The sequence below is a fragment of the Microcaecilia unicolor genome, chromosome 9 (assembly GCF_901765095.1).
Source record: "Microcaecilia unicolor chromosome 9, aMicUni1.1, whole genome shotgun sequence".
Lineage (NCBI taxonomy): Eukaryota > Metazoa > Chordata > Amphibia > Gymnophiona > Siphonopidae > Microcaecilia > Microcaecilia unicolor.
In genome coordinates this window covers 1,453,203-1,713,482 of record NC_044039.1, presented here as the reverse complement: position 1 = coordinate 1,713,482, position 260,280 = coordinate 1,453,203, and the positions used below count along the sequence as shown (strand labels likewise).

The 260,280-nt window shown below is 43.8% G+C and overlaps 2 protein-coding genes across 8 annotated transcripts in view; one reads left to right on the top strand and one right to left on the bottom strand.

The window, feature by feature from the left end:
• The first annotated feature begins 18,151 nt into the window (after positions 1-18,151).
• Positions 18,152-243,940, top strand: PDE3A (phosphodiesterase 3A). 5 transcript variants are annotated; one of them, XM_030214232.1, is made up of 16 exons: positions 18,152-18,292; positions 181,047-181,088; positions 209,665-209,925; positions 212,564-212,718; positions 217,908-218,023; positions 219,927-220,128; positions 222,454-222,539; positions 223,857-224,044; positions 225,733-225,870; positions 230,422-230,533; positions 232,948-233,061; positions 234,693-234,892; positions 239,250-239,453; positions 240,565-240,726; positions 242,479-242,722; positions 243,104-243,940. In XM_030214232.1, the coding sequence occupies exons 1-16, from the start codon at positions 18,221-18,223 to the stop codon at positions 243,286-243,288; spliced, it is 2,481 nt and encodes an 826-aa protein (XP_030070092.1). In that variant the 5' UTR covers positions 18,152-18,220; the 3' UTR covers positions 243,289-243,940. The 5 variants fall into 5 exon arrangements, with proteins under 5 accessions (XP_030070092.1, XP_030070093.1, XP_030070095.1 ...); XM_030214233.1 differs by lacking the exon at positions 181,047-181,088; XM_030214235.1 differs by lacking the exon at positions 225,733-225,870.
• Positions 243,941-257,831: 13,891 nt separating this feature from the next.
• RAB19 (RAB19, member RAS oncogene family) overlaps positions 257,832-260,280 on the bottom strand; it is a 7,093-nt gene continuing 4,644 nt past the window's right edge. For all 3 annotated transcript variants that reach the window (XM_030215237.1, XM_030215235.1, XM_030215236.1), the window contains exons 3-4: positions 259,308-259,491; positions 257,832-258,392 (exon numbers count right to left, since the gene is read on the bottom strand). In XM_030215237.1, the coding sequence (XP_030071097.1) occupies positions 258,127-258,392; positions 259,308-259,491 (450 nt within the window). In that variant the 3' untranslated portion in view covers positions 257,832-258,126. The remainder of the gene's footprint in view (positions 258,393-259,307; positions 259,492-260,280) is intronic.

Below are 260,280 nucleotides of genomic sequence, written 5' to 3'. Positions count from 1 at the left end.
AAAATGTTAATAAAACTTGAAACTTCTAATATCTTCTTATAAAAGAGGGAAATAAAGTACACGGGAGTCACCAGTTCTAGATAATCTTAATTAGAAGGGATCGAGGACGAGCAAAGCAGTATTCAGGAATGGAGCCATCAAACAGTATAAAGATAATACCAGCAGTGTAGTTTAATCAAAGGGTTATAGCATTTGTAAACAGACCTTTCAAAGTTTGTTTTTTACTTTTATCTTCAACCTGCTTAGTAGTTGACAGGGATAATTTGCAATCTTTACTCTGTTCTTCCCTTAAAGGCACCTGGTTTCCTTTTGCCTTAATTGTGACCTCTACTACTACTACTACTTAACATTTCTAGAGCGCTACTAGGGTTACGCAGTGCTGTACAGTTTAACAAAAAAGAACAATCCCTGCTCAGAAGAGCTTACAATCTAATGGGCGAAATGTTGAGTTGGAGCAGTCTAGATTTCCTGAATAGAAGTATGGTGGTTAGGTGCCGAAGGCGACATTGAAGAAGTGGGCTTTGAGTAAGGATTTGAAGATGGGCAGGGAGGGGGCCTGGCGCATGGGCTCAGGGAGTTTATTCCAGGCATGGGGTGAGGCGAGGCAGAAAGGGCGGAGCCTGGATTGTGACCTCTCTATCAGGATGCCCTAACTTCCCTGTTTTGTTAGTATCCTTAAAGGACACTTCACTCTAAATCAATTGCTCTTGACTGACTGTTGACTTTTCCCAGCCTAATTCCTCCCAGGGTAAGATACAGACAGCCTTTTGGAATAGGCTCTACCTTCTCAAAATGTAACCAGTCCCTAACAACTCTAAATCCCATGTGGAATGGGGCCATACTAGACTTAGTGCTTATTAATGGGGAGAGTGTTTCTGATGTTATGGTAGGTGCAGAAGCGGAGCCAGGTTGACGGCGCAGGGGGAGCGAGAGCGGCGCAAGAGTGCACATCCGCCGGTGCTGGCACACATTTTCAATGCAACACATTGAGAAAAAAATAGGCGCCGGAGCTGGCAGAACTCCGTTTGGGGGAGCAGCCGCTCCCCTGGCACCCCCCTCCCTGGCTACGCAACTGGGTAGGTGATCATCTGGCATCCAGTGATCACCAGATGGTGTGGCTGAATATTAAGATAGGTGTGGAGAGGGTTCATTCAAAAGTGAAAGTTCTAGACTTCAGGGGGAAAAAAACGAATTTTATTCAGATGGGGGAATTGCTGTCTGGATGGAAACATCTAGAAAAAGTTGGAAAGCAGTGGGCAAAACTGAAAGGAGCTATTGTAAGGGCACCAAAAGTAAATAAAGGTAAGAGGAAAAGGAGGCAGAGAAGGTAAGGAAAAAGACCTTTATAAACTACAAGAGATCACAGAAAGAAGAAGAGGTGACAGTATCTGGAAAAGCTAAGAGAAGCCGGTAGAGTAGTCAGGAAAGTAAAGATGCAAATGGATGAAAAAATAGCCACTACAGTAAAATGGAGGGAGGGAAGACATTTTTTAGACATGTTAGTGATAGGAAGAAGAGCAAGGAAACTCCATTAGCTTTATATAAGACAGATATAACACTACTACTACTACTACTATTTAGCATTTCTATAGAGCTACAAGGCATACGCAGCACTGCACAAACATAGAAGAAAGACAGTCCCTGCTCAAAGAGCTTACAATCTAATAGACAAAAAATAAATAAAAGTAAGCAAATCAAATCAATTAATGTGAACGGGAAGGAAGAGAGGAGGGTAGGTGGAGGCGAGTGGTTACGAGTCAAAAGCAATGTTAAAGAGGGTGGGCTTTCAGTCTAGATTTAAAGGTGGCCAAGGATGGGGCAAGACGTAGGGGCTCAGGAAGTTTATTCCAGGCGTAGGGTGCAGCGAGACAGAAGGCGCGAAGTCTGGAGTTGGCAGTAGTGGGAGAAGGGAACAGATAAGAAGGATTTATCCATGGAGCGGAGTGCACGGGAAGGGGTGTAGGGAAGGACGAGTGTGGAGAGATACTACTACTACTACTATTTAGCATTTCTATAGCGCTACAAGGCGTACGCAGCGCTGCACAAACATAGAAGAAAGACAGTCCCTGCTCAAAGAGCTATGTAATAAAAGTGAGCCAAGTATAGGACAATCAAGCCATTGTGACATCACTGATGAGGTTGGCTCTTATTGGTGGCCTGAGGCATTATGACATCACAATATCACCTCTGATTACAAGAGACTACTACTACTACTATTTAGCATTTCTATAGCGCTACAAGGCATACGCAGCGCTGCACAAACATAGAAGAAAGACAGTCCCTGCTCAAAGAGCTTACAATCTAGTAGACAAAAAATAAAGCAAACAAATCAATTAATGAGGAGAGGAGGGTAGGTGGAGGCGAGTGGATACAAGTGGTTACAAGTCAAAAGCAATGTTAAAGAGGTGGGCTTTCAGTCTAGATTTAAAGGTGGCCAAGGATGGGGCAAGACATAGGGGCTCAGGAAGTTTATTCCAGGCGGAGGGTGCAGCGAGACAGAAGGCGCGAAGTCTGGAGTTGGCAGTAGTGGGAGAAGGGAACAGATAAGAAGGATTTATCCATGGAGCGGAGTGCACGGGAAGGGGTGTAGGGAAGGACGAGTGTGGAGAGATACTACTACTACTACTATTTAGCATTTCTATAGCGCTACAAGGCGTACGCAGCGCTGCACAAACATAGAAGAAAGACAGTCCCTGCTCAAAGAGCTATGTAATAAAAGTGAGCCAAGTATAGGACAATCAAGCCATTGTGACATCACTGATGAGGTTGGCTCTTATTGGTGGCCTGAGGCATTATGACATCACAATATCACCTCTGATTACAAGAGACTACTACTACTACTATTTAGCATTTCTATAGCGCTACAAGGCATACGCAGCGCTGCACAAACATAGAAGAAAGACAGTCCCTGCTCAAAGAGCTTACAATCTAGTAGACAAAAAATAAAGCAAACAAATCAATTAATGAGGAGAGGAGGGTAGGTGGAGGCGAGTGGATACAAGTGGTTACGAGTCAAAAGCAATGTTAAAGAGATGGGCTTTCAGTCTAGATTTAAAGGTGGCCAAGGATGGGGCAAGACGTAGGGGCTCAGGAAGTTTATTCCAGGCGTAGGGTGCAGCAAGACAGAAGGCGCGAAGTCTGGAGTTGGCAGTAGTGGAGAAGGGAACAGATAAGAAGGATTTATCCATGGAGCGGAGTGCACGGGAAGGGGTGTAGGGAAGGACGAGTGTGGAGAGATACTGGGGAGCAGCAGAGTGAGTACATTTATAGGTTAGTAGAAGAAGTTTGAACAGGATGCGAAACGGATAGGGAGCCAGTGAAGGGTCTTGAGGAGAGGGGTAGTATGAGTAAAGCGACCCTGGCGGAAGACGAGACGGGCAGCAGAGTTTTGAACCGACTGGAGGTTTGGACCTATATTACAGAATCTAAACCAAACCATATTTTGCAGATTTATTTTTAGTAACCTCCCCCCCCCCTCAACAATCAAATGCTTGTTTAAAAAAATAAGTTTTTCATAATATCTTAAACTTTTTAAAACTTGCCTCCGTTCTTAATTCTTTAGGAAGATTATTCCACAGTGTTGACGCCGACCAATAAAAAGCCCTCAAGCGTGTTGATTCCCATTTACCTCATAGCAAAGGTAGCAACACTAATGTATGGTCCTGTAAAGATCTTAGCCCTCTAGGGGTGTATACAGAATTACAAAAAATGTAGATGGCTAGGTACTAGGACTAGGGGGCATGCGATGAAACTACAGTGTAGTAAATTTAAAACAAATTGGAGAAAATTTTTCTTCACCCAATGCGTAATTAAACTCTGGAATTCGTTGCCGGAGAACGTGGTGGTTAGCTTGGCAGAGTTTAAAAAAGGGTTGGACGGTTTCCTAAAGGACAAATCCATAAACCGCTACTAAATGGACTTGGGAAAAATCCACAATTCTGGGAATAACATGTATAGAATGTTTGTATGTTTGGGAAGCTTGCCAGGTGCCTTTGGCCTGGATTGGCCGCTGTCGTGGACAGGATGCTGGGCTCGATGGACCCTTGGTCTTTTCCCAGTTTGGCATTACTTATGTACTTATGTACTTATGATGGTCATGATACGCCCTATGAGTTAGTATGAACAATTTAAATCATATCCTAAAAGCTATCGGTAGCGCAAACTACATACCAATTTCATCGCTTTTCTCTGAACCAGAATAACATAAAGGCTGTTTGGGTGGTATATTTGTTTAATGGTCCAACTCCAAAGCTATGGAGGGTGAATAGTTCTAGATTAGGTTGTGAGTAAGAAGAGAGATCCCAAGGCTCAGGAGAGGGGATATTGTAAATTGAGCTGTATGTTTAATAAAAATACATTTCTTGGATGTATTGTAGTCCTGGGATGCAGCCCCAGGCTTCCTGAAGTGGAAGTCGTGCCAGAGAGCTTGGGGTAATAGCGTCACTACAGCCAGTGGGAGGTGCCAGGGCCGTGGCAGACGTGGCAGTGTGTTGCTGAAAAGTCTGCACGTACTTTTTACTTGTGATCTTTGCAACACTTTTCAAAGGGAAAGTATATCCATAGTTCCACTTTGAAAATTTGCCAAGAAGAAACCATCTGCAGACACACCTCCTTTTCTCGCAGATACAACACGCCCTCATGATCTGTGCAGATTTTTAGACACATCTCAAAGAGCCCATTTCCACAAGTAAAATGCAGTTTTACCTGCAGGAATGGATTTTACAAATTGCCCTCTTGCTAATACTTTCTTTTAAAACCCCTGGGAATATATCAGTTGATAGGAGACTGGAAATGAACAGCAAATGTGTGTGTGTGTGGCGGGGGGGGGGGGGGGGGGAGATTTATCAGACCATAGTTATAGCACATGCTTTAGTTTTCGGGTTTAGGAAGGATTTCTTTCCAAGATAAAAGAAGCCCAGCACTCAAAGATATTGGATAACTTTCTGCCTCTACCAGTTTGGCACAGCTTTGTTTCCCATCCCATGTCTCCTGCTCATTCAGGTTTCAGACATTGACAGGTAGAAAGGACAGAAGTGATTTGCAATTACTTTAAAAACACATCTTCAGATAAGTTGGCTTAGGAAAGCAAAGAAAGTCCAGAAACGCTGGCCAGGTGTTCAGATTTTGGAGAGTCCTGGTATGGAGTCGGGACTCACATGTAACAGAAACACAAGGAGCTCTGTGCATGTCAGATGGTGTTTGTTGGACAGACACCAATATACACAGCTCCGGGGATGGGAGGGTTAAACCAGCATGCTTTCCTGCTGGACAAAAGCCCTGATTCATGCCAGGCTGCCCAGTCCCCTAAGTCCAATGAAACAGGTTTGAGAACTGTTTTCTAGGCTACAGAGTTGCTGCAGTGATTTACAGGAAGAAACTGAAAGAAATATAGGGCTGATCCACTCAAACTCATGCACTAACAGACGATACATCACATTTTATCATGTAGCCTTTAAAAAAGTACCACAAAAGAGGTCTGTCCCAGTATAGTGATGCTTATGTATGAACCAATTTTAACCCCTTTGTTAACAACTTCTCCAAAATGATAAAGGGGATGGAATTCCTCTCGTATGAAGAAAGGCCGAAGAGGTTAGGGCTCTTCAGCTTGGAAAGAGACGGATGAGGGGAGATATGATTGAGGTCTACAAACTCCTGAGTGACTGTAGAATGAGTAGAAGTAAATCGATTTTTACTCGTTCCATAAGTACAAAGACTAGGGGACACCGAGGAAGTTACATGGAAATATTTTTAAAACAAATAGGAGGAAATATTTTTTCACTCAACAAATAGTTAAGTCTGGAAACTCTTTGCCAGAGGATGTGGTAACAACGGTTAGTGTATCTGGTTTAAAAAAGTGTTTTGGACAAATTCCTGGAGGAAAAGTCCATTAGTCTGGTATTGAGACAGACATTGGAAGCAACTGCTTGCCCTGGGATTTGTCGTATGTGGAGTGTTGCTGCGATTTGGGTTTCTGCAAGGTCCTTGTGTTCCTGCTTGGCCACTGTTGGAAAACAGGATACTGGGCTATAGGACCACTGGTCTGACCCAGTATGGCTACTCTTATGTTCACTGTTATCAACTGGATTCTAGGGAGATTTGCTACTGTTGGGTTTGTCCTGAAATTGCGAGCGAGTTACTGGTCTGCCTAAGGATGGAACTCTATCTTGCTGATTTCTGGGTCTCCATGAACTCCTTGTCCTTCCTCCCCCTCCAAGGGGTCATGTGAATTATCTAATAAGGTGCTTGTTTTTCTACCAAAAAAAAAACATATGGATCGCAATTCCTTATTACAATTTCATAACATACATCCTAAGAATTGGAATCAAGCATACCTCTTTTCTAATTTTTCAAAATATCGTAGAAATTGTGATTCTATTAATATATATATGACAGCTGCTAATAACTTGATCAATAGATTTTCTGACTGAGATATCCTAAACGAATTGTAAAACAGGGAGCAAAATGTGCATTTTTAATTCTCAAGAAGCTTTGTGAGACTAGGAGAACATAATACCTTACAGGTGGTGTGTATTGAAATATACAACTTATTCAGATCACATTATCAGAATGATTAAGCAGCATTTGCCTCTTTTGGAAATACATTCATGTTTTCATGATGTACGATATGTATTCGTTTATAGTAGGAATTGTAATCTTAGCGACAGACTTGTAATTTGATGTATGGTCTGCCAAGTAACATTTATCAAACTCTGGTAAAGGGTTCTGGAAATGTGGCCTTTGTACAATATGCTCATTGATGGCAGAAGCTCCAGTTTTTGAGGCTGATCCTACAGGATTTGAGTATAGTTGAAAGCAAGCACAATGTCAGCCAACGTTATATGTCTTTTAATTTTCCCTAGAAAACTCTAGTATGTAGGACAGACATTTAAAGACAAGATTGATTGAACACTGACATTGTGTTAAAGCTCAGAAATGAACTGAGCCTTTGGTAAATCTTTAGATGGAACTAGCTCACATTTTTTGATAACTAGTCCTTGAACAGTTGGTCTATACAGCGAGTGATATTCGTAGACATTTGTAATAGCAAGAATGAATGGACTTTCGCCTTGAATACTGGTGAACTGAATGGAGATCCTTTTATGACTGAGATCTTTTTTCATGTAAATTATTGTGTGATGTTGTTTTGAGGGGCAGAAACAGCACACGCACAGAATATTTAAAGGTTGACTTCTGTTGATTCCAACAGCCATTTGGCCATTTATGAGGCTGTGCATTTCCCCTGAAGCAACTTTTCCAACGAAACAAGACACTTGCTAGGATAATGCTTATCTTTTCACATCTCACTTGGATTCAAAGATTGCAATAAACTGAATAATTCTTGTTAGTGTTTAAAAAAAAATGTTATTGACTAATTTGAGAACGGCGTTGGATTTACTACAGTATCAGCAGGTATATCGAGACTGGTGGGTTAAAGGTCTTTTATTGTTTAGTTTTCATATTTGGCTTTTATTCAATGGAGTTTTTTCTAACAAGTGATAATAAATTGTCCAATGCATAATGGGAGTCTTATATTAAGATAGTAGCCATGTTGACTTTGAGGTCTTTTCTCTCTACTGTTTATTGTGTGGCAAAAAATTCTAAGTGAGCCTTTTCTGGACTAGCTCCCGCAGTCCGGATTGCACTCCCTGAAGGACTTCACTTAGCAAAAGACTATCTGTACTACAGGAAGCAGGTGAAAGCTTGGCTCTTTGCCCAGGCCATTAATGGAAGAAGTAACTAACTTGCTAGTCACACACACACACACATGGAGTGACATTGGCTGCACATACTACAGCAAGACGTTTATCCATTCCTACCCTAGCTAAGATAGTGTTCAAGCGCCTTTCTGACCTCATTTGCAACTCTCTAACTAGTCCCTTATTTTCTTACTCCTGTTACTCTGTCTTATCTATCTATATGTTTCATCTTTGCTTCTACCCTATGATGTCTATTAAATGTATTATTGCATATTGTGTTGACATGTAATGTAGCATACTGTGCTATAGTTTGTATTACTATTTGAATATTTTTACTGCTGTAATTGTCTATTGCTATGTTTGACTTATTATTGAGCGGACATAGTTATATTTTGAGAAGACCTTACTACACAATCTTCAGCAATACATTGAATCTGATTACCGGTGCTATGTGATGTCAGCTAATTCGCCTTTTATGGGGTGTAATAGAATTATGCTCTTATGGTCTGAAGACTACTTGCTGAATTAGCAGCTCGTGGAGAGCAGGAATTCATGGTAGTCCAGTCAGAGGTAGCATAACTGTCTCGGTTCAGCCACCTCCAGCATCTCTCCTTGTAGCGTCCACAGATACCTGTAGGTTTCCTACTTAGAGACCCAGCAAGCTCCTCATCTTCATTGGCAGACTGGTGATCGGACAATAAGCTGCTGCTCAGAGGCCTTAGTCTTCACATTTATTCTCCCCGCTTCTGCAGAAATATAAGTGCAGGGATCATTTAAATTAAGTTAACATGAGCATTTCTATTCTGCTTAGCTCACAGTTCAAGGCAGATTACAATACTACTGTTCAACAAATCCATAAATAGTAATTATAAAATTAAAACTCAAAATACAAGACTAAACAGCAATTATACCATTAATATTCAGGTACAAAAGTAGAACAAAGTAAAGTACTACTCATTTTACAGTTGCTGTTGTGCTGCTCCCATTTTAGGAATACCATCTTTAAACCCATCCCAACATATTCATTCGAGATCAAACCATAAAACATCTTTAAACTCAACCCAACAATTCAATAGAGATCAAACCCATACAACATCTTTAATCCCATCCAACATAATCAATCGAGATCAAACCCATAAAACATCTTTAATCCCAACCCAACAATTCAATAGAGATCAAACCATACAACATTTTTATTCCCATCCAAACATAATCAATCAAGATCAAATCCAGACAACATCTTTAAATTCATCCCATTCAATTGAGATTGAATCTATACAACATCTTTAATCCCATCCAACATAATCAATCGAGATCAAACCCATAAAACATCTTAAACCCAACCCAACAATTCAATAGAGATCAAACCATACAACATCTTTAATCCCATCCAAACATAATCAATCGAGATCAAACTCATACAATATCTTTAATCCCATCCAAACATAATCAATCGAGATCAAACCCATAAAACATCTTTAATCCCAACCCAACAATTCAATAGAGATCAAACCCATACAACATCTTAATCCCATCCAAACATAATCAATCGAGATCAAACTCATACAATATCTTTAATCCCATCCAAACATAATCAATCGAGATCAAACCCATAAAACATCTTTAATCCCAACCCAACAATTCAATAGAGATCAAACCCATACAACATTTTTATTCCCATCCAAACATAATCAATCAAGATCAAATCCAGACAACATCTTTAAATTCATCCCATTCAATTGAGATTGAATCTATACAACATCTTTAATCCCATCCAAACATAATCAATCGAGATCAAACCCATAAAACATCTTTAAACCCAACCCAACAATTCATAGAGATCAAACCATACAACATCTTTAATCCCATCCAAACATAATCAATCGAGATCAAACCCACAGAACATTTTTATTCCCATCCAAACATAATCAATCAAGATCAAATCCATACAACATCTTTAATTCATCCCATTCAATTGAGATCAAATCTATACAACATCTTTAATCCCATCCAAACATAATCAATCCATGTAATACCCATAAAGCATTACAGAGAAAGTTGATTTCATTTTCAAGAGTTCCCAGGTAGCACATCCTCAGGGTATCCATCAGGTTAGAAATTTACAAACTACCGTGCTTTAACAGCCTGCTTACAATCTTTATAAGAGAAGCAACCAAAAAAAAAACAGGTGACCTAAAATGGTCTTAGCTCTAGAGCCACTCAAAAGCAGCTGTTTAACAGTTGGGCGCTAGATGAATTTCACAGATTGATGTAGAGTTTACAATTCTACAAAATGACTCAGGTAAATTAGTGCCAGACCATACAAAAATTTATGAAAATAATTCAAGCCCTTTCAGTAACCACTGCAACATAATCAGATAAAGAGTGGCACAATCGCCCTTCACGCCACCCAAGACCAACTTAGCTATCACATATTGTTTAAATTGTCCTTAAAATGACGGATGATAAATTGTGCTACCAGACCCAAACCACTATTACCAGCTAGAGAAGGGGCTCTTGTAACTCTCCCCATCATATGCTTATTTTATTTATTGGGATTTATTAACCTGTTGTTACATGCCCTCCCCATTGCCTTTTCCACCAGAGGAATGCAATTGGACCAGTGGCTGCTGCATGTCCCAGGAAATTCTATGATATTTTCCCACCAACCTCAGTCTCATGTTATTCGGATCCAGGATCCCATGTGCACCACTATCATTTCATTAGGGTTGATAGTCTGCTTTCCCTGTGAAATACATTCCTGCAAACTTCTCACTTAAAATACATTCCCGTATATTTATTCTTCCCTTTCAGCTTAGACTGATATTATTATTGTGTAAATTATAGTCAATATATGGTATCTTAGGGCTTCTCTTACAAAACCACATTAGCAATTCTGTGTGGTAATGAGAGGAAGTCCATTCAATTCCTACGGGCTTCCTCTCATTTGTCATGTGGGAACTACTAGCCCAGCTTGATAAAAAAGACCCTTAGCTAGCAATGAAGGTCAGCAATTTGCATGTCCCACCCCCTGCAGCTCCCTCTAGTCCAAATACAGACTCATGCCTGGTTATCCACTGAGGGATCCTAATGCACTGCAGGGGCTTGTAACTCCTACCCTGACTTCAAGCCCTCTATGTGTCTGAATTATGTTCCAGTAAAATCATCCCTTCCTTTTTCACCTTAAAAAAAAACTTTATTTCAGAAAAATAATTCTTATCTCCTCAAAACCTTGGTGGGGGGGGGGGGGGGGGGGGGGAGGGAAGAGATTGATCTGCATTTCCCAGTGCCAATTTGTGTGTGATATGAACTTCTCTCAGGAACCCTTTTACTAAGCCACGGTAGGCTGTACACGCGTGCAGTGCGCAGCCAAATGAGACTAGCACCGGGCCAGGTGCCCCCTGGTGCTAATTTCAGATTTAATGTGCACCCATAATGCCTGGATGAATTATTAATTTATTTCCTCCCACGCTCACCATTTCCAGTGGTAATTGGCAGATGGTGTGCCGACCAGTCAGCACGTGTGTAGCACGTGAGCAGTTACTGCTAGATCAATGGGTGGGGTTAAGGGCTCAGGCCGGTTTTAGACGCACGCTGGTTTCAGTTTTATTACATGCTCTTTTCCCATCACATTTTTTAAAAAAACCTTTTTTGCAGACACGGTAAAAACTGGCCTGACGCGCGCCTAATATATGCGCCTACACTGCCACAGGCCACTTTTTACTGCAGCTTAGTAAAAGGGCCCCTCAGTATCTTTAAAGTGCTGTCCAGAAACAGGTTATATTATAGAAATGAGATTTGGGGGCAGTGGCGTTCCTAGGGGGGTGGACACCCGGGGCGGCACCCCGCCCCCCCCCCCCCCGGGTGCAGCCCCCCCCCCGATGCAGCGCGGACGCCCCCCCCCGGGTGCAGCGCGGAACCGCCCCCCGGGTGCACGCCGCTGGGGGGGGGGTGCCGCATCGCGTGCCTGCTCAGAGTTCCCTGACTTCGCGCGTTCACTGGAGCTCCCTCTGACCCGGAACAGGAAGTAACCTGTTCCAGGGCAGAGGGAGCTGCAGCGAACGCGCGAAGTTAGCGAACTCAGAGCAGGCGTGCACCGCGGCACCCCCCCCAGCGGCGTGCACCCGGGGCGGACCGCCCCCACCGCCCCCCCCTTGGTATGCCACTGTTTGGGGGCACATCTCTACTCCTGCTTTGACATCTGCAGTTTAGTGCTGCTTGTTACAAACATCCAGCTTGTCTGTACATAAGTAATGCCACACTGGGAAAAGACCAAGTGTCCATCGAGCCCAGCATCCTGTCCACGACAGCGGCCAATCCAGGCAAGCTTCCCAAACGTACAAACATTCTATACACGTTAGTCCTGGAATTGTGGATTTTTCCCAAGTCCATTTAGTAGTGGTTTATGGACTTGTCCTTTAGGAAACCGTCTAACCCCTTTTTAAACTCTGCTAAGCTAACCGCCTTCACCACATTCTCTGGCAATGAATTCCAGAGTTTAATTAAGTACATAAGTAATGCCACACTGGGAAAAGACCAAGGGTCCATCGAGCCCAGCATCCTGTCCACAACAGCGGCCAATCCAGGCCAAGGGCACCTGGCGATCATCCCAGACGTACAAACATTCTATACATGTTATTCCCGGAATTGTGGATTTTTCCTAAGTCCATTTAGTAGCGGCTTATGGACTTGTCCTTTAGGAAACCGTCTAACCCCTTTTTCAACTCTGCTGAGCTAACCGCCTTCACCACGTTCTCCGGCAAAGAATTCCAGAGTTAATTATGCGTTGGGTGAAGAAAACTTTTCTCTCCGATTAGTACTCACACAACTATCGAGTAGCACAACAAAAAGCTCAGGATGTGTTCTTTTTTTGTAGAACTGGCATTGTGGGTAAGGCAGCTAGTGCAACTGCCCTGGGCACACACAGAGACACATCATGGGGGACAGGCTTTGTGGACCCCTTGCAAGTCTCTGTCATGAGGCCCCCATGAATAACCATGCCCATGCTTCCTGCAATTAAAATCTCATAATTCAATAAACTGACATCACTAGACAATGGCAGAACTCACCCTGGGCTGTAAAGTAAGGAATTCCCAATGAAATACAGAAGGTCAAAATATAACCAGCCCTAAATCCATAGCACATTGTGCAGCTGTAAATACAATTTCATTTGGGTGCCTGGTCTCCATCTACAGGTAAGGGTGGGTCTGGAGCATGTGGGGATACCCAGCTGCACTGTATCTGATGCCAGGCAAATATCTCTTTAAAATATGAAAGTTTAACTATATGACAGTTGACACTGGCAAAACCCAAATATCTCCTAGTCATACCTGGGGTGAATCAAGCCCCAAAGAAAGATTTTTGGATTAGCCTGGGAGCATTTGCTAGATCCCATCTCACCACTTGGGTGGTCTGTTCACAGGAAATCCCTTCCATCTGCTTTTTATTTCCTCCCCAGAATCCCAAGGTCCAGATGAAGCCAAGTTCCCTGTGTGACTTAGCTCCAGGAAGAGACAGAGCCAGCCTAAGGAGTCTGCACACTAGCTCTCCGCATTTAGGATGTGAAGAGATTTGGGAAGCAGATTGCACCTCACGCTTCGTAGTTAAATTCTGACACAGACACCACAAATTCTACAGAGTAACCAAAAATGGAGAGACTCACAGGTATGAACTGGCCTTTTTTAAAAAATATAATTTAGATCTGGGGTTCTGCATTCTCCAAAGTTATAAACCCACTCAGTGTACATCATCATTAATGAACAAACCTCAAACAGTGCCCCTTACGATTTCCATCAGTTCAGCAAAAAGGTGGGAAAATATGGGATACAAATGCAATAAATTAAGTAATTAATTATTTAAATCTACAGTTGCTTAACCGTAATTTATTAATCACAGCAATAAGCAAATTCAATATAATGCAAACAATATTCAAGGTACCAAATGAGGGAAGCTTTAATTCATTAATTAAATATTTAGTTGTGCAGTATAAATGGACAAGGTAGCCAAATATCTGCTTAAATTTACTGACTGAAAGAACCTTTCCTGCCATGTCTTAGATTCTAAGCTTTACTGACCGACCATATGAGTCATCAGTTCTTTATGTGATATTTATCTTAGACAGACAGGGGCCCTTTACAAAGGCATGGGAGGGCCTAAGGTGTACAGTGCATGCCAAATTGGCTAGCACGTCAGCCAGGCGGTAATTCTGAATTTGGTGGTAAACAGCAGTTGGCATGCACTGCATGATTACCGCGGGTGGGTAGCATGTGAGACCCTACCGCTAGGTGGTGGTAAGGTCTCAGGCTGAAAATGGACGCACGTTGGTTTCAATTTTAGTGCACAGCCTGTTAAAAAAGACCCAGCACACACCCAAAAGATGCGCTTGCACTACTGCAGGGCACTTTTTACTCCATAGATTCCTTTCACTGATGCAGGCGCCGAAACACGGCCTGTGTAGGGGTCAACCAATAAAAGACTCTTGACAATCCCAAGCTTGAACGGCCCTTGGTGGGGTTTTTTGTCCGTATGGGACAGTGTCAACATAGATTCAAGAAAAGGGAAGTCTTGCCTCACCATCTGCTATATTTGTTTTGAAGGTGTAAATAAATATAATGATAACCGAGAGACAGTTGATGTAGTGTATCTAGATTTTCAGAAAGCGTTTGACAAAATCCCTCATGAGAAACTGCTGAGAAAATTAGGAAGCAAAGTTCTGTTATGGATTTGGAGGTAGGGTTAAATGGCCAATTCTTTCAATGGAAGAGGGTGAATAGTGAAGTGTTTTTAACATACTTATAAATGATCTGGAAATGGAAATGATAAGTGAGGGAATTAAATTTGCAGATGACACAAAACTTGTTAAGTCACATACAGACAGTGAGAAAATGCAGAAGGTCGTTAGGAAATTGGAAGTCTGGGCATCCAAATGGCAGGTGAAATTTTAATGTGGACAAATGTAAAATGATGCACATTTGGAAGAATAATCCGAATCATAGTCACTTGTTGCTAAGTTCCACATTAGGAGTCACCGCCCAAGAAAAAATCTAGGTGTCATCGTGAACAATAGATTGAAATCTTCTGCCCAGTGTGTGGGCAGTGGTAGTGGCTATAAAAGCAAACAGAAAGTTAGAAATTATTAGGAAAAGAATAGAAAATAAGATAAATGTTATTTTAATGCCTCTACATTGCTCCAAGGTTTCCATATCTCAAAAAATATATAGCAGAATTATAAAAGGTTCAAAAAAGAGTGACCACAAGGATTACGAGGATAGAACTCTTCTCATATGAGGAACGTCTAAAGAGATTAGGACTTTTTAGCTTTAAGAAGAGACAGCTGAAGGGGCATATGATAGAGGTCTATGAAATACTAAATAGAGTGGAGCAGGTGAACATGAATTGATGTTTATTCTTTCAAAAGTGCAGACTATTTTTTCATTCAACAAATAACTAAGCAATGAGACTCATTGCCAGAAGATGTGGTAAACGCAGTTGGCATATTTGGCTTCAAAAAAATGTTTGTACCAGTTCTATTAAAACCTGGAGTCTGTAACATGAAACCTTGCTACTACTTTGGATTCTGTCATGTACTTGTGACCTGGATTGGCCACTGTTGGAAGCAGAATATTGGGCTAGATTGACCATTGGTCTGACCCAGTATGGCTATTCTTATCTTCTAAGGATAAGTCCATTTTAGGATATCCTTAGAAGTCCTTGATAGGAGTAACCAACCATGGCTCCTTTTGGAACCCAAAGCATGCGCTCCTGGAATCCTAGCCAGAGTTATCACCATGATTTGGACTTCTTCCCCTTCCCCCTTCCTAGGATGTATTCATTTTGTTTATAGCTGTGTTTCCTTGAGGTACACCTAACCATTCTTCTTTCATGATCTCAGTGGCTTCAATACCACTATTGATCAAAACGATGGAGGGTCTGGTAGCACAACAATTAATGGAAATCTTTGACACAATTTTCAATCCTTCGTAACTCTCAATCAGGTTTCAGATCACTACTCAGCACTGAGACGGTCATAACCACTTTGATAACAAAGTTCAGAAGATTAATATGTCAAGGTCCGAAAACCTTACTACTACAATTTGATATGTCAAGTGCATTCGATCTAGTAGACCACAAAACACTAATGGCCCCGCTCGACAATGTGGGAATCAGCAGTGCAGTGGCTGCATGGTTCAAGGGTTTCTTAAGGACCAGATCCTACATTATGAAGATGTCTAACCAGCTATCAGCCTCATGGATCTCTGACTGCGGGGTACCACAGGGTTCGCCAATATCACCAATATTGCTCAATGTTATGATGGCTCCACTCGGCAAAAAACTGGAATTAATCACCATCTACATACCTCACAGAAATATTGGACAAGGTTAAAAAAGGCCTGGATATTATGAAAAACTGTGCTACAACTTTCAAACTCAAGCTAAATAGAGACAAAACCAAATTCCTGGTTATATGCAGTCCACACAACCCCACATCCTACCAAAAATCCACAATCAACCATCAAACATACCAAATCGAAAGACAACTAAAAATATTGGGAGTAATCCTTGACAAAGATCTATCTCTGGACAGTCAAGTATCAGTGAGTGTCAGTGGTGGGCAGAGTGTAGATCTTTCCTCCCCGAGTGAGAGTTGGGAGGGTGTAGATGTGACCTCCTGTTTGTGGAGTGTTAGTGGGGGAGGCCTCTTGCAGATCACTCCTCCTCTCCCCTGGGTCAAGCTAAGTAGAGACAAAACCAAATTCCTGGTTATATGCAGTCCACACAACCCCACATCCTACCAAAAATCCACAATCAACCATCAAACATACCAAATCGAAAGACAACTAAAAATATTGGGAGTAATCCTTGACAAAGATCTATCTCTGGACAGTCAAGTATCAGTGAGTGTCAGTGGTGGGCAGAGTGTAGATCTTTCCTCCCCGAGTGAGAGTTGGGAGGGTGTAGATGTGACCTCCTATTTGTGGAGTGTTAGTGGGGGAGGCCTCTTGCAGATCACTCCTCCTCTCCCCTGGGTCAAGCTAAATAGAGACAAAACCAAATTCCTGGTTATATGCAGTCCTCACAACCCCACATCCTACCAAAAATCCACAATCAACCATCAAACATACCAAATCGAAAGACAACTAAAATATTGGGAGTAATCCTTGACAAAGATCTATCTCTGGACAGTCAAGTATCAGTGAGTGTCAGTGGTGGGCAGAGTGTAGATCTTTCCTCCCCGAGTGAGAGTTGGGAGGGTGTAGATGTGACCTCCTGTTTGTGGAGTGTTAGTGGGGGAGGCCTCTTGCAGATCACTCCTCCTCTCCCCTGGGAGAAGCGGGAGTGTGTCTTTTGTGGTGAGCGTTAGTGGAGAATAGTTGTGTAGATCCTTTTTCAGAGGTGAATGTGAGTAGGGGTGTAGGGTATTTGGGTGCAGATCAATCCTCTCCTTGCAGTGAGTGTGTGTGTGTGGGGGGGGGGGGGGGGTGTAGATGCTTTTCTTCTTTTCCTGTGGTGATTGAGTGGGGGGTGGAAGTGTGTAGTTGCAACCAGCGCCTCCTTCCCCTCCTCCTCTTTTGGGGTGAGTGTTAGTAAGGGGCAGCAGGGTGTACATCATTCCTTCTCTCCCCTGGGTGAGTGTGAGGGGATGAGTGTGTGTGTGAAGGGGGTGGAGTTGCTTCCTCCTCTGTCAGGGTGAGTGGGAGGGGGGAGGCGTAGTTTCCTCCATCTCTCTTAGGATGAGTGGGAGTGGGGTGCAGGCAGCAGGGTGTAGTGTAAACCCTTATTCCTCTCCCCGCATTGAGTATGCCATCCTCTGGGGCAAGGCTGTGTGTGTGGGATGGGGTGGGGGGGGGGGGGTAGTTACCTCCTCTCATGGGCTGAGTGGCAGTGGAGTGTGTATGTGTTTCCTCCCCTTCCTGGGATGAGAGTATGTGTGGGGGGGAGGGGTGCAGTTGTCTCCTCTTCTCTTGGGGTGAGTATGAGTGGGAGTGCAGCCATGTAGATGCTTCCTCCTCCCCCTGGGGTGAGTGTGTGTGTGGGGTAGTTACCTCCTCTCATGGGGTGAGTGAGAGTGGGGAGGGGTGCAGTTGTCTCCTCTTCTCTTGGGTGAGTATGAGTGGGAGTGCAGCCATGTAGATGCTTCCTCCTCCCCCTGGGGTGAGTGTGTTGTTGCCTCCTGTCATGGTGGGACTGGCAGTGGAGTGTCTATGTTTCCTCCTCTCCCTGGGGTGAGAACGTGTGTTGAGGGGGGGGGGGGGGGTAGCGTGCAGTTGTCTCCTCTTCTCTTGGGGGGGGGGGGAGTGCAGTCAGATCTTTCTCCCTCTCTCCCGCGGTGTCTATCCAGCTTCCTCTGCCCGGGTGGATGTGTGTGCAGATCCTCCCCTATCCCCTGAGGGGGGCGTGGCTGGTGCTGGGGGGCGTGGCTCTGTCTCCGGCCTCACTCACTGACAGCTCCGGGCTCGGCGTCCTCGTGCTCAGCGGCTGCAGCCCGGACCTGGCTCCCGAGCCCCGGCTTCCCCGCAGCCGCCATGTCCGGAGCTCAGTCCGGCACCAGCAAGTGCCACCGGCGGACCTCGCTGCCCTGCATCCCCCGGGAGCAGGTAAGAGACCGGGGCAGGAGTTGGGGGGGGGGGGGGGGGGGGAGAGAAATCGGTGTTTGCCTTTCTAGAGAGATTTGGAGTTTGTGCAGGAACTTTGCTCTTTTCTCTCCTAAACTTGTTGTCCGACTCCTCCAGACCGTTGGACTAGATCTAGAAGTCTTGGGAGGGGGGGGGGGGCTGGCTCACATTTAATCAGAGCCCCCCTTCCCTTTTTTTAATGTGGTTTCTCTATGAATGGGATTTGAAGCGGGGGATCAGGTCTCTCCTCTCCCTGGGGCAGTTTCTTTTGTGTTGCGTGAGATGCAGGTCCAGATATTTCTGTGCATTGGGTCAGTGGATGGGACACAGGTGCCCTGGTGTGAGACTGGCACTGAAGCCCGGGCTTAGGGGTCCTGGATCCCCGGGTGACAAATCCTGGCCCGATGTCGCTTTGCAGGATAGAGAAGGTGGCTCAGACGGGGCTTTGCACAGCCTTTAAGGCCGGAGGTACTGAAGGTTTTGGCCGCTTTCTGCTGTGGGAAAACCGCTGCCCACATCTGGCTCGTCCTCTGTTAACAGCTGGATGTTTCAGCAGACATGTTGGGGGGGGGGGGGGGAGGGGGGAAGGGGCTGCGCTTGGTCCTAGAGTCATCTTACGTCTAAACCTTCAGCTGCAAACACGAAATCCACATTTTAGCTGATCTTACCCTCCGCTTTCTGAGTTTTTTTTTACTCTCTGTTTAGTCCACAAATTTCACAGATGTAAAGTAAACCTGGGTTTTCCTGCACAAGACTCAAAGGCTGCCAGTGGGATCATTGAGATTAAAAAAAACTTGGTTTCCAACTTTCTTCCGAAAAAAGCGCTTCATGTTTGACCATTTTTAGGTTCTATATTTAGCTGCAGGGGCTGAACATGGAACATTTTTTTCTGGCTGAAGGAAAACAAAGTCTGTGTTCAGAAGGAATTTGGATCCCCGTGGATTTAAAGAGGGCACCATTGAAAGTTCCTTTTTCCAAGAAACTGCCAATGTATCTTGCCAGGCTATGAACCGGGCACATTAACACCCTTCCCCCCCCCCCCCTTCAATATGGTGCAAGCCAGTCAGCACTGATAATTCCCAATGAACAAGCAATTATTGACACTAATTGGTATTAATTAGAATTTACGCACACAACTGTCTAAGCCTTATTCTGTAACATGATGTGAGTAAATTCTAAGACCCAGATGCACAAAACCTAAGGAACCAGCAATGTGTTTTTATTAGCGAGCAGGGGGTTCTCCAGTTATTTTCCTGCCATGGTAGCAGCTAACGAAAGTTGTATGCAAAGCTTTTATACGCTAATTACTGTGCAAATGTGCGTGCAAAGCGATGCACAGCCGTTTTCCGTCCTGATGCAAGAAGTAGCCCCCACCTTTACTGCTGAACAGTGGAGGGAAGAATTTCAGCCCCTCGGAATCATCCGGACCCCCCTCTCTGTTGATTGCCAGAAGGTAAAAGATTTCCATTAAGAAACAGCATTTGTGTCATCAATGGAGGGATAGAGAGAAAACGGCGGCTTAGCAAAAACAGATGAATCAAACTTACAATCTTTACCTGATCAGAGTTCTTACGCAATGGGGTCATTAGTATTAATCTTACAAAGAGACAGTGCGAGCAGGACACCAAAAAAAGGTTTTTTTTTTTCTTCATACACACAGCTTGTCTGCATGTACGAAAGCCGTCTGTGGCATGCGCAGAGCAGCCACGCTTAGCGGTTGGCTGCTCTGCGTATGCTCAGCTGGCCGACTGGCTTCCCCCCATTGCAAGAAAATGAACCCTGTTCACACGAGCAGCTCATTTGCATGTGATTCTCTTTGCGAATCCATCTGTATTTCCAAATCGGTAATTTTTACCGATTTGAAAATACAGATGGATCCTTAACAGGGATCTTAGTGCATCTGGGCCTAAGTTGCATAGTTGAAAAGGGGGCGTGGCCATGGGCATGGAAAGGGCGGGTCATAAATCTATGAGCGTTGTTATAGAATACGCCTGGTCTGCACCTAATCTAGGTGTCGGGATTTACATCAAGTTTTACTTGGCGTAACTGCCCCTGACTAAATTTAGTTGCTCAGATGGGTGCTTAGAATATTCTATAAACCACATGGATATTTAGGCTTATTCTATAAAGTATGCCTAGATTTAGAAGACGCCTGGGCGTATTTTCTTTCCGCACGGATAAAGAATCTAGTCCATAGTGCTTAAGGAAGCCCCCGGGGGCTACTCCTGCCTGTTCTGTGCTATAGAAAACAATCCCTCTCTGCAGTCGGGAGGTGAGTCCCAGCTTTTGAAAATGCCAGGTAGGAAAGAGTGCACCTGCCATACCAGAGGAGTGAGGAAGTCACTGAGGCCCTCTACTGGTTGGTAGGTGGTGCTGCACTGAAGTGACTGGCAAAAGCAGAAGCCATGGTGAGTGGCTGTGGGTGGGTCAACAGGGATGTATAGGCGGGATAGTCCCTGGGGAAAACAAGTCCCACCACCCCCAGGGTTGCTTTTTTTTGTTGTTTAGGCAATCAATAGAAATGAAACAAAATAAAACATGGAAAAGAAAATAAGATGATACCTTTTTTATTGGACATAACTTAATACATTTCTTGATTAGCTTTCGAAGGTTGCCCTTCTTCCTCAGATCGGAAATAAGCAAATGTTGGTAGATGACAGTATATATAAGTGAAACATCAAAGCATTCCAGTAACAGTCTAACAGGATGGGGGTGGATAGGTGAGAGACAGGAAGAGGGACAGGTTAGATATGTATGGAGACAGGAGGGTGACAAAGCAGTACAATTTTATGGTTTATAATGGGCTAGGAAACCCAGATCATTGTTAAGTCCTGTCTGTTGGGTGTCAAAATATTTAATCATTCTGACTTCAAAGGTCTTACGTTCCTGTATTGTTTTAAAGTTCCCTTTCAAGATCCTTACCATAAAGTCACTGGTACAGTGTTCTGGTTTTGTAAAGTGCTGTCCCACAGGTGTGACATCTTTGTTGGTACTGGCATTTTTCATATGATGTCTACGTAAATTAAATCTCCTCTTTAGCATCTGACTTGTTTCTCCAATGTAGCAGCCTTCATCGCATTTTTTACACTGAATGATATATAGCACATTGGAAGATGACCATGTGAAAAATTCCTTAATGTTGAATATTTTTCCTTTGTTAATAACCGTGGGGTCCTGTGAGATATTTTGGCATAGTTTGCAGCTGGATATATTGCAAGGATGTGTGCCATTCTTTTCTTTTTGAGTCTGTGTTGGGAGCTTACTTCTGATTAGCTTGTGTTTTAAGTTGGGTGGCTGTCGGAAGGCCAGCACTGGTGGGGGTAGGAATATCTCTTTCAGTAATTCATCCTCCTTGTAGTAGAGGCTGCAGATCTCTTATGATTTTTCTTAATTTTTCTAGCTCTGGGGTTCTATGTCACTATAAGGGGGATTCTGTCTGTGGCGTTTTTTTCTTTGTACTATAGCACATTTTCCCTGGGTGTTTTGAGGGAGGAGGCAATATTCTTGGAGATTATCCTTTCTGTTCGAAGGATGCAGTCAGGGTTTCGAGGTGTCTGTCTCTGTCCCCTGGGTCAGAGCAGATAGTTGGTTGGCTGTAGTGGCTTGGCGGTAAATAATGGATCTTTTTGTATATGAAGGGTGGAAGCTGGAGTTGTGGAGGTTGTTTACAGACTGACTCCAAATTTAAATGTCAATGTAGCGCTTCCTGCCCTCCCCCAACCAATTCACCATTTGCCCACCCCTTGTGATATCTCTTGTATGTAGGGCTCAGTGTGGGGTGGGAGGGGGGGAGTGTGCTTAAAGGACCTTTCTCTAAACCAGGGCTTCCTAACCAGTCCTGAGGACCTTAGATCCAGTTGGGACTTTAGGATACCCCCAATGGATGTGCATGAGATTAATTTGTGACCCGCTGAGCAAAAAGGTACCAAAAGTGGGGTATGTGATGTATTTACACCACAAGATAGAGGAATATGAGCTGAATAATCCTACAAAATTTCAGCCTTAGGAATGGACTAATTATATCTTTAAAAAATGAGAAATGTTTATCAATTTAAAAAGTAATTAACCCCAGAAATCACAAGCCCCGCTTTAAAGTACCTGCAGTTTTTAGGTTGCAGAGCAGTGTTTTCCAAGTCCGGTCCTGGAGCAGCCCTTGCCAGTCAGGTTTTCAGGATATCCACAGTGAATATGCATGAAAGAGATTTGCATATAATGGAGGCAGTGTATGCAAATCAAGTTCACGCATATTCATTGTGGATATCCTGAAAACCTGACTGGCAAGGGCTACTCCAGGACTGGACTTGGAAAACTCTGTTCTAGAACATGAAAAATATCAAAGCTGTAAATAAAATTGCATCGTCCCTTTCTACTGACCCTATAGTATACAAAAGTTTCAAAAATAAAAGTGGCCCCTCCAAACTTTTATAACTTTTATCTCTGATACCTTTTCTCTCAGTGGGTCACTTTTTTATGCATTATATCTCCAGTGTATGCAAATGTATGTCATGCTTATTAATTGTGAGTATCCAGAAATCTGGCTGGTTTGAGACATGATGCTTTACGCTTTCTAAAGTTGTGATTTCTGTTGGGAGACTGCAATGTCTCAAGATTCCAAGTGTGTGACTGCTGCTCTGTTTTATTTTGAGCGTGGATAGATTTAGTTATACTTATATTTCAGGCTTTACAAGCAAATGACGATCTATCTCTACCTGTTTTCAAATCTATGCTAAAAACCCACCTTTTCACTGCTGCTTTTAGCTCCTAGCCACAATTGCCCTCCCCTTGTCCCTTCCTCCCTTCTCACCCATTACTTCCCTCACCCGTAACTGTCTTGTCTGTCTGTATTATTTAGATTGTAAGCTCTTTTGAGCAGGGACTGTCTCTTTGTATCAGGTGTTCAGCGCTGCGTGCATCTGGTAGCGCTATACAAATGCTAATAATAATAATACACTTAGTTTCAAGAAATATTTAGGGATGTGAGTGTCATTCCGGCAGCTCTTACAGATGCAAAGAAGTGACTGTTGACAGGTCTGTGCTGTGGTTTAAGGTTTTATGCTGGTCTCCTCAGCTGGGAAATCTTACTGGTGGTATTCATATGTGCTAATTACTGGATTAATCACCAAGCTATAGAAATGTGACTCAGGTTCTGTAATATAATCAAATGGATCCTTCAGGAACCCTCAGGAGCCTGCACAGTGGACTTCTGTGAAAGTGATACAATGAACACACACCCAGCTCATAGCATGAACCAGCATTTCATGCAACTTTCCGTGCATTAAGCCATCTAAGTTTTTCTTTATTTCTTATTCATTTCAGAATTCATGCTACTAATCATTTCTATAGTGCTACTAGATGTGTGAAGTGCTGTACACATTATATGCAGGTACTTTCTCTGTCCCTAGAGGGTAGCGCTGTACACATTATATGCAGGTACTTTCTCTGTCCCTAGAGGGCAGCGCTGTCCACATTATATGCAGGTACTTTCTCTGTCCCTAGAGGGCAGCGCTGTCCACATTATATGCAGGTACTTTCTCTGTCCCTAGAGGGCAGCACTGCACACATTATATGCAGGTACTTTCTCTGTCCCTAGAGGGCAGCGCTGTACACATTATATGCAGGTACTTTCTCTGTCCCTAGAGGGCAGCACTGCACACATTATATGCAGGTACTTTCTCTGTCCCTAGAGGGCAGCGCTGTACACATTATATGCAGGTACTTTCTCTGTCACTAGAGGGCTCACAATCTAAGTTTTGGTACCTGGGGCAATGGAGGGTTAAGTGACTTGCCCAAGGTCACAAGGAGCTGCAGTGGGTCTTGAACCCAGGTTGCCAGGATCAAAACCCACTGCGCTAACCATTAGGCCACTTCTTCACTATAAACTATACATTATAAACATTAACAAGAAAAGACATTCATTAACATCTGAGCAATGATGATGCACTGGGGGAAAAAATATATATATATATATTTATTTATAAAACTTATACTCCGCTTAAACCTAAGCAATTCACAGCATAACATACAAAGTCATAAAATCAAAACAAAAGCATACAATATAACCCTTTAAAAATCACACCAAGGAGCTGCAAGTCCCTGTACAAAAAGATGGGTTTCAAAAGCTTCTTAAACTGTCCTGCCTGCTCACAAAGTCGGAGGTAGCCAGGCACAGCATTCCGTAAAACCGGCCCTGCAACCGAAAAGTCTGCAGCCCTCGTAAGCGCATAATCTCTAGTTCTTAACAAATCAATTGCCAACTTCTTCACAGAATCTGATCTAAGACCTCTGGCTGATGCAAACAGTTTTATAATGGAACAATCCCATAAACAGTCTGATGCAACAAACACATTGTTTACAGCACAATAACTAAATAAGAAAAATATTATTAAGTATCAGGAGAGACAAAAACCTCCAGTTTCTTCCATTTTCGAAAGTAGAGATTTTCTTTCTAAAATTTGTTCATCGTTTCTATACATGTTACCAAAAATTTTCTGTAACACTAAATGCCTATTTTCCTATTATATTTCCACTATCCATGATGTATTGTAAGTCACATTGAGCCTGCAAAGAGGTGGGAAAATGTGGGATACAAATGCAATAAATAAATAAATAAACAAACCCAATCCCACCACATGTAAACTGATAAATTTGAATTATGCTTCCAGTGGTTAATCACTAGTTATCTCAAGTTTTTCGTAATGTATCTTATACTGGGGGACGCTGGAAAACTTGTCTTGAGTTACTTCTGTAGAGTCAACGTACAGGAGCCGAAGGATGACACCTTGCAGAAGTTTCTTTCCATAGGGAAGGTACTTGGTAACCTTGTTTTCTTAAAGATTGAAAAAAAATACCCATGTATGTGAGCATAAGCCTGAGAAATAAAACTGTTGTTGAATCCCATAGCTATAAGGACTGTCCTGAGCGCTGTAAAACCTTCAAACTTTCTCTGTTCCATTCAGTTTGCTGAATGTAGGGCTCAGCCCCGTCTTTCTGGTGATTAAAGCTGACACGACAGCCAGGTCCTGGCCCCTGGCATATCCCCACTGGATTTTGCATCCAGTGCATTTAATAATAACCTACAGTCAGCACATCAGATAAAAATGTGGAAATACAGTGTGGAGAGGTACCAGGACAGAGATGCAAAGCAGGTTTAGACCAGTGATGGTAGAAGCTGACCAGCTTTTCCCAAAGCCTGGAATTTGCATGGGCCATGGAACTGTCCTTAGTGATGGCATTTCTGCACTCAGCAGAGATTGTGGTTTCCCACTGAAGCTCAGACCCTCCCCCTCACCTTTCCACAGGAGCTCAGGAGCCTCTCTTGTCTGAATGTCCTGATAGAACAGTGTTTCTCAACCCATTCCTGAAGGCACACGTAGCCAGTCGGGTTTTCGGGACCAATGCATATTTATTCTAGCAGCCAGATCTGCACACAATGCATATTCAGTATATCCAAGTTTATCTTATGCATGTTCATTCTGATAATCCTAAAAATCTCTCTGGCTTGATAAGCCTCCATGAGAGGCTGAGATGTACTATGCTAAAGGAAGGGGCTGGGTGCGTGGGACTTAGAAGACTCCCGTGCTGGTAGGGGAAGAGGCTGGATGCTCAGGATTTGGGGGCCTCACGTGCTGGTAGAGGAAGGAGCTGGGTTCTCGGGATTTGAGGGCCTCTTGTGTTGGTAGAGGAAGGGGCTGGGTGCTTGGGACTTAGGAGCCCCCTGTGCTGGTAGGGGAAGAGGCTGGATCCTCCGGATTTGGGGGTTTCACGTGCTGGTAGAGGAAGGGGCTGAATGTTTTCCTTCTATTTAATTCTCCAGGGCACCTCTCTTCAGTTAGCATTCACTGCTTTCACTGTAATGCCTGACACTTGAAAACAGAATAAATTTTCCATGTTTGCTATCGAATGAAAGAGGTTTGGCAGCCCAGAGATGTAATACAGAGCACACTGTCAGCTAGTTTGAAAGGACTATGTTAGCTTGTCTCACTGGATCCCTAAAATTCAACTCCTGGTAAACTGTGCAGAGCAGGAGAGGGCAGTGCACACACCAGGCTTCTGTCCTTAATATTGTTTATTACAGACTCGAAATACTGCCTAATCTGATGGTGTCGTTAACAAGAAGAGGAAAGAACCCAGCAATACCTTTAGAGATGTTGCACGTACTGAAGACAGCTTTAGTCAGACTTTTGGAAAAGATCTGGAAATAGTTTAAGGAATTATTAGTGAACGTGTTGGCTTCACTTTGAAGAACTCGTAAAAAGTGGTTTAGGAGGGGACCAGGCTGTTGTCAGCCTCTTAAGCTATTCCAGCTGGACCTTCAGCTTTGCAGACCCCTCACTTAACTTTCAGACCATAGTCCCCTTCCCCTCCCGGTCTGGTGATCTTGGTGATAATTAATCTGAACAATCGCAATCACCAAATCTTGTGGAACACATGATCGAACACCAGATTTTTAAACACTAGAATTTGTATCATATATTTTCACAAAATAAGGAGCGATCATGACACATTTGTGGGGCTTGACTGCAGCTATTCTCTACCCCCTCCCCCCAAGAAGGTGCCACCTTAGGTGACCCGATGTCTTGCTGTTCACTCCCAATTCTCGAGGTTCACCGACAGGTCGAGTTTTCAGGATATCCCTAATGAATACGGATTAGAGATTTGCATGCCTGTATTTTCATATTCACTAGGGAAATCCTGAAAACTTGATCTCAATGACTGGGAATGAAGAGGGAGGAGCTAATGCTTGAGCCTGCTCTGGGGGAGGGGAGGCCATTGCCACACCCTGCTTGTAAATCAATCAATAATATGACTTCCATAGGCATCATTTGAGGTGGGCATGGGACAGACAGCAGCCCCACCCCCATCACAGACTCACACACACAATATTGTGGCTGCTAATGCTGAATTTGTCCATCTTCCCCCACTGCTAGTGTGACTTTCTTACCTTGTGCCTCTGCCCCCCCCCCCCCCCTCACCCCTATCCCCTCCTTCACTGGTGCTAAATAAGTGGTGAAATTATACCCATGATTGATTGAAGAAATGTATATTCTACACAATCTAAAATTCTAGGCAAATTAAAAAAAAACCCAATATACATATAATATATTATATACATAAAAACACATAAAATATAATTACAATAAAAGAAACACTAATCTAATCTAATGTGATCGGTTATAGACTGCTACTATCCCAAGGGTTCAAAGAGTTCATAAAAGATTAACCAGAGAAGAAAATACTAGCAATTTACAGCCATTAAATATAATCATTAAAGTTTGTGTTTAGGAAGCAGGTTGTCGTCTAACTCAAAGGAGTAAATCCATTGCAAATTTGGCCTGCCTAGGAAAAAAAAAAAAATGAACCATCCCAGATTTTCTTGAAATGTATATACTTAGATGATGGAAAAGGATCAGACATCCTAGAGCAGTGAATAAACTTTGTAACAAAAACTGGAGCAAGACCATATCAAGTTTTAAATACAGGAGTTATATAGTGGAATGGCCCTGTCATATCGCTTAGATCCAAAAACTAGTCTTGCCGCCATATTTTCCAAAAATTGAAGCTTTTTACACAACTTGACAGAAATCCTTAAGACAACAGAAGATTAAAATAGTACAATCGGAGCATTTAACTTCACGCCCAGGTCTTTCTTCAGTTCCATGCAATAATACCCATTAAGCCAGGAAGTGCTGTTATTTTGCTTAACTGGAAGAGAAACCTTCTTAAACAGATACGCCTTTGGTTGTTTATGGAACGATAACACAAGCTGCATTTTCTGTAATTCATCAGGCAATGAATCCCACAATTCAAGCAAGCTCCATCGTGCATCTAACAGGTTCTCTTCAACTGAGTTCAGCATTCGTGAGGGACAGTAAGTCTTGAGTGATAATGAGAGGGGTTTCATTTTCCACGGCTTCCCAATATGCCAATATCACTGAACATCAGGAAACCAGCACCAACAACAAAGATGAAGGAATAGACCCTCCGATTCAGGTTCTGGAGTAAGTCGGAGAATTGAGATTTTTTTTCCTCAGTTATAAAAACTCTTTTTTTTTTTTTTTTGGCGCCCAAAGTCCAAAACATGAGACCACAGAAAGGCCCTTCACAGAGTGCTCATGGCTGTCGAAGCCATCTGAGGCATTTTCAGTATCCGACACTCCTGATTGTGCAGAAACGGCCAGACTGTTTTAACTCGAGCTGCAAAAGACATGGGGTGGGTTGGTGCAGGAGAAAATGGACCTAAGAAGAAAAGGAAGCAATGCAGACTGAAAGAGCTCAATGTGTTCAAGGACCTGTTTTCAATAGAATACGTTCTGTCGTCTGCTAAATCCTTTTTTATTAAGGATAAATCTGGACCAGTTAGTCCCCAGTACAGAGGCTGTTTTGCAGCACTGTCTCTCTCTCATTGGCCTTATATTTACTACTACTACTACTACTTATCATTTCTAAACCGCTACTAGACGTACGCAGCGCTGTACACTTGAACATGAAGAGACAGTCCCTGCTCGACAGAGCTTACAATCTAATAAGGACAAACAGGACAAATAAGGGATAAGGACAAAGAGTAGCAAGATTCCAGAATCCCAAAGAGTAGCAAGATTCTAGAATCCCAAAGACTACTATTGCTACTACTTATCATTTCTATAGTGCTACTAGACGTACACAGCGCTGTACACTTGAACATGAAGAGACAGTCCCTGCTCGACAGAGCTTACAATCTAATTAGGACAGACAAACAGGACAAACAAGAGAGAAGGTAATATTAAGGTGAGGATAATAAAATAAGAGTTCTGAACAAGTGAATAAAGGTTAGGAGTTAAAAGCAGCATCAAAAAGGTGGGCTTTTAGCTTAGATTTGAAGACGGCCAGAGATGCAGCTTGACGTACCGGCTCAGGAAGTCTATTCCAGGCATATTTAGTGTTGAGACTCTCGTAGGCATGGAGATTTTGCACTCCAGTGGTCCTCCGGGCACTGCAGTGACAACGTCTGATAAAACCCATTCCCACAACACCAAAACACTCATGTGCACTATTTTACTCTCTGGAGGCTCCTGATAACAGAAGAAGTAACTAACTTGCTAGTCGCACACGCACAAGGAGTGACGACAGCTACACATACTGCATTCAGCAGGACATGTTTTGCACTCCTACCCTAGCTGAGATAATATTAGAGCATCTCTCTGACTTCATGTGCAACGTTCTTAAATTAATCCCCTCATTTTCTTACTCCTGTTCCTCTGTCTTATCTATCTGTATATTCCATCTTTGCTTACATCCTATGCTGTCTATTAAAATGTTTTCATGTGTATTGTGTTGACATTATAATGTAGTATATTATGCCATACTCTCTATTGTATTTGAATATTTTTACTGCTGTTATTGTCTATTGCTCACGTTTTGACTTATTCTTGTTGTACACTGTCTTTATTGATTTATTTATTTATTTATTATGACATTTCTACTCCACATTTTTCCAAGAAAGCTCATGTTTAATGCGGCTTACATAACAAATTAAGAAGAATTCCTTCAAAAAGGCAATAAATAACCCGATTAGCATCTGCATTTATCCATCAAGACAATCCTTATCTGGTCATGAACGTCTTTTTATGGGATATACATATTTTTTGAAATATTTTTTCTTTTGCTTATAAAAAATGCTATAAAGGGGGCATCTTTAACTGGGCCCCTGCTTTTACCTGCACCTGAATGCTCTTACCCACAAAAGTGCGAGTAGGATGGCTCAGAACTCTTCTATAATGACGTGCATACGTGGTATAGTGCATGAATGTGGGCGTGTCATGGGCGTGTCTCCTACTCACACATGTCATGTACGTGTGTCCCTGTTGCATTTGTGACCCTCCTTACTCAGGGTTTCTGGTGGTGTATAAATATAAGGGGGGTATGTAGGGTGCAATTTGTCATTGCGGGTTTATATTTAAACTGACGTAGGAGCGAAGCTATCGTGCATAGAATTGGCTGGGACCCTGTAGGTGGAAGGAGGTTTGACAGGGGGTTTAAGCTGATGCCAGGAGTGTGCAGGCCTGGTTCCTGCTCCTGGGAGGTACCGTTCCCACCCTGCCTCCCCTCCTTTGTTTCACATCTGTTCTCTGTGTTCACTAGTTTTGATTTCATAGATGTCACGGTGGGTTGGTCACACGAGCTATTTGGGCAGAGGGTAAGTTGATTATAGTTTCCACCCGGTCAGTTCAGGTCAGGGACCTACAGGCGTTGCAAGGAGGTCCTTGCCAGGTTCTCAAGCCCTAGCTGTGACGATGTGGCACAGTCTATGTAGCTATTTAGCTGTCATGCCGAGTACTGGTCAAGTTCAAGATCCTGTTTCCTTGTTCCTCTTTATTTGTAGCTCAGGTATTTTAGAATTTTACTGTTAATTTTGCACAATAAACGAAGCTGGGGCCTTCTTTAATTCCATACAATTGTGTCTTCTTTATTGTTGGCTAAGTGTTCCAGTTGAAGGGGGGGGAGGGATAAGTTGGGGTGATGTGGGAGGGTAATGCCCCATGTTACAGAATTTCACCCGCCTGCTGCGTTTGGCAGAATGACTTGTGACATGAGATGAGATGCAGTGATTTAATCCGCTTTGCATCCTTCGGGTAAAGGCAGAATAGAAGTCATGCAATACAATACTCTTACTAGCTGGAAGTAGCTCTGGTCACTCATTTTGCTGAAGTGATGTAGGACATCTTTGAATTCATTTTGTAATAGGTTCTGATAGTGTGAGTGGTGTTGGAGCGGAGGCCTTCATAAAATACTGCTAGGCAAGGATAAAATGTGGAACAAAACCTCTTTATTAAACAAATGCTGAACGCTGTTACCTCACAGGAACAGTAAATACAGAAAAAGGTGTCTTTAGTTTCAGAGGCCGACCACACAGGTCTCAGACTCGCAGTTCATACAGCCACTTGCAGCGTTGCACAAACACAGATCTGGCTGCAGCCAGAACCTCAAGAACAAGATTTTTGTAAAGCTTAAGTTAAAGCTTAGCCTACCTTAGCCAAGGTTCTGGTAGTTTACACACAAGCAGGAGAGAGCTAAACTGTAGGGCGGCTTCTCTCCTCCCAGGGTCTCCCTGTTCAGTTCTGCCAGACGGCTTTTACTTCCTGCTTGCCCCCTTTTGGCCAGACAGCCTAACGTCCCTATGCTTACCTTGACTCTGCTTTAGCCTCTGATTCCTCAAGTTAGCGCTACCTGCTGCAAAGTGGTTTAACTGCCACCTTAGTGAGGGAGTGTTTGAGACCTCTGCTACTCACTCCCTCACGTAGGTTACATAGTAACATAGTAGATGACGGCAGAAAAAGATCTGCACGGTCCATCCAGTCTGCCCAACAAGATAACTCGTATGTGCTACTTTTTGTGTATACCTTACCTTGATTTGTATCTGTCTTTTTCAGGGCACAGACCGTAGAAGTCTGCCCAGCACTATCCCCACCTCCCAACCACCAGCCCTGCCTCTGCCATCCAATCTCTGCTAAGCTCCTGAGGATCCATTTCTTCTGAACAGGATTCCTTTATGTTTATCCCACGCATGTTTGAATTACGTTACTGTTTTCATCTCCACCACCTCCAGCGGAAGGGCATTCCAAGTATCCACCACTCTCTCCTTGAAAAAATACTTCCTGACATTTTTCTTGAGTCTGCCCCCTTCGATCTCATTTCATGTCCTCTAGTTCTACCGCCTTTCCATCTCCGGAAAAGGTTTGTTTGCGGATTAATACCTTTCAAATATTTGAACGTCTGTATCATATCACCCCTGTTTCTCCTTTCCTCCAGAGTATACATGTTTAGTTCCGCAAGTCTCTCCTCATACGTCTTGTAACGCAAATCCCTTACCATTCTCGTAGTTTTTCTTTGCACCTCTTCAATTCTTTTTACATCCTTAGCAAGATACGGCCTCCAAAACTGAACACAATACTCCAGGTGGGACCTCACCAACAACTTATACAGGGGCATCAACACCCCCTTTCTTCTGCTGGTCACACCTCTCTCTATACAGCTGCAGCAGAGAAAGTGTGAGACAGGATCTGTGTGTTTTTTCTTGGAGCACATCTTTATGAACTCTATTCTACAATTATCATCTGAAAAGTCTGACATCAGCACGTAGTAGGTGAAATAACTATGAAACTGAACCTGGGGGGGGGGGGGGGGGAATCTGTTGCAGTTGATCCAGAATACTGCCGCTAAGCTAATCTTTGGTAAAGCTAAGTTTGATTGTGCGACTCCTTTGCTGCTTCACTTACACTGGTTGCCTGTCAAAGCTAGATTTGCTTTTAAAGCTTGCTGTTTGGTTCATAACAATGTGACGTCAGACGCCGAACTGGATTCAACGAATCAGCACTGCAGCGTTACTTCCTTGAAGCACATGGCCACGGAGGAAGACGAAATATGGAGATTGTGGGTCGGACCTCGGCTGGCGGGGGTTGGGGCCCCCCGCCAGCAAAAGTAAGCAGCGGGAGAGGGTTGACGGCGGGGAGGGGGGCCAGGGCGAAATCTGCGGGGGCCCAGGCCCCTGTGGCCCCACGCAGATACGCCCCTGGTGACAGGTTATTCTCTAGAGATTCTTTTAGTTTTTAGTTCAGCTAATTGGTACATCCAAATGTGGCCGCAATAGAGATCGTCTTATATTGGCTTTTCCATCTGTAAAAAAACATTTCACTAAAGCCATTGATAAATCATTTCCCTTTCTGTCTGTGAAACTTTGGAATTCTTTGCCATATTTGGTATGCTTAAATGTTGATTTACATTTCTGGAAATTCATAAAATTCTCTGTTTTCACTGAATTTTTAAACTTGTGATTGTTATATTAACTGTAACTCCTAAAGTTCTGTTTTGGCTGCTGTTGTGCCATCCAAGGAGTGGGAACAAAGGATGGCTCTTCAAAAACAAACCATAGAACCACAAGTCTGTATAATACAGTCTTTATTTGTTCTTAATACACTTGGAGACTCGGCATGGCACCGTTTTTCGGCATGAGAGCTTGCCTCAGGAGTTCTGAAAGTGGTGTGAGTGTAGAATACAGTATTGTTGAGCTTGTGTGGCCAAAAGCGAAGTGGTCTTTAAAGAGATGCAAATTCACCTCTAAAATGCGCCAAATTCTCTTGTGCATCGCACAGTGCCGTGTCGAGTCTCCAAGTGCATTAACAACAAATAAAAACTGTTTTATATAGACTTGTGGTTCCATGGTTTGCTTTTGAAGAGCCATCCTTTGTTCCCACTCCTTTTGGACTCCTTGCTCCGCTCCTGTGGGGATTTTCTGTGTTCCTCCACCTTGGTGGTTATCCTTTTCGTAAACTGATCATTGACCTAATTTCATGTTTGTTACATAAGTACATAAGTATTGCCATACTGGGAAAGACCAAAGGCCCATCAAGCCCAGCATCCTGTATCCAACAGTGGCCAATCCAGGTCACAAATTCTGATGTTGAGTAGAAGTTTTGTGTCTCTGCTTTGCAATCCATTTCGGGGTATTTGCAGCCATGAGAATCCCCAGGGATGCCAACACACACGGTCTTTGCCCCATAAACAAGGTACCCTGATATTTGGTAACTGGATACTGGGTTGATATTGCTCTCAGCGTTGTATAATGGTGCCAAGCTCTGTACTGTGTTGTGGCTTATGGAGACTGTGGGCTCCAAAGGAATCACAAGTCTTGAATCTTAGCTCCAGAACCTCTCAGAATTGACGGCTTTCTCTTGAGAAATCGTGAGTTCAATTTCTCGCTCTGGATTTCTTAAGAGATGTAGCTCTGATTCTCTTAAAATTTTATATCTGATCACTGAGCACAGTGATCTTTCATTGGCGTTGCTGAAGTGTTCATACGTGTCAGTTTCTCAACATGCAACATAATGACTGCTGAAATTCATACTGATGAATTCTAAATTTGTGCCTAACCTTGATTAATGTTGACTGTGCACAGTGGATGTTTGTGTTGTTTTTCAGATTGATTGACTCTGCTATTTTTTTCTTTAATTATTATTATTGCAGAATATATTTTGAAATAAGTTTCAAATGTGCTATATTCTTACATTTGTCAGTAATATTACATGCAAATAGAATTGAAGTTATCCAGAAAGTTAAGTTTTCCACTGCTAATTTTTTAGGTGGATTGGTCAACAGAGGTGGGCAGCTTTTTACAGACCTGGAAGCAGAGAAAAAGTTCAAAAATAAAAAAAAATAGAAGTTGTGTTTTTAAAGCAGAATATAAATTCCAAAATTAGATTACATTACATTTTAAAAGTGAGCACTCTTAAACAGTTCACATCTCTTCTTGTGCCCATCCATAACATTTATTTATTAAATTATACATTGATTAGGGCCATGAACAATTACCATGCACCCTCCTGTCTTATCCGGTTATGGATGCTTGGTTTTCTTGCTTCTTGCTATGCTACTAGTCTCACCTGAATGGCCTGAACGCCCTCCTTCCTGCCAGCCTCCATCAGAGGGGCTAAATGTGCAGGTAGATTTTGCTTAGAACTTTAGTTTATTAGGGCAGCCCAAAACGTCCTCAGTTCGATCCCCCTCTCAGACTTTCTACACCTTGTGCCTTCAAAGGGAGGGGGTTATTATCATTGAGGGCAAGACTTGGTGGCCAGAAAGAGCCCTAGTGCATGGCTCCCGGCCTCGGGTCCATCGATGCAATAGCCAGAATTAGAACAGTGAGAAGATGAACCTATTCAAGTAGGAGAAACTTCTTGGATAATTGCAGATGAAAGACCATGATACCAGAATCCCAACACTGGTTCCAATGGAGTTGCAATAAAAAGGATAAAGGAGATCCTACTACCATCTAGCCCTGGTGATTTGCTCCAATCCATCTTCCAGGTTTACCATGATTTGATTCAGTTCCTCTGACCATCAGAGTGATCTGGCATAGGTATGTCGCCAACATCCTCCTCAAATTCATTTAGTTTTTCTGCTATGGCCTGGTCCTCCCTGAATGTCCATTTTACTATCTGTTCATCTGTAGTTCGATATGCAATACCATTTATGAGATAAGCACCCATCAATGTCAGTCAAATTTTGGCTTAGCAACTCAACATCTGACTAAAATCTATCTGTTTTAAATTTAAGAGGGGTCAAAGGTGTTCTAGATCAATACTTATCTACTATCTGGATAAATCTATCTCTTTAGGAGGGACCACACAAGTAGCAGTTCTACCTTAAATAAATAAGGTATCCATTTTAAGCATGGGGGTTATATTCAACAGTCCCACCTAAACTGATAGGGCTGCTGAATACTGAGCATAATGATATTCAGTAAATCATTCTCTTATCTTCACGCAGTGGTCATGGTTCCGAACGTTGCTGAACAGATAGGGCCGCTGAATATCAAGCATAAGGAGAATCAGGAAATCATCTTACCTTCATGCAGCAGTCGTGGTTCTGAGCATTTCTTCTCTATTGGTCCAAGTCTCTCTTTCACAGGCTTCTTACTTCAAATGTATTCCCAAAAGATTTATTTATTCATTTTTGCATCTATAGTGAGCTTATTTGAAATTCTTCTGTTGCACTGCTGCATTGATACTTTACATGTAACTTGCCTGGGCTTATGCTCTTTCCTTTTTCCCTTTTGGATCTGCTTTCCATTTTTTTAAAAGCATCATTTTAGGTTTAAGTGTCTAATATCACTGTTGAACTGTGCAGGCAGCTGTTTGGTCTTCTTAGACTGTTTTATAGGGTGTGAAATATTTTTTATCTGGGCTTCCAAGATTATTGTTTAAAAAAAATGTTCATGCTTCACACACTTTTAACCTTTGCAACTGTCCCATTTTTTTTCTGATTTTCCTTTAAATAAATCACCTCACTAGCGTTTGTCTTTGCTCCAGTAATTGTCACATTTTGATCACTACTGTCCAGCAGCACTGTTGTGTGATGGAAGAAATGGGAGGCAGCTCTGTGGATGAGCCCATGGAGGGATAATTTGTATTGTGTTTGGCACCTACAATCATGTTGAGATGTTGGCGCCTATGATGGAAATATGCAGCACTTTCAGGCGGCATCAGAATGAGATAATCCTTCTCCTGTCTGATTAATTCTGGAAGATTTCACCATCACTGGCTCGACTTGTGGTTTTAGCTAGCCTCAGACTAGATCCAGAAGGACTCTTTCATTAGTTTATGCCCATATGTACACCTGTTGACATGGAGATCTCGCCTATGTAATATTTAGAGACCTCCCTCCATTTCAGACAGCTGTGCACATCCCTCTTAACAGATCAGAGATAGAAGGAAAGGTGAGGAAATGCACTGGCACAGATCCAGAATCAAATATCACAGCATGCTGAGGGGCAAAGAAAGGAAAGGGAATTTTACACCCCCCAATGATTTCCTCTTAAACTGCATCCAAACAAAATCAGACTTTTCTGTGTCTGATTATTTGTTAAACTTAGAAGACTGAGGGAAGTGAGACAGTAAAAGTTTGTAAAAATGTTTTCTGTGCTGTCTTCCGGAAATGTTGGGTAATATTGATATCTAACCCTACTTTTTGCATATGTTCACGTTCAAGCAAGTCTGACAAGTATTTTTCTGAGTGGTAGCTTGAATGACACACATTCCTAAATGGATGCCTGATACTGTTGTAGAGGAAGTGGGTGTCTTTATCAATGTGGCCCCAGAAATCCGAGGAGTCTTCAGTGTGGTTTTCGGTGGAAGGATGAGTCCTGACTTTAAAGAACAAGGGTTGGATTAGCTGTGGTCTGTTTCGCCATCTCTCGCACACACACTCGCAGCTGGGAGGTTCTGGGGTTGTTCTGTTCTGCTCTTTCCTTCAGTTCAGGTGAAACGATGAGATAAGAACGCAGAAAGTTAAATCCAGAGAAAAATGCATTTGGTTTCTGGACACTTCCCTCAAATAAACAATGTTTTATGTAATGTACTTTAGAAGTGCAAGGACAAGATATGTTTCTTCAATGATTATAATTCATCAAGAAGACAGTTCATCAAAAATGGGGGAAAAGACCTCATAACGACCAGAACCCACCAACCTGCTTTAAATTACAGCCGTTTTAATATGTGGTCAGTCCATAAGAAAAACTTTCCCAAGTGTATATCATTTAGTGGATCCAAAAAAAACTTGACGACTTTATTTTCTGAATTAGCATCCAGTAAACAGGCGAAAAGAGAGCACTTAACTTGATGAGCGGTGCACAGTTACTTGACTCGCCAATTTACCGAGTCATTTATTGGGCTTAGGTCCTGACAGGGACCCGTTTCGCAATGGCTTCTTCTGGAGACCCAGCCACCTGTAATCATTGTGCGGTACCTTCCCTGGCTAACTCTCAATGAAGTGCTGGACACTTCCACCATATGCTATTGAAGCTCCAGGATGCACCGCCATTTTGAAGGCAGAACCCCAGGAGGGAGGGAGTGTTACTCCTTCCTCCCTTCTAAAGGTACAGGAGGGGGAAGGGTTGGGGGAGCACTAGGCCACCAGGACAGGTGGGGGTTGAGGGTAGGATCACCCACTGGTCTACCAGGGTCAGGTTTTTGATGTTGGGGGGTTAAGGAGGCTAGAGGTCCACCAAAACCAATCACAACTGGTAGAAAGAATCATGAGACATCCTCTCTTCCAACAACCTATCGCTTGGTATGACCTGGCATTATTTTTTTGCAGTGGTTTGATAGCTTTGTTTCGGACGCTCTTTTCTGAGCATTGGGGAGGAATACAAAATGACCTCGTTTACAACTACATTAACGTGCTACTTGAGTTGTTCGTCTGTGCACTCATTTGTTCCTGTGCTCTGCACCTCTGAACATTCTGCGCAGGTAAACGCGGTCACCAGTATGGCGCTAATTGCCTCTAGAGCCTGCATTTACTTTTAAGCATTGGGGTCTCTGTGATCCCTTTGGGGTAAAGAGGTTCCTGTGCACCAGAACAAACCTATTCCCTTTTGAATAAAACACACGGGGATATATATTCAGCTGGAATAACATGTATATTCCAGGAATAACGTTTAGAATGTTTGTACGTTTGAGAAGCTTGCCAGGTGCCCTTGGCCTGGATTGGCCGCTGTCGTGGACAGGATGCTGGGCTCGATGGACCCTTGGTCTTTTCCCAGTGTGGCATTACTTATGTACTTATGGCAGCGGTGACTGACCGTTACCAGTGTTTTTCCACATATTCAGTTCTGGGCCATGTTCAGGCTTTGGCTTCGAATGTCCAGTTTATGCGACGCCGGCTAACGAGTAGCCAGTTAAGTCAATATCCAGAAGCTAAGCCACCATGAGGCACAGCATAAAGGTAGGACTGTGTTTTATGCAGTTATCCTGGCCAGTTAACTGGTGAATATCATCTGACTCCGCCCCAGAACGCCCCCAAAATAATCAGTTTTCACTTAGGCAGTAACTGTTGATTTTCAGCGGCAATAAATGATTAAATGCTCCTTCATAGGCACACAAATGTGGAATGCACTGCCTAGAACCCTAAAATCAACCCTGAACTATCTAAATTTCAGAAAACTATTGAAGACAACCATGTTCAAGAAGGCATACCCTACAGACTCAACCTAATGTACTTCCACCTGGTTTTTTCAGCATAATCCATGGACTTTTTTTACTATCTTTTGTTATCTGGTGTTGTTTTAAATGTTACCAATATGCTAATAATCTACCACTACAATGTTTAAGAATACTTTCTGAACCGTAGCCTACCTTACGGTTATGTGTAAGCCACACTGAGCCTACAACTAGTGGGAAAATGTGGGGTATAAATGTATTAAATAAATAAAATAAACATTAGCAGATAGCCCTGAACTAGCTGTTTAACTTGTCAGCCACCATTTTCTGGCCAGTTAAATTTTTTTTTTGAATATCGAGCAGTTTGTCTCTCCTCTCTGGAATTCATTTTCACACAGATCCTTCCCAATAGAGATAATCTAGTGCACAGCGCCTCCTCCAGGACTCCCTGCATCTTTTCATGCATACTAAAGCTGCTGAGTGGGGTTTCTCTGCCCTTGTCCCTTCCTATGAGGGCGAGCTGCTACTCCGCTCCTTAATTAAACAGAAAGCAGAGGAGTGGGTAAAGCCTCTGTCCTTCATGTGTACTTCACACTGGACACAAACTCAAAAGTCTATGAAGGCTTCACAGAAAACACAAACTACATAGGCTCAAAGGCCTGAGCCTTAGGCACACTTTGCTTCTATAAAGAAAACGTCTACCACACCACACACACTAAGGGAGTCCCTGACTTATATAAAGGCAGGTAGTACCAATGTAGCCACCCCTGAAGGGGGATGCAGTAACCAGATAAGTACAAAAGCATTGCCATGCTGGGACAAACCAAGGGTCCATCGAGCCCAGCACGCTGTCATCGACAGCGGCCAAAAGAACAAGCAATTTGTCCCGCCCATCCTAGAAATCCCTCATCCATTCAATATCATTCTATGGTTTTTTCCTCAAGGAAGCCGTCCAACCCTTTTTTGAAGTCCGCTAAGTTAACCGCCTTAACCACCTTTTCCGACAGTGAATTCCAGAGTTTAACTACGCGTTGAGTGAAGAAACATTTCCTCCGATTCGTTTTAAATTTACCACACTGCAGCTTCATCGCATGCCCCCTTGTCCTAGTACTTTTGGAAAGCGTAAACAGACGCTCCACATCGACCCGTTCCATTCCACTCATTATCTTACAGACCTCTATCATATCTCCCCTCAGCCACCTTTTCTCTAAGCTTGGTATGGTCCTGAATGCAGGAGTACACTGGGCTAGTGAGAGACCTGGAAGGATCCTTACAATTAAATCTTTCTAGATTTATACCCTGGGTGCACCATCTGAAAAATCTCAGCATGTGGTCTTCAGTATCACTCTGTGGGGCAGTAAAACCCACTCTTTATAATGGTCCACCCTTGGCATCTCTGGTACCAGGACTTTTGAAGATCTAATGAAGCATCCGACCTGACTGTTCAACTCATTGTGTGTGTATGAGACTCCAGCAGACCTCTGTTCTTCTAGTAATTAGATGAACCAAGCACAAGAAACCAGAATTTCACACAATACAGACAGAAACCTTCATCCTGGAATTAAACATTAACCCCAAAACACATAGACTAGAAGACAGAAGCATCTTTGTGCTCCTGGGAGGAAGTGACCAGGAACCGCCCAGAACCAATGTCAGATATGTGTGTTTCACATGAGATGTGATGATGATATTAGGTTCAGATTGTAAGACTAATAGTAGGATAAGCTTTTCAACCAAGAAGGGACAGATGACTATGCTATGTCTGAAATGTATTGATGGATGAATGATGTCATTTTACATAGTATGTGACGGCAGATAAAGACCTGAACGGTCCATCCAGTCTGCCCAACAGTCACATTCATTATCAATTCAAGATTTAAATCAACAATGAGTGTGATATTAGATGCTTGATCGTGCTCTTTCTTTGGTGTTTCTGGGACATAGACCGTAGACGTTCACCCGCTTCTGTCCTTATGTTCCAACTACTGGAGTTGCCATCAAAGTCCACTCCAGCCTATCCAAATTCGTCTTGTTGATTGCGGGACAAAGACCCTAAATGTCTGCCCAGCACTGTCTTCACGATCCAAATCACTGGGATTTCTGTCAAAGCTCTCTCCAGCACTTCCTAAACTGGATCTTTTAAATTCTTATGTCTATGTACATTGTTCTGTGCCTTGGTCCAGGTAGACTGTTTTAAATTAATAAACCATAAACCAATGAAAAGGAAAGGGACAACTATAATTCCTGAAATCAGCTAGATGCACAGAAAAAGGTTGGAAAGTTGTTTTGATTTTTTTGTTTCCATTTAGGACAAAGTTTTAAAATGTTTATAAAGCCTGTGGTAATAATTCAGAGCAAGTCCCCTTTTCCTTAGTGCCTTCTTTCTTTGAAAAGAAATATTCTTGGCCTCTATGTTGGGTTTCCGGTTATTTCTGCATGTTGACACTTAAGAAAACCACTCCTCATTCAGGGGCCCTTTTTCTAAAGGGTTGCCATGTAGCAACCCGGAACTACCGTTGGCCGGCAGTGGTTCCACCTCGAGCGTGTGCCGTTTCAGGTGCTACAGAAAATAATTCTGTCATTTCTAGCACAGTGCTAACTCGCCAGGTTACCACGGAAGCCCTTACCACCACCTCAATGGGTGGCTGTAAGTGTTGCCCCCCTTCCCCCCCCCCCCAGCATGACAATCTTACTGAATGGCTATGTCATTTTTAGGGGCTTTTTACCCACTGCAGTAAAAACGGCCTCCGCAGGGTCCTTTTTACCACACAGCTTGGTAAAAGGACCCTCTTCCTTTGTAACAGCTAAAATTAATTGTCCCAGGGCATAAGGATGCTCCCTGTATAAGAACTGGACCTCACATGTTTGTGAGACAGACAGCAGGACGCACACCTTGCACAGTAGGTAGGTAAGCCAAGCAGATCTGTGTACAGTTTAAAAGGCCCTTTTTCTTTACAGAGTTTTCTTAAGAAGATTTCGAAATGTTCATTATTCTTGGCACTGCCCTGAACAAATTCCCATCAAAGTCTCACTCCTTCCTTGCCAACAGACTCCCGATTATTTAGTATACAACACTTAGCGATTGCACAATAATTTGTTTTGTTCTTGCTCTTAAACTTGTCAGGATTTTATTTTTGCTTAGCAAAAGATATAAACCTAAAATCTACTCAAGAGGTTTGTGTTTGGAACCGTTAAATTTCCCCGCACGTCATGGATTCTGCATTACATAGCTGGAGGCGGAGAGCACTGAAAGCAAACATTATATTAGAGGAAAGGTAGTTACAGGGAACACTTCTGAAACCCTGTAGCAGCTGTCTCCAAGGAGGGCTAAACATTCCTTCAACAGCCCAGCTGAATTGTATATATGGACCTTTGTTTTGCACTAACATCTTGCAGCATTTACACTATTTTTTTAGCTTGGTTTTTGGGAAACATTTTAAAGATGTGCACTGCACAGTTCTCCAAGAGTTTGAAAGCTGCCTGGTGCATGCAGCTCTTGCAAGACTTTGAGAATAAAGAAGTAACTCCTTAGAGCTGTAAATTACAGCTGGGGAACAGTTAAATAATCCAGCTGTTCTTGGTGTATAAAAGGGTTGGCAAGAGCATCAAGGTGAGGGGGAGGGTAGTCTGAGCATTATTGTAAAGGGGAGGAAAAGAGAGATCATTAGGGGGTGTGATGAGAAGCAGATCATTCTTGGGGGAAGGAAGAAATGGGCCTGAGAGATCAGAGGAAGATCATCAGTGCACGTGAAGAGGCATGAGGAGATATGAAAAGGGGGTCCATGGTTGAGAGGAAATCAACTGGAAGGGATTTAAAATATTAATGGGGTAGGTTCACCCTCCCCCCTCCAAGAAATATTTATAGGGTGCTAGAAGTTATCAGGGGTGTGGGGTCAAAGCTCCCCCTCACTCAGCATCCCTGTATCACCTTAGAGTGTCACTGCTACAGCACAGCAGCAATATATCCAGCAAGAAAATGTAATCTAGGGTTTATAAGCCTTTTGCATACTGCCAGGGCTTGAGGTGCAACTCTCCCCCCTTCCTCACCCAGGCTTCACATTACCATGAAAATCCATACTAGAAGTGGAGGTGAAAAGGATGATCAAGGAAGGCAAGGCAGTCACAGACAAAGTAAATTGTTTTCTTCAGTCTCTTTTTACTAAGGAGAATTTTATTTCTGGTGAATATAACTACCCAGTCTTTTACAGTGATAATTCAGAAAACCTGAAACAAATATCTTTAAAACTGGAATATGTAAAAAAAAAAAAAAAAAAAGAGCTATTTGTCAAATTATGAATAACAAATCACCTGAACCAGATGGCATTCTCCCCAGAATACCAAATGAACCCAGATATGAAATTGCACACTTGTTCATACCAATGGGTAACCTGGGCTATCAATCAAATCAGTCACTATACCTGAAGACTGGAAGATGACCAATGCCAATACCAAATATTCAAAAAAGGCTCTAGGAATGATCCAGAAAACTATAGACCAATGAACATGATAGTAGTTTTTGATAAAATGGTAGAAAGTATTAAGCGTAGAATTACCAAGCATGTGGATTGAAAACTTCCTGGGAGAGAAGCCAGCATGGATTTGGTAAAGCAAGATTTACCTTTACTAATCTATTAATTAGAACTGCATTTCGATTAAAATTTTTAATCACGATTAATTGTATAATTACAGCTTTTTTTTTGTTGTTTGTTTGTTTATTTATTTCCCACAGTAGCTCCTTGTGACTCTAGACAAATCACTTAACCCTCCTTTGCCTCAGGTACAAGACAGTAAAATTGACATCAACAAGGAATCAGGCCTTTAGTTATGTGGGACCATCTTTATGGATCTCTCTCTCTCTCTCTCTCTCTCTCTCTCTCATGTGGTTAGTAGTCTAAGAGGTGTATTTTCAAAGCACTTAGGCTTCCAAACTTCCATAGGTTTCTATGGAACTTTGGAAGGCTAAGTGCTTTGAAAATAAGCCCCTAAGTGTCTATTTCAGTTTTCAAAAAGCTTTGAAAACTTGGGTTTTTCAAAATGCTTTTGGTGATCCTTAAATCCTCCTTAGGAGTTTTGATTGAAGAATTGATATGTTACATTTTGTTATTTGATTGTATTGTTGGTGTACTGTATTATGTTTTCCTTTTATATTGCTTTTATTGTAAACCGCTTTAAAGCTTGAGGGTAAAGAGGTAAATCAAATCAAATAAGTCCCTGTACATTATATATAAACTTTGATTGTAGTAACAGAAAGGCAGTATATCAAATCCCATCTCCCTTCTCTTCCCTAAAGGACTGATGATCACCCACCCCAGATCCAACATCTCTTCCTTTTTCTTCCTTCCCTCCCTATCCTCTTCCCCAGGTCCATTATCTCTCTTTCTTTCCTGGAGTTCATGATCTCTCTCACTCTCTCTCCCCTCCTCCTCCCCTCCTACCCCCATGAGCAGGAACACAAACTTCGTGGTGAGCAGCACCGAGCTTCTTCTCATGGCTGTGTAGCTCACCGCCTCAGCCACTAGTGGTCCCTCCAGTTCTGTTTGCAGTTCTGCAGCTCACTCTGCTCTCCCCACCTGGGGTTTCATATCTACCCCCTCTCAATCCCCCCATCACCACACCAATCTACCTTAAAGGTGGTCTTCTGTTGGTCCCCGGAAGTGACAGTATTGCACATATGCTGCTTGCAGCCTGCTCTGAAACTTTCCCTCTGAACCATCCCACCTCCTCTGATATCACTTCCTGTTTCTGCATGGCAGGATGGTTCAGAGGGAAAGCTTTAGACCAGGCAGCGTATGTGCAATCCTGCCGCTACTGGGGACCAATAGAAGACCACCTTTAAGGAAGACTGGCGCAGGGGGTGGTAATGCTGAATCACAAGGAGGGGGGGGGGGGGGAAGATTCCGGATCATGGTAATGACAGGGCTTAGGAGTAGAATAGATGTTTGGAGGAGACAGATGCTGCAACATGATTAATTTTTAAAAGACATGATTAATAATTAATATATTAATTGCAGAGTTAACTGCGATTAACTTGCAGCCCTACTAATATTTATTTATTTATTTATTTATTAGGACTTACTATATTGCCTTTGCTGACTCGCAGAACAAAGAGGTTTACAATAAACATACACACAGTGGATTTGATGAAATGGAAAAGAACTACAAATGTTGATAGTAAAGACCAGTCAAACACACAAGGTGATTCCACGCAGACAAGACAAGACAAGAGTGGGGAAGGGGGCAAAGCAAGGCAGAGAAAGGGAATCAACCAATAATTTTATTTATTTATAGCACTTTCTAACCCGCACAATTTCAAAAGTTCTTGGCGGCTACCAATCAGAACATTCATAATTCAATAAGAACCTACATCAACACTGACAAATGTTAAAATACATTCCCTTCATCAAAACATGACCTATGAATTAAAATTCATAGGACAACAGTCTTTTACTCCAGTCCATAAGTCTGTTGAATTAATATCATCTTCAACTCCAAATTTTGTAGTAGCCTTAAACTTGTTGGTAGAACGTTCCGTAATGTCGGACCGATTATTTTGAATATTGATTTCCTGTACTCTTCTAATCTAATACACTGAGTAGAAGAAATCTCCACGAGCTTTGCGTGCTGATCTTAATGTCCTAGAAGGCTGGTTGATTCGTGAACCAGTTGCTTTGATCAGAGAGATGGATTTGTTCAAAACCTTGAAAACCAGGAGCAAGATCTTAAATTTAATTCTTTGCTCAACAGCAAGCAAGTGCTGCTGTAATACAAGAGAAATGTGAGAGGCCTTCCGTGGAGGCCGGGCCCAGGGAATCTTGCCCCCCCCCCCCCCCCCACACACACACACACTTTGTAGCCCTGTATGGGGATTGAAATGTCACCTATTGAATCTGGTACGTCCTCAAAAGGATAACCATAACGCAGAAAAATTAGTTTTGTTCATAATAAGTTTCAGCCTGTTAAAGAATCAGCGACTGATTGGTCAGTCTGCACTAGAAATTGTATGTCATCTGAATACAATCTATACTTCAGATTTAAACAATTCAATAGATGACAGAGAGGTAAAAGAAAGATGTTAAACAACATGACAGGCAATTCAGATCCCTGAGGGACCCTGGTAGGACAATCTAACTCAGCTGAAATTATTCCATCCTGTATTACAAAATTTCCTATTCTTTAATAAAGATACATAAGTACATAAATAATGCCACACTGGGAAAAGACCAAGGGTCCATCGAGCCCAGCATCCTGTCCACGACAGCGGCCAATCCAGGCCAAGGGCACCTGGCAAGCTTCCCAAAAGTACAAACATTCTATACATGATATTCCTGGAATTGTGGATTTTTCCCAAGTCCATTTAATAGCGGTTTATGGACTTGTCCTTTAGGAAACCGCCTAACCCCTTTTTAAACTCTGTCAAGCTAATCGCCTTCACCACGTTCTCCAGCAACGAATTCCATTTTAATTATGCATTGGGTGAAGAACATTTTCTCCGATTTATTTTAAATTTACCAATAGAAATCAAACAAAATAAAACATGGAAAAGAAAATAAGATGATACCTTTTTTATTGGACATCTTATTTTCTTTTCCATATTTTATTTTGTTTGATTTCTATTGATAACCTTTAAGAGTGGACTAACACAGCTACCACACCTCTCTTTTAAATTTACTACACTAGAGTACTAATCCACTCAGACCTATGGATTTTAATTGCCTAATTAAGATTCCATGATCGATAGTATCAAATGCTACTGATATATCTAAAGTAATTAGGAAAAATCAATTACCCTTATCAAATCCTTCTCTTACTGATCCAGTAAAGAGATCAGAAGAGTCTCAGTATTCTGATTTGGTCTAAAACCAAATTGATTTAAGTCAAGAATATGGTTGACTTCCAAAAACTGGTCATAAACTACTTTCTCAGTAATTTTAGCCAAAAAAGGTAGTGAGGAAATTGGTCTGAAGCTCTCAAGTACCTTGGGATTTAATGAGGGATTTTTAATCCAAGGTCTAATTACAGCCTTTTTAACGAGTCTCTGGCAACCGTCCTTCAGTCAAATATTTATTGATCAAAGTCATAATGAAATCTATTGCTACCCCTTTAAGAGCTTTGATGATAGATGGATGACATGGATCTACAGCAGAAGGGAAACTCTTCACTCTAGACGAAACAGATTTGACATTATCTACAGTTGCTAATTGGAAATTATTCCAACACAAACCATCAGCTAATGGACAGTTCATTTTGGTTGGTGCCGAAATTCTCTTGAACTGCTTTACAACATTCATAACTTTGTTGGGAAAACCTATTGCAAACTCATCTACTGACAGAAATCTATCACTATTCTTTTCGGATCCAGCTACAGATGTTGAGTAACAGAGAATAACTCTTTTGTATCGGAAGGTGAAGATTCAATCATCTTATTAAAATATTCTCTTTTGACTGTCAAATCGGCTGTTTTATTTGTATGCTTCGAGGTTATATTACTCGAGGGAGGATATTTCCTCCATTTTCTCTCAATCTGTCTCAGCTTACATTTTTGTACCTTAAGTTCCTCGGAAAACCAGGGAACTTTATGGGAACAACTAGTCTGACGAAGCTTCAGAGGAGCATCTAAGAATTCTTGCAAAACAGAATTGCGATGACTTATAGTTTTTGTGACATCAGGTCTGTCTAAACTGCTCAGTTTGGAAGACAATATAGTGGTGAGCTCTGTAATCTCAAAAGAATCTCAGTAGGAATAAGGTCTTAACTTAGAAGCAGGCATTTTTTTCTTCTTGTTGGCATCCTTTGGAACAGTCTTTTTCTCTGATGCTCCCATTCAAGGTGCGTTGCTCATGTGTAGTTTTGGGATCCAAGTGCATTACCCTCTCTTTGCCTAATGCCTGCACAGACCCTCATTCGCCACTGTTTAGGCCTCTGCCCACATAGTCGGCTAATAGGTCGTGGTCATTTCTGCTTCTCAAAATATGACTCTGTTTCTTCGTTTTTGAATCCTGCCTACTTGAAAAGTGTATCCTGCTTCCAGACTGTTAGAAAAATCTCCCTTACTTGCATAAATTGTCTCTTGCAACTCCCATCTTTTTTGTTATCCTGTGTAAACCGATGGTGCTAAATTTATTATAAATACAGAATAGCAATAAACACAAGTAGTTTTATGTCTTTCTGGCTTTGGGAGATATTAGTAGGTTTTAGCCACTCTCATTTTGGCTCTGAGTCAAACTTTTACAAGAGCATATATCAATTATGTGTTATAACGTCAGACTCGCAGGAGAACTCTCAACCAGCCAACTAGGTCATGTGGCAGCAGCCAAAACAGCAAACACTGAGGAATTATTCGGAAAGGGATGAAGAATGAAACGGAATATCATTTATGCTTCTGAATAGGTCCCTGGTACAACCACACCGTAATTATTGTATGTACTTCTTGGTGACCCCATCTCAAAAAAAGTATGCAGTGGAAGTAGAAGAGGGTCAGATGAGGGTGACACAATGATAAAGAGGATGTAGCTCCTCCTTTCTGATGGGAGACTAAACAGTTTAGGGCTTTTCAGTATGGAGAAGAGATGATGGAGAGGGGATATAATCAGGGCCGCCGAGAGGGGGGACGGGGGGGACAAAAGGGCCCGGGCCTCCGGGGGGGGGGGGGAGCCCGGCGCCGCTGCAGTCTGGCCCGCCCACCATGGCTCCCGGCACTAACCTGAAGCGCTTTCACCTTCGGAGCAACCAGCAGCAGCAGGGCAGAGACCTCTCCTTCCTTCCGTGTCCCGCCCTCGCCTGACGTAACGTCCGCGAGGGCGGGGCACGGAAGGAAGGAGAGGTCTGCGCTGCTGCTGCTGCTGGTTGCTCTGAAGGTGAAAGTGCTTCAGGTTAGTTCAGAGAGGGCCCGGCAGCGGGTGGAGGGGGGCCCGGCGACTTCGGGTGGGGTGGGCGCGACGCAATCTCAGGTGGGGGGGGGGGGGCCCAGGGGCGGTTCTCGGCGGCCCTGGATATAATTAGAAATGTAAAAAAGTATGACGAGGTGGCACAGGTTAATATTGAATAGTTATTCATCAAATGATACAGTCGTAGGGAAGAGAGAGATAACACCCCTGAAGACACCACAGAGGAGAGGGATACAGATCCCTGATACAGGCCTAGTATCATTTGCTCTCCTGATTCACCAACTTTTTGGTGGCTCATTTCCTTAACTCCTAGTGATTATTTCAGTGGCGTAGCTATCATGGGGCCACGGGGGCATTGGCCCCTTAGATTTGGCCCTGGACCCCCCTGCTGTGACCCTCTCGACCCCCCCCTTCCCGCCGCCATTGTGTACCTTTGCTGGCGGGGGACCCCAACCCCCACCAGCCGAAGTCCTCCTCTCGGCCACGTGGCGTTGCTTGCTGAATGATCTGATCAAGTTTCTGTGCATGCATCTGATGTCCTCATGTACAAGCAAAGGTATGCGGCGGGTCGAGAGGGTTGTGGCAGCGGTGCCAGGGGGGGGGGAGCTAAAATGTGCCCCCTCACCTCAGGCTCTGGACCCCCCTCCCGTCGAAGTCTGGCTACGCCCCTGGATTATTTAAAAAGTGTTACCAGAACTTTGGAACATTATGAAACTAACAGGTACCATATTTTAAACACATTGGAAATGTTTTGTTGTGGAGTGGAGGAGTAGCCTAGTGGTTAGTGCAGCGGACTTTGATCCTGGGGAACTGGGTTCAATTCCCGCTGCAGCTCCTTGTGACTCTGGGCAAGTCACTTAACCCTCCATTGCCCCTGGTTACAAAATAAGTACCTGAATATATGTAAACCGCTTCGAATGTAGGTTGCAAAAACCACAGAAAGGTGGCATGTGAAGTCCCAGTTCCCTTTCCCTTTGTTGTTTGTTAACCAAGTAGTAGAAGTTAACTTTATAAGAGGTTTGCGTAGTGGGGGTTCACAGTTTTTGAGAGAAAAAGTGTCTGTACAGTCTTTTACTGGAGCTTCCAGCTGCAACCGGGAGAGAAAAGTCCTGAGGGAGTCAGTGAAAAGATGTTGGAGTCGGGCTTACATGAGTAGGCTCCTTCTTTGCTTGTATTTTGGGTGCTTTTAAGGACGGGAGTGATGAGGTCGTGGCTCTTGTCCAGTTTTGTTGCTATTTACAGCTTCATAAGCCACTTTGATTGTCTGGAAAGCAATAGAAAAATGCTTTAAGTAACTGAGGTGTAGAAACGTTTCATATGTCCATATTATATTTTTAGGAGTGAGTAAGAGGAAATAGACTTTAATCTCATTAGGATCTGCTGGAATCCAACACAACCCAGACTGACCACAGCCAGGGAAAGGATGCAGACTTCAACAGATCATCTTATGTTCTTAAGACACACAAGCTGCAGGTCCAAAAGCAAAGGGTAACGTTTAGGACTGTGCACAGCCCTGCTTCCTTGTCTAAGTGCCCTTTGCATCTGCCCACAGAGCAGTAAACTTTCACCCAGTCATAGCTGCGTGTCTGAAAGTGACGTCCAGTTAGCAAGCAAGGACGTCAGCAGAATGAGGATTTTAGACGGCAGTGGGATTGTATTACATTTTCCTCACTGAGTTAACAATGCAGATGCTGAAGAGCTGCCCATTAATTACATGAAGCTCTTTTGGACGGCTCTGCAAAGCGGTTGCTGACGCCAGAGGTGCAGACTCTCTGCGCTACAGTGTCTGAGGATTTAAACAACCCTCAGTGAGACAGTTATTTATCCGTCCACTGATTGACCAGTGGGTAGTAGGCTTTACCCACCCTACTACCCACTGAGGGCAAAATTCATTTTAACTTCAACAATGTTTGTCTGCTTTGTAGTATTTGTGTTTGATTTCCAAAAAGAAACCACTGCATGTCTCTGAAGCACCCAAAATACAGCTGTTTTTCTCCTTCTCTGATTCCGTCTCTGGAAATGTGCTCAGTCTGGGCATGTCATTGATGGGGAATTAACCTCACTCATGTGCCAGGGGTGTGTTGCATTTGGTTAGGGCTGCGATTCCTGGGTGTTTGTTAACTTGTAAATTTTGGTGCTTAATTTCCAGCTAATTTAGGGGTTCTTTGAGGGTATTTTTGCTACCTTTTATGAGTGAATCAAAAGCAGTGAGGACAATCCAAGGCAGGAGAGAGGAGGCTGAGAGAGCACTATGGGAAGCGGGGATGTTTTCTGGGGTTTATCCAGCAGTAACTTTTTATTTATTTAATTATTCGTGTTTGTACTAGGAATATTTACTGAGTGTTTATCATCTAAAACCTACCAATTAGAAACCCTAGGTATGATCTTCTGTATGGTGGTCGTCAGTGTGTTTTTTCTAGCGAAAAAGGTGCCGGCACTCAAATGCCAGGCCACCCTTCAGGGGTGGGGTGATCACTGAGGGACCCCCTCCCCACAATAGCCAGGCCCCCTGCAAATAGTCACAGAATCTATGACAAGGCAGAATTGGTATGGAAAAGGTGCCGGAACTCAAGTGCCCGAACTCTCATCCACTCTCTCATTACCTCTCGTCTTGACTACTGCAACCTACTCCTCACTGGCCTCCCACTTAGCCATCTATCCCCCCTTCAATCCGTTCAGAACTCTGCTGCATGTCTTATCTCCCGCCTGGACCGATATACTCATAGCACCCCTCTCCCCTCTCCTCAAGTCACTTCACTGGCTTCCGATCAGGTACCGCATACAGTTCAAGCTTCTCCTGCTAACCTACAAATGCACTCAATCTGCAGCCCCTCCTTACCTCTCTACCCTCATCTCCCCTTACGTTCCCACCCGTAACCTCCGCTCTCAAGACAAATCGCTCCTTTCAGTACCCTTCTCCACCACCGCCAACTCCAGGCTCCGCCCTTTCTGCCTCGCCTCACCCCATGCTTGGAATAAACTCCCTGAGCCCATACGCCAGGCCCCCTCCCTGCCCATCTTCAAATCCTTGCTCAAAGCCCACCTCTTCAATGTCGCCTTCAGCACCTAACCACCATACCTCTATTCAGGAAATCTAGACTGCCCAGCTTGACATTTTGTCCTTTAGATTGTAAGCTCCTTTGAGCAGGGACTGTCCTTCTTTGTTAAACTGTACAGCGCTGCGTAGCGCTCTAGAAATGTTAAGTAGTAGTAGTACCACCCCTTAATAAAAGTCCTGGTGGTCATGTTGTTTGAAATACTAGTGCCAAAGAGAACTCCTTCCAGACCCTATTGGGTGTAATGCATAGCTGCCAACTGTCCCGTTCCACTGGGACATTTGAGGTAAGTTCTGGTTTTTGGGTATATGAGAAAGTGAGATGTTTGACCACAGCAAAACAAAACCTGGAGAGATGAATCTCAAGAACACTTTCCCCTTTATGTGGCAGTCCAATCTTCAAAAAGTTTAAGTGTGAATTAAAATCTTGCTTGTTTGGCCAGGGCATGTGGAGATGACAGCTGATGGTCTTCAAAATGGAGCTCTCCTGATTAGCTGTTTTCCTTGCCTTTCCCTCCTTTTCTGTCCTCTCTGTATGATTGTCTGCTTCCTATAGTTATTGTAGTTCCTTTCCTTTTGCTTTTTATTGTTTGTTGTTTTTAATTAGCCTGTACACCGCTTTGTTCTGCTAGCTGGTTTAAGCGGAATAACATATTTAATAAACCATAATAAATTATTATGGATCTATACAGGACATTTATAATATTCTGGTTTGTTTTCCTAACAGTCTGACAATGTATTGTCCTCAATTTGGAGCCCAGCATCATGCACCTATAGTTAGGATTATTTTTCCCCATGTGCCTGACATTCAACTGGTCTGTGTTAAATCTCACCTGCCAGGGGCTGGCACAGGCCTCTCTGAGCAAGTGAGTTACACTGCGCAGACTGTGAGCTGCTAATATCTAGCTGCGGCTGAATTTTTGGTTATTCCTCCAGTTGTAAAATTTCAACTTGTTTCCACTCGGGTAAGGGTGTTGGTAGGGATTGGGTTGAAGTTCTGGGACTCACTACTGAATGAATTGAAAGTGGTTCAGGAGGATCTGGAATTTGCTGAAAACCCGGAGGGAGGGACTGTGATGCTGTTACGTTAGAAGCTGTTTAGTTACTATGATTTCTATCCGTCAAAACGTTTTCTGTGGCTGTACCTTGCTTTACACAGACTCTATTTTCAAATTAAATGTAAATGCCCAGTTTTTCAGCCTAGTAAGGTTGTCATTCACTTCCTCACAGTCTGCTTTTTTTTTTTTTTTAACTAATTTCCCTGTAGACGCTGGTGATTATGTCCTCAGGAGGATTTTCAGAGAGGAGCTAGCAAAATTCCTGTGGGATGAGTCTAGGTATGTGTGTAACAGGATGACCAAAAAGGCTTTTCTGGAGCATCTTACCCTTGAGCGTGGTGACTGATCTCTTGACATTGGGCCCTCTCCACCTTTCTTTCTTTTTTGTTGTGTTCGATTGCTGTGGAGAGTGTGAACCCCATTCTGTTTTTCTGTGTGACCAAAAAACAAAACAGCGAAGATGACTCACAGGAACACAAATAAAAATAAAATCAGAAGATAAAAATAAAATATAAAAATAATCACAGAATATGCATTCATTGATACAAGACGCTGCTTTGATCTTGCTCTCCTGACTTCATTTCGGGCAGGACTAAACGCGATATTACTTCAAAGCGATAGATATATTTCTCTAATAATTGGATAGAATTCAGAATCAACATACGGTGAGAAGACTCCTGACGCAGGCCTGTATGGCCGAAACACAGCTGTGTCGAGTCCCTTTCTCCCCGCCATCTGTTGGCTAATAAAGTTCATTCTTAATTTTTATAACCAAAGTGTCGTCTATTTTATGTATTTATATTTTTAAATACATATTCTGTGATTATTTTTATATTTTATTTTTATCTTCTGATTTTATTTTTATTTGTGTTCCTGTGAGTCATCTTCGCTCTTTTGTTTTTTGGTTGTTTTTCTGCAAAGACTGGTTTCTTCTGTTTTTTTGTGTAACAGGATGACACGGAAAATCCAGGCCCAAGTCTCAGCCTTCTTGTCTGACATCGCTGCCTGGATGTTTCAAAACCATCTAAAATTGAACATGGCCAAGAATGAGCTTCTTATCTTCCCCCTAAACCCACCCGTCCTCTTTCCCCATTCTCTGTCTCTGTAGATAACACTCTCAGTCCTATCCGTTTCCACATACAATTCAAACTCCTTGTACTGACTTGCAAATGCACTCAATCTGCAACTACTCAGTATCTCTTCACATTTGTCTTGACCCCTCCCTGGGAACTGCATTCATCGGGTAAATCTTTATTATCTGTGTCTTTCTCCTCCACTGCCAACTCCGGACTCCGTACCTTTATCTTGCTGCACTGTACGTCTGGAATAAGCTTCCTGAGTCGCTACATCAGGCTCCATCTCTGACCGTATTCATATCTAGGCTAAAAGTCCACCTTTATGGGCTGCTTTTAACTCCTAACTCCTATGTCTGTTTTATCATTTCCATGATAACTAATCCCTTATTTGTCCTGTTTGTCTTGAATAGATTATAAACTCTATTGGGTAGGAACTCATATGTGTTCAGTGTACAGTGCTGCATACGTCAAGTAGTGCTATAGAAATTAATAGTAGTAATGTCCTCTTCTTGCAGTGACTGGAGGAGCTCTCTGAGTCCCTGTTCATGAATAGTGAAAGAGTATTGGGGGGGGGGGGTTTGGTTTTTCTGGGGAAAACCTCAATAGTAAGTGCTCTTTTAAAACTGGCAGGAAATGAGTGTAGGGAGGTGTCCCAGTGTTCTTCTCAAAGGGGGACCAGCTCAGATGTAGGATATGGTGGAGTGGGCTTCGCATGTAGGGCCTTGGCCTTCGTCATCAGAGACTGAGGAGGAGGAGAAGGAAAGGGACAGGCACTGCATATGGGGTCTGTTTTCCCAAGAGTGGAAAGGAGAAAAAAAGGGTGTAAACCAAGTCTTCAGTTTAATCCCAAGGAGCACAGTGTGTCAGTACCAGGAGTTAAGGAGGGGATGATACATGCTGTGGAAGAGAAGGAAAGTGATTCTTAAGGGTAGAGAGAAGGGGAGCCAAGGTGTGATTGAGAGTCCATGTGATGACCTGGTGTGGGTCCTGGGTGAATCCTATTAACCTTAATCCAGAGGGGTCAAGAATAGAGTGAACTGAGGGGAGCCAAATCTCTGATAGGGAGAAGGGGACTTGCCAGTGCGTGTGGAGTATCTGCACGGAGAAGAACTTAGGAGTGGATGGAGTGATGGGTTTACTGGGGACCTTTTTGCCAGTGAATTATACTGTGATGCAGTGGAGGTGGAAGAGGAGAGGGGCTGTTGGAGGTCCCTATCAAATAAAGAGCACTAAACAGGAGCTGAGAGAGGCACAAGAAGGATGCAAGACCTGTCCAAGAGATGAGAGTGGAATGAAAGCTGCAGGACAGTGGGAGTGACAGCAAACCACGAAGGAGACCAAGTGTCACTAGGACTGGGAGCATGTTTGAAACCTTTTGTCATCACTTTATTCTTCTGGGCTGTGTGTCTTTGTAGTTTCATTGCCCTTCTTACCTACATTTTTGTTCAGCTGGGGAATGCCCAATAACTGGGCATGTTTACATACATCCCTACCAGCCTCCCTTGTGCATTGTTTGTGCCAGTCTGGAAGGTTTTCACTCAACCACCAGGGACCTTTTGTCTTTGTTGTGTGTCCATGGGGAATGGATGCTCATTGAATTTGAGCAGAAACTGTTGCACATATAATTTGTCCTTGCTCTGAAAGATTGGGTGCGAGTGAACATCACTGGAATCAAATTAGCTGTGAAAATAATTCAACTGAATTAGCTTATTTTCCTTAGAGACTCTTCCTTGGAAAGACCAGCTAAATACCTTGGTATTCCAGAGAGATACCACTAGGGTCCTGAAATTAAATCTCTCCAGTAACAATCCATATCGTTCCTGTAATTCCCTGAATATACAAGCATTTCATGATATATTCATTTCTCTCATGCTTTTTCACCTTGTAGGTAGAGATCTGACTGTTATTTATGGTACTTGCTTTGTTTTTAATTATGCATGTTTGATTGTTACTTGACTAGATAATAGGTGGGCAAGAAATAAATAAATAAATGCAGTGTATTCCCCCGTCAGCATAGAAATGATGTTATCATAAAGCAGTGTTTCATACAGTCTATAGTCAGAACTATGTCTTTCAATGGTAACAGTCATGTGTGATGCGCTTGGAAGCTTATCACTAATTAAACAGCAGTTCACAGCCAAAAGGAGCTCAAGAAAACATAAGGATGTGAGCTCATGATATTGCAATCCTTGAGGGTCCTGAACTGGCAGAAAGTGAGTTTCTTTTGGAGAAGGGCAAGTCTGGTGGATTTAGTAAGAAAGCAGCTGGGGTTCAGAATTAAACACCTACAGCCAATTTGGGAAGCTGTTTGTAGAGAGAAGGAATGGACAGGAAGGCCAGAAAGCTTGATGCTTGGGTTTAGTTTTCAGACCCCGAAGTGAGGTAGCAGATTGATGGAAAAAGTGCTGCTATCGATTTTACTAAGGGTTAAGGAATTGTCAGTGTTTTGGCAGTTTTTGCTGGTGAAAGATTCTGGTTAGAAGCCTTAGAGAGGCATCCACCAAATAGTTTTCTAATGGCCCCTTCATTGGTTACCCAGAGGTGGGTACGTAATGCATAGAGTCTGGCCAAATGTGTACTTGTACTCTCCTAGCCATCTGGCTTAACCATTTAGATGGAATATGAAATATTAGGTATAATCCACCTAATTCTAGAAACTTGTGCATTTAGTGCTCAGAGTGATGTGTGCAAGTCATAGAATAAGGGTCAGTTACATATGTGGCTGCCATTGGTGTTAAGTGGTATAATTTGCATGGATTTGCAGTTACGTCCGTAACTGCCCTTAGTCAGTAATCTAGAAATTATGCACGTAAAATCCATAGCGTTGCTGCTGCAATGCAGATGTGGACCTGGGAGGGGCATGTGCGGTTCAGGGCTTCACTTATGCGCCTGGGTTCAAGAACATTGGCAGCTACGCATCCAAGCTACCAACAGTTACACTGACCACTGAGCTGGTGTACGCGCTCACACTTAAAGTTGGCTGCGTAACTGCGGATTTATGTTGGCATTTTATAGAACCAGCGCTTAGCGCAGGTCATCCAGGCACTCAGCTTTAGGCGACCGCTTGAGGAAAACGGGCAAAAGGAGCAATGGAGACAATCCGTGGCTTAAAATAAAAAAGTCCCCTTAGCGTTGCACTCCAGTAGTGAATAAGTATCTACAAAGTTAAATTGGGTCATCTTGGAGCAATGTCTTCTTTTTCCAACTGTTGTCTACCCTTCACCCTCTTCAATTCTGCCTGTTTTTTGTTTTGTTTATTTTTTTTAAATAATATCTTGTCTTGTTTTCCCTTGTTTGTCCCTCTGGCAGCCTCTTTGTTTTATTTTGTAAACTGCTTAGAGGCCAGTTCTGGCATATGCAATATATCAAGCATTTCTAAATAATTAAATAAAATAAATGCTCTGTAAACTGCAAAATACTCCTTCCTTCTGAAGATGGTGCTTTTGGATTTCCCTCTCTGGTCTCTTTTGGGGGGAAAGGTGAAGCCCTGCAATTCTCCTTATCTCATAGTGGGTGGCAATAGGGTTTCTGTGCTCCTATCCCTTTAATGTGCTTCCAGCCGCTCTTTGATCAATTCACTTAGGGGCCCTATTATTAAAGCTTAGCACGAGCTTGTGTGTGTTAAGTGCCATGTGGCCCACTGAGATAAAATAGTGCATGCTAAGCTTTAGGAAATGGGTCCTTTAATATGGGAACAGTTCTTTCTTGGTGCACCAGGGGGCAGCTGAGAGTAAAGCTGGCAACCTTTGTGCTAAACTCCTCCCCTTCCTTTTTCATAGTCCCCAGGGCAAGGAACTAAGGATTTCCCCACCTACTGCTTCTTGTTAGCCACCCTCTGAGGGAAGAAGATCCAACTCCTCTCTTGAATCCGAGACTTATATGTTCCTTCAAAAGCTGAAGCTCTGCTCTATTGGGCCATTTAATCATTTTCGTTACCTCCTACTCTTCAGTTTGATCGGCACCGTCTCTGGAGCAGGGGCCTGGAATGTTCTCCCACTTAATGCATAGGAAAGAACATTTTTCTAGCATTTTACAGTTTAAAATATCTGGACAGGCAGTCGATGTTGAGGGAAAGACAGATGAGCTGGATTGAAGCTGTACCAGAAAGTTGTAATGTTGGCTGTGTATCTTATTAACCAGGGTGAAGTCACTTCCTAATTAAAGTTGTGATGGACCAGCCCAGAGAAGCTGACAGGGGAAGTCAGGTGGCCTATTCAAGCCCATAGGATGTGGGTTAAAGCAACTCAGATTAAGGAATGTCATTGCATGTATGGAACTGCACTTTGGATTGACTTGTGCAAGGGGCTGTAAATTAGTCTAAAGTTTATTTGTTTATTTGTGACATTTATATCCCACATTATCCCAAACAAGTTTGAGTTCAACGTGGCTTACAATAAACAGTACAGGATACATAACAAAGAACAATGCATAAGAAAGTAATTTGTTGTAAGAATCCAATTTTACAATACAGTATCATAAACATACCGGGATAACTATGGATGTTTAACATTTAGAAAATCTATTAAGAATGAGAAATTGTACGTGAAGCAAAGAGAAAGTTAATGGTAAATAGAGTAATAACCAATTCAGGTAATAATTCATTGTTTGAGATATGGTTGTTCTTTTGTGAGGGTTTGAATAGGAACGATTTGAGGATTTTGCGGAATCTAGTATTTCTTATTTTGGGTGGGAAGGAATTCCACCCTTTGGTTCCTAGGTAATGTGAAGTCTGCAGAGTGGACAGTTTTTTGCAGTTTGGGAGGTGTGGTCTGAGATAGTTTCTTGCCTCATATTTAGTGTTTCTTTGAGGTAAGTTTATTAATGGTACCCTATAGTCTGGAGCTGTGCCATTTAGGATTTGAAAGATAAAGGTACATAATTGAAGGTAATTCTTGCTTTGCTGGGAAGCCAGTGTAATTTGATTAATAAAAGGGAGGCATTTTCAAAATGAGAGATTTTATATATGAACCTGGCTGCAGTGTTTTGAGCTGTTTGGAGTTTTTTTCAGCATATATGGCATTACAATAATCGAATTGGGATAATGTTAATGATTGTACCAGTAGTCTGAATGTTTCTGATGAGAAATAGGGTCTGATCCTTTTTAGTTTCTAAAGAGACCTGAAAGATTTTGTGATTACTGAGGAAACTTGAGTATCAAAAGTTAAATGTTTGTCTATAATTATACCTAGAATTTTCAGATTATTGTCAATGGTGAATGAAGTGTTGTCAATTGTGAAACTGTTATAGTCCCTTTGGTCAAATAGGTTGGTAATGACCATGAATTTAGTTTTTTTCTTTACTTAGCTTTAGTTTGGATTCTGAGGCCCAGGTTTCCATCATATTTAAGCTGTTTTGCCTTTTGTAAGGTGTCTTGAATGTTCCTTTTGAAGGTTATGTATATGGTAACATCGTCAGCATATATTTTATTGTATTTGTACCCCACATTTTCCCACCTTTTTGCAGGCTCAATGTGGCTTACAGAGTATAGATATGATAACGTCGTTACATGATTTAAAAACAGTCAATGTATGAATGTTTTGAATGCTGCTGTTTCTAGTCTGTTACCTGATGACATCATTACCGGTTAGAAGCCTGTGGTGGTGAATCATCCATTCCATGTAAGATACTGCATTGACTCCTGAATAGAGGAACCAGTCTGTTACATAGGGTAAATCTCTACAGAGGGGGCCAGGATAATGAGGGGTGGGGCAGAGGAGTTCTGTAGGGGTTTTACCTAGGATCATCAGCTCTGGACCAGCCCTGAACAGAGCAGAGCCCAAATAAATTGAGGGTCACATTCATCGGACGCAGAAAAGGTTTCTCTGGGTCCTTCAGACCTGTTCTGCATCACTTCTGGACACAGAGCAGTAACATGTTACTGTGGGAGCCTGATTTCTAACTGAAACACAGCCAAGCCTGTTCTGCTGAGTGATAAGAGAGAGACATTAGGGCACCCTTTATCAAGAAAGACCACCTTCAGCAACCGCCAAGTCTCTGAGCCGCTTCCAAAAGTCCTTTCACTGCTTTTATTTTATGGCCTCATTCATCTCACTGGGTCTGTGCTGTAGGATTAGGTTTGTATCTGGTGTTTGGTTGTGTAACTGTTGCAGTGAAATCCCCTCAAACATTGCAATACAATATTTCATGCAGAGACATCATTTGACAATTGCTACAACACTTACTTCTGCTGTTGACACAGTTAAAAGTGCCTCAGTGACCAGTATTTTTATTTTAATTTTGGATTTTAGATGCAATTACCTTTTCATATCTGAGTTCAGGGCAATTTACATGCCCTGACCTAGAGGGGCTTAACAGTATTTTTCTACCAGAGACCAGTGGAGGATAAAAGGATATTTATTTATTGCATTTGTATCCCACATTTTCCCACCTTTTTGCGGGTTCAGTGTGGCTTACAATATGATTTGAATGTTGGAAATACAATTTATTACAGATAGTTAGAGATAAGATTATGCAGGGTTAAGCGAAGCAGTTGAGGAAAAGGATATGAAAAGGAGCAGCAGTGAGGGAAGTGGGATTTGAACTCTGGTTCCCAGCTCTCGGCAGTGGCTGAAGTGGGATTTGAACCCTGCTTTCCTGGCTGTTAGTATTGGGATTTGAACCTTGATTTCCAAGATCTTAGCAGTGGGATTTGAATTCTGGTTCCCAGCTCTCGGCAGTGGCAGAAATGGGATTTGAACCCTGGTTTCCCAGCTCTTAGCAGTGGGATTTGAACTCTGGTTCCCAGCTCTCGGCAGTGGTAGAAATGGGATTTGAACCCTAGTTCCCAACTCATGGTAGTAGCAGCAGTAGAATTTGAACTCTGATTTCCTAGTTCTTAGCAGTGTCAGAAGTGGGATTTGAACCAGCTCTTAGTAGTGGGATTTGAATTCTGGTTCCCATGCCTTTCTAAGCAGTGGGGAACTGGTACTGTTCCATATGAAAACTGTCTCAGCCATTCTGAGGTTATTGCTATCACTGCTGAGCTTTACTCTAAGATGTTTTCCAGGAATTCAGTTTTTCCTTCCCAAGTTTGGGAAGAAATGGTTTAACTATGGAATAGGGCTTTATTTTCATGTTGTAGTCATGCTTTGAGGGTCTTCATCACTGTTCCCTCTAAGCTGAACGTGAGTCCTCCAGTAGGGGGGGGGGGGCATGCATCAATATTGTGTTTTCCATTGCAAGAGACAGGCAGGTTCCCTGGAGTCCTGCAGAATTTGCCTATATCTCACTATTGAAAATGTGCTAATGAAACATCCCCCCTCCCCCCACTGGCAGGACTGTAGGTGGAGGACTCCCACTCAGCTTAGAGGTAACAGTGGTCTCAGTGCCGCTGTCTCCTCCCTGAGAGGTCTCGTCAGCTGTCTCTGCTGATGGAATGGATCTGTAACGCAGTACAGTGACTAAATGTGATCTACAAATGGACACACGTTTCTCATCAATGAAATGAATACAGCTGACGTAATGATACTTTTGTACTACGTATCATGATAGACAGACCTTTATCCAGGCTACCGAGCCATGTCTGAGTTATTTATTTATTTATTTATGAATTCTTGTATCCCACTATTATCCAAAAAACAATTTTGGTTCAAAGTGGCTTACAATTTACATTTTGGTGGAGTTAGAATAGTGTTGTGCAATGTGGAGAGGACATCTATAGTTCCTGTGGTTATTCACAGAGTTTTTGAAGAGATGGATTTGAAGAGGAGAAGGGAGTTTTGGTGATATTTATATAGTTTTTGAAGGGTAGATTTGAAAGGAAGGCGACGATATTTTTGTGATTAGCTGTAGAATGTTTTGAAGAGGTAGGTTTTCATTTATTTTCTTAATTGGAGGAGATTTGTGATGCTTCTTATGGTTTTTGGTATCAAGTTCCACCATTTGGAACCCTGATAGCTAAATCCTGCTGTGTAGATAGTTTCGTAGATGGTTTTTGCAGTTGGGTAGACGTAAGAGTAGGTAGTTTCTGTTTTCTGGGCTGGCATTTCTTGAGGACAGTTCAATCAATTAAGCATATATTCGGGTGTCTTGAAGATTAGGGTGCCTTGACTGGCAGCCAATGTAGTGTTTCAAGCAGTGGGGTTACTCTTTTGTATTTTGATTTTTCTTGAAAATCAATCTTGCTGGCATGTTTTGGACTGTTTGCAGCTATTTTAGTGTGTTTTCCTTGTACCCTACGTATGCTGCATTGCAGTAGTCTAGTTGCAATAGTATAGTTCAGTGGTCGGCAAACTCATTAGTCAACAGAGCCAAATATCAACAGTACAACGATTGAAATTTCTTTTGAGAGCCAAATTTTTTAAACTTAAACTATATAGGTAGGTACATTGTTATTAACTTAATTAGGGTACTCCTAAGCTGGCCTTTGCTAAAAACTCAGTCCTGGCCAGCATTGTGCAGTAGGACTGAACTCATTCAGTTGTCTTGGCTATTTCAAAGTGCAAGGAACTTGTGCAAACAGTATCTACCATTCACTACTTTTAATAGAATTACAGCATTAAAACCAACCATTCAAGGAAACTGTATAACTCCACCCCCACCCCACGCAGCATGAGTTTGAGGTGCACTGCTACCCAGCCCCGCCCCCACCTGCCCACCACCCTCAGCTCCCCAACAGCCCTCCTCTCTCCATTCCTGCCGGCCGTGGCCACCCAGGGTTTAAACTTTACCTTTTTATTTTAAGTCGCAGCGACCGATGGCTCACTTCCAGGCTCCAGCTTTTCCTTTCCCACTCAGTGACTCCTGCCCGCCCTTGCAGAAACAGGAAATACCTCATCAGGAAGGCGGGCATTGAGCGGGAAGTGAAAGGCTGGAGGAGGTGAGCCGTCGGCCTGTTGCTGCAACTTAAAATAAAGAAGTTTAAACGCTGGGCGGCCACCGGCAGAAACAGAAAAAGGACGGAGGGCTGTCGGGGAGCTGAGGGCGGGCGCCTATGGACTGACTGTGAGCGCTGGACAATGGCGGGGAGCGGACTCGCGGGAAGAGCCACACTGAATGGGGCCAAAGAGCCACGGTTTGCCGACCACTGGTATAGTTGATTGGACCAGTATCTGGAAAGATTGTCTAAGGAAATAGTATTTTATTCTTCTCAGTTTTCATAGTGTTCTGAAACATTTTGATACTGTTGATATTTGATTGTCCAGTGTTAGATGTTTGTTGAGAATGATTCCTAGTATTTTAAGTTGTATTTCAATGTGGTATGTTTGTTGGTTGATTGTGAATTTTTGGTATGATGTAGGGTTGTCTGGGCTGGATAGTACTAGGAATTCGGTTTTGTCTCTGTTCAGTTTGAGTTTGAAAATTGTTGCCCATTCTTCCATGAGGTCCAATCCTTTTTTTTTTAAATTTTGTCCTGTATGTTTGTGATATTGTTTTGGAAAGGTATGAAGACGGTGACATCATCTGCAGATACAAATGGGTTGAAATCCATTAATTCCATTTTTTTCCAAGTGGCACCATCATTACATTGAACAGTATTAGTGCTATGGGTGATCCCTGTGGTACCCCGCACTCAGAGATCTATGAGGCTGATGTTTGGTTGGACATCTTTATAATGTAGGATCTGGTCTTTAGGAAGCCATGTTGCCCCTGCACCGCTGATTCCTATATTGTTGAGCAGTGTCATTAGTGTGGTTTGGTCTACTATGTCGAATGCACTTGTCATGTCGATTGCAGTAGTAATACGTTTTGTCCTTGGCATATTATGCTTCTGAATTTCATTATCAGAGTGGTTATGACCGTCTCAGTGCTGTGTTGAGGTCTGAACCCTGATTGAGATTTGTGAAGTACTGAAACTTTTGTCACGTATTCTGTTAGTTGCTGTGCTACTAGATCTTCCATCATTTTGATCAGCAGTGGTATTGAGGCTACTGGTCTATAATTTGTGATATCACTGATCTTGCTGGTAGTGTTTTTGGTGATAGGTGTGAGTACTATGTCGCCTTTGTCTGTTGAAAATTGACCTCTTTCAAACACGTATGTGATGTGTTTGGTGAGGTACTCGATGAATCAGTCTGGTGGGTATTTCATCATGTAGTTGGGGCATTTGTCAAGTAGACAGTATGCATGCACATATTTTATCAATAATGTCTTTACTGTGTCTTGTTGGAGTGGTTTGATTGTGGTCTATATTCTGTCTGCTGCGGTGTGGCTGTTGTGTGTTTCGCAGTCCTGTAGGTAGTCTGTGATGTTTATTTGTGGTTTTGCAAGGTTTGATCTTGTGTTTGTTGTTTTGTTTTTGAAGTATTGTTCAAGCTCGTCTGCAGTTGGTGGTGTTTCAGTTGTCGTCAATATCTTTTGAGTTTTCAGTAGTTTGTTCATGAGTTTGAATATTTTTTTTCTTATTGGTCTAGTCGAGGTTCGGGTATGTACTGTAGTGTTCTGCTTTCGCATTCTTTATGCTGTTTGTTTATGTTCTTATGGCTTTTCTCCATATGGTTTTGTTTTTGGCTCATGCTCTTTTGAGTTTCCTACAGAGTTTCTTCACGTGTAATAGTTTGTCATTAAACCAGGGACCTGGTTGTTTTGTGATTTTTGTTTTGTTACCAGCCACAGAGTATGATCACCTGTGCAGTATTGATGTTTATCCACAACCTTCTGCAAACTGCACCCCCCCCCCCCCCCCCAGTCTTGGCTAGAGGAGCAAATAGGATCCCCAATTTAGGTCATGCCCAGCATGAATTAAATAGCTGTTGTGTAAACTAAATTGCTGTAGTGCAGCTACAGCTGAAACTGTACTTTGGAAAAAAGGCATTACAGTAAAAAGTGTGAAACAGAAGCAAAATCTTTTAAAGTCCAAGAGAGGGCAAGAGTTGCCTCTACAGTGCTGCCTCCTAGTGCCTGACACAAACATTGCATCCAGAGCTGAATACTTACCACCAGAATTGCAAGAAGAAGAATAAATGAATCTCCAGATAGTTTTCAACAGCGAAATTGCATAGATAGACTCAGATACAGTCCCTGCTTTCCACCAATTTATTTCTTCTCACTGAAGGTTATGAGCTGCCTGGAAGAATAAGATATTTTTACAACATTTCCTTGATTTAACATTTAGCATTTCTTTTTTTTCCAAGAAAATGCACAGCAGTGTTTTTGTTAGCAATACACACTTTAAACAAGAATGTGCTTTGGCCTAGTAAACCAAAGATCTTCATACATCCCAGTAATCTAGGGAGTAAGAAATAAAAGACTCCCCATTTGTCTAGAAAATTCAAACTCAAGAGGCAAAACACTTATCTAGCTACACCCACATGAATACCTGCCTACCACCATCAAGTAAATCCCTAAAACTACCAACAGACCAGTACTTGGAAACTTGGGCTGCACGACTTATATTCTGGCGGTGTCGCTATGCTCATATTAGCCCTCTCCTCAAGTCTCTTCATTGGCTCCCTATTCATTTCCGCATACAGTTCATACTCCTCTTATTGACTTACAAGTGCATTCACTCTGCAGCTCCTCAGTATCTCTCCACTCCTATTTCTCCCTACACTCCTCCATGGGAACTCCACTCAACAGGTAAATCTCTCTTATCTGTACCCTTCTCTTCCACTGCCCCAACTCCAAACACAGTTCCTTTTATCTTGCTGCACTGTATGCCTGGAATAGGCTTCCTGAATCAGTACATCAAGCTCCATCTCTGGCCGTCTTCAAATCTAGGCTAAAAGCCCACCTTTTTGATGCTGCTTTGAACTCCTAACCCCTATTCACTTGTTCGATATCCATGTCTGTTTTATCATTCATAACATAACTAATTCCCTAATCCCTTATTTGTCCTGTTTGTCTGTCTTGATTAGATTGTAAGCTCTGTTGAGCAGGGACTGTCTCTCATGTTTAGTGTACAGCGCTGCATACGTTTAGTAGCGCTATAGAATTAAGAAGTAATAGTAGTGGACCTAGTAAATGCCAGATCAGCCAATACAAAATTTCCTATGATCCATCTAGACGTCTTGAGAATAACTGAGACTTGGCTGGATGAGATTGGAAGAAGTACCATTGGCTGAACTGTGCCCCGCATAGGATTCACTAACCTGTACCAACCAAAACAAGAGAAGCCGGGTGGAGGGGTAGCAGTCCTGATCAGAGGGACAATCAAACTTCAGAGTTCCCATCCCCCACCTCCCTGAGTCAGAATGCCTTCTAATCCAGCTTGGAAATAAAGAACCAGTGTGGCTGGTCCTGGTCTACAGAGCACCTTGTAACACACATCTTTGCAAGAACTGCTAAATCTGGTGACTAAGGTAACCCTGAGCTACCCTAAGTTACTGATAATGGGAGACTTTAACCCACACAACAAAATCCAATCCAAACTGACATTTATATCCCGCCTTTTTCAAAAAGAGTCAAAGCAGGTAACATTTAAAAAAAAAAAACTAAACAAGATTAAAAGAATTAATCATAATACTTACTGAACAAATACATTTTTAACAAATTCCATAAAGTCAAATAACGAGATGTAATTTGTATAGACACTGGAAGGTTGCTACACAACTTACTGGAAAAAAAAACAAAATGAGTTATCATGAAATCTTTTCAATAAAGCCCCTTTAGTTGTTGGGTAACCCAAGCTAAAGGTAGAGCACAATCGGGAGGTTGTTCTAAAGGAAGGAATTGACAGTAAATGCATATGAGAACCTGGACAAGAGCCATGAATAATTTTAAACACCATGCAGACAAAGTCCACACGGGCGTCCACCGGCAACCAATGTAGATTCCTCAGCAATGGTGTAACATGATCAAACGCTGTGGCCCCAAAGATCAATCTGGCCGCAGTATTCTGCTTCAGCTGCAGTCTATAAGTTAAGTTTCTATTTATCCCAGCATATAAAACATTGAAATAATCCATCTGATTCAAGATTATTGCCTGAACTAATACTCAAAACTGTTCTGGAAAAAAATGAGATCTAATAGACCTCAGCTGACATAATTTATAGTATATCGAAACTCCAGGCACCACCACTGCTGCCTTCCTTGATATGATGGAAGCTCTAGGATTTACTCAGGTGATCAAATCTCCAACCCATGAGAAGGGCCATATGCTAGACTTGGTGTTCTGCAAAGGAGTCGACATCTTGGAACACAAGGCTGGTGCCATAGAGAACACCCCTATCGTGGACTGATCATTTTCTGATCACATTTTCTATTAAGGACTACGTAAAACAAATGGGCCCAATCAAAGTGTGGAAGGAAATCCATGACATGAGAAATCTGATTGCTGAAAACTTGCTAGAGGCCTTGTCCTACCCCCATGGGGATTAAAAGATGACAGTATCAGAACATGTTACTATCTGGAATGCACACTTAGCAATGGCATTAGAAAAAATGGCCCCTCTAAAGAAGGTTATGCTCTACACACAAATGTTCCCTGTGGTTCTCCCCAGAACTACGGGTCCTTAAGCGTCAAGGACATCGACTTGAAAGAAAATGGAGAAAATCTCACCTAGATGAAGATAGGCTCAACTGTAAGAAATACGTGGCAATATACTGCCAAGCTTTAACAGCCAAAAAAACAATATTTTTCTCAATACATAGAACAAGCTGCAAATTCAGTCAAGCAGCTATTTAAAATAGTAATCAGCCTACTGCAAACCGTACAACAGAACCACCTTCCCAGTCACAACTAACCAGCAAAGATTTTTGCCACAATACTGTGGGATATAAATGTCATAAATAAATGTTATTTGAATGTTGTAATGTGTGTTTATTAGATGTTTCATTAGTATTATGCTGACATTGTATTATGTCAGTGCTGTTAAATCTGTATATTTTTGATCCTGTTTCACAGTAGTTCTATTATTAGGTTTCATTTTGCTGTTTTCAAGTTTACCTCATTTATTGTATTTATATTTGGCCATTTTTACTATTGTTTTGCTATTAACAAAATTGTAAGTTTTATGTTAAACTGTACCTGGGTGAATCTCTTAACAGCGGTTAATGAATTCCAATAAATAAATAAATTTTCTGAGACTACGTCAGAAAGTTCAATAAGTCTCAGCCCACTTTGACGAACAGCATCCCAGTGTGCTAGACTGAGAGGCAGTGAAAGCTTTCAGCATTTCTTCCGTTCCTCTTTCTTCCTTCAGTATATCTACCTCAGCCCCAGAGGGTTTTCATGTCCTTTGTTATTCTTATCAATAGAAATCAAACAAAATAAAACATGGAAAATAAAATAAGATGATACCTTTTTTATTGGACATAACTTAATACATTTCTTGATTAGCTTTCGAAGGTTGCCCTTCTTCGTCTGATCGGAAATAAGCAAATGTTCTAGCTGACAGTGTATATAAGTGAAAACATTCAAGCATTACTATGACAGTCTGACAGGGTGGGAGGATGGGGGTGGGTCGGAGGTATGCATGGGGACATCAAAGCATATCATTGATATTCTAACAGGATGGGTGTGGATAGGTGAGGGGTGGGGTGATCAACAGAGACATACAGCTTTATGGTTTATAATGGGCTAGGAACCCCAGATCCTTGTTAAGTCCTTTCTGTTGGGTGTTAAAATATTCAATCATTCTGACTTCAAAGGTCTTACGTTCTTGTATGGTTTTAAAGTTACCTTTCAGGATTCTCACTGTGAAGTCACTGGTACAGTGTCCTGGTCCTGTAAAATGCTGACCAACAGGCCTGGGAGCCTACCCATCCCCATCCTCCCACCCTGTCAGACTGTCATAGTAATGCTTGAATGTTTTCACTTATATGCACTGTCAGCTAGCACATTTGCTTATTTCCGATCTGATGAAGAAGGGCAACCTTCGAAAGCTAATCAAGAAATGTATTATGTCCAATAAAAAAAGGTATCATCTTATTTTCTTTTCCATGTTTTATTTTGTTTGATTTCTATTGATAACCTTAAGAGTGGACTAACACGGCTACCACACTCCTCTACTTTGTTATTCTGAAAGCCCCAGATAATCGAACTCTGGCAGGTGAACCACCAGAGGACTGTGACACTGACTTTCTTTGCACACAGTTCTGGATTTTGTCCTCTTATGTCCTGGAAACTGCAGAACCTGTACATGTTCTTAGAGGTAGAACATTAACAAACCAAAATCACTGTACCAGTTGGCAGGGTTTCTACAATACATGGGATCCACCTTCCAGAACAGCTTCTGGGGCCAGCTCAAGGGTTGAGACACAACTTCTGCTTTCATGTTCCCATTCTGCCTTTTCACCTAACTATATCTAGATTTCATTTCCTCTCCTCCCCCCCCCTCTGCAGTCTTCAATCTCTCTCTTTTTTTTCACCTTTTATCTACATACCAGCTTTCCATTTCTTAATCTTACTTTCCTAGTCTTCGCATTCCCCACCTCTGTCTCATTCCTTCCTCAGCCTCCTATGTCTCCCATCTCCCCTTGTCTTTCACCCACTTTCTACTGCAGCCTTTCCGCCCTCTGTACTCATCCTCAGCTCCTTCTGTTGCCCATCCCCTTCCCACCTTTCTTTTGTTTTACCCTCCCACCTCCAGCTAGATTCCTGTTCCTTTTTTACTTCAACTGTTTCCACCCTGTCTTGCCTGGTATTTTGTAGGGTTACTGCAGCATCTGTTGGAAATGCTCAGTTTTAACTTGTGCCCCAGCATTCACGTTGGGTTTTCATATTTCTTCTGTAGTACAAGATTGCATCGCATGCTGTTTGTATGAGCAGAAGCTTGAGTTTACCTCCATCTATCACATGCTGCTGGGGCGTCTCGTTGCGCCTTAACCTTTTCCTCTTTGCTGGCAGATCTTTACTCTCATCTTTCGTACATGACGAGAAGCATTTCTGAGATCTTGTTCCTATACAACTTCTGTTTCCCCTTTGAGCAGATTTATTTTGGTTATAGCTATTTCTAGAATAAACAAACCAATCTGCTCATTTTTGGATGTAATTTGTGGAGCCCATGCGGAGTTCTTTGCTCCCAAGTGAAGCTTTAAGGGTCTTCAGTTACTTGTAGTGAATGTGGCAGACTGGGGTGCAGTCTAGGTCCTGGGTTAATGCACTGCCACCTGTCCACCGGGACTGATGGAGATGGTCCAGGAACATACAACACATCGGTTTTGTTTTTCAGCCTGCGTCAGCGGCTGCCAGCAGAGGTTAAAGCAACAGAGCTCTAACATTACAGTCACCTAATAAGAATTCAGTAGAATAAACATAACCCAGACCTTAGCAAACCCTAGAAGTAGTCTTAACTTTGTCCTGATCGATTGATAATTTTAGCAACATTTCGAGAAACGAAAACAGTGTTTGGAATGATAGATGCATCCGGTCAGTCTCTTATCATGTAGAATAGTGAATGCACAGCTCCAGGACCCGGGGGAGGAGGGGGTGTTACTGTCCTTTTTCTTATTTTCTTAAGGAGTCAGTGTGTGCAGAATAGAATTTGAAAGTCACAGTGAGAGACAAGATACCCTTGACACATGAGGGGTTCTGGGACGCTCAAGATCTTGAAATCTTGCCCCTTTTCTAGGTGCAGGCTGGTCTGTTAGCAATGCATGCCTCAGGAGTCTAGGATTACAAAGGCTGGTGAGTGTTATGAGTGTGTTAAGTACATAGGTCTTTCCCAGTATGGCAATGCTTAAGGTCCATCAAGCCCAGCATCCTGTTTCCAACAGTGGCCAATCCAGGTCACAAGTACCTGGCAAGATCCCAAAAAAGTACAAAACATGTTATACTGCTTATCCCAGAAATCTTCCGCCAGGGTCGCTTTACTCATACTACCCCTCTCCTCAAGACCCTTCACTGGCTCCCTATCCGTTTTCGCATCCTGTACAAACTTCTTCTACTAACCTATAAATGTGCTCACTCTGCTGCTCCCCAGTATCTCTCCACACTCGTCCTTCCCTACACCCCTTCCCGTGCACTCCGCTCCATGGATAAATCCTTCTTATCTGTTCCCTTCTCCACTACTGCCAACTCCAGACTTCGCGCCTTCTGTCTCGCTGCACCCTACGCCTGGAATAAACTTCCTGAGCCCCTACGTCTTGCCCCATCCTTGGCCACTTTTAAATCTAGACTGAAAGCCCACCTCTTTGACATTGCTTTTGACTCGTAACCACTTGTAACCACTCGCCTCCACCTACCCTCCTCTCCTTCCTGTACACATTAATTGATTTGATTTGCTTATTTTATTTATTTTTTGTCTATTAGATTGTAAGCTCTTTGAGCAGGGACTGTCTTTCTTCTATGTTTGTGCAGCGCTGCGTATGCCTTGTAGCGCTATAGAAATGCTAAATAGTAGTAGTAGTAAATAGTGGATTTTCCTCAAGTCCATTTAATAATGGTCTATGGACTTTTCCTTTAGGAAGCCTTCCCAACCTTTTTTAAACTCTACTAAGCTAACTGCCTTTACCACATTCTCTGGCAACAAACTCCAGGGTTTAATTACTCGTTGAGTGAAGAAAAGGTTTCTCTGATTCGTTTTAAATTTGCTACTTTCCTAGTAATACCTAACATTCTATTTGCTTTCTTAGCCGCAGCAGCACACTGAGCAGAAGGTTTCAACGTATCATCAACGATGACACCTTGATCCCTTTCTTAGTCCGTGACTCCTAACGTGGAACCTTGCATGATGTAGCTGTAATTCAGGATCCTCTTTCCCACATGCAACACTTTGCACTTGCTCACATTAAACTTCATCTGCCATTTAGACACCCAGTCTCCCAGTCTCGTAAGGTCCTCTTGTAATTTTTCACAATTCTCCCGCGATTTAACGACTTTGAATAACTTTGTATCATCAGCAAATTTAATTACCTCACTAGTTACTCCCATCTCTAGGTCATTTATAAATATGTTAAAAAGCAGCGGTCCCAGCACAGACCCCTGGGGAACCCCACTAACTGCCCTTCTCCATTGAGAATACTGACCATTTAACCCTACTCTCTGTTTTCTATCTTTTAACCAGTTTTTAATCCACAATAGAATACTACCTCCTATCCCATGGCTCTCCAATTTCCTCTGGAGTCTTTCATGAGGTACTTTGTCAAACGCCTTCTGAAAATCCAGATACACAATATCAACCGGCTCACCTTGATCCACATGTTTGTTCACCCCTTCAAAGAAATGTAGTAGATTGGTGAGGCAAGATTTCCCATCACTAAATCCATGTTGACTTTGTCTCATTAATCCATGCTTTTGAATATGCTCTGTAATTTTGCTCTTAATAATAGTCTCTACCATTTTGCCCGACACCAATATCAGACTCACCGGTCTATAATTTCCTGGATCTCCTCTGGAACCTTTTTTAAAAAATCGGCGTTACATTGGCCACCCTCTAATCTTCCGGTACCATGCTCGATTTTAAGTATAAATTACATATTACTAACAATAGCTCCGCAAGCTCATTTTTCAGTTCTATCAGTACTCTGGGATGAATACCATCTGGTCCAGGAGATTTGCTACTCCTCAGTTTGTAGAACTGCCCCATTACATCCTCCAGGTTTACAGAGAATTCATTGAGGCCCTCATGATCAAAAGAAAACTCCAGCGCTAGAGGCTGTTAACGCCATACTAGCGCTGGAGTTGGCTGCCGACCCATGATCAGAGCCCTTGAGCACCTGAAACAATGCACTCGAGGGCTCTTAGCGCAAGTAGCATGCAAATGCATGCTAAACAGGGCTACTAGCGCAATTAGCTTGCAAATGCATGCTAAACAGGGCTACTAGCGCAATTAGCTTGCAAATGCATGCTAATCAGCGCTTAACGCATTCATCCCCAATGATCAGCGTCCAGCGCGCCAAAGATTGGGTCGCTGGCCGCGGCAAAATCAACGCCAGCTCCGAGCTGGAGTTAGACTTTGCGGATCTTTGGGGAGGAATGGTGAGCCCTGTCCAGCATGCAGTTGCATGCCACTCAAATCCCTAACAAATCTGAAACCCTCCTCCCTGCACCATCATCTCATGGGTCTAGAATTTTGTGAGCTGCTTAGAACGTTGTGGTTGTAGCAGGTATATAAATAGTAATGTTATATTATTATTGTTATGTGATGTTAGAATATAATACCATTGATTGGAATCGACATCAGTTTTGCATGTTCATCATAGCTTAAACTCAAGGTCGTAGGTATAATACCTGTAACCTATGACCTTGTGTTTAAGCTTTGATCAAAGCCCATGACCTTGAGTTTAAGCTCTGAACAAGCAAAACTGATGCAGATTCCAATCAATGGTAGTTCCTGCATCGTTTTTCTTAACTTCAGGGAAGGTTCTGCACATCATCAAACTCCCCTCAGAACGAAATGTTCTGGTGACTTTCCTTTGTGACTAGGCACACTTTTTGTTCACAATATAAGTAAAAATACCGTGTTTAACTGAGAATGGGGTTTAAATATTCATTCCATACCATTTCCAAACAAAGTTGCACATTTGAAAACTGAAAATGGAAACTCTCCATGCTTCCTGCTTGCCCCTCCCTCCCCACAAATTATATCACTATAATGCTTTATATAGGAGTTCAGAGATCTGCTTAATTCAGGCAGTAGTTTGTTTGGGTGCAAATGAAGTTGAAGACATCCAGAAGAAGTTCACCCCCTGGCAGTAGCTTACTGCTTGCTCAGATTATCTCCTGCTCCTATGTGCTGGGTTAACTCTGCTCTGCCGGCCATGGGCCCTTCTTCCTGCCATGTCTCTTCCTGCCTAGGCGGAAACAGGAAGTACTTCAAATAGGAGGCGAGATGTGGCAGGAAGAACCCGTGGCCAGCAGAGCAAGAGTAAACATGATAATCCGGCACACAGGAGCAAGAGACCAATCCAGCCTTCTGCCTGTGCCTGTCACCAGAAGATTGAAAAAAGCAGCTTTTCTATTGGTGCCAGGCCTCCTCTTGGATAGGGTTCCCATATGTCCGGATTTACCCGAACATGTCCTCTTTTTGAGCTCCACCCAAAGCCAAAAGAATTGCCAAACTCAAGGAAGCGCTGCAGATGGTCTGGGACAGCCTTCCACAAGTAGGGTTACCATATGTCCGGTTTTGCCCGGACATGTCCTCTTTTTGAGCTCCACCCAAAGCCAAAAGAATTGCCAAACTCAAGGAAGCGCTGCAGATGATCTGGGACAGCCTTCTACAAGTAGGGTTACCATATGTCCGGATTTACCCGAACATGTCCTCTTTTGAGCTCCACCCAAAGCCAAAAGAATTGCCAAACTCAAGGAAGCGCTGCAGATGATCTGGGACAGCCTTCCACAAGTAGGGTTACCATATGTCCGGTTTTGCCCGGACATGTCCTCTTTTGAGCTCCACCCAAAGCCAAAAGAATTGCCAAACTCAAGGAAGCGCTGCAGATGATCTGGGACAGCCTTCTACTAGTAGGGTTACCATATGTCCGGATTTACCCGAACATGTCCTCTTTTTGAGCTCCACCCAAAGCCAAAAGAATTGCCAAACTCAAGGAAGCGCTGCAGATGATCTGGGACAGCCTTCCACAAGTAGGGTTACCATATGTCCGGTTTTGCCCGGACATGTCCTCTTTTTGAGCTCCACCCAAAGCCAAAAGAATTGCCAAACTCAAGGAAGCGCTGCAGATGATCTGGGACAGCCTTCCACAAGTAGGGTTACCATATGTCCGGTTTTGCCCGGACATGTCCTCTTTTTGAGCTCCACCCAAAGCCAAAAGAATTGCCAAACTCAAGGAAGCGCTGCAGATGATCTGGGACAGCCTTCTACAAGTAGGGTTACCATATGTCCGGATTTACCCGAACATGTCCTCTTTTTGAGCTCCACCCAAAGCCAAAAGAATTGCCAAACTCAAGGAAGCGCTGCAGATGATCTGGGACAGCCTTCTACAAGTAGGGTTACCATATGTCCGGATTTACCCGAACATGTCCTCTTTTTGAGCTCCACCCAAAGCCAAAAGAATTGCCAAACTCAAGGAAGCGCTGCAGATGATCTGGGACAGCCTTCCACAAGTAGGGTTACCATATGTCCGGTTTTGCCCGGACATGTCCTCTTTTTGAGCTCCACCCAAAGCCAAAAGAATTGCCAAACTCAAGGAAGCGCTGCAGATGATCTGGGACAGCCTTCCACAAGTAGGGTTACCATATGTCCGGTTTTGCCCGGACATGTCCTCTTTTTGAGCTCCACCCAAAGCCAAAAGAATTGCCAAACTCAAGGAAGCGCTGCAGATGATCTGGGACAGCCTTCCACAAGTAGGGTTACCATATGTCCGGATTTACCCGAACATGTCCTCTTTTTGAGCTCCACCCAAAGCCAAAAGAATTGCCAAACTCAAGGAAGCGCTGCAGATGATCTGGGACAGCCTTCTACAAGTAGGGTTACCATATGTCCGGATTTACCCGGACATGTCCTCTTTTTGAGCTCCACCCAAAGCCAAAAGAATTGCCAAACTCAAGGAAGCGCTGCAGATGATCTGGGACAGCCTTTCACAAGTAGGGTTACCATATGTCCGGTTTTGCCCGGACATGTCCTCTTTTTGAGCTCCACCCAAAGCCAAAAGAATTGCCAAACTCAAGGAAGCGCTGCAGATGATCTGGGACAGCCTTCTACAAGTAGGGTTCCCATATGTCTGGATTTACCCGGACATGTCCTCTTTTTGAGCTCCACCCAAAGCCAAAAGAATTGCCAAACTCAAGGAAGCGCTGCAGATGATCTGGGACAGCCTTTCACAAGTAGGGTTACCATATGTCCGGTTTTGCCCGGACATGTCCTCTTTTTGAGGACATTGTGGGATGTCCGGGTTGGTTTCTACAGCCTGCACGTTTGTCCAGGTTTGCGGGCAAGTAGGCTGGCTGATGCTGGTGGACCTCAGGGTGTCCTTCCCTCCCCTATCTTATCATTCCCTGGTGGTCTAGTGGCCTCTTTGGGCAGGAAAGAACCCTACTCTTGCCTGCCTTGCAATGCCGCTTCTGCTCACTGCCAGCGCCGCTTCAAAATGGCTGCCGAGTCTTCAAGCGGTAGCCTCGTGAGATTTCCACAGAAGTCTTGCGAAGTCAACACTTGAAATGGTGGCGCAATGAGTGGGCAGCGGCATCACCGGGCAGGAAAGACTGGGGTCCTTTCCTGCCTCGAAGATGCGACTAGACCACCAGGGCATGATAAGGTGGGGGAGATCAAGGTGACTGTGTGGTATGAACATGGGGAAGAGGCGTAGCAGAGGGTGGGGTGGGGAGGGGCGTGGCTATTGGTGTCCTCTTTTTTTTTTTTTTTTTTTTGACAAGGCAAATATGGTAACCCTAGCCACAGGGACCGATCTGTTAAGAACTTCTCAAAGCGACTGAAGGCCTGTGTTAAGGCTGGGGATGGACACTGAACATTCACTGTGACTGCGAAATTCTGACACTTTGTTAATTGTATCACTTGAATGACATTATTTTACTGTGTTTTAACTCAAACATTTTTAATGCACAAAAATCACTAGCTAGAAATGCTGAAATGTCAGTAACAACATCATAGCTTAAGATAATTAAATGTTGTTTAATAGTAATACGTAAGTATGATGACTAAGTAAGTATGTCAAATTTCTCATTGAAATTCCAGGCAGTTGCTGAGAAAATGGCAAAAGACTCTGGGGGATTAGTTTTTATGCCTCACCCTGTAGATCAAGTGGGTCCCCTACTGTCAAACCAAGTCTGTTCCACTCTTTTTTACTGTTATGAAAAACTTCCCAGAGGAAATACGAATCAACTTTAGCAGCATAAACATCTGTGTTGAAGGAGCTCTTTAAAACACTGTGAGCAATAGATAAGAGGAACTTCATTGCGGTTTTCCAAAGAACTGATAGGACGAACCATCTCACTAGCAGCAGGAAACCCTGCAAATGACTTGGGGATTTTCTGTGAAGGAGAATTTGCTATGCAATGTATTTGTTTTCTTGTGGTGAATTTTAGAACTTTTCAAGGTCCCTGGGCTTGGAGTTGGATGTTTGTTGGGGCATAGTTACTCGTAATGCAGGGGGTATGAGCCCTGCCATGCCCGTGGGTCTGGAACTCACTGTAAAACTAAGGCAGATCCTGGTTTTTTTCCCATTGCATGCATGGACTAGTAACTCTGATTTCCACCTAAAACCATGGGACAAAAACAGGACCGGATCCACCAGTCCAGATGAAATGGAGGTGGTGGCCCTGTCGAACAGGGTTCCCTCTGCTCTCCCCCCACCCGCATGCCTTTGTCACTGGCTGTGGCTATTTTAGTTCCTATCTTCTGGGGGGAGGGGGTTATTTATTTATTTAGCACACCTATTAACTAAAACATTCAATAAAATTACAGAAATCAAACATGCAAATGTATCTCATGAATATTCATTGTGGATATACTAAAAACCTGTTTGGCTGGGGTGCCTCCAGGACCAAGTTTAAGAACCACTACCCTATGAGGAAAAGAGAAGGCTGAGGGGAAATATGATAGAGTTCTATAAAATCCGGAGTAGAGTAGAACAGGTAGATGTGAATCAGTGGCGTAGCCACAGGTGGGCCTGGGTGGGCCAGGGCCCACCCACTTAGGGTTCAGGCCCACCCAACACTAGCACACATTTAATGATAGCTGGTGGAGATCCCAAGCTATATCAGCTGAAGACTTCCCCCTGATGGTAAGCCAAGATGGAAAGAAGTGTTTTCTCGCCATCTATTTTTTTTGGTGCTGGTGGGGGAGAACACTTGATGCCCACCCACTTCTTGCCTAGGCCCACCCAAAATCTGTTGTCTGGCTACGCCACTGAGTGAATCACTTATTCACTCCTTCTAGAAAAGGCGTGTAGTGAAGTTACTAAGTAGTACATTTAGAACAAATCAGAGAAAATATTTCTTCATTCAACGTGTAGTTAAGCTCTGGAATTCATTTGCCAGAGAATATGGTAAAGCCATTAGCATAGCAGGGTTTAAAAAAAAAGGTTTGGACAAGTTGCTAAAAGAAAAGTCTATAAACCATTATTAAAATGGGAAAATCCACTGCTTATTCCTGAAATAAGTAGCATAAAATCTGCTTTACTCTTTTGGGATCTTGCCAGGTACTTGTGACCTGGATTGGCCGCTGTTGGAAACAGGATAGTGGGCTTGATGGACCTTTGCTCTGTCCCAGTATACGATGCTTATGTACTTTGTAAAATTTCTACCTCTTCCTGTCAACCAAAAGCATGAAACAGCAGTAGATGAAGGATTTATGAAGGACAAATGCACAAACAATGATAAAATCATCTAGTCACTTCCTATTCAGAGATATTCTCTAGATTATGGACTTTGATTCTGTCTACTTCCAACTTATCAGTACTCTTAGAACATTGCCATTCGTTACATTAAGTTCCAGTCCTTAATGTCCTTTCTACATGAATTACACTCCAGCTGCAGCTCATTGCTCACCTGAAATTAGAACATAAATCTGTATATTAAGGAACGGAGAAAATAATTGTAAATAAACACTATCCCCCCCTTCTTCCCTCCTGATATTCATGCCATGGCAGTCTGTGGTTTTAAAATCGCTGACCACCACAGGCTGACTCTAATCTGCATTTTCAGTACTAGGCCATATCTGAGTAATTGCACTGACTATCCGGGTCAGCCACAGATCTGGAAATTATTTATTTATTTATTTATTTGTTGCATTTATATCCCACATTTCCCCACCTATATGCAGGCTCAATGTGACTTACAAAGTACCGTGTTGGCGATCGCCAGTTCCGGTATAACAATTACAAAGTGAGTAATGGCATAATAAGGTTCATGTGTACAAGACTCAATAGTGGATGTGGGTATCGGTCAATCTTATGTGCCAGCATAGCTAAATGGTCAGAGATAGAACTGCCTTTTGTACTTCCCTATCTGCCTGATTAGCTGTGCGTCAGAACTGAATATCATCAATGCCTGTGACTCCTCCCCGACTTCACCCGTGGATTGAGCCAGCACTAATCACCGTGGGATGGCCTCTCCTGCTCGCTTAAACCCCTTTCAATATCTACAGTACCCCATATGACCCATCCAGTCTGTCCACTCATACCAGATACTTCTCTTCACTATCCCTTTCTCTCTCTTACTATCTTCATAGCCGCCGAGGGGGGGGGGGGCAGGGGGGACAAAATTCCCCGGGCCCGGGCCTCCAAGGGGAGCCCGGTGCTGCAGTTCCACTCGCCCTCCGTCGTCGACCGTCTGCCCCCTGCATTAAAATCGCAGCCTCACCTCCGTGAAAGCAGCGCTGCAGGCAGCAGAATACCTCCCTTCGGCCCTCCTTCCCTCCCTGTGTCCTGCCCTCGTCTGATGTAACTTCCACGAGGGCAGGACACAAGGAGGGAAGAAGGGCCGAAGGGAGGCGTTCTGCTGCCTACAGCGCTGCTTTCACGGAGGTGAGACCGCAATTTCAATGCAGGGGGCCCGGCCTGGTGGCAGACGGAGGGGGGGAGCGGCAGCGGCGGTGACCTTGAGGGGGTGGAGGGGGGAGCGGCAGCAGTCTCTCGGCGGCCCTGACTATCTTATCAGTGTGAACCCACAGGCCAGTTTTCCAAGCCATGTATAATAGATGTTAACTTTATAAAATGTGGTTGAGGAAAAGTTAAAATCATAGTTTGAGGAAAATGCTGTTTGGAGAGTGGTTCAGATGGCCATGAGATTTTTAACAGGAACAATTTTTCATCCTGCCTTGCGGCAGTTGCACTGGTTGCCAATTCTTGAATAAGTTCAATTTAAATTATTGGTGTTGACCTTTAAAGCAACCCCACATCCAGGTTGTTGAGGAATAAGTTGAGCTGATATTACTACTACTACTACTACTTAACATTTCTAGAGCGCTACTAGGGTTACGCAGCGCTGTACAATTTAACAAAGAGAGACAGTCCCTGCTCAAAGAGCTTACAATCTAATAGATAAGAGTGAGACAAATATAGGCCAATCAAGCCATTGTGACATCACTGATGAGGTTGGCTCTTAGGCATTGGTGGAATGAGGCATTATGACATCACAATCTCAGCTCTGGATACCAGAGACTGAAACTCTTCACACTAAGGGGGGAAGTGGGCCAAGTATAGGACAGTCGAGCCATTGTGACATCACTGATGAGGTTGGCTCTTAGGCATTGGTAGAATGAGGCATTATGACATCACAATCTCAGCTCTGGTTAAATCACTGCTATATGTAATACTACTACTACTACTTAACATTTCTAGAGCGCTACTAGGGTTACGCAGCGCTGTACAATTTAACAAAGAGAGACAGTCCCTGCTCAAAGAGCTTACAATCTAATAGACAAGTGAACGGTCGGTCCGATAGGGGCAGTCAAATTGGGGCAGTCTGGATTCACTGAACGGTAAGGGTTAGGTGCCGAACGCAGCATTAAAGAGGTGGGCTTTAAGCAAAGACTTGAAGACGGGCAGGGAGGGGGCTTGGCGTAAGGGCTCAGGAAGGTTGTTCCAAGCATAGGGTGAGGCGAGGCAGAATGAGCGGAGCCTGGAGTTGGCGGTGGTGGAGAAGGGTACTGAGAGGAGGGATTTATATTGCCTGGTGCATGAGTTATGTTTGTCCAAAGAGTTCATTATTGAATGTTCCATCGACATGGGTGATGAGACAGGCGATTTTGGGGCAGCGCCACCTTGTGGAATAATTCTCTGCTGAATGAATGGGCAGAAGTGAACTTGGTATGGTTTAGAAGTGGCCTAAGGCCTTTTTGTTCTCTTACAGTTACTAGGAGAGGAAGTGTGGGGGTTGGGCAGGACCCGGGCTTAGTTGTTTGCATTCTTTTTATTAAATTGTTTAATTTGCTGTACACTAGATACCAAGAATGCAGAATGTAAGTTTTACTAAATAAATACATTTTGCATTGGCCATGAAAAAAGAATTGTATACCTGTAGACAGCCTTGGGTGAATTTCTTCGAAAAGACACTAATAAATCCTAATAAATAAATAAATATAATATTTACTCGCCTCATGCATGTGTGAATGTTCAGGATACCCATGCTTCCATGGGTAAGTGTTACATTTGTACTAAGCGTAGTTGTCAATGGTGCATGTAAGTGACACATAAGTGCAATGGGCGGGGCAGGGTTGTTGTAAATGTAAGACGCATCGATGCTGGGTTTCTGCTATTATTGTAATGTCTCTTTGTTTTATGTATATTTTAGATTCTGTAAGATTTTATGTTAGCTGGTCAGATTTGTAGATGAGCTGGATAGAAGAATTTATAAATAAATAAATCTGGGCACCCAGATCCCATTATAGAATCTGCTCTCACCACAGGGCATTGGGGCACCTAATAGTTTAAGTCCCTTCTCTGTCAGTTGCGTGCAGATGACGATCTGCAGTCAACTCAACGACTGGCTAATTGAAAGTAATCGGCTAGAGCCATGTAAATCTGGCTTCATACCTGGGTACAGAACAGAGACAGTTCTTGTGTCCCTTGTTGATGATCTGCATGAAACTGTGACAGAACATCTGCCTCGATACTAGGGTTGCTTGGTTTCTCGGCAGTCTTTGACACCGTGGATCATAATACTTTGCTTACAGGTATCAGTGTCACAGTAATTACTTGGTTCAAATTCTATCTGCCAGGTAGAAAATAATCAATTCTGTTTAGCAACAGCACGTCATTACCTTGGGCACTGGACTGTGGAGCGCCACAGGGGACCATACTGTCTCCCATTTTATGTAATATCTATCTCAAGCCTCTGGTTGAGCTGCTTCGGCCAATGGACACAAAATTCTACATCTACGCTAACGATGTGCAACTACTCATACCCAATGAACCAGATCTACCCACAGTTCTGAGTAATCTGACTGCCTACCTAACTGCAACTCGGGAATGGGCAAACAACAACAAACTGTGCCTGAACCCAAGCAAAACAGAGATTATTTGGGTACCAAACACAAGTGGACAAATACCCAACTTCAAAATACCTTATGGGAAGTATGAACTCCCCCTAAAGTCACAGGTCAGGAATCTTGAGATACTGCTAAACTCATCACTCACTCTGATCCCACAAATTCAAACAACCTTCAAAAATTATCTCTATCACCTACGGCAGCTACAAAATCTCTCTCCACATATTGAAAAGACCAGTCTGACCACAGTGGTCCATGCCACGATAACATCATGACTAGACTACTGTAATGCGCTGTGTACACTGGCCAGACCAAAAAGAATTCAGAATGCTCCAGCACAATTGATAGAAGGCTGCAAGTGCTGTGACCACATTACATCTTTCCTGTGAAAGCTACACTGGCTATCAATATCTTGCAGGGCTAAATTTAAAACTCTGATTTTCAACGTCCTCAGACAAAATGGGCCAGAGTACTTAAAGAATAAGTTAGCTCTTTACACACCTTTGAGACCTCCAGGATCCTCTCAAGGGTCATCACTATCTGTCCCCTAATCAAAGAAATTGTACGATGTGATACCTGCCAGCGAACCTTCTCAGGAGTAGCCCCCATGCTCTGGAATTTACTCCCAGAGGAGCTATGTCTAACTCAAGACTACCTCTACTTCAGGAAGCAGGTGAAAGCCTGGCTCTTCTCCCAAATCTTTAATACGTAGGATGACTGACTAGACACCCATTCTGCACCTGGACTAGCTTGCTACACACACTGTAACTTAGATCAGTTCCTTATCTCTTGCTTAACTGTAGAAAGAACTTGCCTTGAGTTTAGCTAATCATCAAATTATCCCAGCTGACTTTGTACCACACATCTTGTTCCTATCATATTGCTCTTGGTCTCTCAGCTATATGGTAATCCATATTGTAGAAAATCTTTAGCATCATATCTATGGTAGTTGAATGTTCTAATGCTTGCTTATTAGGTGTATAATTAGCATTATGTAAACATTGTATTATATCTCTGGTATCTGAATTCCAGTGCTGTTAAATGTGTATATTAGTCATACTGTTTCACAATAGTTCTATTATTAGGTTTCAATTTGCTGTTTTCAAGTTTACCTCATTTATTGTATTTATGTTTATTTGTGGTTATTTTACTATTGTTATGCTGTTAACAAAATTATAAGTTTTTATGGTAAACTGTACCTGCTGTACACCGCTTTGAGTAAATCTCTTCATAGTAAATGACGGCAGATAAAGCTTATGGTCCATCCAGTCTGCCCAACGAGATAAACTCATTTTACATGGTTTGTGATACTTTATATGTATACCCGATCTTGTTTTGTCCTTGCCATTCTCAGGTCACAGACCGTAGAAGTCTCTTGTCCTGAAAGTTCTGAAGATTCTGGAATCCTAAAGTGTTACACTCTTCTTGTACTTAAAGTTCTGAAGCTAATGTCAAAGCCCCTTAAAATTTACACTCCAGCCCTATCTATTCAGTCACGATTAGGACGTAGACCATAGAAGTCTGCCCAGCTCCCGTTTTGTTTCCAATTACCGGCGTCACCACCATAGGCGTAGACTGGGGGGGGCGAGGGGGCAATGCCCCCCCAAACGACGACGAGGCGCCGCCGCGCCATTAGTTAAAAAAAAAAACACATGCAGGCACGCGCTCCTCTCCATACGCTTGGCTTCCCTGCCCTCTCTGTCTGCGTCCCGCCTTCCTCTGATGTCAGAGGAAGGCGGGACACAGACAGAGAGGGCAGGGAAGCCAAGCGGACAGAGAGGAGCGTGTCCGTCTACCCCTCTCTCTTCCTCCCTCCCTCCGGCGCAGGCAGCAGTCTTTTTCAGCGTTCCTGGCAGCGGTAGCGATGTACACGCTGCCTTCGGCTCTGCCCCAAAGCCTTCTCTTCAAGTTCCTGTTCCCGCATAGGTGGGAACAGGAACTTGAAGAGACGGCTTCCGGGGCAGACCGAAGGCAGCGTGTACATCGCTACCGCTGCCAGGAACGCTGAAAAAGCTGAAGACTATTGCCTGCGCCGGAGGGAGGGAGGAAGAGAGGGGGTAACCGGAGTCATAATCTTGGACCTCGCGGGGGGGGGGGCAGTAGAAGGAAGATGGATGGAACTGGGAGGGGTGGGGAGCAGAGGGAAGATGGATGGTACTGGGAGGGGTGGGGAGCAAAGGGAAGGAGCAAGAGATGGAGGGGTGGGGAGCAGAGGGATGGACCAGGAGATGGATGGGATTGGGAGAGGTCAGGCACAACAGAGGGAAGGAGCAAGAGATGGATGGGACTGGGAGGGGTGGGGAGCAGAAGGATGGACCAGGAGATGGATGGGATTGGGAGAGGTCAGGCACAGCAGAGGGAAGGAGCAGAAGATGGATGGGACGGAGGGATGGTGAGCAGAGGGAAGGAACAGAAGATGGATGGGACTGGGAGGGGTGGGGAGTAGAGGGAAGGAGCAAGAGATGGTTGGGACTGGGAGGGGTGGGGAGCAGAGGGAAGGAGCAAGAGATGGATGGGACTGGGAGGGGTGGGGAGCAGAGGGATGGACTAGGAGATGGATGGGATTGGGAGAGGTCAGGCACAGCAGAGGGAAGGAGCAGAAGATGGATGGGACGGAGGGATGGTGAGCAGAGGGAAGGAACAGAAGATGGATGGGACTGGGAGGGGTGGGGAGCAGAGGGAAGGAGCAAGAGATGGATGGGACTGGGAGGGGTGGGGAGCAGAGGGAAGGAGCAAGAGATGGATGGGACTGGGAGGGTGGGGAGCAGAGGGAAGCCTACTTGAAAGAAGACACTGCATAAAACAGAAGACACTGGGACCAAAGCGAATAGAAAAACTAAATGATCAGACAACAAAGGTAGATAAAAGTATTTTATTCATAATTTATTAATTGAAATGTGTCAGCTTTTTGAAATATGCATCTGTGATATTTTGCCTGTAAATTTCAATTCCTTCCTCCATATTAGCATATTAATTTGCATATGTATATATGCAAATGATATGCTAATATGCTCCGCCCATTCTTTGCCCCCCCCCCAAATGAAACAGTCAAACTACGCCTATGGTCGCCACCCAATCTCCGCTAAGATAACGGTGCTTAATAAATCCCAAAAAATAAATAGATTCTAACCAGTGTAACACTATGGGGATAGCACTGGTGTAAGAGGGTTCCGCCTATCCGTATAGTTAAGCAGTTTAACAGCAGCTAAATATCGCTGATGAACTCATACCTACTAGTGGCAGCCACATTATACATACATTCAGCACGTCACATATCTAGATAACATGGAATGTACAGGTGTTTTTTGACATTGCCACCAACATGTACAATCAGTGCTGGTGTTCAGTATTGGCCTGATAATATTTAACTCGTTAGCTCCGTGTAGATATTAAACGAGGCCATTGTTAACACTGACCCCTGACCCATTCCACAGGCCAGACACAGAGGTTCAGGCTCCATAATATCAAAGTGAACTTCCAGTAAGACACCAACTCAGTAGCTTATGCTATCAACCATCAACTCAGACCTCTGTGGTACAATGTTTGACCCACGTGAGATTCAAAAGGATCACTGATGCCCCAGTCATTTCCTCAGATCATCTACTGATGTTAGGAAGCTGGTTTTCACTCTAAATTTTTGGCAGAAACCAACAGGCAGATGATCAAAAGCAAACGCCGGCGCTAGAGGCTGTTAGCACCGTACTAGCGCCGGCGTTTGCTACCGCCCCATGATCAGAGCCCTCAAGCATGTGAAACAACGCGCTAATGCATGCTAATCAGTGCTTAACGCATTCATCCCCAATGATCAGCATCCAGCACGCCAAAGATTGGGTCGCTGGCCGCAACAAACCCTACGTCAGCTCCGAGCTGGCGTTAGGGTTTGCAGATCATTGGGGAGGAATGGTGAGCCCCAATTCCCCCCTACAGCAAACCTGCCAGCGAGGGCAGTTGAGGATGTCCAAAATTTGGATGTTTCTGTGACGGGGCAGTTGAGGACGTCCAGATTTTGGACGGTTCGGCAGTGGGCAGTTAAGGACGTCCAAAATTGGATGTTTCTATTAGAAAGATGACTTTCTCAAAGACACATCCAATTTTGGACGTCCTTAACTGGCCATTGCAGAAACCAGGGGCGTATCTGGACTCTGGCGGTAGGGGGGGCCAGAGCCAGAGGGAGGGGGCACATTTTAGCCCCCCCCCCCGGCGCCACCGATCCCCCCCCCCCCGCCATTTCCGGACCCCCCCTCGCCATCAATGACACTCTTCCACCCCCTCCAGCCGCCGCCAACCCTCCCCCGCTGCTGTCACTTACCTTTGCTGGCGGGGGACCCCAACCCCCCGCCAGCCGAGGTCCTCTCTTCCATGCAGGCTGCGCCGCTGCAAGTTGCAATGCTTCATGTTCTTCTGAGTCTGACGTCCTGCATGTACAACGCGCAGGACGTCAGACTGAATTCCAAATTCTGAGTCTGACGTTCTGCACGTTGTACGTGCAGGACGTCAGACTCAGAAGAACAGGAAGCGTTGCAACTTGCATCCTGCACGGAAGAGAGGACTTCGGCTGGCGGGGGCTTGGGGTCCCCCGCCAGCAAAGATCGGCGATGGGTTGGTGGCAGGCGGAACGGAGGGGGAGGTGGAGAGGGTCTGTGGTAGGGGGGTCCAGGGCGAAATCTGCGGGGGCCCAGGCCCCTGTGGCCCCACGCAGATACGCCCCTGGCAGAAACGTCCAAATTTTGGACACCCTCAACTGCCCCGTCACTATACCTCCATCACTACCTTGAAATTTGGCCGTCCCTGCAACAGGGCAATTGAGGACGTCCATCTTCCGATTTAAAGATGGACGTCTCCAGCCCAGACCTGTCAAACAAGTGCGGGAGGATTGTGCTGAGGTCATGCTCAGGCACAATTCTCCTGCACTTCTACCCCATGAGCAGAGATAATTGCACTGCTTAAATTTGCATGCATTATCTCTGATCATAGGTCTAATAGCGCCCCGCGCTGTTCCAGCACTATTTTAGAGCGCTGTTTGGAACAGCGCGGGGCTTTTGATCATCTGCCTGCAAATGAACAAGAAGCCAGATTTTCTGCCACCCTCTCGTGGTCTTAGAAATGGCAACAAGTACCTCTGAATGTCTCTAGAAGAATCCGTCCCTCGACCTGTCATCTGTGGGTTTCTGCAGACGGCCATTTATCCCAAATATGTCTCTTTTATCAAACACTTTTGAACTCTATTCATGCCCCAGTTTCCAGACCTTCCATCACCTCTGGGCGCCAGTGGCTTTGTTTTCAAATCTAACTTTGAGTGTACCTGTGACAGACCTGCAAACTCCACAGGATCCCCGGTTGTATCTACAAAGCTAATAATCTCTTACCTGTATGTGATTAATGGCCCAACACCTACTTTCACACACTAAAAAGCAAACAGAAAAGGGACGTGAACTCTAATCAGTGTTTCCCAAGGCAGCAGCTTCAGAGACTTCTCTTTGGACTCTGGTTTATAGCTTGAGTTACAGCTAAATTCCATAAATTATCACAACAGTTGGTATCAATCTTAGCTCTGCACTGGACGAGGCCCTGCTGGAGACCCTTCCACCCGTCCACTAATAACTTTTAGTGCCAATAAAACCATGTTCACTCTTTTTCCTCTGGGAACTAAGGTATAGCCTGACCTTGCATGGACAGGAATTAGAGGTATAACAGAGGACATCTGAGCAGCCTCATTCCTTCGCTTTGCCCCGTAGGGTTTCTGTTACGAAAGAGGTGACTCAGGGCTAGATGCACTAAAATAAACGAGCCAGCAAGGTGGGTTTTAAACTGGTTCTAGCCAGTTTAACGTGCAAGTAGTAAACCAGGACATGCACAAAAGGGCATTGTCCTGTCTGATACCATTACACTGTCACAATAGCGAAGCACTACCGTTTTCTGATCCCCTTACCGTGGAAAACCTAACGGGAGATCTGCACCTCTCGTTGGGGCTGCTGTGAGGGAATCGGAAGGGAAAAATAAAACGTCCAAGTACTCGTCAGGGACGTCCTTCTAAGTGCGTAAGTCCTTTACTAATAAAAAAAAAAAAAAAAAGGATGTCCTTGACGAGCACTTGGACGTTATTCCCCCCAGATTTTTTTTGTGATGGGTGTCCTTCTCAGTGCCCGAAATGACCACCACCGGAGAGAATCGGGATCTGCGAGGACGTTCAAATCAAAAAAACTATTTGGACGTCCCTTTCGATTATGCCCCTCCTCCAGGTCTCTCTCAGCCAATCTCAGCGCGTTTAGCCGACACCAGTGACAGCTAAACGCGCTGTGATTGGCTGAGAGAGTCCTGGAGGAGGGGCATCGGACGTGCTGCTAACACCCCGGGGCAGACAGAGATGATTCCAACTGCGGTGTTAACAAATACAAGATGATAGAAGGGTTAAAATGGGACTAGGGTGCTTCATCCACACTAGGGGATTGAGCAACGGAAGGTTTATGTTATGTCCATGTTTCTGTGGTTGACGTTTATGGAAGACAAACTGCACACTGGGGTCCCCTCCAAGGCTTAGAGGCATCACGGTTAATTTCAACCTCAGGCCTGTGTTCATTAGTAAAAATTTTGACTTACATAGAGGCATATTTTCAAAGCACTTTGGGAGGCTAAGTTCCATAGTTTTCTATGGAACTTTGGGAGGCTAAGTGCTTTGAAAATGAGCCTCATAGTAACATAGTAGATGATGGCAGAAAAAGATCTGCACGGTCCATCTAGTCTACCCACCAAGATAAACTCGTATGTGCTACTTCTTGTGTATACCTTACCTTGATTTGTATCTGCCATTTTCAGGACACAGACCCTAGAAGTCTTGCCCAGCACTAGCCGCGCCTCCCAAACACCAGCCCCGCCTCCCAATCTCGGCTAAGCTTCTGAGCTTCTGTAAATTTCACAGACTTGATGTGGACACCTCTCTGCTGGGACCTAATGACTTTCCTAGAGCTCAGCAAATGACTTTCTTTTCTACAGTGACTTTTACTGGTTGGCTAAGCTGGATTTGAGTTGGTGACATTGAGGTGATTAGGCAGGTGCGATTCAGTGCTAATCGCCCTTGTAAAGCTTTAGAGTAAAGGCATAGTGAAAAGGAAAGCAGCTTTGTGAAGTGTTGCTACCAATTTCCTGCTTCAGGAGGGAGAGGAGAGGCTCACATTTGGGAACTTGCACACGCTTCACTCAGATCTAATTGTGAAGGGGCAGGATTCGTGAATCAACTGCCCCATGAAATTTGGTGGGTAACATTGGCAGGAGCTCGCCTTCGAAGTCTGAATGGATTGAAATCCTTCCCCTTTGATCTTTAGCACTGTTCCATCTATTATAGTCTATGTAATTTTGCAGTTTAACATTGATATTGTCCCCTTTGTGAACCTTCGATAGGCTGAACCGGAGGCTCCTTTCCCTCACTGTGTCCAGGTCCAGAGAGAGGCTCCTTCACTTTATCATGCCTGAGGCTGCTGCAGCTGTAAGATAGGAAGCCAGTGACATGCAGGGGGGCTGCAGACCAGTACTTGAGCAAATGTCATTTGGTTTTATGTATGTGGAATGTAAAAGGCTCTGCGATATCAGGCAATCCAGATGGAGGGAGTGACCGGGGACTTTGCCAACCCAAGGAGGAAGGGGTGTTATCCAGGGGCCTCACCAGCACAAGGAAAAGAAGACAGCAACAAAGGGGACTCACCTGCAACAGGGAAGGGAGGAACCAGGGGTCTCACCAACATAAAGGGAGGGAAGAAGTGGGGTGACCCAGAGGCTTCAGGAGCAGCCTGGGAGCTGTTCCACCTTTCCAAATGAAATCTGTACTGGTCTCAGAAAGAGCCTGGGTGTGTGAACGTTCCTTCAAGAGCAGGGAAGAGGGGCAGCTTTTCCATGTCACTTTTACATCCCAGGACGTATGTCGCCTGCTAATGGGGACAACAGAACCACATCCAGGCAGTTTGGTACCTGGCCCTGACCTGAACATTGACAGGGCTGCCAGCTCGGAAATAATTAAAACACAATCACTGACCTGGACGGCAAACAGTGAAAAGACGGCAGTCTGCGCTGTCTGGATCGCTGTCAGCCCTTGGAAATCCTCATAGTGACATCTGAGACCTGTCAGTGTGTTAGTGAGGTTATTTGTGCTGATGGAAAGAACAGCATAGACAGCACCTGCCTCCCTCACACACACATACACGAGTGTCAGACATACTCACACACAGATAGAGACACACTACCCCTGGGAGAATTCTGTGCAAAATATTGAAAATTCTGCAAATTCCTGCGCTGTTTATTTAAGAACATAAGAATAGCCATACTGGGTCAGAGCAATGGTCCGTCTAGCCCAGTATCCTGGTTCCAACAGTGGCAAATCCAGGTCACAAGTACCTGGGAGAAACCCAATTAGTAGCAACATTCTATGCTACCAATCCCGGGGCAAGCAGTGGGTTCCCCATGTTCATCTCAATAACAGACTATGGCCTTTTCTTCCAGGAACTTGTCCAAAACCTTTTTTAAACCCAGATATGCTAACTGCTGTTACCACATGCTCTGGCAACGAGTTCCAGCTCTTAACTATTCTTTGAGAGAAAAAAAAATATTTCTTCCTATTTGTTTTCAAAGTATTTCGATGTAATTTCATTGTGTCCCCCAGTCTTTGTACTTTTTGAAAGAGTGAAAAATGGATTCACTTTTACCCGTTCTATAACACTCAGGAGTTTGTAGACCTCAATCATATCCCCCCTTAGCGTTTTTTCCAAGCGTTTTTGCACAGAATTTCCCCAGCCTAAGGCCTGAAATTTCCTTCTATTTCCTTCTTCAAGCTCCAACCTTCCCCACCCTCCCCAATGGCACATTCACATTTCTCTTCCCCTCCCTCCCCCCCCCCAGTGGCACATTCACATTTCTCTGCCCCCTCCCACCCTCCCCAAAGGCACATTCACATTTCTGTTCCCCTTCCCCTCCCCCCCCCAGTGGCACATAAACATTTCTCTGCCCCTCCCACCCTCCTCAATGGCACATTCACATTTCTCTGCCCCCTCCCATCCTCCCCAATGGCAGATTCACATTTCTCTTCCCCTCCCTCCCCCCCCCAGTGGCACATTCACATTTCTCTTCCCCTCCCTCCCCCCCAGTGGCACATTCACATTTCTCTGCCCCCTCCCACCCTCCCCAAAGGCACATTCACATTTCTGTTCCCCTTCCCCTCCCCCCTAGTGGCACATAAACATTTCTCTTCCCATCCCTCCTCCCCCAATGGCACATTCACATTTCTCTGCCCCTCCCACCCTCCTCAATGGCACATTCACATTTCTCTGCCCCCTCCCATCCTCCCCAATGGCAGATTAACTAACTTGCCTGCCTGTTTACAAAGCCAGTCTAGCAGCTGCCAGTGTGGTAATGCCGAGCCAACACAGCCCATTCTTTGGGGTTTGTAAACAGGAGGTTGGTTCCTTTTGTGTATCCCTTAGCCAACATCCTGAAAAGCCCTAATTTTATAGTTAAAGGGTATCATCATGGCCAGAAAACAAGCAAAGTATCCAGTCTATCTCCATAGCCAGAACAGGCTTTTCCTCCTCTTGTTTTCAATCCAATCCATGATTTGTAGACCACACTAGTTCCAATGAGAGTTTCAAGGCTTTTAACTTCTCGATACCCACAAACAACATTAGAAGTTACATCACTCATGAATAAACATATTAAAAACATCAAGCATCAATAAGCAAAAACAATAACTTTTAGAATGTAAAATGTTTTCAGCTTCTTTCACAGTTGCATATAATCTGAGTCCAACCAAATTTGTACAGGGAGTTTGTTCCAAGTTGATGCTTAAAGAATACACCTTTAAAAGTTGGAAATTTAAATAGAAGACTGTCATGGATTCGAGCAGAAAAATAAAATGAATGAGAAAAAAATGAATTATACATGAAAAACTATTAGGGAACTCTATGGAAGGAGCAGGGACTCATGGGACTGTTCTGTCCTCCTCTTTGTAAGGAAAGGGAGGCTCAGGGTGAAGAGTATGCATGTGTATTTCATATGCAAGGTACACTGATTGCATGGCTGGTGACTGAGGCTGGAGGGTATGGTGTGTTTGTGTGAGTGAACAAGTGGGTAGGATGTGTTTCTGTGTGACATTGCTGGGTACTGAATGGCAAAATGCAGTGTGTTGAGTGGTTGTGTAAGGGGGGTGGAGATTTTGGGTACAGGAATGCCTACAAGTGTGTAGCTGGTGTCTGTGTGGGCTGTATGTACTGTTTGTATCAGTGAGTGGATGTGAGTGCATTTTTGTATGTTTGTGTGGGAGACTGGTCCCTTCCACTCCCTTCTCCTTCCCTTTTTTCCTCTCACCACACTCTTTTTGTCTCAAGTCAACATCTTCCCGCTCCCTTCCCTCTCAGCCCACAGTCCGCTCTGGGTTCTGTATCCTGCCTCCACTCAGTTTCTTGAGCCAAGATGATTGAGACCCCACCAGCTCTCTTACCTCTGCCAGCAAGGATTGAGATTATGGTTATGGGAAGCTGATGTGCTTCTCAGAGTAAAGTTTCTTGCATACAGGCACTTGGACAATACCCTGCAATGCACGTAGGAATAAACTTACATTTTTCTTTGTCTCTCTTTGATAGCTGCTGGTGCATTGAGACAGTAGAGGACTTGCTGTTTAGATGAAGGCCAGATAGTTTCCCCCCTTTAGGATTGAAAAGGTCTGATCCATGTGATCCTTTAGAAACACTTTGAAGACCCATTTCCCTATTTGCAGTTTGATTGGTTTGACATGAAATGTTACATAATGGCCGAGGTTCCCTCTACGGAACGACGCCTGGGTGCTCTCTGTCAGCATTATTGTACAGTGAATTGCATCCTCTTGGCAGGATCAAAATGTTCCCATCTTAAAACAAATATTGTAGCGCTGGAAGTCAGTTGTTCTCATGTAAACACACTCCCTGGTTCTCTCCACATCCTGGGGCAATGTTCAGCAACCCTGCGACCTATGACTACACTTCACTGGTACCAAACTGGGGTCATCTCCTCACAATAGGAAGAGTCTAATAGGGTCAGATGAACCAACTCATGGCATCTGGGCATAAAGAAGAATGTGGAGGATTCCCCCTCCCTCCTGAAAAGGCTGAACTGGATGGTCTTTAAAGAAATTGTCACCAGAGAAAAAGTGATGCAAGAAATGCAGCCTGTTGCAGACATGTAAGGAGCCTCTCAGGAGGTGGAACCTAGACGGAGGAAGCTCCCACGGTCTTGGAAACTTTACATACCATCCAGTCTGCACTCTCATGCCCCCCTCCTAATACACATTAACTTTGGTCCTGCTTTCCTTGCTCTCTCCATGGGTTAAGCTGAAAGAAAATCAGAGTTCTCACATCAATCCCTTATGGTTTTTGTCTGTACTGTATAGACTTCTGCCTCCATTTCAGATTTGTTATTATTAGATTTTTGACATACAACTAGAAGCAGTTTACATATTATTTATTTATTTTATTTGTTGCATTTGTATCCCACATTTTCCCACCTCTTTGCAGGCTCAATGTGGCTTACATGGTACCGTAATTGGCGTTAACCGATTCCGGTGTGAACAAATACAAGCTGCAAGTAATATCAAGGTGATATTATGGTAGAGTGAGATACATGTATGCTAAAGACAATTGGGGAGAACTTAGTGAGGGAAAGGAAGAGTTTGGATATGTCCGTTACGATCTTTGGTTACGTTGTGTCGCGAATGTCCAGGTTTTTTTGTGTTGGGTCGGTGGGGTATGCCCTTCTGAACAGTTCTGTTTTTAGTGCTTTCCGGAAATTCATGTGGTCAAATGTGGTTTTTACTGCTGTTGGTAGTGCGTTCCACAGTTGTACGCTCAGGTAGGAAAAGCTGGATGCATAGGTGGATTTGTATTTGAGACCTTTGCTGCTTGGATAGTGGAAGTTTAGGTATGATCGTGCTGATTTTATGGTGTTTCTGAGTGGTAGTTCGATGAGGTCTGTCATGCATCCCGGTGCCTCGCCATAGATGATTTTATGAACTGTCGTGCAGATTTTGAATGTGATACGTTCCTTAATTGGAAGCCAGTGCAGTTTTTCTCGGAGTGGTTTGGCGCTGTCAAAATGTGTTTTTCCATATATAAGCCGTGCTGCTGTGTTTTGGGTGGTTTGAAGTTTCTTTATGATTTGTTCTTTGCATCCCGCATAGATTCCATTACAATAGGCTGCGTGGCTTAGTACCATTGACTGTACCAGGTTGTGAAATATTTCCCTCGGGAAGAATGGTTTCACACGTTTTAGTTTCCACATTGAGAGAAACATTTTCTTTATGGTGAGTTTAGCTTGGGACTCTAGTTGGAGGTTTCGGTCAATTGTTCCTCTGAGAATTTTCAGGCTGTCTGAAATAGGGAGGGTGTATCCTGGGGTGTTAATGTTTGTGGGTTTGTATGTGTTATATTGGGATGAGATGATGAGACAGTGTGTTTTTTCTGTGTTGAGTTTTAGTTGGAATGCGTTTGCCCATGAGTTCATGATGTTTAAGCTGAGCTTGATTTTATTGGCGATTTCAGCTAAATCATGCTTGTAGGGGATGTATAGTGTGACGTCATCAGCGTAAATGAATGGATTAAGGCCTTGTGTGGATAAGGCTTTGGCTAGTGGGACCATCATGAGGTTGAAAAGGATCGGTGATAGTGGTGATCCTTGTGGTACTCCGCAGTCTGGTTTCCAGGGTGATGATAAGTTGGTGTTAGATTTCACTTGGTATGTTCTGGTGGTTAAAAAGCCCTTAATCCAGTTGAGAGTGTTACCACCAATTCCGAAATAGTCGGTTAACCATAACATATTGCTAAGACTCCTAGACTATTTCGGAATTGGTGGTAACACTCTCAACTGGATGTCAACTGGATGTCGAATGCACTGCATTCTCTCCGTCCCTAACGGGTTCTCATCCCGGGGGTGACGGAGGGTTAAGTGACTTGCCTGGAGTCATGAGGAGCCACAGTAGGAATTGAACCCCTGCTCACCTAGTTCCCAGCTCTCTGAGCCAACCATTAGTCTACTCTGTACTTCACACCTAAGTTCTGATAAACGCCTTCTATTGATTTCCATAAAACATTTATTTATTGATTGACATTTATTAACCACCGGTATGAGGAGATTCACCTAAGGTGATGTACAGCTTGATATAAAATTTATAATCTTGTGAAGAGGATAACAATAGAAAAATGACCAAATATAAGCATGAATATAATCACCAAGGGAGATGGCAAATTGAATGCAATAATGGGAATAGCATGAAAGAGTTTCGGAAAAATACACATTTAACAGCACTGTAGGACCATCATAAACAGCTTTAAAACCTATTTCTATAATGATGGGGAGCCCAACTTGTTTGTCTAGGGCCTACCAAAGGGTTAATCCTGCCCTGCTACTGGAGGTATGACTTTAAGGATGTCATGTAGGAGTAGGTAGGGAGTGTGGTGTGAGAGGGATTTTATCGTTGTTCCTCATTGTTGAAACTCTAGTAGACAGCCAGAGCTCGAGGGAGATGGATTTGGACTGTGAAACAGGGTTCTGAAGCACTGAGCTCTATAATCCACCTCCTTGTCTTCATTAATCACTTGTTCCAATGTGCACAGCCCCTACCCTGCCAGATTTTGTAGATGTGGTGTAGTCAACCAGGAGGGAAGCCCTGAGGGAATTGTATTGGGGTTAAAAGGAAGTAACTCTTGCCTCATGGTACATAAGTTCACACTGTACCCCAGATTTCTAAGGGGTGGCAAAGGATTTCCTAACATCTGCAATTAGTGGTATGCTGGAGCGGGTTCTCACAGGCTTGCAAATGTGGGGAGATGGTTGTTAAAGACCCCCCTCCTCCCCATGGCTACTTTAACAACTCAGGCCCCCTCCTGAATTCTCTTTTACTTTTCTGGTAGGGATGCTGAGCCCCACCAGCCAAGTAAATAGACTGCTGCTGCTCCCCATTCCTTGTTTCCAGCTCTGAGCAGAAGGCTGGGACGTCTCCTCATGCATGCGCGAGACGTCCCAGCTTGCTGCTCAGAGCCAGAAACAAGCAGTGGGGATTGGTGGCAGTTCATTTATTGGCTGGTGGGGCTCGGCATCCCTGCCAGCAAAGGGTCAAGATGAATATTTTTTGTAATTCTTACAGTTCCAAACTAATCATACCAAATGCTTCGTGTTGAGGTTCAAAAGAACCGTTCTGCAATCCAAGGTGAACAGTGCTGGATGCCTCTGAAAAACCTCATTGCGATTGTGAGAGGAGGCAGTGTGGTTTTGGAGGGTTGGTTCAGAGGATGTTGCAGGGAAGGGAGAAAAACATTTTCTAGCTCTTCCTTGACTCTGCAAATCCAAAAATCCAGGAGAGAGAAGTCCTGCCAGCTAAGCAAAGTAGTAGTCTGAGAGTTTTGTAGGTTTTTTTTTTTTTAATGTAAAGCGAACAGTGCATGGAGGGTAGATCATTTCACTCGTTTAGTACTAAGGTCCAAGATGATGACTCATGGACTGAACCTGCTTCTCTAATGCTTTCTGCCCTGCACATCTTTACACAGATGTGTGAGCTAAAAAGATCTAGTTAATTTCTCCAAATCATTCCAAGACAAAAGAGTCGGTGTAAAGATCTAGTTAATTTCTCCAAATCATTCCAAGACAAAAGAGTCAGTGTGTAAATATAGTAATGGTTTAATGAAGTCAGGAGATTCTGAAAGTGCCGTACTGTGCATGAAACTAATAGAATTTGCTATTAAGCTAGAGCATTAGGGAATGACCATTCAGTCCCACCAGTGACGCAAATATTTTTCCATTTGCACTCTTGCCAAGAAACATATTCCCGCCCCCCCCATCTCTAGCAATGTCCATCTTTTACTCCCAGGGCCCTGCTTTTCGTTTAGTAACTGTGTCCTCATTTTCTCTGTGCTTAGTGGATAAATGTTCTGCTTCCTGCTCCCCCCCCCCCACCTGCATTTCTTAGCCATACCAGTCTCTCTGGTTTGTGACTTGTAAATGTGGGTACATTTTCTGTAAGAGGAGAGCAGTGACCCCGTTTCAGAGCAGAGGAATTGCATGCTCCCCTGATTTCTGTGAACTTGGAAGATCGTCAAGCCATTTTTCTTTTTATAGTGATCCTCTCCCCCACATCTATGAAACCGAATAATGGATTTGATTACATACAGGGTAGACATTGCTTCTCTCTGAGTGATACAGATGAAACCCTCTCTCATATATCTGATAGGACAGTGTTTATCTACCCTCTGATCTGGAACTCAGTTAACCAAGTGCAGGATGCAGAAGCATCCCATCAGGGTCCTAGTGGCATATGTAGCATCTTTGACAAATGTCTTTAATATAATATGCTATTCTCTCCCCTTCCACCCCCCCCCCCCCCCCCCCAGAGTATATGAATGTTAGCTTAGCCATGTATTCCAGTGCAATTCAACTGCACAAACCCATCAAGAAACAGACTTTGTCGGAGGTTCAAATGAGGCAACAAACCATAAGCTCTCTGGAGACTCCCTGAGCTTCTAAAATAAGCCCTACACAGGCTGAGACATGGAGGCCTGTTTAGCAGTTTTTACCTTCTTCATTAGCTGCAGTGGGAATTGAACCCACTTCCCTTGGTTTGTAGACATAGTAACGTAGTAGATGGCTGCAGATAAAGTCCTGTAGGGTCCATCCAGTCTGCCCAACAATATAAACTCATTACATATGGTATGTATACCTGTTCTTGACTTATCCTTGCCATTTTTAGGGCATAGACCATAGAAGTCTGCCCGGCACTGGCCTTCTTCTAAAATTTCTGAATTTGTTGTCTCCACTCCGACCCATCCAAATCTACTCAGCCTCCATCAGGACACAGACTGTAGAAGCACAACTTTCCCTACCTAAACTCCCCTAAGCTTCTCTGGATCCGATCCTTCTAAACAGGATTCCTTTGTGTTTGTCCCAGGCAGTTTTTAAATTCCACTACCGTTTTCATCTCCACCACCTCCCGTGGGAGGGCATTCCAGGTATCTTAGTGAAAAAATACTTCCTGACATTATTCCTGAGTCTGCCCCCTTTCGATTTCAATTCATGCCCTCTAGTTCTACCACATTCCCATCTCTGGAAAAGGTTTGTTTGCAAATTAATACCTTCAGTGGCGTTCCGACCCTAGCTGACACCCGGGGCGGATCGCCGATCCGACCCCCCCCCCCCCCCCGGCAAAATGACACCCCTCCCCGGGTGCACGCTGCTGGGGGGGTGCCGCGGCGCGCGCCTGTTGCCCTGTTTCAGTCCGAATTCGCATGTGTTCACTGCTCCCTCTGAGTCTGCCCTGGAACAGGAAGTAACCTGTTCCGGGGCAGACTCAGAGGGAGCAGTGAACACATGCGAATTGCGAAATCGGACTGAAACAGGGCAACAGGCGCGAGCCACGGCGTGCACCTGGGGCAGACCGCCCCCACCGCCTCCCCATTGGTATGCCACTGAATACCTTTCAAATATTTGAAAATCTGTATCAGTGTAGACCACTGCATTAATCAGTAGGCTACTCTTTCTCTTCAACCTGACATCAGTGCACCTAAAACTTAGACAGATGGACAACTAAGGAAGTAAGAATAGGAAAGCTGGTAAATAGCTGAAAGATGTAAAGAGGGAGACTGAAGACTGGAGAAGGGAGGAGGAATGAAATCTAGCTGTTAGGTTAAAAAAACAGATGAGAAAAAAAAGATTAAACAGAATGTCAGAAATATGTAGGGGAGGAAGAAAAAGAAGGAAGAAACAGAAAATGGAAATGAGATGTTGGAAGGGAAGACTAGGTCCACATATCTGTTTCTCACTTGCTGACTTTTATTCTTTCTTCATGACTTTATTTGCACATTTGGTATAACCCCGTTCACTAGGCATCATGGAGCTACACAAAACCAGCAATTAACAACAGAGCAACCTAAAAATAAACATTACACCCTGACAGAAATGCCAGCAGACATCACACAAAGAGGGGGACAATAAATAACCCATAAAACAAATGTAACAGTAGGAAAGGGAAAAAAACAGAAAGAAGTAAAAATGATAAGACAGTAAAACTTCTGGAGAAAAGTAAAGTTTTCAACTGATTTAAACTTAGAAGAAGACTAAAGGTAAAGAGTTACAGGGAGTTCATTCCATAAAGCAGGAGGTAGATTGCGAAAAGTAAAGCTGTATTTGTGAAACTGTGGAAATGTAAAGATTTGTGTTAGACAAACGGAGTAAATGAGTGGGAGAGTAAGGAGGATGAATAAACTGGCTGGCCTACATAAGTGTTGCCATACTGGGACAGACTGAAAGTCCATCAAGCCCAGCATCCTGTTTCCAACAGTGGCCAATCCAGGTCACAAGTACCTGGCAAGATCCCAAAACAGTGCAATATATTTTATGCTGCTTATCCTAGAAATAAGCAGTGGATTTTTCCCAAGTCTATTTTAATAATGGTCTATGGATTCTTCCTTTAGGAAGCCATCCAAACCTTTTTTTAAACCCCGCTGGAAACAGAAAGCCAGTGATGGGCCACAAGCAAAGGGGACACGTGATCTGAACATTTGGCTCCATAGATCCATTTTACAGCTGTGTCTTGTATGAGGTGGAACCGCCTAATAGATTAAAGGGGTTCCCCAGCGAAAAGGGAGTTGACGTAGTCCAAATGGGTCAAAATCAAGGCATATAGGGGCATTTTTAGCACGCGCTAAACGCTAAAGACACCATTGTATTCCTATGGGCATCTGTAGCGTTTAGTACACACCTATTTTCAACGCGCAACACCAGCACGCCTAGGTAAAAGCCCCCCCATGGTAAGTTTTTAAGAGCCCATCATCCAACAAAGATTTAAATGATCCGATTCATCTTAAAACAGTAAATTTAACATGGGCTGAAAGGGACGCAGCGATCGAGGCCATTTGGTTTTCTGGTCATCAGACTTTGGCAGATTGAGGGCCACTTTGTACTGAGCAATCCACTTGGTCCCCTGATGCTGAAAACTAAATGCGGACACCGGAAGCCATTAGTGCTGGACTAGCGCCTGCATTTACCTGCGCATAATGTTCAGAAGCCCCGGAGCACAGGAACAAATGAGCGCGCAGACGAACAACGCAAGTAGCATGCTAATGTAGTCAAACTCATGTTAATGAGGTCATTTTCCTCCCCAATTCTCAGAAAAGAGCGCCCAAAACAAAACCGCCTTTCCGCTGCAAAAAATAATGCCAGTTCGGAGCAGGCGTTAGGGTGTTGAAAGAGAGGGTTTCTCAAGATTCTCAGGCTTCTGCCGATTTTGATTGCTTTTGGAAGCAGGAGGAAGCCCGTTCAAGCTATTAAGCGCTGTTCATGAGAAACAGCAGGCCCAAGCGAAAGAACACGTTGGCGTGTTTCCTGCATCTAAATATAAGTGTTTGGGTTTTTTTCTTTACCTTGGATTTTTATATTTAGGCTGCAGAAAACAGATGCCAATGTGGGCTTCATGTTTGGGTTTTCCCAGGCGCATGCACACAGGAACCAAGCTTACCATGAAACTCTGCTGCGCCTGCAGTAAGCATAGTCCTGCCATGCAGGGCCGCCGAGAGGGGGGGCAGAGGGGGCAAAATTCCCCAGGCCCGGGCCTCCAAGGGGGCCCAGCACCGGGGTCAGGCAGCCGGCGCTGCAGTTCCCGGGTCTCACCTGCCTGCCTCCTCGGCAGGAGTGTTGAGCATCAGGGTTTTGTAGATCAGACTAAGACAGTCTGAACAAATAGTCCCAAGAATCATGTTGTCAGCATAAAGATATGATGAGATGCTGAAATCCTGAATTAATGTGGCTAATGGAGCTAGGCAAGGTGGGAACTAAATTAGAGCCCTGAGGGGCTCCACATGCTAAAGGAACCTCTTGTGTAACCAGGTCATTAAATGAAACCTGAAAGGTCAGTGGCGTACCAAGGGGGGGGCAGTGGGGGCGGTCCACCCCGGGTGCGCGCTGGTCCTTCGTTCGTTCCATGCTCCCTCTGCCCCGGAATAGGTGTTCCGGGGCAGAGGGAGCATAGAACGAACGAAGGACAGGTGCGCGCGGCACCCCCCCAGTGGCGTGCACCCGGGGGGGGGTCGCGCTGCACCCGGGGGGGCGGGGCACATCAGCAATCCGCCCCGGGTGTCAGCCCCCCCTAGGAACGCCAGTGTGAAGGTACACCTAGAAGAGCAAGAAGGAAGCCACTTAAGGGCTGTGTCTTTTACACTGTGTCTCATGAAAGGAGATAGTGGTCAACTGTGTCCACTAGGAGAAGCTCTGTCCGCTCTGTGTCTTTATGTATTGAAAATCATTTATAATCCACTGGCTTAGCAGCTAAATATAAATAGCCCAGTCAATGTCTAAGCTGTCTCTTATCCACTGGAATCCATCACACAATTCTCAATCCTTAGAGCTGAGAGCAGAAATACCTCAAAATGGTCTCATTTTATTTGAAGTTCTTGAGTCTGCTATTGAAAACCCCCAGTCCCTCATTTAGAATTTAAGAACATAAAACTAGCCATACTGGGTCAGACCAACGGTCCATCAAGCCCCCAGTATCCCTGTCTCCAATTTAGGTTAAAAGTACCTGCAGAATCCCAGAGTAGAACAGATTTTATGCTGCTTATCCCCTCCCCCCACCTCCAGTGACCCCTCTGCACAGTTTCACCCCTGCTGCTCCTTTCTCAGTATCAGCCCAGCCTAGCTCAGCTCTTCCAATAGCCTAGAAGTGCTGGTTTCTATGAAGTGAGTTAACTTTGCTGACAGGATGTGTAATAGTTGAGTACCTTCTGAACGAGGGGAACCTCTATAGATCTTTAAGACCCTAATAAAAATAGAAAGAGACTTCTCCAAAGAAACCGTGCTGTATATAAATCAATATTTTAAAATGTGTCCTCCACAAACCTGGGAACAATGTGCAGAAAGATGATCAAAGCACGATGCTCCATAAAAGAAGCAGGCAACAGCGTCCTGCGCAAATTATAAAGTACAAATGTAGTAGCAGTAAATATGAGCAAATTACAGGAGTCAAGTTTACTCAACATCAATTAGTTCATAGAGACTTGTTATACTGCCTTTTTGTGGTTACAATCAAAGCAGTTTACATAGTATACATAGGTACTTATTTGTACCTGGGGTAATACAGGATTAAGTGACTTGCCTAGAGTGGCAACATTCAGCAGTGGGAATCCGACCCAGTTCCCCAGGATCAAAGTCCACTGCACTAACCACTAGGCTACTCCTCCACTAGCAACATTCCATGTAGAGTCTCAAATAGTAGCAACATTCCAGAATCTCAAATCTCCATTCCTTGAGATTCTGGAATCTTAATATTCTTTGGGGTTCTACATAGAATGTTGCAACTCTTTGAGACTGTGTCTGGAATCTCATTAATAGGACTTGATATACTGCCTTTCCGTGGTTTTTGCAACTACATTCAAAGTGGGTTACGTATATACAGGTACTTATTTGTACCTGGGGCAATGGAGGGTTAAGTGACTTGATCAGGGTCACAAGGAGCTGTAGTGGGAATTGAACCCAGTTCCCTAGGATCAAAGTCTGCTGCACTAACCACTAGGCTACTCCTCCACTATCAACATTCCATGTAGAGTCTCAAATAGTAGCAATATTCCATATAGAAGGAAAGGGAAATGGGACTTGATATTTATTTATTTTTTTTGTTACATTTGTATCCCACATTTTCCCACCTATTTGCAGGCTCAATGTGGCTTACATAGTACCGGAAATGCGTTCGCCAATTCCGGTATAAACACTTACACAGTGATGTTGTGGTAGAATGAGGTTCATGTGGAACAGACATATTAGGGAATCGTATAGAGGAAGAGTTACATTATGTCCATTACGTGCTTTGGTTTCGTAGTGTTGAAGGGTTCAAGCATTTACGTTGGGTCGGTAGGCTATGCCTTTTTGAACATGTGAGTTTTTAGTGATTTCCGGAAGTTTAGGTGGTGGTACGTTGTTTTCACGGCTTTTGGTAATGCGTTCCATAGTTGTGTGCTTATGTAGGAAAAGCTGGATGCATGAGTTGATTTGTATTTGAGTCCTCTGCAGCTTGGGTAGTGGAGGTTTAGATATGTTCGTGTTGATCCAGTTGTATTTTTGATTGGTAGGTCGATGAGGTCTGTCATATATCCCGGGGCCTCGCCATAGATAATTTTATGAACCAGGGTTCAGATTTTGAAAGCAATACGTTCTTTGATTGGGAGCCAGTGCAATTTTTCTCAGAGGGGTTTGGAACTTTCGAATCGCGTTTTTCCAAATATAAGCCTGGCTGCCGTGTTTTGAGCGGTCTGAAGTTTCTTTATGAGTTGTTCTTTGCATACCGCATAAATTCTATTGCAGTAGTCTATATGGCTTAGAACCATTGATTGTATCAGGTTTCTGTGGTTTTTGCAACTACATTCAAAGCGGTTTACATAATATATACAGGTACTTATTTGTACCTGGGACAATGGAGGGTCACAAGAAGCTGTAGTGGGAATTGAACCCAGTTCCTCAGAATCAACATCCACTACACTAACCTCTAGGCTACTCCTCCACTGTTCTAAAATAAGAATAGTTAAATACAATTTTAGTCTCTGAATTAGGGTCAACTTAAACAATGATGCCTTTAATGAGTTAAACCTCTTTTTGTACCCATCCCTTCCTATCCTAACCTAACTCACCCTTAACCAGCTATCCCACCTTCTCTCACCCCTCCCTATTATGTCTGCTGGTTATTTTGACATGTTTACCATGTAGTAGGATAATGTTCATTACCTCATAAAACTTTAAAAAATAATTGATGCCTTAACCACTTCCTTGATGTATACATGCAATGTTGAAAAGAGCCACTGTACAGTGAACTCAATTTTATACTATTATCTGACACTGTCAATGAATGTACAGAATCTCTAACTTGGCTGGGAAGCATAACCTCAGTTTTTATAACATTAAATGCTAATCAGTTTCCTGACGTCCACAACTGAACTTCAGAAAGACAGTCATTATCAAACGTTGTTATCACTGGAAGAGTTAATGGGGGGGGGGGGGGGGGGGGGGGGAATGAACATTATTCCATGCCAAGATTTTACAGAGAGGTTTTGGATATAAATTAAAGCACAGCAGAAAGGGCTGACCCTCGCGGGACCCCTGCCAAAAGCAATCGACAGAAAGAAAACTTGGCATCCCAGTAAACCTGCTGATCTCAATCTAATAAGAAAAAGCTGCAAAGCCGTTCAGAACAATTCCAGAAACTTTGTTAACATGTAGATTTGTGTACGGGGATTTATAACAGTCCATCTTGTTCTCTTTCTCTGGCTGGGGATGTGCTGGTGTTTTCATAGGTGGGGTTGATGCAGTTTGGGTTCTTGGATTTGCTGCTGGTATGATATGGTAAACTTCTGAGGACCTGCAAGGTTTGTGGTTGCTTTACACGGCATCTGGCAGTGGAAGGAGTGTATTACTGCCAATCACATGACACCAGAATTTGAATAGAATCTGTTTTGTTTGGTGAGTTGTAAAGTAAAGGGCCCTTCTGCTCTGCAAAGGTTTGTTGTTTGCTTCCATATGAATGAATAATTTTGCTCTATCAGACTAATATTCAGAGGAAATTATGTTTTTTTGGTAGACACAAAATTAGCCTATCCATATATTTTTGAAAATAGGGGTAATATTAGGCTATTTTATATCGTCATTATGGGACCGTTTTACTAAGCCACGGCAAAACGTGGCCTGTGGCACTGCGAGCGGGTCTTTTTTTGGGCACGTGCTGGGCCATTGTTTACCACATCCTGGAAAAAGGGCCTTTTTAAGGGGCTGGAAAATGGACATGCAGCAAAATGAAAACCAGCGTGTGTCCATTTTCGGCCTGAGACCTTACCACCACCCATTGACTTAGCAGGAAGGTTTCACACGCTACCCAGGCAGTAAGCATGCAACACGCACCCACTGCCATTTACTGCCAGGTAAGCACCCCGCGGTAGAAAATGGAAAATATTTTCTACCACGTGTTTTCAGCACGTGCCAAATTCAGAATTACTATGCAGGGTGCATGGTATCCGGGTGGTAACTCTGTCGGTGCACGCTGGACTCGCATAGCCCCTAAATTTATAGGCTAGGTTGGAGAGGAGCGAATGGTCCAGGTAGTGCTGACATTCAGATGGCAGGGACGTAGCTATGTAGGTGCATGGGCCCCCACAGATTATGCCCTGGCCCTTCTACATTTGACCCCCCCCTGCTGTCGCCGCCCGCCCCCTCCCCGCTGCCGCATCAGGTACCTTGTTTGCTGGCAGGGGTCCCCAATCCCCGCCAGCCGAAGAGTCTTCTTCAGCACCGGTTGACTCCGGCACCTTCGTTGTGGGATCATGTGTTTCTGACGCCTTACGTCCTGCACGGGGCTACATGCACGGTGCAGGATGTAAGGCGTCAGAAACAGATGATCCCACAACGAAGGCACCGGAGTCAACTGGCACTGAAGAAGACTCTTCGGCTGGCGGAGATTGGGGACCCCTGCCAGCAAACAAGGTACCTGATGCGGCGGCGGGGCAGGGAGGTGGCGGGGGGGGGTCCAAAGTGGCCGAGGGGGGGTCGTCAGCAGGGGGAGGCGGCTAAACAGTGCCAGGTGCAGTCAGCGTCGTTCGTTTCCATGCTCCCTCTGCCCCGGAACAGGAAGTAACCTGTTCCGGGGCAGAGGGAGCATGGAAACGAATGACGCTAAGCGGCGCGTGGCACCCCCCCCCCCCAGCAGCGTGCACCCGGGGCGGAATCTCCCCCCCTTGGTACGCCACTGCTCATACCACAGAAGGAAAACTTGGCTCAGGGCACCAGAACCCCTTGAGTCAGCTGATGACAATTCAACAACCTGCCTCAAGTCTGACTTTTACAAATACATCTCTTAATCAGGGATCTGGGAGAACCGTGCATGGGACCTGGCTCATAGAGAAGAATTCCTCTTTGCACTTACGGCTGAAGGCTCTAGTGATGGTGAAACAGGCAGGTTCATGCACAGTGAATTTTCTGTCTCCTCTTAATTAGTAAATGATCCGTTTGGTGTCACAGATATCGAGACATTAATGAAACTACAAGCAGACACTGTGCTACATATGACATTCAATTTGGAGGAATAGCTCTGAAAGACAGGAATGCTGGATTGTGTATGGGAGATGGGGGGGGAATGAATGAAAAATGCACTTAGGGATGGAATGTAATATGGAGGAATGAAATGTACTTGGGGATGAAATGTAATATGGGGGGAGTGAAATGCACCAGGCGATGAAATGTAATATGGAGGGAGTGAAATGCACTTGGGGATGAAATGTAATAAGGGGGGAGTGAAATGCACTTGGGGATGAAATGTAATATGGGGGAAGTGAAATGCACCAGGGGATGAAATGTAATATGGGGGGAGTGAAATGCACTAGGGGATGAAATGTAATATGGGGGGAGTGAAATGCACCAGGGGATGAAATGTAATATGGGGGGAGTGAAATGCACTAGGGGATGAAATGTAATATGGGGGGAGTGAAATGCACCAGGGGATGAAATGTAATATGGGGGGAGTGAAATGCACCAGGGGATGAAATGTATTATGGGGGGAGTGAAATGCACCAGGGGATGAAATGTATTATGGGGGGAGTGAAATGCACCAGGGGATGAAATGTAATATGGGGGGAGTGAAATGCACTAGGGGATGAAATGTAATATGGGGGGAGTGAAATGCACCAGGGGATGAAATGTAGTGGGGAAGGAGTGAAGTTAGGTTGGACTGGATCTTTTTCTATTAATACTGACATGATTATGCATAAAAGATTGTTTTATTTCAATACTGACTTGATGTTGGTAAGTATAAAGTTGTTTTAGTTCAATATGGACTTGACGATGTTTAAAAGGTTGTTTTAGTTCATTGCTGAGATGATGCTGGTGTGGGTGGGTTTCTAATTCTTGGCAATCGTAAATTCTTCCAAGGGATTTACTTAGCTCTCACAAGAAGAAAAGCTTTTTTTCCCAAACCAATATTTCTGAACTCTCATTTCAGTAACACAGAGTCCCTTCCATAGGAGCCAACTTTTCAAAATTATTGGGGGTGCTAAACCCAATGAAAATAATCCTTCCCTGGACACATACAAGGAACTTTCTTAATATTGGGGGTGCTCAAGCACCCACATAGTTGGCTCCAATGGTCCCTTCTAGTAAAGAAGAGAGACAGCCAGAAGCAGGATTCTAGAGGGACTGGGGGAGGGGGGTCAGTCTGCTGAACACTCTCTCTGGAGAAACACGGTATCTCAGAGTGGTGCCTTCAAGAGTAAGGGGATTTGGCTTTTATTTATTTGGATTTATCTCAACCCTTTCCAGCAGTAGCTCAAGGTGACACATTCAGCTACAGTAGGAATTTCCCTGGCCACTGAGGCATTGGAAGGTTAAGTGATTTGCTCAAGGCCAGAAAGAGAGTCAGTGGGATTTGAACCCTTGGTTTCTCTGGTTCCCAGCCTGTTGCTTTAACCACAGGGCTACTCCTTCACTTTACACCCTGAAGTCTGACACAGAATTATCTATGTGTGGAGAAAGTGGGAAAAGTCTTGGTTATACCCTATGCATTTATTTTAAAAATGGGCATTAGAATTTGCAAGAGAACCCTGGTTTACCCTGCCCCAGAGCTCCATTAATACCTATATACTGTAAAATCTACAGACACAAAACATATGTCATGGAAAAATGAGGCACAGACCTCTATGCCAGTCCCCAGTGCTCGGAAGAGGGAGGCAGAGTTTAGATAAAGGAGAACGTCCCACAGCTGAAAGCATGTTCCACAGATGACTAGCAGGGAAACCGACCACGTTCCTTCCTTCGTCCTGTCAGCATCAGGAGAAGAGGAGACTGAATCCAGGGGCTGCAGTAAAGTGACTGTACCATACTCCACCTGTCAAAGTGTGTTCTTCAGGCTCTGTTGGCACAGGGTGGGTTGTACGTGGAGACAGAGAATCCTTGTGCACACGAATGTCCGTTAAGACAATCACTAAATGAAGGAACATGGCCATTTCAGCAATTAACCACATGAATTTTAAGGCAGCAATTATAGAAATGATAAAACAGGCTTTCTGTGTCTCTGTCCTTTCAAAATAGGTTTACAGTTAGATTCTGATTTGTGCTACTGTGTTACCATGCTAATAACTGGGTCCCTTCTTTTCTTGGAAAGGAGTTTTGTTGAATAAGTGGGTCACTTAAGGGATTTCTGACAAAATTTCATGTTTGTTATTTAGCAAAGCTCACGCACTGGGGAAGAAATGCATATGTAAGTATTGGATGCAAGAAGCACCTCCCTCCTTCTGGCACTGGAGAAACAGCTTCACAAATTAATGGTCTGGGAAGCAGGGGCTGCTCAGACTCCCCAAGAAGAGCCTTCCTGTCTATCTGGAACTGTTACCTGCAAACTATTTCTCACAAAGCAAGAAGTGCTGTATTAAATAGGTTCCTGAGTGTTCCCTAAGTTCATAAGTTTAGTAAGGGTAATTTTGGGATTCTCTGCCAGGATGGGGTTGGGGGGGGGGGGGGGTAGAAATAGATGTTATTGTTCCATGGTGACCTGGGGTCACAAGAGTCCAGACAACGGGTCACCTTAGTTCTAGTTCATAGGTAATGGTTACGGTATGGTGGGAATGGGGTGTGAGACGTGGAGGGGCATAATTGAACGGGGCGCCCAAGTTTTCATGAGGACGTCCTCGCAGGACGCCCCCGCGAAGAAGCAGGGAAACCCGTATTATCGAAACAAGATGGGCAGCCATCTTTCGTTTCGATAATACGGTCGGGGACGCTCAAATCTCCACATTTAGGTCGACCTTAGAGATGGTCGTCCCCGGTTTTCGGCGATAATGGAAACCAAGGACGCCCATCTCAGAAACGATCAAATCCAAGCTATTTGGTTGTGGGAGGAGCCAGCATTCGTAATGCACTGGTCCCCCTGACATGCCAGGACACCAACCGGGCACCCTAGGGGGCATTGCAGTGGACTTCAGAAATTGCTCCCAAGTGCATAGCTCCCTTACCTTTGGTGCTGAGCCCCCCCCCCCAAACCCCACTCCCCACAACTGTACACCACTACAATAGCCCTAAGGGGTGAATGGGGTCACCTACATGTGGGTACAGTGGGTTTGTGGTGGGTTTTGAAGGGCTCACATTTACCACCACAAGTGTTAGAAGTAGGGGGGGATGGGCCTGGGTCCGCCTGCCTGAAGTGCACTGCACCCACTAAAACTGCTCCAGGGACCTGCATACTGCTGTCAGGGAGCTGGGTATGACATTTGAGGCTGGTAAAAAATATTTTAAAAGTTTTTTTTAGCGTGGGAGGGGGTTAGTGACCACTGGGTGAGTAAGGGGAGGTCATCCCTGATTCTCTCCGGTGGTCATCTGGTCAGTTCGGGCACTTTTTTTAGGCTTGGTGACAAGAAAAAATGGACCAAGTAAAGTCGGCCAAGTGCTCATCAGGGACGCTCTACTTTTTTCCATTATCGGCCAAGGACGCCCTTTGCTATGCTTCCGACACACCCCCAGGAACTTTGGTCGTCCCCGCAATGGAAAGCAGTTGAGGACGCCCAAAATCGGCTTTCGATTATGCTGAGTTGGGCGACCCTGGGAGAAGGACGCCCATCTTGCAATTTGTGTCGAAAGATGGGTGCCCTTCTCTTTCGAAAATAAGCCTGATAGTAAGTCAGGATCACGAAAGGTTTTTTGAATGTTTATTCTGTATTAGTTTGACATTTTTGCCTAAAATAGTTGTTTATAAGCTTGGAGATTTAATCCTGTCTAGATTCCTTATAAAATCTTGGCATCAGATGGGCATACGGGCTGGGTGGGAGGTGGGGAGTTTGGATAGGAATGAATCTTGTAAAAATATTGAACAACATGTTTCTGTTTGAATTAGTGTATCTTTATTTATTTGTTCAATAAAAATTATTTACGGTTAACTGGGTCCCACTGCTTAAAATAATTGGCATTAAGAGCATTGGAGCATACTGGCAGGATAGAGAGTCAATGAAGTGACTTGTCGCTATGCTCATACTAGTCCTTTCCTCAAGTCACTTCATTGACTCCCTATCCATTTCCACATACAGTTCAAACTCCTGTTATTGACTTACAAGTGCATTCACTCTGCAGCTCCTCAGTACCTCTTCACTTTTATCTCTCCCTACATTCCTCCCTGGGAACTCCGTTCATTGGGTAAATCTCTCTTATCTGTACCCTTCTCCTCCACTGCTAACTTCAGACTCTGTTCCTTTTATCTTGCTGCACCATCCATACACCTGGAATAGACTTCCTGAATCAGTACGTCAACTCCATCTATGGCCGTCTTCAAACCTAGGCTAAAAGCCCACTTTTTTGAGGCTGCTTTTTTAACTCCTAACTCCTATTCACCTGTTCTGTACCTATGTCTGTTTTATCATTCCCACCTTTAATAATTCCCTTATCCTGTTTCTGTCTTGATTAAATTGTAAGCTCTGTTGAGCAGACTGTCTCTTACATGTTCAGTGTACAGTGCTGTGTACACTGTAGAAGTGATAAGCAGTAGGATAGCACATGCTAGTAACTCTAATGAGTAGCCTTTGATAGACCTGCAGAAGTAATTTAATTGTAGATAGCGGAGTGAACCCTCCAGTAATTGTCTTTCAACGTTACCATTATTATATTGGATCAGAATATGGCAAATACATTTTAATGACAGGAAAATACCTGTGTACCTGAATGTAACTCTCCTTGAGCTACTACTGAAAAGGCCAGAGCTAAATCCAAATAAATAAGTGAGCCTTCTGCCTTCCACCTCACCCTTCAATTAACTTGCAGATCCCTATCCTCCCTCAGAATTTATTTATTTATTTTATTTATTGCACTTGTATCCCACATTTTCCCACCTATTTGCAGGCTCAATGTGGCTTACAAAGATCTGTTATGGCATTGCCATTACAGGGTAGAAAGATACAATTGGTGTTACAGAGAGATCAAGGATGATAGAGAAGAACTAAGCAGACAGTTATAGAAGGACGTCATTCGGAGTCATGATGGAGCGGTGAAGTGTTGTAGTTAAGGGGTCTCGTGGTAGGTCTTGTTGAAGAGATAAGGTTTTCAGAGATTTGTGAAAGTTAGTTATATCATTGATTGTTTTCAATTTTATTGGCAGAATCTGATAAATAGACATCACCTATTCCACAATAAATCTCTAAAAACACGCAGTTGGACATCATACTGTGAAATATACATGGAGGCCTATTTTCAAAGCACTTCCATTGTAAGCTATGGAACTTTGTAAATCTAAGTGTTTTGAAAATTAGCCTCATAATGACTCACTGATGCTTCTTGAAGTGGGTGTGGCTGTCAGGACCTACTGTATTATTCTGCTTTCACAGCAGCTGTTCTTTGCCACCACCCTAGGTGCCTGGCACACTGCTGGTGATCCAGTGGCCTCAGCGCGGGGGGGGGACATGTTCTTTCCTGCCTAGCCTGCTGGGCTGCCGCTATTCTCCCCCATCCGGCACCACCATATTTTAAAAATGGCGGCCAAGACTCCCTGCCCAATTCTCGTGAGACTGTCGAGATCCACGAAACTACCGTGGGAAGTCTTGGCCACCATTTTGAAAACGCAGCGGCAGCACAGAGAGCAGGAAAGAACATGCCCCCTGCAGAGGCTACCAGACCACTAGGACCCCTCAGGTAGGATTGGGAGTGGTGGGGGAGTGTCAGGCAGCGGCTGGGCAGGGGATCCAGACCACCCCCGGTGTCAACCTGGTCCACTTAAGGGTTAAGCCTGCCCTACAAGGGACAAAAGTGTATTCAGTCATTGGGATGTGCAGACCCTTAAGTAGGATCAACATTTTGACTCTGAGAAGAACACTGTGTCGAATCTCTGGATACAAAATGAGAGATACTTAAGCTTGTAAGTGGGGTAAAGGTCTTTGTTCAGTTGCAGCTGAAAGTTTTTTTAGCAGCTTTGCCTTTTCTCTCATGTATTCAATATTTTGCTTCCGTTTAGAGGGTTGCGATTTGCATAGGAGCCAGAGTAAGAACTCGCATAACCCACCCTGTCACACAACTACCTAGTCCCAGGCTTTAAAGCATGAAACCTTTTCACATTAGTGCATTTATAAGGTGTAAGGTCAGTCCTGTGCTATTCCCACATACTGTATAGAAGACCAGGCTGGGACCGGTAAATGCTGAGAGGCTGAAGAAATCCACACATGCTACACTCTCCCTACACACTCAGTGAGTCTGACCACTCCACTATTGCAGTTCTGAATCAAAGTTTTATTTGGCAAAGTCACTGGGACAATAAAATTACCAGAGACAGTTACTTTGGCAGAGGCAGTTGTATAAACAGTATTTACGAAGTGCTCTTATCTCCCTTGTATCCTTTACTCCTGGTGAGGATTTGTGAACATCCTCACTGCACAACAATGTAGCAAGTGGTATAATTATGTTTCAAAGAAGATTTGTCACTTCTAGTCCCTGAGGTTAGAAGAGCTGAGAGACTCCGGGCTTCTGAGAATTTATGTAGCTTGAACCTGGTGGGAAGCGTGATGGGTCCCAGAAGGTTTGTAGCTGGAAGTGGTTCTTGTTTCAGCCTCCAGTGCTGGTCCAGAAGCCTGTGTAGGTGGTACGAGGTCCTAGTCACTCTGCTGGAAATACACAACTATGCCCAACTTCTCCTTTACTCCTTAGCTTACCATATTTTGTCCCCCAAAGAGGAGGACACAAACCCCGCCCCTGTCACATTTCCCCCTCCCCCATCACATACCCCGTCGCCCGCCCTTCCCATCACCCCCCTCCCCTTACCTTACTACTGCCCTGGTGGTCTAGTGACCTCTTCGAGGCAGGAAAGAGCCCCGTCTTTCCTGCCCGGAGCGCTGCCCTGCATGCATCCTTCCTGTTGCTGATCCTCTGCGCGATTCAAAATGGCTGCCGAGAGTTGAAGTCGCGCGCGGTAACTTCAACTCTCTGTGGCCATTTTGAATTGGCGCTGAGATCAGCAACAGAAAGGATGCACGCAGGGCAGCGCTCCGGGCAGGAAAGAGGGGGCTCTTTCCTGCCCCGAAGGCTGAAGAGGTCACTAGACCACCAGGGCACTAGTAAGTAAGGGGAGGGGAGGCTAGCAATCTGCCCGTTTGTCCGGATTTCTGGACAAATGGGCAGGCTGGTGGGTGGGGCCGTCCTATAGTACAGCCCGCCCGCCAGCCTGCCCGTTTGTCCAGATATCTGGACAAGCGGGCAGATTGGCAAAACCCGCCCGGTTGCCCTCAAAAAAAGGACATGTCCAGGTAAATCCGGACATATGGTAACCCTAAGTGGGTGCAGCAGGTTCCCCATTCCCACAGGAGAGAGCTTAAGTGGCCCTATTGTCACTTCACTGCAAGTGCTCCTGAGTTTCTCCTATAGATTTCCTGACTGGGGTAGTCGGGTCTCTCTTTCTTCTATAATTATTAGGGCTTGGATGGCTAAGGGCTTTGGGCTGGCTGGCCCTCCCCTCACATGTGGGTTATTCAGCTGGGGAGGCAGGAACCAAAGATAAAGGCTTAATTATGTGGAGGGGTTTTAATCTCCTGTGCACTTTCCTGCCAAACTATTCTCCTCCCCTGATTATAATGCTGGGCACAGGAAACACCCCTACTTACCCAGAACTTAGGAAAGGACTGGAAAGGTCAAAAGTGTGCAACCTGGATCCTCCTGATGTCACAGTGAAGTCAAAACTGTACTACTTTTAGCGGAGCTTCTGGAAGTTTCCGCAGGCCCCAATGTCTCTACATAAGGCTACCTACAGCTCTCTTTCCCTTCCTCCCATTTCTGCTGTAACTGCATGAAGGCCTGAAGGGCCTCGTTCAGTGCTTTGCAGGGATGTGAGATCTGGCTCTCCAAATTTCTTCTTTTTAAGCTGGAAGGCTGTCTCTGCACAGTGGAATTAGAAACGTGTGCTTGCAACCGAACACTGTTTTATAGTATCAGTATGAATAAATGAACAGTGCTTTATCCTGTAACTTCAGGACAAAAATCTTCTTGGCACAAAGCAGGAAATGTGCAGCTTGTTTAACCTGCGGAAAGTTTTGCCTGTGTGCACAGCAACCCACTTACGCACACTGAGGATAAGAAAATGAAGCCCTTGTTTGTCAGGGACTTTTTCATCTAAATTGAATTAATGTGTGAACAAAACCCTCCACTTTTCTGACTCTCTTGGCAGCCTTCTGCATAGTCGTTGGACTCAGGAGCCTGCAAGAGCTGTGGAAGAGCTAACATTGTGTCTGGGGAAAACTGGACAGTGGTCACCTTGTTATGGAACATCCCACCTGCTCCATGTCCCCTCCATACCCAGTGGCAGTGCAGATTCCCGCCTCATTTCTCCGTTTTTTTTCTTCCTGGTTTCTCCCTCCCTTTCTTTCTCCTTCAGGAATATTAAATGTGGCCTTGCCACAGTGTAAAGTTTGGGAGCATCATATGCCAATTAAATTATATGCTTCTGCTTATTGAACAACTTATCAAGACACAGGCCCTTCCCCCCCACCTATGACTTAGTCATGCTACTAACGTGTATGGACAGGCTCTGAATGGAAGGGCTTATCCTGCATGGAGGGGGTGGGGGAGGAGTGAGTGTGACCCAACAATCTATCTACTTTTGGGTGGTGAGAGATGGATGGGTGAGACCACAGATTTGGAGAGGGCAAATAATTAAATTTGGAGTGGAGGAGTGGCCTAGTGGTTAGGGTGGTGGACTTTTGTTTCCTGAGGAACTGAGTTTGATTCCCACTTCAGGCACAGGCAGTTCCTTGTGACTTTGGGCAAGTCACTTAACCCTCCATTGCCCCATGTAAGCCGCATTGAGCCTGCCATGAGTGGGAAAGCGCAGGGTACAAATGTAACAAAAATAAAATAGATACTATTGGAGATTCTACATGGAATGTTGCTACTATTGGAGATTCTACTTGGAATGTTGCTACTATTGGACATTCTACATGGAATGTTGCTATTCCACTAGCAACATTCCATGTAGAAGGCTGCGCAGGCTTCTGTTTCTGTGAGTCTGACGTCCTGCACGGCCACATTGGTGATCTGCAAGGGCCGACTTCTACATGGAATGTTGCTAGTGGAATAGCAACATTCCATGTAGAATCTCAAATAGTAGCAACAGTGGAGGAGTGGCCTAGTGGTTAGGGTGGTGGACTTTGGTCCTGGGGAACTGAGTTCGATTCCCACTTCAGGCACAGGCAGCTCCTTGTGACTCTGGGCAAGTCACTTAACCCTCCATTGCCCCATATAAGCCGCATTGAGCCTGCCATGAGTGGGAAAGCGCGGGGTACAAATGTAACAGAAATAAATAAAATAAATTTAAAACCAAATCTATACAGTCCCTACACTCAGAGCTCCCAGACTCACAGTTTTGTATAAAATTAAAAATGGGAAGGGGACATGATTGACAAAAGGAGTTAGCAGTCTGCATGATGACTGTTTCAGTTCTGCCACCACACACACATGCAGCTTACTCAGTGGTCTGCATTTTATTTCATTTACGTTGGGTTTGTCAAAAACACACAATTGCAATACTGAAAACATCTTGAAAAACTGCTAGCCTTGCAAGCCTCTAGGTATCATGCCTAACGTACTGTTGTCCATTCGGTTGAGCGTAAGTAGGTTAAACCTTCCCCTTGGATGTGTCCTGTGGTGCTCTGCAGTCAGCTGACTTTCCAGCTGGTATCTTAATTAGGAAAGCCAATCAGAAGATGCCATTATTTTCACAAACTTGCTTTCTGCAGTAATTTCCTTAATAATTTAAGACAAAGCAAATCTCCAGTGAAAGAGATTTTGCTGCACTTTGTGGGCAATTGTGAGGGTATTTGGCATGAAAGCTGGCTCTGCAAACTATTCTCTTGTAACCAGTGAATTATGAAGTTCTTCAAATTTTACGTTCCCTCGGATTTCAGCAAATAAAGAAATCAAGAAATGACTATTCTGTGAAAGACTGAGGTGTCTTGGGTGCACAGTCAGAATTCAGTCATCGCTGTCCGTTTGTACATGAATGATCTCATTCGTTGTAGACTTGGGGAGGAAAGTCGCTGCTTCTTTCTGGGGGGTTAGTAGTAGGGAATAATCCTTAACACCTTAAATTATTTTTAGGTTTTATGTAGTATTCAATTGTATCACATTTGGATTTTCATGGACAAAAAGAAGGGCAAGTGAAAACTTCCCCCTTGCATGTCTCTTCTGCTTGCAGGGTCAGTGGGTTTCCTTGTGATCTAGCTTTCAGGATATCCTTTAGGGATGGCATGTCATTTGCGCTGGAGGAATCACATGCAAAGACATGCCAGACCCAGAAATAAATAATCGGATGTGTCATACTAGTCTGAAACTAGACCCAGGATAGATCCAGATTCTGTGGATCGGCAATGGTGACAATGACATAGCACCACTTCAAGAAGTTACTCCACATCCAACAAGCTAACTCGGGTAACCTCAACTAGAGGCTTGGAATTTGCACTGAATTTCTTCTCTGCCTTATGGATATCTGAGCTACTGTTAGGAAAGTATTTCTGAAATTTTCAATAGTGAAGCAGCTGTAACCCTTCCTTTGCCAGTAGGAATTGAAAATAACAATGTAGGTAGTCCTTCTTCCACTTCACAATTACAATAGTACATCCCTGGGAATTCCCAAGGAAAAATCCCAGGCTGTAGGATGGTGACAGATCATTGATGTTGGAATAGTTCTGTCCCTCTCCCCCCCCCCCCCCCCCCCCCCTCAGCTCACATTAAAGCTTTGAATGAACTTCAAGGCCTTAATCTTGCCATTGAGAGACATCAGTTGGACCACATAGGAGCTTAACAACTTGTTAGATTACTAGAACTGCACATTCCACTGAGATCATTAAGGTCCAGCCAGGGAGCTTGACTTAAGGGAAAGAGCTCCTTTCACAGGGACCCTTCCTTCCTTCCTTTAATTCTAATGGGACTGAATTTCAGTTGGACCTTCCATAACAGGCTGAAGGCCAACCTCTTTATTTAGGTGTAGCACATTAACTCTGGATTTTATTTTTTGGGATACGGATTTTGTGAGTTTTTGTCATGACTTTTAATGCCAAGTTTTGCATTTAAACTTGGGCTCTTTCCTAATTTTTAATGATTTGTTTAGAATTCTTTTTCTAAACTGATGCTTGTCGGATGATTAAGAGATCTTTTCTTTCAATTGTAGAATGGTAATGCAGACTTGATTTTGCCTGGTTTCGACTATTATAACGGTCTTTTGTTGGGACGTTTGAAAAACTCTTTGAAAGCCTTGCAATCGACCAAAAATGCTACAGCTAGAATTATAACGGGTGTACTAAGGTATACTCACATTACCCCCGTTTAAAAAAATTATCACCGGCTGCTGATCGAGCAGAGAATTAAAGTCAAGATTGTTTGTTGAATCTTTAAAGCACTCCATCAAATGATCTCTCCTATTCTTGCCTCAAGTTTGCATCTTTATCAGCCTGTTCCAGTAGTTAGAACCTACTCAAAGTCCCTTCATTTCATTCAATTAGATGAAGTTAATAGGACGTCTTGTTTTGAATTGTAAGTACTAAATTTTGGAATTAACTTCCTGTAACTCTTCGTAGGATCACTTTTTTTGCACGGTTTAAGAAAGATCTTAAAACGTGATTTTTCCATGAGGCATTTGGAAATTAGGGGCTCCTTTTAGTAAGCAGCGGTAAGCGCTCGCTATACAGGAAGTAACGCCAGGCTACCACAGCAGCCTAGTGGTACTTCCTACCCCTAGAGTGCCGTCATTTCTAGCGCTACAAAAATTTATTTATTTTTGTAGCGCCAGAGTGTACCTGGTGGTACTGCCAGGTTAACGTGGGAGCCCTTACTGTCACCTCAATGGGTGGTGGTTAGGGCTCACTCCCCCCCCCCCAAAAAAAAATGGCTGTGCGGCAAGTTCTTTACTTGCTTTACTTGCTGCACGGCCATTTCCTTCAGGAAGGCGAGTCTTCCCTTTTATCAGCTGTAGTAAAAGGGGACCTCAATGTGCGTGTAAAACACACACCAACGCCAGCTCCAGCCCCCTTTTGCCGCAGCTTGGTAAAAGGGGCCCTAGTGGATCTTGCTACGTTTGGTATGTTGTTTTGAGAAGAAATTTAGATACAGGTTTGATGAAGTATATGGCAATTAGATCGGCTGATTAGTTTTATCTGTTTGTTAATTTTATTGTTAGTGTAATTGCAATGTTAATTGTCATTTTTATTAATTATATATGTTCTCTTTTAACCCGTCCAGAACTGTGGATGGAGCGGGATATAAATCTGTCGAATAAACAAATAAATATTAGAAAGATACGTACATCAGTGGTGGAATACTATATGCCTGTATCGCAAGTATGAGGGGATCATAATGGAAAAACAATTAGCGACTGCTAATTATTGGGCCAAGTTAAGTGACTACATATCTACCAACGTATAAAAACGGGATTTGATAGCCATGTCTCTTTTCTATTTCTTGTTTCTTTGCTGTTATCTGAAAATTTAGAATAAAAATATTTGAACTAAAAAATGATTTGATTGCAGAATTGGTATTTAACTTAGAAATTGGATCCTCGGGGATGATAAGCAGATTGTGGGTTTATGGCCTGACATCATACATTGCTAGACTGGGTGAATTTGTGTCTGTCAGAGTATTACTGTTGTGCTTATGAAAGTACAGATAATCACATTATCCTGCTTATAATCGAACGAGAAAAACGCCCAAGTTCCGACCTAAATCGGGAGATGGACGTTTATCTCACAAAAACGAATAAAGCGGTATAATCGAAAGCCGATTTTTGGACGTTTTCAACTGCAATCCGTCGCGGATGCGGACAAAGTTGATGGGGGCGTGTCAGAGGTGTGGCGAAGGCGGAACTGGGGCGTGGTTATCTGCCGAACAGAGATGGGCGCATTTCACCGATAATGGGAAAAAAGTATGCGTTTTTAGCTAGAATTTAGGACACTTTTCCTGGACCCTGTTTTTTCACGAATAAGGCCCCAAAAAGTGCCCTAAATGACCAGATGACCACTGGAGGGAATCGGGGATGACCTCCCCTGACTCCCCCAGTGGTCACTAACCCCCTCCCACCACAAAAAATGATGTTTCACAACTGTTTATTTTCACCCTCAAATGTCATACCCACCTCCCTGGCAGCAGTATGCAGGTCACTGGAGCAGTTATTAGGGGGTGCAGTGGACTTCAGGCAGGTGGACCCAGGCCCATCCCTCCCCTATCTGTTACAATTGTGCTGCTTAATGCTTATTAGTCGTCCAACCCCTCCAAACCCACTGTACCCACATGTAGGTGCCCCCCTTCACCCCTTAGGGCTATAGTAATGGTGTAGACTTGTGGGCAGTGGGTTTTGAGGGGGATTTGGGGGGCTCAACACACAAGGGAAGGGTGCTATGCACCTGGGAGCTCTTTTACCTTTTTGTTTGGTTTTGTAAAAGTGCCCCCTAGGGTGCCCGGTTGATGTCCTGGCATGTGAGGGGGACCAGTGCACTACGAATCCTGGCCCCTCCCACGAACAAATGCCTTGGATTTATTCGTTTTTGAGCTGGGCGCTTTCATTTTCCATTATCACTGAAAAACAAAAATGCCCAGCTCACACATCGTTGAATAAAATATGGGCGTCTATTTTTTCCCAAAATACGGTTCGGTCCGCCCCTTCACGGACCCGTTCTTGGAGATAAACGCCCATGGAGATAGACGTTTTCGTTCAATTATGCCCCTCCATGTGATTTATTATTTTATGCTTCATATAATCCATCTACTATGGGTTGTATAGTTGTAGCCTTCTTTGAATTGATTATGTAATTCCCATTATAAGAATGTAATATTGATTTTAACATCACAACATCGTTTTGCACAGAATTAATTGGTAATGGCATTTTCATTGTAAGAATAGTGAACCTTTACGAGAGGTTGAGAGGAGCCTAAGATGGTGACTGTCACTAAAATATAAGGAGAAAAAGGAACAAAACACAGCAGTGACACAATTAAAATATCAAGGGGGAAGCAGAGGATTAAGGTATGAAGGCCTAGGCTGAATTACTGTAGGATCCTCTGAATAAAGACACCTTTATAGGTAAATCCCAGAAATTAAGTATCTACACTCCAAAATAAAAAGGTGAAAAATTGGAAAAATCTATTAGCTGCCAGAGGTCAGAGCCCAGTGCCGGCCTTATCCTGACTCAGTCCTACAACTTTTCCTTAGTCAGCTGATGGGTTCAGGACTTGGGCACCTCGACTCCTCTTTCTCTTGTTCTTTGCAAGCTTGGAGCTCTGAGTGGGTTTTGGTTTTGGAACTAAGGCCTGGTACCTAACGCAGGCAGCACCAGTGTGCAATGTGCTGGATACCAAAGCAAAATCCAAGCTCCCTTCAGCTTCAAGAATGTATCTCCTGCCTGGAGATAATTGTTTGGGTAATATTTGCTCTCCACCCCAAAAGGGGAAATATTAAAACATATCGTGGAAAAATATCCAAATGTATGTACCCCTAGTCTGGGAGATGAGGGATACACCTGTGAGAAAGGTGGTATATAAAATCCATACTACTACTACTATTTATCATTTTTATAGCGCTACAAGGCATACGCAGCGCTGTACACCATACACAAAGACAGTCCCTGCTCAAAGAACTTACAATCTAGATAAGACAGGTAAACAGAACAATTAAGGGTAGGGGAATAAATAGGCGAGGTAAAGGACAGGGCAAGTGAGTAGTGGTTAGGAGTAAAAAGCAGTGGTAAAGAGGTGGGCTTTAAGTTTGGACTTGAAAACGGCCAAAGACGTGACCCATGATCATGACCATCACCCTTCCACCACTAGAATGGATGCACCTGGAATACAGGTCCAACACCTGCACCCCGGGCACTCCTCCTCTGTTCATAGATCCCTCGGGCTGATCTGTCAGCCCCTACCCCCCTTGTGTCTCAACACTTCTTCTCTCTTGAATAAATTTGTAGCTTTTGATCAAGCCTTGGCAGTCCATCAAGAACCACCCTAAAGGGCAAGGCTATGCATGAACCCCTCTCCGGCTCCTTCATCCTCTCATTTCCCTGACTCTTGTGGAGGGAACAAGAAGAAACTGAGTTCCTGGTTGCAAGTCTATTTAGTCCTCCCTCAAAAGTGATGAAAGAGAGCAACAGCCCCTGACCAGATATTGACAGGTATCAGATTAGGAACAGAGACTCCAGAATGCCCCTATGTGTGGTTGACATCATTTCAGTTTGGCACCAGTTATGTTTTTCAATGCAGTGATCTGAAGCCTGTCAGCAAGTCCCTCACAGAAGGGTGGACCGTAGAAAACTGAAAATGTTTCTTTTTATAAAGTTTGAGCATCTCTAAATTGAATTATGAAAATGCTTGTGTTATGTTATATGGAAATTGTATATCCTAGAAATTGCTAGTTGATTCTTTTATAATCTGCATCAAACTGAAATGGTACCTTGCAAAATATAAGTTCATGAGAAGAGAATGGATTGGGCCTGTACATTGGCAAGCAAGATCTATAGACATTTGGAGAACATATAAGTACATAAGTAGTGCCATACTGGGAAAGACCAAAGGTCCATCTAGCCCAGCATCCTGTCACCGACAGTGGCAAATCCAGGTCAAGGGCACCTGGCACGCTCCCCAAACGTAAAAACATTCCAGACAAGTTATACCTAAAAATGCGGAATTTTTCCAAGTCCATTTAATAGCGGTCTATGGACTTGTCCTTTAGGAATCTATCTAACCCCTTTTTAAACTCCGTCAAGCTAACCGCCCGTACCACGTTCTCCGGCAACGAATTCCAGAGTCTAATTACACGTTGGGTGAAGAAAAATTTTCTCCGATTCGTTTTAAATTTACCACACTGTAGCTTCAACTCATGCCCTCTAGTCCTAGTATTTTTGGATAGCGTGAACAGTCGCTTCACATCCACCCGATTCATTCCACTCATTATTTTATACACTTCTATCATATCTCCCCTCAGCCGTCTCTTCTCCAAGCTGAAAAGCCCTAGCCTTCTCAGCCTCTCTTCATAGGAAAGTCGTCCCATCCCCACTATCATTTTCGTCGCCCTTCGCTGTACCTTTTCCAATTCTACTATATCTTTTTTGAGATACGGAGACCAGTACTGAACACAATACTCCAGGTGCGGTCGCACCATGGAGCGATACAACGGCATTATAACATCCGCACACCTGGACTCCATACCCTTCCTAATAACACCCAACATTCTATTCGCTTTCCTAGCCGCAGCAGCACACTGAGCAGAAGGTTTCAGCGTATCATCGACGACGACACCCAGATCCCTTTCTTGATCCGTAACTCCTAACGCGGAACCTTGCAAGACGTAGCTATAATTCGGGTTCCTCTTACCCACATGCATCACTTTGCACTTGTCAACATTGAACTTCATCTGCCACTTGCACGCCCATTCTCCCAGTCTCGCAAGGTCCTCCTGTAATCGTTCACATTCCTCCTGCGACTTGACGACCCTGAATAATTTTGTGTCATCGGCGAATTTAATTACCTCACTAGTTATTCCCATCTCTAGGTCATTTATAAATACATTAAAAAGCAACGGACCCAGCACAGACCCCTGCGGGACCCCACTAACTACCCTCCTCCACTGAGAATACTGGCCACGCAATCCTACTCTCTGCTTCCTATCTTTCAACCAGTTCTTAATCCATAATAATACCCTACCTCCGATTCCATGACTCTGCAATTTCTTCAGGAGTCTTTCATGCGGCACTTTGTCAAACGCCTTCTGAAAATCCAGATATACAATATCAACCGGCTCCCCATTGTCCACATGTTTGCTTACCCCCTCAAAAAAATGCATTAGATTGGTGAGGCAAGACTTCCCTTCACTAAATCCGTGCTGACTTTGTCTCATCAGTCCATGTTTTTGTATATGCTCTGCAATTTTATTCTTAATAATAGCCTCCACCATCTTGCCCGGCACCGCCGTCAGACTCACCGGTCTATAATTTCCCGGATCTCCTCTGGAACCCTTCTTAAAAATCGGAGTAACATTGGCTACCCTCCAGTCTTCCGGTACTACACTCGATTTTAGGGACAGATTGCATATTTCTAACAGTAGCTCCGCAAGTTCATTTTTTAGTTCTATTAATACTCTGGGATGAATACCATCAGGTCCCGGTGATTTACTACTCTTCAGCTTGCTGAACTGACCCATTACATCCTCCAAGGTTACAGAGAATTTGTTTAGTTTCTCCGACTCCCCCGCTTCAAATATTCTTTCCGGCACCGGTGTCCCCCCCAAATCCTCCTCGGTGAAGACCGAAGCAAAGAATTCATTTAATTTCTCCGCTACGGCTTTGTCCTCCTTGATCGCCCCTTTAACACCATTTTCGTCCAGCGGCCCAACCGACTCTTTGGCCGGTTTCCTGCTTTTAATGTATCTAAAAAAATTTTTACTATGTATTTTTGCTTCCAACGCTAATTTCTTCTCAAAGTCCTTTTTTGCCCTCCTTATCTCCGCTTTGCATTTGGCTTGGCATTCCTTATGATCTATCCTGTTACTTTCAGTTGGTTCTCTTCTCCACTTTCTGAAGGATTGTTTTTTGGCTCTAATGATTTCCTTTATCTTACTGTTTAGCCACGCCGGCTGACGTTTAGTCTTTTTTCCCTTTTTTCTAATACGTGGAATATATTTGTCCTGAACCTCCAGGATGGTGTTTTTAAACAGCATCCACGCCTGATGCAAGTTTTTTACTCTGTGAGCTGCTCCTTTCAGTCTTTTTTTCACCATTTTTCTCATTTTGTCGTAATCACCTTTTCTATAGTTAAACGCTAGCGTACTTGATTTCCTAGTTTCACTTCCTTCAATGCCAATATCAAAACCGATCATATTATGATCACTGTTATCAAGCGGCCCTCGTATCGTTACCCCCTGCACTAGATCATGAGCACCACTAAGGACTAAGTCTAGTATTTTTCCTTCTCTAGTCGGCTCCTGAACTAGCTGTTCCATGAAGCTGTCCTTGATTTCATCAAGAAATCCTATGTCCCTTGCGTGTACAGATGTTACATTAACCCAGTCTATATGCGGGTAATTGAAATCCCCCATTATTATTGTGTTGCCCAGTTTGTTTGCGTCCCTGATTTCCTTTAACATTTCCGCATCCGTCTGTTCGTCCTGGCCAGGCGGACGGTAGTACACTCCTATCACAATCCTTTTCCCCTTTGCACATGGAATTTCAATCCACAGTGATTCCAAGGAGTGTTTTGTTTCCTGCAGAATTTTCAATCTATTTGATTCAAGGCTCTCGTTAATATACAATGCTACCCCTCCACCAATCCGATTCACCCTATCACTACGATATAATTTGTACCCCGGTATGACAGTGTCCCACTGGTTATCCTCCTTCCACCAGGTCTCAGAGATGCCTATTATATCTAATTTTTCATTTAGTGCAATATATTCCAACTCCCCCATCTTATTTCTTAGGCTCCTGGCATTCGCATATAGACATTTCAAACTATGTTTGTTGTTCCTAAGTACATCATGCTTAGTACTTGACAGTATTAATTGGCAATCTTTTGTCTGATTTTTATTGTTATTTAAAGATACCCGATCTACTACAATCTCTTTTGCAACCTCACTATCAGGATACTCTATCTTCCCTGTTATGGTGATATCTTTGAAAGATACCTTATCCCGAACCATGCTCTTTTGAGCGACTGTCGGCCTTCCCCCCATTTCTAGTTTAAAAGCTGCTCTATCTCCTTCTTAAACGCCGATGCCAGCAGCCTGGTCCCACTCTGGTTAAGATGGAGCCCATCCTTTCGGAATAGGCTCCCCCTTCCCCAGAATGTTGCCCAGTTCCTAACAAATCTAAAGCCCTCCTCCCTGCACCATCGTCTCATCCACGCATTGAGACTCTGGAGCTCTGCCTGTCTCTTGGGCCCTGCGCGTGGCACAGGTAGCATTTCAGAAAATGCTACCCTGGAGGATCTGGATTTCAGCTTTCTACCTAAGAGCCTAAATTTTGCTTCCAGAACCTCTCTCCCACATTTTCCTATGTCATTAGTACCCACATGTACCAAGACAGCCGTCTCCTCCCCAGCACTATATAAAATCCTATCTAGGTGACGCGTGAGGTCCGCCACCTTCGCACCAGGCAGGCAAGTCACCAGGCGATCCTCACGTCCACCAGCCACCCAGCTATCTATATGCCTAATGATCGAATCACCAAGTACAACAGCTGTCCTAACCTTTCCCTCCCGGGCAACATTTGGAGATATATCCTCGGTGCGAAAGGATAATATATCCCCTGGTGGGCAGGTCCTGGCTACAGGAGTACTTCCTACTTCACCAGGGTGATGCTCTCCTTCTAGGAGACCTCCCTCCTCCAAGGTAGCACAGGGGCTACCTGACTGGAGGTGGGACTTCTCTACAACATCCCTGTAGGTCTCCTCTATGTACCTCTCTGTCTCCCTCAGCTCCATCAAGTCTGCTACTCTAGCCTCTAGAGAACGGACACGTTCTCTGAGAGCTAGGAGCTCTTTGCATCGGGCACACACATATGACACCTCACCAATTGGGAGATAATCATACATGTGACACTCAATGCAAAAGACTGGATAGCACCCCTCTCGCTGCTGGACTGCTGACTCCATCTTAGTGTTTTTTTGAGTTTTTCCGTAATTTAAAACTTGCTAAAGTATTAAGGATATCAGCCTATCACTAACTTACAGTTCCTCCTTTAAACCCCAATCTTCAAGTTCCGAAAGCACAAGCAAAATTTGTTCACTTACCAGAGAAATATCCTCTTCTCCCAGAACTTATTAGAAGGAAAGCTTTCGCGCGCCGAGGCCCCGAGTGGATCGGAACGGACCTGGGATCTACATAGTAACATAGTAACATAGTAAATGACGGCAGAAAAAGACCTGCATGGTCCATCCAGTCTGCCCAACAAGACAAACTCATATGTGCTACTTTTTGTGTATACCCTACTTTGATTTGTATCTGTCCTCTTCAGGGCACAGACCGTATAAGTCTGTCCAGCACTATCCCCGCCTCCCAACCACCAGCCCCGCCTCCCACCACCGGCTCTGGCACAGACCATATAAGTCTGCCCAGCACTATCCTCGCCTCCCACCACCGGCTGGCTCTGCCACCCAATCTCGGCTAAGCTCCTTAGGATCCATTCCTTCTGAATAGGATTCCTTTATGTTTATCCCACGCGTGTTTGAATTCTGTTACCGTTTTCATTTCCACCACCTCCCGCGGGAGGGCATTCCAAGCATCCACTACTCTCTCCGTGAAAAAATACTTCCTGACATTTTTCTTGAGTCTGCCCCCCTTCAATGTCATTTCATGTGCTCTCGTTCTACCGCCTTCGCACCTCCGGAAAAGGTTCCTTTGCGGATTAATATCTTTCAAATATTTGAACGTCTGTATCATATCACCCCTGTTTCTCCTTTCTTCCAGAGTATACATGTTCAGGTCATCAAGTCTCTCCTCATACATCTTGTAACACAAATCCCTTACCATTCTCGTAGCTTTTCTTTGCACCGCTTCAATTCTTTTTTCATCCTTTGCAAGATACGGCCTCCAAAACTGAACACAATACTCTAGGTGGGGCCTCACCAACGACTTATACAGGGGCATCAACACCTCCTTTCTTCTGCTGGTCACACCTCTCTTTATACAGCCTAACAACCTTCTAGCTACGGCCACCGCCTTGTCACACTGTTTCGTCGCCTTCAGATCCTCAGATACTATCACCCCACGATCCCTCTCCACGTCCGTACCTATCAGATTCTCCCCGTCTAACACATACATCTCCAGAGGGTTTCTATTCCCTAAGTGCATCACTTTGCATTTCTTCGCATTGAATTTTAATTGCCAAACCTTAGACCATTCTTCTAGCTTCCTCAGATCCTTTTTCATGTTTTCCACTCCCTCCCGGGTGTCCACTCTGTTGCAGATCTTAGTATCATCCGCAAATAGGCAAACTTTACCTTCTAACCCTTCGGCAATGTCACTCTCAAATATATTGAACAGAATCGGTCCCAGCACCGATCCCTGAGGCACACCACTACTCACCTTTCCCTCCTCCGAGCGAATTCCATTCACCACCACCCTCTGGCTTCTGTCCGTCAACCAGTTCCTAATCCAGTTCACCACTTCGGGTCCTATCTTCAGCCCTTCCAGTTTATTTAAGAGCCTCCTGTGGGGAACCGTGTCAAAAGCTTTGCTGAAATCTAAGTAGATTACATCCATAGCTCGTCCTTGATTCAATTCTCCTGTCACCCAATCAAAGAACTCAATGAGATTCGTTTGGCATGATTTCCCTTTGGTAAAACCATGTTGTCTGATAGGAAAATGTTCATTGGAATTCAAATCGAGCACCAGATCTCAAGAACAGATAATTCTTGATATTACAATGTGGCTGCAAAGCTGGAGATGGAAGTGGGATTTCTCCAGAGCATTTTTGAGATTTTCTACCTTGCTAGATAAAAAATAAATACAAATAAAAAATGCACATTACTGAAGTTCCCAGGTTGACCAACCAGTGTGATAATTCTTATTACATCCAATGTGAACCTGCATGGATGGGCAAACTGGATAGGCCATATGGTCTTTATCTGCTTTCAATTTTTTCTCTTTCTATGTTTTAATACCATCTACCCTTCATGGTGGTAGATAGTTCTCTGGGGTTTCTCAGTGTTCCCCCAGTGCCATCTTAATAAGATTCAGGAAGTTATGGAAAGCATCATGTGTAAAGAGTTGCTGGATAGGAAGCTCTAAACTAGAATTACTATTATTTGTATGTAATGTTTTGTCTGCGAATTTTAACACGCTAGATTTTTATAGATAATGTGAGATATAACTTTGATAAATATATAAATAATACATAAGTTTTGACCATGTTGAATAGGTTACGTGCCTGAGTAGGTGCATGATCCCCTGCTATTAATGCAGTAGACACTCACTGGCTCCAAATTCAAGTCCCTTCCCTGTCTGCGATTGTCTGTTTCTCTGATTGAGGTTCAGGATCCAGTCTCCTGTGACTAGACCTTCTTGCTTAGGGCACATGGAGGGGCATAATCGAACGGGGCGGGCCATCTCTAATGACGGCCCTGTCAAGCGGCGTACCTGACTGTATTATCGAAACAAGATGGCTGACCATCTTTCGTTTCGATAATACGGTTGGGGCCGGCCAAATCTCAACATTTGGGCCGCCCTTAGAGATCGCCAGCATTAGAGATGGCCGCCGTTGGTTTTCGCTGATAATGGAAACTAATGACAGCCATCTCAAACCCGGCAAAATCCAAGCCATTTGGTCGTGGGAGGAGCCAGCATTTATAGTGCACTGGTCCCCCTCCACATGCCAGGATACCAACCGGGCACCCTAGGGGGCACTGCAGTGGACTAAATTGATCCCAGGTGCATAGCTCCCTTACCTTGGGTGCTGAGCCCCCCAAAACCACCCCAAAACCCACTACCCACAACTGTACAACACTACCATAGCCCTTAAAGGGTAATGGGGGCACCTACAGGTGGGTACAGTGGGTTTTGGGTGGGTTTTGCAGGGCTCCCATTTACCACCACAAGTGTAACAGGTAGGGGGAGATGGGCCTGGGTCCGCCTGCCTGAAGTGCACTGCAGTACCCACTAAAAACTGCTCGAGGGACCTGCATAGTGCTATGATGGAGATGGGTATGACATTTGAGGCAGGCATAGAGGCTGGCAAAAAATGTGTTTTAATTTTTTTTTTTTGGGTGGGAGGGGGTTGGTGACCACTGGGGAAGTAAGGGGAGGTGATCCCCGATTCTCTCTGGTGGTCATCTGGTCAGTTCAGGCACCTTTTCGAGGCTTGGTCGTGAACAAAAAGGGACCAAGTAAAGTCAGCCAAATGCTCGTCAGGGCCGGCCTTCTTTTTTCCATTATCGGCCGAGGCCGACCATCTCTTAACTACGTCCCCATCCCGCCTTCGGAACACTGCCGACACCCCCCCCCCCCCTTCAACTTTGGCCAGCCCTGCAACGGAAAGCAGTTGAAGCCGGCCAAAATCAGCTTTCGATTATACCGATTTGGCCGGCATTAGGAGAAGGCCGGCCATCTCCCGATTTGTGTCAGAAGATGGCCGCCCTTCTCCTTCGAAAATAAGCAGGATGGTGACTCAGAGGGGCTGTTGTGGGTGAGTCTCACCTCCCCTGATCTGTTCGCTTAATATGGGAACAGTTCTGTCCTTGGTTGTTCCAGGAGACAGCTGAGAGAAGCAGCAGCTTCTGCTGAATTCCCCTCCCCCTCTAATGCACACACTTCCTTTCTGTTATTCCCTAGGGCAGGAAACTTAGGTGGGGTTCCCCATCTACTTCTCCTCTACAGGCTCCTTGCTGGACACCCTCTGAAGGAGGAATACCTGGTTTCTCCCTTGTACTTAGGAATTTTATACTTTCCTCCAAAAGCTCAAGCTCAGCTTCTATTGGGTGATTTCTCAAAACAGACCTCCTCCAACTTAGATTTCTATTGGTCCCCACTGGTGATGGCTTTCTTCAATATTGTGGTGGTTATATTTCTTTCAGTGTACGTTGGTGATGGATCTGTTTAATACAGTGATTGTTATTACATTTCTGTCAGCGTAAGCTGGTGATGGTTTTTCTTCGAAGGGTAGCCAAGCAGATTGCATAATGAACTATATTCCCAGGTGATTTTTTTCTTTTATTGGAGAGGGGGTTGCCTTCCTCTTTGTAGCTGAAATAGATTTAACCAGTCTTACAAAGTGTCTTCAACAATTGCACACACATTACAGGCTCAAAACAGATAATAGGAAAAATAGCTCCCCTAAACAAAATTCATTCTTTGGCGTATCAGCAAAGCTCCTTGGAGTACAACAAACGTTCGCTGCCATTCTACTGAGTGATGAACAGTTCCAACAGATCTGATTTTTTTCCCCTCTCACCCCCATTATCCTCCCAACAGCTCCTCGGAGAAAAGAGGCCAAAACACCATAGCAATAAAGGACTTTGTTCACTCCCTCTAGGACAAAACAGGTGCATTCCCTGCAGGAACAAGCCACAAAGAGAAGGAAAAACAAAACCTCACAACCCTCATGTCCTCTAGATGTTGCTACCCATATCACCCATTGCTTAAAGGCGCTTAACCCTCAGAATCTGTTACTGAAAGGCAGAAGTTCAAGTAACATATACTTCGACCTATGGAATGAATATTTAAAAGCACTTCAGTGGTTGGAGGCAGCACAAACCTTTAAAAACCTCTGGTATATAAATATTTACAAAATAGCCAAAGTTATGTATCTGAAAAGGGGAATTTTTGGGGCAGGGGCACGAGTGGTACAAAAACGTGCACGTTCTGTGCTGATGGTTAAATAGGGGGTAAAATCTGTAGTGCTGCCCCCCGTGTGGCACCTTTATGTATGTATTTATTTATTGCATTTGTATCCCACATTTTCCCACCAATCTGCAGGCTCAATGTGGCTTACATTATGCCGTAATGGCAATCGCCATTTCCGGATAGAGAATTACAAGTGGTATTGCATTAAGGCAGATAAATGGTACAATATAATACAAAGAGGTATTGCATTGAAGTTCCTGAATGATAGAGTGAATTATAAAATAAGTTAGATCATCAAATATAGAAAGTTCATTTCCGACATGAGAAATAAAGTTAATTTCTGGCATGAGAGATAAAGTGGTAAGGCGTATGGTGTAACTTTCATTAGCGGCAGCGAAGGTTAACAATCTAATGTAAAGAGTTTGTTTTTGTCTAGTTCATGTAACATCTAGTTATCTTTTATTTAGGATTGGTCCTTGTATGCCTTCTTGAACAGGTTGGTTTTCAATAGTCTTCAGAAGATTCTTAGGTCGTGCATTGTTTTTATGGCCTTTTTATGGCCTACTGATGCTTAATGCTTGTTATGTGCCACATGGCCCAGAGGTACAACAGAGGATGCTGACATGCTAATGTCTGTTAGTGCTTGCTAAGATTTTAGTAAAAGGAATTTATTCACTGCCTTTAAGAAGAGGTTCACCCGAGGACATGTACAGAAGTAATGCCACACTGGGAAAAGACCAAGGGTCCATCGAGCCCAGCATCCTGTCCATGACAGCGGTCAGTCCAGGCCAAGGGCACCTGGCAAGCTTCCCAAACATACAAACATTCTATACATGTTATTCCTGGAATTGTGGATTTTTCCCAAGTCCATTTAGTAGTGGTTTATGGACTTGTCCTTTAGGAAACCGTCTAACCCCTTTTTTAAACTCTGTCAAGCTAACCGCCTTCACCAAGGTACAACTTGACATTAAACTTACAATTTTGTTAACAGTACAGCAATAGTAAAATGACCAAATCAGTACATTCACCGCTGCTTCGTAAAAGGGCCCTAAGCCCAACGTGGAAATACCACTGGGTTACCACAGCAGCCCGGCAGTACTTCTCAGTCATATCCAGTGTAGCATCGGGGTGTACCCGGTGATAATTGGGCAGTGCCGCGTGCTTAGCATGGGAGCCCATCGGGGTGATGGTAAGAGCTCCCCTACGAAATGGCCACAAGGCAAGCACTTTACTTGCCACCCAGCCATTTCCTGAAGAAAAGAAAGAGTACCCTACTACCAGCAGCGGTAAAAAGGGGGCCTCAGCGCAGGTCAAAAACACGCACCAATGCCAGCTCAGCCCCCCTTTTGCCGCAGCTTGGTAAAAGGGGCCCTCAGTGAGGTAAATTTGGAGATTCTATTTGCTAACAAGAAACAGTATCAGAAATGTACTGTAAAACAATCACATAATAAAAATACAAATAATATAATAGGCAGCATAGAAAACAGATTCGTATAACATAGGTCTGATATACAAATGGAGCTATTCAAATAACATAGATATGATACTCATAATATCAGTGCAACACAATGAAACATCTTAGTAGACGCACACTGCAAACATTCAAATAACATAGATATTATGTTATATTTATTTAATGTTTTGGGATTTGTTAACCAAGGCAGTGTACAAAGAGGTACAGTTTAACATAAAACTTACGATTTTCATAACAACAGTAAAAGTCATCAAATATAAATACAATAAGGGCCTCTTTTATCAAGTTTCGCTAGCGGTTCCTGAGCGGCAATGCCGACATTCAAAGGGAATGGGCTTTGTCGGCATTACCGCACCGGACGAGGCCCTAAATGAGGTCAACTTTGGAACCAAAGAACCTTCATAGCAGAAATTGAAATCTGCACTGAAAACCTGGGTCGTTGTTTACAAAGGCACGCTGGCATTTTTAGCGTGAGCTAATCGTGTAGACGCCCATAGGAATGTTAGGGGCATCTACATGGTCAACATTGCACTAATTTTGCTTTTCTAAAAAGAGCCCCTGTTTTTTTTTTGCCAAAGCTAATGCTAAAATGTGTAGGGCTCTTCAGCTTCAAGAAAAGACAGCTGAGGGGAGCTATGGTAGAGGTCTATAAAATAATGAGTGGAGTGGAACGGGTAGACTTGAATCGCTTGTTTACGCTTTCCAAAAATACTAGGACTAGGGAGCACACAATGAAGCTACAAAGTAGTAAATTTAAAACAAATCGGAGAAAATATTTCTTCACTCAACTTGTAATTAAACTCTGAAATTTGTTGCCAGAGTATGTGGTAAAAGCAGTTAGCTTAGCGGGGTATAAAAAAACGGTTTGGATAATTTCCTAAAAGAAAAGTCCATAAGCCATTATTAAGATGGACTGTGGGAAAATCCATATGTCTAGGATAAGAAGCATAAAATGTATTGTATTATTTTGGGACTTTGTCAGGTACTTGTAACCTGGATTGGCCACTGTTGGAAACAGGATGCTTGGCTTGATGGACCTTCAGTCTGTCCCAGTATGGTAACACTTTATGTTCTTATGAACCCCCTCTCTCCTCCGTCTAAGGGGTCTCCAGTTTCTTTTTCTTGTTCTTTTTTTCTTTGCTATTTCTTGCTGTGATGGATCTGAAGGAATGTTCTAACTGAGGAAGCCGGGACACCCATGGAGCAGAGTAACAGCTAGTCCTGCTCCTTTTCAGTCTTGAGATTAGCTCCAGTTTAAATTGGATCTAAGAACATTTACTGGGATGGAGGCCTAGTCAAGTTAGAGATGGATTTGCTTCCTTTTCTATTGTAAGTTTGTTTTTTTCCAGTTTCTCTAAATTGTTCCCCTGAGCCTCGAGTTCCACCCTTCAGTCCAACATTTCATTTCAGTTGTGCAACACTTCTGCCGAAAAGATGGCTTCGTTCTCTCTCTCTCTGCTCAGAAAGATTTTACTCTTTGCCCAGCAAAGTCTCCTGTGAAACTCAAACAGATCCCCGGATGCTGCTGTGGGATGTGACTGCGCAGTGGCAGCAGAACTGAAGCCCAGACCAGTCTATGCGGGAGGGAGAAGACATGTGCTATTGCTCAGGATTAGTACAGACACTCTAACAAACGCCCACGTCATTAGACGTCTGACTTATTTAATACCAAAGTGACAGATTTATCAGAGCCCTTCATTTCATGTTATGCCTATGTCCATCCTTGCAATAAATCCTCCAGAGTTCACTGAGTGACCGCTACAGCAGAATTTATGTACCCGGCTGTAATAGGACACAAATTCTCTTTTGCAAGATGGTGAAAAATTTACTTGCAATCATTCTGACTTCCAACAGAAAGTCATTCTAACACCCAACAGAAAGGACTTAACAAGGATCTGGGGTTCCTAGCCCATTATAAACCATAAAGCTGTATGTCTCTGTTGATCACCCTCCCCTCACCTATCCACACCCACCCTGTTAGAATATCAATGATATGCTTTGATGTCCCCATGCATACTTCCTACCCACCCCCCTCCTCCCACCCTGTCAGACTGTCATAGTAATGCTTGAATGTTTTCACTTATATACACTGTCAGCTAGCACATTTGCTTATTTCCGATCTGAGGAAGAAGGGCAACCTTCGAAAGCTAATCAAGAAATGTATTAAGTTATGTCCAATAAAAAAGGTATCATCTTATTTTCTTTTCCATGTTTTATTTTGTTTGATTTCTATTGATAACCTTAAGAGTGGACTAACACGGCTACCACACTCCTCTACTTAATATGACTTCAGAAATCAAATAATTGGATTATCTAATTTTGATGACAATTTGGGGATGGGGCAGGGTTGCCAACTTTTTGCCAAAGAAAAACCCAACACCTGCCCCGCTCTACACTCTGCCCATGCCCCTCCCTTGCCCCCCCATGCCTGTGTGGCATCTCTCCTTCTCCCCCCCCCCCCCCCCCCCCCACAACATGTGCCATCTCTCTTTCTCCCCTCATGTCTGGCACCTCTCCCTCTCCTGCTCCTGCTTAGAGTCATAATAGCCACATTAAGACTGGTGGAATCAAATCTTAGGTAGTTTTTTTTTTGGGGGGGGGGGGGACTTCATACTGCTTTGATTCTTTCAGCTATTAATCTTTAGACTCCTGATGCAGGCCTTAGGCTGAAATATGGCCCGTGTCGAGTTGAAGATTTTTCAATAAATGAGATTTGAGCACCTTTGGATATCAGTTTTTTTTTGTTTGATTTGTTTTGTGTGTGGGTTTGTTTTTCTGTTTTCTTTTTTTTTTTCTCTCCTAGGGAACACCCAGGCTCTTTTGTTTACTGTCAATACGTAGAAGCTGGACTATCCTGCAATTTCAACCAGGCTTGGTCTCATTCTCTTTAAATGGTTGTCCTTTTGTTATCTGTTAAGCTGTCCTCACACCTTTAGTAATCAGAGATGAACTATTTTTTAGTAAGTTAAATTACAAACCTTGTAAATATCTTTCAACTGACCATCAGTCATTTTCCTTATATCCAAATCATGTCTTATTCCTGAATTCAATATAATTAATAATTCAGCATATTCCAGATTAGCACCTAGGAGATCACTGGCTATGTTGCGCTATATAGTTGGCTATCCCTGAATATTCAATCCCTATCTGGCTGTTGTAAGCAGCCACATCTGGTCACTTACATAGCTGGTATATCTTTTGCTGGTTTAAAGTTAATCGGCTATCGTTGAATATCGACGTAGCCAGTTAACTTTAAACCGGCTAAAAATAAATCGGATATTCAATGCTAGTCACCCTCTGACTGCTGACCATAGGAGTTAGCCGGCTCCCTCCCACAGTCTGAATATTGGCCCCAATATGGAAGAAAGGCAGGAGATAGGACAGAGATGTTTGAATACCTCCATGGCAAAAATGCATAGGAGGCAAGTCTCTTTCAATTGAAAGGAAGCTCTGGAATGAGAAGGTATAGGGTGAAGGACAAAGAGGACAAGCTTAGAAGAAGAAAAAACGTCTTCATGGAAAGGGTGGTGAATTCATGGAATGGTCTCTCTGGAGGTGGTAGACATGAAAACTGAAACTGAATTTTTAAAAACTTGGGACAAGTATATAGGGTCTCTAAAGGAGTGATAGGGAGAATAGATGGCATGGATGGGCAGACTGGATAGGCCGTATGATCTTTGCCTACATTTTTCTCTATTTAGAATATATCATGAGTATAGTAACATTCCTCTTATAACTGCTCAGTCTCCAGGTTTAAAGTCTGGAATTTCCTCCAGAGCTATGAACTCTCTTTCTTTGGAAGAAGGCCTCTCTTCAGTGAAAATGCTACCATGTTCCTACTTCTGCCTTCCACAAGTTCCTTAGTGCCCATGGCTTTTCATGGTGATGTAGGTGCTGGTTCTGCAGGATCAGCTGAACTGGAATGTGGTTGGCTATAGAGATGACTCAGAAAGTTCCCCTTCCCTCTGTAATCCAGAATTTCCTTGCTGGTGACCTTTACCATGCTCACCCCAGTGGGAGATAAACAGATTGTGTACAGTCTCTTATATCATGGTGGAGATTTTTCATATTGTCTCTATTTGACTCTTAATGCTTGAGTAAGATCCAGGCAGTCTCAAGTGCCCCCTCGCTATTATAGCTACCTGAATATAAAGTAACCAGGCTCAGATTGGAAATGAATGTAATAGTTCTAATCTTCATCTTCCTAACTGCAAAGGCCTCAAATACAAAACCTACTACGCATCCAACTTCTCTGTCATAGGCAGCCAACTCTGGAATGCCATACCTCGACACATCCGAAAAACCACTGAACACCTACCCTTCCGAAAACTGCTGAAGACTTAGCTCTTCAAACAAGCCTACCCAAATGACCCGTCCTAATTTCTCAAACATAATTCCACACATAAATCCACACGACTAGTATCACTCACACTCCAATCCCTTCCCCACATCTCTTATTATTGTTCTACTCTATATAATTATGTCATCTCTGCGACACTTTGTTCCATACTTTGTATCATCTCTGTGATACTTTGAACCATACTTTGTTTTTGGTTTTTTTTTTAATATTTTTATTGGTGTATGAAGTCAGACTTAATACATCTTATAACATAAACAAAGAGTAACAGGTGCTGAATAAAATTGTTCATGGTACAAACACAGCATAGCCTTTGATCTGATTGGACTCCATGACAGTTTCTTTTTAACCCCCCTCACCCCACCTCCCGCCTGAACCATACTTTGTATGCCGCACTGAACCTACTCTATGTAATTATGTCATCTCTGTGATACATTGTTTCCATACCTGTATTATCTCCGTGATACTTTGTACCATACTTTGCGCACTGAACCTGCTATCGAGCGGGAAAGAGTTGGGTATAAATGCCACAAATAAATAAAATAAATAAATAAATTCCAAATGCAAATGGTACTGAGGGACCTGCCTTCTTTCACCACTTCCAAAAACAGCAGCAGAAGCAGAAACTGGTTTCTTTATACTTGAGAGGCTTGTTTTGAAGTATCTGCACCTGTATTTCATGAAAACTCCACTGCTGTTGCCTCTGACCTTGTCTCGTTGCCAAAGAAGCATCATCCTTAGAAGGGTGGACACTGGCCTACAATGTGGCAGAATCAGCAGCAGGACAACCACCAAAGACTGTGTCCCTCAGGGCAGGCCAAGTATTCTTTTTGGGAGGTGGTTCTCCTTTGAGTGGCTTAGCTTGTGAGTGGTAGATTATAGATACTTCTAGGAGACTGTGTGGGTTTCTAAAATTTGGGATCGGCAGTGGGGCTCTCGGTTTCTTCATACTGGATATGATTTTTCCACGGAGTGTTTGTCTACATTATTTAGTACCAATATAAGTATCTTACTCTGGGGAAGTTAGTGTACCAGGTATGTTCTGAAGTAGAATGAATTAATGTGAGGTCTACTAACCATAACACTGTTAGTTAAAGATTACATCTTGAAATGTAAGTTGTAATTGGTCTGCGTCGGTGGAATTTAGACTGGGAGTGGATTTAATAACCTTATGTAGAAAGACGCCGAAAGTGAGCAACATTCTGAGACCCTGTTCCAGAAGAATTTCTCTGGAAGGTGATGCAATCTGAGATGTCGCTTCTTCAGTAGTAGACATTCCCCACTTTTTAATGGAAGGCGGAAATGAGGACTTCACAGGAGAGAGTGGGAGAAAATGGTATTGCTGTTGATTTCTAACGTTTATATGAGATTTAGAATTGTAATCTGCCATGACGTTTAGAAAAGAATGGAGTAATCAATAAATTAAGTAGCCGTTAGTCTAGGTAATTTTGAGGAAGAGATTTGAGGGAATGATAACATTTGTACTTATTTCAGCTTGCAAGTTTGGCTCTTTGCAAAGTAAATGCAAAAATCACTTTGTTCCCAGTGTGAAAGGAACACACCCCTGCTAGGTTTAAATCGGAAGCAGCCTGGGAGCTTCCAGTGCAGTATAACAGGAAAGAAAAGCCAGCAGAAGATTTCATGGACCAGGCCAAAATGGTTTCCAAAAGATGATGAAATACAGTGAGATAATGGTTGGTTGAAGAATAACAGGGTTGTGGCTTCAGGGTTTCCCACTGTTCGGTATCAATTGTCTCAGGTGTGGCATCTTGAGAGACCTAGAGAAATGATCCAGAGCCTCCGGTGGGGTTGGGGGAGGGGGACATGAGGCATCTCCTCTACAGACTTTCAGTAAAGAAGAGGTTTTAGACTTTGGTACAGAAATTCTTTAAAACTAATGTAAGTCCTTTATTACACATATGTGGAATTGTGGGGGCTAAAGGAATCTCTGTAGATAAGTTCTTCACATTGTTGATTTTTACAGAAGTATGATACTGGTCTGGAAGGGGTAAAATGAAACTTACATTCTTTATGTCACACACAAGATGAGCCCGAACAAAGGAGAATGGTTGGAAAAACTGTCTTGTGTGTGACTTGTCAGATTTGCATGACCACCTCATTACAGGGGCCTGATAAATATTAGTCCGCCATTGTACATCTGAGATCGGAGTGTATCATGCTCTTTCTACCTTACATCAGGCACTCTTCATGTGGAGATGGGCCTGGAAGACTTGTATCCTCATGTGACAGGGTCCCTTATTTGGGCCCATGCATGGAAGAACTTCTGGCTTAAAACCCCTACTTTTTTTGATATATACCAAGTTGAGATGAGTCAGGCCAAGTGAGTTGGTGCTCTGATATTTGAAGGAATAGTGAGTTTTGGTTGGAGAGTCTGCTGCTTTAGCGGAGGAGTGGCCTAGTGGTTAGAGCACTTGTCTTGACAGCCAGAAATGACCGGTTTAAATCCTACTGCTGCTCCTTGTGATCTTGGGCAAGTCACTTAACCCTTCATTGCCTCAGGTACAAACTTAGATTGTGAGCCCTCCTGGGACAGAGAAATATCCAGAGTACCTGAATGTAACTCACCTTGAGCTACCACTGAAAAAGGTGTGAGCAAAATGTAAATAAATAAAGATTCCATTCAGAATCTTAAAGAATAGCAACATTCCATGTAGAACCCCAAAGAATATTAAGATTCTGGAATCTCTAAAGAGTGACACAGTAGCAACATTCCATGTAGAACCCTAAAGACTAACAAGTGGAGGAGTGGCCTAGTGGTTAGAGCACCAGTCTTGCAATCCAGAGGTGGCCGTTTCAAATTCCACTGCTGCTCCTTCTGATCTCAGGCAAGTCACTTAACCCTCCATTGCCTCAGGTACAAACTTAGATTGTGAGCCCTCCTGGGACAGAGAAATACCCAGAGTACCTGCATGTAACTCACCTTGAGCTACTACCGAAAAAAGGTGTGAGCAAAATCCAAATAAATATTGATGGAAGGGCTCAGTCAAGCCTGGGAGAGCCCTGCTGTGGTACAAACCCGAGGGATTCTGCTGTTCCTAGTGGGGACCTGCTAAAGACTGAATGTCGATGAAGCAGCCCCAGATTGTTTTTGGAAGCAGGCAAAGCTGCCACTTTTTATTTGTATTTTATTAAAAACTAGTAAAAAATCCCCGTTTCTGATGCAAATGAAACGGGGGCTAGCAAGGTTTTCTTCTGTGTGCATGTGGGAGTGTGTGTGTCCCTGCCCTCTGCCCTCTCTCCCCTACCCCCTCTGAGACCTTCACTGTTACAGAGAGAGCGATTTGATTTCGTGCTTTGCTGTGTTTTTTCCTTCACTGTTTGTGTTACAGACAGAGCGAGGGCGGGGCAGACACTCATGGGGAAACCGGATATCTCTCCCCCTTCACACTTCCGGCTGGAGGCTTCATAGAACGTTGGTGGTGCCTTTTATATATAGAGATTATATTCCACAATATCACTATGTTCTAGGCAGATTACAAACTGCACATCTACAATATCAAAATTAGTCATACATAATATCACATAACAAACACTAAGAACTCATAATGGACCTCTGTATGTCTTCAAATATCAGTATAATGACATCTTTTGTGTTTTTGCTACTTCATTAGTCTACAGTATTAACGGATCTCCTCATAAACCTGTAAAAATAAGTGTGTTTATTTATTTATTGCATTTGTATCCCACATTTTCCCACCTATTTGCAGGCTCAATGTGGCTTACAGAGGTCTGTTATGGTGTTGAAATACCAGGATGTCAGATACAATTGTTGATGCAAAGAGATTAAGGATGGAAAGAAGTGTTAATAAAATAGGTATAGAAAGATGATTTTCGGATTGGGGTGGATTGGTGAGGTGGTATAGTTAAGCTATGGGGTCTCTTTGTAGGCCTTATCGAAGAGGTACGGCTTCAGGGATTTAAATCCTTTAAGCTTTTCCAAATCCTGTATTGCTCTCAAACTCAGGGGTAATTTGTTCTACCACTGGGGCCCTGGGATACGAAATTTGGCATTTTGAAACTCATCCAATTTAATCACCTGATGCAATGGCACACCTTCTAGTAACAATTTACCAGCCAACCTCAAAGCCCATGCTGGATGGTAAATATGAAACTCAGCCAGAGACACAGCTAAAGAGTTTGTAACAATTTTCCTAGGCCTCTTTGTTCCCCAGGAAGAAAGTCCGCTGCACTAACCACTAGGCTACTCCCCCAGTCCAGTGAAACTTCACGTAGCTGGATCTAGTTTGTGGAGTTTTCTAGATTTAGTTATCTTGGAGGTTAAGGGTTGCTTTAGTAACTGGACTAAGAAGAGGAACAGGAAATGATTAGTCTAGAACAGTGGAATAGTTTCTTTCATTTTTCACATAAAGGGAAAGGGGGGAAGAGAATGGGACTTTGTAAACCAAAAGAAAAATATGGTTAATGGTAAACCTACCCCGCTATATGGGTTGGGGAATGGATGTGCTGTGTGAAGCCAAGGCAGTTATATTTCATACAATCTTGGAAGAGTGATTTTATCATTTTGGTACAAACACTCAAAAAAACAAGAGATTATTTTTAACACACAAAACAAAATCCCACTGCGTATTATTAGGAAATGGAGGGAAAACAAAAATGAGGATGTTATAATGCCTTTGTACCGAAGGCTGTGTGGCAGTGCTTCCCAAACTTTTTCAGTTCACAGCAGGGGTGTAGCCAGAGAGCAAATTTTGGGTGGGCCTAGGCAAGAAGTGGGTGGGCACCAAGTGTTCTCCACCCCACCCAAAAAAAATGCTTCTCTCCACCATGGCAGTCTGCAGCAGGCAGTCGCTGAAAACTGAGAATGTGCAGGTGTCGGTATCGTGGGAGTAGCATTTTCATTACTATCAGGGGGAAGTCTTCAGCTAGCAGAGATTGGGATCCCCACCAGCTACTGCTAAATGTGTATTACTGGTGGGTGGGCCTGAGCCCCATGTGGGTGGGCCCTGGCCCACCCCAGCCCACCTGTGGCTACGCCACTGGTTCACAGCACCCTTCATGTCTGAGCAATTTTTTGTGCCCCCCCCCCCCCCCGCCACAGAGGTCTCCACCTCTCTCCCCTCCCCTGGGCCACACAGGTCTCCCTTCTTTTGCTCTGCACAAATATAACAGTGCTAGGCTGTCCCTACAACCAGCCCCTCCAAATGACACACTGATTACAATTTATAACAAATGACTACTCTACCTATGAAAAGTTATTCCATTATTATACTTCCTCTGTGTACATCCGTATGCTGCACAAGCCAGCATGTCTAAAAATATAAGTGAGATTAAATAAAAAATGCTACCAACAATACAGAATGACAACGTGGATGCAGCAGCTCATAGGTTTGCTTGCTTTTCTTTTCAGTGGGAAGGGGAAACAGACACTGACCTATTGGTTTCAACTTTTTGACTTCATCCCTTCATCCAACCTCCTTGGCAGTCACCTCTGCAAGTCTCAAAGGCCATCTGCTCCGTGTCACCAATGAACGAGACAAAAATAAAAGCAAGCGCAGGGCCGCAGCAGCCTTGAGGCATGGGCTGTCGGCTCTGCTGGTCCTCTGCCCCCGCTGACATCAACATCCAGTTCCGGGGGCAGAGGACCGGCAGAACTGACAGCACGTGCTTGAAGGCTGCTGCGGCCCGCTGCTTGCTTTTTTTTTTTTTTTCTGCCGCTGCTGTGTGCAGTAGCGGTTCGGGCGGGAGGGAGAATGGGATTTGCCACAGCATCACGGAGAGTTTGCTGTGGCACACCAGGGAGCCACAGAACACAGTTTGTGACATGCTGCTGTGGGCAATTCAGGTCACTGCATGTCAAAAAAGATATAGCTTAGAAACGGTACAGGGAAGGGTGACAAAAATTATAAAGGGGATGGGATGACTTCCCTATAAGGAAAGGCTAAAGTGGCTAGGACTGTTCAGCTTGGAGAAGAGACGGCTGAGGGGAGATATAGTAGGGGGGTCTATAAAATACTGAGTGGCGTGTAACAGGTAGGCGTGAATCGCTTGTTTACGTTTTCCAAAAATGCTAAGACTAGGGAGCACACAATGAAACTACAAAGTAGTAAATTTAAAACATACTGGAGAAAATATTTCTTCACTCAACTTGTAATTAAACTCTGGACTTTGTTGCCAGAAAATATGGTAAAAGCAGTTAGCTTAGCGGGGTTTAAGAAAGGTTTAGATAGCTTCCTAAAAAGAAAAGTCCATAAGTCATTATTAAGATGGACTTGGGGAAAATCCACTGCTTATTTCTGGGATAAGCAGCATAAGATGTATTGTACTGTTTTGGGATCTTTGCCAGGTACTTGTGAACTGGATTAGCCACTGCTAGAAACAGGATGCTGGGCTTGATGGACCTTCAGTCTGTCTCAGTATGGAACACTTATGTTCTTAACAGTTTATTAAGCCATTCTGTGGAGTCTTCTAACTGAACTCTACCAATCCTCAGAGCAAGGAATGCCAGTCATAAATCTGTGTCCAATCAGCTGTTCAATCATAGGTTTCCAAAAAAACCCATCGTTTTTTATATATATAAATCCTTAATGCTCATAAAAAAAAGCTCAATATTGAATGCATTCAAAAACAAATCAGATACCAAAAATCTTTTATTTTCAACAAAAATTTCTCAGATTATAGAACCCACATATCTTAAACTGGTTGAAACAGCCAGCATTTCGCAGCATTTGGAACTGCTGTGTCAAGGCTAATTCAAAAAGCATACTGTCCTTAATCAAAGTAGTCAATATTTGATTAAGAAATTAAGGGAATTTGAAAAAAAGAGAGACTGTTTAAGTAGTGATTGTGAGAGATCTCTAAGAATGATCGCTGCTGGGGGTAATGAAGGGTGAAGTCGTGTTTAGGTCCATTTCCCCAGAAGAATGGAGTGGGAAGAGAGGAAAACAGAGCTGGAATTGAAATAAGGAATGAAAGGATCAAGGCGCTACTAGGGACAAGGGAAGAGTGAATGACAAAGATGAACCAAGAGATGCAACAGGAGCCATATGAAGGAACCCACAAAGGTCAGGCTCTTTTGTAGCAGCTGTGCATCACAGGACAGAGATTTCGTATGAGTTTCATTGGCTCCTGAATGATGAGAGGGGGTATGGGTATTATTATTAATATTATTACTACACCTGAAAAACACCACAAAGTTCACTGCGGGTAACAACAGACAAACTGAACAAGCGTCAGAAAGTACAGTATGAAAACCAAATGTATAACAATATCTGTATAAAATCATTTCTATGCAACTGCACTGGAAAGACAGCAGAGACTTGTAAATAAACACAGAAAAAGGGAGAAATAGGGGTGACATGATACAGACATTGAAATAGTTCAAAGGTATTAATCCCCAAATGAACCTTTTCAAGAGACGGGAAGGCGGTAGAACTAGAGGACATGAATTGAGTTTGGAGGAGGGCAGGAAGTATTTTTTCATGAAAGGGGTGGTAGATACGTGGAATGCCCTCCCACGGGAGGTGGTGGAGATGAGAATGGTAACGGAATTCAAACATGCATGGGATAAATGCAAAGGAATCCTGTTTAGAGGGAATGGATCTACGGAATCTTAGCGGAGATTGGTTTGCGATGCCGGTAATTGGAGAGTAAAACCAGTGCTGGGTGGACTTCTACGGTCTGTGCCCTGATCGTGGCTGATTAGATATGACTGGGCTAGAGTACTAAATTTTAAGGGGCTTCGACATTAGCTTCAGAACTTTTAGTACAGGAACAATGCTGGGCAGACTTTTACGGTCTATGCCCTAAGAAAGGCAGAGACAAATCAAACTCGAGTATACATATAAAGTTTATCTTCTGGGCAGACTGGATGGACTGTTCAGGTCTTTATCTGCCGTCATTTACTATGTTACTATCAGACTTTTTTTCGAAAGAGAAGGACACCCATCTTTCGACACAAATTGGAAGATGGGCGTCCTTCTCCCAGGGTCGCCCAAATTAGCATATTCGAAAGCCGATTTTGGGTGTCCTCAACTGCTTTCCATCGTGGGGATGACCAAAGTTCCCGGGGGCATGTCGGAAGCGTAGCGAAGGCGGGACGGGGGCGTGCTTAACACATGGGCGTCCTCGGCCGATAATGGAAAAAAGAAGGGCGTCCCTGACGAACACTTGGCCGACTTTACTTGGTCCATTTTTTTCTTGCGACCAAGCCTCAAAAAGGTGACTGAACTGACCAGATGACCACCAGAGGGAATCGGGGATGATCTCCCCTTACTCCCCCAGTGGTCACTAAGCCCCTCCCACCCTAAAAAAAAACTTAATTTTTTTTTTTGCTAGCCTCAAATGTCAAACCCAGCTCCATCACAGCAGTATGCAGGTCCCTGGAGCAGTTTTAGTGGGTGCAGTGCACTTCAGGCAGGCAGACCCAGGCCCATCCCCCCTACCTGTTATACTTGTGGTGGTAAATGTGAGCCCTTCAAAACCCACCACAAACCCACTGTACCCACATCTAGGTGCCCCCCTTCACCCCTTAGGGCTATGGTAGTGTTGTACAGTTGTGGTGAGTGGGGAGTGGGGGGCTCAGCACACAAGGTAAGGGAGCTATGCACCTGGGAGCAATTTGTGAAGTCCACTGCAGTGCCCCCTAGGGTGCCCGTTGGTGTCCTGGCATGTGAGGGGGACCAGTGCACTACAAATGCTGGCTCCTCCCATGACTAATGGCTTGCATTTGGTCGTTTTTGAGATGGATGTCCTCGGTTTCCATTATCGCCGAAAACCAGGGACGACCATCTCTAAGGTGGACCTAAATGTTTCGATAATACAGGTTTCCCCGCCCCTTCACGGGAACGTCCTGCGAGGACGCCCTCAGGAAAACTTGGGCGCCCGTTTGATTATGCCCCTCCACGTATAACACAGACAAACTTGGTTTCTTTTGATCCATGCTGTCCCTTGCTCTCTCTCTGTTCAAAATAGCCCTAAAATGCATCTTTTCATGTGCTCACATGGCTAGAGCTTAGATTCAGTGATTCACTTTATGGATAAACTCAGCAGATGTCAGCTGGCACAGTGCCGTCTGCAAGAAAGTGAAACTTCTGGTTAAAGCTTTTCTGCATTTTCTGTGGATGGAAGGTGGATGTGCTACGTTCTGGGAAAGAATTGAAGTTAGCTGGATTGACAGTTTTCTTAATTCCTGCTCTCATGAAGTAGCTTCTTAGAGAAAGCACAAGTTCAGGGTGTGATATTTTTGTGAGCAAACGCACTGGGCTAACATGACTGGATGACTGTTATGTTGCAGAATGACAGAGTATGAATCACATGCTAGAAATGAGTTGTTCTTACAGGCTAATTTTTTTTTTCTGACATTGCAGTACTTACTGTGTGTTTATAAATGTTGTACTGTGGATTCTACTCTGTGCCTTCGGGTTCCTCAGTGTCTCTGTATCTAATGCTCATAAGCCACATTGGCCCATGTTTTTCTCCTGTTGATTAGGGACCATTTACTTGTACCTTGTTCTCAGCCTATGCTTTAAACTCTGGCCCCTGTGTCCATGTCCTGCTAATCACCAGTCCCTTCCTCCCACTCTCACTTCCTTGTTTGTAAGAGCTGAGATTCTTGGTGCTGAAATTTTCCATTTCTGCCAAATAGTCTTAAAGCTGTTAACTGCAATGAGTGCTACTTTTATGACAATAATAGTAATAAACTTCTCAGCTCCATTTCCATGTGCTCAGACAGGAAGAATCAAACAATAGTGGCTGATCTCACAGCGTAGTTAATCTGAATGCTAGGCTGCTGAACATAAGAACATAAGAATAGCCATATTGGATCAGACCAATGGTCCGTGTAGTCCAGTATCCTGCTTCCAAAAGTGGTCAATCCAGGTCACAAGTACCTACCAGATTACAAAATAGTAGCAAGATTTATTTATTTATAGCATTTGTATCCCACATTTTCCCACCTCTTTGCAGGCTCAATGTGGCTTACAATACATCATGAATGGTGACAACATGAGAAAACATACATTTAGTATTACAGAAGGATATTGGGTAACATGATAATAAAAACATGATAGTATTTTAACAAGCAAATATTGTGAGACAGTTCTGGGTATATGTAAAGGAGTTCACATTTATTGATCTTTGTGGTATGCCTTGTTAAAGAGGTGGGTCTTCAGTAGTTTGCGGAAGTTAGTTAGTTCATAGATCGTTTATAAGTTGCGCGATTCATGCTACTGATCCCATGGACAAGCAGTGGCTTCCTCCATGTCTATGGACTTTTCTTCCAGGAACTTTTCCAAACCTTTTTAAAACCCAGATACGCTAAACACTGTTATCACGTCCTCCTGCAACGAGTTGCAGAGCTTAACTATCCATCGAGTGAAAAAAATCTTTCCTCCTATTCGTTTTAAAAGTATTTCCATGTAACTTCCTTTAGTATCCCTAGTCTTAGTACTTTCTGAGAGTAAAAAATCGATTCACTTTTACTCGTTCTACACCACTTAGTATTTTGTAGACCTCTATAATATCTCCCCCCCCCCCCCCCCCCCGTCCTCTCTTTTCCAGGCTGAAAAGTTCTAACCTTGTGAGCCTTTCCTTCTGAGTGGAGGTGTAGCCTAATGGTTAGTGCAGTGGGCTTTGATCCTGGGGAGCTGGTACCCCATGCTTTCCCATTTATGGCAGGCTCAATGCGGCTTACATATTGTATACAGGTACTTATTTGTACCTGGGGCAATGGAGGGTTAAGTGACTTGCCCAGAGTCACAAGGAGCTGCCTGTGCCTGAACTCAGTTCCTCAGTTCCCCAGGACCAGAGTCCACCACCCTGCGTTCGGCACCTAACCCTTACCGTTCAGTGAATCCAGACTGCCCCAATTTGACTGCCCCTATCGGACCGACCGTTCACTTGTCTATTAGATTGTAAGCTCTTTGAGCAGGGACTGTCTCTCTTTGTTAAATTGTACAGCACTGCGTAACCCTAGTAGCGTTCTACTACTACTACTTAGCATTTCTATAGCGCTGCCAGGGTTACGCAGCGCTGTACAAGTTTAAACACGGGGAGGGACAGTCCCTGCTCAAGAGAGCTTACAATCTAACGGTAACAGACTAGAAATGTTAAGTAGTAGTAGTAGTAGTAACCACTAGGCCACTCCTCCTCCCTCTGTTGCCCCAGGCACAAATAAGTACCTGTATATACTATGTAAAGTGGTTTGTAACCACAGTAAGGCAGTATATCAAGTCCTTTCTCCTTTCCCCTGTATGAGAGGATTATCATCCCTTTAAGGGCCTCGAATACCATCAGCCTAGCCATGTGCTACCTTTCTGAATAATAAACTAAAGTTTGACCTCAAAACTGAGACTGGAGTAGAATTGCGGCTTGTCATCATTCCCTATTTTTTTATTAAACTGCCCTCTACACCCTCCTCTGATTTTTGTCTGCCTGATTTAATTAAATGTTGGAATGTTTGTTCAGCAGATAAGAATAGACCTCTCATCCCCTTTAAATTCATTCTGCTGGTGGTTTGCCAAATGTCCAGCTTTCTTTATTTTGTTTCCTGGCTCATCTGAACCTGAGAAAAATGTACATTGCAGCTGGGGTTTGTCTGAGCAGAATATGCTCCCACATGGCTGGTTTTCGTCTCCACTGTCTGACCTCTCAACTGTCCCACGTTCCTTTTTTCTATGACTCTTGCATTCATGTCACACCCGCCATCCTCTGATTGATGTTCCCTTTCCCACATTTTTCCATCCATCCTTTTGTTTGTCCTCAGTTCTGGCAGGCTCCTTTCTGCTGACGCTCACTGGCTTGTAGCAACAGCCTGATGAAGGAGCTTTCAGGGCAAAGTGGAGGAGAAGGAAAAACACATGCAACCTCTGACTTTTATTCCTGACCAAAGTATAGGAGTCAGCTCTGTGGTCCAGGGAGACATCATTTCCATTGGGTTCAGCACCCCCAAGAAATTGTTGACTCCTGTGGATCAGAGCATGTAGGAGAAACTTTGGTGCAGCTGATAAATCCCCTCAGCCCTGTAGTCTACCTGCCTCTCTCCACCAGTTTTCCCAGTATGGTTCTGTCCACCTTTTCCCATTCCCCAGAAGAACCTCGCCCCGTCCCACAGGTGATTTGGTCTCTCCTTCTCTCGCCTGCATGCCATATGGTCTCTCAAACATCCCCCCTCTCCCGTATACCTTTTAAATAGCAGATTTTCACCAGCAGCGAGCAGCAACTAATACACACTGCTCATGTTGGCCCCACACCCTTCCCTCTGATGCAACTTCCTGTTTCCGCCTAGGCAGAAATACATCAGAGGGAAGGCTGTGGGGCTGGTATGAGCAGTATGTATGTCACTGCTCACTGCAGGTGAAGATCTGCTACTTACAAGGTATGCAGGAGGGACACTTGTTGGGAGTTTTCGGCTGCTGGGGCTTGGGGATCCCTGCCAGCCACATCATAGGTATGCTGCTACTGGGTGGGCCTGAACCCAAAGTGGGTGGGCCTGGGCCCACCCAAGCCCACCCTTGGCTACGCCACTGGTCCAAAGTTATTTTAGTAGCCTGGGATAAGCTCTGTTTTCTAAAATCTCATTTCCCCAGGCCTCTTTCTTCCCCCTTGGCTCATATTCTCTCTTTAAAGACATCTGAAGAAAGAATATATTTATTTTATTGATTTTAAAATATTTATATTCCTCTTAGTCCACGGTTCCTAGCAGGTTACAATAAAAACTAACCAAATATATACCATAGAATAAAAATTAAAATTCGCAAATCATACAAAAGAAACTCCAGATCATGTCACAAATAACAATGGAGAGCTAGTCTTATGAAAACGTCTTCTGAAATAAGTAAACTTTACGCTGCTTCCTAAAGGAAAGAGATGAATCAGTGGGCAACAAGTTCCACAGCGTGAGACCCATTACTTGAAATGTAGAAGACCTAAGGCCAAGTAAATTCAGAGTACCAAAACTAGGAATTTCCAGAAGCAATTTTTCCGCAGAGCTTATATACTTTTAAAGTAGTAGACAAGATTGAAGGTACTACTACTACTAAACATTTCTAGAGCGCTACTAGGGTTACGCAGCACTGTACAGTTTAACAAAAAAGGACGGTCCCTGCTCCAAGGAGCTTACAATCTAAAGGACGAAATGTCAAGTTGGGGACAGTCTAGATTTCCTGAATAGAGGTATGGTGGTTAGGTGCCGAAGGCGACATTGAAGAGGTGGGCTTTGAGCAAGGCTTTGAAGATGGGCAGTGAGGGGGCCTGGCATATGGGCTCAGGGAGTTTATTCCAGGCATGGTGCTTCATTTTTAAAAAATTTTACAAATTAAAGTCAGAATCTTAGAATGTTCTCAAGAAGGATCATATATGATGGATTGTTCTCTTGGTATGTGGAAGGTAATTTTATACCCAGGCACCTAGTTTAAAATGACAAAAACATGATGGACACGAAGCTATTTTCTAAAGGAAAGTAGGACACCTGCTTTACAAAATGCTAGCGTAAGTGGCAAAAGCGCAACTTTGTTTAAGGTGCGATCATTTCCTCCAGCCCTATCTGTGCAAATGGCCACGCATACATTCTAGCATTCGAGAAACCATGTGCGTGCTGACATGGCCCAAACTCCACACATTTCCACGCCCATCATGAAAGTATGTGCGTTACGGGCATAGCTAGGGGGACGCCAGCGCAGAGACTGCTCCCCCAAATGCACTTCTGACCAAAACAAGTGCCTATGCGGTTTCAAAAACTGACTCGCCCTGGCACCTGTTGTTTACATGGTCCGCTTCTCCTGATGTCACAGCCTGGTTATGCTTCTGATGTGCGTATGATGTCACTGAATAAACAGCTGACATTTATGCATGTTGTTGGCATCTAAAACTGGGAACCACATTATAGAATTAGCACCAGACAGCCCAGTGTTCTCCAAGACTAACCCATCTCTGGAATTCTTCATTTCTCATCATAGAAAGATCTGACATGCACAATAGGGTACAATATTTCCCACTGTTTTGGTCAATGTCTCAAGATAGGTGTCAAGGAGAAAGAAATATATTTAGTTAGTTGTGACAATTTTATCCCACATTATCCCAAACAAGCTTGAGTTCAATGTATCTTACAAAAAAACTAAATGATAAATATCAAGAAATAATGCAAGAGGAGAGAGTAATCTGGTAGGGAATTCAACGATACAATATGGTGAGCATATATGCAATCTATAGAGAGTCATCATTTAAGAACATAAGAGGAGCTGTATACTGGGTCAGACCAATGGTCCATGTAGCCCAGTATCCTGTTTTCCAAACAGTGGCCAAGCCAGGTCACAAGTACCTGGCAGAAACCCAAATCGTGGCAACATTCCATGTAGAACCCCAAAGAATATAGCAAGATTCACAAATCCTAAAGAGTGACAAGATTCCATGCAGAATCTCAGAGTTAGCAAAATTCCAGGTAGACCCCCAAAGACTAGCAAGATTCCCGAATCCTAAAGAGTGACAAGATTCCATGAAGAATTTCAAAGAGGAGCAACATTCCATTTAGAACCCTAAAGAATAGCAAGATTCTGGAATCCTACAATACGACAAGATTCCATGCAGAATCTCAAAGAGCAGCAATATTCCATGTAGAACCCCAAAGAATAGCAAGATTCTGGAATCCTAAAGAGTGACAAGATTCCATGCAGAATCTCAAAGAGTAGCAACATTCCAGGTAGAACCTCAAAGAATAGCAAGATTCCCGAGTGCTAAAGAGTGACAAGATTCCATGCAGAATCTCAAAGAGTAGCAACATTCCAGGTAGAACCTCAAAGAATAGCAAGATTCCCGAGTGCTAAAGAGTGACAAGATTCCATGCAGAATCTCAGAGTAGCAACATTCCATACTGCAAATCCCAGGGCAAGCAGTTGCTTCCCATGTCTGTCTGAATAGCAGACTATGGACTTTTCCTGCAGGAATTTGTCCAAACCTTTTTTTAAACCCAGATAAACCTAAGAAGAAAGAGATTATACAAGTATCTGTTGAGAAGATCAGGATTGATTTATAATTTATAAAATATTCTAAACTCTTGGAGCCTGATGTACCAACGGGATTTTCTCATTTCTCATATAAAAAATATGTGTCACATCTGGTCATTGTTTTAAGTGGTTTTTACCCCAGAGATGACCAGCATGACTCAAAAAAAATGCTCTGTAGGGTTATGTATTTATTCTTGTATAAAATAATCACTTCTGCCAGAGGATCCACTGTTGTCCAAGTCCAACCCAGCTATTAGGACAACACTAAAAACACAGGCCTGACGGTGAGGGAAACTCAGACTAGGAGGGCAGATGACAGAAAGAGCCTGGGCAGAGAGCAGGAAACAGCACTGATAACTATGAAAAGCCTGCAAAGCAAGTTACGAAGGAGTTGGTTGGTACTGGTCCTTGAAGAAGACTGAATAAGACCAGGGGGCACAATGGTTTCTGCTCCAAGATATAGATCAGGCTTGTCCAACCTTTTTCTATTGAGGGCCACGTTTTATATTTTGTAACATTCGGAGGGCCAAAACACACATGCATGTGTGCACTCACGCTCGCTTTCTGATAATCACACACTCGCTGAGAACCCTCTCTCTCTCTCTCTCTCTCTCTCTCTCTCTCTCTCTCTCTCTCATGTCCCCCCTCCTCCAGCCTGGAGGTCCAAAACACACATGCATGTGTGCACTCACGCTCGCTTTCTGAGAATCACACACTCGCTGAGAACCCCTCTCTCTCTCTCTCTCTCTCTCTCTCTCTCTCTCTCTCTCTCTCATGTCCCCCCTCCAGCTTGGAGGGCCAAAACACACATGCATGTGTGCACTCACGCTCGCTTTCTGAGAATCACACACTCGCTGAGTCTCTATTTCTCTCTCTCTCTCTCTCTCTCTCTCTCTCTCTCTCTCTCTCTTGTACCCCTCCAGCCTTGACCCACTCTAGAAGTAGGTGCCAGTTTGCACCACATATGCAATGTTCTGCATGTAAGTCACTGTTTTACATGCAAAAAAACATTTCTAAAATTACGCCCCGAAAGCCTAAGACCCATTTCTGAGGAAATTGTGGCATATGATTCAAAAGTGCAGGACCAACCCAAACTTTCGGCACAGCATGGCTCAAGCTTGCAGATAGCCGAGTCATGATGGAGGAAGCAGGATGAGGACCAAGTAAAAGCAGTTGGTGGGCCGGTTCTGGCCCATGGGTTGGATAAGCCTGATATAGACAAAGCCCACTAAGTATCTCCAAATATTTAATTGTGTGCATACCATGCAAGTAATGAACCTGACTCCTACCCCAGGAAAGGTGAAGTATGATCTTGGTTTCTCAGATCCGCTGGTGAGTGACGCTAATATCTAAGTGCAATTGTCAGTTATGGTTCATGGTGAAGATGCTGCTTTTTCCTATTGGAAAAATGGCTGCTGGGAGGTGTTAGTCTTGGTGTATTTGAAATCAGGTTGATTGTATTCAGACAGAGGATACCGGTCTCCTTCCTATTTAGCCCGGTGGGACTTCTGGGATGTTTGTGGTCCAAATCTATCAGATAAACAATGCAGGTTGTTATCTCCTAAACACCAGAACTGTGCTACAGTCACTGTTCATTGAATGCAGTTCTCTGTGGTTTTTATGCAAACGAAGAAACCTCAGTGTTATAGAGCAATGTTGGAACATTTTTAAATGTATCTCTTGAACACAACTGGTTGATTACTTTAAAGCCTTACTTATTAAACTGGATTGTGGCAATAGCAGTAATACAAAGATCTGTGTTTCACATGCAAATGCATGCAAAGCTGCTTATTATGCAAGATAAATAACACAGCTTTGTTATTCATGGAACTTGTGGTAACTTCCCAGGAGAATTTTCTGGATAATGCACAAGCCAGTGCTCTCATGATAAAGTTAAAGGAGCTGATAACTTAAAAAAATAAAATGTCCCCCTCCTGAAAAATAACTGCAGTTACAGCTTGGAAGTTGGAGGTGTGGGTTGCAAAGCAAGGAAGGCAGGGTTCATGTCCTGCTCCAACCTCTTCTCCCAGGGAGGGGGGCCTGGAACTCGGAGGAGAGGGACCTGGAACTCAGAGGAGAGGGAGGGGGCCTGGAACTCGGAGGGGAGGAAGGGGGGGGAGAGGGGGAATGCACCACCTGTGAAAAAAAAAATTCAGCACCCCCAGTCATTTTGAAAAGTCGGCTCCTATGTCCCTCGGTCACGCGGCATCGCACTGGGCTGAAAAAGGGGACAGGGTAGGAGAAGAGGGAGGGAGAAGAGAGAAAGAAAATGCTAGACGGGGGGGGGGGGCAACTGATAGTCTGCAGGGGGGCACCAGAGACCCTAGGACCGGCCCTGTTTAGTAATTATGAATCTTGACTACTGCAGCTTGATTAATTTAGGAATTACCTAGTCCTTAGTTAAATGTCTGCAAACATCCAGATCCCTGTGTCACGTATCACCACATTACCCACTTCTTGTCAGTTCATTATAGAATCGGTTCGAGATCTTGACCTTGGCCCACAGGGCTTTACATTTGGGTATTCTGTTTTGATCTTACTTTGTTTAATGCTCCTTATACTCCTGCTCACACCCTTCATTCTGCAAAGGGTTATATGTTGGCTAATCCCCCAGTTTTTCAGGAACCAGGAGTCTACAAGGCTTGGTGCCTTTCTCTTCATGGTTTCATTACCTTGGAATGTGCTTCCATCAGCCCTTTGGTTAGAGTCTTCTATCCCCGATTTCGGGCAGCCTAGGAAAGCCACCACTTTACTCAAGCGTTTGGTAAATCTTCGGCTGTTCGGGGGTGGGGTTGCCGCCTGTAGCATGCATGTAGTAAATCTCTAGGGTCTGTCTAATGGGCTCTTGTCTTTATGTCATCCTGTGTCACTGCATTTCTTTAAACTTATCCTTTAACACCTGTCGCTTTTGCTGTCCTGTCAAAGCATTGGAGTTCCCTTCCATTTTTCCCTTTTTTAGTTTATAAACCACCTTGGCTAGAAAGATAGTATAATAACCAAGAGTAAAGTAAATAAATGTAGACATCAACATAGATGATAATTGGCTTTAGGTCCTCCATGATCAGAAATTTGATCTTCTCAAATGTGTGTTTTGGGCTAGTGGAGAGGGACAGTCTGGGCTATCAAGTGATTAGACCCCCTTGGAAGATTTTCCAAGGAACGTTTTGCACATTGCATTGTAGTGTTTCAGTGATAATTCCTCAGATTTCACGATTTTGACAACCGTGACAGAGCCTGGGGAAGATCCGCAGTGGATTCAAACTCTAATATTCACGATTTTGACAACCGTGACAGAGCCTGGTGAAGATCTGCAGTGGATTCAAACTCTAATATTCAACCACCAGTATATTTTGAAGCAGGTCCTACAGAAAATTTCTATAGCTGTCAATCTCTGTTTTTCATAAGAACCTTCTAGAGCACCAGAGTGAGAGAAAAGCAGTGTAAAAGATGTTCTTTTTGCCAAAAGACAAGGCCCAGCGAGTGCAGAGTGAGGTCTACCCACCAGGCAGAAAACATGTGGCAAGCATTAACACCCACACGGTATTACTTCAAAATATTCAGCTGTTATAATTGAAAATGTTTAACTGATTCCTTGCAATTACTCGGACACCCTAGAAGCAATCAAGTTTGGAGGGGCGACCCAACTTGCTCAGTGCAAGGATAAAAATCCCCCTCTGCATCGGGGCCAGATTTTGAGGTGTGCAACATATATAGGGTAGGGTAAAGGGTCATGGATTTAGTATGTCGCCTTTTTATGGTACAACCAAGTGGTTTACATTTTTATTATATGTAGGTGCTTTCATGGGGGGGCCCGTGCACGAGAGGCTACACCCCTCCCTCCATATCTTATGTATCATTTTGACAGGGAGAAAGATGGCGGAATAAAAAGAGAGATGCTGGGTAGAGGGAAAGCGAGAGAGATAAAGGGGGATCCTGGGTAAAAAGAGAGAGAGAGACAGAATGGAGGATGCTGGGTACAGGGGGAGGTACAAAGAGAGGGAAATTCTGGTTAAAGAGAGAGAGACAGAAAGAGGGATGCGGGGTATGGGGAGGGAGAGAGAAAAGGGGAATGCTGGGTAAAGAGAGAGAGAGACAGAAAGGCGGGTGCTGGGTAGGGGAGAAAAGAGAGAGAGACAAAGGAGAATTCTGGGTAAAGAGAAAGAGACAGAAAGAAGGATGCTGAGTGGGGGGGGGGGGGGGTGGAGAGAAAGAGAGGCAAAGAAGTTCCTAGGAAAAGAGACAGCGATAGAAAGAAGGATGCTGGGTATGGGGGGAAAGAGAGAGAGAGAGACAAAGGGGAAAGCTGGGTAAAGAGAAAGAGACAGAAAGGGGGATCCTGGACAGAGAGATAGAGAGAAAGAGAGATGCTGGGTAGCGAAGGAGACACACACAGAAGGGGGGGGGGGGTGCTCTTTGGGATTCCAGAATCTTGCTACTCTTCGAGATTCTGCATTGAATGGATTCCAGAATGTTGCTAATCGATGCCAATTACGCCCAATTAACCCAAATTTAGTTAAATCCAATTTACAGCCAATTGTTAAATTAAGTTTCTTGTACAACTGACCTTATCCTATAAATTGCTCACTAAGTGTGAAGTTGAGGGCCAATTGTACAGAATTAGGGGGTGTTGCTGTCGTTGACGCTTGTTCATGCATACATCTAGACGCAGCTGTTTTCCCCAGTGATTGTGCCTTAAATGTAGGCATGTTTTCCACCACTTGTATAACTAACTGTTCTACAGGGGATGGTAGACACCTGCTTTTCTTTGTAGAAGAAGCTTAAAAGAGATGCCGTCAACTGAAGCAGCTACAAAACACACAGGGAGGCCAAGTTTTACCATGGAAGATTGTCCACTTGCATGTAGTGCTCTAGCTGGAGTTTGAAGAGGCCTCCCTGGGAATGGGGTTAGGGGGGGTGTGTGTGTGCACCTATGGACACCCCTGAATTTTCAAAACGTACAGCTATATTTTTCTGTACAAAACCATTCCCACAATTTAGTAGGTATAAACATGTGTGACTAGTATTCCTAGGAAAGTGTCTGCATGTTTTCACTTAGACAATCCAGCAAAGTACACCCATACTTTTCACTGATGTGCACAGCTTTAAAATATTCTGTCAGTCTGAGGTAGGTGCAGTTTTTATTCTGGAGATTTTCCAGGTGAGTAGAGGAAGACTTCTGTGTGAACTATGCAATGCTCTGTAAAACTTAGCTTTATGAATACAACTGATTTTGTTTTTAAAAAGTGCTTTACTGAATACACACTGTCTTCCAATTTCATCTCTTCCTCTGTGCAGATCTGCTTCTGATAGCTGCTTTCTTTCTTGGAGAGCTCCTCCTGCTGGAAAGGAGAGAACTTGCAGCTAGGAAACCAGAAAAGAGAATCATTGGTGGGATCTGAGTCTTTTTTCCATCTTTGATTTATATTATCTTCCCCACCTTTCCCCTCTCCCTCCCACTTTGTTGGGGATCTAGCTTCCACTGGTTTTTGTTCTTGGGCTCTTGGCTGATAGTTATGTAGTCGATTCAGTTTTTCAAACTAGGTCACCGCTTTTTCCTGATCTGCAATGTGGAGAGATCGTATTGCATAGATCTTTGCCTCTGGTGGACTTTTAACTCAACTGACTTTGTGTAATAAACTTCAGACAATCACACTTTACCTGAACTTCTCGATAGGACTGAACTTTAATGATTTGATTAACTGTCTATCAGAGGTACAACGAGTGAGTGTTCAAAAACGATCTAACTGAAATCACAAATGAAATCAAACATAGTCTCCAAATAATGAATTCATGGGGGGATGCATTCTAACTAAAGCTAAACGCAGAAAAAAACAATGTCTGTCCTCACAATATAACACAAACAAACCCAGCACCATAAATACCCCAGACTACATCCTTGCGGTCTCAGATAGTCTGAAAATTCTGGGAGTCACAATTGACCGAAATCTAACATTCGAAGATAATGCAAAAAATACTGCAAAGAAAATGTTCCACTCAATGTGGAAACTTAAAAGGATCAAACCTTTCTTCCCAAGGGAAATATTCCGTAGCCTGGTACAATCGATGGTGCTAAGCCATCTAGATTATTGCAATGACATCTATGCCAGATGCAAAGAACAAGTCATTAAAAAGCTTCAGACAGCTCAAAACACAGCAGCCAGACTCATATTTGGAAAAACGAAATACGAAAGCGCCAAACCCCTAAGAGAAAAAACTACACTGGCTCCCTTTAAAAGAACGAATTGCGTTCAAAGTTTGCACCCTAGTCCACAAAATCGTTCACGGGGAAGCTCTGACCTATATGTCAGACCTCGTAGACTTGCCTACTAGGAACGCGAAAAGATCATCACGAACATTCCTCAATCTCCACTACGCCCAGTTGTAAAGGACTAAAATATAAATCCACATACGCATCCAGCAACTATGGAACGCATTACCGAAGGCCATAAAATCAACACAAGACCTAACAATCTTCCGTAGACTACTGAAAACGGACCTGTTCAAGAAGGCTTACCACAACGTTCCATCCTATATACAAAATAATAAGACTTTATACGAACTAGACAAAACCGAACTCTTGCCGCTGGACTGTTTAACCTCATTGCTATTAAAGAAAACTATACAATACACACTACCAATCTATTTCCTAAGTTGAAAATGATATCTCTATAGTTGATGACCTAACTTACGTTAAAACTCACTTGATCACTTAGAAACCTCTATGCAATGCCATAATGCATTCCTCTGTACCACGTATGTATGTACCCGGAAATGGCGATCGCCATCACGGCATAATGTAAGCCATATTGAGCCTGCAAAGAGGTGGGAAAATGTGGGATACAAATGCTACAAATAAATAAAGTGTACAGGAAAAATTAAAAACTGAGGTAAAACAAGGAGTAATTAGAAAGTTGTAGAAACAGAAAACGTGGCTAAAGTGTAAAGGAGAAGAGATAATACAGAAAAGCAATATTCAGGCAGGGAGAAAGACTTTGAAGGGAACCACTTTGGCACAGTTCAAGTATTATGGCGCGGCAGTAAATTCAAGAGACTGCGATAAGACTCCGCACACACCCTGGCTTAGGAGTGGGGTTCATTACTGTCATTGTCTTACCAGAAATGCATCCAGTACAGCTTACAACAAGTATGAAATACAAAATCATCAATAATGTCAAAAATAGACATAAAAACAACAAATACAATGGAAAAAATAGAAAGTCAATGCTGTTTGACTTTTACTCCTCTTAACACTCTATCAAATAGTAAAGCCCAGTATAAAGAGGCCAGAAAATGAAAAAAAAAAAAAAGCAACACTTTACACCAAAGTATATAAATATTACATTTAAATTTAATTTAATATAAATCCCATACTAAAACTTCAGTCCACTTCACATGGCCATGTTACAGTTCAAACCTGCATCTGGTGTAAAACATACAGAGGTCACTCATTAAAGATAAAAATATATAACAGCGATTGTAATTACGTGCCTGCAATACAGATTAGTGAATTTGTTTCACTGAAAAGATTATTCACTTAGCACCTGTAGAGAGAAACCAGAATGACAGTGGTCATAGAAGTGTCAGTTCCAGGCAATTATTCTGTGAATCAGGTGGAGAGGGAGAAATGCAGGTGGAAAATGTAGATACAGAACTATTTCTCATTGTACTGGGGTTACAGGTCTGATTAAAAGGCATTTTCAAGGCGGGTTGCCTATACTTGTAATCTGAACTCCAGAAGGAAGCTTTCTTTCCCACGGTTCAAGTATTATGGCGCAGGCAGTAAGTTTGACAGACTGAGATCATACTCCATACACCCTGGCTTTTGAGTGGGGTTCATGACTGTCATGATATGTACAAAACACCCAATTGGAGACATTGCTCCTGAGAGAATATAGAAATGTTTAATATTATTTTCAGATTCAGTCTTTTGTGCCTGCCTTTGATCAGCGAGGAGTGGCCTAGTGGTTAGGGTGGTGGACTTTGGTCCTGAGGAACTGAGTTCGATTCCCACTTCAGGCACAGGCAGCTCCTTGTGACTCTGGGCAAGTCACTTAACCCTCCATTGCCCCATGTAAGCCGCATTGAGCCTGCCATGAGTGGGAAAGCGCAGGGTACAAATGTAACAAAAATAAAATAGATACTATTGGAGATTCTACATGGAATGTTGCTACTATTGGACATTCTACATGGAATGTTGCTATTCCACTAGCAACATTCCATTTAGAAGGCTGCGCAGGCTTCTGTTTCTGTGAGTCTGACATCCTGCACGTACGTGCAGGATGTCAGACTCACAGAAGCAGAAGCCTGCGCGGCCACATTGGTGATCTGCAAGGGCCGACTTCTACATGGAATGTTGCTAGTGGAATAGCAACATTCCATGTAGAATCTCAAATAGTAGCAACAGTGGAGGAGTGGCCTAGTGGTTAGGGTGGTGGACTTTGGTCCTGAGGAACTGAGTTTGATTCCCACTTCAGGCACAGGCAGCTCCTTGTGACTCTGGCCAAGTCACTTAACCCTCCATTGCCCCATGTAAGCCGCATTGAGCCTGCCATGAGTGGGAAAGCGCAGGGTACAAATGTAACAAAAATAAAATAGATACTATTGGAGATTCTACATGGAATGTTGCTACTATTTGAGGTTCTGTTGCTACTATTGGAGATTCTACATGGAATGTTGCTACTATTGGACATTCTACATGGAATGTTGCTATTCCACTAGCAACATTCCATTTAGAAGGCTGCGCAGGCTTCTGTTTCTGTGAGTCTGACATCCTGCACGTACGTGCAGGATGTCAGACTCACAGAAGCAGAAGCCTGCGCGGCCACATTGGTGATCTGCAAGGGCCGACTTCTACATGGAATGTTGCTAGTGGAATAGCAACATTCCATGTAGAATCTCAAATAGTAGCAACAGTGGAGGAGGAGTGGCCTAGTGGTTAGGGTGGTGGACTTTGGTCCTGAGGAACTGAGTTCGATTCCCACTTCAGGCACAGGCAGCTCTTGTGACTCTGGCAAGTCACTTAACCCTCCATTGCCCCATGTAAGCCGCATTGAGCCTGCCATGAGTGGGAAAGCGCAGGGTACAAATGTAACAAAAATAAAATAGATACTATTGGAGATTCTACATGGAATGTTGCTACTATTTGAGGTTCTGTTGCTACTATTGGAGATTCTACATGGAATGTTGCTACTATTGGACATTCTACATGGAATGTTGCTATTCCACTAGCAACATTCCATTTAGAAGGCTGCGCAGGCTTCTGTTTCTGTGAGTCTGACATCCTGCACGTACGTGCAGGATGTCAGACTCACAGAAGCAGAAGCCTGCGCGGCCACATTGGTGATCTGCAAGGGCCGACTTCTACATGGAATGTTGCTAGTGGAATAGCAACATTCCATGTAGAATCTCAAATAGTAGCAACAGTGGAGGAGTGGCCTAGTGGTTAGGGTGGTGGACTTTGGTCCTGTGGAACTGAGTTTGATTCCCACTTCAGGCACAGGCAGCTCCTTGTGACTCTGGGCAAGTCACTTAAACCTCAATTGCCCCATGTAAGCCGCATTGAGCCTGCCATGAGTGGGAAAGCGCAGGGTACAAATGTAACCAAAATAAAATAGATACTATTGGAGATTCTACGTGGAATGTTGCTACTATTGGAGATTCTACATGGAATGTTGCTATTCCACTAGCAACATTCCATGTAGAAGGCTGCGCAGGCTTCTGTGAGTCTGACGTCCTGCAGAAGCCTGCGCGGCCACATTGGTGATCTGCAAGGGCCGACTTCTACATGGAATGTTGCTAGTGGAATAGCAACATTCCATGTAGAATCTCAAATAGTAGCAACAGTGGAGGAGGAGTGGCCTAGTGGTTAGGGTGGTGGACTTTGGTCCTGAGGAACTGAGTTCGATTCCCACTTCAGGCACAGGCAGCTCTTGTGACTCTGGGCAAGTCACTTAACCCTCCATTGCCCCATGTAAGCCGCATTGAGCCTGCCATGAGTGGGAAAGCGCAGGGTACAAATGTAACAAAAATAAAATAGATACTATTGGAGATTCTACATGGAATGTTGCTACTATTTGAGGTTCTGTTGCTACTATTGGAGATTCTACATGGAATGTTGCTACTATTGGACATTCTACATGGAATGTTGCTAGTCCACTAGCAACATTCCATTTAGAAGGCTGCGCAGGCTTCTGTTTCTGTGAGTCTGACATCCTGCACGTACGTGCAGGATGTCAGACTCACAGAAGCAGAAGCCTGCGCGGCCACATTGGTGATCTGCAAGGGCCGACTTCTACATGGAATGTTGCTAGTGGAATAGCAACATTCCATGTAGAATCTCAAATAGTAGCAACAGTGGAGGAGTGGCCTAGTGGTTAGGGTGGTGGACTTTGGTCCTGAGGAACTGAGTTCAATTCCCACTTCAGGCACAGGCAGCTCCTTGTGACTCTGGGCAAGTCACTTAACCCTCCATTGCCCCATGTAAGCCGCATTGAGCCTGCCATGAGTGGGAAAGCGCAGGGTACAAATGTAACAAAAATAAAATAGATTCTATTGGAGATTCTACATGGAATGTTGCTACTATTGGAGATTCTACATGGAATGTTGCTATTCCACTAGCAACATTCCATGTAGAAGGCTGCTCAGGCTTCTGTTTCTGTGAGTGCAGGACGTCAGACTCACAGAAGCAGAAGCCTGCGCGGCCACATTGGTGATCTGCAAGGGTCGACTTCTACATGGAATTTGCTAGTGGAATAGCAACATTCCATGTAGAATCTCAAATAGTAGCAACAGTGGAGGAGTGGCCTAGTGGTTAGGGTGGTGGACTTTGGTCCTGAGGAACTGAGTTCGATTCCCACTTCAGGCACAGGCAGCTCCTTGTGACTCTGGGCAAGTCACTTAACCCTCCATTGCCCCATGTAAGCCGCATTGAGCCTGCCATGAGTGGGAAAGTGCGGGGTACAAATGTAACAAAAAAAAAAAATCATTCTTTTGACAGTATAGTGCCTGAGTTTCATTATAAGCTCTATTGACTGTAATGAGATGGTTCAGATGGAGTTTAAAACTGAAAATGTTGGGGACGGAGGCAAGATGGCGGCAGAGTAAGACGTACGTGAAGCAGCTCCTCTGATAATTTGGATTTACCTCATAAAAATTATCCTCTGATGCCCAAGAGAAGAGGCAGGCAGCGCACTAGCCCTGCGGTGCTGCCGATGCCGTCTTTTGGACCTTTAGACCGCTTCATGGTTCCGGGAGTAAGTTCGGGAATGCCCTCCTCGCTGCCGCATAATATGGAGAGAGGTCTCACATCTTTGCGGCTTGAGGCTGAGACATCTTGGAGCCCCGAAGAGCGAAATCCCCCCTTGATGCCGGCGAGAACCCCGGAAGCAGTTCAGGAGTCTCAGGACGTTCGAACGTCGACGGGGCCTCCTAGCATGGGCGCTGCTATGGGATTGCAGACGCCGACATTCCCCGCTTTGGAATTAGCGGGTGAACAAGGGGAGACGGCCACTGGAGAAAATCTGGCGATACAAGAGGCACAGCTAAAGAAGAACCCGATGGAATTAGGCTTACCAAGTAAGTCATTATTACCTCAGAAACCTAAGGAGATTTCACTAGATTCAATTTGGGAAGCCTTAGTTTGTCTAGAAACTTCCTTTGCTTTGAAATTCACATTTGTAAATCAGCAAATGGAACTCTTGTCTGGAAAATTACCTGCTATCGAATAAAAGTTGGAAACTTTGAGTAATAATATAGAAAATAATTCTTTAGCTATTCAAGGATGTCAACAACTGCAAATCAATTTAATTAAAGAAAATCTTTTTCTACAAAATAAGGTGGAAATGCTTGAAAACTTTCAACGCTCTAACACATTGCGCTTATTAAATTTTCCAAAACAGCCATTGATATCACCTCTTATTACCTTTAAAAAGTATCTTACAGAAGTTTTGAAGATACCTGAGCAGTCATATCCTCCTATTTCAAAAATTTTCTATATAACATCTTCCTTGAAAAGAGTTCCTGAACAACTAGAAAGAGTAGAACCCCCAGCATCAGCTGGGGATATGAACTTGACACAAATGATAGAAGACGATATGGCGGGCCTTACATCAGCAACGCTCAAAGTTACATTTATTTTACAACCTGATAGAGACTGGGTACTAAAACAATATTTTTTACATAGAGAACAGAATTTCCTTGGTTACAAAATACGAATGTACCCTGATGTATCTAAGGTTACACAGAAAAAGAGACAAGAATTTCTTAAATTGCGCACAAAGGTTTTTCAATTGGGCGCATTATTCTGGTTAAACTATCCCTGCAAATGTGTTATAAAATTTAATTCTGTAAAGTATATATTTTACGATTCTAAGCAATTGAACTCTTTTTTGGATTCTAAATTAGCTGGCTCATCTATTTCGCCACCAGGACCGGTAATAACTTCTACGCCATAATGTTGGAACACCTGGACTTCTTGCTCTTCCTTCCTTTTTCTTTCCTGTTTCTTTATTGAAATTGGAGCACTATTCCTAGATTGTAGTTTGTAATGCCTCTGAATATAGTGGACTAAAGATGAGAAAGGATCATATTGTGATTTATTTGGGATTGTAATAATATTCTCTGTTAATATATATGACCAATGACATCTTTTCTGTTTCAAGATTTAAACTTGAATAATAATGTAAAATGTGATAAATAAAATAATAAAAAAAAAAACTGAAAATGTTGAAAAGAAAGATATTCATCTGACTGGCTATGACAATATGTTTACTCTTTCCAAAAATACTAGTGCTAGGTGATGCACAAAGAAGCTAAGTAGTAAATGTAAAATGAATTGGAGAAAATATTTCTTCATTCAATGAATAACTAACCTCTGGAATTTGTTTCCAGAGAATATGGTAAAAGCAGTTAGCTTAGCAGGGTTTAAAAAAGGTTTGGATAATTATCTAAAATAAAAGTCCATAAGCCATTATTAAGATGGACCTGGGAAAATCCACTGCATAAAATCTGTTTTACTGTTTTTGAACCTTGCCATGTACTTGTGACCTGGATTGGCCACTGTTGGAAACAGGATACTGGGCCTGATGGACCTTCGGTCTGTCCCAGTAAGGCAATGCTTATGTTCTTATGTGAATGTCTTTTGATTTAGAAGGTAACAGAAATACAGAGAAATCATTCTGGTTCCCTATAACAATAATAAGATTTGTACATCTTCCTCTTGGCTATTTATACTACAACAGTGTGTCATTTATTACATTTTTGTTTTATTAAATATGATACTGTAATCTAAAGATATAAAAACAACAGTGAGAATTATGCATGCTCCATATCTTATGCTGACTCTGCTCGTAAAACTCTATCATTTTCTTTCTTATTGATTTAATAAACTTAAACATTGAGGCATGGACAGTCCTTAATCGTACATTATCTTTCTTGTAATTTTGTTGTTGTTTGGTAAATTTTTATAGAAATAAGCTTCAATAAAGTGGGCTGAGATTTAAAAAATGTATTTATATTGTGGGGAGGGGTTCACAAAAGGGTTAATCCTTCCCTACTTCTGTGACTTTAATTTCCTCAGGAGTCTTTGGAAAGATTTTTTCAAATGTATTCTGAATTCCAGACACACTATGGTCATTAATTTAGAAACATATTCACGTGCTTAGCAAGTTATCATTAAACATAAATACCTTTTCCACGTAGCTCCACCTCTGTTACCCACTGCACCAGCTGCTGCATTGCAGTGAGGACTAGCCCTCAAATTCATCATTAATGGCATCTAGGAACTTCCTGACGTACCCCAGTAGATGAGAGTAGCAGCGATTCCCATAGCCGGCCTCTTCTCCCTACTGTGGCCCGCCTCTTGATGTAACTTTCTGTTTCCTCAGAGGCAGGACGCAATAGAGTGAAGAGGCCGGTGCCAGCAGCACCACGGCAGGTCAGCCTATGGGAATCGCTGCCACCTTTTAGAAAAGGAAACAAATAAGGTAAACGTGGGGAAGAGGGCTGAGGAAGGGAAGGGGAGAGATGTCAGACTGAGTGGGGGTGGGGCTGCGGGCGGCATCTCATCCCTGCCTCAAGCAGCCAATTGCCTTTGGCCACCCCTACACCCAGTTTCTCCAGGGGGTTACAATTGTGATTGATGGGTTGGGGTATTTTTATTTGAATTTATTTTGTTTTGTTTTGGTGTTTGTACTCCGTCCAGTTCCTTTGTAGGGTATGGAGTGGTTTTTAAAAATCAGAATTTTAAATTGCAATTGTGGGTTGGTCTCCAGGAGACAAGAAGCTGTAAGTGGTTCTTATTTCATATCATCCCCATCCCCTTGGGTGCTTCCAGGATCCTGAACAGATGAAAAGAGATCTGGCGTGCCCTGCTGGAAATACATAACTATGCCCAGCTGCTTTTGTTCTCCTTGGCTCCTAGAGAGGGTACAGTGGGTTCCCTGTTGCCACTGCCCCAGTGACAGTTGAGAGCTTAAGCACTGCTGGATGCTCTAGTATCTCTTGACTGGTTGTTTTGACTCGCCTCACCCTATGCTTGGAACAACCTTCCTGAGCCCTTACGCCAAGCCCCCTCCCTGCCCATCTTCAAGTCTTTGCTTAAAACCCACCTCTTCAATGCTGCATTCGGCACCTAACTCTTACCATTCACTAAATCCAGACTGCCCCATTTGACCGCCCCTATCGGACTGTCCGTTCACTTGTCTCTTAGATTGTAAGCTCCTTGAGCAGGGACCGTCCCTCTATGTTAAATTGTACAGTGCTGCGTAACCCTAGTAGCGCTTTAGAAATGTTAAGTAGTAGTAGTAGTAGACAGAGCTCTCTTCTGCTGTAGATAGTTGGCTAAGGCCTTCCAGCTGGTCAGAGGCTGGGGATTGTCTTAGTGAACTGTGCTCAGGGTTTTATACCCCTGGCAAAAACCTATTCCCTCCCCTTATGGTAATAATAAGCAGGGTAACATCTCCTGCTTTTTGGGAACTGCAAGGTGAAAGTAAGTCATCCTTCAATACTCTACTAAAGCCACTAGAGGTCATAGTAACATAGTAACATAGTAGATGACGGCAGAAAAAGACCTGCACGGTCCATCCAGTCTGCCCAACAAGATAACTCATATTTGCTGCTTTTTGGTCACTGTGGGATCCAGTATAGCAGGACTCTGAAAAGTGTTTTGTACCACAGAGAAGGAGAGGTAATTTCTTCCTTACATTAGGAGTCAACAGAATTAGTGATTGCTTAGATGTATATATGTAGTCTAACACATGCAACCAACAGAGGTGGAGGAACAGGATCTGCTACAAACAGAACAAGGTCAAAGAGAGGAAGGGGTGGGTCTTGTCTAGACCTGGTGGCCACAGTCTGATGTCTTGCTTTGCTCTTTGGGGCAAAAGGCATTTCCCCCCAGATTCTATAAGTGGTACTGAAAGATCGACACCTAGATGTGCGCGGAACACATTAGTTAATGAGCTCTCAATGAAATCAATAGGCCTTAGCGATCACTAATAGCACATGCGTCTTCCTGCAATTCAAAACATTGTGCATGGCTTTATAGAACAGCACCATTTACACACTGAAATGCTGAATTCCCCATATTTACACCCAGTTTCAGCTGGCACAACTTCAGGCGTGGAAATCGGATCTAAGCATTATTCTATAAAATGCGCTCATCCCTGTATAGAACAGTACTTGGTGCTGATTTTGGGGCACCAATTTTCCGAATCTAGCCCTTTGCCTTTTGGTTTTCATGGTCTAAACTCAAAGGCTCTTCTGATTATCTGGTGGTTGTTTGACTTTTTCTACGGAACCTCATTCAATTGATTCTCACCAGCAGGTGAAGTACATCCCTGACCTGGGTTAAGTGCTCTGACTGTCTCTTTTCTCCAGAGTGTCTCAGAGCAACTTCCCCAGCTTTCCTGAGATTCAACCTGCTGAATTTATTAAAACCCCATCTCCGGCAGAGCCTGCCAAAGATGGTTGCAATTATATTTTAATGATAAACTATTTTTGCGGTCTTCTAAATGAAGAGGTGACGGACCCTGCCAGGGCATCTCTGACACTTCTCTACCTCTCTGTTTAATACATTGTATCGGCACTTGTGTTTATTTCTAATGGCTTTTTTAAAAGGCACTATTATAAACTTTGGAATGATAAACAAAGCCTGCAGAGCTTATTTTAACCATCTTTAGCAAATTCTCCTAATCTAAACATGAATCGTGTCACTCGTAAATCACTCCAATGACGTCACTCTACCAGTGAACTGGTTCCGTACAAGCAGGGTGGTAACTTTTGCTGAAAGACACTCCTAAATTATTAAAGAGGGCTGGATGCAGCCAGCTAGGGGCTGAGAACACATAATGAGTAGCAAGTCTACAGTACATGACAGTACAATAAAATTCGAATCACATTTCTATATGTAACAACAGTTCGCAGTTGGTTTTCCAAACCACACAGGGTTACTGGACAGCTCCAGTACATCAGTAACAGGTTTAGACTGGTTTTGGTTTTTATATATTGTATTCATAAATGCCTGGGTGGCTCCTGACCCCTGAGGCCATGCTGAGTAGGGGGAGAGCTCTTAAGGGCTTACCTCCATGAGATGCTCAACCACAGCCCAAGTCTACTCTTCCGACCAGTCTCTGAATAAAATATAATCTGTCTCTGTGATTTCTTCAAAAATAGAAAAAGGTCAGAAAAACACAGGAGTAGAGCTCAAGATAAAATCTGCTATGGAAATACTGTGTTCGTCTGAGTCTTCTCATATCTCATCACCTACTGTGGGCTGTAGCCAGCTCTTTAACAGAGGAACCAGAACCAAGAAGGAGATGTTCTCCTCTGTATCCATAAGACACATTCCCTTTCTTTTCACTGACTGGGGATGTAACAAGCTCTGTATCTCCTTCCTTCAGGTTCCTCTGGTCTTCTCCTTTGTATCTGTAAGATACAATAATGTTGTCCTTTCTCTTCACTGACTGGGGGTTGTGGCAAGCTCTCTATCTCCTTCCTTCTGGTTCCTCTTTAAGATGAACTTGGGGGAAACCCACTGCTTATTTCTAGGATAAGCAGCATAAAATCTATTTTACTGTTCTGGGATCTTGCCAGGTACTTGTGACCTTGATTGGCCACTGTTGGAAATAGGATACTGGGTTGATGGACCTTCACTCTGTCCCAGTATGGCAACGCCTATATTCTTATGTTATGTTTTTATCTTAGAAGTTCGAGGTTCATGTGACACCCAATCACCCCCCTCTCTTCATCAGCAGCAGAGCTCAGAGTGGAAGTGTGGGGCATGCCTTGGGCAGGAGCAGAGATAATTTTTGCAGTCCTCTCCTCTCTCTCTCAGGCTGAACTGCCTTAATACTTTTCAGCTACAAAGAAAGATCTGTCATACCACTTTCGGTTTTCCACGCTGGAAAAGAAAACAAAGAAATAACCCTCATGAATGCAGAGTGCACAGACCTGATTTACTGTAGCACTTGTCTGGCTGACTGGGTTACACAGAGGTCATGCTCTTTCTCCTGAAGATTCTCTCAAGTGCATCTTTTAATTAAGATTTCCACCACCTCAGCAGCACTGCTGCCTCCCCAGTCTGCAGCAGAGGGAAGTGCAAAGAGTCAGGCAGAGGATGGCAGGGTCTCTGGCTTCCTCTCCCTAGTGGAGGTTGGCTGCTTCCTCTGTGCTCTCGACAGCGTTTTCAGGATTTTATCCCCAGTATTTGAGTGTGTCTGGGTGGCCTCTTTTACAAAGCAGTGCCAGTGATTTCTAGCGCAGTAATTGAGTGGAAGCCTATGGGCTTCCTCTTATTTGCCATGTGGCAATTGCTAGTGTGGTTTTGTAAAAGAAGCCCTTAGCTTGTGATGTACCTACTCTGGAATTTATAGAAACTCCAGCTAATGTAGAAACTCAGTAATTGATAGATAAAAGCCACCGTGATCCATCGGTCTGCCCAGTAAGGTGGCCATGTTTTTCTTTAGGGCTCTGTCTTCTACTCCCTATAGGTTACCCCCCCCCATGCCTTTCTTTAGGGTTCTGTTTGCTGCTCCCTATAAGTTACCCCCCCCCCCCCCAATGTCTTTCTTTAGGGCTCTGTCTTCTGCTCCCTGCAGGTTACCTTCCTCTCTGCCTTTGTTGAGGGTTGTGACTGTCACTTTGTGCGGGTTACCCTCCTCCCCCTTGGTTTAGGGTTGTGACTGTGCAGTTTGCCTTCCTCTCTGCCCTTGTTCAGGGTCAGGTATAGGATGGCTGTGAGACTCTCTGTATTCTCAGCAAATCACTGGCACACATTGTTCTTAGGAGTGGGGCAGCAGGAAGTGCCTTTGGTAACGGTGACACCAGCATCTGCCAGCAGACCCTGTACTTGGAGAACATTTCAGTACTTTTCCAGAAGGGCTGGAAGACTTTCACATAATCGTTTTACTTAGTACACTTGTATGTAACATATTTATTTTTACAAATATTTATTAGCCGCAACTGTTCACAGTTCAGGACAGGGTATAATAATATATAAATAAAAAAACAGTGAGTGTACTAAAAACAAGCAATAGAAATCACCATCAAATCAAATCAGGCACCAGCTGTATTTACTGGACCATTTCCTCAAAGTTAAACACTTAATATAAGCTCTTTTGAAAAAACAAAAAACCTCTTCACCTGCTGATAAGATTTCAATAAATTGTCAATTCCAAATTAATTTGCAAAAGTTCTGCAGATTAAGAATTTCCTTACCTGCTTCCTAATCCTACAATAATGTGTCCTTGATCTAATCCTAACCGTCAACAGGTGATGGTAGAAAAAGACCAGTTGGACCTTCCAGTCTGTCCAGTTATTCTAGTCCACAGTTTATGAGGGCAGGAATCGCGAAATGCATGGAGTCAGGGGGGACCTCAGATACTCTCATGATATGTCATGAGATCCTTTGGGTAAGAGCTTCATCCCCCCACTGACACAAAGCTCCTTACATTCAAACAAGTTTGTTATCAAGAAAACTTAGTAGAATCACTGTTTGTCTTCCATGTGCTGTGCTAAGACAACGAGAAGCTTAGAACTACATTAACTAGCCTGATGGACCACCAGGGATAGAGGTAGGAACAGGGGGGGGGGGGGAGGAGGGTATCTTGCAGGGAGAGGGGGGTTGGAAGTGGCAGCCAAGGGGGTTGAGCCACAGGGGGGGGCTTGGATCTTGGGGGGTGGGGGGACTCTTTGCAAACTCTGATCATTTTCGTTTCCCAACTTCCCACCCCTACCATCCAGCACTCATAGCATCTTACATTTCATGGAGGAGGGTCACTCATAGGACAGAAAACTTTCCAGCTGGAATCTTGCCTGTTCAGACTTTCAGGATGCATGTGAGGTTCTGAAGTGGGAGATCTTCCTGGGGCCCGCTAACTTCATTTCCTTTTTTCTTTCTGCTTTTTTAAAATAATCATGAAGAAAGAAAATGAAAGTAAAAATTAAATCAGGTCCCTGTGACCACACAATAATACAAAAATTCTACCCCTTGGACCTCATCACTCATCGCAGACTCTTGAATCTTTCTTCTTAGGGTAGGAGAGATCCCTGGTTGTTCCTGACTCATGATAGAAATGTGGCCAGCATAGTCCTCTGGCCTTGGGAGCCAGCTGCTCTGAGCCAGACACAGGCTGGTATCATCTTATTAAACAGAAGAGTTTATCAACTGTGCCAGGCTTGGGCTGCTGCTATCAATTGTAATAACCTCATCAGCATAGCAGGAGTGACCGACCCTGCTCTTACCCCTACAGCAACGTTTCAGCAGACATCAGTATTTGTAGTATGGAGTGTTGCCACGATTTGGGTTGCATCCAGGTACTTGTTGCCTGGCTTGGCCACTTTTGGAAAACAGGATACTGGGCTAGATGGACGATAGGTCTGACACAGTGTGGCTATTCTTATGGTCTTATGTTCTTCAGTAGAGGAAGAGGGGTCAGGATGTGGTCTGAGGGGGTCAGAGGAACACCTATATGCTTCCTTTATGGCATGCTGGCCTTCCCTATTTTAATGAAAGAAATGTGAATAGCTGAAATTTCTCTTTTCACTCTGTATTAAGAACTAGTTGAATTGAAATGGGACATTTTGTTTCCAGCAAATGCGCCTCTGTAGACTGAAAATGCTTATTCTTATCAGTGCAAACTTGCTGGTTGGTCGTCTTTGCTTGTTTGAAAGTTGAGATTTGTTTAAAGGGTGAAAGAAAAGCAGCAGAATCCTAAGAGGAGTTTCAGGATTGCCAAGGTACCAAGTATTGATTTAACCCTTCCATTTACTGCGGTGCAGAAATTCATGTGTCTCTGTCATGCAAAGACACATCCAATGCTATCACAAGGTGTTTCTGTGTAGCTAAAAGGCAATTTGGACTGTAACAAATTTGTATGTATGACATGAAGCTCAGACTTCTTTCTTAGGATATATGTCTGCATTTTAGGAAAGGATAGGAAAGGTTTTCATGCCCAAAGTGTTCTCCTTGGTCTGTATTTTCATTTAAACAGCATTCAGCAGCCCATATACATTCAACTGGACACTTCCATTTTATGCTGCTTATTCTAAAAATAAGCAGTGGATTTTCTCCAGATCCATTTTAATAATGGTCTATGGACTTTTCCTTTAGGAAGCCATCCAAACACTTTTTTAAACTCCACCAAGCTATACACTTTTACTACATTATCTGGCAACAAATTCCAGAGTTTAATTACACGTTGAGTGAAGAAAACTTTTCTCCGATTTGTTTTAAATTTACTACATTGTAGCTTCATCACATGCCCCCTAGTTCTAGTATTTTTTTAAAGCATGAACAGACGCTTCATATCTACCCGTTCAACTCCACTCATTATTTTATAGACCTCTATCATATCTCTCCTCAGCCGCCTTTTCTCCAAGCTGAAGAGCCCTAGCCGCTTTAGCCTTTCCTCATAGGGAAGTCATCCCATCCCCTTTATCATTTTCATCGCCCTTCTCTGCACCTTTTCTAATTCCACTATATCTTTTTTGAACACATTACAGGCTTCAAGCTCTTCTGATGAAGAGAAAAATAGAAAACAAAATCTACCCTGGTGTGATGTGTCTGCATTTGATGTATGCTCAGTGTTGATGAAAAGTTTGTGCTTGTGGCTACAGGAAAATCAGTAGCACAGAGAAAATGTGTGGCCTTTGGATTAATCGTGGACTGTGCTAGAACCCCACCCCCATCCCTTTATCTTCTATACCCTTTATAGATACAGCAATAACATCCGAATGACAACAGAGAGACCAGTATGGTCCATCCAGTCTGCCCATGAAGGTGGCTGGATTTGTGCCTGTCTCTTCGTGCAGGTTACACCCCTCTTTGCCTCTTTTAAAATGTAAAAGTCATTTAAGTTTTCTTTTTATTCCATCCCCTTGCTCTCTAAGGACCCTCTGTATTATCCCATGCCTTTTTGAATTCCATCACTGTTTTTGTTCCTAACACCTCCACAGGCATCCACCACCCTTTCTGTGAAAAAGTGTTTCCTGATGTTTATTTCAGCTTCATTTCATGTCCTCTAGTTCTGTAGCTTCCCATCTCTGAAAAAGATTATTTATTCATTAATATCTTTCAAGCATTTAAACGTCTGTATCATATCAACCCTGTCCCTCCTTTCCTCCAGGGTCTTTTCTTATACATCTTCTGGCATACACTTCACACTAATTTGGTTACTTTCCTGTGAACCAAAGTCTTTTTATATCCTTAGTGAAATACAGCCTCCAAAACTGAACATAGTCCTCTAAGTGGGGCCTCACCGATGACTTGAAGAAATACATTAACACTTCCTTTCTTAGGCTGGTGATTTCTGTCTCTCTCTGTAGCCTGGCATGTTTCTGGCTGTGGCCACCTCCATGTCACATTGTTTCAGTACCTTGAAATCCTCAGACACTGTCACCCCAGTCCCTGTCCTGCTCTTTGCATATCAGCCTCTTGACCCCTAACACATACCATTCCTTTAGATTCCTACATCCCCAAGTGCATCACTCTGCATTTCTTCACATTAAATTTGAACTGCCTAAGATAATCCCCATTCTTCTAATTTTTGGAGATCTCTTCTCATGCTGTCCACTCTGTTGCAAATTTTCATGTTATACCCAAAAAAGCAAACTAGGTCATTGACTGTGTAACTTTACTCAAAGTAGCCCTTCTTTCCAGTTCCAAAACATCTTGTTTGTCTTAATAAGCTTCTGTGTATCTGGACGAAATTCTTTGATGGGATGTATAAATGACTACTAGTGTTCTGAGAAGGCTTCTGCAGCCCCTGAAGAGCCGAAGCTTGTGTGTAGGATGAAGCACGGTTTCCTAAATCATGGATATGAATTTAAAAAATCTGGTGAATGAGCCAACGTGTTGACGAGGTTTATCCTTGAACCCCAGATCCCACAGACACTCACAGACTGAACCTTACCAGGGCTTGAGCTGTGGAAATTTAAACTCCAGGGTAAGATCCTCTACCTTTTTAATCCTGATGAAAACTGCAGGAGGAAAATCCAAATGGACATGTTTGTACACACCTTACCACCTCTGATCAGCATCTGCAGTGGGAACCAGTGAGAGAAAAGGGGAGTTGGTTCCCAATATCAAAGCAGCCTGACTTAGGGCTTAAAAATAGTTTCTGCCAAAATAGGGTTACCATATTTTGTCCCCCCAAAAGGAGGGCACATGCCCCACCCCCACCACACACCCCGCCCCCTTTCACACCCTCCGCCCCTGTCACATTTTCCCCTCCCCCCTGTCACACACCCCGTCACCCCCCCTCCCTGTCACCCCCCTCCCCTTACCTTACTACTGCCCTGGTGGTCTGGTGACCTCTTCGGGGCAGGAAAGAGTCCCCTCTTTCCTGCCTGGAGCGCTGCCCTGAATGCATCCTTCCTGTTGGTGATCTCGGCGTCAATTCAAAATGGCCGCCGAGAGTTGAAATCTTGCGAGGTCACTTCAACTCTCGGTGGCCATTTTGAATCGGCGCCAAGATCACCAACAGGAAGGATGCATGCAGGGCAGCGCTCCGGGCAGGAAAGAGGGAACAAACGGGCAGATTGGCAAAACCCGCCCGGTTGCCCGGACATGTCCTCAAAAAGAGGGTAAATCCGGACATATGGTAACCCTATGCCAAAAGTGTATTTACCAATCTTCACCTAGTCCTTGATATTCTGTCCTCACTTGGATTTTGGGACTCTGTTTTGTCTTGGTTATCTTTTTATCTCTCCCATGTGAACGTAGACCCATATTTATAAAAAATACATATGATGCAACCAAAGATCTACATGTATGTGGCACCATGCATAACAGATGGGACCGTATATTAAAAAATAAAATAAAAGCCTGCACACGAGGGACCTTCCTTCTGCAGTCCCGCCCCCTCTGATGTAACTTCCTGTTTCTGCAGGGGTGAGATGCCACAGAGGCAGGGTTCTGGCAGCACAGGTGAATTGCTGCTGCCTCCAGTGAGCTGTAGACTCAGGGAGAGACAGTGTTTAAATACAAGGTGGGGGGGTGTCAGAGAGAGGAGAGATGCCAGAAAGTGAGGGGGGGCAGTGAGTGAAGAGCTGAGAGAGAGGAGCAGATGCTGGACTGTAGTTGTGGTGGGTCATGTGAAATCTTAAATCGGGGTGGGGGGGGCACCAAACAGAGCCCCAAATTTGCTAAGGCCACTCCTTCCCTCTGGTTAGAGGTCCAGCAGTGCACCAGTGCTGAGCAACAGGAAATATATTTGGGCTTTTGGGTTCTGAGAGCGAAAGAAAATCAGTGTCAGTATGTTGATGATTAACCCTTTCTGCACTGGTTTGCAAGCATTAATGGAGTGGCCACAGAGGCATCATTTCCCTGCCCACAATTTGTGACACTTTTTTCTTTAAAAGCAATTTTTTACCTCCTGAACCGTTCAACCTACAGCAGCCAATGTTCATAATAGAGTATATCTATAGTTTATATAAGTCAGAAACAATGTTTCCCCATAACACTTACAGATCAAGATCAAAATTCTGTTCTCCGGTAGGGATGTGCATTCATTGGCATGGATTTAGTTCATTAAGGTACCTTAAAAAATAGTTACATAAAATCAATTTTTTGCACATTAACTTATGAATTAACACACATATGGTTTATTTCTGCAGTGTACAAAGTTCTGATGCTACGCAGAAATGTTTCTATTAATACACATGTGAAATGAACCAACAAAACCAACAAGAACTGGGGGGAAAAGCCAAATTTTATGAAAGTAACCAAATATTTTTCCTTTTACCCGTCCCTAATTAGGGTTTTTAGCAAAAAATGTTATCTACATAGCACACACTACAGAGCTATTTAGTAGATATGGACTCACAATTTCCGGAGAGATTCTCACTTATTCGCATGTAGAAATCATGCTGTACAGTGATAAAACATTCATGTGGTCCACTGACAAAAATCGCTGGTTCATTAATCTCATCCCATGGCTTTTCCTACCATCTCTATGCTGATGACTCCAAAAATCTACCTTTCTACCCCTGATATCTCACCTTGCATCCAAACCAAAGTTTCAGTGTGCTTGTCTGACATTGCTGCCTGGATGTCTCAACGCCACCTGAAATTAAATATGACCAAAACCGAGCTTCTCATTTTCCCCCCCCCAAACCCACCTCCCCGCTCCCCCCGTTTTCTATTTCTGTTGATGGCTCTCTCATTCTCCCTGTCTCCTCAGCTCGAAACCTTGGGGTCATCTTTGACTCTTCTCTCTCCTTCTCTGCTCATATCCAGCAGATTGCCAAGACCTGTCATTTCTTTCTTTACAACATCCGTAAAATCCGCCCCTTTCTTTCCGAGCACTCTACCAAAACCCTCATCCACACCCTTGTGACCTCTCGTTTAGACTACTGCAATCTGCTTCTTGCTGGCCTCCCACTTAGTCACCTCTCCCCTCTCCAGTCGGTTCAAAACTCTGCTGCCCGTCTCGTCTTCCGCCAGGGTCGCTTTACTCATACTACCCCTCTCCTCAAGACCCTTCACTGGCTCCCTATCCATTTTCGCATCCTGTTCAAACTTCTTCTACTAACCTATAAATGTACTCACTCTGCTGCTCCCCAGTATCTCTCCACACTCGTCCTTCCCTACACCCCTTCCCGTGCACGCCGCTCCATAGATAAATCCTTCTTATCTGTTCCCTTCTCCACTACTGCCAACTCCAGACTTCGCGCCTTCTGTCTCGCTGCACCCTACACCTGGAATAAACTTCCTGAGCCCCTACGTCTTGCCCCATCCTTGACCACCTTTAAATCTAGACTGAAAGCCCACCTCTTTAACATTGCTTTTGACTCGTAACCACTTGTAACTACTCGCCTCCACCTACCCTCCTCTCTTCCTTCCCGTTCACATTAATTGATTTGATTTGCTTACTTTATTTATTTTTTGTCTATTAGATTGTAAGCTCTTTGAGCAGGGACTGTCTTTCTTCTATGTTTGTGCAGCGCTGCGTACGCCTTGTAGCGCTATAGAAATGCTAAATAGTAGTAGTAGTAGCGCCCTTCTTTTGTAAGGGGTTAAAAACAAATTAGTCACACAAATTGTTCTGTTTTGTTTGTTTTCGTTTAGTTTTTTAAAATGCTCAATATTCCATTTGGCCAACTGAAATTTCTTATGAATGGAGCAAATTATCTAGACATATTCATGTCTGAACGTAGAAAAAGAATGGGCAGAAATAGTAACTGGCTTGAATGATTCATGTAAAGTTTACTCTCTTTACCGGTATCTCACAGAATTCAGGGGCCCTTTTACTAAAATGCATTAAAAATGGGCTTAACGCGTTTTAATGCAGAACTTTCCAGCACACTAAGCCCATAGTTAATGCAGCAGCAAAATTAGGCTTTTTTTTTTTAATTTGCAGGTCATGCACTAATGTCATCTGTATTATTAGTGCATTCTAATCAGACATGCGGTAGCTGGATAATGCTTTCACACCCATTCCAAAAACCGTAAAAAAAGAAATAAATAATGTGCCATTAGTACGCAGAAAAGGGGAACTTTGTACAAAATGCTTAAACGTGTTTTGCAGTGAGCATTTTCTCATACATTAGGAGCGCATTAGGGCTTAATGTCATTTAGTAAAAGATTTAGATTTTGGCATGACCTTAGCGCTATTCAATTAAAAGAACTGTTAAGGCCTTAAATTCCAGCAAGAGACCACCATAAATCATCTCAGGAGATGATAGTCCAAAACTCCTCTCTGGTACTGCATCTGACTAGCTGAACATTTGAAGGAATCGATGCTTTATCCCGTTATTCTGATCCAGTAAAGACTATAAAGCAATCTTCAGGAAATCCACGGAAAGGTTAGAAGTGGATTGTGAGTTCTGTTTTGCTGATTTGCATATGCTGTGCCTTTTTTTTTTTTTTTTTAATTATTTAAAATGCTGTTCGCAAGTGAGACTATTTCTTAATGGCAACAGGTGACAGATAACCTAGTTTAAATTATAGGTTAATATTGCAGAAAAATCACACGTTTGGCAGTGTTGTCTGCATTTATAAACATTTGAATCTACTTTTTCATCTAAATAAAACTGAAATAGTGAATAAGTCCTGGCTTTCCTGCTGCTCAGCAAATTTCTGTCCAGTTGTACCGCTCTGTGTGTTTCTGAAGGGATTGTGTGGGCCCTGGAGCCTGGAAGCCTTCCCTCCTGCAGCACAGACACTGCTGGGGACACACAGGATGAAGAAGGAGGAACTTACAAGGTTTCCCTTTGCAAAGTTTCCCTATGCCTAGAACCTAACATTGCATTATGTAAAAAAAATGGCCAGAAAGTTCAGCTTTGCTTCCCTAACTTCAAATTACATTTTTACTTTTGTAAAATGTATCCCTATCTCAGCTGTCTGCTGTGTCTGCCTGGGAGTGTGGAGCTCCTTCCTCTTCAGTTTTCTAAAAGAGAAAAGGACACGTAGAAATTGCTATAACAGAGCTTGATACATAGTGAAACCAGCATATGCAGATGGACTACAGACTTCACTGTGCTGGCAAATGAGATAGGTACAAGCTGCCAAGAGAATGTACACACACAGCCCCGAACTGGAACAGTGCCTGATTTTTCTGCAATCGGTTGTGGTTCCACGCAGGATATGTAAATATGTATGAAATATAACCAGGCCTGCCTAAAATCACAAAATCCATCTCACAATCATTTACGCATTCATAATTACTCTTTCAGTACCCCGAATACAACCCTATTAAAGTTGTGGGAAAACCCAAGACATGAATATGAAAGTCTGATAAAACAGTGCACAGACTTATTAACCAGGTGAGCTCAGCACTCATCACGAATTGAGTTATGGTCTCATTAGTATAACCTGCACCGTGAAGAAAGAATTTAACCCTTTTCCTTCCTTCTCAGCTGGCTTCTCTACCTGCATTGAAAGGTGTTGTATCATAGTTTGTACATTTTTCTCTCAACATCTCTGTGAATTTGACAGGACAGTGATTCAGAATTAGGGCGTAATTATTAAAAGGGACTACCGTTAATAAGTGTTTGAGACCTAGTTATTAATAACTGGGGTTATCGGTAAAATAACACGTCTTAACAGTAGCCCACATTGATAACTTCCCCTCTTAATTAAAGAAAAAAGAAATGTCTATAGAAATGGAAATCACTGCTCTATGTAATAAAAAATGAGCCAAGTATAGGACTATCTAGCCATTGTGACATCACTGAGGAGGTTGGCTCATTGGTGGAAAGAGACATTATGACATCACAATATCAGAGCTGAGCCAAGTATAGGGCAATGAAGCCATTGTGACATCACTGATGAGATTGGCTCATTGGTGGAAAGAGACATTATGACATCACAATATCAGCTCTGGTTACCAGAGACTGAAACTCTTCACATTAAGGGGGGAAGTTATCAACATGGGCTACTGTTAAGTTGGGTTATTTTACCACTAACTCATGCTATTTTAACACGGGTCCCATTTTACACAGTGAGACCTAGTTTCTAATAACTGGGGTTAACAGTAAAGTAGCATTAATTAATGGTAGCCCATATTTGTTTAAATCCAAAAACCAATGGAAAAGGTGGCTAGGGATGTCTATTCCTTAACGTGCCTTAAAAAATGAAGTGTGCACTGAATTAATTTAATGCATGTTGACCTACAAATTACCACTCGCTTAACTAGAATAGCAAGTATTAATTTTTTAAAGTATATTAAAACTTTTTAATGTTGAAATGAATGTGTAACATGAAAAATAATCTGAAAATCAGAGAAAATGACTAAACAAATCAAAACTTTTTGCCCTGTGCACATCCCTGGAAGGACTGCACAGCTTACAAGGAGGGGAGAGCGTAATGCTGCTACCACCTCTGGAGAGGAACAGGCCTCAGGCCCACTATTTAGGAGAATACAGTAAAAGAAGGGTGGGTCCTGCTTCTTTGGGCTTCTAGCTTCAAACTTAGATTAGATGGAAGTCACCTGTATTCATTTCAGCACCATGAGCCTCATTAACAACAACCAAGAGTTTCTTCCTTCTATATTTCACTCCCAACTCAGCTTAGCTATTGCAGTGACTGCTTTCAACTAACCTAACCACACCCTCTCCAAAAGACATTACATATGTGATACCCACAAAGGAGCCTTCTCCGGAGTAGCCCCCACACTCTGGAATGCATTGCCTGAAGGACTCCACTTAACACAAGACTACCTCTACTTCAGGAAGCAGGTGAAAGCTTGGCTCTTCAACTAACCCTTTAATGGAAGAAGTAACTAACCTCTTAGGAGTGACACAGGCTGCAAAGGGACGGAGCATGCGAGGGGCAGAGGTGGCACTTACACACACAACTTGCAGAATACAGTAAGTTACACATACTGTCGCTGCATATCGGTACCCAGAGTGCACCTGCACCACTACCTGCCTAGTGGATCCCATCCCATCAACCTGAATTTCTTTGCATCACTATGAACTGCTGATGGTCAACAAAAGACTGTCCAGCAGAGAGGTTCCACCCATGTGCTTATCCGCCCATGTTCATCGCACTTTTCCTCCTTCCACTCTCATCAAGGTTTGATCTCATGTGGCAGAACTCGCACCACTTCTGTTGAATATCTTTGTCAGCCCACTAATAACGCTCTTATAAGACCTGGTATTACTGCTTTCTACTATGTTGACAATATCCTCCTGGTCTGCTACACCGATTCTCTTCTCCTTGATCTTACTCGGTTAAACTTCGCACTGGACAAAATCTCTTTTTGAATCTCCAAAAGCCATCTGGTACTTAATCTTGAGAACACTGTTGCAGCTTGGGAGTCCTAGTTCACTTTTTTTATCAGCCGTACTTCTTAGCTCTCCGAGGGGCCTGCCGCTGCCCACAGCTCTGGTTTTTGTAAAACTCAAGGCCCCCTCTACCTTTTAAAACAGCAGTTCTTTGCCAGCAGCAAGTACTATCAGCCAGACACTGATACACACTGCTCACACCAGCCGCACAGCCTTCCCTGTGACACAATTTCCTATTTCCGCATAGGCAGGAACCAGAGGGCCAGGGCTTTTGTTTGTCCTGTGCCTGGCTGTGTCTCTCAAGGGCCCTGCGGTTACCCGTTTCTTTTCATGCCCAATGTAAGATTCTTACACTCCCAAACTGGCACTCCTCCTTATCTTTCCTCCTCTGTTGTCACCTACGGACCCCTGACCATTATAGTTCCTCAACAACTGTCATTTGCATATCCACTTTGTATGAAATGCAAGGACCAGCACTGTTTATTGCATCACATACTTTTAGCCTCCATCCATTTCAAACTATCCTATCTCAAATTGTGGTGGGCAGTGAAGACCTATTTATTTCAGAAGACATTTGCAACCCTGAGTGGAACTGATGTCACTGCATAATTACACTGTCCTGGTTACCTATCTTTGAACTGGATTTCTTGATAATCATAACGACCTTCTCGAATACTTGTTCTCTCTCTCACCTGGTTCTCGTGTAGCTACAGTTGCGTTCTTACCACTCTGACAGACATTAATATTGTTAAAATTATGGTGTTCCAGATGATTAATTTTTCATCTTTTGTACTACGCAAGCATTACTAATTAACCTTTTTTGATGCAGTCAATTAAAGGGGAAGCACAGCGTATTAATGGAGCGCGAACTGAAGAAAAGCAGACTAGCAGTGATTAGTGAGTCAGTGTGGTGAATGCACACACTCATTGCTGTGTCTGTCTCACTATTGTGCATCACTCACCTTCCTCATCCTCTGTCTCAGTATGATGGGCTCCCCCATTAATCCTTTCACAAAACAAATCCAGCTACTCATGATGAGTACTTATAACGCCTGTTATCAGAATAAATTCTCATATCTTTCTCTTTCTTTATCCTTTCAGCATTCTGAGTGGGACCAGAGACGAGGATTCAAAGGCTCACAGGTCAGTTAATATGGTGGTTTTCCATGACTGTGAGGCTGAGCAAGGTTTAGTCATCGGATCTCGATGAGTCATGTACACTAAGGTTTCAGAACTTCTGTGGATAGGGAGGAAGGAGGAATATGCCTATCGGTTAGTGCGGCAGCCTGAGAGCCAGCAGGAACTGGGTTCAATTCCCACTACAGCACCTTGTAACTCTGGGCAATTCACTTAACCCTTCATTGCCCCAGTCACAAAAAGAAGCGCCTGCGTATACTATGTAAACCACTTTGATTATAACCACAGAAAGGCAGTATATCAAATCCCATCCTCTTTCTTAAGTTGATTTAATGTTAGAGTATGCAAAATGGTAACGCCCCAGCCTACATGTCAGATCTAATAGAACTACCACTCAGGAACGCAAAAAAATCTTCTCGTACACCCCTCATTCTTCATCCTCCCAAATGTAAGGGTTTGAAATACAAATCAATGCCTGCATCTACCTTTTCCTTTACGAGCACGCAGCTCTGGAATGCGCTGCCACGCAACTTGAAAACGGTTTATGAACTGACCAATTTCCGCAAACTATTAAAAACCTATCTCTTCGACAAGATATATCACAAAGATCAACATGTGTAACTGTATAATCTTTTGAACTTCTAGCACTGTCTTATAATGTCTTTTGCTTTAACACCATTATATAATTCACCACCATGTAACACAAATCTTCTGTAAACCTAATGTATATGCACTCCTATTTCCAGTACCCATGATGTATTGTAAGCCACATTGAGCCTGCAAAGAGGTGGGATAATGTGGGATACAAATGCAATAAATAAATAAATAAAATTAATTTAATGTACATTAACCTACAAATTAACATGTGTACAATCATTTTCCATGCATGAATTGGAACTGTGAAACCAAAAATATTTTACAAAAATCATGGAAAACCCAAACTTCCCCCCAAAATATATCAAAATTATTTTGTCAGCAGGGAGGAGATGTACTGAATTTTTAACAAGCCGATTAACATTAGGAGGTTCACAGGATGGACACAAGGATACAGAGCTTGTCACTTCTAGGATTGCAAGGTTGATGGAAGCTCATGTAAAGTTTGCTGTCTAGGAATGAGAAACTCTACTTCTGTTTTTCATATATATAGTATTTTTTTATTCATTTCAAATATTTATAACACGCTCATCCACAGTTCTGGAGATAAGAAAATGCTACCAGTCCCGTTTTTAAACCTCAGCTCATGCATCGTCTTGTGCTGCTAAAGGTGCAGGCTGATTTTCTTCTTGAAATGCTGTACTCACCCTAAACCACTTTGCCCTACCCTAACCCTGATATACCAATGAAACCGTTTCTAGGACTAATTTGTTTGTACGTTTCATTCCATAAACATCATTCCTCCTTCATTTGCTACATTTCATGCACTCATTCTCTGGCAGGTTCTGTCACACATACAGCGTCTTTCGCCTCAATCTCCAACATGACTCACAGACTGGCGAGTTTAAAATGCGTCTTCTTTTGGTGCCGCCTTCCTCCTCATTGCTATTCTGTAGCCCTTCATTCTCAGTTGATGTATGTCTTTGGAGCAAAGATTAAACCCTGTGTTATCTTTCTCTGTCTGACAACAGTTGTCCTGTACTCTTAGCCCTCTGGTGATCATTTTAGCTCTCCTTATTTATTTATTTAGATTTTGCTCACACCTTTTTCAGTAGCAGCTCAAGGTGAGTTACATTCAGGTACTCTGGATATTTCTCTGTCCCAGGAGGGCTCACAATCTAAGTTTGTACCTGAGGCAATGGAGGGTTAAGTGACTTGTCCAAGATCACAAGGAGCAGCAGTGGGATTTGAACCAGCCACCTCTGGATTGCAAGACTGGTGCTCTAGCCACTAGGTCACTCCTCCACTCTACTAGGTACACTGGATATTTCTCTGTCCCAGGAGGGCTCACAATCTACGTTTGTACCTGAGGCAATGGAGGGTTAAGTGACTTGTCCAAGATCACAAGGAGCAGCAGTGGGATTTGAACCAGCCACCTCTGGATTGCAAGACCGGTGCTCTTACCACTAGGCCACTCCTCCACACTCTGTTCCCCAGTGCTTAGATCTCCCTTGTTTGGTACAGATTAGTGGATAGGGTTCTGGGTGAGTTGGTCTTCCCTGTTACTTTAAGGCAGAAGCACTCACCAGTTTCACTGCTTCAAGGTTCCAAATCCCCTTCCCCAACAGGGACTGTTTGTGGCAGCAGCTTCACTCTTTAGCTCTTTTCCCTTCATGGCACTCCCTGATCATTTCATTCAGTATGGGAACATACCTCTCTTTTATTTTATACACCAGACTGAAAACCCTTGTGCTTTGTCCTTCTCCCTTAGCTCCTTAGACTCCTTACACCCACTGCTATTCTACATGCTCCTTACTGGACAACCTCCAGGAAGGAAGGGACAAGGCTCATCTCTTAACTCCCAGTTTTATACTCCCCTCCTAGCTTAAGCGTCAATGCCATTGGGCCACTTTGTTAGAATAGACTTCCCCTTATTCGGAGTTGATTGGCACCTTTCTGGAACAGTGGTCCAGAATGTTCTTCCTGCTGCTGCATAAGGAAGCTAAAAAATGTATGGATTGAGGAGAAAGTCGCTAAGAATACTTGCAGTTAACAACAAGGTGGAGTCTCATATCTTTTTGCACGGATATTCATATCACTCCCCTGGTGACTCTATCAACATGCATAGTTTTAATCATCGACTAAAACCACCTCCACCCTAATGTTGTAATTGCAAAATGTAACTTATATTGCCACACTAACATGTGCAAATGTGCATAAATATATAACAAAAGACACTTAGCTTAAGGAGCATATAAACTCCATCATTCAGACTGGCATGTGTAGAAGCCCCGACAGTGCCTGTTTCGCTATGCTTCTTCTGGGGGAACCCACACCATTTAGCTGAAACATGTCTCGACATTTGCACATGTTAGTGTGGCAATATAAGTTCATTTTGCAATTACAACATTAGGGTGGAGGTGGTTTTAGTCGATGATTAAAACTATGCATGTTGATAGAGTCACCAGGGGAGTGATATGAATATCCGTGCAAAAAGATATGAGACTCCACCTTGTTGTTAACTGCAAGTATGCTTAGCGACTTTCTCCTCAATCCATACATTTTTTAGTAGCCTACAGTATAATAGGAGTAAGTTAAGCCATATAGTTTTTTGCTGCATAAGGAAGGGCATTTTGGTAGTCTGGTATATTGGAAGCCCCACCACCTGTACTAAGCTGAATTCATTTGCACGGTCCGGGTGTGAGAGGGCAGTGGTTACCCTAGAAGTTTGTTTCTGTATGAACATACCTGGTCACAGAGAGGACTATTGGAAACGCCTTGAATCTATTCTAGTACAACAACTGCTACATCAACATTAAAGAATCCAGTAAGCGAAGAAGGGAATGGAAGCTATCCACACAAAGGAGTCACTTGAACATTTCTTTAAAAAAAAATATATATATATATATATATGTGTGTGTATCATTTAGAATTTGCTATTTAGGTCACACCTTTCCAGTGGTAGCAGTTCAAGGCAAGTTATAGTCAGGTACTTTAGATGTTTCCCTGTCCCTGAGGTCTCACAATCTAAGTTTATACCTGAGGTAATGGAGGATTAAGTGACTTGGTGAAGGTCAGAAGGAGTGTCAGTGAGATTCAGTCTCTGGTCTCTCATTCACAGCCTGCTGCTCTAACCACTCCTCCGCTCAGACAAGTATTAACATACACAGTTTAAAAGCACATAATTGTATTTATTTATTTATTTATTTATTTATTTATTTATTCATATATAAACCTGGATAAGAACACCTAAAGACCCCATTGTGCTGGATCTCTGCCCAGCAGGCTACAAGATCATCCACTGGGACAGATTAGACAAGCGAGGGGGCGGGTTGGCGCTCATTTACCGCTCTCACCTCATAGTAGATGCAAGTTCGGTTTTGATCTCCTCGTCGCTGGAAGTTGCTGCTGTCAAGGTTCATCATCCCTCCCTTCATGGCCAGCTGGCCTGTGTGCTGTTTTACAGGCCACCAGTTACCTGGTCAAGCAGTCATTCTGCGCTTCTGGATTTCATCTCTAATATCTGCATGAACAACTCGAATATACTTTTCTTGGGTGATCTCAACCTTCATTTGGATAATCCCACATCCCCAGAAGTATCCCAATTCCTGGATTTTCTCCACCTTTGTGACCTCGAATGTCCTATCTCTGGTCCAACTCACTGTAAGGGTCACTCACTTGACCTCCTCTCATTTAAATTTTTAGACGATCAGAACTTTTCTGTTCATGATATTAGCTGGCTGGAAACGGCTTGGTCGGATCACTTTAAATTACAGTTCACACTACGCTGGCAAACCTCAGGCCCCCTCCGGCCTCGTCATTCTCACCAACATTACACCAGAGGGGTCATTGACCCCAGCTTGTTCTGGAGGTCTCTTTATAGTCATGGCTCGGATCTGCAATCATCCTCGCCCACTTATCTCACTGACTGGGACCACACTTGTAACGCAGTGCTGAATACAATTGCACCCCTGCGTCACAAATCCTCGCACATTCGTAGATTGTCACCCTGGTTCTCAATAGACCTGAGAGCTTTGAAACGTGAGGTACGACGTATGGAAAGAACCTGGCGAAAAGGTAAATCTGATCAGGCTCGGGAGGCCTGGAAAAGTAGTCACCGCAAATATAAACATGCCATCCGATTTGCAAAGCGCACCTACTTTTCATCTAAGATGCAGGTGGCTGGCCGGGACATCCGACAGATATATCAACTACTAAACACCTTTCTAGATACTCGCAAGCTAGAACGCTCCAGTGTTGATCCTCCCTCAGCTACACAACTTGGATCTTACTTCAAGGAAAAAATTCTTACCCTGCGGTCTTCAACCGTCAGCTGTCTCTCTGACGTGGATGACTTTCTGGCATCCTTGGACGTGCCTTCGGGTGCTTGCCCCGCTGACCGCTTTTGGACCAAATTCAATCGTCTGTTACCCGATAACGTGACTGCTGCTCTACGTAAATTCATAAATAAATGCTGCAAATTAGATGTATGTCCGACTCATCTCCTAAAAGTCGCACCAAATTGTTACATTGAAGAACTGACTTGTTACCTTAACAATATGTTAAGCGCAGGATTTTTCCCGCCAGGTCATGGAAACATCCTTCTCACTCCAATCCCAAAAAATTCAAAGATCAAGCCAGATGTCATCTCTAACTATCGCCCAGTGGCTTCGATACCTCTAGTTATCAAGCTGATGGAGAGCCTGGTCAATGTTCAGCTCAACGAATTTCTAACTAATTTTGATATCCTCCATCATTCGCAATCAGGTTTTCGAGCTCATTACAGCACGGAGACTGTCCTGGTTACCCTCTTATCCAACTTTCGACAAGAACTATCTGTTGGACGAAAGATTCTCCTGCTACAATTTGACATGTCTAGTGCTTTTGACATGGTGGATCATGAACTCCTGCTCCATCTACTGGATACTTTTGGTATAGGAGGACCAGTTTTGCATTGGTTCAAGGGTTTCTTGACCTCAAGGTCCTATCAGGTCATGGTGAATTTCCACACCTCTGAACCGTGGAATGCTTCTTGTGGGGTCCCTCAGGGCTCTCCCCTCTCACCTACCCTATTCAATATAATGATGATGCCTCTAGCCACAGCACTTGCAAATCTGGACCTCAACCCTTTCATCTATGCGGATGATATTACAGTCTACATCCCTTTTCAATCCACAGTATCAGAAGTTGCTAACCTCATAGATGCCTGCTTCTCCACTTTAGAACAATGGGCCAGGGTGTTTCGCTTCAGGCTAAACAGGGAAAAAACTCATTGTCTCATCCTCTCGTCCAAGCACGCACATGTAACAGACACAATGTTTCCAGTTCTGGGCTCTGCCCTCCCGATTGACAACAGCCTGAGACTTTTGGGAGTGCACCTGGATTCACATCTCCAGCTGGTTGATCATGTACACTTGGTCTCCAAAAAAATGTTCCAGGCCATGTGGAGGCTTCGACGTATCAGATACCTCCTTCCCAGAGACTTGTTCCGTACCCTTGTCCACTGGCTTGTCCTATCCCACCTGGACTATTGTAGTGGTATTTATGTGGGTTGCCAGGCCTCCTTACTGAAAACTTTCCAAACGGCTCAGAACACCGCGGCGAGGCTCATCCTAAACGAGCGGCGTTTTGCACACGCTGACCCCCTACGCTTTAAACTTCATTGGCTACCTGTACAGGAGCGCATTGCTTTTAAGATCTGCTCCCTAACACATAAAATCATCTATGGGGATGCCCCGGAATACATGTTCCCCTTGATTGACCTTCCGCCTAGAAATGCCAACCCTGCTGCTCGGTCCTATCTTCACCTCCATTTCCCGAATTGTAAGGGAGTCAAGTATAAGAAAATCTTCGCCTCGTCTTTCCGTTACTGGAGTCCCAAATACTGGAACACGTTACCTCGCCACCTTAAAACTCAAGTGGACCATGCCCTTTTTAAGAAGTTGTTAAAGACATTCCTCTTTGCTAAGACTTATCCCTCAATTTACCATGTTGATTAAAACATCCCTTGTCCCTTACCCTACTTAGTTCACTTTGTTAGTTTCTTCCCCCATGTTTACTTCTTTATGCTTGCCTAAGCTGGTAAGTTTGTACTCTTATGTAATTCTCTGTAAGCCACATTGCGCCTGCATGTGTGGGAAAATGTGGGATATAAGTAACAAATAAATAAATAAATAAATAAATAAATAAATAAATAAATATATTTAGCCTGTTCTCCCAGTAATGACCATAATAGGTTATACAATGCAAATGTAATAAACAAATAATACAATAATAAAATGAACGTAATTCAATATGGAGCATAAATCTTATCTAAAGATAAAACCAATGGGACCATAATCCAGTGGCGTAGCCAAGGGTGGTCCTGGGTGGGCCCAGGCCCACCCACTTTGGGCTCAGGCCCAACCAGTAGCAGCACACCTATGGTGTGGCTGGCAGAGATCCCCAAGCCCCATCAGCCGAAAACTCCCATCAACTGTTCCTTTTGCATACCTTGTAAATAGCAGATCTTTGCCTGCAGCGAGCAGCGACTGTTACATACTGCTCACACTGCCCCACAGCCTTCCCTCTGATGTATTCCCGCCTATGCGGAAACAGGAAGTTGCATCGGAGGGAAGGCTGTGGGGCCAGCATGAGCAGTGTGTATTATTTGCTTCTCGCTGAAAGTGAAAATCTGCTATTTAAAAGGTATACGGGGGAGGAGGGATGTTTGAGAGACCAAATGGGATGCAGGCTAGAGAGGGAGAGACCAAATCATTTGTGGGACAAGGTGGAGTTCTTCTGCCCACCCATCTTGGGCCCAGGCCCACCCAAAATTAGGTGTCTGGCTACGCCCCTGCCATAATCATCTGAAAAGTCAGAACAAACCATAAGCCAATCCTCTAAGAAAATCAGAAAAAAAAAAAAAAAAAAAAGTTTTTACAACTCTTTGAAACTCCATTAAAATCATCAATCGATGTACAAGACATAGGAATCATTCAAACCTCAAAGTTCTAACAGAGAAGAGAACAACGCCTCTCACTCTGTGAGTGCAAAGGACAAATCAGAGCATAAATGTAAACACTAATACTAATAATTTTTTTAAAACAGCATTTCTCAAGTGGGAGCCAATGCAAAGAGAGAAAAATAGACATAATCCCCTGGATTACACACGCAAATCTGGTCGTATTCTGGATTTGTGCATACAACTTAATTAGTGAACAAGCCAATCAGTGCCAATAACTGGCTAATTAACAAGCAATTATTGACACTTATTTGTCCTGTTTGTCTTAATTAGATTGTAAGCTCTGATGAGCAGGGACTGTCTGTTCATGTCCAGTGTACAGCGCTGCGTATGTCCAGTTGCGCTGTAGAAATGACAAGTAGTAGTAGTAATTTATGCATCAGCATTTACACCGAATTTTACTTGGCATAACTGCCCACAACTAAATTTAGTCGCACAGACGGGCGCTCAGTGATCAGATGTTTAATCAATGCAAAAATAGTCCTAGACCTATTAGGTGCTTTTAACAATACTCCAGAGAAATAGATCTTCTTAGCGTCAAAAATCCCCAGTTTATATTCATCAACACGTCTACTATTTATTTATTATTATTATTTATTAATTAGGATTTATTTACCGCCTTTTTGAAGGCATTCACTCAAAGCGGTGTACAGGAAGACTTTACACCAAACTCTCTCGGCTTTTCTCACTGCTCCTTTAAGAACTCAAAACTGCTCAGTAAACCAAGCTGAAGAAAAATTCCTAAAATTAGATTTAATCACTTTTTTTGAAGCTAAATCCTCATACAGGGAATGAACACCTACATTCCAGGAGTCGACCTTCTCATCTAAGGTCTGAATAGGTGAATTGTAAGTCTGTGTGTTTGCTCTTTGAAAAGCTGGGTTTATGCGGAAGTGAGGGTATGTTATTAGCTAAATGCTTATTTATTAAACATGTTGAAAACGTGAGTTAACCCAGAGCTACACATCTGGATTCTCTCTTAATATGCATTAAAGAGCTAGTGTACTGGGTGAGAACTTCTTCTTGTGTCCACCTAGCACTGTTCTACTTTTACTCACTGGTGAGCTGTTCTGAGTTGGCCTCTGTGAGAATTCGAGGGCTGCTCCATCTGATTGTTCCATTTAATAAGAGAAAGAGCAAGGTTTGCAAAGTGGATGAGAAAGGCAGTAAGTATCCTGTGCTTTGGAGACGAGTTCTCATGAATTGGTGCTTGCTGCCCTCTCTTGGCCAAGCAGAGGCTTTAGACGGTAGCAGTTTGGCAGTAAGAAGGCTGCGACAGGCGTAGGGTGAGAATCTGTAGTGCAGAATTCTGCCTCGGTGCTTCATATTGGATATCTCTTGCTGTTCTTTAAGGGGGTGATGTTCAGTCTAGTTTAAGCAGGCAGGAGAGGCTGCAACTCACTTAAACCATGCTCAGCATCCCAGCCACTGATATTTACCAGGCAGTGCTTCTAAATCTCTGCTCTGACCACCATGGCACTGCCCGCTTAATTCCAGGGCAGTCTGTGTGGGCAGTGTCAGGAAGGCGCCAGCAGTTATGTGGACATCCGCAGAGCTAAGCAAGCAGATTGGACTGCACAAAAGGCTTTCCTATCTTTACACACTTAGGTACGCATGTGCCAGTACTGAAATCAGCCGGCAATAACTGTGGACTGGCAGCTGACCCAGTGCCCAGAGGTGGGCTGGCATTGAATATCTAGGCTGAATTTTGCCCTCAGCTGTCAGCAACTGTAAAACTATAGGATTGCCCACTTTCTCCCATGTTTAATCTGGCTTCAGTGCCGTAGCAAGGGCTAATGGCACCTGGGGCGGGTCGCCGCTGCGCACCCCCCCCCCCCCCGGGTGCAGCACGGTGCACCCCCCCCCCCAGACCGCATTCTTACCTGCGGGAGGGCCGATCCGCCCCGAGTGCATGTCACTCGGAGCTCCGTAGGCCCCGCTGGTTCCCTGCTCTCTCTGCCCCGGAACAGGAAGTAACCTGTTCCGGGGCAGAAAGAGCAGGGAACCAGCGGGGCCAGCACCCCCCGAGCGCGTGCACCCGGGGCGGACCGCCCCCCCCCTTCCTACGCCACTGTCTGGCTTTAAAGCCTCTTGTTATAGTAACATAGATGCATATTTTCAAACCACTTAGCCTTCCAAAGTTCCATTGAAACCTATGGAACTTTGGAAGGTTAAGTGCTTTGAAAATATGCCTCATTGTAACATAGTAGATGACAGCATAAAAAGACCTGCACGGTCCATCCAGTCTGCCCAACAAGATAACTCATATGTGCTACTTTTTGTGTATATCCTACTTTGATTTGGACCTGTGCTCTTCAGGGCACAGACCGTATAAGTCTGCCCAGCACTATCCCCGCCTTCCAAACACCAGCCCCACTTCCCAACCACCGGCTCTGGCACAGACCGTATAAGTCTGCCCAGTATTATCCCTGCCTCCCAACCACCAGCCCCGCCTCCCAACCACCGGCTCTGGCACATACCTTATAAGTCTGCCCAGCACTATCCCCACCTCCTACCACCGGCTCTGGCACAGACCATATAAGTCTGCCCAGCACTATCCCCGCCTCCCAACCACCAGCCCCACCTCCCAACCACCGGCTCTGGCACATACCTTATAAGTCTGCCCAGCACTAACCCCGCCTCCCACCACCGGCTCTGGCACAGACCATATTAGTCTGCCCAGCACTATCCCCGCCTCCCAACCACCAGCCCCGGCACAGACCGTATAAGTCTGCCCAGCACTATCCCCACCTCCCAACCACCAGCCCCGCCTCCCGATCTCGACTAAGCTCCTGAGGATCCATTCCTTCTGCACAGGATTCCTTTATGCTTATCCCACGCATAAAGGAATCCTGTGCAGAAGGAATGGATTATTAGAGTGGTTGATAATGTTGTAGGGTTGAACTGTCAGGGAGAAAGTTACAGATGACTTGTTGCTTTATATGTGTATGCAATCCTTGACTACTTTGCTTGCCTTGACTGACAAATTTCCTGGGATATCTGCTTAAAAGATTAACTGGGGAAAGTCTGGTGCAAGTCCATAGTTAGCATCTGTGTGCCTTCTCTTGTGTGGGTTCCTGATAAGTTGAAATATTTGGGGGTGTGGTATGGTAATTCTGTGGAGCATTCTTTAGAATCTAATAAAGAGGTGATGTTGCAGTTAATTGATGACATTCTTTTGAAGTGGTCACCTTTATACCTGTCCTGGTGGGGGCATCTAGATGCTATCAAGATGGTACTTGCGCCTAAGATAAATTATATTTTGAGTCTAATTCCTCTTCTGTATCCTGATTCCTTTTATAAAATATTAGAAAGGAAACTTTTAGATTTTGTGGAAAAGTAAAACACCAAGAATTGCTTAGAAGAAACTAAAATTCATCAAAAGTAAAGGGGAGGAGTTTAATTTTCCATATTTAAAGTTCTCTCATTATGTGTATCTGATGGCTGCTGCTGTGGCATGGCTTGTGGATGGGGCAGATGGACAAAGGGTTAGCCACTGTTTGCCTCGGGATTGGTGGCATGGAATGTTGCTACTCTTTGGGATTCTGGAATCTTTTACTCTTTGGGATTCCGGAATGTTGCTACTCTTTGGGATTCCGGAAGCTTGTTACTCTTTGGGATTCTGGAATGTTGCTACTCTTTGGGTTTCTGCCAGGTCCTTGTGACCTGGCTTGGCCACTATTGGAAGCAGGATACTGTGCTAGATGGACCATTGGTCTGACCAAGTATGGCTATTCTTATGTTCTTATGATGGTTAGTCCATTTCCTCTGAGTAGTTTACTTACAGGATCACTCCCTCTCCATTTCATTCTCCTCCTTGTCTCTCCTACTCCCTCTTTTAATTCTCTGCTTTACTCACCCCAGTTATCAGTTTAATAACACTTTTATATTTAACTTCAGTAACAAGCATCCCTTTTTCAATAACTCCTCAACAGAAACACTAATTTACCTGTAATCCTTGAAATGTTTCATCCAACAGATTGTTCTCTCGTCCCAGAAAGCTCACAACTCAATAATTCCTAGTCTGTAACGGGTCGCCAGCCTCTGTGTTCTTCTTATAATTTCCATGTATTACTGAGTGCCTAACACTTTACTCTAAATGCATCAGTTCTGCGAAGAGAGCTGCATCCCTGCCACAAAAGTAGGATGAAGGATGGAGTGTCCATCGCATAAGGACAGTGTATGACAGAGTTCTGCCAACATGTTTGAATTCCATTACCGTTTTCATCTCCACCACCTCCCGCGGGAGGGCATCCCACATATCCACCACCCTCTCCATGTTTGCGTTTGCATTTGTGATTGTGTTTTTCTTTGCATTTGTGCTTGCGTTTGTGTTCTACATTTGCATTTGTGTGATAGAGCAGGAGAAACATCATTCAGAGCTGGCAGCAGAAGAGAGGAAGCAGGTTCTTTTCCTCCTCATCTGAAGAGATGTAAAAAAATAACATCTTCCCTCTCCAGGGCTGTCTCCTCAAGTGGATGTGCTAGAGAATTGGAGAAGAGCAGCTGAGCAGCAAGAGAGGCTCTGAGTAACCGTCCACTGAGGAAAAGCAGAAACAGCTTGCTTTCCGTCGTCCTTGAGTAAACGAAAGGCTCTCTGTACAGTCTACATGTTCAACTGAAGGCATTTAGTCTTGGAACTGCATCAATCTGTTTTAGTTGTGGAAATCAGATATCAGTTGTAATATGCTGCTTTCAACAGAGAAACAGACACTTGCAGCTGTCTCCTTAGAAAGGGGCCTACATTGAGTCTTGCTTTGTGTGACTACCTGGTTACACAAAATTGTGCCCAACATGGAGCCCTGCCAGGAAGCCATTCTTCTGTTTTCAGTGACTTTTAATGTTTTTGCAAGTTTGGTGTGCCTTTTCACTTGGACTGCTTCATTTGCAAAACCACCCAAGTTGACTGCATTGTCGTGATCTCAGGCTGATGGAGACAGCTCATTGGAGAAGACTGCTGACCTGGTTGACGTCTTAGACAGTGTAACCAATTGGTTGGGGAAGAGGATTCATAGAAAGGCACATGGAGAAGTGTGTCCTGTAAGCGTGCAGGGGGGTGACAGGAAAAGCAGCACCTGGCCCAGCCCTCCTGGGACTGCAGTGTTTAACCATCAATGTTTTATCAGCAGATTAGAGCAGTTTAGCTGACATCATTCAGAGAGAGCTGTGAATGCAGTACCGAAAGGTTACCGGGAACAGGCATGTCAGCATCACCCATTGTGTACTATTTTGAAAGGCCTTGTGGTTGCGATTGAGCATGCCCAACAGTAATATAGTAACATAGTAAATGACGGCACATAAAGACCTGTACGGTCCATCCAGTCTGCCCAACAAGATAAACTCCTTTTACATGGTATGTGATACTTTATACCTGAGTTTGATTTGTGCTTGCCTTTCTCAGGGCACAGACCAGCACTGTTCCTGTACTAGAAGTTCTGATGATTCAGGAATCCTAAAGAGTTACAAGATTCTGGAATCTCAATTAGTAGCAACATTCCATGTAGAACCCTAAAGAGCAGTGCTGTAGCGAGGGCGGCTGACACCTGGGGCGGTTCGCCGCTGCGCACCCCCCCCCCCCCACACAGAGCGCATTCTTACCAAAGAGGGCGGGCGGGAGGGCCGCTCCGCCCCGAGTGCACGTCGCTGGGAGCTGCGTCGGCTCCGCTGGTTCCCTGCTCTCTCTGCCCCAGAACAGGAAGTAACCTGTTCCGGGGCAGAGAAAGCAGTGAACCAGCAGAGCCGACACCCCCCCCCCCCCCAGCGGCGTGCACCCGGGGCGGACCGCCCCCCCCCTTCCTACGCCACTGCCAAAGAGTAACATAGTAAATGATGGCAGATAAAGACCTGTACAGTCCATCCAGTCTGCCCAACAAGATAAACTCATTTACATAGTATGTGATACTTTATACCTGAGTTTGATTAGTCCTTGCCATTCTCAGGGCACAGACCGTAGAAGTCTGCCCAACACTGTTCTTGTACTAAAAGTTCTGAAGATTCTGGAATCCTAAAGAGTTACAAGATTCCAGAATCCCAATTAGTAACAATATTCCATGTAGAACCCCAAAGAGTAACATAGTAAATTACGGCAGATAAAGACCTGTACGGTCCATCCAGTCTGCCCAACAAGATAAACTCATTTTACATGGTATGTGATACTTTATACCCAAGTTTGATTTGTCCTTGCCATTCTCAGGGCACAGACCGCAGAAGTCTACCCAGCACTCTTCTTGTACTAAAAGATCTGAAGCTAACGTTGAAGCCCCTTAAAATTTACACTCAAGCCCATCCTTATCCAGTTACGATCAGGGCGTAGACCATAGAAGTCTGTCCAGCACAGTTCTTGTACTTAAAGTTCTGAAGCTAATGTCAAAGCCCCTTAAAATTTACACTCCAACCTGTCCATATATTTTCATTCATGATTAGGGCACAGACCGTAGAAGTCTGCCCAGCACTGGTTTTGATTCCCAATTACCAGTGTTGCCACCCAATCTCCACGAAAATTCCATGGATCCATTCCTTTTAAACAGGATTCCTTTATGTTTATCCCATGCATGTTTGAATTCCATTACCGCTTTCATCTCCACCACCTCCCGTGGGAGGGCATTCCACATATCCACCACCCTCTCCATGTTTGCGTTTGCGTTTGCATTTGCAATTGTGATTGTGTTTGTGTTTGTGTTTTTCTTTGCATTTGTGTTTATGTTTTTTTGTGTTTGCGTTTGTGTTCTATGTTTGCGTTTGTGTTTCCATGCCTATTTTATTTTACAGGTTCCCACAGTTTCTTGAATGGAGATCTCATAAAGTAAAGCCATGACCTGGTTTAATACACCTAGAAGATAGAAGACATGATCAAAGTCATCTGAAGTTTTTCTTTGAGAAATGTAAAAAACAGATGAAAAAAAAATCAAAATATAAGTGGTTCTCATCTCATAATGATCTACTTTTCCTTAGATAATTTTCAGGGTCTCGTGTGCTAAGGACCTATTTGCTAGTTTGCTTTACTCTGGTTATTTTCTGAAGTCTTGTGAAATAAGCTGGAATCAGCCTCTTATTTCTACATCTAATGTTCAGAATTCCCAGTGAGCTAATGAAATCTTTTTATAGTGGATTTTTCACAGACTTAATGTAAAAGTCAATTGAACAGGGACATGTGGGCGCTAATATTTACATCTGCCTTTTACATGGCGTAAGTGATACCACCTAAATGTTGGCACACAAACATCAACTTGCGCTCTATTCTGTAATGGAATCTGGGTGCACAGAATTTTGGTGTGTAACTTTTAGCTCCCATATATAATTGTCCCCTATAAGGATAATTGCAGCTCTGCCTGTTATTCTGGATATTCAGTGCCGATATCCCAATAGGAGCCAGCACAGAGTCAAATGACATGCCGATTGCAACGTTTGAAAATGATGGTGGATAAAGACTATAAAGCTTCTCCAGTCTCTCCATCCATACCAACAAACAGCACAATCTCTTCCTGTCCCTCAGAGATTCTGATACAATCTACATAAGAACAGCCAATGGTCCATCTAGCTCAGTATGCTGTTTCCAGCAGTGACCAATCCTACTACTAATCATTTCTGTAGTGCTACAAGACTTATACAGTGCTATACACATTATATACAGGTACTTTCTCTATCCCTAGAGAGCTAACAATCTAAGTTTTGGTACCTGCAGCAATGGAGGGTTAAGTGACTTGCCCAGAGTCACAAGGAGCTGCAGTGGGAATGGAACCCAGTTCCCCAGGATCAAAGTCTTCTGCACTAACCACTAGGCTACTCCTCCATTCCTTCCTCTTTGGGATTCCGGAATCTTGCTATTCTTTGGGGTTCTACATGGAATGTTGCTACTCTTTGAGATTCTGCTTGGAATCTTGCCACTCAGGATTCCAGAATCTTGCTATTCTTTGGGGTTCTATCTGGAATGTTGTTACTCTTTGAAATTGTGCATGGAATCTTGGTAATGGGACTTGATATACCGCCTTTCTGAGGTTTTTGCAACTATATTCAAAGCGGTTTACATAAATTCAGGTACTTATTTTGGACCGGGGCAAAGGAGGGTTAAGTGACTTGCCCAGATTCACAAGGAGCTGTAGTGGGAATTGAACCCAGATCACCATGATCAAAGCCTTCTGCACTAGCCATTGGGCCTACTCCTCCACTCTGGGTCACAAGTACCTGGTAGAAACCCAAAGCATTATAGTGGGGTTTGAACCGGTGTCCCTTGCTTTACAGTGCACTGCATTAACCACTAGGCTTCTCCATTGGGAGGCTCTAGACGCGTGAAGGTCTTCAGGTGGAGATGGTGAATTTTAGACACAAGATTTTTACAGTAACAGTTAAGCTGCTAGAATGTACTGAAGTGAATTCCATTCTCTGCACCACTGAGCTGTCCTTGAGCCATGACGGAGAGGTTTACTCTTAAGTGAGAAACCATCCTCAGTATTAATTTATATTTTAATGTACTTTAAATAAAAAAAGCCATGAATTGAATCTATTGTTCAGGAGTTGTACTTTACCCCACTGTTTCCAAGCAACAGTTCATTTCAGCCTGAGCATTTCCTGTGCTTGTCGAGCTCTGAGGTAAAGCTGCCCCTGTGCTTTCTCTCATTGTGTACCAGAGATTTATAAGGAAGACCTGTGTAAAGTGCAGCAGGCCCAGGGTTTAAGCAAAGCAGCATTAACTATGGAGCAATGGAGCTGCGGCTTAGCTTTTAGATAACCCGTCTGGAGACGCTGATGGCACACTGGGAAATTGTCAGCTGTCCATCTCTGCATTGCATGAAACGGCGCAGGAAAACCATTTCCCTCCCCGATCAGGTACAGTCAGTGGTTCTACCCTCACCCTTGTCTGTCTCTAGCCCAGTGCACTCATTGGGTTTCTTCTACTTCATATCAAAGAGTGGCTGTTGGGTCCCAAAGTAGATTTTCAAGCCCCAGGTTTATGGGGAGCTGTGTATGTCTCATCTCTTTCACTCTGATTATTAAAATGCAGGTTTTTTTTTTACCAGATCACAGTGGTATCACTTCTCTAGTGCAGACCTTGTGAAATAAAGACCCAGCAAAATCCGTGAGCCAATTTTCCTTTCACTGAACGGTCTGGCTATACAATGTTTTGTGGTGGAAGTTTTTCAGAAGCAGCAAGAAATGCTTTGGAATAAATCATGCTAAATTTTCTGAACTGTACGAGAAAATTAGCATGCAGTTCCGACCTGTGCAGCTTTACTGGAGCCCGTCCCTGTTGTAAAGGTTCAACTTCCGATGCATTTCGTGGGTCTGCTTCCAATGACTTATGGAACACATGCTCTGGGTAAATGCTGGAGGCTAGTGTCATATTCATATTACTCAGAATGTGCCAGCAAAAATCAGTGAACAGGAAAGGTAGACAAGAACGTAGCTTTCTGCTAGGTCTGTGAATTGTTTTAGGGCTGTCTAAATCAGGGGTTGTCAACTCAGTCCTCGGAACACATCCAGCTAGTCCAGTTTTCAAGATATCCAGAATGAATATGCATAAGTTAAATTTGCATGCCCTGCCTTTGTTGCATGCTAATTTAGCTCATGCATATTAATTCTGGATATCCTGAAAATCTGTGTGGGTTGAGAACCACTTCTCTAAATGCTAAGGCACACAGTGGGCTGCTCTGGCTAGAATTTGTTGTGTTTAGGTTTGAGCAAGAAAAATGGAATATTTACATACGGAAGATGAAAAAGTGCAGTTCAGTCTGTGCCTCTTTGGGATCTCTGCAGGCAGCAGTGTTCTGATAGCCGCAGAGATGTGCAGGGCCTGAAGGAGACAGTCAGGGGCTTTGTCAATGCAGGTCTTTTCTCTTTATGTTTGAAGGTCACTTAACACTGCAAACAGAAGATGCAGCACATGACCAAGTGCATAAACAAGGGTGACAACAGTTTTTTATAAATCCAATCCTAACCCCTCCCCCCATCATTCTCCCATCCTCTCAAGCAACTAATGATGTGGCTGACTGAAGTTCTAGAATCCGAGCTGTAGCTGTGATGATGTGTAGGTTGGGATCCCAGCCCTGTACTTCTTCAGCCACCACCAGCAGTCATATGGGCTGGGAATTATTTTCAGTTTATCTGTAGGTTTTTAAGCACTTTTAGCTACTTCTAACCTGGCATTAATCTAGCAATCAAGGGGAAGTGTGCTGGGGAGGACCCTCTTTCTTTCAGTTGGGGATTTTCATCCACGTTTGTAGATCTTTCCAGTATAAACAGATAGGGTTTTCGTAATAACTAATCCTTAGCTGACAACATATATGTTGACCTACCCAGTCTGTCTGGGTTTTCCATGTACAATGCTCTGGCCATGGGTATAATTTGTTAATGTAATCTAACATTTATAATGCACTTTACCAGCAAAAGTTCAATGTAAATAATAAAATACAAACCAAAATACAATAAAACAAAAACAAAGTAATTATTTATTTATTATGTTGATGATGGAATGTGCCTAGAACACTGTTCATAGTATGGAATATAAAATTTTAAATAAATAAATGCTAGAAAAGAAATTGTTCAACTCTTTTTGGAAGGCTCTTCCAAATCAATGTTCCTGTCCTTTCACTGTCTTCTTTACTACCACTATCAATTTAAAATCAAGGAAGGAAGGAAGGAAGGAAGGATGTTTAACCTGCTGTCATCCAAAGAACATAGATCTCAAATCAAAGGTAGGGACATACCATGAATTTATCTTGCATGACAGCAGCACAAAGCAAATACTGGCCATAGCAGGCAGCCAATGCAACCTTAATAAATAGAGGGTCGGTCAACTCTACCTCATCAGTCATGTTGTGATGTAAAGTTGTAAGTGAGTCAGGGAGTGGTTTTTTGATTCCATTACCAAGAAGTGCATCAAAAGTGAAAGGAGTCCAGCTTGATTAATGCATGAAAGGAGAATTTCTGATACAAAGGACAAATTTGCTACTTCAAGTGCAATTATGCACAAACCTTCCTAACTACCAGTTGAGTATCTCCCAAAAGTCAGAAATGCAAGCTTGATCACTTTCCAGCCTTTGCACCGTATGCAAGTTGATTTTGTTGTCTTTCCTTTTATCCACTGTTGTACCATGAGTTTCCGGTGCCCAAGGACCATTACTTCCATTTATTGCCTCCACCCAACACACAAAGGCCCCAAAGCTTGCAACTGCAAGGGTGTGTGGACCTTGGAGGAGCATGGGTGGGTCGAGGCATGCCTAGCACTTATGTGCATGGGTTACAGAATGCTTGCATGTAATGTTCTAGAATGACAATCATGCTGATCTAGAATTGCACTTAACATGGTGCCTAACTTTAGGGGACCTGTAGAGAATTCCCCCTTAGTGTTTACACAGTTCCCAGTGAATGATCTATACGAGCCTATGTAACCATGTGGCACCAGTGGGTTCTCTCTACATGGATGAACGTTTGCAATCATTTATACCACATTTCCTGCTTTAGAAATATTACATTCCCCTTCTTCTCTAAATAGTACATGAAAAATAACTTAGTTAAAGGGACTTTGAGTTCTAGTCTGTCATCTGCCTGAAAGCAGGATCTGTTGCCTGGCCTGTACCAGGTTCCTGAGACATTCCCATTCATCTATATAAAACGCTGATCTGCAGAGGGCTACAGAGCTCTTAAAAATCACATCGCATACAGATAGCACAGTTCGAAATGTAGGGGCAAGTATTTATACTTCATGGTCACCAGCTTAAGTTAAACATTAGGTCTGTATACTGAGTGCCAATATCCACTGAGGTGGCAGCATTGAATACACAGGTCATGTGGTGAATGTGCTGAATTATCCAGTTTGCTATGTAGCAGGCAAAATCTAAATGTATAACTTCTCTAGATAGTGATTGAATATCACCATGATCTGGGTAATTAGTAGGCATAATTGCCTTTGAATATTGATTGAAAAATAACATAAAACAAGACTGGGGTCATTCTCATTATCTGAGACCTACCACTCGTAAGCAGCGCAAACGCAGTGATCCATTTCTAACAAAGGTTGCACTGCTGCTTTCATCTGCCAATAAATTATCACTTTTATTTCACACTTATCCAGATGTACTTTATGGCTTGTTAGGGTCATTTTATCCCCCTTTGTCATTGGCACAGTGGACTAGCCCCGCATCATTAAGTGGCACACTTCCCCAGGTCAAAGGCCAAAGGAGTATTCTTGCAACTGGACCCTGTGGTGTCTTCATCCATGATGCATGCTTTTGTATGCTTCTTAGGTGTTGTAAGCAGTGATTTAATGCAGTTTCACCCAGTTAAACCTCCAGTGGCTGCACAGTTTATAGGCCATATTGTGCTGAATGTGATGTACAGACAAACATCAATAATGTGACCTTTAGTCAAACAAAAGCACATTTAGTTTCTAGAAACAGATATCATAAAACCTCCCTGGCAGTGTTGCTCTCATGCCACTGTGTCGCAGCTTTATCGCTCTGTCACTGTCATAGAGGATGGGGTTGGGCAGGGGCATGCAAGGTTGGGGAAAGGGGTATGCAGAGGTAGGAGGTGAAGCAGCACCCTGAGGCCATAATTAAAAGGGTCCCGTTCCAGCTCAGCATCCCTACCCCGGACAGGACATGACAATGTTGTGACATCATGTGCATTAGTCTTTTGGCATTTGCCTCGGCCAATAAAAAGCCTACTTGGAAGCATCTGTTCAATGTGAAGAAACACGGAAGCACAAGCGCAGGAAACTCACATGCAGGTCGCGTTAGATCCAGATGAAGCTGCATAAGGACAGGAGGGCTGGTGCTGTCCCAGAGCATAGGCCTGGGGCTGACAGTAGGAGGGGGGCTTGGGTAAGTTATTATGTTTTCTGGATGTATCTAGTGATACAGCCTAATACAAAGGAGACTGTGACATAAGAGCTGTTGTTTAGCTGAAGTGAAAAGAGGTGTACAAGAATTATGGGTGAGGGAAGGAGGTTTGAAAGAACGGGTGAAGGAAGGAGGTATACAGAGAAGGGTGGAGGAGGGAAGTGAAGAAATGTGACTGGACTGTGCAAGGTGGCAGCATGCAGACATGAGTTGGCGGACCATGCAGGAATGTGTGGAGGAGGGGTAGGGAAGAGGCTCTGCAGGGATGGCAGAAGGTGGCACAGAGAGATGCCTAGAAAGGGGCAGACAGGTATGAGCTGAAGAGCGCTGTGCTAGGAATGGATGGAGAGGGCAAACCTGTCACTTCCTTATCAGCACCTGCAAATATATGAGATAAGGTACACTTATGTTTGAAGAGCAATATTGCAGTACTTCTCCTTTTCCCATGTATTGCTTTACTGGCTGACAGTTATCCCAAGTATGAGATTAACTTTTATGTCTGAGCTGCAAGGAAATGACAGTTATGTGTAACAGCCTGATTGGGTCTGTGTACTGCGAATAATGGTTTCCCATTTCCTGTCTCTGTGCCTCCTAATTATCTCATAGCATAACTGGATGGACGTAGAGCTGTGGGGTAGAAGGTGAGGCAGAGAGAGTCTCTCGTTTTGGCAGGCCATGGAACCTGTGTTACGGGATGCAGGGTGCTAAGGACATGCTGCCCTGCAAATACATCCGGGCTGTTTCTCTTTTCTGTATGCAATGCTTCATTTTGCAGATGGTCAGGATTTCTTCTAACAGACCCGGGTGCCTTGTTTACTGACAGCTCTTGCCCTGCTGGAAATTTTCAAAATATCACTGTGCAACCATGTGACACAGGAACTGACATGGCATGTTCCGACTGTGCCTGGTAGAGAGACCAGTGCCATGAGCCCCTCAGAATGGGGATGGAAGAGAAGAGAAAACTCATCACTAATTACAGCTGTGCAGGGTCCACTGGAGAGTGGGGCGACTGGCTTTGTTGGACTGAATAGACTGACTGGCATATCGGATACATCAGTGTCTGAATTGAGCATTTTATCTTTCAATGTAAGCAGATTGCATCCTCTGGTAAAAGGAAAGTATTAACGATATTTTAGAATTCAAAGTACAAATATTTACATTTCCAGGAGACGTGAAGCCAGCAAGAGTCTGGGCTGCCACATGCAAAATTCATTCCAATAGGGGAGGTATAAAGAGGAAGAGTATTATGCTAAGAAACGGTGATTAGTTCCTCGCTATAATCTTCATTTGAATTATTTGGAATTGTTAAGGGCTTAACAGGCTGAAAGGATCCAGAAGTCAGAATTGTACCAAACATTTTGAGACTAAGATACAGGCTGCTCGCTATTTGTTGACTCGTAGGGTTGACACAATGACAGTATCCTAAAGAGATCCACCTCTTTTGCAGCTGTAACAGAAGATGATATGGAAAGATATTTATCTTGTTTATCATTTGGCTACTAGTCAGTTGGACCTTTGTCCTTCTTAGATTGTAAAATCTTTAAAAAACAAAAAAATGAGATGGTGAAAGATCTTTGTACACTGGTGAATGTGCCATTTGACCCGAATTCTTTATCTTTACAATTGAAAAATGCCCGATCTTGAGAAAAACTTGAATTTCAATCTGGATAAAGTTGCAAGTTATTGGCCAATATCAAATTTTTGAGCAGGCAATATTACTACAGTTGTGGGGATTTTTAGAAGATTATAGGGCCTGATTTTTTTTTTAAAAACTGAGCTCCTAAATTTGTACCCTATTTTCAGCCAAAACTTCATTTGCCTGGATATATGATTATAATTTATCAGCCTAGTGTTGAGCTCATAACCATTTGCCCCACACTAAATCTATCCCTGTTGCCACCTACTTCTAAATTTAAGGGTTTAGTGAAAATTTGAGTGTAGATTTATGAAGACAGTCCTATTAAATTTTCAAATAGGCTCACTTAGAAGCTTAACTCTCAAAAGGGCTCTTTTTTTTTAAGCTTAGTGTACGCTAAATGCTGTTTTATGCCTGTGGTCAGGTGACATTTAGTATACTAAGCTTTAGGAAAAGGAACCCAGAGTTATGAGCATAAATCCTTTGAATATTGGGCCAATAATATTTTGCATATTGGTTAGCAAGGCTTTAGGGCTTTCTGTGAAGCAGAATCTGTGTTAGTTTCACTGGTGGGTGAGGTGTTAGACTAACTGTTTGCAAGTTTAGACATTTCAGCAGCATTGGTACTAATAGTCATTACATTTTCAGGACACAGAAGTCTGTCTGGCACAGCTTATTACAAATAGGCTTAGAATAAATGCTGAGAAATCGGGGGAGGGGGGCTTATCCTATAAAGAGGCACATTTTCAAAGCACTTAGACTTTTGAAGTTGCATAGTGACCTATGGAACTTTGTAAATCTAAGTGCTTTGAAAATGAGCCCCTATATAGTCTCCATCAAGACCTTATGTCCAGAGTTTGGGGTTTACACTTGACAGTAAGTTCAATTTTCAGTTAATTGTGTTTACTGTGGTGAGAAAAAGCTTCTTTGCTCGAAAGCAAATTTGATCTGTCAACAAGGTTGTGGATATGTCTGGATATTCAGTGGCAGATCCTACTGTGTTCCATGTTTCCAAGTAAGGTGTCCTAGACCCATGTGTATTGTCTCAGCACCGAGACACCAGCAGGGTAGCAAGTGGGGTCCATGTATATACTCTGTGATTTGGCATTTCTGGCTCATCTCTCCTCCCCTCTCTATGCCTCTTTGTTTCTGCCTCTCTAGTGTTCTCTGTTTCACTTCTGTTTCTTCTTTTGTCCCGTTTCTGCTTGTTCTCCTTTCCCTGTCCTTCATCCCCTGCCTCTTCCTCTCTTGTGCACTTACCTCCATTCATCTTCATCTTCCCCTTCCTCATTATCTCCTTGGATGCGTTCCCCTACCCCAACCCTAGTCTAGGGTCTCCTCCATCACCTGCTATCCCTGGTCCTCTTTCTCTCATCTCCCCCTCCCCCCCCCCCAAAAAAAGGAATCCCTTGGTCATCTTTTTCCATTTCTGTCATCCTTCTTTCCCTCTCATCATTTATTTATTTATTTATTTATTATATTTGTATCCCGCACTTTCCCACTAAAAGCAGGCTCAATGCGGCTTACATAGTAATAGGTAACACAGAATTTTGTTATGTAAAGTAAGAAATTAAGTATAACATAATAATAGGATGCATAATAATAGGATGGATAGGTAGGTAGAGACAGATGATAGAGAGAGGAAGGTAAGGTGGGAGATAGAGTCTGGGTCAATGTCGTTTTCTCTTCAGTATATGTAAGGTAGATGGGTTCAAGAGATTAATCTGGGTCTTTTGTGTAGGCTTGTTTGAATAGATGGGTTTTTAGTGCTTTTCTAAATGGTAGGTGGTCATGGATTGCTCGGATAGGTCTAGGGAGAGCGTTCCATAGACGGCTGCCCAGGAAGGAGAAATTGGATCCATAATAAGTTTTGTATTTGAGACCTTTAGAACTGGGGTAGTGCAGGTTGAGGTACTTTCGTGAGGATACAGGCATGTTTCTAGCTGGAAGGTCGACCAGATTTATCATATAGTTCGGAGATTCTCCATGTATTATCTTGTGGATTAAAGTCTGGGCTTTGAAATTGATACGTTCTTTGATTGGAAGGCAGTGCAGTCTTGAACGGAGAGGAGTTGCACTCTCAAAACGTGATCATCTCTTCCTCTTCATCATTGTCCACTACATCCCAGACCTTCTCTCTCAGTGAGGTTCCCTTTTCCCTTGCTTTTTTCTTGCTTATATATTTCTTTCTCCTTTTCTCAACCCCAGCTTTTGCTTTCTCTGTAATTGCTTTTTTTCACCCAACACAAAGTCCCCAGTCACCATGTCCCATCGAATCTTTTATTCCCTCCACTTCTTATCCTGCCTCCAAGAGCTTCTCTCTTCATCTCCACCCCTCTCCATACCCCAGCCCATTGCTTGAAACCCTGCTCATCATGTTCCATATTTCCAGTTTCTCTCTTCTCTTCACTGCTGCAGAAGGTGTAGCAGGGTTGCAAGTGATGGGTGAGGCTATAGAGGAGGTGATGAGTGAAAGAGCTTTCTGGAAGACACAGCAGGAAGGGAGAATGGGGACCCCAGACAATTCAAAACAGTTGCATCACAGACCTCATACTGGAAATGTTGGGCCAGTCCCAGAGAGCTACCAAGCTTGAAGAGAGGCTCAGCCGTCTGTGTAATTTACTAGCCTGTGACTTCGTCTGGATGTACACAGCAGATCTAAGTATACTTTTCAGTGCATTTGTTTTTCTGTCTACTGCAGGGGTTCTCAATCCAGACCATGAGATAGATTTGCATGCCCCACCTCCATGGTATGCAAATTTATCTCATGCATATTCATTGTAGGTATCCTGAAAACCTGACTGGCTAGGTGTGTCCTGAGGACTGGGTTGAAGACCCCTGGTCTAGTATGATGTGGTTTGCTACGGCAGTGTTGAATTAGTGTATTTGAGTAGGTGGTTTTTACACAGGGAAGTGAATTATCAGCAGATGAAAGCAGAGTCCCCACCGGCCCACCAACACCATCAATTCTTTCTTCTGGACTTGCTGGAAACATTCTTGCTTCTCACTGTCCTGTTCCACAGCCAAAACAAGGATGCTCCAAACAAGAAAATTATACAGCTGATGTTAGGTGGGTGAGTTCTAATCTCTGCTCTGGTTACTTGGTTCTTACCGGAGTCTTGGTTGAGCAGATGATGCAGTGAAACATTCACTGGTCAGGGGTGAAACCCCTCCATGGATAGTATTCTCTGGAGTCTGAACCTACTGAATTGGCAAGATAACATTTTTATCACACTCTTTCTAAGGAACCCTGGGCCATGAAGTCAAAACAAGCAAAATCCCACCTGGTACTTCCAATAAAACATAGTAACATAGTAAATGATGGCAGATAAAGACCTGTACGGTCCATCCAGTCTGCCCAACAAGATAAACTCATTTTACATGGTATGTGATACTTTATACCCAAGTTTGATTTGTCCTTGCCTTTCTCAGGGCACAGACCGCAGAAGTCTGCCCAGCACTGTTCTTGTACTAAGTTCTGAAGCTAACATCGAAGGCCCTTAAAATTTACACTCCAGCCCATCCCTATCTATTAAGTCACGATCAGGGCATAGAACGTAGAAGTCTGCCCAGCTCCCATTTTGTTTCCAATTACCGGTGTCGCCACCCAATGTCTGCTAAGATTCCATAGATCCATTCCTTCTAAACAGGATTCCTTTGTGTTGATCCCACACATGTTTGAATTCCATTACCGTTTTCATCTCTACCACCTCCTGCAGGAGGGCATTCCACATGTCCACCACGCTCTCTGTGAAAAAATACTTCCTGACATTAGTCCTGAGTCTGCCCCCCTTCAACCTCAATTCATGTCCTCTAGTTCTACTGCCTTCCCGTCTCCAGAAAAGGTTTGTTTGCGGATTAATACCTTTCAAATATTTGAACGTCTGTATCATATCACCCCTGTTTCTCCTTTCCTCCAAGATATACATGTTCAGGTCAGCAAGCCTCTCCTCGTACGGTTTGCAAACGCAAATCCCATACCATTTTCATAGCTTTTCTTTGCACTGCTTCCAGTCTTTTTACATCTTTAGCAAGATACGGCCTCCAAAACTGAACACAATACTCCAAGTGGGGCCTCACCAACTACTTGTAGAGGGGCATCAACACCTCCTTTCTTCTGCTGGTTATGCCCCCTTTCTACGCAGCCTAGCATCCTTCTGGCCATGGCTGTCGCCTGTTTGTTCACAGAAGCAGAAAAATATTTACAAAATCCAGTTCTGCAGGTAGTCAGAGCAGAGATAATTCTGTACCAGCAGTTTCCAAGGACATATTTACTTTTACTAATGACATCCACTTTTGATATTTATGCCATTGGATGAAGCGTCTCTTATCACCTAATTAAACCAGGGGTTCTCAATCCAGCCCTTGGAGGACACCTAGCCAGTCAGGTTTTCAGCTTGGAGAAAAGATGATTGAGGGGGGGATACGGCAGAGATCTATACAAATTATTATGAATGAGCTGGAATAGGTTGATAGGAAACAGCAGTTCATTGCTTCAAATAGTGACTAGAGCCAGGAGGCATAATATGTAATTGACTAATAGAGTAAAACAATTTCCATAAAGTATTTTTTCAATGCATACATAATTATACAATAGAATTTCACTAACATAGCCACATTTAAATTTCTAGAGGACAGCTCCAGCCACACTGTATCCAAACAGTTTGCTCCATCTTCTGTTTCTGGGGGTGAGGAACCTACCTATGTTTTGTTTATTTATTTATTTATTCATTAATCAACCAATTGCCTTTCTCAGACAGCTTAAAAATTCTGGGAGTTACAATCGACCGAAATCTCACACAGCAAAAAAAAATGTTCTACTCAATGTGGAAACTTAAAAGAATCAAACCTTTCTTCCCAAGGGAAGTATTCCGCAGCCTAGTACAATCAATGGTGGTAAGCCATCTAGACTACTGCAATGCCATTTATGCTGGATGTAAAGAACAAATCATTAAGAAGCTTCAAACTGCTCAAAATACAGCAGCCAGGCTCATATTTGGGGAAGCGAAATACGAAAGCGCCAAACCCCTAAGAGAGAAACTACACTGGCTCCCACTAAAAGAATGAATTGCGTTCAAAGTTTGCACCCTGGTCCACAAAATGGTTCACGGGGAAGCCCCGACCTATATGTCAGACCTTATAGACTTGCCTACCAGGAATGCAAAGAGATCAGCACGCACATTCCTCAATCTCCAGTACCCTAACTGCAAAGGACTAAAATATAAATCCACATACGCGACCAGTTTCTCATACATCTGCACGCAGCTATGGAACGCACTACCGAAGGCCATAAAAATAACGCAAGACCTAACTATCTTCCGAAGGCTACTGAAAACAGATCTGTTCAAGAAGGCAGACCATAAACACCCATCTTAAACACCAAAAAATAAGACTTTACACGACATAGACATAATTGAAATCTTATCACTTGACTGATCAACCTCCTTACCACTAATGAATAAGCATAACCACTTCAATCTCTATGTCGAATATGGTCTCTCCATAGTCGATGACCTAAAGAATGTTACAACCCAATTTCGTACTCAGGAACGTTCATGTATTACCATAATTTATTCTTCCTTCACATATATATGCACATGATATATATCTATACCATGATCTGTTAACGTATGTTATGTTACATGTATGTTACTATGTATGTATGCAACTTAACACATTACCATTTGTAATTCTGTTTCCCGGAAATGACAACCGCCATTACGGCAAATGTAAACCACATTGAGCCTGCAAATTGTTGGGAAAATGTGAGATACAAATGCTACAAATAAATAAAATAAATAAAATTTACCAAAGGCTATGCTGAACAAGTATAATTTGATATAAACAATTTACACTGCGTTAACAGCATAATAATAGTAAAATGATCAAATGTTATCATAAAGTACAATAAATGAGGTAAACTTGGAGAAAGGTAAATTAAATCCCAGTAATAGCAATGGCATTGATACAGTATGAAAACAGCACAGTGGATCATTCATATAACAGAAGTGTGACAAATGTCAACAGAATACAAATGATACCATAAAAAACAGCATGAAAAAAACATTCAAATAACAGACATGATATGATGTCAGCATAATACCAATGAAACACCTAATAAGCAACACATTAGAACATTAAAATACCATAGATATGATGTATGTACATTACAAATAAACATGTTAACAAGCAGTCAAGAAGGCAAGTACAGTTCAGGCACATAAGACACATAACCAAGATGGATAGTAGACAGTTACAAAGGAAATGAACTGATTATATGTACAGTTGAATAAGTTATGAGGAACTGGTCTTGGTGTGCAGATGCAGAGTGAGTGGATAGTCAGTCACTACATGCATTAAAGTCTTGGGAGAAGAACATGACTGGGATTTCCCATTAGGATCTGTTGGGTGCTTCCTAGTGGTCTGGCCTAGCCTCTGTTGGAGACTCAATGGATCGTTGCTCTGACCCAGTGTAGTACGTCTTATGTTCTTAACTTATCATTTCTCTTGTAGTCATTGGGGACCAGTGTCGCTGTTGATATTGCTGTTATGGGAGAAGCTCATGGACTTATTACAGACCTCCTTGCCGATCCCTCACTGCCCACGAATGTATGCACGACCTTGAGGGCAGTAAGCAACCTACTGAGCACACAGTTAACCTTCCAGCCTATCCACAAGCCTAGGATAAATCAACTGGGGTCCTTTAATGAGAAATACGCCTGCTCGGACTCAGAGGAATGCCCAGAGAGAGGAGAAAAGATGACCATTCCCAAGGTACATTTTATTTTTATCTAGTAAATGTTCCATTCCTCTGATGTAGGTAGTGCTCTTATCCAACGAAAGGAGACTTTCTGTTCCCTGGGTAGGTACAGTGGTTGCACATGGGAAAGGTGGGTGCTGGAAGGAGCTAAGTGGAAGGAAGACTTTATCTTTCTTTGGGCAGGAAGCAGAGGAGAAGGATACCTAGCGGCACTCTCCTTATATGGAAAGCAGGGAGTGAGGAAGAAATCTCGCTTCCACGGAGACATTTTTCAAATAATAAGAAGGGAGAGAGGGAATGAAATGAGCTGTGCACGAGAGACAACATAGCTTTTTTAATTTGAAAGGTGATGATGTTTTTTTCTTAGAGGCAACTTAGCCGGTTAGTGATAGGAAATCCTTCTGTAGGTGCACCAAGTCTAGCTGGTCAAGTTTTCACTTGCTAGATTTTTCAACCGAAAATCTAGGTTGTTAGATTCAGCTAAAAATTAGCCAGTTTATCTTCCTTAAACCACTTAGAAACACTGGGTCTGGTTGTTGATGGTATAGCCTTGTGAATCTGGTAAAAGATTAACACATTAAGCAACCAGAGACCCTGTGGCTTTGATGCCTCTTACTTTATACACTGAACACACAGAGAGAAATTAGTTCTTTATTCCGTAACTTGAATCATCGTCTTGACAATTTTCAAAAGAAGCAATCTGGGTATAGTCCTTAATTTCACAAATATATCCACATCCTCAACAGAGGATGTTATAGGGAAAAGTAACTGAAAGTAATCCATATAATAATGATATTAATAATAATAATAATAATTTGATTAGTTGATAACATTTAAATCCCAAAATAGAGTAAAATCCCCTATTACAGTTTGTTATATAGAAAAAAAGTCATAGTATAAATTAGTAATTACTCTTTCCAGCTTTGTAAGCAGCCTGGTGATGATCTAGATATTTATTAATTATTATCTATGTGAAAAATGTATATCCCATTCTATCCAATGATCTAGGCAAGTAACAATCAAACATATGTGGAGGGGCATTTTCAATATCATGTCTAAATCTGATTTTGAACGTTTTGTTGAGGAGTGTGGTAGCCGTGTTAGTCCACTCTTAAGGTTATCAATAGAAATCAAACAAAATAAAACATGGAAAAGAAAATGATACCTTTTTTATTGGACATAACTTAATACATTTCCTGATTAGCTTTCGAAGGTTGCCCTTCTTCGTCAGATCGGAAAACCATACAAGAACGTAAGACCTTTGAAGTCAGAATGATTGAATATTTTAACACCCAACAGAAAGGACTTAACAAGGATCTGGGGTTCCTAGCCCATTATAAACCATAAAGCTGTATGTCTCTGTTAATCACCCCACCCCTCACCTATCCACACCCATCCTGTTAGAATATCAATGATATGCTTTGATGTCCCCATGCACACCTCCGACCCACCCCCCCCTCCTCCCACCCTGTCAGACTGTCATAGTAATGCTTGAATGTTTTCACTTATATACACTGTCAGCTAGCACATTTGCTTATTTCCGATCTGACGAAGAAGGGCAACCTTCGAAAGCTAATCAAGAAATGTATTAAGTTATGTCCAATAAAAAAGGTATCATTTTCTTTTCCATTTTTTATTTTGTTTGATTTCTATTGAGAACGTTTTGTTGAAAGCATCCAAAAATCAAGTGGCGAACATAGCGATTTTTGAACCAGAAAACGTCTTATCTTTTTCTTTTGAAAACGGCTATTTGCTGGATGTTTTTGTGTTCAGTGCGTCTATCTTTTTGGACAATTTTTTTTTTATGTCCAAGGGGAAAATGCACAAAAACAAGCCATTGGGATGTCTGGGTGACCAACAAGCATTCTTAGTAGACTGACCCACAGACATTCCAGCAGAGCAGTGGGGCACTCTAGGGGGCAATGCAGTGAACTTCAGGTACATATCTCACTGTTACCTCCTTATATTGTATGGTCAGTCCTCCAAAACCCATCAAAAACCTACTGTACTCAACTTTTGCATAGAAAAACGTCTTAAAAATGGGTTTTGAAAATAGTGATTTGGATGTTTTGGCAAAAAAAAGCATCCATCTGCCACCTTGTGCTGCTTTTTGGATATTTTTCTGTTTAAAAAATGAGCCCCATAATCTCATAAGACATTAACATAACATTGAAATGAAACTAAACAACAAACAGCACATACTTTAGCGATATGAATCCAGTGGGTGAATACCATGAGGATGTGGAGGAACAGCTGTTAGAGCCACAGTCTGAGAACCAGGGATGCCAGGGTTCAAATCCCGCTACCCAGTTCTTGTGATCTTTGGTAAGTCACTTAACCCACCAATGCCTCAGAAACAAACATAAACTGTGAGCCCTCCGTGGACAGAGAAATAACTTCTGCACGTGAATGTGAATCACCTTGAGCGGCCACTGAGGACTGATCTATTTCCAAATACAGCTTAAAGAAAAACAGAATTAAACAGACTCCACATTACCATTTACTTGTCATTCCTTCCGGCAATAGCTTGCTGAGACAGTCCAGATTTCAACTCTTGACTTAAAATATTGTGCAGTAAATGATATGTTGCATCTTTCTGAGTAACAAGGGAATATCCATTGGTGCTGATCTCTTCCTTCCCTCTCTCCTCAGCGCCTCAGGAGAAGTCTTCCCCCAGGCCTCTTACGACGAGTTTCATCCACATGGACAACTACTACATCGGCCACAGGTTTACCCACACTGGAGCCGGCACCTGTACGGAGAGACCGGAGTGGCAGCCTCAGACCTCATGAAGCTCCTTCCCCAGGGTGAGCCAGAATCGCTGTCTGATGTGGCCCTGAGCTAAGCCCTTGTGGCTCTTGACACTTGCCTTAACAGGGATCAAAATTCTAAAGTGAGAATGCAGAGAACCATCGGGTAAATTTGCACAACTGTCTATAACATCTGCCCTTCCAAACTCCTCTCAGTACCAAGTAAGCACTGAGAAAAGTGTCTGGAGATGCAGAGAAGTCATTGGAAGTCAGGGAGAAGCAAGATACACAAATCCTCTGGATAACAAAAAGAGGAAGAGCTGCATAGGAAGAGGTTTTCCTGCAGGGAGAATAGTGACAGAGCACATAGATTTGTTATTTTTCAAATGCTTTCAAATTAAACTCTGGAATTTGTTGCCAGAGAATGTAGTAAAAGGAGGTAACGCTGAGATGTGTACCTGAAGTCCACTTAACACTGTGTAGCTGAAGGTTTCTTACAGGCTTCCTGCGTTCAGGGCCGTGCCTAGGGTCTCCGGCGTCCCCCTGCAGTTGGCGCCTCCGGCGCCCCCCCCCCCCCCCGTTGGCGCCGCGCCACCACCACCCCCCCATTGGCACCGCGCCGCTCCCCCCTGAAAACGATCGCTACACTGCCCGCCCTCTTCTCCCCAGATCCTTTTCCTTTTTTTTTTTTGTTTAAATTTACCTGTGTCCGGCGGCGTAGCGTCAGTGAGAAGGAGGCGGCGCTCCCCCGCCCCGATGTGTCTACTAGTCTTCTTCCCTTCGCTAGGGAAGACTAGTAGACACGTCGGGGTGGGGGAGCACTGCTTCCTTCTCACTGACGCTATGCCGCCGGACAGAGGTAAATTTAAACAAAAAAAAAAGGAAAAGGATCTGGGGAGAAGAGGGCAAGGTAAGCATGGTGCGGCGGGGCACCCCCCAGAGGATGGCGCCCTCCTGCCATGCTTACCTCGCTTACCGTGTTGGCACGGCCCTGGGTGCGTTCGTCTGCCTCCAGGCAGGAGCCCTGTCTATGCTTCAGAAAAACACATTCTCTGCTGCTATGAGTTTGGCGCTTTTAGCAGGGTTTCATGCCTCCCCCAGAATAATTATTTATGTTCATAGAAAAGTTCTCTGCCTTTTATTTTTTATAAATACATTACTGGTTATTTTACCTCCATGCAGTAAAATGATATAAGTACGTAAGAACATAAGCGTTGCCATACTGGGACAGACCAAAGGTCCATCAAGCCCAGTATCCTGTTTCCAACAGTGGCCAATCCAGGTCAGAAGTACCTGGCAGAAACCCAAAGAGTAGCAACATTCCATGTAGAACCCGAAAGAGCAGCAAGATTCTGGAATCCTAAAGAGTAACAAGATTCCATGTAGAACCCCAATGAGAAGCAACATTCAATGTAGAACCCCAAAGAACAGCAAGATTCTGGAATCCTAAAGAGTAACAAGATTCCACGTAGAACCCCCAAGAGAAGCAACATTCAATGTAGAACCCCAAAGAATAGCAAGATTCTGGAATCCTAAAGAGTAACAAGATTCCACGTAGAACCCCCAAGAGAAGCAACATTCAATGTAGAACCCCAAAGAACAGCAAGATTCTGGAATGCTAAAGAGTAACAAGATTCCATGTAGAACCCCAAACAGTAGCAACATTCCATGCAGAACCCCAAAGAACAGCAAGATTCTGGAATCCTAAAGAGTAACAAGATTCCATGTAGAACCCCAAAGAGCAGCAAGATTCCATTCAGAATCCCAAGTACATAAGTGCCATACTGGGACAGACCGAATTCCATCAAGCCCAGAATCCTGTTTCCAACAGTGGCCAATCCAGGTCACAAGTACCTGGAAGAAACCTCAAAGAATAACAAGATTCTGGAATCCCAGAGTAGCAACATTCCATGTAGAACCCCAGAGAGTAGCAAGATTCCATTCAGAATCCCAAGTACATAAGTGCCATACTGGGACAGACCGAATTCCATCAAGCCCAGAATCCTGTTTCCAACAGTGGCCAATCCAGGTCACAAGTACCTGGCAAGATTCCAATACAGTACAGTACATTTGATGCTGCTTATCCTAGAAATAAGCATGGGTCAGAAGATGAGGCTGTGAGTTTGTATCTGAGGCAATGGAGGGTGAAATCACTAGCCCAAAGTCACACGAGCATCACCAGGATTTCAACCCACCATTAAAAAAGATGTAAAATTCCTTCTCTGCTTCACAGGTAAGGAGGAGTGTCAAACTATTCCTGAATCATACAAAAATAACACAATATGAACCAGTTGTTATCTGAAAGCTACACTATTCCTGCTTTCTATGAGCCAACAGATCATTAACTGGTTTCAAGTTAATTTCACTAACAACATATCACTTTCTGTGGTTTACTAATTAAGCAAGCATTTTCTTTACCTTTTTCTTCCTGCCATTCACCTTCTGTTTCTTTTCCAAGCCAAAAAATCTGACTGTACCGTATCATTTTCACCTCGTCTGCCTCTTCCCGCCTGAAATTGAAACAGGAAATTCAGATGTGGCCTCGGAGAGGCAGCCGTGATTTCTTAATAAACTTTATTAGTGCTCACTCTTCACTCTCTCATTGGCCAACAGAGATGAATAGGTCATGCATCACTTAGGTGGTGTGTACTATGGTGGCGCTAAAAATCAGCTGACCATGATTCTACGGGATTTCCTGAAAGCTTTAGACCAGGGCTTCCAAATCCTATACTGGGGACACCACAGACAATCAGGTTTTCAGGCGATCCACAATGAATATGCACGAGATCAATTTATATGCATTGTGACTCACTATATATGCATTATCTCATGCATATTCATTGTAAATCTCCTGAAAATCTGACTGGTTGTGGGCTCCCCAGAAGCTCCTCTAGAAGCTAAAGCTCCACCTACCCATGTATGAGGACAGGTAACCTGCTGTCCTTGGAGAACATCTATCACAGATGAGCAATTTAGCCTTCTGTAGACTAGTCCACTATTTCCAAATGCTGCAGCACAATTTAGCAACTCACTTTTGGTGCTGAAACGGAAGTTAAGCACCAAAATGGGTGTAAGGAGCACTTACATGGGCAACTGACTTTAGGCGCTGTTCTACAAGGTCAAGCGAACTGGAAGCTGTTTGTGAAGTGCCAACATTTAGAAACTAACATTTACATAGTGAACTGCTTTGGTTGTGCCACAGAAAGGTGGTATATCAAATGCATGATCCGTACACCTGGCTTTTACAGGGCGTAAGTGACAGCTGTTCTGACCCCATTTGCACAGAGACAGCTGCTTGTTGTTTGTCAATATATGTTAAGAATTGTCTGTAACAGATTCATTACCTGTAGTTCTCTGTAATAGGCTCTTCTGAGCACATGTCTCATAGGACTCTTCCTATTGGCTTGCCCTGTTCTCTGTGTATGCTGGGTTAGTTCCCCCCCCCCCCTTCTCTCTCCACCCAGTCTGTAAAAGTTAGTCTGCAGCATATCTCCTCTGTGAACTGAAACTGCCTATGCTATACTTTGCTGTATGACCCCCTTCAAGCTACTGTGACGCTATTAAGATTTCAGCAATATAAAATTATAAACAACATTACTCTCAGCGTGTTGTTAAAATCCTACATGGAGAGAGAACTGGTGGCGAACAGACTTCCACTTTGCAAGGCAAAAACGGTTCTCCAGCACATTTGAAATATAAGTTATTTTTCCTTGTTTAATTGCTGCATCGAAGAGGATTTTGCTTCCAGAGTTCTGAGTCTTCTCATGGTGACGTTCTGTACTCTGGTTTAAACCGCATGCCTTCTACACCTCATTGATTAGCACCTAAATGCATGCAAATGCCAACTCGGGCTCTAATCTAGAGCAAAATCTGGGTGACCAGAGGTCATTATTGAATGTCCTAGTTCACGGATTTCTGGTGCCTAAGGTTAGCGCCCTTTAGAGAATTGTCCCCGTGGTAAGGGTGGAGGGGCATAATTAAACGGGGCGCCCAAGTTTTCCTGAGGGCGTCCCCGCAGGACGGCCCTGTGAATGGGCGAGGAAACCGCTATTATCGAATCAAGATGGACGTCCATCTTTTGTGTCGATAATACGGTCGGAGACACCCAAATCTCAACATTTAGGTCGACCTTACAGATGGTCGTCCCCGCTTTCGGCGATAATGGAAACCGAGGATGCCCATCTTAAAAATGACCAAATCCAAGCCATTTGGTCATGGGAGGAGCCAGCATTTGTAGTGCACTGGTCCCCCTCACATGCCAGGACACCAACCGGGCACCCTAGGGGGCACTGCAGTGGACTTCACAAATTGCTCCCAGGTGCATAGTTCCCTTACCTTCAGTGCTGAGCCCCCCAAAGCCCACTACCATAGCCCTAAGGGGTGAAGGGGTGCACCTACATGTGGGTACAGTGGGTTTCGGGTGGGTTTTGAAGGGCTCACATTTACCAGCACAAGTGTAACAGGTGGGGGGGGGGGGAATGGGCCTGGGTCCGCCTGCCTGAAGTGCACTGCAGTACCCACTAAAACTGCTTCAGGGACCTGCATACTGCTGTCATGGAGCTGGGTATGACATTTGAGGTTGGCATTTTTAGGGTGGGAGGGGGTTGGTGACCACTGGGGGAGTAAGGGGAGGTCATCCTCGATTCCCTCCGGTGGTCATCTGGTCAGTTCGGGCACCTTTTTGAGGCTTGGTCGTGAAAAAAAAAGGACCAAGGAAAGTCGACCAAATGCTCGTCAGGGACGCCCTTCTTTTTTCCATTATTGGCCGAGGACGCCCATCTCTTAAGCACGCCCCAGTCCTGCCTTTGCTACGCCTCCGACATGCCCCCATGAACTTTGGTCGTCCCCGCGATGGACTGCAGTTGAGGGTGCCCAAAATCGGCTTTCGATTAGGCCATTTTGGCCGAGAGAGAAGGACGCCCATCTCCTGATTTGTGTCGGAAGATGGGCGCCCTTCTCTTTCGAAAATGCCCCTGAAAGTCACTCAATACTGGTACCTCCATTATCAAAGTCACTCCTGTGTTTCTGTGCCACACCAAACATTTTTTTCACATGAGACACAGTCTGCTGCCTTTCGTTTAGTGTTTTATAACATCTTCTTTTACAAGTATTTGATTGTATCTGCTACATGGATGTTTATATATGTTTGTTTCCTCCCCAGAACAGTGGATGGAGCTGATCATAAAACTTTTAAATCAATAAATGTTTCCTGTGCACTAACTGCTCTTTGTGGCTTGGTTTTACAGTATGTTAACATCAGACTCCTGGAACAGCTCAACTTCACCAAATATAACCAAAAGTCGTTCCTTCTCTGCCTCCTGTCCTGTCAACCATCTGAATTCAAAAAGGCAAAGCCGGCAAGGTAAACAACAGTCCTTGTCTTCCTATTTTGTTGCCTGTGTGTCTGGGAAGTTAGCTGCTCACCCGCTCTGTCTCATGCTGGTACTAATTAGGTGAACAGATAAATGGATAGACTGATCTGTTCCTGCATTCGATATGTTTAAATCCATGAACGCTTTAAAAGTCAAACCTAGAAGCAAAGAGGTCTTTAATTTGTGCCTGGTATTTGCAGAATATCTTCTAGACACCCCTCTAGCGCTCACGGAAATGCAGAACCTAGATTATAGCGTTTGCTCTTGCATTATCAAGGAGGCACAAGAAGACTGAAGCTGCTGCTGTCTCTACAGTCTAAGTAGGGGAAAGGATTGGAGCTCAGGAGTGGTGGAGCTGCAGGTTCAGGTAGTCCAGGTCCCAGTCCAGCGAGATTGAGGCCGTGCAGGATGTGATATAGTGAGAAATGATTCCTAAAGAGGAGAAAAGGTGCTTTCCATAAGCACCAGATTGCAGAGTCTGAGGACTGGCCATGAGTGAGAGGAGAAGAGGGTTTCCATATGTGTATGCCTAGACACATCATTTCACTGCTGCTGATGGAGGAGGCAGAGACATGGAGATCCCTAAAGTGAAAAAAGAGGGTTCAAAATCTCAGAGGAGATCAAGGGCTGCAACACATTTTACACCTTGTGTCATCACCTTACTTTGTTTTTTATGGATAATTACAGCAATTCTGTAATTGCTGACACAGTGGGGGGGGGGGGGGGGGGGGTGTGTGCTTAGTGCCAGTTCTCTAATGGCTTCAGGGTGCATCTAAGCTGACATAGAATACTGGTACAAAGCTGCATTGGCATGGCAAAATTTGGGTACCAAGTCAATGGTTGGTTTAAGTTGGCACCTAAGTGCACCATGAAAAGTGCGACTGCTAGTATTCTATACAATGTGAGGGTTACTTAGGGACACACCTATGGCCCGCCCATGCTTGGGGTGGGGAAAGTTAGGTGTCTGAAAGTTAACTGAAGAGGGTTTACCCATGGTGCCTCATACCCTTGCAGCGGCCTTGCTTCCAGGGACCTACGGTCATGAGTCCTGAACCCAGTCACTAGATTTGCTGTTGAGTATAGGTTGAGACTGCTCATCTCCTCCAGGAGATGTGCCTCCACAGCATTTTCAGCCAGCCCAGGGAATAGAAGATCTGCCCAGAGAATCAAACTCAGGTGCTCCTCTGGAGTTAGCCGGTGGTGGGAGGCATGGCTGGTGGTTGGGAGGTGGGGATAGTGCTGGGCAGACTTATACGGTCTGTGCCCTGAAAAAGACAGGTACAAATCAAGGTAAGGTATACACAAAAAATGGCACATGTGAGTTTATCTTGTTGCGCAGACTGGGTGGACCATGCAGGTCTTTTTCTGCCGTCATCTTCTATGTTACTATGTAATAATTTATAGAAATATTGTGGTTTAGGTTCTACATAAATGTGTTTCTTTACTTTTAATCTTTAACCATACTTTAAAACAATACAGGAATGTAAGACCTTTGAAGTCAGAATGATTGAATATTTTGACACCCACCAGACAGGACTTTACAAAGATCTGGGCTTTCTAACCCATTACAAACTATAAAGTTGTATTGCTCTGTTTGTCACCCTCCTCTCACCTATCCACCATCCTGTAGACTGACATTGAAATACTTTGATGTTTCACTTATATATACTGTCATCTACCAACACTTGCTTATTTCCGATCAGACGAAGAAGGGCAACCTTCGAAAGCTAATCAAAAAATGTATTAAGTTATGTCCAATAAAAAAGGTATCATCTTATTTTCTTTTCCATGTTTTATTTTGTTTTATTTCTATTGATTACCTTTAAAAGTGGACTAACACGGCTACCACACCTCTCTAATCTTTAACCAGAAACTTTGCTTTTTTTTCCCTAGGTATCCCCCCAAATATTTCCCCTCTCACCTCCCCATGCAATTCACCCCTCCAGGGGACTCCTGCCACCAGCCCCACCAACAAAACTTCTAGCCTGCAGTTTCCAGAAAGCACAAGCCTGAGTCCACACAAGGCCTTGACCTACACTCAGAGCGCACCTGATGCTCCTGAGAACTTCCTAGGACCTCCAGTTATCTGCAGTAGGTAAGCTGTGAACTTGGTATCAGCGTTTGTTCTGTAACTATCTATCTTCCATCATGGCTCCCTTGGAAGGGGAACAAGCAAAGCAGGAAGAAACCTCCACAGCAAGACACCAACTATAAAAGAGCAGAGGTGATCCAGCTTATCTGGTGTTTCAATTTATGGCCTTACTTCTGAATTAGTGATTAATCTAGTGATAAAACCCTTGTTTAGGCATTCTTCTCACAGGATCAATTGCTGCTTTGTCCACCTACATCCAAAGGGGGATCGTTTTTTGAGAATTTTTAATACTTTATTTTCTTTTTCTGTGACCTCTTTTAGAAACTCCTTACCTTTATTTATTAGAATAAGATCCAAATTGAAAGCTTTATTTGGTAAATTTTGATTAGGATTGTTTGGGTTTTTGTTTAGATGTGGTCTATTTTTGTTTATATGTTGTGTATTTTACTCATTAATTTAATTATTTTGTCATTTGTATTTCATTTATTAATCCTTTTATTTTGTAAACCGATTTGGACCCTGAAGTGGGATAAAGCAGTAAATAAGGGATGTATTGATATTGGATTCACACAACTGCCTGGGTCCGAAATGAAACACACATTCACAGCCCTGGCATTCTTCAAGGTGAAGTGAAGTTTCCTCAGTAACTGGAAATGCCTCTCCACAGTTACCAAGGAAATTTTGCTTTGCCCTGAAGTATATCCTCATCAGAGGATTTCAACATATTGTCCATAGTGCTGCCTAAATCCTTTTTCCTGGCTGGTGGCTCTGAATGTGGACCTGTAGAGAGGATTATTCTTCCCAATGTGCACCTATGCTGAGCAGGAGTCCACCTACAGTCCTGCCAGTAGGGGGTGCTGTTTTCAGTAGTGAAGTACAGGTAACCTCTTCAGGACTCCAGGGAAGCTGCCCATCCCTAGTGACTGAAAACACAGTATTGAAGCAGCGCCCCCCACTGGCAGCCATGCAGTTGGAGGACCTCCCGCTCAACTTAGAGGGAACATTGCAGCTTGTCCACATTAAATTTCATCTGCCATTTGGACTTCCAGTTTCCCAATTTCCTCCTGCAATTTCTCACAATCATCTTGTGAGATGAGAACGTTGAATAATTTCGTATCATCTGCAAATTTATTCTCCTCATTCATTCCCATTTCTAGATCATTAATAAATATGTTAAAAAGCACCAGTCCAAGTACAGATCCCTGGGACACCACATTATTCGACTTCTGTATGCAAATAGAGCTCATGCATATTCATTGAGAAAATCCTGAAATCTGAATGGGTTGCCCACCCGTGTTTTAACCAGTTCCCAATCCTCACCAGAACATTGCCTTTTATCCCATGGTTTTTAAAATTTTCTCAGGAGTTTAAGTTTTACATAGGTAAATGTTTTTTAACATGCTGTAAAATGAGAGAACGAAACAAGATTAAATTTTGTTTTTGTCCTTTCCAGTCTGAAACGGCAGAAAATTGATTTCTAAGTTATTTCCCTTTGATTTTCAAGTGAAAACATCCCAGTGCATTTTCAGGCAGAAACACCTCAAACTATTTCACTTTAATGTTACAAATCCGTAGTCAAGCACTGACTCATTTTGACATATATAACCAGCAGATCAGCAATATGGACAGATGTGAAGCGTTTGTTTACACTTTCAAACAACAACAAAACCAGGGGACACAAGATGAAGCTAGAATATGGTAGATTTAAAACAAATAGGAGAACGTTTTTCTTTACTCAGCGTGTAGTTAGACTCTGGAACTCGTTGCCGGAGAATGAAGTGACAGCAGCTGGCCTTACGGAGTTTAAAGGGGGTTTGGACAGATTCCTGAGGTAAAAGTCCATTGAACATTACTTTAAAAATTTTTTTTTTTTTTTTTTTTTTTTTGGGGGGGGGGGGGGGGTTTGCCGGGTTCTTGAAGCCTGGATTGGCCGCTGTCGGAGACAGGATGCTGGGCTTGATGGACCCTTGGTCTTTTCCCAGTATGGCGGTGCTTATGCTTATGTACTTATCAGTTAGGGATTCTAAAGATTAAGAAGCCTGAGTACAATGCTCCAGTCTAAGCAGGAACAGAGTGGAGGAAGGGTTTCCAGTACTGTTGCTTTGTGTCCTCCCACTCGGAAGTAACCTAGATCAACTTAAGGCTACATCACCTAAGCCTAGTTCCTTTGGCGATTAATTATAATAGTGTGGTAAGCTGTATCAAAAGCGGAAGAGAGGTGCAACAAAATGGGGAAAGAATTGTCATCGCCCTTCTTATGTTATCTAATAGTTCTATTAGTGCCGTCTTTGTACGATAAGAATTTCTACGAAATGCTTTCTTTTCCAGTTGTGGAAGACCTTATAACCAAAGAACTCGTGAAGATGCCACCGCAGACAGAACAGATGGAGCAGCACATTTGCTGAACAGGACAGGTACTTCCTTACGGTTTATACTTTATTAAAAACTTTCTATGTTGCCCAATCTGAAATGCAGATCTAGGCTAGTTTCTGTCCAAAGACGATCTTTTCTCTGCCCAGCTACACTCTGTAAAGAAGAAGCAAATTTCGCACAAATTGCGGCACTGACTCTTGCCGTTTGGACGGCCACTTTTGTAGCGCTTTTTTCCTCTGAGGAAACCCCAAGAACCTCAACAGCAATCTCATTGTTAAGCACTTCTGCTACAAGATCAGAGATTGACCAGACCCCTGAGGCAGGCCCTTTGGGCCAAAACACGGGTGTGTCGGGTCGTCTTTTACCACTTGATATCCTCCTTGGATCTACCTCACTTTTTCTTTTTTTTTTTGCTTGTTGAGGGGAAATGGCATCCGTATTTTGGTTTTCACTATTTTGCCCCGTGTGTTCAGCACATATACTTTCAACATGCTATTCAGAATCATTCTTTATTGATGATTAAATCAGCAGTTAACAAACTCTGACGGATGGAGCAGGCAGTTTTCAGGCATTCTGTACTCCCTTAATTATGCAGGCTTGATTATCAGATGGATCCTGGCCAATGCTAATTTGTGTATAAGTTGATAGTTAACACTGAACCAGCTGTGCCATAGGCATAGTTGGGGGTGGGCATTGGGGGAGGGCAGCACTCCTCCCACGAAATGTTGCAGGTGCTAATTCTATATTGGCCCCCCTGCCCCCCCCCCCCCCCCAGTAAGCAGGTAAACTGCTCCTGTGATCAATAAGGATGGTACAATAGACACTGCACTGTGCCGTCAGTTCCTTCTCAGAAGCCCTTCCGAGACACAGGAAGCAGCGAGAGTGCCCTAGATAGGAAGAGGAGACTGCACTGCATGTTCTCTACCTGAGAGCAGGAACCCTCACCTGTACACCAGCATCCACATCATTCTTATAATGATCTGACTGTCTGTCTTATTTATATCCGCTCAAAGAGGAGTACCAGCGAACACACTAATGTAAAGCAAACGGTATTCATCGGAATGAGTTACATGCATCAGAAAAGAGGTTTAGGGCTAGCGTACAGTGATGAGGGTATGGGGGGGAGGGCAGCCCCTCCTCCGCCTCTGTGTGACTTTTACTACACTGTCTCTGCGTCAGTTGTGGCATCTTCACCTATGAGTCTGTTTCGGAACTTCTGTGATAATCTGGTGATTTGCATTTAAAAATGTAAAAAAAAAAACACAACCTAAATCAAAGTAATTGCTTCCATTCTCTGCTCTTCACGTTTGCTCCAGCCGTTCCAGCTCTCACAGTAAGTAGTTGGATTTGTGTTGCAGATGATCCGGCTCAAACCACCTCTGATTATGACAGTACTCACGAGACCAACAACAGTGACAGCAGCGACATCCTGCTGAACGAGGAGGAACTGGAGGGCACCAGAGACCTGAGGCAGCTCAGGAAGGGATCCATCTGCCGAGCCTACAGGACGGAGATCACCATTCTACACCCTTTACTCCCACCAGAGGTAATTTCTGAACAACAGATACAACACAACGTTAGTATTTTGCTAGCTGTTTGATAGGTTAACTTGTAATTCTTGTATACTGATGAAATCTCTAAGGTTAGTGAGAGAATGTGGTACTGATGCCTGAGACTCAGACCTCTACAAACTGAATTATCTCTGTTTTATTTGGGGGTGCTGGGTGAAGAGCAGCAGCGCTCAGATGCCTCACACTGTCTGTAGAGTGTAGCTGAGGAGAGAAGCGTCCCATTTCTCTGATTCAGTGACCAACAAAGCCCCAGTCCCTTGTACAAGGGCCAACCATGTGGAGGCTCGAGCATCCCTAATATTGAACAGCTAAGTACATAAGTACATAAGTAATGCCACACTGGGAAAAGGCCAAGGGTCCATCGAGCCCAGCATCCTGTCCACGACAGCGGCCAATCCAGGCCAAGGGCACCTGGCAAACTTCCCAAACATACAAACATCCTATACATGTTATTCCTGGAATTGTGGATTTTTCCCAAGTCCATTTAGTAGTAGTTTATGGATTTGTCCTTTAGGAAACCGTCTAATCCCTTTTTAAACTCTGCCAGGCTAACCGCCTTCACCACGTTCTTCCTGCTTTATGGAGGGAGAGGTGATGTGTGGCCTGCTCTAGACCAACTGAACTCTGCATCAATGCACATTATTCAGTAGCTGAGCCTTCATCTATTTTAAAAAGCAGGATAATTCAAAGACTTGGATTTTGTTAGCTGCCAGGAACCAGGCTGAGCTGAATGCTAGCAGTTTCAGCAGCTCAGAGAATTTCTAATTTCAAACAGAGGTGTTGAACTGCTTTACAGTCAGAAGTCTACTTCATAGGCCACGGAATGAGTTGGCTGCCAACACCATGTCCCAACCTATGTTTTGCATCATCTTAGCATCAACAAACTAGAGAGCCTGAGGGAGGAAGGGGGACAGGACAAGGGAATAGGTGACTTGTTTACCTCCCCCATGCCAAGAAGGTGATCTGTTATCCTCGTTTATATGCTCAGAAGGGAGACTGCTATGTTATATGTAAGCTGCATTCAAGAAATTTGTTGGAATTTTTTTTTAATTAATGCAGAGTCTAGAAACCCACAAAGTACGTGAGCTTCACACTTTCATGGGTTCTTGGAATTGCTCTGCCTGGTCCTATAGTCTTAGCTTTCTGAGGGTGACCTGTGGCCCACCTCAGAGGAAGTGCTAGACTGGGAATGTTCTGTAGTCTGGACACTGTACAGGAGTTATTCTGGTACGGGGGTCAGGTTTAATAGTTAGTTACACTGTCATGAGAAGATACTGTACAATTAAAAGGATATAAATCACACAAAGGAAGTTTTGCAGCTGCATTGTCAAGGTCAGAAATTATGATGACCAAATACGAATAATACAGACAGTGAGGCCTATGGCTGCTCAGTTACCTACTCATTGCTCACTTAGGTCCCACTGTGATGAGGTCTCTTGTGTGTGTGGGGATAAGGACTGAAAATGTTCTCTTCTGAGCTGCATGAAATGTCAGCATAGCACCTGTTAGGAAGCAAAGCCACCTTCAATCCTCAGGAAAAAAAATGAAATGAAGGGACAAAGGAAAGAAAAGAAAAGGTGACATGAAAGACCGTATCATACAGTGTTAACCTAAGGTTTCCGGGGCCTCTGGCATGAGATCTTCCCACTCCTCCTCCTCACAGGACAAGCCCATCCTTGCACCAGAGCCTCTAGTCATGGAAGACTTAGGCCCAGTCATGAAGGAGCTGAACACCTGGAACTTCCCCATCTTTGATTTGGTGGAAAAGACGGGAAAGAAATGTGGTCGTATCCTCAGTCAGGTAAGTAGAGGGTTTGAGGGATGAACACCCACATGTGAAGTTGCATGCAGAAAAGGACACCTAGACTGAAAGGGTGAGAAGCATGGGCGTAGCCAGACTTCGGCGGCAGGGAGGGCCAGAGCCCGAGGTGAGGGGGCACATTTTAGCCCCCCCCGTGCCGCGGACCCCCCTGCCACCTTTGACATACACCCCCGGTGCCCCTCCCCTTTTGACCCCCCCTCCCTCCACCGCCAACCCTCCCCCGAGACCCCGCCGCCGCCACTGTCAGGTACCTGTGCTGGGGGGGGGGGTCCCCAACCCCCGCCAGCCGAAGTCCTCCTCAGCCGGTCTCCGGGCCGGTGCGTTGCTGCAGCTGATGTGGAAGCCTAGGATTCTGTTTCTTCTGTCTGAGTCGTCCTGATGTCCTGCATGTTCAACGTGCAGGACGTCAGGACAACTCACACAGAAACAGAATCCTAGGCTTCCACATTAGCTGTAGCAACGCGCCGGCCCAGAGACCGGCAGAAGAGGACTTCGGCTGGCAGTACAGGTACTCGATGGCGGCGGTGGGAAGGGGGGGTCGAAAGGGTCGGCAGGGCCCAGGGCCAAATCTGGGGGGGCCCAGGCCCCCGTGGCCCCAGGTAGCTACGCCACTGGTGAGAAGGCCCCTAGTTTACAAAAACACATACATGGCTATGTGTCTTTATGAAATACCAGGCACAGATCCTGCAGGAATCACACCTAAAGCATAGTCATTGACTCCATTAGCCCTCCGCCCAAAACCTGTTCCAGGTTGCATGAACGTATGCGTTTTCTGGTCATGTGTGCTTTCATGCATGAGGTAATTTCATAAGAGGCTTTGACATGTGCATACTGTCAATTTTGCATGAGTATGATTCCTTCAAGATTGCTGAACACTGGGAATGCTGCCTTAGACCACGACAGTAACCCCTGGATTCTAGATATGCAACTTAATTGAGTAACAAGCCCTTAACTAGCAATAATTGGGAGCCAATTAGGATTTGCACACGCATCTGGCTGTGCGTGAATTTATACAGCTCAGTGCCTAACTTTTATGGTGTGTATCTGAAAAGGGGGCGTGGCCAGGGGCATTCCAAAAAGTTACTCATGGATATACAGAATACGGCTGGAGGGTGGCCAGGTTTGGCGCTAGGATTTACACCTGGTTTTACCAGGCCTAAGTCCAGCGTGCCTAAACGTTTGGTGTGGAATTGGCAGTAAGCTCGATCCTATAAAGTGTGTGCACCATTTACTGAATCCAGTCCTAAATAATCATTTGTTACTGAATGGAAATTTTGAAGTCAAAAGGAACTGACAAATCTGACGACAGATAAGACCCTTCTGATCTTGACCTCTGCCTTTCCCTTCAGCTCTCATTTATATCCCACTTGTCACTAAATGAGATTCAAGGAGGCTTATAACGAGTGAAGGATCCTCTATGGCTATCTCAGGCATTTATGAATTCCGTTACTAGCTTTGCTTTCACCACTTCTCCTGGGAAAGCTATTCCAGACAGCATTCACCCTTTTTCTGTAACTAACATCATTCAACCCCCATTCTGAAACTGTTTTCTGATGTTACTTTGGAGTAGGCTTCCTTTGAGCTTTGTTTCATAACTACTGCTACTAAGATATACCTACTTAAGTTCTGAAGTCTCATCGTGTGACACCAATTCTGCGGCCCTTTTCTGATATCTCTCCTTTAAAAAATTGGAGCACACAGTATTGAAGATGAGGTCTCATCAAGGGGAAAGACACATCACGTTTTAAAATGGATCAGACGAGCCTAGGTGTTCCAGAGAAATAGAGTCTGAAAAAATGGTCCAATGTATTTCTATGGGAGAGACCGTTCCAGCTGCTGCAACATAGAAAAATATGTTGAAATGTAGCAGTTAGGGCAGAGGTTCCCAACCTTTTTGGTTGTATGGACTCCATATTAACCTTCAAAAAGTTCAAGGAACCCTAGTTCATCCCCACCACTCTTCACCTACCCCCTTCAACCAATCCCCACCAGCTTTTCTCTTCCCCACCTCAGTCAGTCCCCAGAAGTCAATCTGCCTTCTTTCCTCTAAGATAATATTTTTAAACAATGTCCTAACCTTTGTAGCTGCTTTCTTTAGTTTTTTTTAACCATTTTCCTCATTTTATGTGTATGTTTATTAAAATTTTCTTATGATACAATTACAGTATCACAAGCTAGAAGAACGAAACAATTAATACAATATTATTACAGAGTGTCAGTATATCATTTACCTGATGACATAAAATATTTATCTCACCCTAAGAGCTGGAATAGGCAAGTGAAAACAGAAACGTCTTAAGCCTCTTCCTAAATTCTGCTGTGTTCATAGCTAATTGCCATAATTGGCTTAGTTGCCCTTAACAAAGATAAATGCTGACATGGTAGATTTCCTTAGTGCCTTCAGTCAGTGGCGTTCCTAGGGGGGCTGACACCTGAGGCGGATCACCGATGCACCCCACCCCACCCCGGGTGCAGCGCCCCCCCGATGCAGCGTGACCCCCCCCCCCCCCCCGGCGAAAGGACACCCCCCACGAAAGAAACCCCCGGGTGCATGCCGCTGGGGGGGGGGGGTGCCGCGCGCCTGTCCTCCGTTCATTCCATGCTTCTTCTCTGCCCCAGAACAGGAAGTAACCTGTTCGGGGGCAGAGAAGAAGCATGGAAAGAACGGAGGACAGGCGCGCGCGGCACCCTCCCAGTGGCGTGCAGCCGGGGCGGACCGCACCCACCGCCCCCCCCCCCCCCCCAGGAATGCCACTGCCTTCAGTCCAATTTTTAACTCAGATTTGGTTCTGCTGTGATCACCGTTGCCAAGCAGACCCAACACCTTTACCTCTCACACCAAGTTCTGATCTAAAATAGCTCCCGCTCTTGACAGTTCCTGAACCAGTTGCTTCACAAAACAGTCATTTATTTCATCTCTTACCTCCCTACATTTCCTAATGTGGCAGTTATCCAGTCAATAGTGGGGAACTGAAATCACCCTTTAGTATAGTGTTGCCTTTTTTGTTTTACTTCCCTAATTTCTCTTTTAATTTCATCTTGTCTGTTTGTTCTTGCCAGGCAAATGGCATCATAGCCACTGTTCTCCTTCCCTTCACAACTGGAATTTCTGTCCATAAGGATTCCTGTTTATTCTGTTTCACTCAGTGCCCTCTTTTAGTGCCACCTCTCAGCAAATTTGATCCACCCTATCATGCAATATAATTTGAACCCTGATTATCCTCCAGCACCACCAGGTCTGTGAGATGCCTCTTATATCTCCCTCTTCATTTAGTGCTATATACTCTAACCCTCCTGTCTTAATTTTTAGGCTTCTAGCACTTGTATACAGACACTTCAAAGTGTGTTTTTTGTTTGTATCTACAACCTGCTTAGTATTTCACAGGGATAATTTGCCATCTTTACTCTGCTCTGCCCTTTGAAGGCTCTTGGCTTGTATTTGCCTCTCCAAGCCTCTCGCTCCTGAGTGACTGTTGGCTTTTCCCCAGGTTCTAGTTTAAAATCTGGGGGTTGGTGGGGGTAACAGAAGGCTTGACAAAGGGGTGCATGCTTGGGACAATTGCTAGGCATGGCGGTACAGAGAGCAAAGTTGAGAGACCAGTTGGGAGGTGTGATAGAGACCTGATTTTGGTTTAGGCAATGGAGAAAATAGTGTGGTAGCCATGTTAGTCCACCTTTAAAGCTAATAAACAGAAATAAAACAAAAAGAAGAAGATTTTATTGGACTAACAATACATTTTTGTGATGAGCTTTCAAAGGCAATACCTTCGTCTTCAGATCAGAAATGAGCAAAAGATGATGACTATCAGGATATATGACCCAAACATAAAAGTGTTCCAATGACAGTCTCAGAGGGAAAGGTAGAGGCGCAGTGTGGGGGTAATTCTCAAATGGTAGGCACCTAAAGTATGTGTTCTAAGCCTGAATTCTATAACGACAATTGTGTGCTTAATTTCTAGTACAAAATATTAGGATACGCACCTAACTTTACACTCAATGGCTGGTGCAAATGCTCACACCCAGCTGCCATCAGGAGCGTAACTGACGCTATTAGCCTCTAAGTGCTCGGTGCACCCCTGATCCCTACATTCACCTCCCTCGCAGTTTCTCACTTTCATCCCTACCTTTCCTCATGAGACTGTCATTGGAATGGTTCTTTGTGTCATTTACATATTCTGATATTTGTCAGGCTTTGCCCATTTCTGACCTGAAGAAGGTATTGCCTTTGAAAGCTCATCACAAAAATATATTAAGTTAGTCCAATAAAAAAGGTATCATCTTATTTTTTTTTTCTTTGTTTTATTTTTATTTATTAGGTTTAGGCAATGGAAATCTGTTCAAATTCTAGAAAATCTAAGGGAAAGAGTCAATGTTTTCGGATTGGATGGGCCCGTTATCTGCTGGAATTTATTATGTTGTTCTGTTTGTGTTCCTTTGTGACTTTAAGAAAACTGATTCAACACAAAGCCCAGGAAGAGTCTTCCACGTTGTGCTCCTCTTAGTATAATGTAAATGTCTCTTTTTCTCTAGGTTTCCTACAGGCTTTTTGAGGACATGGGGCTTTTTGAAACATTTAAAATTCCAGTGAGAGAGTTCATGAACTATTTTCATGCTCTGGAGAATGGCTACCGAGATATTCCTTGTAAGTACAGACTTTGCTGCCCCCTAGTGGGTGAGCCTGGGTATGCAGTTTTCTGGAATTAGACTAAATCACAACCATGGACTGGACTTTCATTAAACCTCTACTGACTTTATAGAAATGGAGCAGACAGCTGACAGTTAACCTGGAGCCCAGCACAGAATCTCAGAATACTACAACCTGCAAAAACATGCAGAGAACCACAAACAGCACCAGAAAGAAGAGCTCCAGGCCCACCTCCACTCCTTAACATTAGGAGGCAGTACTATTAATATTGCCACACCATCATAATGTGGACGGCACTCTGACGTCAATGACTGGTGCCCTGGCTTAGGAGAATCTGAGGGCCAATGATATATGTCCTGATTCCAGAGGGAGAAGAATGTGCAATTGATACAACTTCCTCTTGAACAGAACAGCTGCCCTCTGATACGTGAGCTTCCTCCCCCATGCCTCTGGTCTCTTGAAATTCCCTGTTCTCCAGAAGACAGGATAAGTTTGTGGCCTACGCATTCCCCCCATTCTACACTGATCCCCAGTCTGGTTTAACATTAGTACAAAGACTGAGGTAACATAACATATCAAGCTGCCTCCTCTCTGCTTTCAGAGTTGGTGTGTTGATATGATTAACTCGCTCTGGTTTTCTATGGCACTGAGAATAGAGGAAAAGGTGCTGCCAAAGGCACTTGGCCACAGCACCAAAATTTGAGGTCAGAAAGTGGTGAGGAAAGGGTTTCGGCAAATGGAAGAGGTTAGTGTATGAGTGAGGAGATTGTGAAGGGGTTGTGAACTGAGTGAATGAGAGGACTGAAGAGGGTTATGGGATGTGTGAGTGAAGGGAATGTATAAGGGGCATCTTTCTGCCCCTCCCCCTGAGATATCTTATCCATCTCTCTCCCATTTCTATTCTCCGTCCCCCTCACTTCTTACCCCTAATCACAAAGATGCTTTTCCCCATAAAATGAACAATGTGCACACACAAGAAATATCAGAAAATGATTTAGGTTCATAAAGTAAAAATACACATTTACATTATTTAATATACAAATGTATGCAAATGTGTTACTTAATTACCTCAGACTTTACCCCTTGCTGCTGCAAGAAACTTGTAGTTTTGTTCATAGTGTTTGCACTGACTTCATGTGAAGACGGTGTCACAGAAGAGGTGTCTGTAGTAGGAGAGTGGCCTAGTGGTTAGTGCAGTGGACTTTGATTCTGGGGAACTGGGTTTGATTCCCACTGCAGCTCCTTGTGACTCTGGGCAAGTCACTTAACCCTCCATTGCCCCTGGTACAAAATAAATACCTGAATATAGGTAAATTGCTTTGAATGTAGTTGCAAAAACCTCAGAAAGGCAGTATATCAAGTCCCATTTCCCTTTCCCCCTTTCCCTTATGACATCACAATATCAGAAGTGAGCCAAGTATTGGGCAATCAAGCCATTGTGACATCACTGATGAGGTTGGCTCTTATTGGTGGAATGAGTGGAGGAGTAGCCTAGTGGTTAGTGCAGCAGACTTTGATCCTAGGGAACTGAGTTCGATTCCCACTGCAGCTCCTTGTGACTCTGGGCAAGTCACTTAACCCTCCATTGCCCCAGGTACAAATAAGTACCTGTATATACTGTGTAAACTGCTTTGAATGTAATTGCAAAACCCACAGAAAGGAGGTATATCAAGTCCCATTAACAAGATTCCAGGCACAATCTCAAGGAGTAGTAACATTCCATGTAGAACCTCAAAGGATAGCAAGATTCTGGAATCTCAAGGAATGGAGATTTGAGATTCAGAAATGTTGCTACTAGTGGAGGAGTGGCCTAGTGGTTAGGGTGGTGGACTCTGGTCCTGAGGAACTGAGTTTGATTCCCACTTCAGGCACAGCTCCTTGTGACTCTGGGCAAGTCACTTAACCCTCCATTGCCCCAGGTACAAATAAGTACCTGTATATGTAAGCCGCATTGAGCCTGCCATGAGTGGGAAAGCGCGGGGTACAAATGTAACTAAAATAAATAAAATCTCAGATTCTACATGGAATGTTGCTAGTGGAGAAGTAGCCTAGTGGTTACTGCAGCAGACTTTGATCCTTGGAAACTGGGTTCAAGTCCCACTGCAGCTCCTTGTGCTCTGGGCAAGTCACTTAACCCTCCATTGCTCCAGGTACAAATAAGTACCTGTATATAATATGTAAAACACTTTGAATGTAATCACAGAAAGGTGGTATATTAAATCCCATCCCCTTTGTTTGAAGGGCTGTATTTGATGTATGTTGGGATTGTGTGGGAAGAAAAGGTTTGGGATTGAAGTGAGAGCATTGTACATTTATAGAGGAGGTGAGTTTGGCCACAGAAGAAGTTCCATCCTTGCTGTTACACCATCCCATTGCTCACCAGAATGTGTCATGTTTTATATTGGCCACAGATCACAACAGGATCCATGCCACAGATGTGCTGCATGCCGTCTGGTACCTTAGCACCCAGGCCATCCCAGGCCTCATCACAGTCAGCAATGAGCATGGATCAGCGAGTGACTCAGGTATGTCATTCTCCTTAGTAATAGGTCAGCCGGCCATGTCCATTCTGAGCTGTGTCCAGACTTTGCGATGGGCAATAGGAGCCAACTTTTCAAAATTATTGGGGGTGCTAAGCCCAGTGGAAATAATCCTTCCTTGGATACATACAAGGAATATTCTCAATATTGGGGGTGCTGAAGCACCCACAGCACCCACAGAGTCGGCTCCTATGTGGGCAGATATAGCTGTTGTCAGCTGTATTGCTGGGGAAGGGGAGCAGAGATCAGCTGTGGCTGGTTTTAGTTGACCTAAATGGGGGGGGGGGAGGCAGGTGGGTACAAATGTGTTATTTGCTGAGTCTGATTGCTGATGCTCGGAGTAGGACTTTCTCTGACATGAGGGGCAGAGGGTTTAAAATAGAGGAAAAACAGCCCAGGAGAAGCCAATTGTAAGTGAGCTGGAAGTCAAAGAAGCAAGAGAACATAGCGAGGCCAGAGGCCGAGCAGTGCAGAAAGTTTGTGACATGCAGCAGTTTCTCTTTCTTCCCTACGGACTGATGAACCAAAATGGCAGGCCAGACATTCAAGTTAGGGAGCCCCGGAGAATCAGTGCTAAGGGGATCGGTGTTCACTGCCAGCAATCAGCCTGGGTTTTAAAAGCCACATTGTGTAACATTAGTGCTTAAATGTAAGTGAAGCACAAGAAAGGAAGTGCAGTCGGCCAAAAGAAGGGCTACAGGAAGCAAAGTTCATTGCTGAAGTAAGTGCCATTTGCCTACTGCAATGATAAAATCCTAGCTCCCTACGCGCATGAATGTACACTTCACACATAAGTACGAGGTCGGCGCTGAGCAGTGCAGCTTACTTAGGGGTCCTTTTTACAAAGGTGTGCTGGTGTTTTTAGTGTGCGCTAAACACTAGAGACGCCCATATATTCCAATGGGTGTCTGTAGCCTTTGTGAAAGACCCCTTAGTGCATAAATGCAAGGGGTGAACATGTGTCCAGAGCATGGGCGGAGCTCCCAGTCACGCATGTAACGTCCAGAACATAGTAAGTTATACACCGAGTTGCCGCATTTAAGCTGCACATTTTCACTTGCTATTGGGTAGCTAAATGCAGTACACGGGTGCTGTCTTATGTTAGGATTTTATTACGGAACCTGGGTGCCGCCTCTATACGGAGAGTCTGCAAGCACTGGAGCAGCGTTGGGAGGGGAATCTGGAAGGCCTGTTGTGGAGAGACGGGAGCAGGACCTGGAAAAGTTATAGAGGAGCAGCAGGGTGGGTGTCGGCACAAACTGACAGATGTTCTGTAGCATTTGTCCCACTTATATTTGTTAACCGTACAGCAAAGCCAAAAACTAGGTATGGAGCAGGGCTGGTAACTTACATGCCGACCGATACTCAGCCCGCAGCAGGTAGGTCGGCTAAGTCCAGTCATTGGCGTAAAGCCTGGATATTTAGACCAGCTTGGGGAATTTTGAACTCAATCACGAACAGATTACTGTACGGCAAATTTTTTTAGCCTCATGCAGTTTTCCCTATGCAGACTTTTTAACTTTCACACTTATGCAAGTTAAAGGTCCTGTCATCTGTAAGTTTTCTGGTTCTGTGCTGTCTCCTGGTGTTTTACTGCAGTTCTTCCCCCTGTTCAGATTCCGATAGTGGCATCACCCATGGCCACATGGCTTACGTCTTCTCCAAGATGTGCACGGCCTCAGACGAGAAGTATGGCAGCCTTGCTGGAAACATCCCGGCCCTGGAGCTTATGGCTTTGTATGTGGCCGCAGCAATGCACGATTATGACCACCCAGGCAGGACCAACGCCTTTCTTGTGGCAACCAGTGCACCACAGGTGAGCAGTTGTAATCTTAGCCACTTATACTCTCCCGCACTCGTGCAAGATTCAATGTGATATTTCCTCAGTCACTGAGCTCCCATAATGAGCTCATATGTGTCAGCTGATGATTACTAAAATATGTGCGGAGTGTAATTAATCCAAGCTTTGAGCACATGTACGAGTGGTTGAAAACGAAACGGTAAAAACAAGACAGCAAGTCCAAACTCCACAAAATAATCCAGGGAAACCACACAGCAGAGAGAAGAAAAATACAGGAAATGTTAGTTTATGTTTATTGTAGTGATTAATATACTGCCACTTCTATCAGAAGATCGTAGTGGTTTACAAAATCAAAGAATAAAACGAATTTAGAAAGGAACAACTCAGATTGACAAGATAGTCATAAAATAATGAGTGGAGTTGAACAGGTAGACGTGAAGCGTCTGTTTAAGCTTTCCAAAAATACTAGGACTAGGGGGCATGCAATGAAGCTACAAAGTAGTAAATTAAACTCTGGAATTCGTTGGCAGAGAATGTGGTAAAGGCGGTTAGCTTAGCAGAGTTTTAAAAAGATTTGGACGGCTTCCTAAAGGAAAAGTCCATAGACCATTATTAAATGGACGTGGGGAAAATCCACTATTTCAGGGATAAGCAGTATAAAATGTTTTGTACTTTTTTGGGATCTTGCCAGGTATTTGTGACCTGGATTGACCACTGTTGGAAAGAGGATGCTGGGCTCGATGGACCTTTGGTCTGTCCCAGTATGGCAATACTTATGTATGCACTCTAGGGATTAAAACAGTTCTTTATTACAACAATGAAGGACCCTACACAGGCCATGTTTCGGTTTAATGGCCTGCTTCAGGAGTCTAAAATATCTGTGAACACCAGCGTAGTGTTAGAAATTCTTATGTCAAATCAAACCAAAAGGACCTGTGTAAAATGTTTGCAGCATCAGAAGATCACTACTGATCTTACTGTCCCAGACTATGGCGATCATTTTCAAAGTAGGTGGACATCTCAAAATGGCCCAAAATCAGCCATCTGCTGAACATCCAAATTGCAGTTTTTCAAAGGCAGAATTTAGACATTTTATGTTACAGTTTGTCCAAATAGCGAAGGGGTGAGCTGGAGGTGGACAGGACTAGGATGGGCTCAAAATTGGGATGTCTTTCAGTGATAATGAAACAGGAAGAAGTGTCCAAGTCGAAAAAAAGGGACATTTTTATCTAGACCTGTTTCAATCACATCCAGGGTACAAAAAGGTGCCCTGATAGAGAAGCTGAGCACTGGAGGGGTGAAGGCATGACCCCCTCCTTCATCTCTCAGTGGTTACTAACCCCCGCCCCACCCCCTAAGAAGTGAAAATGACAGTGGATACCAGGCTCTATGACATCTTCGGGTATTATAGCCATTCCTAATAGAGCAGCAAGCAAGTGTAAGAAGTAGCCTAGTGGTCAGTGCAGTGGGACCTAAGTGTAATTCCCACGTTAACTCTGTTATTTCTATACAAATATGTCAGCCCTCCTGCAACATACAAATACCTATTGTACCTGAATTTATATTTATAAGACACCTGCAAGTTGATGACTATTGCAGTGGTGGACCTTTAGGTACAGTAGGTTTTATCTGTTCTTGGAAGCCTCACAATATCATATAAACAGGGCTGGGCCTAGGGTTTCTGGCACCCCCTGCAGCCTATTAGTGGGCGCCCCTACCCGCCCTCAGCTCCCCGACCTTCGTGCAGTGGCCGCCCGGCGTTTAAACCTTTTTAAGTTGCAGCGACGGCTCACCTCCGCTCCAGCCTTTCCCTTCTTGCTTCTCGCTCAGTGTCCCGCCTTCCTCTGATGAGGTATTTCCTGTTTCCGCGAGGGTGGGACACTGAGCGAGAAGTGAAAGGCTGGAGCGGAGGTGAGCCGTCGCTGCAACTTAAAAAGGTTTAAACACCGGGCGGCCACTGCACGAAGGTCGGGGAGCTGAGGGCAGGCTAAGCGGGGGGTGGGCGGTGGTGGAAAAGGCAAGGAAGACGGTGCGGGTACCGGAGCAGGGCTGCTGTCAGGGTCCAGAGGTAAGCAGCGAGGGTAAGCATGGTGCGGCGACGCCCTCCAGAGGTCGGCGCCCTCCTGCCATTCTTACCTCGCTTACTGGGTTGGCATGGCCCTGCATATAAAGGAATTAAGGTGAGGTTTGTACCTTGGTCCCTTTGTTTAAAGTCTGCCTCTTTGCTCTGCAGGGATATCTGTGTGGCCATTTTTGTACAAAAGATGCCAGACTGACGTTTTTGAGCCTGCTTTTTTGGCGTTCAGATTTTGGACATTTCAGTTTGGAAAATGGATGTTTTCAGCACAAGAACATCCTTCTCACGTATTGTCGAACAGGAAATCCCAACATTTTTCCTGTTCGAAAAGGTCTGTGAGATGGACAGGGTTTTTTTTTTTTTTTTGATGTTATCAGCAGGACGTCCCAATTCTGACTTGGATGTTGTTTTGAAAATGTCCCTCCATGCTTCATGGTTATCAGTCCCTCAGAACCTAAGATGTGCCAAGGTGGGTCAGATCAATGGTCCGTCAACCCATCATTCTATCACCAGCAATGGCCAGTCCAGAACGCTTTGAGGTGCCCAACAGGGCCCAATATGAAAGGTCCTTTCTGTGTTCTTCACTCCTAGAAGCTGGAGGAGGGGACAAGCCCTGTATTTCCGGTTTCTGAACCTGGCTTCCAGTAAAGAATTGTGCAGGTTAATTGTGTGTTTCATGGAAATACTTTCTCCAATTTGTTTAAAATCTGCTCTGTTAGTTTCATGGAACTTGTTCCTATTAGCCTAAATCATTTCAGCCATTACAGAAGTTCCTGTGAGAAGCATATCTTTTATATGTTTATATCTGTGAATGTTATGTTTAGACTTTAAAGGATGTGGCAGCTTTATCCCCCAGTAAAAGTAAGAGTTGGACTAGAGCTGCTCTGAGAGATCTTATTTAATTGGTTTGGGGTTTTTTGTTACATCTGTATATTTATTGCCTTGGGAAAAACATTGGGTCTTATTTATTTTTTTAGAAATAAATAGAGAAACTTATTCTATTCCACTCATGCTCGTATAGACTTCAATCAGATCTTCCCTCAGCGGTCTGTTCTCCCAGCCCTAACCTCTTTAGCCTTCTCCCCTATGAGATTTGTTCCAGCCCCTTAATCATTTTGGTCACCCTTCATAAGTACATAAGTAATATCACACTGGGAAAAGACCAAGGGTCCATCGAGCCCAGCATCCTGTCCACGACAGCGGCCAATCCAGGCCAAGGGCACCTGGCAAGCTTCCCAAACGTACAAACATTCTATACATGTTATTCCTGGAATTGTGGATTTTTCCCAAATCCATTTAGTAGTGGTTTATGGACTTGTCCTTTAGGAAACCGTCTAACCCCGTTTTAAACTCTGCTAAGCTAACCGCCTTCACCACGTTCTCCGGCAACGAATTCCAGAGTTTAATTACGCATTGGGTGAAGAAATATTTTCTCCAATTTGTTTTAAATTTACTACACTGTAGTTTCATCGCATGCCCCCTAGTCCTAGTATTTTTGGAAAGCGTGAACAGACGCTTCACATCCACCTATTCCACTCAGGGGCATATCTGCTATGGGGCCACAGGGGCCTGGCCCCCACAGATTTGCCCCTGGACCCCCTTACCAATGACGCTCTCAACCCCCTTCCTCCTGCCGTCACTCCGCTGTTGCACCTCACCTCCCTTTGCTGGCGGGGGACCCCAACCCCCGCCAGCCGAAGTCTCCGTCCTTCCTTCCTTCCTTTGTTTGAGATTGGTGGTTTCTGACGTCCTGCACGCACGCACGTACAACGTGCAGCGTGCAGGACGTCAGAAACCACCAAACCCAAATGAAGGAAGGAAGGAAGGACGGAGACTTCGGCTGGCGGGGGTTGGGGTCCCCCGCCAGCAAAGGGAAGTGAGGCATGACGGCAGAGTGACGGAAGGAAGGACGGAGACTTCGGCTGGCGGGCCAGCCCCCGCCAGCAAAGGGAGGTGAGGCGCGACGGCGGGAGGAGGGGGGGGTTTAAAGTAGTCGGGCGGGGGGGGAGTGGTGGCGTCGTCGTCTTCGTCTTCAGCGGGGGGGGGGAGCTAAAATGTGCCCCCTCTCCTCGGCTCTGGCCCCCCCTACCGTTGAAGTTCAGATACGCCCCTGGTTCCACTCCACTCATTATTTTATATACCTCTATCTCTGAACACTTTCTAATTGCACTGTATCTTTTTAGAGGTGTGGCATCCAGAATTGCCCCAAATACTGACAATGTGGCTCTATCACAAATTCAAACAGAGATTTTTGCCTTGTTGTACACTGATTGCTTTTCCCTCCCCCTCCCCCAGGCGGTGCTTTATAATGATCGCTCGGTGTTGGAGAACCATCACGCTGCTGCAGCCTGGAATCTATTCATGACCCGACCAGAATACAACTTCTTAGTGAATTTAGACCACGTGGAGTTCAAACGTTTCCGTTTCCTGGTCATTGAAGCAATTCTTGCTACTGACTTAAAGAAACACTTTGATTTTTTGGCTGAATTCAATGCAAAGGTAGGAAGCGTTATGCATGTCCATTGTCTAGCTAAGGTAGTTGCAGTGCAACAGAACCCGATACAGAATGCACCTTTGAAAAGACAAACATTTCTGGGACTTTTGCTGAAAAAAGAATGTATATCTGATTGTGTTATTAGCTCAGTGGTGTAGTGCTATGGATGGAGTTTCTCTACTTTACTTTTCTGTTTCTACGTTTGCAATGGAAGTGAAGAGCGGGACATTAGATTGGGGCATTTGATCTGGTGACTGAGCTTCATAAAAGACAAGACCAGCTACAAAACACATGTGCTTGTTTAAGTACAAATGGCTGTTTCAGGCTGAAATGCTGGCTGTTGAATAGAAGAGACAAGAGTGATCAGGTATTCCACTTACTTTGGGAAAGACTACAGATTCTGAAGAATCCAATGGAGCAGGTATGAGGGTAGGATCCCCTGGAGATCATCTGCAATCAGGCAGGGTGAAGACCCCAGAGATAGCTTGCAGAGCACATAGGACTGGAGTTTCCCTTGGAATGATCTGTGGAACCTTAGGGGTCATTTTACTAAGGTGCGCTGAAAAATGGCCTGCAGTAGCGTAGATGCGTGTTTTGGGCACGCGCAGAATTATTTTTTAGCACACCTACAAAAAATGCCTTTTTTTTACGAAAATGGACGTGCGGCAAAATGAAAATTGCCGCGCATCCATTTTGGGTCTGAGACCTTACCGCAAGCCATTGACCTAATGGTAAGGTGTCACGCTGTAACCGGGCGGTAATGGTCTACGCACGTCAAACTGCACTTGACGCGTGTAGCTGCTGAGCGTCAGAAAATAAAAAATATTTTTCAGACGCATGTAGCGGACGCGCGCCAAAATCGAAATTACCGCAAGGGCCATGTGGTAACGGGCCGGTAACTCCAATTTGGTGCGTGTACGTGGCTTAGTAAAAGAGACCCTTAACTAGTAATTGCTCTTTGATATCTGGATTTTCTTCAATATGTATCCATGGAAGGACTTTGTTATCTCAGGATAAATCCTCTCTGTTGCTCACTTGTTCAGTATATGAAGAATTGGGATGCTGGAAGTTTGAGTTTTGGCCCTGTGGTGTATGGTGTTCTCTTATGTCTTGCAGGTGAATGATGATGTGGGTCCTGGTATAGACTGGTCTAATGAGAATGATCGTCTACTAATTTGCCAAATGTGTATTAAGTTGGCCGACATCAACGGACCTGCAAAATGCAAAGACTTGCATTTGCAGTGGACAGAGGGTATAGTGAATGAGTTCTATGAGCAGGTGGGTGCTATATTGTATCTCCAACACAGATTGTAACCCTATAAAAAAGAGAACAACACAGTGTGACTTTTATTTATTTTTATGTATTAACCACCTTTATGAAGAGATTCACCCAAGGTGCTGTACAGCAGATACAGTTTAACATAAAACTTACAGTTTTGTTAACAGCATAACAATAGTAAAATGACCACTTGGATGACTTTACCTGGTCGTGTTTTTCTCACTGCCAAGGCACAAAAAGGTGCCCGAAATGACCAAATGGCCACCAGAGGGAATCGGGGATGACCTCCCGTTACGCCCCCCCCAGTGGTCACTAACCCCCTCCCACCCTCAAAAAATATCTTTCAAAATATTTTTTGCCAGCCTCAGCAGTATGCAGGTCCCTGGAGCAGTTTTAGTGGGTGCAGGCGGACCCAGGACTATACCCCCTCCCTACCCGTTACATTTGTGGAGGAAACAGCGAGCCCTCCAAAACCCACCATAAACCCACTGTACCCACATCTAGGTGCCCCCCTTCACCTGTAAGGTGTATGGTAGTGGTGTACAGTTGTGGGTAGTGGGGGGGGGGGGTTGTGGGGCTCAGCACACAAGGTAAGGGAGCTATGTTCCTGGGTGCAATTTATGAAGTGCACTGCAGTGCCCCTTAGGGTCCCCGGTTGGTGTCCTGGCATGTCAGGGGGACCAGTGCACTACAAATGCTGGCTCCTCCCACAACCAAGTGGCTTGCATTTGGTCGTTTCTGAGATGGACGTCCTTGGTTTCGAAAATCGCCAAAAATCAAAAACGACCAAGTCTAGGGACAACCATCTCTAAGGATGACCAAAATTTTAAGATTTGGACGTCCCTGACCGTATTATCGAAACAAAAGATGGACATCCATCTTCTTTTGATAATACGGGGTTTCCCCACCATTGCATCAGGACGTTTTGTGAGGACGTCCTCATCAAAACTTGGATGTCCCTTTCGATTATGCCCCTCCACATGTTTTTGCCTCCAACGCAATCTTTTTTTCAAAGTCCCTCTCTGCCTTCCTTATCAGCGCTTTACATTTGACTTGCCATTCCTTATGCTTATTATTTTCAGTCGGATCCTTCTTCCATTTCCTGAAGGATTTTTTTCACTGGCTCTACAACTCTCAACATCATGTTAGGATACATTAGGATACAGTATAAGGAGGTAGGGTACTGGTGCCCTGAGGTTGAGAGTTGGAGAGCCAGTGAAAAAAAACAAAAAATATATAAAATAAGGTGGTTGGCACTTCTCATATAGTGAGCATCATAAATTATTTAATAAAACTTTTTTAGAGAAAGAATTGAAATGTAATTATATTTGTAGAACTGGTATAAAGAAGAATAGAGCTAATTCCAGTACACACCAGATAGGGTTTTTGATCCTTAAATGTTATTAGAATAACTACATCCCAGCCATAATTCTCCTTGAACTCATCCTACCTGCTCAATCTGCTCCACTACTATTTTGTAAATTTTGCTACATCTTAGGCATGTAAATGAGAAGTAATACATTAGTAACAAGTCCAAAGTAGGTCTCTACGTTGACCCGCAGTTTTTTCAAAGATTGGGCTGCTTCGCTTATACCTACCATTCATGCACAGCTCCACTCAAGAAGGTCACAATACTGAGAAACTCGCTTCAATGTTTAAAAAAACCACCATTTAAACTGGGTATTTTAAAAATCCTGTATCACTAACATTTACGATGACGTGTTCTGAAAAACCTTTTGTCTGATATCCAGGGTGATGAAGAATTGAGTCTTGGTCTTCCAATAAGCCCTTTCATGGACCGGTCTGCTCCTCAATTAGCAAAGCTCCAAGAATCTTTCATCTCTCACATTGTGGGACCGCTCTGCCACTCCTATGATTCAGCAGGCCTGATGCCAGGGAGGTGGGTGGAAGAGAGTGATGAGTCTGGGGACACAGATGAACATGAAGAAGATGCAACAGAAGAAGAAATATCAGAGAATTCAGAATCATCACCAAGTAGGTGGCCCATCCTATCTGTGTCCTCCTGCAACACTCAGCTTTCTTTTTACTTCCTACTTCCCTGGGCCATTCAGCTAATTACTGTTAATGCTTCATTCACTTGCCACTGAATTTGGACATTTGGCAAATAGAACCAAACTGACCCAATTAGCTTTCCAGTCCTTCGTTCCAGTTCCTGGTCTTCTCTCCATTGCTTCCCTCTGCCCTTTTCAGAATTCTCTTTTCTCCCCTATTAGATTGTAAGCTCTTTGAGCAGGGACTGTCTTTCTTCTATGTTTGTGCAGTGCTGCGTATGCCTTGTAGCGCTATAGAAATGCTAAATAGTAATAGTAGTGCCTCTGAACATCGGTTGGTTGATTGCTGGGGTGTCTCTTACAGGAAAGAAAAGTTTCAAGAGGAGAAAAGTGTTTTGTCAGATTACGCAGCATCTGCTGGAGAACCACAGTATGTGGAAGAAGGCCACTGAAGAAGAGCCAGAGGTGGAACAAATTCAGCCCATCAGGGAAGAAGAGGAGGAGAAAAGGGAGTGCCAAGGGGGCAAAGATGCTTCTGGAACCCACTGAACAGTATTCAAAGAAAGACAGACTGACTGACTGATGCACAGACTCCTCCAAGACCAGCACAAACTTTTAGACACGACACTGTAGAAATATGGGATAATGTGCCTACAGCTGTTTTCCTCTCTCTTTCCCTCCAGTCAGTGAGGTACTGTTTTAAAATGCAACACTCACGAAAGCTTTCGCACTCCTAACACTGGCCTCTACAGCCATTCAAATACCAGAAGGCCAGGGTGACTGGCTGCACACATCAGCCGCACGAATCCACGTGTCTGTATATATGTATGTGCGTGTGTGTGTGTGTGCGTACGCGTGCGCATTTGATATATATGAGAGTATACTGGTTATTGTGATATAACAGACAGAATTATGAGGAGCAGCGAGCTGAGAACGAGGAAAGCCAGAGTTCAAATTCCACCGTTGCTCCTTGTGACCTTGGGTAAGTCACTTCACCCTCCATTACTTCAGGTACAAAGCTTAGATTGTAAGCCCTTGGGGGCAGGGAACTAGCTGCTGTACCAAATTGAAACGTGCCTTGAGTGTGGATTTTGACAAAGGAGTAATTGAATCTAAAACTTAGGAATCCAGAGAATGATGGTGGTATGAAACACCTTTTTAGTTAACTCAGCGGTACCAGTTCAGAATCTCCTGCTCTTCACGCAGTGAAAAAAAGTTCCAAAGCTTTATCAGACTTCTGATATATCCTGCCAGTAGTGAGTGTGTAAAGTATGTATGTGAGACGTGTATTATTGTAGCACATGACTTGTGAACAAATGTACCAGGACAGCGTGTTCCTTTTGCCATTGTTCAGATGCTGTGAGCCAAATGTCTATTTAAAGTTGTCATTCACTTTTTCAATATTTTATTTCACATTTGTTCAATGATGGTTATCTTTTTGTAAATACAGAGAGATTTTTATCATATCATGTAGATAGGAAACCCCACCTTTTTTATTTTTTAAGGGGGAAAAATGGGGAACATTTTGTAAAGAATTATTTTAAGCACTTTTTTTTTTATGCCCAACCCATAAGGCCTTGAACAGTTTGAGCACAGCCCTATGGGATGTTAGTGGTCCAGGGTCAGGGCACCAAGCTGCCCCTGTGACTGCTCTGCCTTTTCTCTTTGACATGAACAGCACTGGTTCTAGCATTTCCTTTGTGAACATTTACGCTCTGCTTCTCCAAGAAATCTCGTTTCTAGACATGGGCTCTGTCCAGTGAAAGAACATTTTATAATTCTGTGTCTGGGGATTTCAGCTCGTAACCCCTTCTCTTCTCCAAGAACTGTTTTGGGGTTTATGGGCCGCTCTTGTACTCATGGAGGCCCATTTTTAAAGCGTAGGTTACTCTGTAACTTTATAAGTCTCTGTGCTTTGAAAATACACCTCCACATCATTATGTAGGTATTTGTACTTTGAAAATGAGCCCCTCCTCTCTCAGGGTTTCTGCGACACTGACATATGCCGATTTGTTTCCTCCAGCACTTCAGGACTGTCATTGCGACACCCTCTGACATTCAACATTCATACAGAAAGAAATTAGCCCACTCATATTACTGTCACCTCTGCATTTTGTTTTGTAAAGGAAGAAATATAATTCTTGCGTGTTGCATACAGTTTGGGATGATAATGTTGCAGAACTGTAAAATACCAAACATGGCCTGGATGGCAACGTGTACTGTATTTAATGCAGTCATGTGCTCTTCTTGTCTCTGGCCCCCTGGTGGGTGTCCAGCTTGGTTTTTGCTTGCACTATTTTAAGTTCCCAACCTGCCACCCCAGTGGACCATGAATCGTGCACAATTTGTAAGCCTAATAAAACATATTGCAGTGATTCACATGTTTTAAAGCGGAAGAACCAACCTTACTGTTTGCCTTTTTCCACTGGGGATGATCTCAGATCCTGCTAGGTGCATCCCTGTGGATTCCCATTCCAAGAAACGGAAAAGAAGGATCACAAACGCATATGATGAGATTAAGAAAAGCAGGAACAGAACCTGTAATTGCACCAAAGCACTCAGTGTAACAATACGCACCAGCACCACATCTCAGTTGCTAAAATAGGTTGGCCTGAGTGTGGAATGATGCTTTTGAAAGTGTACTTGAAGGAAGTGGGCAAGATTAACTTGGGCATGGCAATAGGCCTGTCTCCTTCTCCACCCCCCCCCCCCCCCCCCCCCCCCTTCAAGTTAACCCAGTTCCAGAACAAACACTTTTTTGGCCTGTCCTGATTTCAAACTTGTATCCTAAATCCAGTATTGGTCAAAGTACTTAAGTAAAACATAAAGTGAAGAACACATTTAACATTTACTTATGTGAAAGTAAAATAGTTATTGCCTAAAACAATACTTTTTAAGTAAAAAGTAAAAGTACCTCAACTGTAATGAATGCAACTATTGTTAACATTTTTATCCCAAACTTTTACTGCTCTACTACTCAATCCACTTTGCTTTTAGTAAAAGTACATTTAAAAAATGACTGTCACTCATGCGAGTGCACTTGGGAATCATTATTAAAGCAGCACAGCTAAAAAGGTTCAACAACTGTACTGGCAGGAAGTGGAGTGTTCAGTCTGATAAAAAAAAGTTCCTTCAAATCAGACCTGGCTGAAAAACTATTGATGTCTTCTGACAATCTGCAGGTGTTGATCAAGGGAATCTATCTGAAACACTTGACTTCCGTAAAGCAAAGAATGCTTCACCATCATCACTGTCATAACTGTGTAACTCATCAATTGCATCTTCATCTTCATTTTGTTATCGTCGTCATGCTCTCCAATTATAGAGAAGGCTTTCACAAAGTTGGAATGTTGTCTGTTGTTATTCTAACAATTTTCATCTGATGACAAACTCAGTTTGACTATATTTGAGAACTGATGTAAGAATATTTCAATATGTTGAAACGTTTATGTCTTACGGCCAGATGAGGAGCCTTCGTCTCTGAAGACTCTAACAATCCAGTGGACAGTTACCCCAATGTAAAATTTCCCATGGGATGATCAGTAGTCTGTTGTGGTAAATGTTCACCAAGAATTGCAAGCAGCTTCAGCTTCATCTCTGCTTCAAAGTGACTGAACCCATCACTGTTCTGTATGTCTGGAGACCAGTGATTAGTTCAACGAACACAGACAACTAACTGCACTGTTCTCTTGGCTGTATTCTCTGAACAACAAAAGGTAAGATGAGATGGTCCACATGTTGTGTGACAAGTTTTGCTGTTTCATTTGGTTTACTAAGGAACCAAGGAATCATTTATATCTTGCTTCCACTTTCACTTTTTACTTTTAAATGGAAGCATCAGTAAAAGTAGTAAAAACTGGTGAAATTATTACTTTGGTAAAAGTAAAAATAACAAATCTTTCCTGTACTACTTCACAAGTAAAAGTGACAAAACACTTACTTAAGTATAGTAACTAACTACATTTACTTAGTTACTATACAGCGCTTCCCAAAGCAGTATGGGATTTGTAGTCCCTGATTCTACCCATTAAAATCAGTGCTGCAGATTCCACAATGGATCAGGATGAGGTTGGCAAAAATCCAGGACTGGCCTAAAATCTCCTTCCTGGGTAACCTGGAAGCTCTGACTGCATGTCTCTCACCCACGATGGCATCAGTTAATGCCAAGAGCCCACAACTCCAGTCTTCAGCACTCTGCATTCTCCTTTACTGTGCAGTGGCACATCGAGACCTCATGGACCACATACCCCACCCATGATCTCATGAGATCATTTGAGAAGTCCCTTATGGTGCCAGCTGCACACTGGAAGAAAAGGACTTTGGAGCAATTCAGCTGGCACAGCCTGGAGATCTCCACAAGCTGCAGCTATGCCCCTGCCTTACAGAGAATTGTAAACAAACTGCACTTGAACAACTATCAGTGATGAGTGATCTTAGTGTCGATTGTGGAAAGAACAAATTCAGGTCTTTTAGCTCTTAAGATGGTGTATGGCCAGTGTATCAACTTATCAGCTCTAATGTTATAACATTTGCTTAACGTGCAGAAGGACTTGTAACATTGTGCAGGGAGCGGAAACTGTTTGCTGACCTGCATAGGGATTCCTTGGGCAGAGCTGGGTTGCAGTGTGAGCGATGCGTGCATTTCATAACGTGTAAGCATGTGCCTGCATTTCTACCCACCTCTGCACAGGAGAACCTGTGTCCATCAGAATTTATTGCTACTGGGGCTGGTTTTGGAGCCTGTTTTTAGAGAGCTTGCTGCTTTCATAAAATAAAGAGCCTGGCTGGACTTTCCACGTAGGTGTCCTGTGATAGGGTTACCATATGTCCGGATTTACCCGGACATGTCCTCTTTTTGAGGACATATCCGGGCAACCAGGCGGGTTTTGCCAATCTGCCCGTTTGTCCAGAAATCCGGACAAACGGGCAGATTGCTAGCCTCTCCTTCCCTTAGATACTACTGCCCTGGTGGTCTAGTGACCTCTTCCGCCTTCGGGGCAGGAAAGAGCCCCCTCTTTCCTGCCCGGCGTGCTGTCCTGCACGCATCCTTCCTGTTGGTGATCTCGGCGCTGATTCAAAATGGCCGCCGAGAGTTGAAGTGACCTCGTGAGACTTCAACTCTCGGTGACCATTTTGAATCAGCGCTGAGATCATCAACAGGAAGGATGCATGCAAGGCAGCGCTCCGGGCAGGAAAGAGGGGGCTCTTTTCCTGCCCTGAAGAGGTCACTAGACCACCAGGGCAGTAGTAAGGGGAGGGGGGTGACGGGGTGTGTGACAGGGGGGAGGGGAAAATTTGACAAGGGGCGGAGCGAGGGCATGAAAGGGGGTGGGGTGGGGTGTGTGGTGGGGGCAGGGCATGTGTCCTCCTTTTGGGGGGACAAAATATGGTAACCCTATCTTGTGATAAAGTCCAGCCTACAAAGTCTCACTGAACATGCAGAAACAGTGGGTTGTGCCATAAAAGCAAAGCCATCAGGGGCTGGTAAACGTGGGGACGGTTTAGTGGTAGAGTGAGTTTTTGCAAGTTAATTCCTAGTTTCTTGCAATAATGGTTAACCGTTACTGCAAAGTTACCCAGTCCTGGATTTCTAACCAGCCCATCCTGGTGCATTATGGGACTTGCAGCATTGATTTCAATGGGAAGGATCTGGCACTACAGATCCTACACTGCTTTGGGATATAAGTTCAAACCCAGGACTGTCAAAACATCTCCAGCCTGGAAGTGGGTAAAATAGCATTTCTGATGCCCACCAGCTTCATGTCATCTGCTAGAGTCCAGCAGCCAGTGCACAGACTGCTTCAGTGCCTACTTCTCCCTCTGTGTATGTGTCCTGCACAGTTATGGACCGCTTCTCAGACCTGTTCTGCAGTGAACAGCACAGAAAACCAGCTCCCCAATGCACTGTAATGCTATGCAAATCATTTGTGCACTGTGTAAGGGGGAGGAACATGCCTGGTGCATGCACACAGTCAAATAAGGGAGCAGGGAGCCCGTGCTGAGCTTTGTGAGATTATACACTATTTTATTATCACTGCACTTTTAAATTCTCTACCTCCCTTGCAACAATCCTGTGAATTTTCCCAGCAGCAAGATTTTGATTGTTCCCCAGCCAGGCTTCAGGCTTTGCCCCTCCTGGCTCGTCCGGCTCAGTACTGGCGCTTCGAGGCTTGTACAGCAAAACCAGCCAATTTTAGAGTGAAAACCCTCCCTTCAATCAGCCCACTGCTAGATCCGAGCTGGTGGTAGATTTCCAGCGTTCTTTCCTGCTCTCTTCTCTGAGCATAAGAGGGAATACCTCAAGACCCTCTTTAACATCCCTTCGCATGCATTTAAATATTATTTGTGCTGTTTCTGGCATTAGAGCCCTCTGAGCATTGTACGCAGTTTAACACTGGTGTTAAACACCTCTAGCACCAGTGTTAGGTTCTGAGCATTGGCCTGTTAGAAAGCGCTCTTTGAAGTAATTAAGCCTAGTGTAGCCAGCAGTGTACTGCTGTGACCTCAGTCTCTTGTCTCAAACAGGAAGTTATTCCTGACAAGGCCATAGCAGATCAGAGCAGCATGAACTGCCACATTCACTTTTCATAACGAATCATCTGTGGCCGTCCTTTCTCACCAAGAAAGAAGCATTATGGAGAGAAATAGGATTTAGTTCCTTCAAGCGTAATAAAATAGATAATGTAAATAAATCCAGCAGTTCCTGTGACCAGCCTAGAGTCCAAAACTATGCAAGATAATGGATGCAGTGGTACACGAACAAGAGAATCAGTTGGGCCCCCTCCTTGCTTCATTTTCATGATCATTAAGTTAAACATAATCAATTTAATTTTGCATAAAAAGTTGCACATCTCGTCCTTACATCACTGAAGCAGTCTGGAAGGTGGTGTGGTAGGAGCAGGGTGTGCACACGGAACAGTTGTCACTGAAGCAGTCTGGGAGGTGGTGTTGTGTGACCCTCCCCCCTTTTAAATATTCTGGCAGAATTAGTCAACCAACAAGATGCAAATAGAGCCACATCCTTGCAAAGCCTTCACCCCAAACAAAATTTCTGTGTCTCAACTCGGTCCTTGGGGCACACTCAGCCAGTCAGGTTGTCAAGATAGACACAATGAATATGCACAAGAAAAATTTGCATGCAGATCTATCTCATGTATATTCACTGTGGATCTCCAGAAAACCTGACTGTCTAGGTGTGTCCCAAGCACTGGGTCGGAGGCACTGCCCTAAAGTATGAGTGGCTGCCTGCTTTACTCTGGGTGTATTTTCTCAGAAAGAAATCCCAAACCTGTCCTGCAGCTTTTTCATCAGGGAGGAAGCCTGTGTTTGTTTGTTGGTGCTTTGCACAGAACTAGGTCTGGCATGGTAAAATTCCTGACAGGGGCAGCCATTGTGCACAGGCAGGGTTCTACTTCCTGGGGGAGGAGGACAGTCACAGCCGTGGCTAATTCCATGGCTAGTGGCTGTACCTCAGGTTCAAGGGGAGCTGCATCCCTGATAATTCAAATGAAGTGTTGTGATCAGGCAAAAAGAGCAGGAGGAAACTACAAGGCCAGAAAACCGGCGAGATCTGGCTCTCTCTGTGCAAAAAGCTCCAGAGCTACTTATTAATATTCTTCAGCATTTCATATGCAGAGCTTCCATGTTACCCAGTTCCAGAAGGGAGATCACAGGCCAGTCCTGGATTTCAGATCTTTCTGTACACTCAGGCTGTTTAAAATAACTTATTTGAAGAATTTGAGTGTTTTAAGTATTGTTAGTGTAATGTATTTTCAGCTGTACCAATAGTCTCTTTGACCTCTTTTCTCGCTCATGGAAGGCAAGACACAGGAAACTCTGCTGTTATCCATGAGATTACAAAGCTCCTCTACCTGTCTGCTCCATGTACGCATCCTGCTCCTACAACACCATCTCCCAGACTGCTTCAGTGACAACTGCTCCGTGTAAGCACCCTGCTCCTACAACACCACCTCCCAGTGCTTCAGTAACAGCCACTTCATGTGTGTACCCTGCTCCTACCACACCACCTCCCAGAATGCTTCAGTGACAGCTACGCTGTGTACACACCCTGCTCCTACACCACCTCCCAGAGTGCTTCAGTGATGGCCTCTCCATGTACGCACCCTGCTCCTACAACACCACCTCCCAGACTGCTTCAGTGACAACTGCTCCGTGTACGCACCCTGCTCCTACACCACCACCTACCAGTGCTTCAGTAACAGCCACTTCATGTGTGTACCCTGCTCCTACCACACCACCTCCCAGAATGCTTCAGTGACAGCTGCTCCGTGTGCACACCCTGCTCCTACACCACCACCTCCCAAACTGCTTCAGTGACAACACAACCTGAAGTCATTCTCAGCCTCCTGAGCTGCCAGAACCATACACTGTCCTCTCAGCACAGCAGTCTTAAGCATTCAAGCAATGCTCTAACTTATTTTCAAGCTCAAAACACCTAAGCTGTTTATTGTGCAAAGTACATCAACCTGTTTAGATCACCCAGGCTCCAGCTGTGTAACAGTTATACACTGGCAATGTGCCGTCACAGTTTCCGGAAATGGGCATCAAAAGATCTCTAATGTGATTGAATTGTTTGTAACTGTTAAGGGTAATGTTCAGAAGCACTGTGCTACCCTGAAAAGCTTGGGGTGTCCTTCTCCTAGTCACTGGGGGCTTTCTGCCCCAGATTCCAGCCAGCCAAACGATGTTTCTTCCAATATTGTGTTCGCAGCATAAGAACTTCTCCTTGAAGAACAAGTGAATGTTTGTAAACTAAAATCTTGCATGTACAAAAGTGAAATTTGTGGGAGGGGGCATTTATTGGGGGAACCAGACTTCATTTTAGAAGTGTGGCATGAGAGGGCAGCTCTGTCTCAGGTCAGTGGTTTTCAAATCGCAACCTTGAAGGCTATAAACTGCTCTGCTTGGACTTGGAGGACTCTAAACTATGCAAATGAGCCTAATTCTTAATCCAAATGTATGGAAACATATGAATAATAATCTTGGATGTTTGTTGCGGACAATTCAGAAGGAGGTTCTAGAAACAGTGAAGCCTTAAGAGTCCACCAACGGCCGGTGGCTGCCTATGAACCCGGGGCACGACCCTGCCGTAGCCACCAGCAGGGAAGGAAGGCGCATGGAGGCTTGTGATGACGGCACTCACTCTGCCAATTGTCAAGGGCATTACTCCATGGGTACGCTGGCAGAAATATAATATCCTGCAGGGGGAGAACTCTTTATATTAGGCTTCCTGTGTCATTTGCGGTATTGTTCTTTCTTTTTTTTGGGGGGGGGGGGGGGGGAAGGAAGTGTCATTAATAGTCTACTCTATCTGGAAACAGATTGTACTGTTTGCAAATAGTGCACAGTATTAATGACAGACAAAATGTGATGAAAGTTCACACTTGGGTCTGTGTTTGTTTGGTTTTTTTTTTACTGTTGTTGACATTCAGGCCCAGATGCACAAAATTTTAACGACACTTTAACGAAGAAATTTTCAACTGTTGCATGTATTAAAGGCCATTTTCCGACTACGCTAGCAGCTAACGAAAACGGAATGCAAATGAGTAACTACTATTGTAATGTGGACAATTCGGGATGCACTAACCATACCGAGGATTACACCGAATCATTTACAGCAAAATATTTAGCGTGAGGTCAGAGCTGTCGTTAAGGCCTGAGCTGTCACTCCCCGCTTCCCCCTGCAGCATAAAAATCCAAGCTGGCATGTTTAAGTGAAATTACATAAAAACGCTACCAATAAAGAATGACAAGGTGGATGCACTACTTCATAGGCTTCCCCCTGCATTAATAGAAAAGCAAAACAAAAATCGAATAAGGATTGGGAGGGGGCAAAGGCACTCGTCAGGAGCATCCTGTATGGATGGCCTTGCCCCCCACCCCCTCCCCCGAGGTCCCCGCTGCTCCCCGCTTCCCCCTGCACGAAAACTCAAAATTTTAGCAGCCCCGGCCCCCCTCCCTTCCTCTCTTCCTTTCTCTCTATTCTCCCACAGCTCCGCCTCCCGCCATCCTCCGCCCCATGCCCCCACCCCTGAGGTCGTCGCCGCCACCGCCCCCCTCCACCGGGCCCCCCCCTCCACATTACCAGGCCCGCGCAGTGCCTCTCAACTGTGTGAAGGCGCTGCACTGGCAAGAAGAACATCTGATCGGCGCCGAGTCTTCAGGACATCTCTCTCCTTTCCTGACCTGGGCCCGCCCCAGTCTGACATCAGGTTGATGCATCTGGGCCTCAATGTCTCAGGTAAACATGTTCTGTGTGGCTCAGCTCCTCTGGTGCTGGTTAATTGAACTTTGGTTCATTTCAAAAGATGCGCCAAAGCTTTTAGGTGTCCTTTTTGCATTGAGCACCAGTGACACACAGCTTGGAAGGGTTTTACTGCGGGAAGTCTGAGATCAGCGAGCACAGAGACGGCGTGTTGGGAGGAGGAGAGTGGGCGTGCCAGCGCGGATCAGTTACTGCACCACAATGCAAACTGATTAGCGCAGAATTAGCACGTGAGCCCTGTCTACAAAATAGGTGATGGTAAGTTGCTCCTGCACTAATTTGTTTTAATGGCTGTTCAACTATATTTAAAAAAAAGCAAAATCATTTCTCTATGTGTGAACAAAAAAAAAAAAAAAATATATATATATATATATATACACACACACACATACATACACACACACACACACACACACATAAAATCATAAATACAGCTATATGTGAACTTTTATTAGAAAAGTAAAAAAAAGAACTTACATAAGTACATAACTATTGCCATACTGGGAAAGACCAAAAGTCCATCAAGCCCAGCATCCTGTTTCCAGCAGTGGCCAATCCAAGTCACAAGTACCTGGCAAGATACCAAAAAAGTACAAAACATTTTATGCTGCTTATCCCAGAAATATTTTCCCCAAGTCCAATTTAAAAATGGTCTATGGACTTTTCCTTTAGGAAGCCATCCAAACCTTTTTAAAACTCTGCTAAGCTAACCGCCTTTACCACATTTTCTGGCAATGAATTCCAGAGTTGAATTACATGCTGAGTAAAGAAAAATTTTCTCCGATTCATTTTAAATTTACTATTTTGTAGCTTCATCGCATGCCCCCTAGTCCTAGTATTTTTGGAAAGCGTAAACAGACGCTTCACATCTACCCATTCCACTCCACTCACTGAAATGGAAAAATCTAATGCAAGGTCAGCACAGCCGTACATTTAGTGATCCAAGACCACCTGAATGCGGAGTCTCTTCCACAAGCCACAACCACCTAAATTGAACATCTGTTGCCCATTGCATTGTTATAGACTATCTGTGCAAAAATAAGGTTTCCTTCTCTTGTGTGTCGTGAAATTAGCTTATTTGCTCTGTAAGGTGGAATACATATTTGTCCTTATTGGATTTGATGGGACCTGCTATAGATTTGCCTCTCTTCCATGTCAATAAACCTACATTGACTATGGAACCAGCATGACCCCACCAACACTCAGCAAAATACATTTCTCCACATTTGTTTCAAGTTTTAATGCACGTGTCCCAAACCAAACTTGTTTGTGGACTGGGCTTTCGGACCTGCATTTTCTTCTACTATTGATTTCAGTCTGTTTACTAAGGCGTAGTGTGCAGTAACAATTGTAATGAACAGATCCATTAGCAGGAGCTGCAGCAACTAACAGGTTAACATACGCAGCAATTTAGAAAATAGACCCTCAGCCACAGGTGCCAGCGGGTTCTGGCTGGATGTTTTCTGAAAGAAGGTCAGGACAGGCCATCTGAAATGCTTAGGACCTGCTTGAAAGCAATCTTAGTTCAAATCAAACAGCCAAAATGGGGATTGATATAATGCTTTTTTCCAGCATTTGGCCTGCATAAAATGTTGTTTAGACATGTTAACTTATATTTAATATAATATCAATAATGTGCTCACTGTCCACATAGAGACTTTTAGAACAACATCTTGTACTTTTCTGTAGGGTGAATAATTCTTCCTTGTTTTTAACCAGCTGCACTTATGTAGCAACTAGTAAGAAAGCCCCGTTTCTGATGCAAATGAAACGGGGGCTAGCAATGTTTTCTTCTGTGTGCATGTGGGAGTGTGTGTGTCCCTGCCCTCTGGCCTCTCTCCCCTCCCCCCTCTGAGTCCTTCACTGTTACAGAGCCAGCGATTTGATTTCGTGCTCTGCTGTTTTCCTTCACTGACTGTGTTACAGAGAGGGCGGGGCAGACACTCATAGGGAAACCGGATATCTCGCCCCCTTTACACTTCCGGCTGGAGGCTTCATAGAACGTTGGTGTTGCTTTTTATATAGAGAGATATGTACCATGTTCCCTTCACAAGTATGTTTTGGTACAAAATAGATTATGTCCAGAAGGACTGGTTTAGATAACCATTATTTAGTTGTACCATTGTGTCTACTGCAGCTGCTTTTTTTGCCAGGATTCCTGAAGTGCCTCTTGGTGAGATGTATTCAAAATTATTAGAATTATTTCTCACAAAATACAGAATGTGGATGTTGTAATGTGAAATGAGGTATTACGGGTGTTGTGCTTATTCAGGAACGAGAGTTATGGGGCAAAGGAGGTGGGTTGGGGGCTGTGGAGGCCGGTACCACTCCAGCAACCAGCTCTTTCTCCTTAGCTGATGAAAAATACTAGCAAAGCCCTCAGCTGCATTTCAATTGCTTGTGGTTAGCTCTAGAAAACTCCTGTGTGTCTGATTGTGTGACTGGAGCCTTAACTGGCTGGAAGAGTTCATGGACCTCCTGTCTGTTCCTATACGTCTTAACACTGCGAATGATCTTAAGAAATTTCCTCTATTGGATCGTCTGACCATTTGATCATCAGCGTTTACCTACCTGAAAGAGAGCAGACCTATGATGACAGTTGTTGGAATAAATTAATTTCATTTAATTAGGCATTTATAGCTTGATTTACCACCATGAGCTCAAGGTGGGTAACGTGATAAAATTCCCTCTATGGAAAATATAAGGCAATTCAGAAAAAATATATAAATAGATTCTCATACAATCTTGCAAATACAAGTTATGTAAAACTTCCAACAGCAATAAACAAAGAACAATAAATCAATTAAAAATGTCTACAGAAATCGGGCTAAAATTAAAACAATTCACAGAGCTATAGTAGCTGCCACTTCTTAGATTGTAAATACCACACAATTAAGAATACAACTAAGTTTCTTATGGAATCCAGAAGTCGATTGGTAATCAATTCCAAATTAGCACTAACCTCTCTCTCATGTTTACTAATGTGCACTAAGCAGTTGACATGACTTTTAGCATGTCCTAACCATTTACCTGTGCCAGTGTCTAGGTGTGCGTTAAAACATTATTCAGGTGACTTATACGTCCTACACTAACTGCAATATGCAGTACACATCCAGTCTCTGCTCAATCCCTCACTAAGCAATCAGCACATAGTAAGCAGCGAGTGCTGTCAAATGGGCAATTAAGGTGGGGGCTTTTTTAATGCCACCTCAGTAGGTGGGTTTAGGTTCATTCAGACTCGATGGCTTATGTAACCAGGCACATTAAATCCGTCTGGCATCATTCTACAAGGTGTGTGCATTAGTGGGAGACAGACTCATCTCCCACCCATGTGTAGAGCCTCACCAATGTTGTGCATGATGCCATGTACAACAGGAGCTTAGCCGAGATTGGGTGGCAGAGCCGGTAGTGGGAGGCAGGGATAGTGCTGGGCAGACTTATACGGTCTGTGCCAGAGCTGGTGGTGGGAGGCGGGACTGGTGGTTGGGAGACGGGGATAGTGCTGGGCAGACTTATACGGTCTGTGCCCTGAAAAAGACCGGTACAAATCAAGGTAAGGTATATACAAAAAGTGGCACATATGAGTTTATCTTGTTGGGCAGACTGGATGGACCGTGCAGGTCTTTTTCTGCCGTCATCTACTATTTACGCATGTCCTTATAGATTAGTGGTTAAGACAAATGTCTGTATCTAAGAGGCAATTAAGACACCATTCAAGTGCACAGTTGTGTGTTTAACAAGTGCTGAAATGGACCATCCTTGTCAAGGCTGTACTGAATAATCTTTAGCTACAAGAAGGGAGGGAGGGAGGGAATGGGACTTGATATACCGCCTTTCTGAGGTTTTTGCAACTACATTCAAAGCAGTTTACATATATTCAGGTACTTATTTTGTACCAGGGGCAATGGAGGGTTAAGTGACTTGCCCAGAGTCACAAGGAGCTGCAGTTGGAATTGAACCCAGTTCCCCAGGATCAAAGTCCACTGCACTAACCACTGGGCTACTCCTCCAAGAACATAAGCGTTGCCAAACTGGAACAGACTAAAGGTCCATCAAACCCAGCTAAGGACAGGGAAGACTAGCAGGGGCTCGTGGTCTTTACCTGACACCACAATCTATATTGAGAGGAAATTGCAGAAAAGAGTGAAGTATATGAGATGCAGGTAGTAACTTTTTATTTAATTACTGCAAAAGCTTTTTTTCTCATTTTATGGAACTATAGAACTTGTCTATCTGTAAAACATCAGATGTTAATTTTGATGACAGACACTGTTGACCTTTCTTTGAAAGTCAAGTTACTCTCCCCATGTTTTGGTAATAATTTCCTCAGGATCTTTAGGTCCATGACATTACCCCTGACCAGTGGTGGCCCTACCATTAGGCCAACTCAGGCGGCACTTTTCCTGGAGCGGCATCTTGCCACTGCTGCCAGCTGGCCGGCCAAACGGCTTGCATCTCTCCTCCTTCCCAGGCCGGCATTGCTCCTTTTCATCCCCCACACCGGCCGTGGCCTGGCTTCTCCCCCCCCCCCCCCCTTCCTTTCTCAACCTCTTTCCCCGGGTCTACCTTTTTTTTTGTTGTTGTTCAAAAGTCAGCAGCAGCAGCAATTCCACTGGAACTGGCTTCTTCTCTGTACTGTGGCCCACCTCTGAGGAAACAGGAAGTTACATCAGAGAGGTGGGCCGCAGTAGAGAGAAGGGCAATATATGGGAATCGCTGCCAACAATGATGTTTGAAAAACAAAAACGGAAGGTTGAGGAAGGAAGGGGAGAGATACCAGACTGGGGTTGGGGGGGGGGGGGGGGGGGAGAGTGTGAAGGGAGAGATGTTGGACTCGGAAGGGGGGGTGCCATTTCATCCCTCACCTCAGACAGCAGATTGCCTCTGCCCTTTCTCCTGGAAGCTGATTTCATAAAGTCAGTATGTATAAACCCTATAGCAGGTGTTAGGCTATGAGACAGACACACGTGTTCCTTCCGGGCCAGGAAAAACTTGTCTATAGAGCCTCAGAATGTCCCTCCTGTGCTGAAGGAGCCCCTGGCCGTCAGCCTTCAGATGCTGAGGCAGCGGTCCCTGGTCATGGTGGCTCCAGCAATGACCTTTCAGCAAGGACAGTGCTGCTTCTGGAAGGTCTCCTCTGCAATCACAGGGCGGGAGTTCAGCTGCAGGCTCCCGGACGGACTTTCCCGATGCAGGTGCAAACTGTTCCGCACGATCAGTTCCTTGGCCATTAGCAAAAACAGCTCCTCGACATTCTGCGCATCCTTGGCAGAGGTCTCCAGGACTGCCAAGAGCCCATGCTTCTCTGCCAGAGTGCATGCGTCTTCAAACAGGACCTGACGGTTCTCCAATAAATCTGCCTTATTCCCTTTAAAGGTGGGGGGAGGAAAAGAAATGACTTTGTGCTTATTTATTTCTCATTTAAAGGAGAAAATGAATAATATTACTTCTAAAGGAGTTGTGATTGAAAGAGGAAAAAAGTGAAATTTTATGCAGCTGATTACAGGTGTCTACGAGAAAGAAAACCGTTATAACCACAGAGTGGGGAACATGGCTCTAGAAATGTGCAAATTGTCTCCTTCATGGCCCTCAGGCTGGCCTTATGATGCACAGAATGCTGGGTATCCACTGATTCAGGGAGGGAGGGGAGCTAGACACTGCACAGAACAGTGGGTGTCTATTGATTTTTGAGGGAGGAGGAATCCACACGTGTCCTCTGGTCCCAGACACTACAGGAACTGGTGGGTTCCCACTGATTCCGGGAGGAGGAGAACTAAAGCCTTTATATTACACTACATTACAATATAATTTATATCCCGCTGTTGGACGTGGATTGCAGTGAGAAAAGAGACTGGACATTTTCCGTGAAGTTACAATGAATTTGGCCCAGCTATATAAAACAACAAAATAGTAAGAACCTTGACACAGCATAAGGCAACCTCTTTGGGAATATCATTCCTTCAAATTCAGAATGAATGCATAAAAACTAGGTCTCCCACAGAAGGACCAAATGTGAAGAACTGGCCAGTACATTAAAACTGATTTTTTTTTTGTTACATTTGTACCCCGCGCTTTCCCACTCATGGCAGGCTCAATGCGGCTTACATGGGGCAATGGAGGGTTAAGTGACTTGCTCAGAGTCACAAGGAGCTGCCTGTGCCTGAAGTGGGAAACAAACTCAGTTCCTCAGGACCAAAGTCAACCACCCTAACTACTAGGCCACTTAGATTGGCAGAATTCTGCTTTGTCTTTAAAACTAGTTCAATAAATTGAATTTACTTACCAATTAACATCAGCACCACATTGGCTGCCCCATATTTTTCAACTTCATGGATCCAGTGTGGAACAGATTCAAACGTCTGACGCCTGCTGATATCGTAAGCTATGATCGCACCATGGGCGCTGCGATAGTAGCTTTGTCCTATGGTCCGGAAACGTTCCTGGCCAGCTGTGTCCCACACCTGGATCTGCAGAGGAGAAAACATAATGCCATAACACCTCCAACCTAACTGGAGTGGAGGAGTGGTCTAAGGGTTAGTCCAGTGGCCTGAGAACCTGGGGAAATGGGCTTGAATCTCACACCAGCTCCTTGTGACTCTGGGCAAGTCATTTTCCCCAGGTTTAAAATAAGTACCTGTATATAATATGGAAACCACTCTGATTGTAACACAGAAAGGCAGTATATTAAATCCCATCCCCTTTCCCTAACTACTAATGGGTCTAACTAATGCAGCAATAAGACAGAACCAAGACACACTAGGTACACCTGAGCGCGAAGCCTCCAGCAATAAATTTGCCAGACCCTGTTTGCAACTTGTATGTGCTTCTGCCACGGGCAAGAGCTGTAACATCTTCCATCCTCTTACATATCCTGCTTGGCCTAGTGCACATCAATCTGCTCCCACACCTACCATTCATCTTCACTCCCCCCCCCCCCCCCCCCCCCCCCCCGGCACATTTCTCTCTCCTCGGTGTACATGTTGTCTCTGTCCAAAGATGTCTCCTCCCTCCATCACCCAGTCAAACACACTGCCAATCCTACAAACACAACACCTCCCCCTCCTTAAGCACACTACCCAACCTGCAAAAATAACTCCTTCCACAACAGATAATACCGCCCTTTATCAAGCACACTGACCATCCTGTTAGCATAACTCCTGCTCCAGGAGACTCCTTCTCATCATGCAGGCTGCTATCTGACCATGACTTCGAGTACTAGCACTGCTGATCATTTCTATAGCATTACTGGACATACT

What these genes read in the sequence shown, in the direction of transcription:
- PDE3A (XM_030214232.1), top strand. Translation starts at nt 18,221, where the DNA reads ATGTCCGGAGCTCAGTCCGGCACCAGCAAGTGCCACCGGCGGACCTCG. An exon ending in TGGCAACCAGTGCACCACAG is followed by an intron (nt 234,893 to 239,249) that starts GTGAGCAGTTGT and finishes CCCCTCCCCCAG; the next exon opens with GCGGTGCTTTATAATGATCG. An exon ending in TGAATGAGTTCTATGAGCAG is followed by an intron (nt 240,727 to 242,478) that starts GTGGGTGCTATA and finishes TCTGATATCCAG; the next exon opens with GGTGATGAAGAATTGAGTCT.